Here is a 288,358-nt window from a genome sequence, read left to right as displayed (position 1 = left end):
ATACACACTATGGAGAAAGCAGAATGTGAAGAAGGCAAAGGAAGCCGCTGAGAGGAACACAAAAATAAAAGGCAACTATGGTAATTTTTTTATGGTAATTACTATATAACATAGAGGACCCTGCAACAATGGTATTAACAAACAATAATCTACAAATGGATACATAGGTAGATAGGTATGCTAAAAAGGTGTGGGAGGGTGGAAGGGAGCACACCCAGCTGCAGATATATGTTTGTTGTTGTTGTTAGGTGCCATGGAGTCAGTTTCAGCTCATGGTGACCCTATGTACAATAGAATGAAACACTGCCTGGTCCTGCAAAGTTCTATCATGCGATCTCCGGCATCATTTCTATTACCAATGCCATATTTTCCAATTACCAATCCTTCTTCTTTGTTTCCAACCTTCACATTGCAATTACCAATAATGATCAATGCATCTTGACTGCAAGTTTGGTCAATTTCAGACCACAGAAGTTGGTAAAAATCTTCAATTTCCTCATCTTTGGTATTAGTGGTTGGTGTGTAGATTTGACTAATAGTCGTATTAACTGGTATTTCTTCAAGAGTATGGATATTATCCTATCACTGACAGTGTTGTACTTCAGGATAGATCTTGAAATGCACATATAGGTTTGGTTGTGGGTATTTCTACATATATAATTGTAGGTGCTGCATGTAGAGTAATACAGACAATAGAGCACACAAGAGGTACAGTGACGGAAACTTCTTAGACATAGCCAAACACTCCTTGGGACAAAGTTCCTAGGCTCAAAGGTGAAGGACCAAAGATTTGGGGGACATCTATGTCAACTGGCACAACATAGTTTACAAAGACAATGTTCTGCATTCTACTTTGGTGAGCAGTGTCTGGGGTCTTAACAGCTTGCTAGCGACCATCTAAAATACAACTGTTGATCTCTTCCCACCCCGAGCAAAAGAGAGTGAAGAAAACCAAAGATTCAAGGGAGCAATTAGTCCAAAGCTCTAACGGACCCCATGAACCACAGCGTACACGATCCCAAGACCTGAAGAACTAGGTGGTGCCCAGCCACCACTAACAACTGCGCTGACCAGGATCACAACAGAGGAGAGAGTGGGAGAAAAATGTAGAACAAAAAATCAAATTTGAAAAAAGACCAGACTTCCTGGTCTGACAGAGACTGGAGGAACCCTCGAGATTATGGCCCTAAGACACACTTCTGACCTGGAACTGAAGCCATTCCCAGAGACCACCTTTCAGCCAAACGACAGACAGGCCCATAAAATAAACAATAACACCTGAGAAGAACGAGTTCCTTAGAACAATCAATTATATGAGATCAAAAGGATGACGTTTGCCCGAAAGCAAAAATGAGAAGGCAGGAAGGGGTAGAAAATCCAGACTAAAGGAAATGGGCAACCCAGGGCAGAAATGGGGAGGGTGCTGGCACATTGAGGGGAGTGCAGCCAGTGTCATGGAACGTTTTATCTACAAACTATCAAGTGGGAAGCTAATTTTTTCTGTGAACTTTCACCTAAAGCACAATAAAAAAAAATTTAAAAACAAAAAAAGTTAGCCAACGGAAGAAAGGTGTTCTGGACTGAGGAAACGGCACACACGATAGTGCAGAGGTTGGAAGATTAGCATCATCACCTCCTTCATACTCTCTGAGGGTGGGGGAGACCCATTCCGTCTCTTCCAGCTTGGGGTAGCCTCCAGCGTTTCTCGGCATTCCTTGGCTTGTAGGTGCTTCTTATCATGGCTACCTTCTTTTTGTGTGTCTCTCTGTGTTTCTTCTCCTCTTTTATAAGGGACACCAAACCAAACCTGTTGCCGTCAAGTGGATTCCGACTCATAGTAACCCCACAGGACAGAGTAGAACTGCCCTCTAGGGTTTCCAAGGAGCAGCTGGTGGATTCAAACTGCCAACGTTTTGGTTAGCAGCTGTAGCCCTTAACCGCTGCACCACCAGGGCTCCAATAAAGACACCACTCAGATGGAATTAGGAACTCCCCACCCCACTCCGGTATGACTTCGTGTTGACTAACCGGTAACATCTTCAAAGAACCTATTTTCAAACAAGGTCACATTCACAGGTACAGGCATTAGGTCTTCAACATACCTTTTTGGGGGACACAATTCAATCCATGGAAACTCTGGTGGTGTAGTGGTTAAGAGTTTGGCTGCTAACCAAAATGTCGGCAGTTCAAATTCACCAGGCGCTCCTTGGAAACCACATGGGGCAGCTCTACTCTGTCCTGTAAAGTCGCTATGAGTTGGAATCCACCCTGTGGCAAAATTTTTTTTTTTATATATCAGTGGTTCAGAGAGTGCTGAGCAGCTGGGCGTGGCCAAGATGGGGAAGGAGCCGGGGTAAATCAACGCAGCCAAAGCTGAGGCTACAGCTGGCAGCTGCTGAGAGCCAAGACCACCATCATCTAGCCTGTCCTCTTGCTGGAAGCATTTTGCACACTTGTCATTTCTTAACAAGTTTTCACTGAAGTATAATATAAATACGGAGAAGTAACGCCTGTGGCTTTTAATGAGTTATTTGTGTTACTACGCAATCAGGGCCTTGTCTGCTGGACAGTTGGCTGCAGCTGGCAGCCATGGGTCTGTCTTGCTCAGCAACATTGACCCAGAGGGGAACCCAGTGCATGACGATGGGGGCCTTCAAGAACTCAGATGGTGCCAGACAAGAAGTTGCTCAGGCTCTCCCAGTACCCTCTGCAGCCTGGGCGCCCTGCACAGTGGGTCTGGGTGGCTGTTTCCTGCATCTGACCCCTGACAACCCACCAACCAAAAACTGGTCCATTCCAACTCATGGCGACCCCATGTGTTACAGAGAATAGAACTGCTACATATGATTTTCTTGACTGTAATCTTTCTAGAAGTTTATCACCAGCCCTTTCTTCCGAGATGTCACTGGGTGAGTTCGAACCGCCAGCCTTTAGGCTAATAGCAGAGCACAGATCATTTGCACCACCTGGGATCTTCCTTGCATCATTAAAGCATTTGCTCCATCAAGGGGGTCCTCATTCCTAAGGGCTGATGGCACAGAGAATCTAATGCAGGAAACTGTCCCTGCCAGTCCCGCTTCCAAAAACTGAGGCAGGAAGTGAAATTCTAATGAGATGCAATCACCAGGCAGACACAGACCCCTCTCATTCAAGCCAACTCTTTCTCCAGGTCAAGATCCCCTAGTCTCAGTGTCTACAGTCGTCTCTGTTGAGCCGATCAGGGCAAAATACCCCCGACTTGTTCATGCAGAACAAATTTGTCTCCTAAACAAATACCAATCAGCAAACAGCCTGAAGTGCGATACACTGACCTGGCCATAAACCTAAATGAATGGTTGTGCTGGACGCGTGGGTGGATGGGACACCTTCCCATGCTGTCTCCATTGTACGGAGGGGGAGAGGAAGCCAGGGAGGTGCAGCCTGCCAGGGCTTTGCTGAGAGCTTCTGGACAAGCGGCCTGGTGAGCTCACGACACGGGGAGCCCCCACCCCTGTCCTCCACTCCCACTCCAGCGGCAGGTCTTAGCCCAGCACAGAGGGCGCGGTCACCAGCTTGGGACCTCTCCCTCCTCCCCAGGGGTCTCTGGGACTGCCCAGTGCAGCCCAGTGGTCAAGGTCACCAGAGTCTGAACCTGCCCACGGAGTGTCCAGCCCTCCCTGAGCACTGCTCCAAACTGTGGGCCACAGTCCACAGAGCAGCCAGGCCCCAGCCGGCTCAAGAGGGAGGGAAGCTCAAGGGTTAGAGATGGTGGGTGGCTGTGTGTCCTCGAGGCCTCATTAGCACTTCATGCGGACTTCTCTATGTAATTACAGCTAACAGCTACCATTTTCCTAAAGCCGTTGTACATTGGGTCGCTGTGAGTTGGAACCTACTCGACAGCACCTAACAAGACGGATAACATTGTTTTGCTATGGGTCGCCATGTCTGTATGTGCCATCATTGCATGTATTTTCTAAGGTAAGTGCCCTCTAAGGTGGCTGTTATTAGTTGCTGTCATGTCAGCTCTGACTCATGGCGACCCCATTTACAACGAAACAAAGTGTTGCCCAATCTGCACCATTTGGAGCCCTGGTAGGCAGAGTGGTTAAGAGCTATGACCTGCTATGGCTGCTAGCCAAAAGGTTGGTAATTTGAATCCACCAGCTGCTCCTTGGAAACCCTGTGGGGCAGTTCTGCTCTGTCCTACAGGGTCGCTCTGAGTTGTATTTCACTTGACGACAATGGGTTTTTTTGTTTTTTCAGTATCCTTAAGTCCATTGTTGTGGCCGCTGTGCATTTTGAGTGCCTTCCAACCTAGGGTGCCCATCTTCCAGCACTATATCAGACAATATTCTGTTGTGATCCATAGAGTTTTCATTAGCTAATTTTTGGAAGTAGATTACCAATCCTTTCTTCCTAGTCTGTCTTAGCCTAGCTCTGCTGAAACCTGTTCACCTTGGGTGACCCTGTTGATATTTGAACTACTGGTGGCATACCTTCTGACATCATAGCAACTCGCAAGTCATCACAATACAACAAGCTGATAGACGGGTGATGGGCCCTTAAGGTAGGCAATGATATTATTCCCATTGTTCAGATAAAAAAACTGAGGCTGAAGTGCCTTGCACAAAGTACCACACCTAGTAAGTGGCTGAAAGGAGATTCTAACCCAGGTCTAATTCTACAGCTTGTCCTATTAACCACTAATATTATGCTGCCTGCTAGCACAACAAGTTGTCTCGGTTTGCCCGAGACTGAGGGCTTTCCCCAAACTCAGGGCTTTCAGTGCTAACACTGGGCAAACTGGGACATAATTCAGTGATTGGCTGCATAGTGATGCCTCACATGATGTCCACATCCTGCTCCTGGAACCTGTGATTGGCAAAAGAGACTTGGCAGATGTGAGTAAATTAAGATGAGATGGGGAGATTATCCCGGATTATTCAAGTGAACCCAATATAATCACAAAAGTCCTTACAAGAAGGAAGCAAGAAGGTCAAAGTCAGAAGAAGGAGATGAGTCAATGGAAGCAGAGGTTCAGGCAATGCACTTTGAAGATGGAGGAAGGGGCCATGAGCCAAGGAATGCAGGTGGCCTCTAGGCGCTGGAAAGGCAAGGAAACGATTCTCCCCTGGAACCAGCCCTGCTGACACCTTGATTTTAGCCCAGTCAGACCTATTTTAGACTTCTGACCTCTAGAACTGTCAGAGGATAAATTTATGGTGTTTTAAGCCAATCGGTTTCTGATAATTTCTTCCAGCAGTCTCAGGAAACTCATACGGTCATCCTCCCTGCCTCCTGCACTGGTATACTGACTATACCATGGACTGAGAATGAACAAATCTGTCTCGGAGGAAGTACAGCCAGAATGCTCCCTAGAAACATGAATGGCAAGGCTTCGTCTCATGTAGTTTGGACACGTTATCAGGAGGAACTAATTCCCGAAGAAAGACATCATGGTTGGTTAAGTACAGGGTCATCACAAAAGAGGAGGGCCCTCAATGAGATGGATTGACACAGTGGCTGCAACAATGGGCTCAAGTATAGCAAGGATTCTGAGGATGGGGCAGGACCGGGCGGTGTTTTGTTCTGTTGTACGTGGGGTTACTATGAGTTGGAATCCCCTCGATGGCACCTAACAACAACAGTTTTAACTGCACAAACCCTCACAAAATGGACACACAGTTTAACAAAACTCAGGAGATGAAATCACAGATGGAATACAATACTAAGTATGTAAACTGGAGAAAATAACAGATTTGTTGCTTCTCCTTTTTAAAGTAGGAGCTTTTTGTCCTCTCAAGGTGATAACCTTGACAATCAAATCAGAGGCAACAGAAATTAACCAGAGAGACAGATGATAGACAGACAGACAGAATTTACCAAGAAAACTGGTTAACTATGGATTCACAGCCACTATCATTAACAACGGGAGCTCTGGTGGCACAGTGGTTAAAGCACTTGGCTGCTAACCAAAAGGTTGGCAGTTCGACCCCACCCGCTGCTCTGCAGGAGAAAGATGTAGCAGTCTGCTTCCGTAAAGGTTACAGCCTTAGAAACCCTATGGCACAGTTTTACTCTGTCCTATAGAGTCCCATTGAGTCCGAATCGATTTGGTTTGGTTGTCATTAACAACCACCACCTGCCTGTCAGGTTGTCATACTGTGGTGGCTGGCATGTTGCTGTGGTGCTGGAAGCTATGCCACGGGTGTTTCAGTTACCAGCAGGGCCACCCATGGTGGCCAGGTTTTGGCAAAGCTTCCAGACCAAAACAGACCAGGAAGAAGGACCTGGTGATCTACTTCTGAAAATGAGCCAATGACAACCCTATGGATCACAACAGAACATTGCCTGACTCACTTGCTTTGGACACGTGCTCAGCAGAGGTCAATCACTAGAGAAGGGCACTGTGTTTGGTGAAGAAGAGGGCCAGCAAGGGCAAGGGAGGCTCTTGATGAGGTGGATTGGCCCAATAACAGTAAGGATGGACTCAAACATGCTGGTGACCAGGAGAATGATGCAGTACCGGGCAGCTTTTGGCTCTACTGTATACAGAGTCGCCATGAGTCAGAGTTGACTGGACAGCAGCTACCTATTTACCTACCTATCATTAGCAAGAAAGTTTGCACCGAGTGATTACATTTTGTGCCTGGAGATATTAGCTAAAGATCAAGTAAAGTAAGATAACTTAAGGGAAAAAAGTACCCAAAACATTATTAATAAATTTTGTTTTATTATTGTGAATGAATAAAAGTAAAAAAAAAATCTTCTTACAAATCTTGTTCAATATTTTTAAAAAATCCTTCTGGAATTTCTAATATTATGTAATGTTTTTGACATTCATAACATTTTATAGTTATCATACATATATAATTTATAGATCAATATACATATATTGGAAGGGTGTGTTTAAATTTTTTACGGGATGAACAATAACAAATTAGAGACAACTGTGATTGGAGAGAAAGACACCTCAACAGTGAAATATGGTAAAAGGTTACAGGTACTAGTTTAGCCTCGCTGAGGCTTACCCTCTTTCCGTTCTCATTTACTAACAGAATCCTGATTTTTCTTTCTGGGTGTCAATGGTATCTGCTAGAAAACCTACTCTTCCCAGCTTTTTTTTCAGTTAGAGGTCACCATGTGACATGTTTCTGGCCAATGATATATGTTATGGTAACTTATTTGCAGTTCAACCAACTACACCAAAAACTAATGTTTTTCTTTGTAAATGTCAGTTTGGGCAGGGCTCAGCAAGAGTGGCTCATCTTTGCCACTACCACAATGGCATGAGCTGGGGCAGCTCTAATGGGGCTGGAGAATCCATTTCTAGGTGCCAAGTTGGTGCTGGCTATTGGTTAGAAACTGTAGTCTGGAAGCTTCAGTTTCTCTCCGTGTGGGCTTCTCCTCAGGGTGGCTTGGGCTTCCTCACAGCATGGTAGTTCAATTCCAAGAGTGGGTGTTCCAAGGGATAGGAAATGGAAGCTGCCACTTTCTTAAAGCCTGAACTTAGAAACTAGCACAGCATCACTTCTTCTATATTCTATTTCTCCAGCAGTCGCAGAACCCACCCAGGAAAGAGGATATAGACCCTAACCCTCATTGAGGGAAGGGGCAAAAATTTATAGCCATCTTTAATCTACCATTCCATGTAAGCAGAGCTAGCTAGGGATTCTTGGAAGAGCTTTTGCATCCTTCTTGATTATTGCTTCCTTTTTCTTCCTTTTCCTGGGACTCAAATGGGAGACTTGGGTTGGAACACCCACTTTATAACTACGAGGTAACCATGTTAGCGATTGCTGTGCACTTAGATTGATGGAGACCAAGTTCCTGGGAGCATCACTGAGCTGCTGGACTCGCACCAATCAGCAGATTTCCAGATCTCTTGTTATATGCAGAAGCATTAACTATTACTGGGTTGGAGTCACCCTGGGTGATGCAAGCAGTTAAGCACTTGGCTACTAATTGAAAAGTTGGAGGTGCTTCAGAAGAAAGCCCTGGGAACCTACTTCTGAACAATCAGCCACTGAAAGCCCTACAGAGCAGTTCTACTCTGACACACGTGAGGTCGCCATGAGTCGGAGCCGATTCAGTGGGGTCTGGTCCTGGTGCTCCCTGATTAAGGCCCTCTGATGACATTTCTGCACATGCTCCCTGATTAAGGCCCTCTGATGACGTTTCTGCACATGCTCCCTGATTAAGGCCCTCTGATGACGTTTCTGCACATGCTCCCTGATTAAGGCCCTCTGATGACGTTTATGCACATGCTCCCTGATTAAGGCCCTCTGATGACGTTTCTGCACATGCTCCGTGATTAAGGCCCTCTGATGACGTTTCCGCACATGCTCCCTGATTAAGGCCCTCTGATGACGTTTCCGCACATGCTCCCTGATTAAGGCCCTCTGATGACGTTTCTGCACATGCTCCCTGATTAAGGCCCTCTGACGACGTTTCTGCACATGCAGTCAAACGCAGCCCCTAACAAAGGACAGAAGGACTCCACAGGCAGTGTGTTTGAGCCAGGCCCTGACAGGCGAGTAAAGTGGCCAAGGAATATTCACGGGCAAAGGCATAGTGAGAACTCTACTATCCTCCCTGCCTGCCAGGACCTCTGCATCTGGGTGTGCAGTCACTGTGGGGCACCCCTCTGCTGGGACCCCTCGCTTCTCCTCAGTTCCCCGACACCAAGAGCCCAAACGTCAGCCAACTCAATGAACCACCCCCTTCTCCCACTTGATGCCCATGTCCCTACTTTCACTGGGTCCACCCGACTACCGCGCTTCACCCTGAGCCTCTTTTAAAGAAATATGGACTGATCAAGGAGCCATTAAGAAAAGGAAAATAAACAGAAGTTGGGCCTCTTTTGGCATCCCTGTGTGATGCAGTTATTAATTATAAATTGAAAGATTGGAGACGCGAGTCCACCCAGAGGTACCTTGGAAGAAAGGCTTGGGAATCTACTTCTGAAAAATTAGCCATGGAAAACCCAGTGGACGCAGCTATACTCTGACACACACGGGCTCACCATGAGTCAGAATCAACTCAACGGCAACTGGTAATGGGCATCTGTTAGGGACCCGGCCCTGGGCTCTGCCCTTCACGGATGTTATCTCATTTAGTCCTCCCAGCAACGCTGAGACAGGGTACCTATTCCTACTTCAAAGGGGCAAGGGGCTCAGAGAGGTCACTGAGGCGACACGGCTAGTGAGGGCCACCACCACCACTAGTTGCCGTCTAGTTGGTTTCCACTCAGGGTGACCCCACGTGTGTCACAGTAGAACTGTGCTCCACAGGGTTTGTAATGGCTGAGTTTTCGAAGCAGATTGCTAGGCCTGTCTCTGGAGGTGCCTCTGGGTGGGCTTGAGCCTCCAATTTTTCAATTAGCAGCCTAGAGTGTTCATTCTTTGCACCAAGTTCAGGCTTGCCTATGTCCCTTCAAAGCCCGGGCTCATTCCAGGCTTCTTTCAGAAGCCCTAAATTTTACTCTCAGACTGGACAGCCAACTCTACGTGGCTTAAATAATTAATTTCACATCTTTGAGCCTCAGTTTACCTATCCCTATGAAGACTGGGTTCTGAAGACTGAATAGGAGCTCTCAAAGAGGGCTTCTACTCTCAATATCCTTTGATCTTGCCCAACTTCGGCTAACATCAAGGTTTATAAACACAAAACATCATCAAACAAGTTTGTAATAAAATTCCAAAGCAACATGTACGGGGAAAGGGCTGTAAATCCACAGGATGTCAATCCCAAGTTGAATACAATTTACAAGAATATGGTTCAAATAACACAAGGTCAAAACAATTTGGAGCTTTCCAGTATTTACAAACATACCTCACTTCATAAACCTTTCCAATCCATGCTACATAATGTATACAGGAGGGCCCATTTTAAAACAACCTCGTTTAATTTGATGTGGCTTTAAGTGAGGTCTGGTAGAAATGTGCTACTAATTTTGAACTTTTATGTTTAGGAGAAAATGCGATTGAAGCTTAATCCAATTTTCTAACACCCAAAAACATAGACAGACATGAAGAACAATGGCCGGATTGCCTCGGAAAAAGCTCAGATGTTAGATACCGTCGAGTCGACTCCAACTCATCCCGACCTTTTAAATAACGGAACAAAATGTTGCCCAGTCCTGTGCCATCCTCACAATCATTGCTATGCTCGAGCCCATTGTTGCAACCACTGTGTCAATCCATCTCGTGGAGCGACTTCCTTTTTTTCCCTGCCCCTCTACTTTACCAAGCAGGATGTCCTTCTCCAGGGACTGATCCCTCCTGATAACATGGCCAAAGTATGTGAGATGAAGTCTCGCCATCCTCCCTTCTAAGGGGCTTCGTGGCTGTACTTCTTCCAAGACAGATTTGTTCATTCTTCTGGCAGTCCACGGTATATTCAATATTCTTTGCCATAATTCAAATGCATCAATTCTTTGGTCTTCTTTTTTTTTGTTGTTGTCCAGTGGAAAAAGCTCTACTTGCCGCTAAATTGCCCTGGCTGGAAAGTTCCAAGCCAATAAAATGTTAGCCCTTCAGGCCTGAGGGAAAGTTCAGGGCAGGGAACTTAGGGAGAAAAATCAGCTTAGTTTGCACGGTCACTCCCCAGAAAACTCTTTCTGGAGGGTACTTCTGCTCTGACTAGCTACACAGAGAATTCTCAGTATATATTCACCTGGTCTTGGACATAGATGACCAATGATAATAACATTTATCTCTAATTAAGCACCTCCCCCCCCAAATTTTTTTTTTTTTAAAGCAAATACTTTGGATGACTTAATTCTGTCTGGGAAGAAGTACAGCCAGAATGCTCCTTAGAAGCGAGGATAGTGATGAGGATGACTTTGTCTTACACACTTTGGATATGTTTTCAGGAGGGACCAGTCCCTGGAGAAGGACATCATGCTTGGTAAAGTGGAGGGCCAGTGACAAAGAAGAAGATGATCAATGAAATGGATTGATACAGTGGCTGCAACAATGGGCTCAAACAAAGCTACGATTGCGAGGATGGTGCAGGACCAGGCAGCGTATCGTTCTGTTGTACATAGGGTTGCTACGGATCAAAGCTGACTTGACAGAAGTTAACAACAATTCACTGCTGGTTCCTACTTTGTCCATACTGGCAAAGCCCCGGACTCATCGGAACTCTAATAAATCCAATAAGTCTGAGTCAAGCATTCTCTTTGTTACTGATTAGTTAGGAGATGAGCCTGTGTTGGGTTGGATTTTGCCAAAATAAAATGTTTGCACCAGTATATATTCCATCTCACATGCTCTTGGGATCGTGCACCTTTGACACCGCTCCCAGGGGGAAGTAGAGGGCTAGATTCTCTGTCTTTGAAGTTGTTTGGGCTTGAGTCTATGGCAGAAAAATGCTATGTGACTTCTGAAGCAGTGTCATCACAGGAAACCCAGTTTCTACCTGGTTATCTTGGGGTACTTGTTCTTGGAACACAGCCACCATACAGTGAGGAAGCCCAAGCAGCCCATGGATAGGTCCACATGGAGAGGAACCAAGATCAGGGCCCCAAGTGAGCTCCCAGCCATGAGCCAAGACCAACTTGTCAGCCATGTGAATGGGCTATCTTGAAACTGGGTCCTCCAGTTCCCAGTTGAGCCACCCCAGCTTACACATGGAGCAAAGACAAGTTGTCCTTGCTGAGTCATGGCCAAAATGCAGATTCGTAAGCAAAATAACGGATTCTAGTCATTAAATTTTTGGATGCTATTGGTACCCAGAACAACATGTCATCTGTTCTGGCAAATAAAACTTGAGGGCAAGACTGGCAGGCCCATCTGGAAAAGATTTACTTACTCTTCTTTATTTCTTCAGAAGGAAGAAATGGCCCCTTTATGCCTCTGGACATTGGTATGTGAGAACATGATGTCTGGAGCTACAGCAGCCATCTTGCGACCATGAGGGGAAAGAGTGAAAACACTGAGGATGACAAAGAGGCAAGACAGAAAGAACCCAGTCTTTGTTGACATTGTTGAGCTGCTGAATTAGCCAACCCTGGGACAGCCCTCCTTCAAGGCTCCCTTTTATGTAAGACAATAAGTTAATTATTGATTATGCCACTCGAGTAATATTCCCTTCCTGTATCGTGAGTTTCATCCACTCTTCCTATCAGCACATGCACATGGAGCAAGCCTCTGCCCAGAATCAGGCTCAGGTGTGAGTGATGCCACCAAAAACATAGCAGATGTAGCAGCTGCTGTCGGAGGGCTTAAAAAGCTCCGGTCAAGATCATCCATGAGAACAGTCCAGACTTCTCAGTACAAAGGCAGTCAGGCATCATGGGCAAAGAGCCTACTGAACATGCCTGCATGGGTTGGAATTCTCATTTCACAACTGACTAGCTTAGTGACCTTGGGCAAGTCGCTTAACCTTTCTGTGCCTCAGCTTCCTCATCTGTGCTGTTAGGTGCCATTGAGTCAGCTCCAACTCATGGCAACCTTATGTATAACAGAACAAAACACTGCCTAGACCTGCGCCATCTTTATGATCATTGATACATTTCAGCCCATTACTGCAGCCACTGTGTCAACCCTTCTCTTTGATGGTCTCCTTTTTTGCTGACTCTCTACCAAGCATGATGTCCTTCCCCAGGGATCTCCTAATAACATGTCTAAAGTGCGTGAGACGCAGTCTCACCATTCTTGCCTCTCAGCAGATATAGATATGTTAGTTAGGCGTCATCGAGTACATTCCGACTTGTAGTAACCCCATGTACAACAGAACGAAACACTGCCTGGTCTTCCACCACCCTCACAGTCATTGCTAGGTTCAAGCCCATTGTTGCAGCCACGATTTCAATCTACCTTGTTGAAGGTCTTCCTCTTTTTTGCTGACCTTCCACTTTACCAAGCATGATGTCCTTCTCCAGGGACTAGCCCCTCCTGATAACATGTTCAAAGTACATCAGACAAGGCCTTGCCATCCTTGCTTCTACAGAACATTCTGTCTGTACTTCCCCCAACATGGATTTGTTTGTTCTTCTGACAGTCCATGGTGTATTCAATATTCTTCGCCAACACCACACTTCAAATGCAATTCTTCTGTCTTCGTTTCTCATTGTCCAGCTTTCGCATGCATATGAGGCAATTGAAAATACCACGGCTTGGGTCAAGTGCACATTAGTCACCAAAGTGACATCTTTTTAAGATTTTAAAGTGGTCCTCATCTCTACAATGGGGATAATACTAATTCATCAAACTGTTGCGAGGACTTGGTGAGGTCAAATATGGAAGGCTCTTTGAACCTCTATGTGCCTTCTCTCCTATTGGTATGATTTAATGTAAGGGCCTACATGATATGGCCCATTCCCCTTCCTAGTATTTCATCCTAATATTTTCCCACTGTACACAGTCACCCAAAATCTCACAACACCAGCCTACACTGGCCTACACCAGACTACTCCCAGTTTCCAAAAAATTCCTTGGTCCCTCAAGGCCCCACACTTCTGCTCAACTGTTCCCTTTGCTTAGAATACACACCTGCACTTTTTTCTGCCTGGTGAAACCTCCTCCTCCGCCAAGTGCCAGCTTAAATCTCACCTCCTCCAGGAAGCCTTCCCTGACCTCAACCTCAACCTCAACAGCACCCCTCTTTCTCCATTCTATGGTCAGTGAAGAAAAACACATCTGCACATTTCAAGGAAGGTACAGACTGAAACTCAATCATCCCTGAACTTCCCAGGACGTTTCTGGGGCTAGGACAGGGTGGCCACTCAGTCAGGGTTCATGGTACAGATGGATGGATGAATGGATGAATGGTATCATAAGACTTTCCACTAAGAGGTGGATATTTTCAGTGGCAGAATTATCACTTTCCATGCAGGAGACCCTGGCTCGCTTCCCAGCCAATGCACCCCATGAGCAACCACCACCGGTCTGTCAGTGGAGGCTCGCGTGTTGCTGCACAGGTTTCAGCAGAGTGTCTAGACTAAGCCAGGCTAGGAAGAAAGGCCTGGTGATCGACGTCTAAAAATCAACCAGTGAAACCCCTAGGGATGACAACGGTCTGATCCCCTTGTGGATGGTGTTCGATCTGCACCCATTCGTGGAGATGGCACAGGGCCGGTCAGAGTTTCATTCCGTTGTACACAAGGTCTCCACGCCTCGGGGACTGATTCCGCAGCCACTAACAACAACAGCACCCACTTCCGCTCCTGTATGTGCCGATGGCTGCTTCATGCCAGCACCTGGGCACCTTCACCTGAGGGCTTTCTCCTTCTGCAGGGACCTGGCAGGGTAGGGGACATGTGAGGGATTGAAGGCCTCACCCATGGGTGGTTAAATGCCCCAGTTCCCTCACCCCTGGGCAGGGGCACAGAGGGGCAGTGCAGGCAAAATCCATACCATTTCCCAGAGGCCCTCGGTGGGACTGAGCCCAGAGCCTGCAGAGGTCTACTCTCTGACTTACATTTTCTGGGATCACTTCTGTTTAAGTCTCTTACTGCTGCTGCAACAGAAATACCACGAGTGGGTGGCTTTAACCAACAGAAATGTATTCTTTGTCTGTTCAGGAGGCTAGAAGTCTGAATTCAGGGCACCGGCTCTAGGGGAAGGCTCTCTCTCCCCTTCTGTCGGCTCTGGGAGAAGGTCACTCTCTCTTCTGAGCTTCCGGTCCTTAATTGCTTGGTGATCTTCAAGTGGTATGTATCTTACCCTTCTCTGTGCCTAATCTTTTTTTTTTTTTTAACCTCAGAAGTGATTGGCTTAAGACATACTGACAGGCCTTATTAACGTAACAAAGAAAACCCAAACATATCCCCAGATGGAATTATATCCACATGTATAAAAAAAAAACAAAACACTGCTGTCAAGTGGATTCCAACTCATACTGATCCTATAGGACGGAGTAGTGCTGCCCCATAGAGTTTCCAAGGAGCACCTGGTGGATTCAAACTGCTGACTGTTTGGTTAGCAGCCATAGCACTTAACCACTATGCCACCAGGGTTTCTGTATCCACATGTGTAGGCACTAGGATTCCAGCACATATTTTGGTAGACATAATTCAATCCATAAAAAAATCAACTTCTTGTTGTTTTTAGTTGCTATCAAGACCATTCCGACTCATGGTGACTACTCACGCTCAAACTGTTGCCTCTAGCCAAGCTAGCAAACCAGGCAGAAGAAGGAGAGGGCAAAGAAGGCTGTCTTAGTCATCTAGTGCTGCTATAACAGAAATGCCACAAGTGGATGGCTTCAACAAACAGAAGTTTATTCTCTCACAGTCTAGTAGGCTAGAGGTCCAAATTCAGGGTGTCAGCTCCAGGGGAAGTCTTTCTCTCTTTGTTGGCTCTGGAGGAAGGTCCTTGTCATCAATCTTTCCCTGGTCTAGGAGCTTCTCAGCACAGGGAAACCGAGTCGAAAGGACGTACTATTCTCCTGGCTCTTGTTTTTTGGTGATATGAGGTCCCCGTGTCTCTCTGCTGGCTTCTGTCTTTTATATCTCAAAAGAGATTGATTTAAGACACAACCTAATCTTGTAGATTGAGTCCTGCGTCATTAACATAACTGCCTCTAATCTGCCTCATGAACATCATAGAGGTAGGATTAGCAACACATAGGAAAATCACAACAGGTGACAAAATGGTGGACAACTATTTCCAATACTGGAAATCACAGCCTAGCCAATTGACACATAATTTGGGTGGACACAGTTGAATCCACAACAATTAGGAAAGAAGGAACTGCCCTGAGGAGACACACACACTGGATTTGACTCCCAGCTCTCAGCTGTGTGACCTCAGAGGAGTCCACTTAACCTCTCCAACTTCAGTTTACCCAGGAGAAGCCCATGTCTGAGGCACTGGACACCTTGCAAAGGCCCAAAGTTCTGAGGAGAACGTTGTGATTCCTGAGCGCCAGCCCCAGCTCGGGGAGCCACTGGCACATCTTGCTGCCAGGGCTGGAATTAGAATTACCGTCACGAATGTGTCTATTATCTGCTCCCACCAATTCATTATCATTAGGGAATGAATCCCTGATGAATTTCTGCTGCCACTAAGTCTGATTTACAGTAGCGGTAATCACCATTGGAAGTGCACGCTTGATCCCTTTAATTAATAATTCCCGCTTATCAGCAACCCTAATGATCATGGGACGGGAAATGGAAGAGAGTCTCCAGACCCCAGCCCTGGCTGCCCCACCACACCTTGGGGACGGAGACGGGTCAGGTCCCTTGGAGAAGACAACTGTCTGAGTGGGTAATTGGTGTTGTTGAGTGCCATCGAGTCCATTCCAACTCATAGTGACCCCATGTGGCAGAGTAGAACTGCCCCATAGGGTTTTCTAGGCTATAAGTAGATTGCCAGGTCTTTCTCCCGTGGAGCTGCTGGGTAGGTTCAAACCAACAACCTTTTGGTTAGCAGCTGGGCTCTTAACCATTGTGCCACCAGGGCAGTTAGCAAGGGCACCAACTGACCCTAATCTTCTACAGGAACCCCCTACATCAGCCACACACTGGTGCTCTCAGACCCCCGGCACACAGGTCATGGGCAGCCCCTCTCACCTTCAACTCCTCCTCTCTGTCCAGAATCACCCCACAGCCTCCCCCATACCTGGTTCCCTGCCCCCAGGCTCACCCACCCTGACACATCCCCACACCTCAGCCAGAGGACTGGCTGTTACTGCGCTTCTTGTTAGTTTGCTGCAAGTCAACCCCGCCTCATGGTGACTCCACATGTGCAGAGTAGAACTGCTCCATAGGGTTTTCAAGGCTGTGACCTTTCTGAAGTAGATCGCCAGGCCTGTCTTCTGAGGCTCCACTAGGTGGGTTTGAACTACCAACCTTTCAGCGTGTAGTCCCCAGGGACTCCAGGGGTCATCTAGATTTTAGCCAATCTGAGCAAGGAGCTCCTTGCATGAGGTACTGAGGGGTGAATGTACGCACTCAGGACAACATGCTGCTCTAATCCCTCTTCCCTTCTCCTACTTCCTTCCCCAAGCACAGCCAGTACCCTTTTGGTTTTCTCCTAGATACCCCAGGCCTGGCTCAACTCCATGCCTCTTTCTGAAACGGCCTTTCTTCTTAGCCAAGCACACGTCCACGGCCTTTCTCCCATCCTCTGTTAGAATGCTAAGCAGTGTGTACCAAAAGGGTCTGTCTGTGTACCTGACGAGGCAGGTGGACAAGTCAGCAACTAACGAAGGTGGCGTCGATGGTTAAGCACTGGATTACTAACCAAAAGTTTGGTGGTTTGAACCCACCCAGAAGCCCCTTGGAGGAAAGTCCTGGTTATCTGCTTCCAGAAGGTCACATTCCTGAAAACCCTGTGGAGCACAGCTCTACTCTGCACACATGGGGTTGCCATGAGTTGGAACTGACCTGACCACAACAGGTTTAGTTTTTTCCTCTTCTTTTTTTTTTTTTAACTGCGAGAAGGCCACAGTCATCATGTGTCACAGAGAGGCTAGAGGGGGCAAGTCAGGGAGGGCTTCTGAGAGGAAGGATGCCTGAGCTAGGTTTTGAAGGGAAATTTTATAATATTAATGTTACTTCTTTTTCCTGTTAGGTGCCATCAAGTCGATTCCAACCCACAGTGACCCTAAGTACAAAAGATTAAACACTGTCCAGTCCTGTGCCATCCTCGTGACTGTTGCTGTGTTTGAGCCCCTTGTTGCAGCCAGTGTGTCAGTCTCTCTTGTTAGAGTCTTCCTCTTTTTCACTGACCCTCTACTTTACCAAGCATGATGTCCTTCTCCAGGTCCCTCCTGATAACATGTCCAAAGTGAGATGAAGTTACACCATCCTCACTTCTAAGGAGCACCCTGGTTGTACTTCTTCCAAGATAGATTTGTTCATTCTTCTGGCAGTCCATGGTGTATTTAATATTCTTTGCCAACATCATAATTCAAAGTTGTCAATTCTTCTCCTGTCTTCCTTATTCATTGTCAAGTTTCGCATGCATGTAAGGTGATTGAAAACACCATGGCTTGGGTCAGGGGCGCCTTAGTCTTCAAGGTGACCTCTTTGCTTCTCAACACTTTAAAGAGAATTTTTGTGGCAGATTTGCCCAGTGCAATGCATCTTTGGATTTCTTGACTGTTGCTTCCGTGGGTGTTGATTGTGGATCCAAGTAAAATAAAATACTTGACGACTTAATCTTTTCTCCATTTTTTATAATGTTGCTTATTGGTCCAGTTTTGAGGATTTCTGTTTTCTTTATGTTGAGATGTAATCCATACTGAAAGCTTGCATTTTGGCACGACTCAAAAATGAGAAGAAACAGCTGCAAACATCCATTAATAATTGGAACGTGGAATGTACGAAGTCTGGGAAAATTGGAAGTTGTCAAAAATGAAATGGAATGCATAAACACCAATATCCTAGGCATTAGTGAGCTGAAATGGGCAAGTATTGGACTTCCTGAATCAGACAAACATATGGTCTACTGTGCCAGGAATGACAAATCGAAGAGGAATGACATCACGTTCATCTTTAAAAAGAACATTTCAAGATCTATTTTGAAGTACAACCCTTTCAGTGATAGGATAATATCCATATGCCTGTAAGGAAGACCAGTTAATATGACTTTATTCAAATTTACACACCAACCACTAAGGCCAAAGATGAAGAAATTGAAGATTTTTACCAACTTTCGCAGTCAAACATTGATCAAACATGCAATCGAGATCCACCAATGATCACTGGAGATTGGAATGTGAAAGTTGGAAACAAAGAAGAATTGGTAGTTGGAAAATATGGCCTTGGTGATAGAAATGACTCCAGAGATCACATGATAGGATTTTGCAAGACCAAGGACTTTCTCACTGCACATACCTTTTTTTCAACAACATAAACAGTAACTATGCACATGGATCTCACCAGATGGAATACACAGGAATCAAATCGACTACACATGTGGAAAGAGATGATGTAAAAGCTCAATATCATCAGTCAGAACAGGCTGGGGGCTGACTGCAGATCAGACTCAAATGCAAGTTCAAGTTGAAACTGAAGAAAATTAGAACAAGCCCACTAGAGCCAAAATACAACCTTGAGTATATCCTACCTGAATTTAGAGGCCATCTCAGGGATAGATTTGATGCATTGAACGCTAATGACCAAAGACCAGACGAGTTGTGGAATGACAAGAACATCACATATGAAGAAAGCAAGAGGTCATTAAAAAGACAAGAAAGAAAGAAAAGACCAAAACGGATGTTAGAAGAAACTCTGAACCTCGCTCTTGGACACAGAGTAGCTAAAGCAAAAGAAAGAAATGATGAAGTAAAAGAGCTGAACAGATTTCAAAGGGCAGCTCAAGAAGACAAAGTAAAGTATTATAATGAAATGTGCAAAGAGCTGGAGGTAGGAAACCAAAAGGGAAGAACATGCTCAGCATTTCTCAAGCTGAAAGAACTGAAGAAAAAATCCAAGCCTTGAGTTGCAATAATGAATATTAAGTGACTCAGGAAGCATGAAAAGAAGATGGTAGGAATGGAGTCACCGGCTCAAAAAGAAATGGCTCAGCTGTTTCAGGAGGCAGCATGTGATCACTCCTCTGGCAGTCTGTGGTGTATTCAATATTCCTCATCAACATCATAATTCAAAGGCATTGATTCTTCCCCAGTCTTCCTTATTCATTATTCATCTTTTGAATACATATCAGGCAATTGAAAATACCCTGGCTTGGGTCAGACCCACCTTAGTCCTCAAGGTGACATCTTTGCTTTTTAGCACTTTAAAGAGGTCTCTTGCAACAGATTTGCCCAATGCAATGCGTCTTTTGATTTCTTGACTGCTGCTTCCATGGCCGTTGACTGTGGATCCAAGTAAAATGAAATCCTTGACAACTTCAGTCTTTTCTCTGTTTATCATGATGTTGCTCATTGGTCCAGTTGTAAGGATTTTTGTTTTCTTTGTGTTGAGGTGCAACCCATACTGAAGGCTGTGGTCTTTGATCTTCATCAGTAAGTGCTTCAAGTCCTCTGCACTTTCAGCAAGCAAGGTTGTCTCATCTGCGTAACACAGGTTGTTAATGAGTCTTCCTCCAATCCTGATTCCCCATTCTTTTTCCTATGCTCCACCTTCTCAGATTATTTCCTCAGCATACAGATTGAATAAGTATGGTGAAAGGATACAACCCTGATGGATACCTTTCCTGATTTTAAACTACTCAGTATCCCCTTGTTCTGTTCAAAAGCTGCCTCTTGGTCTATGTACAGGCTTCTCATGAAGACAATTAAGTGTTCTGAAATTCCCATTCCTTGTAATGTTATTATAATTTGTTATGATCCACACAGTCCAACACCTTTGCGTAGTCCAGAAAGTACAGATAAACATCTTTCTGGTATTCTCTGCTTTCAGCCAGAATCCATCTCACAACAGCAATGATATCCCTGGTTCACGTCCTCCTCTGAATCTAGCTTGAATTTCTGGCAGTTCCCTGTCGATGGACTGCTGTGACTGCTTTTGAATTATCGTCAGCAAAATTTTACTTAACTGTCATATTAATGATCTTGTTTGATAATTTCCGCATTCAGTTGGATCACCTTTCTTGGGAATAGGCATAAATACAGATCTCTTCCAGTCAGTTGGCCAGGAAGCTGTCTTCCATATTTCTTGGCCTAGACCAGTGAGCACCTCCAGTGCTGCATCTGTTTGTTGAAACATCTCAGTTGGTATTCCATCAGTTCCTGGAGCCTTGTTTTTCGCCAATGCCTTCAGTGCACCTTGGTCTTCTCCCTTCAGCACCGTCGGTTCCTGATCATATACCACCTCTTGAAATGGTTGAATGTGAAGCAAATATTTTTGGTGCAGTGACTCTGTGCATTCCTTCCATCTTCTTTGATGCTTCCTGCATCGTTTGATATTTTGTCCATAGAGTCCTTCAATCTTGCAGCTCCGGGCTTGAATTTTTATTTCGGTTCTTTCGGCTTGAGAAATGCCGAGAGTGTTCTTCCCTTATGGTTTTCTTTTTCCAGGTCTTTGCACATTTCATTGTAATACTTTTCTTTGTCTTCTTCAGCCAGTCTTTGAAATCTCCCGTTCAGCTCTTTTATTTCATCAATTCTTCCATTTGCTTTAGCTGCTCTAGGTTCGGGAGCAAGTTTCAGAGTCTCTTCTGACACCCATTTTAGTCTCTTCTTTCCTTCCTGACTTTTTAATGACCTTTTGCTTTCTTCATGTATGATGTCTTTGATGTTATTCCATAACTCGCTTGTGTCCCCCAGAAAGGTATGTGGAAGTGGTAACCTGTATCTGTGAACGTGGTCTTGCTTGGAAATGGGGCTTTTTCTTTAAAGTTAACAAGGTCCCAGAGTAGGGTGGGTCCTAATCCCTTGTGAGCGGTGTTTTATACAAGGGGAAAAGAGACAGGAAGAGAGTCACAAAAGGAAGACAGGTGCCCTGTGACAATGGAGATGGATGAGTATGCAAGCAGCGAAGGAATCCCAAGGATTGCTGGCAGACAGCAGAAACTGGGAGAGAGGCATGGAACAGTCTCTATTAAAAAAAAGTCCTCAAGGAATCAACAGAGCTGATACCCTGATTTGAACTTGTGGCCTCCAAAACTTTGAGATGATAGATTTCTGTTCTTCAAAGCCATCCACTGTAGTATTTGTGTAATGGCAATGCTAGGGGACTAAGACACACGCTGTAGATGACTTTCTGGTGAGGTTCACGGTACAGCGGTTAACAACATGGGCTCTGCCCAGACTGACTGGGTTGGAATCCTGGCTTTCTCCTTGCTGGCTGTGTGATGCTGGGCAAATCACTTTTACTTTTCTGTGCTTTCAGTGACTTGCCTGCCAGTGAGGACACACACAACGCACCTCTCTCACCTGTCGGTGGGGGTACAGACAGCGCACCTCCCTGACCTGTCAGTGGGGATGCAGACAGCCCAACTGCCTCACCTGTCATTGGGGGTGCAGACAGTAACCTCCCTCATCTGTCAGTGGAGGTGCAGATAGTAACCTCCCTCACCTGTCAGTGGGGGTGTAGACAGCCCACCTCCCTCACCTGTCAGTGGGGATACAGACAGCCCACCTCCCTCACCTGTCAGTGGGGGTGCAGACAGTAAACTCCCTCACCTGTCAGTGGTGGTGCAGACAGCCCACCTCCCTGATCCTGTCGATGGGGATGGGGACAGCCCACCTCCACCGCCTGTCCATAGGGATGCGGACAGTGTACCTGTCTCACCAGGAAGCTGGTGGGGTTATATGCTTTAATCTATGTAAAGTACATAGTACGGAATCTAACATCTGCCCATCCAAGAGCTTGTTCCTTTTTAGGAACCTGTGCCCCGGTTAACTGCATCTTGGTCTTCGCACTACCCAGCACAGTCTTTGGCCCTCAGTAGGCGCTCGATAAATATTTGTTGAGCTGATTTACCCAATAAAATGGAAACAGAGCTTGGTTACCAAAGAGAGCCATCACTCGTATTACATATCAGGCGATTTTTCCAGAGCTAGCCACGCCAAACATTGTACGTTCTTTATTACAGCCAGGGCGGTGATATTCATTAAAGGGTAGCACAGTTTCATTAGAAACCTTTATTTTCAGAATTTTGTAACCTGGCCACAAAAATTCACTCCAGGCAAAACACTAACTTTCGTCTGGAAATCAATGGGTTTATTCTATAAATTTTTATGCATTTTCCACACATACACAAATGGCTAGAGAAACAATTCTTCAGTGGAAGGATAGCAAGGGGAGAACTTGGTGTCCTGGCATAGGAGACATAAATACTCACGGGGGGCTGGGGGGCGGTGGCAGCATGCTTGGCCAGGACGAGTGTGTCACTGGGCGTCTCCACATAATCCTCTCTCTGATCCCTTGCAAATGCTGCTAACATCACAACGACCTCCACTTACTGAGGTCTTCATCGGACCAGCAGCTGTTTTAAGGGTTTTACGTGTATTCACTAATTCCCCAAATTACATCCCTTGTAAAGGATAGAAGTAGTTGGGTCGAATAAGCGTTCTCCAAAGAGTTATGTCCTCCTGGAACCTGTCAATGTGACCTTATTTGAAAACAGGGTCTTTGCAGATGCTATCAAGGTAGGATAAAGTCATACCAGTAAGATGGGCTGTGGACAAGTTGACTCCAAAGCATGGCGGCCCCGTGTGTCAGAGTAGGATGGCGCTCCACAGGGTTTTCGGTTGCTGATTTTTCAGAAGTGGATCACCTGGCCTTTGGCCCAAGGCACCTCTGGGTGGACTTGAACCTCCAACCTTTTGGTTAGCAGCTGAGCACTTTAACCATTTGCACCACCCAAGGACTCCAAGGGGGGGCCTAATGACTGATGTCTTTATCAGCAGAGGGAGATTTGGAGACACAGATATACACCCAGAGGGAAGATAGCCAAGTGAAGATGGAGGTAGAGTTTGAAGCGGTGCAGCTACAAGCCAAAGGATGCCACGGATGGCAGGTAACCACCAGAAACTAGAAGAGGCAAAGACAGGTCCTCCCCTACAGCCTACAGAGGGAGCGTGGCCCTGCCAACACCTGGATTTCAGACTCCTAGCCTCCAGTACTATGCAAGAATAAATTTCTGTTGTTTTAAGCCACTCAGTTTGCACTAATTTGTTATGGCAACCACAGGAAGCTAACACAATAGGGAAACCAAGGCAAACTGAGGTCAGGCAACTTACCTGGGTTACTCTGCTAGCAAGCAGAGCAGAGGTTTAGACACAGGCCTCCCTCACCCCTACCTGCCCATCAATAGATAACCTAAGCCAACACTTGGCCCTGTTAAACAATAGACAGCATGCTTCCGGAAGATCTCCTCTTCCTAAGATTTTCCCAAGGTCACACAGTAATCAATGGAGTGGAAAGAGCTCAGAACTTTTCATTCCTAATCCAGCGCTCTTTCTACTCACCTACCGGCTACCTCACAGTCACTTCTGCAGCACCTTTGTGCAATCTGACCAGAGATACAACATGGACTCTTATCCACATTTCATATGTAGGAAAGCAAAGTGACAAGGAGAAGCAATTTAATACAGACTGGTTCAAGGCTAATAAGCCCTGGTGGCACAGTGGTGAAAGTGCTCGGCTGCTAACTGAAAGGTCAGTGGTCCGAACCCACCAGCCGCTCTGTGGTAGAAAGATGTGACAGTCTGCTTACGTGAAGATCTCAACCTTGGAAACCCTATGGGGCAGTTCTACTCTGTCCCACAGGGTCGCTATGAGTCAGAATTGACTCAACAGCAATGGGGTTTTGGGTTCAAGACTGAACTCTACCCTTTGTCCTCAGCCAGGTAAGTCTCCCTCCTTCCTACCTTCACGCTGTCACCTGAATATTCATCGGCAAGGGATGTTAAAGAAGTCAGGTGCAACGGACTCCTGTGCAGAAGTTGAAAATGTCGACATAGGTCATAATTTCAGACATGGAAGAATGCCTACGATATGTTCGTTATGGATTGAATTGTGTCTTCCCAAAATATGTGTCGGAATCCTAACCCATATGCTGGTAGAAAGGAGCCCTGGTGGTACAACGGTTAAGTGCTCGGCTGCTAATCTAAAGGTTGGCGGTTTGAACCCACCCAGCAGCTCCTAGAGTGAAGGACCTGGCGATCTGCTTCCGTAAAGTTACAGCCAAGAAAACCCTATGGGAAGTTCCATTCTGTCACAGGAGGTCACTACAAGTCGGAATTGACTCGACAGCACCCAACAGCAACAACACATACCTGTGGATGGGATCCTGTTTGGGAACAGGGTTTTCTTTGTTATGTTAATGAGACCGTATCAGAGTTATAAAACGGGCAGATTAGACACAGAAGCAAGCACAAACCAGGCAGACAGACGCCTTGTGAGGACCGTCTAGAAGCCAAGGAACCAATGAACGCCCGGGGCTACTGAAAAGGAAGGAACCCACAGGGCGGAGACCCTGATTTGGACTTTGAGCTTCCAGAACTGTGAAAAAAGAAATTTCTATTCTTTAAAGCCACCCACTTACGGTATTTGTGTTACAGCAGCTCTAGGTAGCGAAGACAGTGTTAGAAGGTGTTAGAAGGTGTCAACCAGGTTACAAAATGGTCTGTATAGTATGCGTTCATTTCTAATTTTTCCAAAAAGACACGCGTGGGTGTGGATGAGCATAAAGGAAAAAAATGGAGAAAAGGTGGACCAGTGTTAATAATGCCTCAATGTGAAGACATTAAGGTTAATTTTTACCACTTTATAATTTTACTTATTGTCTGAATAAGTATTTATTTTGTAATTGGGAAAAATAGCCAAGACCTTCAGAGAGTGCCTTAGTTAGCCAGTGCTGCTATAACAGAAATACCACAAACGGATGGTTTTAAAGAACAGAAATTTTTATTTTCTCACGGTTCCGGAGGCTAGAAGTCTGGGCACCTGCTCTAGGGGAAGGCTCTCTCTGTCCACTCTCGGGTAAGGTCCTTGTCTCAGCTTCTCCAGCCCCAGTGTTCTCCAGTTCTCTGACAATCTTCACCTGGCATCTATCTGTCCCTCATTTGTGTGCCCTTCTCTCTGTGCCTAATCCGATCTTTTCATATCTCAAAAATCATTAGGTTTTAAAACACACCCTACACTGATACAGCCTCATTAACCTAAGAAATAAATCTCTCTATCCCAAACAGGATTTCATCCACATGTATCGGGCTTAGGAGTCCAAAACATATTTTGGGGAAACACAATTCAATCATACCTGGGAGGGACAGGAAGCCTGCAAATTCAGCTGTATAACTCCTCCTTCTGCAAGATGGACACCCTAAACACCCTCTGGTCGTGGGGAACTGGCCCAGGAGTGCTCCAGGGGAAGGAAAGCTTCTCTTAGGAGCTTCAGCAGCCCAGACAGGATCTGATTTCAGCTCCCTTCCTGGATTCTGCAGCCACCCAACATCAGCAGGTCTTTCCTATCTAAAATGCAGATAAGTTCCTCGAAGCTAATTTGAACCTCCTGCCCCCATAAGCAACAGGAAATGAAAAAAAGATAAAAGGACCTATTAACTTCAAGCCTGGACAAGTGCTCAGGACTAAGCATTCATGGGGATGTTAAATTAAGGGAATGGCCAATGAAGGCAAATTCTTGTGTTCTTGTGCCTGAGTGTTCCAGAAACAGAAACAGCTCCGGCAATCATCCTTGATGTCTGAAAGAAAGGCCCACTGGGTGGAGACATACTTAAGTTTCAGGGACCACAGTACTCTCAGCTCACCTAGATTGTCCCTCCCGAGTCCTACACTCTAACAGTACCTGGTATCTGACTGATACAACTGCCACTTTGAGCAACTGGTCACCTACTCAACAGTCAACAACTATTTGACTAGTTATCAATAATTTCACTCTTCTTGGGTCAATAATCAACACCCACAGAAGCAGCAGTCAAGAAATAAAATGACCTATTGCCTTGGGTAAATTCACTGTAAAAGACCTCTTCAAAATTGTTAAAAAGCAAACATGTCACTTTGAGGACTAAGGTGCACCTGGCCCAAGCCATGGTGTTTTCAGTCACCTCAAATGTATGCGAAAGCTGGGCAATGAATAAGGAAGACCAAAGAAGAACTAATGCCTTTGAATTATGGTGTTGACAAAGAATATTGAATACAGCATGGAGTGCCAAAAGGACAAACAAATCTGTCTTGGAAGAAGTATAGCCAAAATGTCCTTAGAAGCGAGGATGGTAAGACTTCATCTCACACTCCCTGGACATGTTATCAGGAGGGACCAGTCCCTGCAGAAGAACTTGGTAAAGTAGAGGGTTAGCAAAAAAGAGGGGAACTCTCCATGAGATGGATTGACACAGTGGCTACAACAATGGGCTCAAGCTTAGCAACAATTCATTCTATTATATAGAAGGTTGCAGTGAGCCAAAGCTGACTTGATGGCACCTAACAACAACACAATGAACAATAAAGATGCATGAAAGTTTGTTGTGGATCAAATTGTGTCCCAAAGAAAGATATGTAGAAGTCCTAACCCCTGTGACTGTGACCCTGTTTGGGAATAAGATTTTTCTTTTGTTATGCTAATGAGGTCATACCAGGATAGGGTGGGTCCCAAACCTAATCAGTTCTGAGTGCCATCTTGTAAAAGGAAGTACAGACACTAAGACACGGACACACAGGGAGAGACAGCACACGAACACACAGGGAGAGACAGCACATGACAACTGAGGCAGATGTGTCTATAAACAGCACTAAAGCTCCAAGGATGGCCAGCAGCCCCCAGGAACTAGGAGAAAGCCTTGCAGAAGGCATCAACACAGCTGAGACCCTGATTTGGACTTTCAGCCTCCTGAACTGCAAGAAAGTGAATGTCTGTTCTTTGCAGCCACCCCCTTATGGTATTTTTTGTTATGGCAGCAGTAGGAGACTAAGACATTGTCAGAATCTGCACACACATCTGAGGGAGACAGCCGCAGATGGCTGCCAGAGAACGCAGGCAAAACAGGCTTTAAAAGAGAGGAGAGAGAGAAAATTACAACAACCTATGGACAGTCTTGTTGGCACATTTTGGGGTAAACTGACGAGCTGGCTTCTAACACAGAAGTACAGTCTTTGCCTATGCAGACTGAGTAGGGCTAACGGGAAGCAATCTCAGCTACCTCCTGGATTCTCTGGAAAACCTGGAGCGTTTGGCCATGAAGCACATGCACCAGGCTGCCCAGCAAGGCTGCTGCTCCCTCTCCAGCCCTCAGCCTTGGTCAGGCCAGCCGGGTGGCTTCCCTCCCAGGCTGTGTCTCAGCCCCCGTGATGCACCACGGGTGCCTCGGTTGTGCAAACGGTAAACATGCTCCGCTGCTAACCAAAAGGTTGTCAGTTTGTGTCCACGCAGAGGTGCCTCAAAAGAAAGGCCTGGCAATTTACTTCTGAAAAACCAGCCACAGAAAACCCTATGGAACACAGTTCTGCTCTGACACACATGGGGTCGCTATGAGTTGGGCCGACTGGATGGGAACTAGATACTGGTAAGACAGTCCAAGATCCAGTGTCTCTTGTCCCAGGAAAGTTCTCAGTCCAGGCGTGTGGGGTGTGTATTAGGAGGGAGGGGACAGACTCAGGATTGGCAGGGGGAAGGCTGAGCCAGCCACAGCCTTGGGGGCCCCCACGGGCCACACTGCTGCTGGAACGGCCCTTTGGAGTGGTCCTGCATTGGGCCAAGCCGGTAGCGCCTGACATCCTCACTGTGATCAGTGTTACGGGGGCTCGCCTCAGCAAGGGGTGTGACCTTGGGCCAGGTGGTCTCTGCAGCTGAGACCCTCCCTGGAGGAGCTAGCTGACAGTGTGCTTATGGCAGCGGACCACCAGGCCTCCCCCATGTCCACCAGCGTCCATCCTGCCATGAGGAGCTGTGGCTCTTGGGCAGAACACTCAGCTTCTCTGAGTCCAGTTTCCTCAAAGCAGTCTGGGGTGGGAAAAAATCTAAAAAATACAACGAACATGACTGGAGCTTGATATGTTGCTGTTGTTAGCTGCCATCGAGTTGGCGCCAACTCACGGTGACCCCGTGTACTGTGGAATGAAACACTGCCTGGTCCTGTGCCATCCCCACGATCGGTTGTGGGTTGAACTGCTGTGAATCACACGGTTTTCACTGGCTGATTTTTGGAAGTAGACCACCAGGCCTCTCTTCCTCATCTGTCTTAGTCTGGAAGGTCCCTGTTCAGCGTCATAGCAACTTGCAAGCCTCCACTGACAGACAGGTGGTGGCGGTGCATGAAGTGCACTGGTCAGGAATCGAACCAGGGTCTCCCTCATGAAAGGCAACAATTCTATCACTGAACCGCCACTGCACCCTCAGAGCGTAATTGGACCTCTGCAAATGGGGCTTCCCTCCATTTCCCTGACCTGTTTGGCCCAACAGTTAAACGTTTGGCTGCTAACCTAAAGGTTGAAAGTTCAAACCCACCCAGCAGCTCTGAAGGAGAAAGACCTAGCAATCTTTTTCCATAAAGATTACAGCCTAGAAAACCCTATGGGGCCATTCTACTCTGTCACATGGGGTTGCTATGAGCTGACTCGATGGCACCTAACGACAGCAATTTTTATAGGGCCTTTACGAATTGACTTGACAGTAATGGGTTTGGTTTTGGTTTATGCTACAGTACCGGCTCTGTTCTAAGCTCTTTACACTTATTAGCTCATTCAATCTTCAAAACAACCTTGTGAGGAAGGCACTAGTATTACCCCCATTTCACAGATGAGGAAACTGAGGCCCTGGAGTGCTCAGTGAGAAGAAGAGGGAGAGAGATGCCTTTACATTGAGGGTTAGAGGACACTGGAGAGTGCCTTGTACCGAAGGGAATTGCTGGGTGGTGCAAATGGTTAACATGTTCAGCTGCTAACCAAAGTGTTGGTGGTTCGAGTCCACCCAGAGGCACCTTGGAAGAAAGGCCTGGCGATCTATTTCTGAAATATCAGCCATTATAAACCCTGTGGAGCACATATCTACTCTGACACATGAGGTCATCACGAATCAGAGTCGACTCGATGGCCACTAGTTTTTGTACCAGGGAATATTGAGAAGTCAGGAGTTAAACTATGAGGAGAAAAGCACCTGGCAGAACCAAAGTCTCCTAGCCAGGGCCCATGTGTGGTTGTCCAGGTTGCACACTATACAACAGAGATCACCGGGAGCAAATCTATCACCAAGCCCTGTGCCCCAGGGTAAGGCTGCATCAGCCCGGAGCAATCTCTATTTCCTAACTCTCATAGAAACATCCTGCAAACCTGTGACAGCCCTGCTTTTAGCAAGCGAACCTCCCCAGCCCCATCCCACCTGCAGCCTGAATCCCAGCACAGTCTGTGTTCTGAACCCTGCAGTCTCCTCCAGGCTTACACTCTCCATCTCTCACCTCCCTCTACTCCCAGCTCAGCCTCCCCCTGGCCCTTTGGAGCTGACAAACGGCTCTGCCCACCTTGGTGTGACCCTCGGCTCCCCTCCTGGCTCACCATCTGCAGCATCCCTCAGCCTCCTGTCACACAAGGTGGCACCAGGACCTGGCCAAGCCTAGCTTTCCTGCCCAGCGCCTCACCTCAGCCACAGGCAGCGAGCCCACTGCTTATTCCATTGCTCTTTGTCTCTGTCCTGGCAAAGGCGGAGTGAATTGGAGGCTGTGGTTTTCAATAGGGTTGGGGGCAAGGAGGGGCCTGCACAGAAGGAGGGGAAAGGAAAGGACTGAGCTTGCCTTTCCTGTTCAATGGGCACGCTCCTGGGTCAGAACATGTCTCGATCCTGGCTGGCCTCGTTCCTCCTGGACCTCCACGGCTACAGTGAGCACCTTTCCCAGTTTGCAAGGAGGGGATGCTGAGGAGAGCACTCTTATGATTAAACGTTTAAGCAGCAGGAAGTGTCAGACATAAAGCGTGTCTTGTCCCAGCTCTGTCGGGAATGTGCTTTGTGGGTTCAGGCGAGCCCCTCCCGTCTCTGAGTCTCTGTTTCCTTACCAGCGAAGCTAGCTAGTGGTAGGAAAACTACTTGCTAAAATCCGCAGAATCACAGAGCCCCAGGATTTGCATATGCAAAAGGCGTCTAGAAAGCCGCCTCTGAGCCCAGCCATGCATCTGTAGGTCAGCAGAACAGACTGGAATCCCATGAACTAGATGCGTGATGGGTCACCTTCCCTCTCTGGGCCTGTGACATCTAACTACACGGACGTGCACCCCTCCATACCTATGGTCCCTTGTACCTTTAAAGATCACGACTCAGCTGAGTCGCTCCAACTCTGTTACTATCTCCTAAAACCAGTTGCCATCGAATCGATTCCATGGAAAACCTGTGCGTACCAAGGTAGAACAGCATCCCTTAGGGTTTTCAGTGGTTGTGACCTTTTGGAAGTAGTTCACTAGGCCTTTCTTCTAAGGTACCTCTGGGTGGATTTGAACCATCAACTTTCTGTTTTGTAGACGAGCACATAACCGTGTGTTACCCAGTTAAGCATCCACTATATGCCATTCGGAGCCCTGGTGGTATGGTGGTTAAGAAGTTTGGCTGCTAACCAAAAGGTCAACGGTTCAAATCTATCAGCTGTACCTTGGAAACCCTATGGGGCAGTTCTACTCTGTCCTATAGGGTCACTATAAGTCAGAATCAACTCGACGACAACAGGTTTATATGCCATTCATCCCTGAGTGGTGCAAACGGTTAACACAGTGGCTTCTACCCAAAAGTTTGCAAGTTTGAGTCCACCTGAGGCACCTCAGAAGAAAGGCCTGGCGATCTACTTCTGAAAAACCAGCCATTGAAAACCCTGTGGAGCACGTTCCACTCTGACCCACATGGGGTTGCTGTGAATTGGAGTCGACTTGAGCGCAACTGGTTTGGGTTTTTTTTTTTTTTTTTTGGTTTATATGCCATCCATTCAGCAGACGTACTGAGCAGCTATTACATCCCAGGCCCGGTGCTGGATGTTGGGTGTGGTGAAGGGTGAAAATTCTTCAGGATTTTCTAATTCCCAGAGCAGAGGGAAGTGCAGAGAAGCATAGGATTTTAGAGTTTGATATGGCAGACCCTCAAAGAGTTCCATCAAGCTTCTGAATTAAGCTACTCAAGCCAGCGTTTGAATCCTAGCTACTCCATTTGGTGGGGGGGTGGGGTGGGCAGAGGGGTGGTAATGGCTTTGTTGAGATATAATTGACATAGCATACAATTCACCCATTTTAAGTACACAATTCAATGTTTTTTAATATAGTCATCGTTGTACAACCATTAGCACAATTAATTTCGGAACATTTTCATCACCCTAAAAAGGAACGCTGTAACCTTTAGCTATCACCCCCAACTCCCTATCCTCCCAAGCCCTAGGCAACAACTAATCAACCTTCTGTTGCTATAAACCAAACCAAACCAAACCAACCCCGTTGCTGGCAAGTCGATTTTGGCTCATAGTGACCCTAGGACAGAGTTAGAACTGCCCCATAGGGTTTCCAAGGAGTGACTGGTGGATTCAAACTGCCAACCTTTTGGTTATCAGCCAAGCTCCTAACCACTGGGCCACCAGAGCTCCTCTGGTGCTATAAATTTGCCTTTTTTAGGTATGTTTCATATAAATGAAATCATACGTATGTGGTCATTTAACATTAGCTTCTTTGACTTAGTACTCACATCATAGCATATATCAGTACTTCATTCCTTTTCATGGCCAAACAACATTTCATTGTATGCTTATACCACATTTTGTTTATCCTTTTGGCCATTATGAGTAATGCTGTTATGAACATTCACGCACAAGCTTTTGTGTGGACATATGTTTTCAATTCTCCTGGGTATACCTAGAAGTGGAACCGCTGGGTCAAGTGATAACTCTATGCTAAAAACTTTTTGAGGAGATATCAGACTGTTTCCAAAGTGACTGCACCATTTTACACCCCTACCAGCAATGTGTAAGTGTTCCAGTTTCTCCACATCTTTGCCAACACTTGTTATTTTCTGTCTTTTTTATTACAACCATCATAGTAGGTGGGAAATGGTGCACCATCTTCTAAATTACCTTTTACTGGGCAGTTACAAAGTACCAGAAAGCATGCCAGGAATTTTCAATGCATCGTGTAATTAATTCCTTTCAACAATTCTCTGAGTCAAGTCCTATTATTATCTTTTATAACCAATACTGAGGCTTAAAGAGGTGAACCACCTTGTCCACAATCACTTGGCTCAAGTATACAGGTTAAGTGCTACAGCCATCTGCCTCCCAGTTGTTTTTAGGTGTCGTCGAGTCGACTGACCCATAGCAACCCGGTGTGATAGAGCAGAACTGTTCCCACAGATTTCCTAAGCTATAATCTTTATGGAAGCAAATCATCAGGTATTTCTCCTGAGCAGCCACTGGGTGGGTTCGAACTACCAACCTTTCAGTTAGCAGCCAAGTACTTAATCATTGCGCCCCCAGGGCTCCTCGCCTCCCAGTTAACAGCCATATGATGAAAGTAATAAATAATAATACCTATTTCACAGTGCTGATGTGAAAATGAAATAATATACCTATGTGCCTAGCACCAGCCCTGGCATGTAGCAAGTACTCACTCCTTCACTCACTCGTTCACTTCAGCTTATCTTTTTGGGGGACACTATTCAATCCATCATAGTATACGACTTCAGAAGAGAGATTAAAAAGAGAATAAATAAATAACTAAAACAAGGGAGAAGCCTCACTTAGACCAATGATAAACATACAAAATGAATTGAGGAATAGGATTAATTAAATCCTTGGCTTCTGATGTGCAAAGACAAAACTGGAGGAGGGATGGTCCTGCCTGCTCTTGGTGCCTGACTTGTGGCCATGGGTTAAGCTAAAAAGTAAGGGGCACTGAGAAGCTTTTCTTCCCAGGATCTTCATGGAAAAGGGCAGTTCCCACAAATCCTGGAGAACAAGTCAGCTCTTGTTTCAGCCAGCTTCCAAGATGACCCCAGTTGGTGTACGGCTTCCAGTATCCATGCCCTGTGTAGTCCTCTTCCGCATTAAATCAGAACTGACCCTGTGTAGCCAATACAATATGACAGAAGTGAAAAAGGTGTGACTTTTGGGGTTAGATAAAAGGCATTGCAGCTCCTGCAATGGTCGCATGCTCTAGGAAAGACCAACTGCGTGCCATGAGGACTCTCAAGCCATCCTGCGGGGAGACCCATGTAGGGAGGTACTGAGGCTTCCAGCCAACAGCCAGCAAGAACAGGCATGTGAGTGAGCCACCTGGGAAGTAGATCCTCAGCCCCAGTCAAGCCTTCAGATGATGGCAGCCCCAGGTGACATCTGGCTGCAACCACTTAGAAGACCTCAAAGGAGAACCGCCCACCTGAGGCCTTCCTGAATTCCCAACCCCAGCAACCATTAATATAATCAATGATTGTGTATGCCTCTGAGTTGTGGGTAATTTGTTACACAGTGATAATAGCTCATACAACTCTGTCAGTTGACACCAAGTTGTTGACTCATTTTGATCTTGGTGTACTCACTCCCCTTGCATTTTTCCTTTTATGCACTAACAGGTTTGGGAAGTGTCTTAGTCATCTAGTGCTGCTATAACAGAAATACCACAAGAGGATGGCTTCAACAAACTGAGGTGTATTCTCTCACAGTCTAGGAGGCTGGAAGTCCAAATTCAGGATGCCTGCTCCAGGAGAAGCCTTTCTCTCACTGTTGGCTCTGGAGAAAGGCCTTTGTCATCAATCTCTCCCTGGTCCAGGAGCTTCTCACTACAGGGACCCCAGGTCCAAATGATGCATGCTCCTGGCTCTGCTTTCTTGGTAGTGTGAGGTCCCCCATATCTCTCTGCTTCCTTCTCTCTTTTATATCTCAAAAGAAATGGACTCAAGACAAAACCTAATCTTGTAGATTGAGTCTTGCCTTATTAACATAACTACTGATAACCCTACCTCATTAACATCATGGAGGTAGGATATACAACACATAAGAAAATCACATCAGATGACAAAATGGTGAACAATCACACAATATTGGGAATCATGGCCCAGTGAGCTGACACACATTTTCGGGGGATGTAATTCAAACCGTAACGGGAAGCTTCCTCCCACCTCAACTGTGCTTTAGAGAAACCAGGAGGGGGGCAGGGCACGGAAGGATTTTGTTCTCTCTTAAATCAGAGATTTGCAGGAGAAACAGGCCATTCCTGACATCTTTCAGAGGTGAGGAGAATTAGAAAGCAAGAGTTCCAAAGAAAATACAACTCAGACAGGGACCATGTGGCCAGCTGTCCCCTTCTCCTCTCGGCCCTAACCTGGGAGTGTTTGGGTTTTCTTTTCTTAAGGGAGGTAGCATTGCTTTCCAGGTATCTCTAGGCTTGAAGTGACAGCAGACACCACAGGGCTGGATGGGGTACCTCCAGGAAGAGAGTGTTTGCTGTGAGCAGAAACAGAGCTGAGGCTGCAGCCCCAGGAAACAGCCACAGTCAAGGATCATCTCTGACGAGGAACCAGGGAAGGGCATGAGGAGAAGAGCCAAGAGGTGGGAGAAGAGCCAGGGCAGAAGGTCTCGGAGGTGAAGGCAAAAAGAGAGTTTTAAAAAGGAGCATTCTGTAACAATCATCTAGATAACAAGAGCAATAGAATTAATTTTCTTAAAAAAAGTAAAGAAGCAAGAAGATGACAAACACTGCAGGACTCAAGAAGGAAGATTTGACCCTGTCGTGCTGCTGCTAGTTGCTGCCAAGTCGGCTCAGGTTCGTGGCGACCCCATGCACGACGGAGCAAGACGCTGCCTGGCCCCGCGTCACCCTCGTGATCAGCGGCAGACTGGTCTATGTTCCCTTGGCCTCCACAGGCTTTTCAGGACTAGATTAGCAGGCTTTTCTCCCTAGATTTGACCCTCTTGTTGCTGTTGGGTGCTGTCGAGTTGAGTCTGACTCACAGCAACCCCACGTGACAGAGTAGACCTTCCCCGTAGGGTTTTCTTGACTGGAATCTTTATGGAAGCAGGTGGCCAGGTCTTTCTCCCACAGAGCCACTGAGTGGGTTTGAACCACCAACCTTTTGGTTAGCAGCTGAGCACTTAACCATTGACCTAGATGGGTAATACAAACAGCACTTGGCTAGTAACAGAAAGGGTGGCAGTTTGAACCCACGAAGCAACACTGCAGAAGAAGGCCTGGCGATCTGCTTCCGTAAAAATTACAGCCAAGAAAACCCTGTGGAGCTCAGTCCTCCTTTGTTACACAGGAGTTCACCGAGAGTTGGAATCCACTCGAAGGCAACTTGGTTTGTTTTTTCGGTTTTGGGTCTAATAGATTTGGCACTAGCTGGTCGTCCTGCCCAGACCTCTTTCTCTGGTCCCAAATAGCCCAGCTGCATCCCCTTTGCAAGAAGGCATAGTTTTCTTCCCCATTTCTGTTCCTATTCAGACAAGACTCAGCTCTAGAAACTACCGAATGTGTGGCTTAGCAGAAAGATAGCTTCTGTCTTCAGCCCCCGTTTTTCCCTTCCCAATTGATGCAGCCTTTTGTCTCAGCTCACTTTGTCTTTCGAGAACATTGAGCTTTCATTGAACATCCCCAGAGGAAGGATGGCGTGGTGGCCCCAAGCCGGTGTGCTGAAACATCCCGGAGGAAGCACCCAGTCCTCGTCAATAAGGACAGGATAACGCAGAGGTGTCTTCTTACATCCGGGAGGAGACAATGTCTTTTATACTCAGTCTGGTTCACTTTTCACACTAAATTAATTTTAATAAGCATCTGCTTCTAGTAAAGGAAGTTTTGTGATAATTCAACCGTGACCTCTGCAAAAGTCCCAATGATTTCACTTTGGTCTCTCAGCCTGGAGTCTCCTATAGAAAGCGTCGTCGTCTCTATTTCATGATCATCAGCATGTTGACATGAGCTGATTAATCCCATCAACCTAACTACACAGATCGGACACAGCCCAGGGCTATGACATCATTAGCTTTGGGACTCCAGCACACAGGATCTCAGGCAGGGCTGGTCAGCTGGTCCCACAGGCCATTTGATCCAGACTCCTGGTTGCTGAGAATTAAAAGCAGATTCTCCCTCTGGCTTGTTGTCTGACTTCGAGATTCAGGTAAAATTGTCCCAGTAATGACACTGCTGGGACCACATGGAGAGGGCCCCCAAGGCTGTGACCCCCACAGGAATGTTTGGGGCCAGGCCATAGGGTACTCAGCCAGGTCTTAGGACCCACCGCCCCATGGGTTGCAATGGCCACCATGGTCTCTGCTAAAAAAACAAAACGAATCCCTTGCTGTCGAGTCATTTCATACTCACGGCAACCCCGTGTGTAACAGAGCAGAACTGCTCCATGGCTGTCTTCGTTAGCTTGTATTATCCAGGTGGGTCCAATGTCATCACGTTTGTCCTTAGAAGAGGCAGGATTAGAATCAGAAAGAGAAAATGGAAGGATGGAAGCAGAGGCCAGAGAAGGTGCTATGCTGCTGCCTTTGAAGCTAGCGGAAGGGGTCATGAGCCGAGGAATATAGGTGACCTCTGTTATTATTGTTCAGTGCTGTCAAGTTGGTTCTGACTCATAGTGACCCCATGTAAAACAGAATGAAACGCTGCCTGGTCCTGTGCCATCCTTACAATCATTGCTAAATTTGAGCCCATTGTTGCAGCCACTGTGTCAATCCATCTCATTGAGGGTCTTCCTCTTTATTCCTGATAGTCTGCTTTACCAAGTATGATGTCCTTCTCCAGGGACTGGTCACTCCTAATAACATGTCCAAAGTATGTGCGATGAACTCTTGCCATCCTCACTTCTAAAGAGCATTCTGGCTGTACTTCTTCCAAGACAGATTTGTCCATTCTTCTGTCAGTCCATGGTATATTCAATATTCATCACCAACACCATAATTCAAAGGCATCAATTCTTCTTCAGTCTTCCTTGTTCATTGTCTAATTTTCCCATGCATATGAGGCACTTGAAAATACCATGGCTTGGATCAGGCACACCTTAGTCCTCAAAGTGACATCGTTGCTTCTTGACACTTTAATAGTTCTTTTGTAGCAGATTTGCCCAAGGCAATACATCCTTTGATTTCTTGACTGCTGTTTCCATGGATTGTGGATCCAATCAAAACGAAATCCTTGACTTCAACATTTTCTCCATTTATCATGATGTTGCTTGTTGGTCCAGTTGTGAGGATTTTTGTTTTCTTTATGTTGAGATGTGATCCATACTGAAGTTTTTGATCTGCATCAGTAAGTGGGTCAAGTCTTCTTTGCTTTCTGCATGCAAGGTGGTGTCACCTGCATATCACAGGTTATTATTGAGTCTTGCTCCAGTCCTGACGCTGCATTCTTCTTCATATACTACAACTTGTTGGATTTTTTGCTCAGCATACAGATTGAATAAATATGGTGAAAAGATACAACCCTGACACACACATTTCCTGATTTTAAACCTCGCAGTATCCCCTTGTTCTGTCCCAGTGACTGCCACTTGGTCTGTGTACAGGTTCCACATGAGCACAGTTGTGTTCTGAAATTTCCATTCTTCAAAATGTTATCCATATTTTGTTATGATCCACCCAGTCAACATGCCTTTGCATAGTCAATACAACACAGGTAAACATCTTTCTGGTACCCTCTGCTTTCAGCAAGGATTCGTCTGACATCAGCAACGATGTTCCTCATTCAACATCCTGTTTTGAATCTGGCTTGAATTTCTGGCAGCTCCCTGTTGATATACTGCTGCAACCATTTTTGAATTACCTTCAGCAAAATTTTACTTGTGTGTGATACTAATGATATTGTTCAATAATTTCCTCATTCTGTTGGATCTCTTTTCTTTGGAATGGGCACAAATATGGATTTCTTCCAGTCATTTGACCAGGTAGCTGTATTCCTAATTTATTGGCATAGACAAGTGGGCACTTCCAGCATTGGATTCGTTTATTGGAGCACCTCAGTTGGTATTCTGTCAATTCCTGGAGCCTGGTTTTTTGCCAGTTCCTTCAGTGCAGCTTGGACTTCTTCCTTTAATACCATTGGTTCTTGATCGTGTGCTACCCCCTGAAATGGCTGGACATCGACAAATTCTTTTTGGTAGAGTGACTCTGTATATTCCTTCTATCGTCTTTGACGATTCTTACATCATTTAATATTTTCCTTACAGAATCCTTCAACATCGCAACTCAAGGCTTGAATTTTCTCTTCAGTTCTTTCAGCTTAAGAAATGCCAAGCATGTTCTTCTCTTTGGTTTTTTATCTTCAGCTCTTTGCACATGTCATTATAATACTTTATTTTGTTTTCTGGAACTGCCCTTTGAAATCTTCTGTTCGGCTCTTTTACTTCACCATTTCTTCCATTCACTTTAGCTACTCTATATTCAAGAGCAGGCTTCAGAATCTCTTCTGACATTCGTTTGAGTCTTTTCTTTCTTTTTAATGACCTTTTGCTTTCTTCATGTATGATGTTCTTGATGTCATCCCACACTTTGTCTGATTTACTGTCATTAGTGTTCAATGCATCAAATCTATTCTTGAGATGGTTTCTAAATTCAGGTGGGATATACTCGTTGTTGTCAAAAAGAACATTTCAAGATCTATTCTGAAGTACAACACTGTCAGTGTTAGGATAATACCCATAGGCCTACAAGGGAGGCCAGTTAATATGACTGTTATTCACATTTACGTGCCAACCCTAATGCCAAAGATGAAGGAATTGAAGATCTTTACCAATTTATGCAGTCTGAAATTGATCAAACATGCAATTAAAATGCATTGATAATTACTGGTGATTGGAATGCAAAAGTTAGAAATAAAGAAGATCAGTAGTTGGAAAATGTGGCCTTAGTGATGGAAACGATGCCAGAGATTGCATGATAGAATTTTGCAAGACCAAAGATTTATTCATTGCAAATACATTTTTTCAGCAACTATACACATAGAACTCAAGAATCAAATTGACTACATTGTAGAAAGAGACAATGGAAAAGCTCAATATCATCGGTCAAAACAAGTTCAGGCGACGACTGCAAAACAGACTATCAATTGCTCATATTTAAGTTCAAGTTGAAGGTGAAGAAAATTAAAACAAGTCCATGAGAGCCAAAGTATGACCTTGAGTGCATCCCACCTGAATTAGAGGCCATCTCAAGTTGGCCTCTCGAAGCTGGAAAAGGCAAGGAAATAGATTGTCCCCTAGAGCCTGCTGAAGGAATGCAGCCCTGCCAACACCTTGGTTTTAGCCCAGTAAGACGCATTTCTGGGCATCTGATTTCCATAACTATAAGATAATACAAGTGTGATGTTGTCAGCCATTAAGTTCACACTAGTTTGTTACAGCAGAAATAGGAAAATCACACAGCCACTTTCTCCCTCTCCTGGGCTTCAGTTTTCAGCAGAGAGATACAACATGCAAAAGGAGTTGGACCCGGTTCACACCAGCCTGGCTCTCTGAGCACTTTGAGTCACTTTGGTTACCTACAGCCCACAGGTACCCTGGCTGCTGTCTTCCAGAGCCTTGTTCTTTGGTCTTTCTGTCCATTCCAAGAGCTACAACAGAGCCTCCCTAGAGATTGCTTTCTTGCTTTGGTTGGCCAGAGTTGGTGTTTACTGCTTACATCCGAAGAGCCTTGCCCAATACCCCTTCACAGTGCACATTTGGAGGACGACTGAAGTAGCAGTAGCAGCCGACACTGAATTTGGTGCTTACCGTGTGCCTGGCACCATCTGAGGCTTTACTCATTTATTCCTCACAGCAACTCTCAGGATGATACTATTATCGTCACCTTTACAGACAAGGAAACTGAGGCAAAGAGAGATTGAAGAACTTGCCCAAGGTCACACAGCTGTCCTTACTCAAAGGAGTTCAAAGACCACCTTGGAACCAGAGTGTTGTATTATTGTCTCTGGCTTCACTGTGCCTATGTACCTGCTTCTTCTGTAAAATGGGATCATGATGCCCGTTGGCAGAGTGGGGGTAAAAAGGACAGGCTGTAGTGCATGTCAAAGAGTTGCCTGGGAGTGAATCCCGGCAAACGTTAATCCTTCAAATGAACAAACCAGTGCCCATGAGAACACCGTGGCCCAGAGAGAAGTATCAGGCCAAAAGTCTGTCAGCCAGCCTGCCGACCGCAGGCAAGGTCAGAAATGACGGTCTGACCCCTTCACCCAGTAGGCTCTAGAAGCTTCCTCGGCAACCTTAATTATCAGCTATAGTTCTGCTCCTTTCCCGGGAAAGTTGTTGGCTTGGGAGGCAATATTGTTCAAAACTCCGCCCTGGAAACAAAAATGCTTTTTGCTTAACGTTTTTAAGGAACATTTCACTTTCATTTTATATTTTAAATTGAAGACATGCCCTAATTTGGCCTTCCTTTCATTTGGGATTTGGTGTTGGAAAGCTGTAGCGTTAGAAGCGGGGACCTAGGCCAATTCTTTCAAGTTTCATTACACCCCCACAAAGACCACACACACACACCCCACATACACACACCATACACACATACATGCCACATACATACCACACACATGACACACACACCATACCACATACATACCACACACACATGCACACACTGCACACCACACACACACATCATACACACTACACACACACCACACACCGTACACACACACCGCGCACCGTACGCACACTAGCATCCCACCATATACACACACCACAACACATACCACACACCACATACACACTACCATCACACCACACATATACCGCATACATACACAACACACATATACACTAGCATTACACACATGACATGCACAACACGTACACACCACACACATACACACAAGCATTACAACACACACATACACACTAGTATCACACACGCATACACACACAACATATACACACCACACACATACAACATATACACACCACACACACACCATACTCACAACATGCACACACACCACACACATACGACATACACACCACACACTAGCATCATACACACTGCATACACACCACACACATACCACATAGCCACCACACACATACACACTAGCATCACACACCATAAACTAGCATCACACATGTACACACCACACACACATGCTAGCATCACATCACATACATGTACCACACAGACATACACACCACATACACGCTAGCATCACACACCAAAGAAACACACATGATAGCATCACACATGCACACACTAGCATCACACATACACACCACAGAGACACACACACACCAGCATCACACATACACACCACAGAGACACACACACACCAGCATCACACATACACACCACAGAGACACACACACACCAGCATCACACAGTGAAGTGGGGGGACGGTTAGACAGCCAGGAGCCCCAGCACACAGGTCTGCCCTGGGGGCCCTGTGCACACTCCCAGCCCCTCTACCCACCAGCCCTTTCAGAGCACCGCGAGTGCACTGCGCACACATGGCTTAGATTTCTCTTCCTCGGCCTGGCGCAGAGATTTAAACACAAATATCCTGTCAGAGGAAATGAGTCGGGCCGGCTCCCCGACTCCCAGACCTGCTCCCTTTTCTCTGATTTTACCCAGCAGTGGAGGCGTGGAGGCAGCCTGCCTAAGGGTGAGAAGAGCACTGGGTCTGGAGACAGGAGACCTGGGTTCTAGCCTCAACCTGCCACCAACTCCCCGTGTGACTGTGGCCAGCTGTTTACCCCCTCTGGGCCTCTGTTTCCACACCTGAAGAAGGGGAAACTACACATTGTACTGAGAAGAGGTCTCAGCTAGGATTCTTGAGTTCACTCAGGTCTAGAAGATATTTACTGAGCAGAGAGGCCACAGGTCGGAGAAGATGCAGCCTTCTGTGAGAAGCCCATTGCTGGGGACAGGGAGGCACCAGCGGGTCCCCACTACAGCTTCAATTCTGTCACTACCCATAGCCATGGGCAGCCCTTTCTCCTCAGGCTGCTTCAGTTCCTTGGATTAGGTCAATGGTTCTGAGCCTCTTTGTCTCAAAGCCCCTTTAGCAACCTGATGAAAGCACCGAGGCAGGTAGACACAATCTTTGCTTGCAATTCCAGAGGCCTTTCCTACCACCCACCACCTACCTACCTGTTTGTTGTACTGTGGTGGCTTGTGTGTTGCTAGGATGCTGGAAGCCATGCCACCAGTAAGGAGCCCTGGCAGTGCAATGGTTAAGTGCTCAGCTGCTAACCGAAAGATGCCAGTTTAAACCCACCCGGACACTCTGTGGGAGAAAGACCTAGCAATCTGCTTCCATAAAGATTTCAGCCAAGAAAGCCCTCTGGTGCAGTTCTACTCTGTCACATAGGGTCGCTATGAGTCGGAATCGGCTTGATGGCACCCAACCACATGCCACTGGTATTTCAAATACCAGCAGGGTCACCCATGGTAGGCAGGCTTCAACAGAGCTTCCAGATTAAGGCACACTAGAAAGAAAGTTCTCATGATCTACTTCCAAACACTAGCCAATGAAAACCCCTTGGATCACAATGGAATGTTGTCCAATATAGTGCTGGAAGGTGAGCCCTTAGCTTGGGAGGCAATACGCAACAGCTGCAACAATGGACTCGTAGCCAAAGATCATGAGGACGGTCCAGGACCGGGCAGTGTTTCATTCGGTTGTACGTGAGCTCGCCGTGAGTTGGAGCCGACCCCGCAGCAACTGACGACAACAACCCCCATCCGCTGAAGTACATCCATGAAAGGGTCCACGGAGCCCGGCTGATCTGTGTACTTCCTGCTAGTCCTAATGTTTCCCCACTCAAGTGCCTGGCCCCACGCAGGATGCACCGCACAAACAAGAGACAAGGAGATGCTCCCCACTTCATTCTCTGAAATGAACTTCCTTTCAGGGCAATTAGAGCAACTGGATGTCTTGAAAAATCAAAGGGTACTGGAGTCTCTCCTTAATTGTCCACGCCATTAACCTTTCTCCCTTAGGGAAGAGAACCCACACTAAATTAGAAAGTTTCTATATGCCAAATCTCACGCAAAACTTAATTCAGACTCCTGCTCCAAGCTATAGAAATGTAGCTGGTATCAGACTAAACCTCCCATGGAGAACAACTATAAACACTGAATTAAAAAATAGAAAAGGCTTTTTGAAGGCATCAGAAAACAGCCAAGGCAGGCCAGGCTGAGGAATCAAGATCCTAGGGAGACACTTTGATTTGAGCTCTGTAGTCCCTGTTGTTGTTATCCCCTGGGGCATTTTTGCACTGTATAGGTCCTAGAGGCCAAACAGAAAGCAGAGATCTAGACCATATGGCAGCTTTACTGGGATAAGAGGGATAAGAAAGCAAAAATTAGAACCCAGGGGTAACAAGGAGCCAGGACTCAGGGAATAAGATACCACGGAAAGCGGGACCACAGAGAAGTGAGTCCTACAATCTGCACTCAATTTCCCCACAAGAAAGTTATCAGCATTGGTGGTTCAGTGGTAGAATTCTTGCCTTCCATGCAGAAGGCCCAGGTTCAACTCCCAGTCAAGGCGTCTCATGCGCAGCCACCGCCCATCTGTCAGCGAGGGTGTGCAGATTACTATAATACCGGATAGACGTCAGTGAAGCTTCAGACTAAGACAGACTAGGAAGAAAGGCCTGGTGATCTCCTTCCAAAAATCAGCCAGTGAAAACCCTGTGGATCACAACATCTAATCCTCAGCCAGTCACAGGCATGGTGCAGGACAGGGTGGTGTTTCATTCCCTCATGCATGGGATCACCATCAGTTGTGGGTTGTATCAATGACAGCTAACAACAACCAAAGCAGAAGTATCTAATCACAGGGAGCCACGCAGAGAGCTCAGATAGAAAGGAATTCCTAAGAGGCTATAACCCTTTTGTTATCAAATTTTTATGATTTTTTTTATATTAAGTATTTTTTAATTGTGCTTTAGGTGAAGGTTTACAGAGCAAATTAGTTTCTCATTAAACAATTAATACACATATTGGTTTGTGACTTTGGTTGCCAACTCCACAATATCTCAAAACTCCCCTTCTCAGCCTTCGGTTCCTCATTCCATTCGTCCAGCTTTCCTGTCCCCTCCTGCCTTCTCATCCTGGCCCCTGAGCTGGTATGCCCATTTAGTTTCATATACATGTTTGAACTACGAGTATTATTGTTTGTTTTACATGCTTGTTTAGTCTTTGGCTGAAGGGTGAACCTCAGGAGTGACTCCAGTACCGAGTTAAAAGGGTGTCCAGGGGCCATGCTGGTTTCTCCAGTCTCTACCAGACCAGTAAGTCTGGTCTTTTTTTTTTTTTGTACTTCAGGTGAAAGTTTACAGCTCAAGTTAATCTCTCATACAAAATTTTATACAAATATCTTCACGTCACACTAGTGGCAATCCCTATAACGTGACGGCATACTCTCCGTTTCCATCCCAGGTTTCCCATGTCCATTTAACTAGCTCCTATCCCTTCCTGCCTGCTCATCCTGCCTCCACACAGGAGCTGCCCATTTGGTCTCATGTATCTGCCTGAACTAAGAAGCATGCTCTTCACGTATATTATTTTATGTTTTATAGTCCAGTCTAATCTTGTCTGAAGAGCGGTCTTTGAGAATGGTTTTAGTTCTGGGTTAACATATCGTCCAGGGGCCGTGGCTTCGGGTTCCTCCAGTCTGAGTCAGACCATTAAGTCTGGCTTTTTATGTGAGTCTGAGTTTTGTTCCACACATTTCTCCCACTCCATCAGGGACTCTCTGTTGCGTTCCATGTCAGAGCAGTCATTGGTAGTAGCTGGCCACCATCTAGTTCTTCTGGCCTCAGGCCGATGGAGTCTCTGGTTTATGTTGCCCTTTTGTCTCTTAGGCTAATATATTCCTTGTGCCTTTAGTGTTTCTCAATCTCCTTTGCTCCAAGTAAGTTGGGACCAATTGATGTATCTTAGATGGCCGCTCACGAGCTTTTAAGACCCCAGATGCCACTCACCAAAGTGGAATGTAGAACATTTTCTTAATAAACTTTGTTATGACAATTGACCCAGATGTCCCCAGAAACCATGGTCCCCGGACCCCAACCTCAGCTACCCTGGCCCTCAAAGTATTCAGTTGTATTCAGGAAACTTCTTAGCTTTTGATTTAGTCCAGTTGTGCTGACTTCTCCTGAATTATGTGTTGTCCTTCCCTTCACCCAAGGTGATTCTTGTCTAATATCTTGCTAGCATATTAAAAAAAAAAAAAAAATTTTTTTTTTGATGGCACGCGTTTTCAGTAAAGGAATGTATGCTTACTAATTGAGTGTGTTTAATTTTTGGTTGGTAATATGGAATTTGAGAAATATGACCTGGTAAAGCAACCCACCAATAAGTTGAGTGGCACTCTAGTGCCAGTGGTCTGTGGTATGACAAGATACCAATAAGAACTAAATAGAGAATTTACTGAGGGTGCTTTTCCATAAGGTTACGTGGGGAAACTCCACTTCTCCAAATATGACACAGAAAAAACAAATCAAACCTAACAGGGCTTCCTAATTATCACACAAGAAAGCCATAATTATGCTTACAAGCCCTATCTCACAAAAATAAAAGAGAAAAAAAGGCAGAAGTTTACAAAACTAACACAGCCAGAAAGCATCACTTAATACATTGCTCAACCTACACAACAATGAGACTCCAAATCCAGTCTGTTGAGCTTCATGCATTTTAAAAGGGATCTACCATGATGCTAAATGCATTAAAACTGGAATAATGTAACCACTTTTTTTTTCAGGAGGTAGCATATAATCAAGAACCAGTGGTATCAAAGGAAGAAATCCAAGCTGCACTGAAGGCTGTTATTGTTGTTGTGTGAGGTCAAGCCGGTTCCAACTCATAACAACCCTGTAGGACAGGTTAGAACTGCCCCATAGTGTTTCCAAGGAGCAGCTGGTAGACTTGAACTGCAACCTTTTGGTTAGCAGCCAAGCTCTTAACCACTACGCCACTAGAGCTCCAAGGCACTGGCGAAAAACAAGGCTCCAGAAATTGACAGAATACCAACTGAGTTATTTCAAACAACAGATGCAGCATTGGAAGCACTCACCCATCTATGCCAAGACATTTGGAAGACAGCTACTTGGTCAACCAACTGAAAGAGATTCATATTTGCACCCATTCCAAAGAAAGGTGACCCAACAGAACGCAGAAATTATCGAACAATATCATTAATATCACAGAAAGTAAAATTTTGCTGGAGATCATTCCAAAGCAGCTGCGGCACTACATCAACAGGGAACTGCCAGAAATTCAGGCCAAATTCAGGAGGGGACATGGAACCAGGGGTATCATTGCCGATGTCAGATGGATCTTGGCTAAAAGCAGAGAATACCAGTGTTTACCTGTGCTTTACTGGCTATGCAAAGCATTCAACTATGTGAATCATAAGAAATTACGGATAACATTGCAAAGACTGGGAATTCCAGAACACTTAATTCTGCTCATGAGGAACCTGTACTTAGACCAAGAAGCAGTCTTTTGAACAGAACGAGGGGATACTGCGTGGTTTAAAGTCAGGAAAGGTGAGCATCAGGGTTGTATCCATTTACCCTGCTTAATCTGTATGCTGAGCAAATAATCAAAGAAGCTGGACTACATGAAAAAGAACATGGCATCAGGATTGGAGGAAGACTCATTAACAACCTATGATACGCAGATGATACAACCTTTCTTGATGAAAGTGAAGAAGACTTGAAGCACTTACTGATGAAGATCAAAGACCATAGCCTTCAGTATGAATTATGCCTCAACATGAAGAAAACAAAAGGCATCACAACTGGACCAATAAGCAACATCAGAATAAACAGAAGAAATACTGAAGTTGTAAAGGATTTCATTTGACTTAGATTCACAATCCACGCCCATGGAAGCAGCAGTCAAGAACTCAAATGAAAGACCAGACTTACTGGTCTGACAGAGACTGGAGAAACCCTGAGAGTATGGCCCCCAAGCACCCTTTTAGCTTAGTAATGAAGTCATTCCCAAGGTTCACCCTTCAGCCAAAGATTAGACAAGTGCATGAAACAAAACAAGACTAAAGGGGCACACCAGCCCAGGGGCAAGGACTAGAAGACAGGAGGGGCCAGGAAAGCTGGTAAAAGGGAACCAAGGTCGAGAAGGGAGAGTGTTGACAGGTCGTGGGGTTGTTAACCAATGTCATAAAACAATATGTGTACTAACTGTTTAATGAGAAACTAGTTTGTTCTGTAAACCTTCATCTAAAGAACAATTAAAAAAAGAAAGAAAGAAACAACACACTGCATTGGGCAAATCTGCTTCAAAAGACCTCTTTGAAGTGTTAAAAAGCAAAGATGTCACTTTAAGGACTAAGGTGTGCCTGACTCAAGCCATGGTGTTTTCAACCACCTCATATGCACGTGAAAGCTAGACAGTGAACAAGGAAGAGCAAAGAAGAAGTAATGCCTTTGAATTATGGTGTTGGTAAAGAATATTGACTATACCATGGGCTGCAAGAATAACAAACTAGTCTGTCTTGGAATAAGCACAGCCAGAAAGCTCATTAAAAGTGAGGATGGCAAGACTTCATCTCACACACTTTGGACATGCTATCAGGAGGGACCAGTCCCTCGAGAAGGACCTCATGCTTGGTAAAGTAGAGGGGCAGCAAAAAAGAGGAAGGCCCTAAATGAGATGGACTGACATAGTGACTGACACAATATGCTCAACCATAACAACAATTGTGAGGATGGCACAGGACTGAGCAATGTTTAGTTCTCTTGTACATAGGGTCGCTATGAGTGGGAACTGATCGGCACCTAACAACAATGATGATTATTATGCTCAAGAAAATAGAGGAAATGATTGAGAAAATTACCAGAAACTGGCATTTGTAAAGAAAAAAATCAATTGAAAATCCTAGAATTAAAAATATAATAATAGAAATCAAGATTTCTATTTATATATCAAAAGAATTAGTGAAAGAAAGAATTAGTGAACTGGAAAATAGGACTGTAAAAATATTCAATCTAAGCAGAGAGAAAAGAGGATAAAAAATACAGAAAGACACATTAGATGTTTATGCAATAAGGTAGAAAAATTTAACATATGTATCATTGAAATGGAGGAGAGAAAGGATAGGGAAAGACCAATAATTGAAAAGATAATGGCTTATCATTTTCTAAATCTGATGAAAGATATCAACCCACGGATTCAAGAATCTCTACAATACCAAAGCTGGTTTAAAAAAAAAAATACACAATTATGCAAATGTATTCTCCACATATAGGCAAAAGGACCCCTCCACCAAAAATTCGGTTTGTATGCAAAGACTGATGTTGCCACACAGACACTAAGAGAATATGAAAAGGTTTTTACTCGCACAACACGTCTTGCCTGGGGAAAGCAGGTCAGGCTCCCAAGCGGGTCTGAAAAGAGTTTGAGAGAACCAGGAAAGAAGACCGACTTGGGTTTTATGGTAGTTTGGGGGGTAGGGCTGGCATGAGGGTTTCCATGCACGGGCCAGGCTTGCAGGGTTCTAACTTCCCACCAGCACAAAAGGAGGAGTTGCTTGGGCTTTCTTAGTTTGCCCAGGTGTAGGACAGAAGCAGATGATGGAATAGTGGTCCTGTGCCATCTTCAAGGTTGTTGGTTGCTCAAGTCTATTGGTGTGGCCACTTCGTATTTTGAGTGCCTTCTAAACTAAATGGCTCCCCTTCTAGAACTGTATCAGACAATATTATGTTGTGCTACACAGACTGAAGAAGAATTGATGCACTCAAGTTTTAGTGTTGGCAAAGAATACTGAATATACTATGGACCACCAGAAGAACAAACAAATCAGTCTTAGAAGAAATACAACCAGAATGTTCCTTAGAAGTGAAGATGGTTGAGACTTAGGCTACTTCCTTAGGATACATTATCAAGAAAGACCCATCCCTAGAAAAGGACGTCATGGTTGGTAAAGTAAAGGGTCAGTGAAAATTAGGGAACCCTCAATGACTTGAACTGACCCAATAGCCACAACAATGGACTCAAACATACCAATGATCATGAAGAAGACACAGGACCAGGTAAGTTGTGTTCTGTTATACATAAGGTCACCATGAGTTGGAGCCAACTAACAACAAAATTAATGAAATAAGCCTGCAATTAGAAACTTTCACATAAAGAAAATTCCAGGCTTCAAGGGCTAATCTTACCAAACATTTTAGGTATAAATAACATCATTCTAAGTAAATGCTTCTAGAGAATAGAAAAAGAAGAAGAACAACAACAAAGAAACACTTCACAATGACAAAGCCAGCATAATATTGATACCAAAATTTGACAAGGACATTTTTTTCCCACTGCCATCGAGTCGATTCCGACTCATAGTGACCCCATAGGACAGAGTAGAACTGCCCCATAGAGTTTCCAAGGAGCGCCTGGCGGATTTGAACTGCCGATCTCTTGGTTAGCAACCGTAGCACTTAACCACTACACCACCCAGGGTTTCCATCACTTCTATAGATACAGAAAAAATATTTGATAAAACTCAGCACCTGTTCACAATGAAAAGTCTTAGCAAACTAGACAGAAAAGGAACCTTCTTTAATTTGATGACCTGTATCATTCAAAACTACTCATTAGGTTTTCACTGGCTAATTCTTTTCAGAAGTAGACTGCCAGATCCTTCTTCCTAGTCTGTCTTAGTCTGGAAACTCAGCTGAACCTGTCCTCCATGGGTGACCCTGCTGGTATCTGAATACCATTGGCATAGCTTCCAGCATCACAGCAACACACAAGCCCCCACAGTATAACGAACTGACAGACACATGGCGGGAACTCTGGACATGTTGTCAGGAGGAATCAGTCCCTGGAAAACGACATCGTGTTTGGCAAGGTACAGGGTCAGCAGAAAAGAGGAAGACCCTCAACGAGGTGGATTGACACAGTCGCTGCAACAATGGGCTCAAGCATAACAACGATTGTAAGGATGGAGCAGGACCATTCATTCTGTTTCATTCTGTTGTGCACAGGGTTGCTAGGAGCTGGAACCCTCTCTACAGCACCTAACAACCACAACAACATCACTCAAAACTAGCACAGCATTTATCCCAGAGAAATGAAGACCTGTTATCACACAGGAACTTGTACAGGAAAGTTCACAGCAGCTCATTTATAATACCTGAGAACTGGAGACCACCCAGACGTCCTTCGGTGGGTAAACGGTAGTTTATCTAACCTCTATACCATGGAATACTGTTCAGCAATGGAAATGAGTGGACATGCAACAACTGGGATGAACTACAAGGAACTTATGGCGAGTGGGAAAAGCTAATTTAAAAAAGCTACATACCACATTATTACACTTACGTAGCATTCGTGAAATAACATAATTACCGAGACAGAGAATAAATTATTGGTTTTCAGGAATTAAGGATAAGGGGAAAGGAGGTGGGTGTGGCTATAAAGAGGTAATGCAAATAAGTCTTATGGTGATGGTACCATTGCGTATCTTGATTATGATAGTGGTTACGAAGGCTAAACGTGATGAAATCGCATAAAGCTGCATCCATACACACAAACAAGTGAGTGCACATGTAACTGGCGAAATCTGAATAAGTTATATGGATTGTACCAATGTCAGTTTCTTAATTTTCATATGAGTACTACAGTCGTGTAAAATGTTAACTCCGAGGAAAGCTGAGGGAAGGGTAGATGCGACTTCCCTACATATTTCTTTGCAAACTCCTATGAATCTATAATTATTTCAAAATAAAATGTTACCAAAAAGAAAACCCACAAACATCATACTTAATGACAAACCACTGAAAGTTTTTCCCTTGAGATCAGAAATGAGACAAAGATATCTGTGATCTCAACTTGTAGCCAGCATTGTACTGGAAGTTCTAGACATTGCAACAAAGCAAGAAAAGGAAATAAGGGATACAAGATTGGAAAGTAGGAAATGAAACTGTCATTATTCTCAAATGACACCATTGTGTGTACAGAAAATCCAGAAGAGTCTAAATACGAACTATTATAAATATTTAGGGAGTTTAGCAAGGTGACTGGAGTTGAGGTCAATGTAACAATTGTACTCCTATATACTAATCCATTGACGTCGAGTTGGTTCTGATGTATAGTGACCCTAAGGGACAGAGTAGAACTATCCCGTAGGGTTTCCAATAATGTAAATGATGATACACATCTTTCTCCCAAAGAGTGGTTGGTGGGTTCAAATTGCCAACCTTCTGGTTATCGGTTGAATGGTTAACCATTGCACCACCAAGGCTCCTTTCCTATATACCAGCAACAATTACAAAGTGAAAACTTAGAAGAGATATAGTTTATTGTCGTTGTTAGATGCCATCGAGTCAGTTTCAACTCACAGCAAGCCTGTGTGCAACAGAACAAAACAATGCCCAGTCCTGTGCCATCCTCACAATTGTTGCTTTGTTTGAGCCCATTGTTGGAGCCACTGCATCAATCCATCTCCTTGAGGGTCTTCCTCATTTTTGCTGACCCTTGATTTTACCAAGCATGATGTCCTTCTGCAGGGACTGGCCCCTCTTGATAATATGTCCAAAGTATGTGAGACGAAGTCTCGCCATCCTCACTTCTAAGGAGCACTCTGGCTGTACTTCTTCCAAAACAGATTTGTTCAGTCTTCTGGCAGCCCAGACCAAAACCAAACCCACTGCTATCGAGTCGATTCCAACTCATAGCAACCCTATAGAAAAGAAGATACTGCCCTGTAGGGTTTCTAAGGCTTTAATCTTTACAGAAGCAGACAGTCACATCTTTCTCCTATGGAGCAGCTAGGGGGGTTAGAACCTTTCAGATAATATCAAGCACTTAACCACTGCACCACCCCTTCACCAACACCATAATTCAAAGGTGTCAATTCTTCTTTGGTTTTCCTTATTCATTGTCCAGCTTCCCCATGCATATGAGGCAACTGAAAACACCATGGCTTGGGTCAGGTGAACCTTAGTTTTCAAAGTTAATCTTTGCTTTTTAACACTTTCAAGAGGTCTCTTATAGCAGATTTGCCCAATGCAATACATTGTTTAACTTCTCGACAGCTACTTCCACGGACACTGATTGCGGAACCAGGTGAAATGAAATCCTTGACAACTTCAGTATTTTCTCAGTTTATCAGGATGTTGCTTATTGGTCCAGTTGTGAGGGTTTTTTTTTTTTTCTTTATGTCGTGGTGTAATCCATACTGAAGGCTGTGGTCTCTAATGTCCATCAGTAAGTGCTTCAAGTCCTCTTCACTTTCAGCAAGCAAGGTTGTGTTATTTGCATATCCTGGTTGTTAATGAGTCTTCCTCCAATCCTGATGCTGCGTTCTTAATATAGTCCAGTTTTTCTGAATTTTTGCTCAGCACACAGATTGAGTAAGTATGGTGAAAGGATATGGCCCTGATGCACACATTTCCTAATTTTAAACCACAGAGTATCCCCTTATTTTGTTCAAACAACAGCCTCTTGATCCATGCACAGGTTCCACTTGAGCAAAACTAAGTGTTTTGGAATTCCCATTCTTCACAATGTTATCCATAATTTGTTATGATCCACACAATCGAATGTCTTTTCATAGTCAACAAAACACAGATAAACATCTTTCTGGTATTCTCTGCTTTCAGCCAAGATCCATCTGACATCAGCAATGATATCCCTCCTTCCACGTCCTCTTCTGAATCTGGCTTGAATTTACTGCAACCATGTTTTAATTATCTTCAGCAAAATTTTACTTACAGGTAATATCAATGATATTGTTATTGGAAAAATCTTCAATAGATCTCTTTAGATTGTTGTCAGGGTGTGCCTGACCCAAGCAATGGTGTCTTCAATTGCCTCATATGGTTGTGAAAGCTGGGCAATGAATAAGGAAGACCAGAGAAGAATTGATGTCTTTGAGTTATGATATTGGCAAAGAATATTGAGTATACCATAGACTGCCAGAAGAATGAACAAATCTGTCTTAGAAGAAGTACAGCAAAAATGCTCTTTGGAAGTGAGGATGGCAAGACTTCATCTCGATTACTTTGGACTTTGTCTGAAGGAACCAATCTCTGGAGAAGGACATCGTGCTTGGCAAAGTAAAGGGTCAGTGAAAAAGAAGACCCTCAAGGAGATGAATTGACAAAATGGCTCCAAGAGTGGGCTTAAACATAGCAATGGTTGTGAGGAAGGCGCAGGACGGCGCAGTGTTTCATTCTACTGTACGTAAGGTCGCTGTGAGTTGGAACTGACTCGATGGCACCTAACAACGACGACAACATATGTGCTAAAGTTGAATAGAACTAAATATACACAATTGAGGACAAGTAAAACAGGAAATCTGAATCAAATTGGTGGATTGTCTCAATGTCAACATCCTTAAGGAAAACTGTCATTGTCACCAGTGAGAAGAGCAGAGCATAATGAGATAATGTGATTTGTCCCAGTTGACCATAAATGAGCACGACTCCAGTGCCTGCCACTGGGCTCTACTTGGAGAGAGGAGAGAGGATCAAAGTGGGAAATCTGGGGGTGGACGGCAGTTTTCTCACCATGACATTGTGTGCCTGTGTGTTGAGGGAGGAGGGAGTTAGGAACAGGAGGGCGTGCCTGGGGACACAAAGGAGGGAAGGTTCAGAGAGCAGGCACCAAAAAACCACTAAGAAAATCAAAGGGCCACTGGGGAACAATAGTGTAGGGGGCTATTGTGTTCTTGCTGGGAGCCTCTGGGCTCAGACTGAATTGGTTCCCAGCCCTGTCCCCCTCTCCGGCCAGGGTGCCTGCAGGGGTCAGCTGGGTTCAAGGATGTGACAGCTGACTTGGACAAGCACTGCACGAATATCTGTGGGTGACGATGACAACAATGATGATGATGGTAATGACGACATGGTGGTGATGACGATTTTTGTTACTGTCATTGGGAAGGCTCCCTCTGGAATCATTGCATGCTCTTAGCGAGTTGTTATTGTGTCAACTCACAGCAATCCTATGTAACAGAGTAGAACTGCCCCATAGGGTTTCCTAAACTGAAACCTTCACAGGAGCAGAATGCGAGGTCTTTCTCCCACCAAGCCACCGGGTGGGTTCAAACTGCCAACCACCTTTGTGGGTAAAGAAGGGGTTTCCCTAGCCAGCTCTGCCTACCCAGGCAGGGGGTTGGGTTGGGGTGCCACCATGAGTCACCGCACTGAGTGACACCAACCCTAGTGACACCACTGTCCTTGTGGAAGGTGAGAATTGCACCACTGATCCACCACCATTCCATTCAGAAGTCAACCTTGGTAACAAGATGGTTATAGCCCAGTGCTTAACTGTTGCTCCATCAGGGGTCCGTCTTAGTGCCCTAGCTAACCAGAATCTAGGCAACTCTTTATTTCTCAGCTGCTTTATGCCCACTTCTGTGCTCAAGGCCTGGTCCTTCAAAGGCCCTTCAGAAGTCCTCTTGTGGTTAGCTGCCATCAAGTCAGCCCTTGTCTCATGGTGACCAGTGCACAATGGAAGAAAACACTGCCTGGTCCTGCGCCATCCCCGTGATCTATTGGAATCGGACCATCGTGATCCACAGGGTTTTCACCGGCTGATTTTTAAATGTAAGTCACCAGGCCTTTCTTGCTAGTCTTTCTTAGTGTGAAAGCTCCAGTAAAACCTATTCAGCATCATAGCAAATTGCAAACTTCCGCTGACAGACAGGTGGCAGCTGTGAGTGAGGCACATTGGCCGAGACTCTAACCCAGGTCTGCCATATGTAGTGGCGTCTGACAGTGACACTATCATAGAAGGTGACATTGAAATGATCCCAGAGTCCCTGGTGTAACAGTGAGCAGGCCAGTGCAGCTTGGGGAGGGGCTGCCAAGGCAGTGGTGTCACTGGGGTTGGTGTCAACCAACACCTAGCACAGTAACTTGTCACCACCACCACCCCCCACCTCATCTGCCATTTGGGTGAAGAGGAGGGTCTCCGCTTTGGCCAAGGAGAAGAAGGAGGAGCTGTGGGGAGCCTCGGGGAACGGGGCTGGAAGAGGCCGGGCTACATGAGGTGGCACTCAGCCCTGCATGGGGGTGGGGTCAGGCTGCTCTGCCCACTGCGGGGTGTTCCGCTGACCAGCCCCGCCCAACCCTGGCCAGGGGGGAGGCGACACCGTGAGCTTCCGCACTGAGTAACACCAACCCTAGTGACACCACTGCCCGCAGGGAAAGCGAGTTATACCACTGACCCCCACAGCTCCCTCTAGAAGCTCTGTAGGTCCGGGCTACCCAGAGTTGGTCCCTGAACCCACTATAGCACCCGCCATCACCTGGGAGTTTGTTGGAAATGCAGGATCTCTGGCCCCACCCCAGGCCGCCAGAGCCTACATTTTAACAGATTCACGGAGTGTTTCTTTGAGAAGCACTGCTCTAGTGCAGCCTCCTGGGAAACGAATGCACAGAGAATATAAGAGACCTGATCAGAGTCACCGAGAACGTCAGTATCAGAATTGGAACTGAGACCAGGCTCCTGGCTCCCAGACAGCTACCTTCAGCCAGAAAACCGGTAGCAGTTGCCGATGAGTTGACTCCAACTCACGACAAGCCCGTGTGTGTCAGAGCAGAACTGTGCCCCACAGGGCTCTCAGTGGCTGGTTTTTCAGGATTATATTACCACGCTTTTCTTCTGACACACACCTGGGTGAACTTGAACCTACAACCTTTCAGTTAGCAGCCAAGCACATCAACTACTTGTACCGCCCAGGGATTCCTTAAGCCAGATGTGTTTGGTTAAAACAGATTGACAGAGAATGGCTGTGATCTTTCGAGTAAGGAGGACAGTTGTCTGACTTCTCTCCCGAAAGCTGTTCTGGTGGGAAAATTGTGCCCCTCACTGACCTCATCCAGCCTGTTGATTTGGATACAGGGAAGAAGAAAGTCCATCCAGTCTTTGGACATACAAAATCCCTCCTTTCAGAGTCAGGAATAGGTGGGGGATATGGAATATGTGGCTAATTGCCTCCACGAACAACTGCCTCCTTTGCCATGAGACAAGAAGAACTGGACAGTACCTGGCTACCATCACTAATTGTTTTCATCAAAGATTCGTTAGAGGACTCTTTGATCAAAAGGGTGAAAATGCAGAACAAAATTTCAAATGTTCATGAACTTCAGAATTCCTGGAGCCCTGGAGGCTGGAGGAACCCCTGAAATTATTGCCCTGAGGTCATCTTTAAACCTTAAATCTTAAACCAAAAATATCTTCTGAAGCCTTCTTTAAACCAAACAATGGTTTAGCTTAATTAGTAAAGAATATCTGCTTTTAAGCATTACTCTATTTTAAGAAGCATCTATATGCAGTCAAATTGACAACAGCAACTCGAAAGATTAGATAGGAACCTTAGGGGGCACTGAGTTTCTGTTAATGGAGGAGGAACAATTTAGAAAAGGAGGGTGAGAATGGCTGCACAACTTGAAGAATGTAATCAACGTCACTAAATTGTACTTGTAGAAATTGTGGAGTTGATGTATGTTCTGCTGTGTACATTTTAACAACAAAAAAATTAAATTAAAAAAAGAAACCCCTCCTTTCCCAGGGAAGGTGTGCAGAAAGTCACAGCAGCTGTGTTGTTTTCCTCATTACTGTTTCTTCTCAGACCTCTCTGTCATCAGTTTCCTCACCTCAAAATCTTGCTCTGCAGCTGTGGCTCCCTCTCCCCCTTTGTTTGCAATCCTTGCAAGCTATGGTCTCTAACCAGGGTCTGCTCTGAGCCCCTGCTGCCCTTGCAAGCCTCCTTCTCTAACTGCAGTTTGTATTGGTGCCAGATCTTGGTGCATGCATGGGCCAGGTTCTTGGCACATGTGCACATCTGGAGAATCCTGTCATTACCTGACCCTGGACCTGAGCATAGCTACAGGGGAAGATATTCTCTGGCACACAGCACCACCTGAGCCCCTTTGCAAAGCAAGAAGTCCCACAACTCAGGATTCCTGTGAAAACTGACTCTGCATGACTCAGCACCCGAATCTCTAAATTTGGGCATGGGAGGCCTCAGGGTGTAGGGTTTCTGGTGCCAATCCCTGCCCCCTGGGGACTTGAGGACATAAAAGGTCCCCAGTTCCCTGGGGTAGGGACCACGAGTTCTCTCGGCCACTAGGTCCCATGTTGCTCCTTGTCTTCACAGACAATAAAATTCTCACTTTCTGTTTGCCTTGCAATTGACCTCCATCTTATTTCGATTGGCTAATAGCACAGGACAAGAACCTGAGGAATTCAGTTACAATCTGGAAAAGGCCCCCCTCCTAACAGCCATGTATTGAGCACCGCTACAAGCCAGGCCCGTGCCCATACCTCTGTGAAGAGTCACACGTATTTACAGACATGGGAAGCCCAAGGCTGTTTCACAAAGCAGTTCAGAGGAAAGGGGGGCAAAACTGCACTAGGAAAAACCCCAGAGAATCACAAGCCACCACTTTTTGACCTGTGTCCCATTTGCCAAAGCAGATCCTTGAAGGCTGACATTTCTACAGTGTTCATTCAGATGAAATCAAACTTCTTTCATGAGACTCTATCGCTGCAGAACCGGAGCACCGAAAGGGGACGCACAGCATTAGTGGTAGCAGCAGGCTCCCACCCCCAACCCTTTTCCGCTGCGCTTTCAATTTCCCCGCCTCCTTCCCACCCAGCCCACCCACACCATAGTGAAGTCATAATTCAATCAGCATTGGCAAGTGTCTTCCCTCTCTTGGGGCTGAGCGGGTGATTGAAACATGGTTATAGTTAGTCCCTACCCATTGCTGGTGGGTTGATTCCAACTCACGGTGACCCTATGGGTGTCAGGGTAGAATTGTGCTCCAAAGGGGTTTCAGTGGCTGATTTTTCAGAAGTAGATCACCAGGCCTTTCTTCCAAGAGTCTCTGGGTGACTCAAATCTCCAACCTTTTGGCTAGCAGCACAGTGCCTTCATCGTTTGCACCACCCAGGGCCTCCATAGTCAGTCTCTGCTCTGGGGAAACTCGAAGCTTAGCAGGGGCTGAGCCAAGGCACAATCGCACACTTACAAGCTACAATCCTAGAAGGGGTGGAGGGAGTGGGGGCAGTGGAGGCGGAACCACGCTAGAGGTTAGAGACCCCAGGCACAGTTCCTGGAACCCACGAGCTACTAGGATGGCTTTCCAACAAAAATGTTGGCGACTTGGAAAAATCATTTTTGGCTCCACCATGAGAAAAGCAAACTGCAAAGTCAAAGCTAATAAATGTTTAATTAAATGTCTATAGAAGGCAGCACCATGTCAACATCATGAAATTGCTAGATTAATTATTCCTAGAAATTTCATGACATGTGAAAGCAATTTAGATTTTCTCACTTTGCAAGAATTTCCCAGTGTGCTCAGTCATTCCTGAGAAGTCGCAGCCATTGTAAATCACTGAGTGGCAGCCAAGTAAAAGCAAAAATGAAATTATAAGAAGTCCTTGCAAAAACTTTGTAATAAAAAGTTCTATGTAACGTGTGTGATGTGGCTGTGTTTTTAAGTGTTAGCTGTGATGAAGGGTACCAAACCAAACCAAACCCACTGCAGTCGATTATAACTTATGGCAACCCCTTGAGTTGAGTAGAACTGCCGCTAGGGTTTTCTTGGGGGAAGTTTGGCAGTTTGAACCCACCAACTTCTCTGCAGGAGAAAGATGTGGCAGTTTGCTTCCACAAAGATTACAGGCCTACAGGGTCCCTGTGAGTTGGAATCGACTTGATGGCAACAGGAAAATCTTTATGGAACTAGGTCACCAGGCCTTTCTCCCATGGTACCACTGGGTGGGTTCAAACCTACAACCTTTAGGTTAGTAAACCAAACCCAAACCAAACCCATTGCCTCCAAGTCGATTCTGACTCGCCGTGACCCTATAGAACAGAGTAGAACTTCCCCACATGATTTCCAAGGAGCGCTGCTGAATTTGAGCTGCTGACCTTTTGGTTAGCAGCCGAGCTCTTAACCACTGCGCCACCAGGGCTCCTTTAGGTTAAGAGCCAAGTACAAACCATTTGCGTCACTCAGGGACCTTATGACCAAGGACTGTTGTTGTTGGGTGCCTTCAAGTAATTTTAATTCATAACAATCACATGTGACAGAGTAGAACTGCCCCATAAAAAAAATCATCCAGACCCAGATCCGTCGCTGTCTGAGTCGATTCTGACTCATAGTGACCCTATGAGTAGAACTGCCTCATAGGTTTTCCAAGGAGCACCTGGTAGATTCAAACTTCAGATCTTTTGGTTAGCAGCCAGAGCTCTTAACCACTACACCACCAGGGTTTCCAGAACTGCCCCAAAGGGTTTCCTAAACTGTAATCTTTATAGGAGCAGATCGCCAGGTCTTTTTCCCACAGAGCCACGGTGGGTTCAAACGGATAATCTTTCAGTTAGCAGCCAAGCACTTAATGATGAACGGTGAGCCCTCCAAAAGAAAGGCCTCTAAGGGTCTGTAAATTCCAGTCACTTGGTATGGAGCTCACTCTGGGTTCAGAGTTAGCCTGTCCCGCTGGGGACGTTGAGCAAGTGGCTCCGCATCTTTGTGCTGTGAGGTTTCCTTTTCTGAAATACCCAAGGGCATCAAGTCAGTAACCCCGACTGCAAGAGCTTATCGAGAATGCAAAGGCCGCCGGTGCCGGGAAACATGGAATGAGTAAGAGCCAGGCAATGCCTCCCTCGCCTAGGATGCAAAATTTAAGAAGGTGCCAAAATCCTCAGTCATCAAAATAAATAACATTCTAGCGCAGTGTTTAAAAAAAAGGATGATGAACAAAATATCAAAAATTTAAATAAAGACAGGATCCGTGGGAGACTGGGGCCAGCCAGCTCTGGTGCGTCACCATTTCTAGTTCTGTGATCTGGTTGCTCTGTCTGTGCCTTGGTTTCTGTATCTGTACAATCGGGTTAATAGTCCCACCTCCTCATAGAGTTATGGAGGAAAAAGATAGGCTAGTATAAATAAGCTGAAGGGCTCGGGGCAGTGCCCAGTGCATGTTAGGTGCTTTATTTAAGTCCTTGTTATCATGGTGCAAGGAGTCCCTGGGCCGTGCAAACAGTTAACATGCTCGGCTGCTAAACAAAAGGTTGTAGGTTCAAGTTCACACTGAGGTACCTCGGAAGAAAGGCCTGGCAACCTACTTCCAAAAAAATTAGTCATTTGACAACTCTTTGAAGCACAGTTCTTTGAAACACCTGGGGTCTCCATGAGTCACAGTCCACTGGACGGCAACTGGTTTTTATTAATGTGCAAGGAAGGCACTGCCTTCAGGGGCTAGGGCTTCAAAGAGAAACATTCTTGTTTCCATCGCGGCAGTTCTCGCCTCTGGAAAGCTCTGAGAGGATTCTGGGGGGCAGCGGACTGGGCGCCGGGGTTCCCCGCCAGGCACCGGTCTCTGCCTTTGTGCACGCTCTGCCTCGGCCACCCGGGTCCTCCCCGCGAGCACGCTCTTTGTCTGCCAAGCGGCAATTCGGGGCGACGCTGACACTTGATCCCCGGCCCAGCAAGGCCCTCATTAGGCCCGGCCGAACTTCAAAGTGTGCCTGGCCGTCCATCTCCAAAGGCCATCCGGGAGGGGCGCGCCGGCCAAGCCGGGGGGCCAGACGGTCTGCGACGGCGCGGGGGCCGTCCCTGACCCGCCGCGCCCGGCGCACCGGAGGGTGCGGACCTGGTCGCTCGCGGTTAACATTGGCTCCATTGCGGGGCGGAAGGGGCTTCCCCAAGGGGACCAATAATGAAACTCTTTTTGCCCAATTCAGCCTCAAGCTAACTGTGTAATTATCTTCAATCTTGTCTTTTCGGAAATAAATAAAAACAGACCCCCTTGGCTATTTTTGAGGCCAAAGGAATCCTCCAGGCCTACCAGGAGAGGAGCTGTGTGCTTGGAGGCGAGATCCTGGCGCAGACATCTGTCTGGGCTGGCTGCGCTCTTAGGCACTCCGAGTTCCAGCAAGACAGCTGGGGCGTGTGTGCGTCAGTGTGCACGTGTGTCTGCTGGGGATGTTGTTGTCGTTAGCTGCTGTGATGCCGGCTCTAACTCATGGCGACCATATGTATAACAGAAAAAAAAAAAATTACCTGGTCTTGTGCCATCTTTACCATCATTGATATGTTTGAGTCCATTCTGCAGCTATTGAGTCAATCCATCTCGTGGAGGAGTTCCCTCATTTTCACTGGCCCTCTACAGAACATGATGTCATTTTCTAGCCACTGGTCTTTCCTGATGATGTGTCTAAAATAAGCAGGATAAAGTCTCCCCATCCTCAATTCTGAAGAGCATTCTGGTTGTATTTTTTCTCAGACTGATTTGTTCATTTTTCTGGCAGTCCATGGTGTATTCAATATTCTTCGCCAACACCACTCTTCAAAGCATCAATTCTTCTTCGGTCTTTCTTTTGGAATGCTCTTTCTTCCATTTTCTACTTAATAAACTTCTACCCTCCTCCAAGGCCCTGCTCAACTCACCTTCCCAAGATGTCTTCTCCAGCCATCCCTTCTTTGGCTAAGTACAGGAGCTCTGGAATCAGACTTGGCTGGTTCAAATCCTGGCTGGACCACACAGCTCCAGACCCAAATGCCAGGTAGAAGGGAGGTTCGAAATTAGCAAGTCTGAACCTGAGGTGAGAATTAGTGGGCAAGGGCTTCATTAAGGACATGCTCCCAGGAGAAAGCAGGAAGGAAGTGGGGGAAGCAGAACAGGAAAGGGGAAGACGCTGAGCAAGGACACCCTGTCCCAGTGCCAGTCCGCAGGGAGCTCAAGGCGGTAAATTGCAATGGCTGAGTTTGTCCTGCCTGGAGGCAACAGAGCTGAGCTCTTTTCTTCCCTTCTCCATCAGTCTATGGCCACCATCCCTGGGGTAGGGCGGGAGAGACATCCACTTCCAGCAACCGTTGGGTTTCGGTGCCAGTCAGAAGTGGCTCCGGTGCCCAGGAATATACACAGCAAAACATATACCAGTTCATCAGGGGGCATCCCTTGAAGAAGGCTGCATATGCAGGTCTTTAAGAGCAGAGCACACAGAGCTTGGACGACGGACGCACAGAGGCAGTAAAGGGTATCCCAGGGATCTCAACAGTGACGTCATTAGGGTTGGTGCCACCCAGTTCAGTAACTATGGCGTCACCCCCCCATGAACCTCCTCCAGTACCAGATCACACAGAATCCTTAGTAATGTTTATTACCAATTGTAATCACAGAATAATATGTGATAAATACAGTTGTCGTTTGCTTAAATTCAATATTTCTTGGATTATCTGAATACGAACAACAAAATTGTTTTGTAAAATCTTCCTGCATTGAATTACAACATTATTAGTAACTGAGCGGAAGCCTTTTTTGACTTTTCTCCTGCTTTTCCTTTAATTACTACTTTGCTCTCAAAAAAGTTATTGATACAGGTTCACAAATACTAGTTACCACAATATCATAGCTAAAACACCAGAAAATTAGACAAAATCAGCGACTATGAAAAACACTGGCAGCAATGAAAAATAGCATATATGGATGAAACCACATGATTCAAAGTGTCATTGTAATTGGGTAATAATGACAGCTCTGAGCGGACCTCATTAGAAGGTTCAAAAAGAAAATTAGCATAGAGTTTTAGCCTTGTAGGTATATTGATACATGTAAGGTGGGCTTATGAGAAATGTTTTTGTTGGTGTAACTAACTGTGGGGATATTTTTATAAAATGATAAATTTCTACTGAAACACTGCACAAAAATTTTATGGACGGTCATTTTGGTGTCACTCCCTCTGACAGTGTCACCCGGGGTGGTCAGCACCCCCAGTGTTCCCCAGTGGCTCCACTGGATCCCGCCACCCACTGCGGAGCTAACCGTGTGTGTGCGGTGTCCTGGCCCAGAAAACCCTCTATTGCTCTTTTTATTTATGTGTTTTCCTCTCCCAGTAAACAACCAACGCCATGAAGGGGTAAGTTGTTGTTGTTAATTGGCTCCGGCTCATTAGTGACCTTATGTATAACAGAACAAAACGTTGTCCGGTCCTGTGCCATCTTCCTGATTGTTGGTATGATTAAATCCAATGTTGCAACTATTAGGACAACCCATCTCACTGAGGGTTTACCTCGCTTACACTGACCCTCTACTTTGCCAAGCATGATGTCCTTTTCTAGTGACTGTTGTTTCCTGATGGCGTATCCAAAGTAAGCAAAACCAAGTTTCACCATCCCTCTAAGGAGTATTCTGGTGGTATTTCTCCTAAGACTGATTTGTTTGCTCTTCTGGCAGCCCACGATATAGTCAGTATTCTTTGTCAACAACTGGAACACAGCGTTTCTTCTCCTGCCTTATCCCTTGTTGTATATACAGCACCCACACTTAATAGGTGCTCAGTAAAGATGAATGATGGTAGGCAGTGCTGAGAAAGCTTGTGTTTATGTGTTCAGTTCTGGAGTTAGACATTCAATAGAATCTGCTTCTGCTGTGTGTCTTTCAGCAAGTTACTTGGCTTCTCTGTGCCTCCGTTTCCTCACATCAAAAGGGGGAAGATAGTCATAGACCAGATCCGCCTTCTCTTGCTCAAAACCCTCAGAGCGGATGTGTTCCAGAATTCCGAATTTTTCTGATTTTCAGAAGACGACACAGTGCATGTACCAAGTATTACATAAAACCCCTGCAGGGACCGGGGCAGCACTCTGTAGTCAATCAAATGGAATAATATTTCTGCAATTAATTATGTGAATAGTTATGCCAAGCAGGACAAATAAGAGATCAACAAAAACCTCAAGTAAGTGCCGGTCCAGTTTTGCCACAAAATAAATGTAAATAAATTCCACTCGGGTTAGGTTTCTTTGTAAATGACGATAGTTTCGGCAATGCCGTTGTTGTGTTACGGAGCCCTAGCGGTGCAGCGGTTAAAGCGCTTGGCTGCTGACTGAAAAGTCGACAGTTTAAAACCACTAGCAGCTCTGAGGCAGAAAGAGGTGGCAATCCGCTTCCATAAAGGTTACAGCCTTGGAAACACTAAGGGGCAGTTCTATTCTGTCCTATAGGGTCGCTTTGAGTCAGAATCGACCCGATGGCCGTGGATTTTGGTTTAATTGTTCGTTGTTGGCTTATTTGTCTTTCTACTGCCACCATGAGTTGCCGTTGAGTCGATTCCTACTCAGGGTGACCCCGTGTGTGTCAGAGTAGAACAGTGCTCCATAGGATTTTCAGTGACTGATATTTCAGAAGTAGATTGCTAGGCCTTTCTTCCACAGCACCTCTAGGTAGACTCAAACTGTCAATCTTTCCATTAGCAGCCAAGCGCATTGATGTTTGCACCACCCAGGGACTCCTATTTGTTTTTAGTTACAAATACACTCTGTTTTCAGAATATTTTGGGTTTTGGAATTGCAGTTAGGAATTGTCTGAGAGCTTGGTTATAAAGGAAACCCGGGTGGTGTTGTGGTTAAGTGCTACAGCTGCTAACCAGAAGGCCAGCAGCTCAAATCCACCAGGCATTCCTTGGAAGCTCTATGGGGCAGTTCTACTCTGTCCTATAGAGTCGCTATGAGTCAGACTCAACGGCGACAGGTTTTTTTTGTTTTGTTTTGTTTTGGTTTGGTGGTTATAAAAATTACAGGCAAGAGCTCAAAATAAACATTTTAGCCTGGTGCTAAACATTGCTAATAATATTATTGCTATTTGCGTCACCATTATCATTAGAAAGAAAAGAAGAGCAGAGAATTGGGTTCCATATTCCATGACCACGCTAAAACCAAACCCATTGCCGTCAAGTCGATTCCAACTCATAGCGACTCTATAGGACAGAGAAGAACTCCTCCATAGGGTTTCCAAGGAGTAGCTGGTAGATTTGAACTGCTGACCTTTTGGTTAGCAGCCAAACACTTAACTACTGCGCCAGCAGGGCCCCAATGACCGCACTAACCTCCTAAATTTCAGTGAGCAGTAATTGAACATCTACGGTGAACTTCTGAGCCAAGCCCGACAGGGTGGTGGCTCTCGCTCCCAGCTCATCCTCTCCGGTTCACACGCTCTTGTAGAGATAGACTTTCTCTTTTGGCCAAGGTGGCCAATTCCATTTGAGTACAATCCAGTCCACAGGATATTGGCTCAATGTCGGGAAACACAAAACGATCCTGAAATGTGAGGTTTCCAGTTTTGCTTTTGCTTGTTTATAAATGCATCCTGTAAGCAAGTGGCTGTCTCCTCCAGCTCAATCGCTTCTTGGCGTCTAAATACCCTTCGAGCATTACCATCGACGTCAAGAAGATGCTTTTTCCTGAGCAAGAGCAACTGGAAACATTTGACATCCTTTTAGCCACTAGGAACCCTGGCAACACGGTGATTAAGAGCTTGGCCGCTAACCAAAAGGTCAGCAGTTCGAATCCACCGACTACTCCTTGGAAACCCTATGGGACAGTGCTCCTCTGTACTATAGAGTCGTTATGAGTCAGAATTGAATAGATGGCAACCGGTCTGGTTTTCGGTGAATTCTTTATGTTCTTTTATAACTTTGGAACTTTATTATATTCCTAATAAACTACTGATTAATTAATCATCATAATCATGCTAACCACTCTCATCACCTGTCATCTAGAGCACGTCCTTTGAATCCAGGGTCCCTGCGCCTGAGAAGCTCCCTACCAGGGGAAGACTGAGGACAAGGGCCTTCTTCTAGAGCCAACAAAGAGAGAAAGCCTCCCCTTGGAGCTGATGCCCTGAATTTGGACTTGTAACCTACTAGACTGTGAGAAAATAAATTTCTCTTTGTTAAAGCCATCCACTTGTGGTATTTCTATTATGGCAGCACTAGATGACTAAGACAACAACAGCCTTCTAACACATTGTAGCCAAAGGCATTTTTCTGCAGCCCAAATATGACCCTGCCATACCCTCTGTGCTATTGTTAGGTGCCGTTGAGTTGTTTCTGACACATAGTGACCCCGTGTACAACAGAACGAAACACTGCCCGGTCCTGAGCCACCCTCACGATCGTCATCACGTTGGAGCCCATGGCTGCAGCCACTGTGTCAATTCATCTCATTGAGGGTCTTCCTCTTTTTCACTGATCTTCTACTTTACCAAGCATGATGCCCTTCTCCAGGGACGGGTTCCTCCTGATAACATGTCCAAAGTACTTGAGATGAAGCCTCGCTATCCACACTTCTGAGGAGTATCTGGGCTATAGTTCTTCGAAGACAGATTTGTTCGTTCTTCTGGCCCTCTACTGTATATTCAACATTCTTCACCAAAACCACAATTTGGAGGTAACAGGAAACAACACAGGAGACAGGCCCCAGTTCACCAAGCGGCACAGCTTCCAACCTTTCAGCTCCTTCTCGGCCCTGCCCGCAGGCAGGCCTCACTCTCGGCCTGGCCCTGCTCAGGCAAGTGTTACAGTTCTTTAGTTCCACTGATAAGTGCCCACAGGAGCCCCACATCACCAGCAAGCCTCCTGCCCGAAGGCGCTCAGCTCTCTCAATCTGTAGGTCGGCGAGCCTACTGCAGCTGCCTGCAGATCCTATGCCACTGCCATCTCACGATGCTACCACCTCCAGCGTTATAGCTCTCCAGTGTTACAGCTCTCTGCCTCCTGAGTCTAGGAGGTTCTCTGCATGGGGGCCCTGAGTCCAAAGGACATGCTTTGCTCCCAGTTCTTCTTGATGGTAGTGAAGTCCCCCCTCAACCTCTGTGGGATCACATCTTATAAGCTTAGCAAGATGGCAAAACTGACCAATCCCCTTGGTAGGCCACAGGCACCTTATTTGCATAGTCACACCCAATCATTTTGTAGGAGTTACAAGACCACAGCCAGAAAGGCCACATGAACAAGAGAAACCCATTGCCCTGCAAAAACAAACCTCCACTTACTCCTTAGTCTGTTCATAGACTGCCTGGCATTATTAGATTAACAAACAAACACCCCCAGGATGGCTAAGGTGAGTGCTAGCAATCATTCACTCTTTAGCATAATTCATTTTCCTTCAGTATTCTTTGTAACTCCGTCGTTATTGTCGTTAGCTGCCATCTAGTCAACTCCCAACTCATGTTGACCCCATGCACAGCGGCATCAGACCATTATGATCCATAGGGTTCTCACTGGTGGATTTTTTTTTCTAAAGTAGATCGCCAGGCCTTTCTTCCTAGTCTGTCTTAGTCTAGAAGCTCTGCTGAAACCTATTCAGACTCATAGCAACACACAAGCCTCCACAGATGGATGCGTAGTAGCTGCACAGGAGGTGCAAAAAGTACTCTAGGAACAAAAATAGTGTAAGAAGATGCTGAATAAATGTTGCAGAGCGGATAAATTCATGTATGAATGAGCTGCATTCACAGGGAAGTGTTCAGAAACCTACGGGTGGGCTCCTCAGAGCTGTATACAGGTGCACACACATGCACACACACATGTGCACACGCACACACACACTTTAACAGGAGCCAGGGCGCTCTCCAAGTCTTCTTGGGTAACAGAAACAAGACTCCAAAGCTCTGAGAGGTGAAAACAAGGGAACTGATGTAACAAGATTAAGTTTAACAAGGGCAGGTGTTAGACTCAACATTTGTCCCAAACTGCCCCACACAGAAGACAGTGGGAGAGGCTCGGTTTAACAGCAGCACGTGTGAAAAAGATGGAGGCCCCCGTGGACCGGCTCCTGAGAGCCAGGAGTGCAACCTGGCTGCCAAGAACGTTAACGAGCCCCTGAGCCCTTTAGCACAAGCAGAGTTTTTTAGAACATCAGGCCCGGGAGATCTGGGCTGGCCTGCAGGAGTCAGACCACACGTGAAGGCTGAGCTCAATCCTGGGAAGGGCTCTTTAAGAGAACATGGCAAGCTGGCGATGGAACGCAATGCCACGTAACACGAGAAAAAGATCATGGAGCTAGAGGTGTGCAGCCAGAAGTGAAAAATGGCTAAAGTTTTGATCAGTGATCTCAAATGCTGGGGAGCCTGTCACTGGGAAGAGGGGACAGGATGGAAAAGTAGGGTACAAGGGGCAACCTCAAAGGAGCAAGGGCACTGGGCAGTATCCCCAGGGCCTGGTACTGAGCCAGAGACATGTTTGGAGCTTTGTACCTATTTGCCAAATGAACAAATTGGAGCATCCCAAAATATAAAGAGCTTTCTCTTAAAGAAGGAGCCCTGGTGGCAATTGGCTGCTAACTGAAAAGGTCAGCAGTTCAAAGCCATCAGCCGCTCCACAAAAGACAGATGTGGCAGTTTGCTTTCATAGAGATTACAGCCTCGGAAGCCCTATGAGGCAGTTGTCACTATAGGGTCGCTATGTTTTGGAATCGGCTCAACGGCAACAGGTTTGGTTTTGGTTTTCCTGCAGAGGAGTGAATCCCTTATTCGTGGAGGGATTTAAGCATGAAACAGTCCTTTGCTGAGGTTGTTCTAGGAGAGGTCCAAGCATCCAAGAGGGGCTGATGATAAACAAAAAACCAAATTCATGGCCACCAAGTCGATTCCAATTCATGGTGGCCCATAATGCTATCTAAGTTCCATCTGGGGCCACTGGTGCCTCAGTGGTAGAATTCTCACCTGCTGTGTGGGAGACCTGGGCTCAATTCTAAGCCAGTGCACCTTATGCATAGCCACCACCCATCCGTCTGTGGAGGCTTGTGTGTGCCATGATGTTGAACAGGTTTCAGCAGAGCTTCCAGACTAAACAAACTAGGAAGAAAGGCTTGGTGATCTACTTTTGAAATCACAACAGTCCGATCCCCAACTGATCACGGGGTTGGTGCAGGGCTGGGTGGCATTTCGTTCCATTGTGCGTGAACGAGGTTGCCATGAGTCCGAGGCCAACTCAATGGCAGCTAACAATAACAAAGCTCTATCCGGTCCCGAGGTTTTTTAATTCCATAAGCCTAAGTATTAAAGCTTCCATCAGGTCTGCCTCTCAGGCATTTTCTTCTCTTTTATTAGTGGTTTCGAAAGGGAAGGAGGAAGGATGGAAAGAAGGAGGGAATGAGGAAGGACGGGAGGCAAGAAGACAGGAAGAGAGAACAGAGCAAGGGCCCTTGGCTCCCTAAAGCTGTGTTCCCCCTGCTGCTGGGAGAAGACCCTCCGCCTCTTGTGTATCACTTCATTGAAGCACTCATGATCGTGTGTGTAACAGCCTCTCTGTCCTGGACCTGGGACCATTTTATCCCTAACACTTGCACCAAAAGCCAGTCGCCATTGAGTCAGTTCTGATTCATGACAACCCGATGTTGGTCAGAGTAGAACTGGGCTCCGTAGGTTTTCAATGGCTGATTTCTCAGAAGTAGATCACCAGGCCTTTCTTCCGAGGTGTCTCTTGGGTGGACTTGAACCTCCAACCTTTTGGTTAGCAGCTGAGTGCATTAACCATTTCTGCAGCACTGGCACAGTGCTTGGCACACAGTATCTGTTAATAAACACTTGTTAGATGAATGAACGAACGAGTGCTGTGCTCTGCAGGCTTTGTTGGAACTATCCATCGGTGGTTAGAGGTGTGTTTTCTAGGCTGGCGCTCATTTCACACGATAATCTTAGGTACAGTTTGTATGTATTATTCCATGGGAAGAAAAAGGAAGTAGTCACAGAAACACAAAGAAATTCTGGAGAAGTAAAAACTGCCCTTTGTGGGTTTTAAAAAATGTCAGGGATATTATGCCTGAAGCTGAAACATCAGGCTGTATTTACTTTTGCTTCTCTCTAAACAGCTATAAGTTTCCTAAAATACAAACAGTAAGCAACAAAACCTCAGGGTGCTTTTTGGGTGCCTACTTTCCATGTTTTTTTTTTTTGGTTATGAAATCACGAGAGCATCTGTCGCTGCAATTCCGGGTCTTGACACTTGCTTTTATTTGTTTTGCCCTCCCAAAGCGCCAAAGTTGACAAAAATTGCATATTGAACTGAAACTTCATGTAAGAGTTTTAAATTAGTAAGAGACCCATAAGCATCCGAAGAAATTTTAATGAGGTCAGAGCACTCTTCTATTCCCTATCAGAGTCCCTGCAGCTAGAACAGTGCCTGACACATAGCAGGTACTCGATAAATACTTAGAAAACGGATAAAATACTTACCGTCTGCCCCCATGACAGATATCATATAATGAGCACGTTGTTGTTGTTGTTAAGTTGCGTCAAGTCAGCTCCGATTCATGGCAACCCCGTCTACGGCAGAACGAAACATAGCCCAGTTCTGCACCATCTTCATGATCGCTGGCACGCTCAAGTCCATTGTCATGGACACTCTGTATTTTGAGTGCCTTCCAGCGTAGGGGGCTCAGTTCCAGCACTATGTGGGGCAACACTCTGTTGTGATCCTCATGATTTTCAGCTGCGAATTTTCAGAAATAGATTGCCAGGCCTTTCTTCCGGGTTTGTCTTATACTGGAAGCTTGGCTTAAACCTGTCCACCTGTTGGCATTCGAAATCCTGGTGGCATAGCTTCCAGCATCACGGCAACACACATGCCCCTAGGGTAGGACACACTGACAGAGAGATGGTGGATAAGCACATCGCTACATTAAATTAGTGTGATTCTGATTTTAAAGACGAAGAAAGATGGAGTTAGTCAACGCAATGGTGGTAACCCAATGAGTCAGGATTCAAAATCAGTGCTGCCTGACTCGAAAGCTGGTGTTCTCTCTTTGTCACAAGCTGCTCAGGGGACAGTGGCCCTTTGACCAGGGTTGGGCTCATCTCGGGCATCTCCCACTGCCTGCCCAGTCTCTTCTTCCACTAGTTGTTCTTGGATCCAGTTCCCTGGCTATCTGCTTCAAGTGCTTGGGAGAAAGAGGCAGGATGTTGTTGTTAGGTGCCGTCAAGTCAGCTCCGACTCATAGTGACCCTACGCACAAGACAAAACCCTGCCGGTCCTGCACCATCCTCACAATCGCTGCTATGCTTGAGCCCACTGTTGCAGCCACTGCGTCAATCCATCTCGTTGAGCTTCTTCCTTTTTTTCGCTGACTCTCTCCTTTACCAAGCATGATACCCTTCTCCAGGGACTCATCTCTCCTGAGAGATCAGGATAGAAGTACTAAATGAATGGGTACCTAGAGAGGTAAATCACTGATAGGTGGATGACAGACAGTAAAATAAATGGATGGGTAGACAGACATTCCGACAGGCTCCCTTTCCTGTCTGTACCTACAGTATCAGCCCGCTGATTTCAGCGTAGCAACCAAATCTGTTGCCTTCGAGTTGATTTTGACTCATAGCAACCCTATAGGACAGAGTAGAACTGCCCCATAGCGTTTCCAAGGTCACAGTCTTTCAGCAAGCTGACTGCCACATCATTCTCCTGCGGGACCTCTAGGTGGGTTCCAACCGCCAAGCTTTGGTCTGTAGCCGAGCGCTCAACCACTGTGCCAATTCGCCTCTAACTCTTCTCCACCAGTTCGGCCTCCCTGCCTGCCCCACCCAGTATGATGAACGCCCTGAAGTCTAGAAAGTCGAGCATACTTTTGCGCTTTGGTTTTTGCCCAGACCTCATTAATTCAGGAAGATGATACTTCAGCCAGAGGAAAGAAATTGAATGCGTGCAAAAACTCCTTAATTGCGGGTTTCCTTTCTCTGTCTGCTCCCTTAATAAATTTGGAAACTATTTTATGTAAATTATATGCTTTGAAGGGGGCTAGGACATTTTTCTGCTTCTCAGGCTGGAGCCAGGCTGGGGCAGAGCAGCACGAAGGAAAACAACGGCCTGTGAAACCGCCCCGTCCCAGGAGGTGGCTGGGGCAATTGCATGTGGCTTAATCCTCAAAATCAAAGTCCTTTTCGGGATGTCATATGTACATGTGAGCTTTGGGGATGCTGGTGTTCAGATGAGTCCGGAGTGTGGTGGGCAAGCAACAGACTAATAACCCATTGCTGTGGAGCTGATCCTGACTCACAGTGACCCTAGAGGACAGAGCAGAACTGCCTCATAGGGTTTCCAAGGCTGTAAATCTTTATGGAAGCAGACTGCCACATCTTTCTCCCAGAGCAGCTGGTGGGTTAGCAGCCAAGTGCTTAACCACTGTGCCACCAGGACTCTGCAACAAAATAGTGGGAAGGCAGAAATCTTGGCTCGAGGAGTAACTCCAAGGGCAGGAAGTGTAAACTTAGCCTGGAGATGCCTGAGTGGGATTGGGTAGATTTAGTAAGGAGGATGTGTGGGTGAAAGTGAGTGAAATGGAGAAGCTGAGGGGATGTTGATTTAGCCGGCGAGGGAGCCCAAGGGGAGAGAAGGCCCCCAAAACTCTGTTTCTGGGTCCACCTTTGGCCCTAAGACCAGAGTTCTGCAGTTACTGGACGTTTCCTTCTGGCTGCCCCACAGACACTTCAGGGGTGACTGCTGTCTTGTGGAGAGACCCTAAACACTCTGGAGCTGGGCTGCGTGGGCTCGACTCTTGTCATACTACCCACTAGCTATGTGGCCTTAGGCAAGTGTCTGAAGCTTTAGGACCTGAAGGGAAGGACAACTTGTACGTATTTCTGGATCTGTGTGGGGTTTACTGGATAAGAGCAAGTCCCATCACACCTTCCCTCCTTAGGGCTCCTTCCTAATTACCATCAGGGTCCTGTTAATCCTACGGAAACATCCATCAAGAAACTCCAAGTCAACAACAGAGAACTCCTGAAGGAGCAGGAGAACAGTGGGATGCAGACCCCAAATTCTCATAAAAAGACCAGACTTAATGGTCTGACTCAGACTAGAAGAATCCCAGCAGTCATGGTCCCCAAACCTTCTGTTGGCCCAGGACAGGAACCATTCCCGAAGACAACTCATCAGACATGGAAGGGACTGGACAATGGGTTGGAGAGAGATGCTGATGAAGAGTGAGCTACTTGTATCAGGTGGACACTTGAGACTGTGTTGGCATCTCCTTTCTGGAGGGGAGATGGGAGGGTAGAGAGGGTTAGAAACCGGCAAAACGGTCACAAAAGGAGAGACTGGAAGAAGGGAGCGGGCTGACTCATTAGGGGGAGAGTAAATGGGAGTATGTAGTAAAGTGTATACAAGCTTATATGTGACAAACTGACTTGATTTGTAAACTTTCACTTAAAGCACAATAAAAATTATTTAAAAAAAAAAAAAAGAAACTCCAAGTCAAAAGTTTTTGATTACAATTCTTGATAGCTGCCATCGAGTCAGCTCCAATTCATGGCACCTTATGTACAAAAGAACTAAACGTTGCCCAGTCCTGTGTCATCTTCATGATTGCCAACATGTTTGAGTCTAACGTTGCCGCCACTGTGCCAATCCAGCTCACTGAGGGCGTCCCTCACCCTCGCTGGCTCTCTATTTCACCAAACATGATGTCCTTCTCCAGCAACAGATCCCTCCTAAGGACTTGTCCAAAGCAAGCAAGTAGGACAATGTTCTATTGTGACCCATAGGGTTTTCACTGGCTGATTTGCAGCAGCGGCTATCAAGGTCTTTCTTCCTAGTCTATCTTAGTCTGGAAGCCCCACTGAAATCTGTCCACCGTGGGTGACCCAGCTGGTATTTGAAATACCAGTGGCATAGCGTCCCGTATCACAGCAACACACAAGCCATCCCAGCACAACAAACTGACAGATAGGTTGATTATAATTAAGCACTTTGTAAATTAAATGAATGTGTTATTATAACAAAGTAAGCCATTCTTGAAAAAACTATTTGGGGTGAATAGGAGCATATTTCATGTATGCTGAATGGCCAATATACAGATTCTCTGTGAAGTTACAGTCAATCAACTTTAAGCCTATTTTAAAATACTAACCTAACCCATCATGGGCTACTTTTGGAATAAAAATGACCAAAACCATTCCCAGTGATGTTCACGGTGTAACTTTCATGTTCAAGTTTGCACTTAAACCCACCCGTTGCTGTTGAGTTGATTCTGACTTGTTGTGACCCTATAGGACACAGTAAAACTGCCCCACAGAGTTTCCAAGGCTATAAATCTTTTTTTTTTAATATATATTTTTAATTTTAATTGTGCTTTAAGTGAAAGTTTACAAATCAAGTCGGTCTTTCATACAAAAATTTATATATACGTTGCTATATATTCCTAGTTGCTCTCCCCCTAATGAGACTGCACCCTCCTTCTCTCCACTCTGTTTTCGTTTCCATCCAGCCAGCCTCTGACCCCCTCTGCCCTCTCATCTCCTCTCCAGACAGGAGCTGCCCACAGTCTCATGTGTCTACTTGATCCAAGAAGCTTGCTCTTCACCAGTATCATTTTCTATCCCATAGTCCAGTTCGATCCCTGTCTGAAGAGTTGGCTTTGGAAATAGTTCCAGCCTTGCGCTAACAGGAGGTCTGGGGACCATGACCTCTGGGGTCCCTCTCTCAGTCAAACCATTAAGTCTGGTCTTTTTTCGAGAATTTGGGATCTGCATCCCACTGCTCTCCTGCTCCCTCAGGGATTCTCTGTTGGTTCCCTGTCAGGACAGTCATCAGTTGTAAAGGCTATAAATCTTAAAGGAAGTAGATGGCCCACATCTTTTTCCTGTGGATAGACTGGTGGGTTTGAACCACCAACCTTTTGGTTATGAGCCAAGCACTTAACCACTGCACCACCAAGGCTCCTAAGTTTGTGATTTGCCTTTCTTTTTGACAGACGATTATGAGACCTAGTGGCTGGCTTGAAAGGCTTCCTATACTAACAGGTAGACACCGTTGGTTTTCCTAGGAGGGTGGGGAAGAAGCCTGGCATGTGCTTGCTTCCTAGTCATGGATAATGTCTGGAAACCTGCTGTGCTGGCCTGCCTTATGCCTGCTCAAAAAGAAAGGTGAAGACAAGTAATAAGAGATAAAAACAAGACAATAAGAATAAATGTGCTGTGAGGAAATTCCAAGATTTGTTCAACGCAGTTTTGGTGAAAGAAGCCCTATAGAGAATTTCTCAGTAAGTTTCAAAGAGAGGAGGGTTTTGGTGGCTGAAGCAGCCTACATAAGCAATTGCGGCATTTGTGGAATGTAAAATTGTGGATTGCCCGAGGAAATCAACTAGCAATATCGCCGTGCTTTCCTAAGACAGGCCAAGGTCTAGGACAGCGGTTTGGGGCTGGCTGGTTCTCATGTTCTCGAGTTGGAAGTTTCCGTTAGTTGTGGACTCTTCCTTTTGAAAAGAGCTTGAGGGTGCAGCCGTGCCTATGTCTGGTCAATGCTTGAGCACCTAAAACCCTGCTGCCAGAAGAGACGGCGTTTTAAACAGCTTGGTAACCCATCCCCAAATTCCAAAACACCCTCGTTCAGGAAATTCTTCGTGTTTGGCCGAAATCCCTCATGCTTCGATGTAAGCTCATTTCCTCTGGTTCTGTCCAACGCAGAGATGGGGAACAGCCGCTTGCCCTCCACTGGTTCATACCCTGAAGACCTTAATTTCATCCATCCTCTACGTCTTCTCTTCTCCAGAATAAATACTCCAACTCCCAGAAACTCTCTCTGAGACCTACCCAAACCACATTCAGTGATTGCTTTCTAAGTGTTTCCTTTGATTCTCAAACTCAGGCCAAGATACTGTCCCAGCTTTCATTTTTGAACAACATACATTTGTCGGGTGACGGGAAGCAGGAAAGTAAACCAAACTTCCTTCCAACTTGAAGAAGCTCCCCCACCCCCACCAGCTGCCCCAGAATCACTGGACTTGACCTTAACCTCTGTATCATCCTCCTGTGAGGACGTTGATAGCTCGCAGGGAGAATTTCCGTTTTCCATGCGGGAGACCCAGGTTTGATTCCTAGCCGATGCACCTCATGTGTGGCCACCACTGATTTGTCAGTGGGGGTCTGCATGCTGCTGTGAGGCTGAACAGGCTTCAGCAGGGCTTCCAGGCTAAGACAAAGTAGGAGGAAAGGCCTGGCAATCTACTTCTGAAAATCAGCCCGTGAAAACCCTGTGGAGCACAACGATCCAATCCCCAACTGATTGCGGGGATGGTATAGGACCAGGCAGGGTTTTGCTCCATTGTGTACCAGGTCACCGTGAGTCAGGGGCTGACTTGACTGTAGCTGACAACACCCTCCTCCTCCTCCATCCTTACTGCTACAACAGCTGTATTTTTATTACTAACTCTGTACCTGATTCTCTGTTACAGATGATCCCACTTGACACAACAACCCTGTTGGCTAGATACTTTTATCCTTATTTCATAGATGAGGAAGTAACTTGAAAAGATCAAGCTGCCAATAAGCGACTGGAATTTGAACCCAGGGCTCTCTGACTCGAGTCCAGGCTCTCTCCACAACGCCAGGCTAAGACCTCGTTCCTGCTCTGTAGATTTCCACCAAGACAGGGATAAACCGGAACAGCCAGAAACGGACCACAAGGACACCTTCTCTACACTCTTTCTGGTGTGAGGCCCCTTTCTAATTCATGCCAAGTTAGAAAAGCTTTTTTTAAAAAATTTCATTCTCCACAGGAGTCCTTGACAAACTACAACCACAAACTCCATTATTGCACTTATATTGAATTACAATTATTTGTGTATATCTTTCTAAAAAAAATTTTTTTTGTTTTTTAATCTTTCTGCCCCACTGGTCCTTGACGTTGGCCAAGGCAGGGACTTCGACTTTGTTTTCATGTTTTTAGCAGCTAGTGCATTGCCCCTTGTTGAGTAAACACTCCGAATGTGTTTGGCATATGACTAACAATGACAGAACAAAACAGGCACAAATCCATGTTTACTAATTCCCCCATTCTCAAAATCAAAAGGACTTAGAGATGCCCTTCCCCCTCCCCCCTCAGCCACATTGAACCACCAGGAGATAAAGAATCTAATCTCATTTCTTCCCCTAATTCAATGTGTGATTTTGGACCAGCCACTTACTCTCTCATCTGAAAAATGAGAAGGGTTGGCCTGGATGATACTTAAGGCCCTTTCTTGTCCTAAATTTCCATTACTCTATGGCTATCTACCTACCTTAATCAGACTTATCTAAATAAGCACACACACACACACACACACACACACACACACACACACACACACAAACCACTTCATGCTGGAGAAACACAGTCATAATGAACTAAGCAAAACCAAATGCCCTTCAATATCCTGTTGTGAACTATAAAATGTCCCCTAAAATCACATTTTCCCCTTGAACAGGATGTAGGAAAAATATTTTCCTATTAAATCCTTTTAAAGAGCAAGGGAAAGCATTTATTCTGTGATTCGCCATCCAACTCAATAAAAAGTAGAGCATTCGGCCATCTTAATTATGGAAGATGCTGTCAAAAAGCAAAGGTGGTGGAAATTCGAGTTGGAGACTGAGATGGCCATGACAACAAAACAACACACACGTTTTCTGGAGGGCGTTTCCGAGTGCAGATCAAGCAGTTCATGTCTGCCATTACTTTGGGGAAACCAGTAACTGGCTTTTACGAGGTGATTTATGAAACTCCTGGGGTGGACGAAGTGAGTGCTGGGAAGAAGTTGTCCCGAACTTCCAAACCTGCAGGAGCTAAAGGGGAAAGGGGGGACTTGAACTTTGGTTAATTGTGGGTTACACTGCTGAGTTGAGCCCCCTCAGGTGGGTTAAGCAAAGTGGGGTGTTGCTTTTGTTGTTGGGTGCCATTAAGTTGATTTTCATAATTTCTGCATTCTGTTGGGTCCCTTTTCTTGGGAATAGGCATATACATGAATCTCTTCCGGTCATTTTTTTTTCTTCCGGTCAGTTGGCAGGGTAGCTATTTTCCAAATTTCTTGGCATAGATGAGTGAGCACTTCCAGTGCTACATCCGTTTGTTGAAACATCTCAGTTCAGTATTCTGTCAATTCCTAGAGCCTTGTTTTTTGCCAATGCCTTCAGTGCAGCTTGGACGTCTTCCTTTAGTATTACCATATGACCCAGAAATTCCACTCTTACATATACACCCAAAGGAATTTAAAGCAGAGACCCAGCCAGCTACTTGTACACCAATGTTCATTGCAGCATTATTCACAATAGCCAAAAGGTAGAAAACAACCCAAGTGTCCATCAACAGATGAGTGGATAAAGAAAACGTGGTAATATCCATACAATGGAATATGATTCTACCATAATAAGAAACAAAGTCCTGACATGTGCAATGACATGGATGAACCTAGAAAACATTGTGCTAAATTAAATAAGCCAGACACAAATGCAGAGAGATCAAAGTTCATTAGTTGGGGCTGGGGGGAGGGAGGAATGGGGAGTTATTGCTTAAGGGGTGAACGGTGCCATTTTTGGCCAGATTCAGCTCATTCTGACTTGGAGGGCAGGGGGCCTGGGCAAATGTGATGCTCCAAGGATAGAGGATGGTGAGAAGTCAGAAAAAGAGAGGGTAACACAAGGGTAGGCAGTAACAGGACTTGACGAAATCGAGAAAGATAGAGATTCAAGGCAGATGAAGGCAGCTCTCCTGGGAGGAATGTCTAGAAAGTGACTGAGGAGCAAGAGGGGATCAAACTGAAGGAGCCAGGGCCAGAAAAGGGTGAATGGGCCATTAAGTGAAGATGGGAGGGGAAGGTGCTAAGGGTGGGAGGAGACAGAAAGCAAGAGGCAATAGGGCAGTAGGCTAGGACAAGGGGCTCAGAACCCAAGCCAAGAACTGGGTAAGAACAAAGAACTTGGGAGCTCTTCTCTCTTGTAGTCATCGGTGGGTAGGGGAGGCGGTGAGGCAGAACCTCAAAGGGCTCGGTCATGACCATCTTCCGTGTTTGCCTCTTGCCATTTACACTTCCCTTTTTTTCTTTAAAAACGAGCTCTTGGGAGAGTTCCCTGTGCATCCGCCCTGATGTCTTTAGCTAGCCCTCTTTTGTTCCTTCTCAGGAACAAAACTCCATTCTTTGAGTTTCCCATCCCTAGAGTCACGGTCCCTTCTACAGCCCTTGAGGAAAAAAAATATTTATTTCTTCAGTGAATGTCTTTAAGCCTGCTTCCTAAGGTGAGGGTGCATGGTTTCTTAATTCTTTCCCCTTGCATTACGAATTCTGCCATGGTGTGGCCACAGTCTTTCAAGGCCTCTGTCACTCTGACACTCCCACCCAGACATTTTCCATTGCTTAGATTTAGGTGCCATGTAGCAGGTCCTTCCTCTCATCCTTTACCCACAGAGAGAGAACACTGTAGGGATGATGCCTTAGTTTCTTAGCAGTGCTGTCACAGAAACACCACAAGTGGGTGGTTTTAAAGAACAGAAATTCATTTTCTCACAGTTCAGGAGGCTAGAAGTCCGAATTCAGGGCACTGGCTCTAGGGGGAGGCTGTCTCTCAGCTCTAGAGGAAAATTCTTGTCTCTGCTTCTCCCGTGTTCTTCTCCTAGGTCCTTGGTGATCTCCACCTGCCATCTATCTTTCCCCCATTTGTGCTTGTCTCTGTCTAATCTGCTTCTTTCATATCACAAAAGTGATTAGGTTTAAGAAACACCTTACACCAATATGGCCGCATTAACATAACAAAGAAAACCCTATGCCCAAATGGGATTACATCCATGGGTATAGGGGTTAGGATTCCAATGCATAAATTGAGGAGGACACAATTCAATCCATAAAAGATGGTAAGTGAAAAATGTACCCAACATTCCTGTTTTAGCAGATATCTGGATATGGGCTGTATCAGTCAGGATAGGCTAATTCTGCTGCAGTAACAGACAGCTCTAATCTCTGTGAATGACAACAGCAAAGGTCTGTTTCTTGCTCCCAGCACATGTCCTTCATGGGCTGGCAATGGCTGTGCTTCATGCCATCTTTACTAAGGGACTCAGGCTGATGAACACTTAGAACACTGCGGGTTTTCATAGCAAAGGGAAAAAAAGAGCGTGGCGAATCCCATGTTAGCTCTCAAATTTGCTGCCTCGAAATGGCATGTCACTTTTTATTGGCCAAAACAGTTGTCAGTAAGGGAAGGAGCTATAATCTTCCCTCAGGAAGAGGCCACAAATATGAGCGAACAATAAAACAGACTACCACAGAGGGAGCCTGCGATTACTATGTGATTGTGGCTAATCCATGAGTCCATGGCCCCAGGAAACCCTTGGGTCCCCAGCCCCCAAGAGTCCACACTTCCAGGCAGTAGACACTCTCAAAACAGCAAATGCATGCTTACACTCTCTTTGCCCCGACACCAAAACCGAACCTGCTGCCATCATGTCAATTCCAACTCACAGTGATCCTATAGGACAGAGTAGAACTGGCCCATAGGGTTTCCTAGGCTATAATCTTTACAGAAGCAGACTGACACACCTTTCTCCCAGGGAGTGGCTTGAGGGTTTGAACCACTGACCTTTTGGTTAGTAGCTGAGTGCTTAACCACTGTGCCACTCGGGCTCCTTTTGCCCAGACAATGGGGCTACAAAACCAACCCTCTAAGGGATGCTATGCCAATAAAATCCTGGTGGCTAACAACAAGAAAGGCCTATTTCTCACTCTCAGCACATGTCCTTCATGGGATGGGCATGTGAATGAGCAATGCACCCTCTTTTCTGAGGGAGGCTGCACCCACCCAAAGGTGTCTCGACAGAAAGGCCCAGTGGTCTACTCCCCAAAGGTCACAGCCATGAAAACCCTATGGAGTGCAGTTCTACCTTGAAACATGTGGGGTTGCCATGAGTCTGAACTGATTCAACGGCAACTGGTTACTTGTTATGAAAGAATTCCCAAGTGATTCTAAGTAGCCTGCATCTGTCCAGGTTGTGTGAAGGGTGCTGTTAAAGGGAGCTCTAATCAGGGATCCAATATGCCTTACTGTTTTATAAGAGAACGGTACCTGGCCCGTGGTAGTTGCCCAATGAATCATAGCCGAATGAAAAAGTGAATAAATATATTTACATACTCTATTCCACTAGGCGGTCTGTAGCACACTCTCATGATATCTGTGTTCCTCCCTTTTTATCTATATCCACTCTCAGATTTGTGGGGTTTCAGAGCCCTGCTGGTGGCATAACAGTTAAGTGCTCAGCTGCTAACCAAAACATCAGTGGTTCCCAGCCACCAGTGGCTCTGTGGGAGAAAGACCTGACGATCTGTTCCTATAAAGATTACAGCTTAGGAAACCCTATAGGGCAGTTCTACTCTGTCACATGGGGTTGCTATGAGTAGGAATCAACTTGATGGCACCTACTGTCAACTGAAGCCCCTGCCCTTTGAGATTAGAGTAAAAACAAACAAAACCAAAAAGCTCAGTCCAATACACCATGGTCTGTGAAAGTCCACGGCCTCCTGAAGATATTTATGATTCTTCTAGAAATTTTATGTTCTCAGGGTCACTTGTGCCTTTACAGCCTCATGCTTTGAGTCCACTTGGGTCTCATCTCTACCACAATCATCTTTGCTCTGTGCAGATCCACACCAGAAAATTTACATCTTAGTTCCCACCTTCCTCTCCAAACTATTCATATAGGCACTAGTCATTGATTGGTTCGGTGTACCTAGGCCTCCCCTCCTTCTCCAGAAACCTTCCCAACTCTCTGCTCTCTCAGTCTTGGCATCCTAGCATCCCTCCCCCTCCCCCTTCTCTTTTCTGGTTTCCCCCCCTTCCCTAATTTAATCTTTATTACGCAGAGCAATTTACCTCTCTCTCTTTCTATTCTGCCCCAGGCTTACCTTTGCATAGCCAAAGACTCATTAATGTTTCTGATAAAACAAAGGGCCATTGTTGCAAGACAGGATCATTGGCAGAGAGCCTATAATTTCTTTGTCTTTCACTCTCTTCCTCTGTAGGTGGAAGACAGAGGCAGAACACTTAATGGAAATTTACCTTCCCCGTGTAGGAAGGATAAAGGAGCTATGGTTTGGGTATTAAATAATCACTTCCCTCTCCCTTTCAGATACAAACATACTTCTGGGATATTTTTGATAAACTTAATTTTTTAACACAGTGGTTCTCAAACTTTTTGGTCTCAGAACTCTTTTACACTCTTAAAAATTACTGAGGGCCCTAAAGAACTTTGTTTACATGGGTTATACCTATCTATCGATATTTACTGTATTAGAAATTAAAACAAAATTTAAAAATACTTAACTCCTTAAAAAATAGCTCATTACATATTAACATAGGTGATATGTTTTGATGAAAAATGACTACATTTTCCAAAACAAAACAATTCAGGGAGAAGAGTGGCACCATTTTACATTTTTGCACATCTCTTTACAGTCTGGCTTAACAGAGGGGAGCTGAAGTCTCCTATCTGCTCTGCATTTGGTCAGTTTCAATGTCACACACCTCCCTCCCCCCAGCCTCCGAGAATTCAGCTGTATACAAACTCCTCTGAGAATGAGAGTGAAAAGGCAAATAATGTCCTTGTTTTATTATGAATATAGTTTTTTACCTTGCCGATGTCAAAGAGAAAAATTAATAAAAGACATCTTACTTTGACTTTGTTTTCTTACCCATGAAAACAAATATTCTGTAAAGAAATTCCTGACTCAGATTAATCCTGTCAGTGACTTTTCTTTAGCCCCAAATTGCTAATCTTTTCTTTCCTGTTTAAAGCCAAGCTTACTATATTTGAATTTCAAAAGGTGTGCCTGCAGGTGCAGGGAGGCAGAGGCCACCTTGTGACTTGGTATCAGCTGATGCCAGTAAAAGGGGGATCAAGGTGCAATCATCAAGATCATCCAATAGTTGATCTTCTATTCTTCTTCCTCCTCCTCTCTTTATAAACCTCATTGTAATTGGTTTGCTTTGAGCCACTTGCTTTTTTTTCTAGAATCTGAATGGTCTTCCTATATGCTTATAGAATAGCCTACCAGAATAAACTTTATATTTCAACTACACTGAACTTTGATTATTTTTGAAGAATGAACAAATCTGTCTTGGAAGAAATACAGCCAGAATACTCCTTAGAAGCTAGGATAGCAAGGCTTTCACTTACTTCAGACATGTTATCAGGAGGGACCAGCTTCATCCCATTATACATGGGATTGCTATGAGTTGGAACCTACTCGACAGCACCTAACAATAACAATGCTTTAAGAACCAGTTTTAATACATATACTAATTGCAAGAAGGCACAAATAGTTAAGTGCTAGACTAGTTCTAGCCAAAAGGCTGTAGGTTCAAAGGCATCCAGAGGTGCCTGGAAAGAAAGACTTGACAGGTGATCTTCCAAATGTTCACAGCCTTGAAAACCCTATGGAGCAGTTCTACTCTGCACACACAGGGTTGCCATGAGTCAGAAATCAACTCGATGGCAACTAAAAACAACAACATAGTTGTGCATCCTCTTTAAAAGAATAAGCAAACCTGCTTATCAATGAGATCTTTAATTAAAACTGGACCTCGAAGCAAAGAAGGAGCCTTGGTGGTACAGTGGTTAAAACGCTCAGCTCTTAATTGAAAGGTCGGCAGTTTGAACCCACCGGCTACTCCCTGGAGAAAGATGGAGCAGTTTGCTCCCATAAAGACTTACAGCCTTTAAAACCCTGGGGGGCAGTTCTACTCTGTCCTATAGGGTCGCTCTGAGTTGGAGTCGGCTGAACCGCAATGAGTTTGGTTTTGGTTGGTTGAAACAAAATTCAGAAAAAATTAACTGGCTGATGTCTTAGTTCTCTAGTGCTGCTAAAACAGAAATACCACAAGTGGGTGGCTTTAACAAATTTATTTTCTCACAGTTTAGGAGGCTAGATGGCTGAATTCAGGGCTCCAGCTCTAGTGGAAGATCCTTGTCTCCTTTCAACATCTGTGGGCCTGGCATTCCTTTGGAGATCTTCATGTGCCTTGGCATCTATCGTTCCGTGAGTCTAGCAGGTTCTCAGCACAGGGGCCCCAAGTCCAAAGGATGTGCTCTGCTCTGGCTCTTTTTTGGTAGTTGTGAGGTCCCTCCCTTTTCTGCTCACTTCTCTCTCCTCTTATTGTTGCCAGGAACTCCAGGTCCTGCTCGATGCAACTCATCAAAGCCAATAAACAAGAGGCTGAGGTGGGAGATCAGAAAGGCAGCTTTATTTCCTTGCAAGGAAAGGAACAGTCGGGGCTGGTGTCTCCAAGACTATTCAAGGATAAAGTTTAGGGAGGTCGCTTTTATAGAGCTTACAAGCAGGGAGATCATGTGAATTACAACAGCAACATTCTAAATCATGCTACGGCAGGGGGTTACATAAAACTTCACAGTACATGTGTTTAGAAAATGGTGGTTAAACTCCTCCTAGGGTTTTTTTTTTTTTTTTTTTTTTTAGAGGTGGAAAAATTGGTACCTACGAGGAAATTAATGAGCCAAATTCAACTGTAGGTCTCTTGAACTAGTTTGAACCAGCACTCGGTGGCTTACTTGTCTTGCCTGAAAAAGAAAATACAAGCTCTGAGGTGTGATCTCCACTGTGGGATTTTTCCCACAGTATCAAAGGCTGCTGCTTTATTACTTCGTATAAGATAAAAGGTGTGACTCAAGCAAGGGTATGACTCAAGCAAGGGTGTGACTGGAGTAGGGGTGTGAGCTAAGTAAAGCTGTGACTCAAGATCCACCTCACACTGATCCTGCCTCATTAACATATAGAGGTTAGGATTTACAACACATCACAAAATGGAGGATAATTACATCAGGTTACAAAATGGAGGACCACCACACAACACTGCAAATCATGGCCTAGCCAAGTTGACACATACTGGGGGGAGAGGGGCAGACACAATTCAGTTCATGACAGCTGACTCGCAGCCAACTTAAGCAAATATTATGACTTGAGTTAGCGATTGGTGACACAAGAGGCACTCTTTCATCCTTATATCCAGTTGATAAATTCCTACTCATCCTTCAAATCTCTGCTCAGGTGGTAGCTTCTCTGTGATCCTCTTCCCCACCACAAATAATAAGGATAATATTAACAGCAGCTAATATTTACTGGAATTAGTCGATGTTCAACCATTTCAAGAGGTGGCATATGATCGGGAACCGATGGTGCTGAAGGAAGAAGTCCAAGCTGCTCTGAAGGCATTGGCAAATAACAAGGGTTCAGGAATTCATGGAATATCAATTGAGATGTTTCAACAAACAGATGCAGCACTGGAGGTGCTCACTCGTCTATGCCAAGAAATATGGAAGACAGCTTCCTGGCCAACTGACTAGAACAGATCCATATTTATGCCTATTCCCAAGAAAGGTGATCCAACCAAATGCGGAAATTATCAAACAATATCATTAATATCACACGCAAGCAAAATTTCACTGAAAATCATTCAAAAATGGCTGCAGCAGAATATCAACAGGGAACTTCAGGCTGGTTTCAGAAGAGGACACAGAACCAGGGATATCATTGCTGATGTCAGATGGATCCTGGATGAAAGCAGAGAATACCAGAAGGATGTTTACCTGTGTTTTATTGACTATGCAAAGCCATTCGACTCTTGATTATAACAAATTGTGGATAACATTATGAAGAATGGGAAATCCAGAACAGTTGTGCTCATGCTGAGCCTTTACATAGATTAAGAGGCAGTTGTTTGGACAGAACAAGGGGCTACTGATTGGTTTAAAGTCAGGAAAGGTGTGCATCAGGGTTGTATTCTTTCACCATACTTATTCAGTCTGTATGCTGAGCAAATAATCTGAGAAGCTGGACTATATGAAGAGGAACGGGGCATCAGGATTGGAGCAAGACTCATTAACAACCTGCGTTATGCAGATGACACAACCTTGTTTGCTGAAAGTGAAGAGTCTTAAAGCACTTACTAATGAAGATCAAAGACCACAGCCTTCAGCATGGATTACACCTCAACATAAAGAAAACAAAAATCTTCACAACTGACCAATGAGCAACATCATGATAAATGGAGAAAAGATTGAAGCTGTCAACGATTTCATTTTACGTGGATCCACAATCAACAGCCATGGAAGCAGCAGTCAAGAAATCAAAAGACGCATCTCGTTGGGCAAATCTGCTGCAAAGAACTTCTTCAAAGTGTTGAAAAGCAAAGATGTCACCTTGAGGACTAAGGCCAAGCCATGGTATTTTCAATCGCATCATATGCATGTCAAAGCTGGACAATGAATAAGGAAGACCAAAGAAGAACTGATGCCTTTAAATTGTGGTGTTGGCGAAGAATATTGAATATACCATGGACTGCCAAAAGAATGAACAAATCTGTCTTGGAAGAAGTGTGGCCAGAATGTTCCTTAGAAGCAAGGATGGCGACACTGCGCCTTACATACTTTGGACATGTCGTCAGGAGGGATCAGTCCCTGGAGAAGGACATCATGCTTGGCAGAGTACAAGGTCAGCGGAAAAGAGGAAGACCCTCAACGAGGTGGATTGACACAGTGGCTGCAAGAATGGGCTCAAGCATAGCAACGATTGTGAGGATGGCGCAGGACCGGGCAGTGTTCCCTTCTGTTGTGCACAGGGTCGCTGAGTCGGAACCGGCTCGACGGCACCTAACAACAACAACAACGACATTTACTGGTCACTTCCTAGGAGCCAGGCCACACCAAAAACACTTCACACGCCTTAACTGACAATTCTCACAACGACCCTGAGACGGGTCGGCTCCACTTTAGGGACGAGCTGCTCCACCCGTGTCCCTTGGACACTGCTCTGTCCCTGCCCTGCGACACGCACACTGTGACCCCCTGAGGTCAAAGGACAAGCCCGTTTGGCCTCCGCGTCCCCCGAGATTCGCCCGGCCCAGGCTCAATCAGGGCGGAAGCCACGAGAAAGGAACGAGCCGTCCGGCTTTCCGATCCTGCTGTCCCGGACCCATACTCCCCAAAGCCGTACACGACGGTCGGGGACCCAGAGTCACTCGGCGCGGCCAAGCCTGCGGGGTTTTCGGGGAGAAGAAAAGGGCGCCGGTGAGCACTTCCAGGCAGCTTCCGGGATCCGCCCCGAGCGCCAGCGCGAGGCCGGAACCTTTCTCCTCGCTCCGCGGTAGCTTGGCGGAGGCCGGAACCTTTCTCCTCGCGCTGCGGTTGCTGGACGGAGGCGTGCGGGAGAGAACGGTCCTCTCGCAGCCGGGTTCGCAGCGCGTCGCCGGCTGCTGACGTGGGGGGGCCCTGTGGGGACGCCCTGTGGGGACCGCGGGTGCGGGTCGCCATGGCGGTGGACATCACGCTGCTGTTCCGGGCCAGCGTCAAGACCGTGAAGACGCGGAACAAGGCGCTGGGAGTGGCGGTGGGCGGCGGGGCAGATGGCAGCCGCGACGAGCTGTTCCGCCGGAGCCCTCGGCCCAAGGGAGACTTCTCCAGCCGGGCCCGAGAAGTGGTGAGCTGGTTGCTATGGAAACGGCGGGCGGGAGCCGGGCGCGGACCCGCGGCGTGGACCCCTAGACCCCCAAAGTGCACCCGGTCCCGCAGGCATTGTGCGAAAGAAACGCCTGGAAGAAGGGGTCGCAGGAGGGAGCAGCCGAGCTGGCTTCTGAGAGCCGGCAGCTGTCTGGGGAAAGGAACGCCATGCGTTTGGGGAAATTAAGGAAGCCGATTTGTCTTGGGCGGAAGGAGGCGCTCGGAAACCTGCGTCTGCAGAGTTCCCGGGTGTGTGTGGCAATGACTTCGCCGTCACTGCGCCTGGACGCGGAGGCAGCTCCCCCGCAGCCCCCTGCTCCCCTGTCGCCTCGCCGGCCACGCTGCCATCGCCTCTTCTGTTCACTTGTCCCATCGTCCTTCCTCGAATTGAGATTAAAGGCCATGCCTGATTCAGCTGTCCTCTCCCCTCCCCTGGCCTCCTGCAGGAGATTAGGGCACAAGGTAGATAGAATTCAGCACTTTTTTTTTTTTTTAATTTATTGCGCTTTAGGTGAAAGCTTGCAGAGCAAATTAGTTTCTCATTAAACAGTTAATACACATACTGGTTTGTGACATTGGTTGCCAACCCCGCAACGTGTCAACACTCTCTCTGTCTCCACCTTGGGTTCCCCATTTGCAATGGTCCAGCTTTCCTGTCCCCTCCTGCCTTCTCATCCTTGCCCCTGGGCTGGTGTGCCCGTTTAGTCTCATATACATGGTTGAACTACGTGTATTATTGTTTGTTTTGTAGGCCTGTCTGATCTTTGGCTGAAGGATGAGAATTCAGTACTTCTCGAGACTGGTTTAGGATCAGCTTTCACAAACACTCCATGTGTCAGTCATCCAAACTACTTTCTGTTTCCTGAACACTGCAAGCTCTCCTCATCTCTCTGAGCAGGGACCTTCTCCTTAAGGGCAGGAACAGTGCTGGCTTCATTTCAGAATCCCCAATGCTTGACTCATAGCATTGCTTAGTAAATGTTGAGTGAATGAATGAACAGATGGTTGTCAGCCTTCCCCCACTAAACAGTAAACTCTGTAAGAAGAGAGAAAATGTTTGCCTTGTTCACTTTTGTATCCTTGGCACCAAAAATGGATCTAGTTTTTGTGGGGTCTAAAGCTCATACAGTTTTGTCTGCCCTCTGTGAGAAATAAAAATACAAAATTACAGAAAAAATCAGGTTTAGAGCTTTGGGAAAAGTATAAGTGAGGGGCCCTGATGTTTAAGGTTCTAATATCAACTTCACAGTAAATCCACTTTAGCTTGGCACGCAGTTCAATGCCTGGCAGTGTGTAGACACTCAGGTATTTTTGAATCAATGTATGCATGCATGAACCAACGAAGGGCAGTTTGCAGGGGATATTAAAGCATTAGAAGGGGGATTAGACTAGATGAATACATTTAGTTCATTAACAAGCATCTTTTAAGCACCTACCTTCTAACCAGCACTGTGTTAGGGTAACACGATAGAAAAGGAGTGATGGCAGAGACAGACATACGAACAAAACAAGTGCCATAAAACTTTGTAGGTGGTGGGATAGAAATATGTGTCAGGCACAAAGGAGAGTGTGATCAGTTCTACCTGAGGACCAGGAAGGGTTTTCTAGAGCCAATCATGCCTGGAACAAGTCTCGAAAGATTTGGTTCCTGTTCAGACAGGTTGGGGGAGGGCATCTCAGGCTAAGAGAGCAGTGTGCACAAAAGCATGGAGATAGGTAACAGCCTAACATAAGTTGGTTCAATTTGTATTTGAGTGTGACTGGAATTCAGGACACCCAGAAAAATTCAACTGGAGGGGCAGGCAGTGGCGGATCTCAAAGGGCCTTGTATACCACTCTGCTGAGTGTGGACTTCATCCTGTAGGCAGTCAGGTATTATGTGGTAGAAAGACACCCAAGAAGGAGCCAGGAGACCAGGCTGTTGGCTTAACCCTGCCACATTAGCCGCGTGATGCTGCTGTTAAGCAAGTTTTATGACCTCAGTTTATTTACCTGCAAATGGTGCCCTCCTTTTTTGTTCTTATTAAAAGAAGGCTTTTAAAAACTACAGTGATCCGTTATATATAACAGATCAAAGGGGGGCTTCTTGGATGGAAATAAGAGGAAGGGAAATCAAGACATTCTTCCTCCCCTGCCCCCAGTCAGGCCGAGGCCATTCCTGGGTACCTCTGTGACTCTGAATGAGGCATTGATGGTTCAGTGGTAGGATTCTCTCCTCCCTTGCAGGAGACCTGGGTTTAATTTCTGGCCAGTACACCTCACGAGCAGCCACCACCCCTCTATCTTTGGAAGCTTATGTGCTGCTATGATGCTGGGTATATTTTAGCGGAGCTTTCAGACTCAGGTGGGCTAGGAAGAAAGACCTGGCGATCTTCCAAAAATCAACCAATGAAAACCCTGTGGATCACACTGGAACACTGTCCGGTTTGCCACCACTTATGGGGATGGTGCAGGAGTGGGCATTGTTTCGTTCCGTGGTGCGTGGGGCTGCCCTGAGTCAGAGCCAACTGGACAGCAGCTAATTACAACATTCCGACTCTAAGATCACTGATTCGTCAACGCTGCTAATTTTGAGTCCTCAGGGAGGTGTCAAGACTTAGAGATCCTGTTAAGCAGGGCCGGGAGCTGTGTCATTCAGAGCCACTGTCCCTCCTGCCACAGGGAAAACATGCACACTTCCGAGAACTTTGTTTTAACATTGCAGTTGCTTTATGTGTCACCTGCTGGTCTTGCAACCCTGCCTCCCTCCCTCCGTCTGTCCCTCTCACTCTCTTGCTGTCTTTTTCCTTGTGGAGAAATACAACTGGAATAGAGCGAGTGATAGGTGTCCTGTGCTCTTACCGCGGTCAGCTGTGTCAGAAGTGCAGCTGTCGCCTTGTCTGGCCTGCCTCCTTACCGCAGTCTGGTCCAGAGCAGGAGCGTGTGTTCTGGTTCAGGCTTAGCCCTGGGCGTCAGGACTAAGGGAACGGCGCAGGTTAGGGTGATGCCTTTTAGGAAGCGCCTTCACTGGACCACTTGTTACCATTTTTGGACACATTTTACCTAGTTTAATTCCTGCCTTTTCCTTCCTACTTTTGCACAAAACATAGGTCCCGTGTCAGAGTTCCATCTCTGAATTGTTGCAGAGGTTTATATTAAGCTTAATAAAATTGCATTGAAATGAGATCTTGTTTTCCCACAGACTGGTTTCTTCTGCATTATTTTAAAAAAATATTTAACTTTTATGCTCAGTTTTGCAAAATTTATATATACTGAGTGTATATCTAACCATTACATTACAAAGTCTTGGCATTTCATATTTTCGTTTTAAAGAAATTTACTTATTGTCTGAATAACTTCCAATGGAAAATACGTTACTTTGCGAGGGGAGCTTGATGAGTTAACTCACTGGGAATGTGTGGCTAACGAGGGTCATGGGATGGAGAAGAGAACTGGGACTCAGATTTAGAAGACCTGGATTCAAATACAGGAACTTGGATAAGTCCTTTTAACTGAGTCTTAACTTCGATTTCTGTAAAACGGGCATGCTAATTCTCTGCTTAACTCAAGATAATTATAAAGACATATAAGGAACCCACCCTTCCATATAGGCTCCAAACTATATTCCTCAAACCATTTAGCTTTCTTTCACTTGCGTTCCTTTCTTGTAAAAACCAAACCAAACCCATTGCCACTGAGTTGATTCTGACTCATAGTGACCCTATAGGGAGAGTAGAACTGTCCCATAGGGTTTCCTAGGCTGTAATCTCTATGGGAGCAGATTGCCACATCTTTCTCCTGCAGAGTGGCTGGTGGATTCAAAACACTGTGCCACGAGGACTCCTTTGTTTATAAAGGAGAACCAACTCAGTGCATGAAAGAATCAGTGAAATTCCTGTACAGGTACTGATAGCGCCGATGGCAGAGCAGAAGTACTGTCTGCACTTAACAAAAGACAGCAGCGTTCCCGTGTCAAGGGGAGCTTTACCAGGCGTGGCAAACATGTGGCAAGCGTACAGCTGTTCCTCGCTCTTCCTCTCCGTGAACGTGGATGCCGGTGCTAATTTCCCGGTGAGCGTTACAGCTCAGAGTCCTTTGCCGCATTGTTGCCCAGGCAGCCATTACCACTTGTTGGGACTGACATTCAAGTTGAAATCTATTTGACATCCTACCTAACACAGAGTAAAGATGGAATCAGTATGCCTACTGTAGAACTGTGGCCTTTTAAATTTAAAACCTCCAAGGAACCTTGGGTTCATCTTGTTCAGGCTCCTCCTTTTACAGGGGAGGCAACTAAAGCCCAGGTGAGTGAAACGACTTGCCCAAAGTCATGGCAGCACTGGCCATAGCGTGGAACCAGAGGTAGAAGCCAGGTCTTTCACCCAGTTTTATGCTGTTCTTGCCTTCTCTACACCCTCCTACCTTCAGTTTCTACTAAATTTTTTTAAACTGAAAATTCTTTGGCTTTTAAATGTCAGTGAGTTTCTTCTTCTTGGGTTAATATTGAATTCATATCTGAATACTGACTGGAGGTTGGCGCAGAAGGACCTGAATGTGAACACTTCTTACTTGCTTTAGGAACTTGGGCAAGTTACTTAACCTCAGTTACCTCATCTCTAAAATAGGTTTAATTAAAAAAAAAAAATTGCCATCAAGTCGATTCCAACTTACAGCATCCCATGTGTTCCAGAGAACTGTGCTCCATAGGTTTTCACTGGCGATAACCTTTCAGAAGTAGATCTCCAGGTCTTTCTTCCTAGGCACTCCTGGGCAGATTTGAACTGCCAGACTTCGAGGTAGTAGCTGAGTGCTTAACCATGTGCACCACTCAGGGATTAAAAAAAAAAATTTTTTTTTCAGCCCTAAAAGGTTGTTATGCAGGTGAAATGAGAAAAGGTATGCAAGTGCCTGCATTAGTCCAAGTTCTTTTGGTTGCAAGTAACAATAACCTAATATCAATTAACCTGAGCAAAATGGAAACGCCTTGGCTCGTATAACTGGGAAATCCAGGGGGTGGAGCTTCTTTCTCCGGTTCCCGTTAACCTCCCGGAAAGGAATCTGGTCGATTTTGCATGAATCCTGCACCCTCCCCTTGTAGTAGTCATTGTAGCTAGAACGGTACGGTTCTTCGATTGGTCAGGTCATATGTCCATCCCACTATGTGGCCAATAGATGCATTGAATACTGTGAACCATGGTAAAGGTAACCATGTATATGTCCAGGAATTGGGAAATAAGGAATGTTGGGTGGACGAAATAAAAAGCTGCTCACAGTGCCTGGCACAGTGTCTAATACGCCTTCCCCTTGCTTGCCTAATTGTCCTCAAGTCTGTGGGGAATGGAAAACTTGTATTGTGGGAATTTGTACTAGGAGGAAGGACCCCGGGTAGCACAGTGGTTGAGTGCCTGGCTGCTAACCAAAAGGTCGGCGGTTCAAACCCACCAGCTGCTCCGTGGGAGAAAGATATGGCAGTCTGCTTGCATAAAGCTCACAGCTTTGGAAGCCCTAAGGGGCTGTTCTGTTCAGTCCTACAGGGTCGCTGTGGCTCAGAATCGACTTGATGACAATGGGTTTTTGGGTAGTGGAAGGGTTTGGGTATGGGTATGGGCCTAGAGATACTTTATAGTGGCATCTCTTCCATTACTAATTTATGAAGGTTATAGAGGCCAGGGTAAACTAGACCCCTATAAGTGGCCGAACTGTGTGTCCAGAGGCAGCAGGGACCAGTGAAAAGCAGTGAGCAGGAAGTCAGGAGGCCTCTGAGAGCCCCAAGTCTGCCGTGAAGTAGGCAAGCCAGTACTCTTCTTGGGCCTCTTCCTGGAGAACTTGAACTAGATAACTGCAGGTATTTATTATATTTGTTATTTGTTTACATATACGGTAATAGTGATCTTGAGTCATTGGGGATTCTATTTTCAGATTAGGCATATAGATGAGATGAGATTTTGTTTGTTTCTTTGTGCCTGGCTTTAGTGATGGCTCAGTGTCAATTATTTATGTGTTTTTATTTTGGTAGGAATTAAGTATCTTGAGTTCCTGGCTGAAATCCACAGTTCTTACAGTGATCTGGTCCCCACTACCTCCCTGACCCCATCTCCTGTCACCCTCACCTTCTTCACTGTATTCCAGCTACTGTGGCCTCTTTGCACTGTTGCTTCTCTCTGCCTGGAACATTTCTAAATACCACATGGCTTGATCTCTTCGTTCCTTCAGCTTTCTGTTCAAATATTACCTCGGGGTGGCTTTCCTGCACTGCCCTGTATAAAGTACTGGGTGTTTTCTGTGGCATCCCCCTTACCTAGCTTTATACTTTTCATTACCTAACATATCATGTATTCATTTGTTTATTGTTTATCCACTAGAATACATGCCTCGTGAAAACAAAGACTTTGTGTTACCTACCACTGAATCCAAGGCTTCTGCAGCAGTATCAGGGACATAGATACTCAGTAACTATTTCTCGAATTAATGAATGAATGTTAATCTACTGTGTTGCTTTGCTTACATTTTGGGAGCTAGGTGGCCTCTGTCTGAGGCTCCTTTTAGTTCTAAAAAGGTGCGATACTAACATGATTCTTGAATATCACACAATATGCACCTGTACTTAGTCTAGTATCTAGAGTAAGCATTCACTAAACAGTAGTTTTATTTAATATGAGATCCAGTCTACCTCGAGGAGTTTACAGTCTAGTGGAGAGGCAGACACATAAATAGTGCAACGACTGAGGTATGAATGACAAGCATGACTCTCAGCATTAATGTCTCAGGTCCTCCTCGATTACCTTCTGAGAGGTAGTATTGACCCTTGTATTCCAGTGTTGGAACCCAGAGGTTGAGCTGGAACCCCCCTCAGTGGTTTTTTGCTTGAATATGATCATAGTTAAATGGGATTTCAGTCAAGGGAGCAGTGTTCCAAGAAGTTGTATTGTATCAGGCAGCAGGTGCCACGGGGACAGTGAGAAGCAGGAAGGATGGGCCATAGGGTCAAACAGTATAGGAACAGGTCAGGAAGCCTGGTAGGTCTCAGATGCAGGCTTCGAACAGAGCTGGCACCGGTCAATCATAGTTTTTTTCTTTTTAAGATACCACAGAACCATTTTTGCAAGTGAAATAAGGAGCAGCTTTGGTTAAAGCTGGGGTGAGGGGGCTGGGAAGAGAGGTACTTGAGCCACCCTGCCCTTCTTCCACCCTTCTGCCTTCTCCGTGAGGCAAGCCTTTGGAGCCAACCATAGGGCTCGGAGACACACGGTTTAAAAACTGCTGCACAGTACTGTCCCGGGCCTCGCTTAGATTCATGATGCCATGCTTTTATGGACCATAGTAACGGAGTGTATGCTGTAAGCAGAGCTCAGCACTCAATCCTTTTCATGATATTAATAGTGAATGCGTGGTGTGGTCTACTATGACAGGAATGACAAATTGAAGAGGAATGGTATTGCATTCATCATCAAAAAGAACATTTCAAGATCTGTCCTGAAGTACAGTGCTGTCAGTGATAGGACAATATCCATATGCCTACAAGGAAAACCAGCTAACACGACTATTATTCAAACTTAGGCACCAAACACTAATACCAAAGATGAGGAAATTGAGGATCTTTACCAACTTCTGCAGTCTGAAATTGATCAAACATGCAATCAGGATGCATTGGTAATTGGCTAGTGATTGGAATGTCAAAATTGAAAACAAATAAGAAGGAACAGTAATTGGAAAATATCGCATCAGTGATAGAAGCAATGCCAGAGATCACGTGATAGAATTTTGCAAGACCAACGATTTATTCATCACAGATACCTTTTTTTCAACAACATAAACGGCAACAATACATGTGGACCTCACCAGATGGAAAACACAGGAATCAAATCAACTGCATCTGTGCAAAAAAAAAAAAAAAAAAACTGTGCAAAGAGACATGGAAAAGCTCAATATTATCAGTCAGAACAAGGCCAGGGGCCAACTGTGGAACAGACGATTAATTGCTCGTATGCAAATTCAAGTTGAAGCTGAAAAAAATTAGAACAAGTGTACGAGACCCAAAGTATGACTGAGTATATTACACTTGAATTTAGAGACCATCTCAAGAATAGGTGTGACTCATTTAAACACTAATGACCGAAGACCAGATGAGTTGTGGAATGACATCAAGGACATCATACAAGAAGAAAGCAAGAGCTCCTTCAAAAGACAGAAAAGAAAGACAAGACCAAAACAGATGCCAGAAGAGACTCTGAAACTTGCCCTTGAGCGTAGAATAGCAAAAGCGAAAGGAAGAAGTGATGAAGTAAAAGAGCTGAACAGAAGATTTCAAAGGGCAGCTCAAGAAGACAAAGTATTATGATGACATATGCAAAGACCTGGAGTTAGAAAACCAAATGGGAAGAACACACCCGGCATTTTTCAAGGTGAAAGAACTGAAGAAAAAAATTCTACCCTCGAGTTGCAATATCGAAGGATTCTATGGGGAAAATATTAAACGACACAGGAGCGTCAAAAGAAGAGGGAAGGAATACACAGAGTCACTGTACCAAAAAGAATTGGTTGGTGTTCAGCCATTTCAGGAGGCAGCATGTGATCCAGAACTGGTGGTACTGAACGAAGAAGTCCAAGCTGCTCTGAAGGTGTTGGCAAAAACAAGGCTCCAGGACTTAGTGGAGTACCAATTGAGATGTTCCAACAAACGATGCAGTGCTGGAAATGGTCACTCGTCTTTGCCAAGAAATTTGGAAGACGACTGCCTGGCCAGCCAACTGGAAGAGATCCATATTTATGCCTATTCCCAAGAAAGGCGATCCAACAGAATGTGGAAATTATTGAACAATATTATTAATAGCACACACAAGTAAAATTTTGCTGAAAATCATTCAAAAGTGGTTGCACTAGTATGTCTTCAGGGAGCTGCAAGAAATTCCAGCCATATTCAGAAGAGGACATGGAACAAAGGATATCCTTATGGATATCAGATGGATCCTGGCTGAAAGCAGAGTATACCAGAAAGGTGTTTACCTGTATTTCATTGATTATGCAAAGGCATTCAACTGTGTGGATCATAACAAATTATGGATAACGTTACCAAGGATGGAAATTCCGGAACACTTACTTGTGCACATGAGGAACCTATACATAGACCAAGAGGCAGTTGTTTGAGCAGAACAAGAAAATACTGCATGGTTTAAGGCCAGGAAAGGTGTGTGTTAAGATTGTATCCTTTCATCATACCTGTTCAATCTGTATGCTGAGCGAATAATCCAAGCAGTTGGACAGTGTGAAGAAGAACGTGGCATCAGGATTGGAGGAAGACTCATTAACAACCTGTGTTACGCGGATGACACAACTCTGCTTGCTGAAAGTGAAGAGGACTTGAGACACTTACTGAAGAAGATCAAAGACTACAACTTCCGGTATGGATTACACCTTAACATAAAGAAAACAAAAATTCTCACAACTGGACCAATAAGCAACGTTATGATAATCCAAGAAAAGTTTAAAGTTGTCAGGAATTTTATTTTACTTAGATTCACAATCAGTGTCCGTGGAAACAACATCAAGAAAGCAAGTGACTCATTGCATTGGGCAAATGTGCTACAAAAGACCTCTTTAAAGTGTTAAAAAGCAAAGATGTCACCTTAAGGACTAAGGTGCTCCTGACCCAAGCCATGGTGATTTCAGTCGCCTCATGTGCATGTGAAAGCTGGACAGTGAATAAAGAAGACAGAAGAAGAATTGATGTCTTTGAGTTATGGTGTTGGTGAAGAATATTGAATATACCACAGACTACCAAGAACAACAAATCCGTCATGGTAGAAGTACAGCCAGAATGCTCCTTAGAAGCAAGGATGGTAAGACTTTGTCTCACCTACTTTGGACATGTTGTCAGGAAGATTCAGTCCCTGGAAAAGGACATCATGCTTGGTAAAGTAGAGGGTCAGTGAAAAAGAGGAAGATCCTCAACAAGATGGATTGAGTCATTGGCTACAACAATAAGCTTCAAGCATAACAATTGTGAGGATGGCACAGTGTTTAGTTCTGTTGTACGTAGGGTTGCTATGAGTTGGAAACAACTCAGTGGCACCTAACGACAACAACTTGCTGTGGATGAATTTTCTCAGTTTTTCCCAGGACTTATGAGGACTGCAGCTTTTGAAATCATATTTATTCAATAATCGATATATTCCTTTGTCCAACATGCATTTTGAGGACACAGAAAGCTGTGAGACGTATGTCCCAGGCTTCTTTGAAAATACAGAAAAAGGAAAGCTAATTCTCCTTGCAGGGTTGGGGGAGGAATCTGGGGAAACTTTAGAGAAAAAGCGATAATCAAATTGGGACTCGTAGGACAAGAGTCCTTCCGCCAGGTGAAGTAGGGGAAGGATGTGAGCAAAGGCCCTGACGCACAACAGCAGGTGGTGGTTGGGAGCAGGGACGAGATCGGTGTGGCTACAGCCCTTCCGAAGGAGGCTCCTGAGGGTCGGCATGGTGGGAGATGAGACAGGAGGTAGACCAAACTGGGCTAGAGCAGGGCATGGCAAACTGGGACCCACAGCCACATCCAGCCTGCTGCCCATTTTTATGAAGTTTACTGGGACCCAGCCACGGCCACTTGTGTCTGTATAGGCTGTGGTTGCTTTCATGCTGTAATGGTAGAGTTTTAGCCCCCAAAGTTCTGCAAAGCTGAAAATGTTTGCTGTCTGACCCGTTATAGAAACCCTGTGCCAACCCTTGGGTTGGAGCAGCAGCACTGAGTTTAGACTCTGTGCTCTGGGCTGTGCAAGCAGAGGCATGAAAAGATTATAACTGTGTTTGAGAAGAGTGACAGTATTAAAGATCGTCATCACCGGTTCAACAGCTGTCGCTGAGTTGACTCTGACCCAGGGCAGCCCCATGGGGTCAGCAGAACCGTGCTCTGTTGGGTTTCCAGTGGCTGGTTTTGGGAAAGCAGATCACCGGGTCTTTCTTCCAGTGACCCTCTGGGTGAATTTGAACCTCTGACTTTTTAGTTAGCAGCTGAGCACATTAGCGATTTGCACCACTCAGGGACTCCTTGAACAGTTCTAGGAGACTGACAAAAACCAAACCCACTGCTGTCGAGTCAATTCCAACTCATAGTGACCCTATAGGACAGAGTAGAACTGCCCTGTAGGGTTTCCAAGGAGCACCTGGTGGATTTGAACTGCCGACCTTTTTAGTTAGCCGCCAAACTCTTTACTGCTCCACCGCCAGGGTTTCCAGGAGACAGACGTAGACGAGCTAGTTAGGAGGCTGTTGCAGTAACCCAAGGGAAAGGTGATGAGCCAGTGCTAGTAGAGATGGACAGGAAAGGATAGAAGAAGTAGATATTTAGGAGGTAGACTCAACAAAACTTAGTAATTAATTAGTTGCATAGAAGGCAGAAGAGGTAGGATAATTCCCAGCTTTCTGATTGGGAAATTGAAGGGTAATAGATAACACAATTACGTGTTTTCTTCAGAGTTAGAGTAGGCTGCGAGTTACTCGTGCCTTCTTCCTCCTCAATCCTAAACAGTAGAAAATAGCGGACCCTGGAGGTTTTTTAAGATTGCAAGTGTTGGTTAACTCCCCAGTGGCAGTGCTTCATGATTGAAGAACCTAGCTGAAACCCAAGGCCAAAGTGGGGCCCTCCCACTTGGCCAAATTTAGTTCTTGGCCAAATTTAGTTGAGTCTGCAAAATACATACTCAGTATATATGCCCCGCAAACACTGGACTGAGCCTTTTGGTGGCGAGAAGTACAAGGCAAGTTGACTTCACCTGAGTGCAGACGGGGCTAGAGACTCAGGAGGGCCTGTTTGCATGCCAAGTTCTTGTGCAAAGTTCCGTTCTTCCTAGTTGTGATTTCTTTATTCTTCAAAGAAACTTGTCTTGGTGGTAATGATTATATCTCATGTTACAGAAGCATGGTTTTGGGGGATAGTCAACTGATTTTCTCTTTCATTCCAAGGAAAACCTGGGGTGGGTCAGGAGTTCTCTTTTTCGCAGCTTCTAGTTGGCATGCCACTAATGGTTCTTTATCACTTACCTGGACAGGGCTGCCAGGACAGGTCCCCTCAGGGTGACATTTTTAGCAAATTGTCCTGTCCAGGGTCTGGTTCTGTCTTGCAGCCTTAGGGCAGAACCATCATCAATGCACATATCACCGGAGCTCACATCTACTGTGCCTGAGTCAGAAAACGTGTTCGTTATTTACGTTGAGAACTGTGACACTCAGGAGGACACATATTTTGGAAAGTCAGTCTTTGAGTTTCTGCTGTATAGGTCAGGAACTTGGTTAAGGACTTCACATACATGATATCATTTCATTTTTCTCTGTTTGGGGGAGGTAGAAATATAATATTAAATAATTTTACAGTATTGATGATCTTATGAATAATATGATTCTAGAATTTCTGTAAAGATGTTATTTGAGGTTTCTTGTTAAATGAAAAACCATATGAGCTCCCTCTGGTGGGCGAAGTATCAGTGAAGTCTTAACAAATGTTACTTAAAAACTTTTTATATTTAAAACATATTAAGTTTGAAATTGACTTAAAAAGAGCCGCCCCCCCCAAAAACCTCCCTAAAAGAAAGTGAATAAACCAGAGGAGTGAAAGTCTGTAGTGTTGAGTGAACCCCTAACATCTGCAGTGCTGAGTGAACCCCTGAAGTCTGCAGTGCTGAGTGAACCCCTAAACTCTGTAGTGCTGAGTGAACCCCTAACGTCTGCAGTGCTGAGTGAACCCCTATAACTCAGGTGTGAAAAGCTCGCAACATATTTGTAATTTGAAACTCAGTAATGCTTTTCAGGCTCTCAAAGTCTATAAATACTAGCATTTTCTGGCTCCTACTTGGCCACAGTCTGACATATTCCTGCTCGTCAAAAACGATCTCATCATGGAGCTGGTAAGCTGTGTTCAGCTAAGCGAGTGAGCCTTTATGTTTCCCAACCTTGTGCAGATTTCACAACATTGTACACATTTCTGTCCTCTTTATGGTCAGATGATAAGAAAACTGATCACATGAACCTTTGCTTTCTCCTGGGCCTTTTCTCCATCAACAAATCTATAGCCTCAGTAGAAGTGATAGTCTGTAGTGTATCTTGATGCCAAGAAATTGAGAAAGAATTAAAAAGGGCAAGTTTTGAATTCTCCTTTTGGACTTTGCCAGTGTTTACGTCATCGTGGAGCATTCACCTCACCCCTCTGGCTCTTTATTTCACAAGGGGCTTTGAGTAGATAATCCTTAAGAGCCTGTTCAGCAGGGTGGTTCCGTGATTCATCACTCTGCTTTCTGAAGGGCCTTATGCTTTTGAGAATGACAGCTGCCCGTTGCCTTGTGATCGCTTTCCCCTGACGAGTGAATTCCTGCAGACTCACAGGTTTCATCTGCATGTTTTACATGGCTGGCATCTGGTGTACTATGCGTTCTCAGAGTTGACTCCTGTCAGCAGAACACATTTTGAAGTTGAATAATTATTTTTTAATTTGATTATCAAAGTAGTAAGTGCTCATTAAACAGAGTAAAGACGAAAATAAAGTTGACATATAGGACTACTGGCCAGAAATAGCAACTATTAAAATTTTGGTGTATATCTTCCCACACACTTTTTTTTTGTATTAAACAAAAATAGGATTTTTTTTCCTACAATATGTTATGTAACCCCTCTTTTTTTTTGTTTTCTGTTTTTTTTTTTTTTTTTGCCTTTTTCACTTAACAATGTCTTATGGACAGTTTTCTATGTCAATACATATTTCACTGTGCCACCAATTTATTTGACTGCATACCATTAAAATAATATCACATATTGATCTCCTGTTCAGAAGACATTTAGGCTGCCTCCCATTCTTGACTGTCATAAGCAATTAGTACATTTTTATCAAATTAGTTTCAATTTTATCATAGCTTTTTAAAGTAAAAAGGCAAATAAATAAATCCAACTTTTTGTTTAATCTTTTCTAAAAAAAAAAAAATTAGATGTCTTAATCACAATAAAAGGAAAATTATTCCTAAATTTTTTGAAAGTATTAAATGTATTAGACCTTATGATTATTGTTGGAGGACTACAGATAAACCACCCCCCCCACCCAGTTAAAAATACACAAAACAAACCCACTGCAGTTGAGTGGATTCCAACTCATAGCGACCCTACAGGACAGAGTTGAACTTCCCCATGGGGTTTCCAAGGCTGTAATCTTTATGAAAGCAGACTGCCACATCTTTCTCCTGAGGAGCGGCTGGTGGGTTTGAACCACCGACCCTTCAGTTAGCAGCCGAACGCTTTGACCACTGCGCCACCAGGGCTCCTTGAGTACAGATAATGAGATGGGAATTAGGGATAGAGTAGTCAGGAAAGCTTTCATGTGGGAGCAGAGCCTTGCAGAGCAGCTACATGGGGCAGGTGGCAAGTGTCAGCGTGGTGGGCAAGCGTCAGCATGGTGTGCATCAGGGGCAGTAAGGAGACACCGGGTGAGGCCAGGATACTCAGTCAGCAGGGGAAGAAATCTGGGTAGGTGCTTTACTGCTGGATTACAGAGGCCTGGAGGGCCTGTGTACAAAATAAATGTGCAAAACTCAATGGCAAGTCTGTGCACCATTAGTGACCATTTAAAATGTGATGCAAACATTTACTGTAGTAACAAAAAGGATTTCTAAGTAATAACCTTAAAAAGAAATGTAAGTGACCCATTTGAAGAAAACTGTGATGTTTTGTACAGAGATATAGAAGATGCGAGTGAATAGATACACATATTGTCTTCCTGGATGGGAAGAAAAGTGCTGTTAACAGTTATTCCTAAGTTAATTTATATAAATTTAGTGCAACTTTAACCAGAATTCCAACAGAGCTTTTTTGAGGGAACCTGAAAGTAGTCTCATATTCATCTAGAAAGACGATGTGTGCAAATAGCAAATTAATTTTTGAAGAAGAGTGGGGAAGGGTATGTGTATTGGAATGGGGTACTAGCCTTACCAGATAGAAAAATGTTTTCAATGCAAAAAATAATACATGCATGTTCAGGCTGGTCAGTGAGACCTGTTAAGGCAGGAGTGACTCTGTGTGTGTGTGTGTGCGTGTGTGGGTAAGTTTTATCCATAATAAGGGGATATCCTAAATCAGTATGGGAAGTTTTTGTAGGTCCTTTATCTCTTAATCGTACCCACATTAGAATAAATTTCTAGATGGATTAAAGATTTAATTGTAAAAAGCACAACTGAAGAAAATGAAAATGAATGTTGATCTGCGTTCTAAAAGTGGGAGGGCGTTCTGAGTTTGAAGCAGCAGCAGTCATACCAACAGCACTGGTGATGACGGCAGCTGTCACAGCACTTTGCAGAGAGACACCGTAACGTTCTTCCCAAGTACAGGGAAGTTACTAGGTAAATGTGGCGTACTGATGAGTATGCAGTGAATTGAAGAGAATTGCTTATATTATCATATTAGGTTAAAATAACTACCAAAACCAGATACAATTAAAACCATGTATACAAAATTAAAAAAAAAAAATACTCTAGGCATGGAAATAATGTCTAGAAGGGAACGTACCAAAATGTTAACAGCGGCTATTTCTGGGTGATGGGTAGATTTATTTTTGTGCTTCTCTCCATTACCCGGAATTTCTTTAATGAGCATATATTACTTTTGAAAAGAAGAACAAAGCAGCACAAGTCAGACTCCTGGCACATGAGTTTGTATTTGTTGTAGTGGGAAGTGAAGAAGAATGAATAGCTTTGGATTAGAAAAATTGTCACGAGTAAGCAGTATCTGAATATATATTAAATGCACAAAGGAGGGCCCCCGTTTAAAGGAAGTCTGTGGTAAAACTTTGTAACGGGAGTAATTTTCCTCTAACTCAGCTGGATTTTCAATTTGGACTTTCTTAACGTGCAAGAAAATCACCCACAAATGTTGCGTTGATGCCTTCACTTTCTGGTTGTCGTTCTAAAAAACAATAAGCGGTAATAATAGCTACCACTTGTTGAGCGTCTACTCCACCTGGCACTTGGCTAAAAGCTTTATAATTTATTTGACTATCCTGGCAAGTTAGGTGCCATTAGTCCTTTATTCATGAAGAAGCTGAGGGTCAGAGGTCCAGTGACGTGCCCAAGATGATGTCACTTGCACTGCAAGGTGAGTGAAAACTACCAGGCTGTGCCACCGTTCTCAGACTGAGCGCTCACTCCCAGGCTTGTGGGAGCACTCGGGCACGCACGTGGTGGGTGCTGGCCCAGGGCTGTGGAGCTGTACGCCACATGGCGTCTACAGGTTTCTGGTGACTTCTCCTTGGCATGTTATCATTTCATTTCCTGACTTTAGGAGTATGTTTTGGTACATAAGCCGCATATGTTTGAAAGTACCTGACCGGCTTTTGGGGAATTACACATCTTTTTGGTTATCAACAATTACCTAGTGGCTGCAAATGCCTAGCTTTAGAGATAGTGTTGAGATATCTCTGAAGGGGAACAGGTTTGTGATTTTAGTAAAATCACCAAGAAGGAAGGAGACCCAATATATAGATGGTAACCATTTGGAAAAGTGTAATTCCCTTTTCTGTTGCCGGGACACTAGTTTATTCTGTTTATTTGTTCATTCAACAGCCTATCCCATGGAAAGCATTGGAGCTGAGATGCCTTTCAGAATTGCCCAGTGAAGGCTGAGGTCCACTACACTGGCTAGCTGCTGGATGTGGGCTTCGCCATGGAAGGAGCAGAGCGCAGGAGGAGGCAGCTTCCTTCTGCTGAGGGAAGTTCCTTGAGAGAGTCAGTCGTGAGCCCTAAGGCGTCAGTGCTCCTGGGAGTTAGAGGGATGAGAGCCATGCCTCTGAGGGCACAGTTCTGCTGCCCTCCCTACCTCCTGAGTTGTGAGGATTGAATGGGATGTTATTATATGCAAAGCTGCTAGCTTCATATCTGCTACATTATACAGAGGCACCTCAGAAGAATGGCCTGGCAATCTACTTCTGAAAAATCAGTGATTGAAAATCCTATGGAGCACAGTTCCATTCAACAAATCTTTACAGACTATGCATTTTTTTAGGGCCTGGGGGATAGAACAAAGATTAAAAAAAAAAAAATGAAACCAAGCCCATTGCCATCGAGTTGATTCTGACTCACAGTGACCCCGCAGGACAGAGTAGAACTGCCCCATAGGGCTTCCAAGTCTACTCTTTGTGAAAGCAGACGGCCACGCCTTTCTGTCACGGAGTGGCTGGGGAGTTGAAAGCGCAGACCTTTCAGTTAGCAGCCAAGCACTTAACCATTGTGCCGCCAGGGCTCTTTAGAGCAAAGATAAGACCCTGCTTTTGTGGGACACTTAGAGTGAACAAATAAAATACATAAAAATACATATATTGAGTAGTTATAAATACTATATGGCATGCTCCTGAATAACTGTGGGTGCGTGTTATGTATTAGGTGCCATCAAGTCGATTTTGGCACACAGCCACCCTGTGCACAATAGAACAAAATGCTGCCCAGTCCTGCGCTGTCCTCCCAGTCATTGCTGTGTTTGAGGCCATTGTTACAGTCCCTGTGTCAGTCCATCACATTAAGGGTCTTCCGCTTTTTTGCTGACCCTGTACTTAACCAAGCATGATGTCCTTCTGCAGGGACTGGTCCCTCCTGATAATATTTCTTCAAAAGAGGAACCTTGGGAATTCAGAGGATAGAGAGATTACCTCTGGGTGGGGTCGAGGGGAAGACTTCTCGGAAGAGGTGATGTTTAAGTGGGTCTGTAAAGACCCATAGATTTCCCACTTGTGGAAACGGGAACAGCAGGGTAGGACCCACGACAAGGGCTGCATGAGTGGGAGAATACACTGAAAAAGCTCAGTGGGACTAGGAGGAATGTGAGAAGTGGGTACCAGGGTATACCCTGCCATGCCCTTCAGTCCACTCCACTGCTTTCTCTACCCTGCTCTCGTCTCAGGAGGCTGACTTTAAGGTTTGCATGGAGGATCTTTAAGGGTTCCTTGCCTTTTGGCTTCTGATTGGGATCACCCCCTGGGAGGCCCCAGCAGGTGATTGGAGGGCTAGAAGAGAGAAGGGTTGATGTGGGAGCTGGGGGAGGCTTTGCATCTCTACCCCAGTGACTCGGGTCGGGTGTCTGCCCACCAGCCCAGAGCTTTTCCCTGGGTATGTGAAGCAGCCCGTGGGCTAGGATGGATTTAGCTGGGAGGCTGATACCTGCCAGGAGTGACAGCCCCACTCCGGTGGCCCTGAAAGACAGTAACAAAGGGACATCCTTCCCCCACACAGGACCTCGGGCAGTTCATCTCTGCTGTTGGGTTTAAGAAGGTTTTTAAAGGAGATAGCTTTCTCTCTCTCCCTTTCCAGCTCAGTATTGCAACAGGGAAAAATCAAATACTTAGGCTCCAACAGACTTTCTCCCGGTGATGTGGCAGTTCACACGTTTCTTCCAAATAGGACCTGAAAGGTTAGAGGTGGTGAATGGTTTTGTGGCGTCGTGACTGTAAGTCTGAGCTGGAACGGAGTCTGTAACCCATTATCAGATTCTGCATCAAGCTGCCTTGTCCTTCTGCTGTTTTAGTTTCAGTGGAAATGTATGTTTTTATTCTGTCAGTGGACGGTTTACATGCCTAATATTAAAAGGGAATTATATAATGAATACTTGATGTGAAAAGGACTAGTTAAATACTCAAACTCCAAGGATTCCATTAAGTAATAAGGAAATTACACTCCATTTTAAATGGTAGGAAGATTTTTTAGTGCTAGAGCTATTAAGCATTTATTGCACACAATTCATTTTTTACAAGTGAATTCCCGAAGCACAGTGCATCTTTACACAGGTGGGAAGGAAATATTCTTTCAAAAATACGTAGTTTGATGTCGTCGTCTTAACTGTGAAGAGAAGCCTGCCTTTCCCAAGAACGGAATGTGATGGTTGATTGGAAACTTTGGGAGTTATAGGCTTTTAGCTCTACCTTTTGAAATAAGAAAATATATATAAATGGGTCCCCAGATGAAGGCGTAGTGGGGTATTTTGTACCCCTAATTGACTCCAGACACAGAGGTCATGATTTGTACACAAACAGTGACAAGAGGAAGTTAAATCAAAATTAAATTAAGGGAAGGAAGGAAAAAAAAAAAAGAGAGAGATACCATGGAGAGGTGATGAATTTTCTGAAAACTTCTAAGTACCTTTCTGTGGGTAAGTGAGGAATCTGTGACTCTATCTCAGTTATGTCAAAGGATGAAATCTGGAAACATTTCAGTCCTAAAAAAAAAAAACCTTATTTCTCTCTTTTCAAAAAGTTTTTTATATTCATTACTTGGTACAGTTCAGTCCCCTCTGGCGTATTTGCTTCTATGCTTTTCCATTGACTCAACTGGCAATAAAATCAGTGTCTCCCATGACCCACATGAGATGGTACTTTGAGAGGAATGGTTTTTCGTTTATATTTCAACATTTTTGTTGATGTTCCAGCTTGTGTAAATAAAATTCTAGGAATCGGTCTACCAGACTGTGCATCCACACTGACCACCATTTTTGCAGTTGTTGTCATTCTCCCTCCCTTTTCCTGGCCTCTCTTCTCCAGCTAATTATCAGGCCCAAGAGGGCAGGGACTTTGTTCCGCTCCTCACTCACAGAGCAGAGCACAGTGCATAGTTCAGCACGTACTGGTGAAATGAATGAAGCGAATAAACATTTTGTGTATCCTGCCTTTCTCATCCATTCCACTCTAACCACCATGCTGAGGCTGAACTGATACAGTAACATGGAACCCACCATCTCTCTCTCTGAGGCAAGCCACTGTGAAGAAAATCTTGTATTCATCTTGTTACTTTCCTCAAAAGTGTTCCCCACAAGATGAATCCTCTGCTATTTGGCTGGTATACAGAGCTGTCTATAAAGATAACTTGGCCCCCAAGGCACAACAATTTGTCTCTATTCACCTGGACCAGTAGAGGGAGAAAGAGAGGAATAGGAGGGAGAAATGGAATGTGTGGCTAATTGCCTCCACGAACAACTGCCTGCTCCTTTGCCATGAGACCAGAAGAACTGGATGGTGCCTGGCTACCATTACTGAACATCTTGATTAAAGATTCAATAGAATAATCCTGATCAAAAGGGGGGAAATACAAAACAGAAATTTCAAATTTTCATGGACCCCAGATTTTCTGGAGCCCTGGATGTTGGATGAATCCCCAAAACTATTGCCCTGAGATCATCTTTAAACCTTAAACCAAAAATATCTCCTGAAGTCTTCTTAAAACAAAGTTAATTAGCATAACTAGTAAGGAACGTTAGCCTTGAACATGGCCCTGTTTTAAGAACTGTTTATATGGAATCAAATTAACAACAGCAACTCGAAAAATTAGATGGGAACCCTTGGGGCCAGTGAGTTTATGTTAACGGGGGGAACAATTCGGAAAAGGAGCGCGAGGATGTTTGTATGACTTGAAGAATGTAATCAACGTCGCTGAATCGTACATGGAGAAGCTGTTGAATCGGTGCATGTTTTGCAGTGTACGTTCTCAACATCAACAACAGAAGTTAGCTCAACCCGCTTTTCCACACTTTCCCAGTCATCCCACCAGCTTTAGCCACGCTGCTGTTTGCAGCCCCCTGAACAGGTGGTGGCTTTCTTGCCCCCTTGTTTGCTGTTTTTTCTCTTGCCTGGGCTGCTCACTCTCCCGTCCTCAAACATGACCTACCTTAAAGGCGCATTTGAGCCTGCACCACCTCCTACCTCTGAACTCAGAGCATTTGCTGCCTCTGTTACTCATGTGAAGCAAGGAACTGTGTGTGGCTTGTGACATCCTTTGCGTTATTGTTTTGTGTTTTTATTTAATGGTTACTTTGTTGCTTTACTTTTCAAATGCTAACATATTATCTCCCAAACTACATACATCGTTTACTTCTTGGGGATTGGGAGGTTGCAAGGGCAGGTTAGGTTCTGTTTGGATTTTTTTTTTATTTCCTAGTGTCTCCTGTATCTAGAGGAGCCCTGGTGGTGCAGTGGTTAAAAGTGCTCAGCTGCTAACCAAAAGGTCAGTGGTTCAAACCCACCAGCTGCTCAGTGGGAGAAAGATGCGGCAGCCTGCTTCCATAAAGATTTACACCCTTGGAGACCCTGTGGGGCGGTTCTACTCTGTTCTGTAGGGTCACTATGAGTCGGAGAGTTGGAATTGACTTGATGGCAATGGGTTTGTTTGTTTGTTTGTTTCCTTTTATCTAGTGCTCCCTTTAGATAGGACAAGCCAAAAAAAACACAAAACCCATCCACTATGAGTCGATTTTGACTCATAGCGACCCCGTAGGGCAGGGTAGAACTGCCCTATAGGGCTTCTGAGGAGCAGCTGTTGGATTCCAACTGCTGATCTTTTGGTTGGCAGCCTGAGCTCTTAACCACTGTACCATCAGGGGCATCATATTTTATTCATCTTTGTATTCCTGAGACTTTCTCCTGCTTACTTTGGATATGTTCTCAGGAAAGACTAATCACTAGAAAAGATTATGGTTGGTAAAGTAGAGGGTCACCAAAAGCAAGGAAAACCCTCAGTGAGATGGATTGATACAGTAGCAGTAACAATGGATTCAAACATACCAATGAGCGTGAAGATGGCACAGGACCAGGCCGACATCTTGTCCTGTTACACGTGAGGTCACCGTTAATCGCAGCCGACTCTACTGCAGCTAATGTCAACCATAAGCACAGGGCCTGGCCCACAGTCGGGATTCAGTTCATGGAATCTTGACTAAACGAAAAAGACTCCTGAAATATTTGTTTAGAAGTTTGGCCCAAAATGAAAAGAGGCAACATAGGTGATTTTCCGTTTTCCAAAAGCCATAAAAACCCAGTTTTCCATTTCACTTTTTTCATCATTAGAGATTCTCCCTCAAGCACTTCTAACCTTTTGCCTGCCTTCAGTGTCATACTGAAATTTAAATCAATTTCCTCTAATTCTTTTCCCTGTGAAATTGGTGAACAGCTGTTTCGTCACCTCCTTATAAATAACCCCTCAACAAGTTAAATTGTCCCTCGTTCTTGCTTTCTCCAGATGAAATTATCCCATAGCCTTTTCTTTTTCTCACGAAGTTCTTTTCAAAAAGAAGCATTCGTTATTTTTTTTTTATTATGTCTTTTCCTTCCTCTTTATAACTTTATTCTTTCATAAGTATACAACAGGATACTCTACAGGGGCCTCAGGACTGCTGTCTGCCATGGAAGGATTTCTCTCCACATCTTGAATCTCAGTCTCCTATTTGTGTTTTGGCGTATCCTGTGGACTTTTTTCACTCCATTACTCATCAAATTTCACTTATGGTACCTCACACCCTCCCAATTTGATTTCCTTTTGCTGTGCATTTCTTCACATGTGCGGCTCTGGTTCTCTTCCCATGAGCGCTGGACTTGCTGTGTCAGCTCTCCTATGGTTATTGGTGGTAGAGAACCTAATGCAAATGAACTTAAAGGATAAAGGGAATTTATTGATTTTTATTACTGAAAACTCTAGTGGTAGGCCTTCCCTCCCTCAAGTGTCTGTCAGTTTGTCATTCTGTAGGGGCTTGCGTGTTGCTGTGATGCTGGAAGCTAAGCCACCGTATTCAGATACCAGCAGGGTCACCCATGGAGGACAGGTTTCATCTGAGCTTCCAAACTAAGACAGACTAGGAAAAGGACCCAGCAGTCTACTTCTGAAAAGCATTAGCCAGTGAAAACCTTCTGAATAGCACCGGAACATTGTCTGATATAGTGCTGGAAGATGAGCCCCCAGGTTGGAAGGCACTCAAAAGATGACTGGGGAAGAGCTGCCTCCTCAAAGGAGAAAGAAACCCAGTGCCGTCGAGTCGATTCCAACTCATAGCGACCCTATAGGACGGAGCAAAACTGCCCCATACAGTTTCCAAGGAGCGCCTGGCAGATCGAACTGCCGACCTCTTGGTTAGCAGCCGTAGCACTTACCCACGACGCCACCAGGGTTTCCCCTCAAAGTAGAGTAGACCTTAATGACGTGGATGGAGTAAAAATTTCGGGACCTTCATTTGCTGATGTGGCATGACTCAAAATGAGAAGAAACAGCTACAAACATCCATTAATAATCGGAACCTGGAATGTACGAAGTATGAATCTAGGAAAATTGGAAATCGTCAAAAATGAAATGGAACGCATAAACATTGATATCCTAGGCATTAGTGAGCTGAAATGGACTGGTATTGGCCGTTTTGAATCGGACAATCATATAGTCTACTTTGCTGGGAATGACAACTTGAAGAGGGATGGTGTTGCATTCATTGTCAAAAAGAACATTTCAAGATATATCCTGAAGTACAACGCTGTCAGTGATAGGATAATATCCACAACCTACAAGGAAGACCAGTTAATACGGCTGTTATTCCAATGTACGCGCCAACCACTAAGGCTAAAGATGAAGAAATAGAAGATTTTATCAGCTGCTGCAGTCTGAAATTGATCAAACATGCAATCAAGATGCATTGATAATTACTGGTGATTGAAATGCGAAAGTTAGAAATGAAGAAGGATCAGTAGTTGGAAAATATGGCCTTGGTGATAGAAACAATTCCGGAGATTGAATGATAGAATTTTGCAAGACCAACAACTTCTTCATTGCAAATACCTTCTTTCATCAGCATAAACGGCGACTATACACATGGACCTCGCCAGATGGAACACACAGAAATCAAATTGACTACGTCTGTGGAAAGAGAAGATGGAAAAGCTCAATATCATCAGTCAGAACAAGGTCAGGGGCCGACTGTGGAACAGACCATCAATTGCTCATATGCAAGTTCAAGCTGAAACTGAAGAAAATCAGAGCAAGTCCACAAGAGCCAAAATATGACCTTGAGTACATCACACCTGAATTTAAAGGCCATCTGAAGAACAGATTTGACGCATTGCACGCTAGTGACCGAAGACCAGACGACTTGTGGAATGACATCAAGGACATCATCCATTAAGAACACAAGAGGTCACTGAAAAGATAGGAAAGAAAGAAAAGACCAAAATGGATGTCAGAGGAGACTCTGAAACTTGCTCTTGAGCATCGAGCAGATAAAGCAAAAGGGGGAACTGATGAAGTAAAAGAACTGAAAAGATTTCAAAGGGCGGCTTGAGAAGATAAAGTATTATAAAGACATGTGCGAAGAGCTGGAGATGGAAAACGAAAAGGGAGGAATACACTCGGCGTTTCTCAAGCTGAAAGAACTGAAGAAAAAATTCAAGCTTCGAGTTGCAATAGTGAAAGATTCCATGGGGAAAATATTAAACCACGCAGGAAGCATCAAAAGAAGGTGGAAGGAATACACAGAGTCATTATACCAAAAAGAATTAGTCGATGTTCAACCATTTCAAGAGGTAACATATGATCAGGAACCAATGGTACTGAAGGAAGAAGTCCAGGCTGCTCTGAAGGCATTGGCGAAAAACAAGGCTCCAGGAAATGATGGAATATCAATTGAGATGTTTCAACAACCAGATGCAGCGCTGGAGGTGCTCACTCGTCTATGCCAGGAAATATGGAAGACAGCTTCCTGGCCAGCTGACTGGAAGAGATCCATATTTATGCCTATTCCCAAGAAAGGTGATGCAACAGAATATGGAAATTATAGAACAATATCATTAATATTACATGCAAGCAAAATTTTGCTGAAGATCATTCAAAAGTGGCTGCAGCAAGTATATCGACAGGGAACTGCCAGAATTTCAGGCCGGATTCAGAAGAGGACATGGAACCAGGGATATCATCGCTGATGTCAGATCCTGGATGAAAGCAGAGAATACCACAGGGATGTTTACCTGTATTTTATTGACTATGCAAAGGCATTTGACTGTGTGGATCATAACAAATTATGGATAACATTGCGAAGAATGGGAATTCCAGAACACTTAATTGTGGTCATGAGGAACCTTTACATAGATCAAGAGGCAGTCATTCGAACAGAACAAGGGGATACTGATTGGTTTAAAATCAGGAAAGGTGTGCGTCAGGGTTGTATCCTTTCACCATACCTATTCAGTCTGTATGCTGAGCAAATACTCCGAGAAGCTGTACTATATGAAGAAGAATGGGGCATCAGGATTGGAGGAAGACTCATTAACAACCTGCGTTGTACAGAGGACACAGCCTTGCTTGCTGAAAGTGAAAAGGACTTGAAGCACTTACTAATGAAGATCAAAGACCACAGCCTTCAGTATGGATTACACCTCAACATAAAGAAAACAAAAATCCTCACAACTGGACCAATGAGCAACATCATGATAAATGGAGAAAAGATTGAAGTTGTCAAGGATTTCATTTTACTTGGATCCATAATTAACAGCCGTGGAAGCAGCAGTCAAGAAATCAAAAGACGCATCACATTGGGCAGATCTGCTGCAAAGGACCTCTTCAAAGTGTTGAAAAGCAAAGATGTCACCTTGAAGGCTAAGGTGCGCCTGACCCAGCCATGGTATTTTCAATCGCATCATATGCATGTGAAAGCTGGACAACGAATAAGGAGGACTGAAGAAGAATTGATGCCTTTGAATTGTGATGTTGGCGAAGAATATTGAATACACCATGGACTGCCAAAAGAATGAACAAATCTGTCTTAAAAGTACAACCCCAATGCTCCTCCTTAGAAGCAAGGATAGTGAGACTGCGTCTTATATACTTTGGAGATGTTGTCAGGAGGGATCAGTCCCTGGAGAAGGACATCATGCTTGGCAAAGGTCAGCAGAAAAGAGGAAGACCCTCAACGAGGTGGATTGACACGGGCTGCAAGGATGAGCTCAAGCATAAGAATGATTGTAAGGATGGCGCAGGACCAGGCAGTGTTTTGTACTGTTGTGCGTGGGGTCGCTATGAGTCGGAACCGACTCAATGGCACCTAACAACAACAACAACAACAGGGCTTCCCTCCGGCATGGCTGGACCCAGGGGATCAACCCATGTTCCCAAAGGCCTGGTTTTTACTGCACTCTTCGTTTTGCCCTTCGCGGTGTTAGTGTCTGCATTTAGGCACCGCCAGGCTGTTACCTCGAGGCAGCACATAGCCGCAGCACTTGTAGACCTCACTTTCCTGTGCCGCCCCAGCCAGAGGAAGAACAAGGGTCCGTCCTTGTACCAGTTGCCATCAGGTTGATTCTGACTTATGGTGACTCCGTGTGTGTAGAACTCTGCTCCATAGAAGTAGATTGCCAGGTCTTCATTCTGAGGTGCTTCTGGGTGGACTCAGCTATCAGCCTTTGGATTAGCAGCTGAGCATGTTACCTGCACCACCCAGGGACTCCTCTTTCCTTGCAGGATCCACCAAATTCTTGGGATTCGTTTGTTCTTACTGGCTCATATGGAATCATATGCCTATTTTTAAATTAATGGCTCTGTCCAGAAAGGATATACTGCGTGGTTTGATCCTGTTAGGACCCAGCTCTGCAGCTAGAGCCAAGTCAGTGCCACTCAATACGCATGACTGAGAATAGGGGAAGGATGATTTCCAATGGAAATTTGGGGAGCTATTTTTATTCCCAGAAGGGGAAGCTCTGGTGGCATAGTGGTTAAGGGCTATGTCTCATAACCATAAGGTCAGCAGTTCGAATCCACCAGGTGCTCCCTGGGAACTCTATGGGGCAGTTGTATTCTTTCCTATAGGGTCACTGTGGGTCAGAATCGTCTCGACGGCAGTGGAGTTTTTTTCATTCCCAGAAGGAGGGAAGCAGTGGATATGGGCAGCCAACAATAGACTTATGTTGCCCTCAAAATTGTGCCCCTTCATTCTGCTTTTGACAGAAGATTAATATGACTTTGAACTGAGGGTGTCTTTGAGAATGAATTCTTCATTCATTTACTTAATCACTCAGTAAACATTTATTGAGCATCTACTGTATACCAGGCATGCAAGTAGGTATTGGGGTGTTAACATGGGTGAGACAATCCCTGACTTTGAGTTATTTGTAGTCTATTGAAAAGACAGACTTAAAAGCAAATAAATAGTGTTGTAATCAGTGCTGTTATCAGCATTTATGCAGACACCAAGGTCAAAGTGAAGAACTCAGTGAGAGGGTAAAAGGAGAAAGCTTCACAAGAGTCGTGGGTTTTGCGCTGAACCTTAAAGGGTAAAAAGGGATTTCCTTAGAATGGGAAAGCAATGGCATTTTGAGGTGGAGGTGAACCATAAAAAGTTTTCAGCAGGGTGGCATGAAAGCTCATTCTGCTGGCCGTTGGGGGTGCAGTAGAGGTGGGGAGGACTGGCAGCAGGGAGGAAGACAAGTGGGGCCATTGCAGTAATGAGCCTAGTCAAGACACAGTGAGGGCCTGAACCAGGCCTATGACTGTAGGGACAGAGGGCAGAACCAAGATCTCTTTGACAGGATTTGGGACTCATTGGATGTAGGAGATGGAAATCAGTGGTTACGGATGACTGGGGTTTCAACGGTGGATGCCAAGGTGGGTGGTCAAGATGAGCTAAGTTTCTTGGTTATTTGAGGAGCCTGCAGAACACCCAGGGGAATGCTTTTATCAGGCAGTTGTAAAAACAGGAATGGATCTCAGGAAAGATTTCTGATCCAGAGGTGTAGACTGGAGAATTGTCAGAATGTAGGTGAGTTGAAGCCTTGAGGAAAGAACAAGGTTGTCCAAGGGCAATTTCAGATGAGAAGAAAAGAAGGCCTAGGAGTAACTCCTGGGAAAAGAGGTAGGTAGAGAAGAGGAGCCAGAGGAGGCTGGGGAGAAGTTAGGCATGTGGTTTCCTTGGTAAAGATAATGTCACCTAGGATGCTGTTTTCGGCATGATGGTTAAGGCTTGGACTCTGGGGTGCCACCACCTACTCGTGAGTTGACTTTTGGGCAAATTACTTAACCTCATTTCCTGATCTACATAATTCCTAATTTAGGAGGATTAAGTGAGGAAAGCACTTTAAATGTGCTTGGCACATAGGAAGTGCTAGAAAATGTTTGATAAATAAATACCTAAGCCAATAAATGTGCGATGTGCGTGCCCCCTTCATTATGCCCTTCGTTTGTGTGAAGTTTATGTCCACGTGGGTGTGTCTGCCTATCTCTCTGGCCTCACATACCTACCGGCCAGCTAATCTGAAATCCAAAATTGGTTTATTTGGAGTTAAATACTTTGCTCTTCTTAAAACTCTAGTGGTTTCATTGCAGTAATGCAAGTATATGAATTCTTGAAGGTTTTCTGGATTATTATTGGCCTTTTTTTTTTTTTAACCGGCTATTAATTTGAAAGACTTTTTATTGCTTGATAGAGTTTTGTTTCTTCCATGCTTCACTTATTTTTAAATTGTTCCCGATACCTCATGACATACAGCTTTCCTTTTTTTTCTTTTGCTTTTTCTTTCTCTAATTTTCTACCCCAAAAGAATCACTCTTAAAGTTCTGGAATGCTCTGTCTGTTGCTCCCCCGCATTTAGGTCAGTTCCTGGATGTTCCTTTTAACCAGGCTACTTTCCTCAGCCATCTGTAGGAATTGGCAAGATTTTCAACTTCTCTCCATTATGGTCAGGAATATCAACTTGCTGTCTTTTCTTCTTCCTCTTCCATTTTCCCACTGATTAGATCTGTGTGCCCACAATAACATAAGCAGGCCCGGAGCTTAACTCTGATTTAAAGGAGCACTGTACAGAATTTGCTGCTGCACAAAGGTTTCTCAAACCCTAGATTAAAATAGAACAGTGCTCAGGGTGTGAGTGGGCTGCGGAGTCTCCACCACTGGTTGAGCCCAACATCATGTGTGTTCATTTTTAAATAACTGGGTGGGTCACTTTTTTATGTATTACGAACACAAACACCGATGCTAACAACTGACATGTGAAAGGAAAACAGGCGATAGTGATGAAAACCATTTAATGATTAGTGAGGAAACAAATATTGTTTAATGAAAATAAAAACCATGTCTAAAGGGCCTAATGCTGACTTTTGGAAATATAACCATGTTGCGGTCTTTTGTGTACCCTCTGTCCTGTGCAGTAGATACTGTTTAAAATTGCCTGGGAACTGGAGCTTGCAATTGTGAGCCTGGAATGTCCTGCAGATAATTAAGTTGTGGTCAGGCTTTGGAAAAATAAAAAGTTCTCGAACTATGATTTTATAAACATGCTACAATAACATTTCTTTATATTTAACAGTTTCTTATAGAAAGCTGATACTCTCATGAGGCATTGATTAAAGGTAAAACATCAAGAAAGAGAAAATATTAAATTAAAACTTCACTTAGGATGTTGACAGTTGGCTTGTAATGTTAAACAGATGTGTATGTCCCTGGGGATAGTCTTCCTTCTGAGCTGAATTGCTAAGTTTTATTTTTTTTTTTAATGACAACTACAAATTTTTGATCAGTTAATAATTTTAAATACCCTTTCTACAATCTTCTGTATTCTAACTTCATCTGTAGTTTGAGCCCTCTCAGTGATACGATGATTGGTGAAACCTTCGCTACCTCTTCGAAAGCCTTTCATTTTCTTCCTTTCTTCTCCTCCCCGCCCCCCGCCCCAAAGCTTCACTGGGCTCTTCTGATCTCATGGTGCGTCCTTGGAGATTGATTTGTGAAGTAATTTCAGGATCATTGGGTGGGATTCGATCCCTGCAGATTTATGTCTATAGTTTGCTTCCATGTAAGCTTCACATTGGCATTTGAGTGCAAAGTTGACCTACACTGTGGTATTGTATTTGTGTGGTCAGTTGTAAAGGCTTCAAAATACGTGTGTATAGCCAGCCATGCAAGCTGGCCCGTACACCCATGCTGTGTGGCCAAAGAAATGTCAGTGAGGGGACCTGAAGGAAACCATGCCTCAGAGCTAAAAGAAATTCAGGAAATTCTTGTTGTTGCTTATATGGATTTTGCCATAGGCAGACCTTTCCATCCTATTAGGTGAATAACAGCCCAGTTTTGTTTTGTTTTGTTTTTTTAAGGGTGATGGGGTGGGGTGAAGTAGAGGGGGGATTGGGTGGGGGATTCGGGGGGAGCTGGAGAGACTTTGGTAAATGGAAGAGGATTCAGGTCAGGTTTTGTAGGAAGAGATGAAGGTATCTCTCAGCCTCCTTTGAGATTTTCTAAATTCATTTGCCAGACTAGATAAATTATTCATTGTGTTTGGGCTGATGAATTTTTAAAAAATTTAATTCTAAAGATCATTTTAGTTGTAAGTCTTTGACTTGTGGACATCTTAGGTTTTCTGAAAGACATATTTCACTAGGTAGAAGTCTTTTGATTAACCTAGAAGAACAGTTTTGTTGTTTTGGATAGATTATTTATCTTGGAACCCTATATTGTTTGCACGGTCGTCTTTTTTGAATCAGTGTTGCTTTTTTTTTTTTTTCCTCTGCAGATTCCATTTGGGAAGCTCTGATTTAGGGCCTAAGTATATGGAAGGCATTTCCAGTAAACGCAAACAAAGCCTGTTAGACTGGCTGAACAAATATAATGACATATCTTATGCAGAACTTTACTTAACCTCAAGAATAAAGAATTCATTTTTAATAGCAAACTATTGAAAAATGACTGTGTTTAGTTTTTTAAGCGTCCTATTTCTTAAAGTCTGATTTAGAAGCAAAAATATTTAAAGTCCGTTTTTATATGCAGGGATTTGATGAGTACGTATTTCTAGTTTTCAGCTTTTGTTCTCTAGCTCACTGTTTTAGAATTATTATTATTATTTTATGTGTGTGTGTGTGCGGATGGAAGAAGAGGAAATTTCTGTGCAGGATGTCTTAAAACCAGATTTAGTTGAATCATTGCCACATTCTCTGGGAAATTTGAAATGCTAATTAACAGCCCCCTATTGGAAAGAGTTGGGAACTTTGAACTATGTGCAAAAAAGCACTTTGTAAGTTTAGCATAATATGTCATTCGAGGCAGAGCCATCCATTTGCACGTAAGAATCTGAAAAGCAGTAAAAATCTGTTAAGGTTCGGATCAGTTAGCTTGTTCCGGGACTTTGTATTATTTCATTCCAGTTCTCTTCCAATGTTTTGCTATAAAGGAATGTTGTAAATATTTTAAATAGTTCTCTAAAACCAGAGTTAATAATAACAGATTTAAATAGAAAGTGCTGTTTTATTTTACCATTATGACTGCATCATAGGATAACTCTGTAAATGCTGTGCTTTTATAGAAATTCTGGCTTGGCTCACCGATCCTAATTTCAGCCTTATGCCTGACTTAGCAATAAGCTGCTGTGATCAGCTACAGCGAATTGTATTAGGCAGGCTGTATTTTCTGTATCAGAGGGGCGTCGTAACCTCTCCTACCTCCAAGTTAGAAAAGCATGGTTGGAGTATTGCTTTTGAAAATGAACGTTAACCCAGTCTACCACGGGGAAGAGAAGGGGGAGTGAACTCCTCTCGTCTGTTTGACATCTCATTTGACCGTCCCTTTTTCTCTGCACAGCAGTTCGCGTCTTCTCAGCTGGTCGACAGGTAATGAATTGGGCCAAGTAGGGAGAAGGGAACCCTTTGCTCATGTTTGCAGCATTTTAGGATTAACTATTAAGTTACTGATTTGGGAATGGGAGGCACTTATTGGTCCCTAGTGGTGTGAAATGGGAAATGCACCTCCTAAAAAATGTCCTTAGAACCTTGCATAAAGCTTACACTTGATTGGAAGCAAAAAGATGAATAATTTTAGGTAGGTTGATTGGCTTATTTATTCTTTGAGCTACAATTGAAGGTCCTTATTTTCTTAATGTCTTATTGAAAATAAATGAACTACATATAAAAATGTGGGTACTAGATTCACACCTGTATTTTAAGCCACTTTGGAAATGGAGGAAAAGTCGGTGAAAGCTTATCTAAGTGCTAAGTAGAGTGAGGAAAATGTGTCGGGAGTTTTCTCTGTGTCGTCTCTTTGTCAGCTTTATCATGCTTAATTTTCATGAGACTAATGCGTGTATTACTGTGGTCACACCGTAATGTAGCAAGGGCTCATGTATGATACTTTATTGTCCCTGTCCTGGAAGATGATAGCTGTTTTTATGAGGAGTGGTTTGTGGGTTCACACAACCCACTTGGAGTGCCATTTACTATAATTCTTTTCTAAAAGGACCGTAAAACATCATGTAAATTGTTTAAAAAGGGAAAGGCCTTTATTGAGAAAGGCTAAGAAGAAATCTCTCCAGGCTTTCTTTTGTTTCTTACAGTGAGTTTCACGATTTTGAACTCACAATTTATTTAAAACGTTGATGTTATAAAATAAAACATGCATGTGTCTAAGTGCAGACGGTTGTGAAACCGAGGCAGGCTAAACCTAGGTGTCGATGCGGAATAGTCAGTATCAAGCTCTTTACCGTGCAGTCTTTTAAAACATGTTTTCTGTGACATTGGAATTGAAATTAATGAAGGAAGAAAAGGAGGAGGGAAGGAATTAACTTCTAGCGTGTATCACTCTTTATTATTACGGAAAAAACAAAAACCCCTTATGCTAACTGTTGAATGAGAAGCTAGTTTGCTCTGTAGACCTTCATCTAAAGTACGATTTAAAAAAAAAAAAAGATATATTGCACTGGGCAAATCTGCTAAAAAAAAAAAACCCTTAAGTTCTCTTAAGTAGTTGTCATGTGTTTATAATCTACATTAAAACACAGTTTTTGGCAACCAGTCGTGAAACTCACGTTTAAATTCCCAAAGAGATTCCGCTAAAGAAACCCCCCGCCCCGCAGTTTTGCATTCAGTGGGCCCGTTGTGCCCAGTTTATCTGTACCCCCTCCTGAAGAACGCATAAAGGGGCACAGCAGTGAGGCCGCGGGCTGCCACGTTTTTCTCTGCAAATGCCTGGTTCTGATAGTATCTGGGTTTTGTGTCTGAGCTCTGTGGAGAGCAAGGACGGAAACTGTTAATAATTTTCCACAGATTTACGCGGGACTCGGCCCCGGTCACGTAATGCAGGTAGATCTTACTTTACGCAAACTGTTATAAGAAATCCGTACATGAGTGAAATATAAAACAGCAGTAGTTATTCCTTTTGCATAAAGATAAAGCAAATTTATAATAGATTTAATTTTCAGAGCCGCTTCCTTCGGACATAGAAATCGTTACATTTGCAACAGTGTTTTAGGAAGACTTACAAATGAAAAGAGGATCCCTTATTCCTGTAAATGGTGATACCAACATTTCTTGGCGATTTTTCTCCTCTTCTATTCAAATGAGTGCCTCCTCTGATATTTTTAGAGACACAAGATGACCTGTGTGGTCAGGAACTCCTTGGCTTTGTCACACTAGGAAGTATATCACATTTATGCATCTTGTAGAGTCAGTAAACATGGCTTAAGTCTTTTCCTGTTTTAAGGATAAATACTTCTCCACGTATGTTGGATTTCATAGAGTGTCAATTTAGGTTATACCGTGTGAATATAAGAGGAGCCGTGGGGGCACAGGGGTTAAAGTGCTCAACTGCGAACCGAAAGGTCAGCGGTTCGAAACCACCAGTGGGTCTATGGGAGAAAGATGTGGCAGTCTGCTTCCGTAAACCGTATGTATGGTGGGGTCGCTATGAGTCGGAATTGACTCAGTGGCCATGGATTTTTTAATGTGAATGTAAATACCCTTTTTCCACAAGTATAAGAAAAATACAAAACCAACTTCCTAAAATGTACACAGACCTTTTTGAATTTATTCCTTGTTCTATCTTCCTTCCCTCCCTTCTTTCGTTCATTCTTTGTTTTTTTGGTGTCGAGGTGTTTCTGTTCTATCAGGATCACAGAGTTGCTGACCAAAGTGAATTCTGGGACTAAAAATAAACTATAATTGGGAAGGAAGAAAAAAAGAGCCTAATGCAGTGATGAGACGTTCTGAAAGCTGGGAGTGAGGTGAAGACTGTGTTGAGGAGCCTCCCTACGGCTGGTCAGACAGCCTCTCGGAATGCTGCAGCTCTTTTTGGAAGGGCTGTCTGATGGAGTTGGGGGCTCCCTTAACTAAGTCCATAACCATGAGAACCTACTTTCTGTGGTTAAGTATCTAGGCAAAGAAGACATTTTGTGGCATTTTGAAAGCTGTTGATTATGCCACAAATTTTCATAATTAAAAATGTTGTGTATAGCTCTGTTGAATAAATTGTTTTAACATGGGTTGCTTGGAAATAGGATAGGCACTACACTGAAGGGACCCAGCACTGAATTCTCCAAGTTAGAGGTGGTTTTCCACTGTGAATTTATAATAGGCTGCTGTATAATGACATCATTATTGTCAGGGATATACAACGCTGTGTTTAGGGTTTTTCTTTTTTGGGATTAGGGCAGAGTTTTCCTTACTTGTGTTATCATAGACAGCATACTTCTTGGTCATTTCTAGTTGTTAAGTAAAAGTGCTTAGGACTTTAGGCAAGTATTTGTTACCATGTCTTACAAATTACTCAGTTGTGAGAAACCTACATTTACTTTTCTTGCAACTTCTATGCCCAGAACGTTGATGTTTCCTTGTTTCTGTTTTTCACTTGAGTTGTTTAGAAAAATATTTTCCATGGGTTTTGGATGACACTAAATCATTTGTTATCAAATAGCTAACTTTTTTTTTTTACGTGAAAGTCTTTGTCAATATGACCAATTCCTATCAGAAAAGGGACAGAATTTTTTAATTTTTTTTCCCCAAAACTGCGTCTTCAGAAAATATGTAAGAGAGATGTAGCAATTAACCTACATGCACATTTCTAATACTAGAAAATGGGCAGCTCGTTACATTCAAAGACAGGATCTGATAGGCCCAAATTGCCTAAAACATCACAGTTATTGAAGATATACCCCAGGGAATTTGAGAAACCATTTAACAGATGAAAGTACATTTTAAAAAGTCTGACCTTACAGGCAATCATAAAATGAATCAAAACAGTGCTTTTTTCCCCCTGAAATGTACAGAGCCCATCTGTGTCTAATCCAGTAATTATAGACTGTGTTCAATTACCTTTTCAAACTTGGAGCAGACTGGAGACTAGGCAGTGAACAAACATGGGGTTTTGTCTAGACCTCAATTGACCACAGTCTAAAACGTGAATTTATATCTAATTTTATTTTTTGTTTGGTTTGATAGTTCTTAAAGGATTTCTTTTTGCTACTTGGCGTTTGACTTTCTCAGGTTGAGCTCTTGCCTTTTCTCACTGCAGAAGAGCTCGTATCAGCTGTAGCTGGTGCTGTAATCAGATGTTTGTGTTCTGAATGCTGACTTCTGTCTGCAAATCAGTAATTTGCACCGGAGAGAGGACTGCACGGTGGGGAGGGGATTATACCAGTAAGGAGTGTTTTTTAAAAGTACCCTTTAAAATGTTGCTGCTGACTTGAACTCTTTTGTATATGCTAAGAAAACATAATTTATTTTCCTCTTAGACTTAGAAAACTATAGTTAAGGTAATTTTCAGTTGCCTTGTATACTTAGTAAGATGTTTTTGGAGCCCTGGTGGTGCAGTGGTTAAGAGCTCAGGCTGCTAACCAAAAGGTCAGCAGTTCGAATCCACCAGCTGCTCCTTGAAAACCCTGCAGGGCAGTTCTACTTTGTCCAGTAGGGTCGCCGTGAGTCAGAATCAATTTGATGGCAACATGTTTGGATTTTTGGTTTTTTAAAGAGGATTTTGAAAATATGCGTAGACTACTAAAACCTATCTATTTGTTTAATCAAATATATCTTGCCATTTTTTTCCCTTTACACATCTTAATTGCATTTGCTAATTAGACTTATTCAAAACAAAACAAAACAAAAACCAAGCCTGTCAATTCAGACTCATAGAGAACCTATAGGACAGAGTAGAGCTGCCCCGTATGATTTCCAGGAAGCGGCTAGTGGATTCAAACTGCCAACGTTTTGGTTAACAGCCAGACTCTTAACCACTGCACCAACAGGACTCTAATTAGACAGAGATCCGTTGTAATATATAGTATTCAAAATCCACTTCAGAACAGTTCTACTAAAGTCAGCTTATGATTTGATGAATCTTTCAGTGAGAATTCCCGTGAACTGCATGGTCAGTTCAAAGTATTTAAATTTTATTCAGGAACCTTACCAATTCAAGTTTTTTCTTAAAACACAAAGCAAACAAACAAAGGATGGCCACAATTTTTAGAGTCGCCTACGCAGTAGTCAAAGCTCTCTTTTCCCATGACTTAGCATTCATAATCATTCACATTCCAATTAGCATTGGAAACAAATGTTTTGAGGTATTCATTGGAAGTAGTCATTCCACATTAGACCATTGATTTTTCTAGAAATTAGAGCCATTCCTGGTATAATGTATTGTTTTTTAAAAGTTGTCATGTAGGTCTCACCATCTTTTGGAAGTTTTAGGGACTCTGTCATGGGGGTGAGAAAGAGTTTTATTTGGTTGCATGAATGTACTGTCTGAGAATTATGTGGGAAAATGAAGCCTGAAGAGGATCACAAAGACCTTATGTGGAATGTTTCAATGAGACAGTTGCTCGAGGACACTTGGGCAATATGATTTCCTTACCCGCTTCCTGTTCCCATATTTTATGGATTCTGTTGTCAGTTGGCCTGCATTGGATGTTTCTCAGGATCTTTACAGAGAAGGTGAGAGATGAGCCTTCCTAACCAGAAACCTGAGAGGCCCTTTGGATCATCTCTGATTCACCCCCCTTATCTAACCCACAGAAAGTGTTCTTGGTTCTTTCTCCACCCACTTGCATCTACCAGAACTCCCACACTTTCATTACATCACGTGTGGGCCACTTGAAGCCACCTCCTTCATGGCACTTCGCGTGGTTTGGATTTTTATATTTGTCTATTAACCTGTTTATTTTTTGCCACTTCTGCTAGACCGTCAGCTCCTTCAGATCAAAGGCTGCGTGTGTGTTGAGGCAGCCCTCAGTCACTCAGTGTTGACTGAACGTCGAACGCACGATCTGCCACGCATAATCCCGTCCTCCCTTGGTCAGTCATCATAGCCACGTGCTCTTCTCAGGTCATCCGAGCCCCTCCTTACCAAATGCTAATCTTTTTCTCCCTTTCTTTTTATGCCATTCCACATTATAGACCCTACCTCCCTCACTATAGGACTTGAGCCATGCATGGTGCCCTGCCTCTAAATACCCTCCACCATTTTCCTTTCAGCGGACCAGTTACTCTCCTCCTTCAAAAATAATCCACTCCTTGGAAATCTTACTGCTAAAGCTATAGTTTCTTTTATATACTTTTACTTGGCTGAATTTGTACTCATTTGACCATAGCCTTGGATCAGTTACATTTTTTAAAGGTGAGGACATTGTTTTCTGATCTGGTAATATACAGCAGGGTACCTTTAGGTGTTTTTTTTAGACACATGGCGTTGCTGTGAGTCGAAATCGACTCAATGGTAACTGACTTGGTTTGACTTTTTTAGTGGTCTGGGCTGTGTTGTTATGGGGCTTGCATGAGGTCTAAGTATGTGGATAGTAGCTATAGTATTTCTGTACAGATTTCCAGTTGGCCAGTCATTTCACTTGGTCCTCAGCAATACTTTAGGTACACTCCCTGTTTTAGAGACAAAGGTGTGAGCTTCAGAGTCCCTGAGATGACTTGACTGAGTCATAATACCTCAACGCAGCAGGACAAGAATCCAGATCAAGGTTTGGTCACTCTGAAACCTTTCTTCTTTCCAGTACATCAAGATCCTTTGCAAATAGTTTTTTAAGTTTTATTTTTATATACATTCTTGACAAAGTAAATTATATGGATTTGTCCATCTGTTGAAATGATGCAGCCCATGGCCATGTCTGTTGTCCACCGTTAATTGAACTCTACTGCAACTATTGACTGTTTGTCCTCCACACTTTTAATTCTTAAGGGCACTGGCCTTGTCCTGTCCCATTTTCAATCCACAGTGCATGGTCATAGTCAACACCTGTTGCCATCGAGTCGGTTTCGACTCCTAGTGACCCTATAGGACAGAGCAGAACTTCCCCATAGGGTGTCTAAGGCTGTACTCTTTATGGAAGCAGACTGCCACATCTTTCTCTTGTGGAGCCGCTGGATGGGTTCAAACCAGTGGGTTCAGTTAGCAGCCGAGTGCTTAACCACTGCACCACTAGGGCTAGATTTTGTTAATTGGGAGCAATGATGCAATGACTTTTATTTATGAAGTTTCTGTTTTCCATGGAAGCTGCACTATCTTTTGCTGTTTTAGACCAGTAGCCCAGCTTATCACAGTTTGTGTGCGCATGCCTGCTTCCCATCCACAATGAGACGGTTGAGAAGTCATTTCTCTGACTTGTGTATCTCAAGTCACCCTGACCCATGGAGGAGCTTTGCAGAACTAACCACTCAGTCAGTAAACAGTTACTGAGCACGTACTGCTTCCAAGATGCCGCTTGATGCAGTGAAGTCCTTGGATACAGGTCCTGCCTGAAGGATTTTGAAGTCTGGGGTTGCACGTCATGAGGTCTTTGGGCTAGATTCTCTCCGTGTGGAAGTTGGCAGACTCACAGTTCCCCCTCCATCATTGACTCTTAGGTGATTGAATGTTTTTCCCCACAGGTCCTCAGTGTCTTTATCACACCCTTGCTTTCAGATTGAAACAGAAAGAAATCTTGTCATTTATAAAAGCAATGATTGAACATCAGTCTTTTATAAAAAATAAATAGATGTTTATAATTGTCTAATTGTAGCCAAGCATGACCCCCAACGAGAGGGATTGACACAGTGGCTGCAACGGTGGGCTCAAGCATAGCAAGGATTGTGAAGATGATGCAGGACCAGGCGGTGTTTTGTTCTGTTGTACACAGGGTCGCAATGAGTTGGAGCCACCTCCACGGCACCTAACAACAACTACAGTTGTAGCTAACTAGTGGGTTACTAGGAGCTCTGGTGGTGCAGTGGGCAAGACACTTGGCTGGGAACTGAGAGGGTGGCAGTTTGAACCCACCAGCCGCTCTGTGGGAGAAAGACGTGGCAGCCTGCTTCCAAGAAGACTCCCAGCCTTGCGAATCCTATGGGGTCATTTCTACTCAGTCCTGTAGGGTCACTATGAGTCAGAATTGACTTGATGGCAGCGGGTTTGGGTCTTTGTGGTTTAGCGGGTTATCAGTGCATCAGCAAGGAGACATCCCAGCCCTCTGGCTTGGCAGTGAGGATGTGAGTGCTGGGATACTTTCGCCTCAGCAGAGGACTGAGAATCCCATTGGTTATTCCTTTTGGTTGGGTGCCCGTTTAAAATGTAGGAATGTGATTTTTAACCATGTTGGGATTTTAGAGATTTTAAAGGTGCCACATTTAAGTAGTCCACTGATAAACTTTGGAAATAGTGCTATTCCTGTGGCTCACTGGCAAATGTGACCCCTCAGACCAGCCATAGCACAGTAGGATCCAAATCAGAGCAGAGGGGGCTGTCAACACTAGACCCCGAGCCCCATGGAGCCGACTAGGACGACTGTCACTTCCCGTTCACTGCTTCAGATCTTTTCTCTGCTCTTCCTTTGGTTATTGGCTCCTGGCCTGGTGAAAGGGCCCCTTGTTTGAGGATAAGGTTGTAATCAGGTGTCTGAGCCACTTCTGGGAGATCACAGCTGATAGGAAACCCCTTATACAGGCCCAGGTTTGCCCAGGGCAAAGCTGAGATTTGAGATGCAGGCCAGAGCCCACCTGCTTTTTAATCTCCACAGGTCAAAAGAAGGTACAGGTGCTTCTTTAATTGACATAGAACATCATTTCTGGGATTTGCTAATGAGAGAGCCAGGGAAGGATTTCCTATCTCTTGTCTCCTCTTAGTCTTTGAGAAAGTCTTAAAATTTTTCAGTTAGACTGCTTCTGTCTTTGAATTGAATGCATTCGTGTTCGTTTGATGTGTATATTATCATATTCCTGGATTTTATTCTTGAACCCAGTTGGAAAGTTTCAAGGCAAACATTTGGTTTTTTCTTAGCCCACAAATTGGGCAATGGTTGTTCAATTATGGTCTTCAGTTGTCTTAAGCAGCGTCACATGTTAAAAGTGTATTTTGCTAGTAGCCCACAAAGCATACCAACTGTTAGTCCTTTGTCATGTCTATCTAGAGCAGTAGACAGAAATAGTACTATTTCTGAATTTCACCAGTGGATTACTTAAATATGCCATCCAGAAATTCATTTTGAAAAACATCCAAGCATAGATATTATGTGCTCTGCTTGCCCACTTACCCAAAAATTAATAATGGTCTACCAGTGGGTGCAGAGGTTTCCCAGAGTGCCTAACTCACCAATATGCCTCCAATGGAGAAAAGCAAACCCAGTTCAATGTTGTGCAGAACTGTTGATGCCCTGGCTATTTGCTGTATATTCTGCATATGATATCTTTGTTCCTGAACCACCCTTCTTCTGTCAACAACAGCACCCTTCTTCTTTTGGATACTGACCTCACCTCTGACTTCAACCAGGTAGCTTCAGCAGAAGCTGCTGTGTTCCCACCTAACACCCTGCATACCCTAGGCTACACACCGAGTGCAGTTCAGGCCAATCAAAATCCTAGGATGTATTTTTGAATTGGAATTAGGAAAAAGAGTCATCCTCTATCCAGTCATCTAGATTTTAAATTACAAACCTCAAGAGCTATTAGTGGCCATGTTTCCATTGCTGAGCTGCAATGAGAGAATTGAAGCTAAAATGCAGAGAAAACAAGGCTTAGAAATCAAGAGAGTACTAGAGGCATTTAAGATTTTTGGTTTCAGTTGTTTCAAAGGCCCACCTGTATTTTTGCCCTTCCCATGTTTCGATCATTTAAGCTACTGATTCACAACCGAGGGCAGTTTTACCCCCAGAAGACATTTGGCAACGTCTGGAGATATTTTTGGCTGTCACAGCTGTGGGAGGATGCTACTGGCAGCTAGTGGATAGAATCAGGGATGCTGCTAGACCCCTGTCCTGCACAGGACAGCTCCCGCCCCCAACCCAGCAAAGAATTATCTAGCCTCTGATGTCAATAGGGAAGGTTGACATACCCTGAATTTCAATTCATCCTTCAAATATGTGGAAGCCCTGGTGGCATACTGGTTAAGAGCTATGGCTGCTAACCAAAGGGTTGGCAGTTCAAATCCACCAGGCGCTCGTTGGAAACTCTATGGGGCAGTTCTACTCTGTCCGGTAGGGTTGATAGAAGTCAGAATCAACTTGACGGCAAAGGGGAACGGGTTTTTCAAATATGTGGGATTACCTTTTTTTACCTTAGTATATATACATTCAGTGAAATCCTTTTATCTGTTCAAAAGAACCTTAACTAGCCTTGTTGTTGTTGTTGTTTTTATTAGTTGCCATCAAACTGGCTCTGACTCATGGCTACGTTATGTATAACAGACCGAAACATTGCCCGGCCCTGTGCCATCTCCATGATCATTGGTATGTTTGAGTCCATTGGTTTGGCTATTGTCAGTCCATCTTATTGAATGTTTCCCTTGTTTTCACTGACCCTTTACTTTACCAAACATGATGTCCTTTTGTAGCCAGGGTCTTTTCTGATGACGTGTCCAAAGTAAGTAACTTTAAGTCTCGGCATCCTCACCTCTAAGGAACATTCTGGCTTTATTTCTTCTAAGGCTAATTTGTTTGTTCTTTTGGCAGTCCACAAAATATTGATTATATAATTAAACTGTATAAGTAACCTAAGGGTATACATAAACTGTATTATTTGGTGGTTAGGGCATATTTCAAAAAAATTCCAGCAAATGAACTAGTGTATAGATATCCCATCAGCCAAGTTTAGAGGGACTATTGATCACCTAGCATACAGGTTAGAATGGACATTTTCAGACTGACTTAACAGAGATTCCAAATTTATTCTTTAAATTAACATACAGTACAATCGACCTTTTCACTGTACAGTTCTATGAATTTTAGAAGCCCTGGTGGCCCAGTGGTTAAGCGCTTGGCTGCTAACTGAAAGGTTGGCAGTTTGAACCCACCAGCCGCTCTGTGGAAGAAAGATATGATACTCTGCTTCTATACAGATCACAGCCTTGGAAGCCTAATGGGGCATTTGTGCTCTGTCCTATAGGGTCGCCAGGAGCTGGACTTCAACCCAGTGGCAGTGGGTTTGGTTTGAGTTGCAGTCTGTGAATTATAACATGTATATGTATGTGTATATTACATGTATGTATGTGTGTGTGTATATATATAGGAGCCCTGGTGGCATAATGGTTAAGAGCTCAACTGCTAACCAAAAGATCGGCAGTTCGAATCCACCAACCACTCCTTGGAATCCCTATGGGGCAATTCTACTCTGTCCTGTAGGGTCACTGTGAATCGGAGTAGACTTGACATCAATGGATGTATATGTGTGTATATGTATAGTGTAGTGTAATGTAGTATTGGGTTGCTGTGATTTGGCATCGACTCCACGGCTTGGGTTTGGTTTTGTATACAATATATCTATCACCACAATCAGGGTTCAGAATATTTCCATCACCCCCAGAAAACTCCTTCATGTTATTTTGTATCCACACCCCACCTCTACTTTTAATCCCTAGCAACGCATTCTCCATTTGCTATAGTTTTTTCTTTTCAGGGATGTCATAGAAATGGAATAATACAGTAATCTTTTGAGACTAACTGCTTTTACTTAGCATAATGCCTTCAAAATTCACTCGAGTTGTTGTGTGTGTATCAGTAGTTCCTTTCTTTTTATTGATGAGAAGGATTCCATTGTATGGAGATACTACAGTTATCCATCACCTGTTGGAGAACATTCGGTTGTTTATAGTTTTTGGCAGTTATGAATAGAGCTACTACAAATATTCACACACACGTTTTTGTGCCAGCGTAAGTTTTCGTTTCTCTAGGGCAGACACCCAGGAGTGGAATTGCTGGATCGTATGTTAAGTGTATGTTGAGCGTTGTGAGGAACTGCCTGTGCGTGAACGGCTGTAGCAGCATAATTCACAATACCCAAAAGGTGGGAGTAACCCAGATGCCCATAACTGATGAACGAATGAATAAAATGTGGCATATCTATATGTTGGAATATTATTTGACCATAAAAAAGAATGAAATTTTGATACATGCTACAACGTGGATGAACCTTGAATACATTATGCCAAGTGAAAGAAGCCAGTCACAAAGGACCCTATATTGTATAATTCCATTTATATGATGTGTCCACAATAGGTAAATCCATAAAGATAGAAAGTAGACTGATGATTGACTAGGGCTGGAAGAGTTGGGAGGAAATGAGGAATGACTGGAAAGCGGGATTTCTTTTTGAGTTAATAGAAATTCTAAAATTGATTGGGGGTGATGATTGTACACCTTGTGAACATACTAAAATGCGTTGAATTATGCACTTTAAATGGGTGAATTGTATGGTGTATGAATTATATCTCAGTAAAGATGTTAGTAGGAAAAAGAAAACTGCCAAATTGCTGTCCAGAGTGACTGTACTATTTTCTCACTAGTAGTGTACAAGAGTTCTAGTTCATCCGCGTCCCTGTCAGCAGTTGGCATTGTCGGTATTTTTTATTTTAGCTAATTTAATAGGTGTGTAATGATCTCATTGTTGCTTTAATATGTGTTTCCTTCGTAGCTAATAACGATCTTTCATTTGCCAATTCGCTGTTTATCTCATTTAGTGAAGTGTCTGTTCACATCTGTTGCCCATTTTGAAGTTGGGTTGTTTTCTTACTGTGGAGTTTTGAGAGTTCTTTATATATTCTGCATACAAGTTCTTTTTCAGATATTTGACTTGCAAAACTTTTCTCTCAGACACCCAATTAACTTGCCTTTTCATTCTCTTGACGGGTTGCAAGTTCTATCAGAGCTTCATTGCCTTGCTTACTCCTGTATCCTCAGTGCCTAATGGAGGGCCTGGCACAAAGCAGGCATTTGGTTAGTATTTGATGGATGAGTGATTGAATTCTATCTTCTTACTGGCTAACTGCATACTTTTTTTTCGTAAGAGGTAATAACTATATAAAAAGTAAACTTGCCAACCAGTGTCACAAAACTATTTGTGTGTAAATTTTGAATGAGAAACTAATTTGCACTATAAACTTTCACCTAAAACACAATAAAATTAAAAAAAAAAAAGGTAAACTCGATCAGGTCACTTCCCTGATTAAAACATTTTTCTAGTTATCTTTTTAGGAAAACAAAAATATTTAAGTTATAAACCATGGCATGACCCAGCTTGGTTCCAAAAAGATTTCGTGTTCTCCGCCCCATGGGCTTCAGGCCTTGACGTATGCTGTTTCCATTTTGCCTAGCAGCTTTGTAAGGACTTTTGTTACTTCTTGACTCAAGTACCATTTTCATTCATTTAGGACAGGCTCAATTTAGGACAGACTCACTCTTTATCTTGGAGACTTACCTTTAGAGGCAGAAACCTTCTGTGACCCTCCCTCTGATGCGGTTGGGTGCCTCTGTTTTTACGTTCTCATAGTATCCCTATGTTTCCACTCCACAGAGCTTTGTATGCTTTTAATTGCTTAATTATTAATAAACGTGTGTTGAGTGTTTTCTGCCCTACCAGGCTATAGGCCGGTGGTCTGTAACATTTTCCTTCATGTGTTCCCTCAAAGAATTTTGGAAAAGTAGGTACGTTCTCATATATCTATTTCAAACTGACACCTGTGATTTTTCATCATAAGTTTTGTTCATTGCAAAGGATATAAAATCCAGCATACTGTAAAATTTGACATTTTGAAGTGAAACTTTTTGTCACTTTTAAATATATCACATGGAATCTGAATAACGTATTTTGAAGTTATCATCATTTGTTGAAAAAAAATTCCTGAAAAAATAAATTTTATAACCATTCTTTTCCTCCTTGATCTCATATTTCCATTTTGTTTCCCTCACATAAGGAGCCCTGGTGGTGCAGTGATGTAAGCACTCGGCTGCTAACCAAACAGTCAGTAGTTCAAACTCACCAGCTGCTCCTCGGAAGAAAGATGTGGCAGTCTGCTTCCACAAAGATTACAGCCTTAGAAACCCTGTGGGCAGTTCTACTCTGTCTTACAGGGTCAGAATCGATTCGATGGCAGTGGGTTTGGTTTTTTGGTTTTTTTTCCCCCCATGTTATATTCTATCTGTTTATGCTTGAAAATCTGCTCCTGATCATTCTCTTGTAGTTTTATATAACAAAAATAGACACGTGCAAATTGAAATATAATTTTTTTTAAATTTCCAGTGATGACCAGAAGGCTCCAGGTGCCCTGTGTTGAGCTACTGTGCCATTACTCTGTGTTGAATGACTTTTGCGGTTATTATTAGTCTACATGGATTAAACAAAAAATACAATGTTTTTGTTGGAAAAGCCTCTCAACGTGCTGGATGATGAGTTGTTTTTTGTTTGTTTGTTTGTTTGTTTCACCCTAACTAGATCATGTGCAAGGGGATGAATATTGCTTCTTTCTAGAGATTGACAGGATTCAGTATCGATTACATTCTTAGTCATCATTCTTACAGAAACCTTAGTTACAAAAATAAGTAGGCAAGAATGGAGGGAGTTTGGTTATAGCACTGGCGCTGCACCCAGCACTTTGAACTTCCTCTGAGTTACATGTCAAAACTGTCATTAAAAATTATTGTTAAAAACCATCTGGGGGCAACTGAATTAGATCCTCCTTTAATGTTAAAGAGCCCTGGTGGCACAGTGGTTAAGTGTTCAGCTGCTAACCAAAAGTTTGGCGGCTTGAACCTACCAAGCCGTAAAGATTTGCAGCCTTGGGAACCCTATGGGTAGTTCTACTCTGTCCTGTGGTGTCGCTATGAGCGGAATGGACTTGACGGACACAGGTTTGGTTTGGATTTCTGATTTTGTTAAGTGGGAAAAATTGGGACCCGCTCATCTTGAGAAAGGATTTGTTGTCCAACCACTGCAGTCATTCACTTCCTCAGCTTACCCAGGATTGCTCGTTTTTAGAGACTTTATCCCCAGGGCAGTGCACAGTAGGAAGACTTGGCTTTGGTGAGACCTGTCTTTCCTTGGATGAAGTGGGAGAGGGTGGTTGTGAAGGGCCTTTGGCACAGTCGAACCAGCATGGGGTGGGTCACAGCATGTTCTTGACTTACAGGAGTTGGGCATCTAGAAATCTATTCCCTTATACTTAAGGTGTACCAGTGACACCTTTAAAGGAGCCCTGGTGGTGCAGTGGTTGGCTGCTCACCGAAAGGTTGGCAGTTTGAACCCACCAGTGCTCTATGGAGAAAAAAGCCTGGCAGTCTGCTTCTGTAAAGATTCCAGCCTAGGAAAGCCTATGAGGCAGCTCTGCTCTGTCATACAGGGTTGCTGTGAGTCAGAATCGACTCGACGGCACCCAACAACAACACAAGAACAGGGGCACCTATCCCTCTGTTACGTAGGGATTTATGTAACTCCCGCTGCAGAATGCAGGAGGGCAAACAACTGTGTCTTTTTTTTTTTTCTTCTACATTTTCCTCAGCTCAAAGCATCTGGTAAGAACTCAATAAATACTTCTTTATTTTGAATAAGAGGAAGACTTTTTAATGTAAAATTTGACTCCAAATCTATTAGCCTTTTCAGTTTCCTTTGAAAAGATACACAAGGGTAAATACCTTTATTCCTGAATGGTGTGTTATCCTGTGATGTTAATTTTTAATTTTGAAGAACAAAGATGTTCTACAAGTAAAGATTTGTTGGCTACTGAGTCATAATAATGCCACTTTTCTGAAATCCTTTCTCTGTTATCCCAATTACATTGTGTTAGGCAGTTTTTACTGTTTTTCAAGCAACAAAGCTCTGCTTAAATTCTCCACTAAAACAACGTTGGTGTGTTTTCGGTACTTTTTATACCAATGTAATTGTCACAAGATTTTTAAAAAACTGTGTCATTTGCTTTCTCTTTGCATATAGTGGTTTGAGTTCTCTGGCAGAAACTGTGTATATTACACCTGTGGGCTAACAGAGGCCCGCCTGTGTGGATCAAATGCATATTTTACATTACTATTAGTAAAAAATATGAACTGCAGATTGGCAGCTTCATATGTTAGTGTGCAGATTTTTAATGCTCAGTAGTGTCCTGGAGGTTTCTGTTTTTCTGCAGAAAATCGAATACAGATTTTCAGTTGCCTTCTAAAATGCCGTACTTCTCCGAGAAACGTTATCTTCCGTATAGCATCTGGTTTGCTGTGAAGGCATAATTTTGAATCAGAATTTCCAGCTGTGACATCTAGTTTTATGGAGCCTGAATTGAGAATCAAAAACTAGGTTATGTATTTACATACCAGAAGTGAATGTTATGTGTCTTTCTATAAAACAGAAAGGCAATTGTATGTAAGTATTTCCAATTTGCAGTTATTGCTCATGATTGGCTCCGAGAGGAACAAGATTGAATAACCACCAAACAGCCTTAAGTGACTAGGTTACATTTTATCCTTCTTTCTGTGTCCTGTGAGCCTAAACACATGTCGTCTGCACCATGAAAGCGAGATTCAGCAAATGTTAGAACTCAGAATGGCCGGAGAGGTCACTCAGTCTGACTCCCCTCATTTCCCAGACGAGGACACTGAGATCTTACTCTGCCTTCTCTGTAGAAAGCGATCACGGACTTGTTAGGTGAAGTGCATCACTTACTGTTTTAAAACGCAGCCTTTCTGAACAGGCAGAGGGAGGGAAGCATCAGTAGCCTGGTCAGGGAGCATTGCCCGGGTGCCTAGGACTGGGACAGGCTGTGAGGCAAAGGAGTTCCTTTCTGCTGGGAAACAGTTTGTTGATATGTGTCAGGATCTTACAATACTTCTAACTTTTTACCTTGTAATTCCTCTTTTGAGACTTTATCTTAAGGAATTACAAAATCAGACAAAAGTTTGATGTACAGAACTGCTCTGGTATGGTTTAGCAAAAAGATGTTCATTACAGCATAATTTATCCTGGTAAAAAATTTGAAAACAACCTAGTTTTCCAGCAATAGAGAAATAGCTAAATTGTCGTAAATTTAAACAATGAAATATTATGTAGCCATAAAAGGTAATTTTTTAGAATTTTTGATTACATGGGAAAGCATGCATTATGGTATTAAGTAAAATAAGTGGAATGTAGACTTGTACATAAAGTATGGTTTCAGTTATATAAAGGATATATATGCATAAAAGTGGATAATACATCAAAGTAACAAAAGAGTTTGTTTCTAGGTAATGGTATTTTGGGTTGGTTTTGTTTTCTTTATATTTTGCATATTTCACAAACTTCCCTATAGGTTATAAAAAAAGAAATTTAAAATGTAGCTGAAGAGGCAAATTATTTTGTAAAAAAATGATGGCAGACCCATTTCAGATCTCATTGCAGATATCATGGCTACATGGTCCCTGATGCTTGTGTTCTGGTAGTTACACACAGCAACCCCACCAGTGCCTACCCCCAGGGTCTGGAGCCTCGTGTCTGGGAAGTGACTCACCTGGATTGTGCAAGGAGGTAAAACCCGTGAGGATCAGTTCTTTTAATCAGCAGTCATTTTATTTGGAAAAAAATAAATTTGAAAAGCCATTTCCTCCTCTTGGACGACATTCCTTTATTCTTTCATTTGGCAAAACTTTTCAAGTGCCTTCTAGTTTGTTCCTCTGGCTTGAGGGTAATGTTCCACTACTAGTGATTCTTTGCCTGGTCATTGTTGCAAATTTCGTAAATCTGTTTGCCAGAATATTCTCTTACACCGGTCACTTAACATAGTTCCTTTTTCCCCCTGGTTCAGGCTTAATCATTAAATGGGGTTAGCTATTGAATAATGAAAGGTAGCACAGAAACCAGCCAGTGCAACACCGCTGAACCTGGAAATGCGACTTTAATCCGTGCTGGGATTTGTGGCGTCCGCACTGCCCCTGCCGTGCAGTGCGGCCTGGTCAAGCAGCCCTGCAAGTTAAATGCTGTTTTTCTAAAAGGTGAGCTTTTCCAGAGCGTGGTATGGTTTTCTTTGCTTTCAAAATTCTTTGAAAAATCTGCGAGTATTTTGAAGTTCTCAACTCCACTTTATATATTCAAATTAATAACTTCTTACTACTGTAATTTCATACGTTTTACACTGCCCCCTAGGAAAAAAAACGTATTCACTTACTTCAAATTTCTTATATTGATTTCATTTGGTCTCATTCCACGTTACAATTATGGCTTTCCATTCCACAAGGTATGACTCAGAGTTGTGTTTCAAATTTGAAATGGGTTGTGCATTAATAAAGCTACTGTTTTTAATTTGAAAGAAAATATCTTTTAAGGAAAGTTTGTTAGGCACCGGGGTGAATTTTTGAAATGTTTATCTTACGTAAATTCATGATAGCCTCAAATTGCTATCCTACCGCTAAGAAGTGGCGACTTTAGCTTCTTCCTGTGCTGTTTGGCTCAGTTGTCTATTTTGTTTCATATACGATAACCAAGAAATTCTAGAGCTGGGCTATACTGTCTAAATGGACTTTATGCCTTCTTCCAAAAAATAACCCTAACCTCTATGAGCTAGATGATGTCTTACTTATTCTTAAAAGCCTTCAGAGAAGAAAATTCCAGAGTCTTCCCAGCATTTAGCTTCTTTCGTTGTCCATATTTTTTTCCATTTAATATGAAGTCTAGATCTTTTTATTTTGACTTAAGCTACTTTGTTGTTTGCCTCTTTTTTTTTTTTTTTTTTGAGGGGATACTAATTTTTGCTTGTGTGGATATAAATTGACTGTCCTTACTATATTCCGTCAATGTCCAGACTGCCTATATTATGTTAGCTGATTGTTTCATTCTAACAGTACTGTTATGTACCAGTCAATTAGGATCATGGAACCGTGTTTTCCTTTGAGAGATTGTGGAGTCGTCGTTTTTGATTCGGCCAGTGATATCAACAGTCCAAACATACGTATTTACTTTTATATATCAGTTCAGTAAATACTTATGGAATGCCTACTTTGTGCCAGTCATAGTGTTGAGGAGTGAAGATACAAAAATGGTTGAGATTAAGTGTCTTTTCATGTATAGGCAGTAATATTATCATTATTTGGGGTGTTCACCCTGACTTATTATCCAGTACTATTTTGCAAAAAAGAAGAGCCACCTTAAATTTTTTGCTGGTGGGTGCATCCCTTTAGGGAAAAATTATTCTTTAAAAAAAAAAAAAAACTTCCAAATTTAGGGAAGACATATAAGTGAGTTGTAAACTTATGGTGAGGTTCTGTAGATGAGAATTCCCCTTTTATGGCTAAATGATTACATTTCAGTTTCTTGGTTAATATTATTATTAAACTCTTAAGTGATTTTTTTTTGTAAGTAGCAAAACACAGTATCTGGTCACTTAGAGTAACTAGTTATCATACCTCTCTTTGACAGATACCATATACCTTTAGATGCAAAGAACTATTAAGAAGAAACAAAAAACCTGTTGCCATTGGGTCAGTTCTAACTCATAGCAACCCTATATAGCAAATATCTATGTCTGGGCAAAGAGATATTATCTCCTATATTCTTGTGTCTTAGAAGACAAAATTACTGTTAGATTAACTCAGCAGACACAATACAAATTTTGTTCTAGGCATAATTGATGTCTCAGAAGCTATAACAAGAGGGTTCTCAGGACCAATGAACATGTTTTTTATCAGCAGCTCTTATAATCTGGGCTCCAGGCCATTATAGCATGATAGGTGGTATAGGCAGTGGTTAGGAGCAAAAATCCTGGGCCCAGATTACCTGGCTTTTAATCCACTTCTGCTGTTTACTAGCTAAGTGACACCAGCCACCATATTTAACCTTTTTGTGCATCAATTTCTTCATGTGTAAGATAGGGATAATACCACTATCTCACTCACAGGGTCATTAATGAGAATTGAGTTAATATTTTTAGGACAGTATAACTATACTGGCACACAGTGCCATGTGAGTCCTATAGAATGAATGAATAGATGTTTACTTATCTGTTGATGGTGTTAGTATCAATCACAGAATAATACAGCAACATTTCTAGTTCCAGGGCCTGGTGAGTCAGCGTTGATTAGGTTGAGTGTTGACTTCTTTCCCCTAGTTGTTCTCCGCTGGTGGTCCATTTTAAACATCTTAGAAAACTGAAGTCTGCGCTTTCTTTTGGCATGTTGTTGCTGTTGTTGTTAGGTGCAGTTGAGTTGGCTCTGACTCATAGGGACCCTGTGTTCAACAGAACAGAACACTGCCAGGTCCTATGCCGCCTCACAGGCATTGCTATCTTTGAGCCCATTGTTGGAGCCACTGTGTCAATCCATCTGGTTAAGGACCTTCCTCTTTTTCACTGACCGTCTGCTTTACCAAGCATGATGTACTTGTCAAGGGACTGGTCCCTCCTGATAACATGTTCCAAGTATGTGAGACGTAGTCTTGCCGTCCTTGCTCCTAAGGAGCATTCTGGCTATACTTCTTCCAAGACAGATTTGTTTGTTCTTCTGGCAGTCTATGGTATATTCAATATTCTTTGCCAGCAGCATGATTTAAAGGTGTCAGTTCTTCAGCCTTACTTAATCATTGCCCAGCTTTTGAATGCATATGTGTCAAGTGCTCCTTAGTCTTCAAAGTGTCAATCTTTGTTTTTTAACCCTTTAAGGAGGAGATTTGCCCAATGCAATATGTCTCTTGGTGTCCTGACTGCTGCTTCCTTGGGCTTCCATGGACATGGATCTATTGGCATATTGTCCAGTAATTCTGAATGTTCAGCCTGAGCCTCTGAGGACTAAATCAGAGGTCAGGCTGTTCTAAGCCCAGACCGGGGAAGCCTTCTCGTGCTGCAGATGCTTCACAGCTCCCCTGACTGTGTGGAGCCTGAGAGGGAGTCTGGGCAGTCACCATCCCACATGTCTGATCATCCATTCCTACAGCAATCCAGGTCCTCCATCTGGGATGGCAGGCCCAACCAGAATCCTCGGGAAATGCTTTGGTGGGAGTGCGGGTTTTATGGAATTCCACTGTGTGTCATACATTAGGAAGCCAGTTCTTACATTGGCTAGGCACTCTAATTGAGTTTGTCTTCTCAGATGCAGGCTCATTTGTTGTGGCAGTATGAAAGAATCTTCTCCCTACCTTCTAGACAGGGCATGTAGGTCACTTCTTCCCAATACTTCATCCAGCTCTTTCAAGTATCTGTGCTTTGTGCATCCTAGGTGCTTAAGGCTTACAAAATGTTGGTCTCTTACATGACTGTTCCATGGTTCAGTGTGGCTGGTGGTAGTTGTTTTTCAGACTCATGGCACAGCGGTCATTTAGCATGGGAAGGATTAGAGATAAAATGTCAGTCTTTCTACCCACAGTCTTATAGGGCAGCATCATTATGTGTGAGGCTTGAGAATGATGCTCAAAAGCTGCTGGTTTTCAAATAGCAGAGACATTGCGGGCCTCCCTCCTCCTCTCTAACATGGAGGGTTCTTGGTGAGTGGGGTAGACGTGTGGAAACTGGGTTGGAGAGGGGCGAGACTGCAAAGGCAAGGATGCCAAGGAGGAATCTGAGGTTGAGACTGATGGGTGAACAGAAGAGTTTGTGTTTAGAAGCCAAGTAAGATGTAGACTCTGTAGGACTTCATGGTGGATTGGGTACCATAGTTCAGAGATGTAGGAAGCCGTGATCAGTTGTGAGGTCTTAGCCTGAGAAGACCACAGTGTTCTCCTAATCAAGACAGCTAGCTAACACAGGAGCACAGCCTAACTGGCGCTGTTCTCTGATGTGAGAATTCCCAGGACATGAGAGACTCAAGCACAGTTTAGAAACCAGCTCATTTTGCTGCCTAGATCTCTCCCCTTTCCCTGACCTCACTGTGAGGTTGCTGTTTAAGAAATCTGTGTCCATCTCACTTAATGGTGACCTTGGGCAAGTCCCTCTGACTCTGTTTCTCCTTTTTTAAACTGAGGGTGTCATATTATTTGCTTTACCTTTCTCTTGGGGATGTCAAGAATAAATAAAAAAAAGAAAAAGTAAAAAAAACTCATATTTGAAAGTGTATATAGCATGGAGCTCCTGATGAAGGCACAGTTATTTAAGGAAATGTAATTCATCTCTGTGTGTGGTAAAGTAGAGAGTCAGTGGAAACAAGGGAGGCTGTCCATGAGATAGATTGACAACAGTGGGCTCAAACATACCGACGGCTGAGGATGGCCCAGGACTGGGCAGCGTTTCTTTCATTCTGTTAAACATAATGTCACCATGAGTCTGAGTTGACTGGACGGCCACTGATACCAACAGTTCATTTGTAGGATCAAAAATTGCATAATCTGGTAATCATAGATCTGCTCGTTTACTATCCAGGTATTTCAGACCTGGGAAGTTTTTAGAGCCCACGTGGGTGTGTTGTTAGGTGGTTCCACTGTCCTCCGTCATTTTATGTCAGACCCTCTTACCCATCTTAGCTTGTTGCGTTGCTTTACACGAGGATACTGTAATCATCTCCTTAAAAAAAAAAAAAAAAAAACTTGTTCCAGTTTACTTAACAGACTGATTCAGCTAAAAATGAATTTTATTATGTTATTTCCCTGTTTAAAAGTTTGGATGGGAAGTTGGAGGTGGACTGACATAAGGGTACCATTTATTTTTTGCAGAATAAGTACATTTAAATATAAAAGAAAGACTAGGGGGCGGGGAACTGCCATCTTCTGTCACCATCCTTTGTAAAAGAACCTTTGAATACTTCTGCCTACAGAAATTCCATCACTGGGCATTCAGGGCTCTCCCACCCTCACATGTTGCTCTTGTTGTTAGGTGCTGTTGAGTCGATTCCGACTCCTAGCAACCCCATGTGTTAGAGTAGAACTGCCCCATAGAGTTTTCTAGGCTGTAATCTTTATGGGAGCAGATTGCCAGATCTTTGCTCCTGGGGAGCGGCTGGTGGGTTTGAACCACCAACCCTCAGGTTAACATTACCATTGAACCACCAGGGCTCCTTAACACTTACGTAGTACTTACCATATATGCCAGGTACTTTTCTAAGCCTTTTGCAGAAAATAGCCCATTTCACCCTCACACACCTTACAAATGAGGAAAATGAGGCAAAACTAGGTTAAGTCATTTGTGCACGGCTGCACGGCTAGTGAATGTCAGAGTCTGTTGGATCCGGATGGTCTGACTGCCAAGTCCGTGCTCGTAGGTGCTCTCCTGGGAGCGTGTTAGGCTCTGCCCTGTCACTGCTTCTTAGCCCTGACTTTATATCAGAATCATCTGGGGAGCTGGGGTGGTGGTGGTGAAGAGTGACATTTTACGGGGCCCTACTTTTTTTTTTACCTAAGACCAGTCACACCTTCCTCTTCTCCACCTCTACTCCCAAGGTCGGAGGTCACTCCTCCCTATTTTCCTAGTGCCCAGTAATCTCTCCTTCCCCCTGTTTCATGGCACATAGAGTTGGACAGTTCAGGACGAACAGCTTTAGCCCTCTAAGGTAGGCTCCCTGGAGATAAGGCATGCGTCTTACCTGTGTCTGCCCTCACAGTACCCAGCACGGGGCTTTACACATAAAGGGTGTTTGCTTGTTAGTTCACCAGCAGATAACTCCGTGCGGTGTGTTGAGCAATCTATGCGTGACGTACGGAAAGAGCATGGATAGTTAAGTGGATGGATCTAGGTTTGAATACCAACTCTACCTTGTCTGAGCCTCAGTTTTTTACCTCTAAAATGGGAGAGCAAATTGAAACATAGAGAAGTGGTGTGACCAGGGTCACCTTGTGAGCCCAGAGGCAACCTTTGTACAGAATACTCACCCTATACCGTGTGCAGATACGCGGTTAACAGACTCTTTGCTACTGCAGTGATTATTATTACCTTTATTTCGTAGCATTTGTATCATCACCTCCATGTACTCTTGTGTGTGTTATGTAACCCCCAAAGCAACTTTGCAGGCCTAGATTTCTGACCCCCAGTGTACTGCTTTGCCAGTTAGAGAAAATCCTAAAGGAGACCACCAAGGGATATGGTGTTAAGGAGGTGTAGGAAAAAGTGTATATTTGCCGTATTGATTTGTCATGCACGAGAGGGAAGAGAGTTAAAAACGTACAAACTGTTCATGATCGAGGGTCCACAAAGCTCTTTATAGTGCTTGGGCTGTCTGTGAGAAGGGGCGCTTACATCTTTAATTAGGTTTTTTGTGTATACGATTAAAAGCAGAGAGGGGATGAAGGTGTTCCAACTATCGTTCTAATAGAATGCTGTCTGTTTTTACTAAACACCATATAAAAACTCCAAAACTGAATTACGCTTTGAAGTTATTTTGAAATCATTATAAACAGTATTTTCCATTGGTGCTTTAGAATAGATTTTTAGACTTCTAGCATTGTCGATTACTGTAATTTGACTTAAAAGTGAAAACCAGTTCATTGACACATGATAAGGACTCTGGACTGTTAATTTGGGGATTAATGGCTAGGGAAACATGCAGCCTAAAATGAAGACAGTAAGTTGAGTCATCTCAAATGTCTAAATGGAAAAGCTTTATCCTACTTCCCCCTAAAAAAAAAAAAATTTTGCCATAAAAGGAAGTTTTTAAGAACTTCTAAGATTAATGTGCTATGGTGTCAATTAAATATGGTAAAAATCATCTATCCTTATAATTTACAATTTCCCATCATTTGTATCCCTTTCGACCCCTCATTACATATACCAGGATGTCTTGATTCTCTTTGAGGTCTGGTGAGTTTTCTCCTTCGTAGGTCTGTGAAATGAGCCGTGGACGGTGTGGGGCTGCCTAGAGAGGTGAGGATAAGCACCGCGCCCTCTCCGCAGTGTCCCGGTCACGTGGAAAAACACCTCTTTTAGGCCTCTCGAAAGACTGTCTGGGAGTAAGATTTGGTGTTTACAGTGTGCCGTATGTGCACTTACCAATATTGATATTTGTTTTCAGGACACGGCCAGCCGTAGCTCTGTTTTCTTATTATACACTAGCCTCTTAGCCCTTTTTATTTTTATCTCATTTTCCAGGAAAGCCCAAATTGGTGAGTTTTTAAAAATGTAATAGTAGGAAGGAGAATGTGGGTAAATTTCAGAATTACTCCTTATGCAGAGAGAAACCTGAAGCTTTAAGTTGTAAATCTCATCAAAGTGAATCAAACTGGGGAGTAGACAGATCTCATCAAATTCTGAATTCCGTTAGCCGTGGAAGCTTTGACATTTTGGAAAAGTTGCAGGAGTGAGTCCTTCCCATCCCCCGAGGGCACAGATTCTCTCAGCCCCCTCTGGAAGAGAGGGGCACCGCAGGCTCTCAGACGGCCCGACTTGCTTTCAGAAACGGAAACAAGCTTCGCGGTCCCGTGGTGATGGAAGAATTCAGAGCCCGGCTGCGTTTTGGTGCGTCTGAAACAACGTGATAGCCGTCGCAGGGATGCAGTTTGAATTATTACGTGTTGATGGATCTTCATGTTAAGGCAGAGGGAAGGGTATTTTCAGTTTCCTAATAAAAACCAAGTGAGTTCCGCTGGGAGTCACTCCCATAGTTAAGCTCTCTGCTCTGCTCTTTCTCTCTGCTCCCGCAGAGATAATCGGCCAGTGCCGTTTCCAGCCTGCGCGTTGTACTTTCTTTTCTTAGGAAAAGTTTCCAGTGACTGTATTCTCTGAACAAACCCTTCGCAGTGAAGTACTTAACTTTCTGTGCACACAAATTCAAGAGTCAATTAAATGTGTTTGATAAATTTATCACAAAAGGTGCCACCTTAAGGTACAACAATTGTACTCTGTGGAGAGTTCTTTCTGTTCAAAAACAAGGTCCTTATTTCTAAGAGCAGAGCTCTGATTTTAATTAAATAAAGAGCATTTTATGCAATTTTTCCCCCTAAAGCTTAAGATTAATTTCTCTGGTTACTAGGGATATAAATCTCTAGATTGCTTTAAAACAAAGGTTTTTGTTCAGGAGAGAGTTGACAGCTCCCTTTAAGAGAAGCTATTACTTAATTTTACTTTCCGCAGTTTAAACACATAAAAATATTTGTAATGATACCCCAAAGGCATCATAAAAATGTAAAATAATTGTACTCCAAAATAGCTAAAATTGCAGGAAATAGACCTCATTTTCAAAAATGAACTGGGATTCGTGGCTTGGGAACTGGGGTGTGACATACTTCAAAACCAGGATCTCTTGTCAGAAAACTTTTTTTCTTTAATGATGAAAGTCTTTTTCTGTTGTCAATCATATAAGCTTTAAAATATGTTCATTCTGTTAGAAAATATTTTCAGTTTCATTACCTTTCGCCTGTATTACTACTAGATGGATGCCTTCCATCCCCTTTGAGAGACAAATTTCTGTCTCTAGAATGAAATGGCATCACTTGGTTTGTGGATTAAATGTATCAGAGTGATCCTTTAGACGGTTTTTAATGACGGTTTTTAAATACACTAGTCCAGGTTTCTAAGCAGCTTTGAACAGGGCAGCATGGTTTCTGGTGTTTTACTTACCCAGAGTATATACTTCCTCTTTCGGTAGATAATGTTAACTGGTAAATTGTTCCCAGGCTAAAGGTTTGTCCTATTTTAATAAATGTAGTGTCAAATCTTTGGTAGAAAAGCTGAAAGGGGGGGACAAAAAGCCCACCTTCATTATTAAATGAAACCAATATTTATCCTCATTCCCACTTGAGTATTGCGACATTATTTCTTTACTGTTTTCGTTTACTAAAATTATAATTGGACTTTATGTTGTAAAACATGCTGTTAGGAAAAGTGAAATTAGATTTATAGAATATTGAGACTGAAGTTTTGAAAGAAATGGTACTTTGTGTGCTATATGAATGCTGTCGAGACTAGAAATGTTTTTATTGTAAAAACATGCCTGACCCAGGAATGCTTTGCATTAAATGAGTTTATATTTTGAGAGCAAAATGTGGGCTGGGGAGACTACTCTCCTCCATTTTTTTAAGAGACAAGAATATTAAGTTGAATGCAGATATTGAAAGTGCTGTAAGCTGAGTGTTTGAGCAACAGAAATAAACACTGATTATTGTAAATGTACTTTTGGACCAATTTGCTTTTATCTTTCAAGCGAAACATTTCCCACAGATTTTGTGGGTTTTTATTTAAGTTGGGAAAACTTTGAAAGTTTGTGTGAAAGTATAAATAAGTTTGGGAAAGCCATGATTAGAGTTTGATAACAAAAATGCAAAAGCAAATTGGGAAACTGTATTAAAGTCAGATGTAACAGTTAATAATGTTTTCTCCAAAACTTATTTTCAGAAAGAAGATCAGTGATTTATGTGGACTTAGAACAGAGGCTTTGGTTGTAATTTAAAGGAAGGAAGGGCTAAATATGAATTCTTCAACAGGGGTGAAGTTGGTTTTTATTTTTTTTAATAACTTGGTGATGTTTTAGGAGTTCTCTAAAATGCCGCTTCCCAATGTGGGGTGCAGAAATTCCTGTTTAAAAAACAATATATATACTTTGTTTCCAGTAAAATTAATTTCACAAAGTAAGCACTAAATTTTAACATATACAGAGATTCTCTGTTTTGCAAGGAGAAAAAAATAGCTGGTATAATTACTAAAATATACCACAATATAGTATATGAATAAAAATAACAATTAAAAACATTAGTCTGATATTTGTTTTAAATCTCCTAAGATTAACCTCACAATTGCAAATTGACTTCATTTTCAGTTGCTTGTACTCCGGTTTGGGAGGGGAACTTTCTCAGGTTTCCACCGTAATGACACTCTAGGAGGAGAAAGCTACCCCTCTGCCAGTTACAGGGTGCAGGTACCTCGGAAACAGCGGTCGTGCTGACATTTGACGGATGGTGACTGAGACTGTGGGGTTTCTGCAGGGTTTCTTGCACACTGTAAAGCTTTGCTTTCCTTTCTTCTGTGTGATACTGTATGTGTCCCTTAAAGTGCATGTATGTCGAGGGGACAGTTAGTGGTACATTTTGGTGGCAGTTTCTTAGAAATTACAATTTGTGTACAAGTTGATATGTGATTTAAAGTGAAATCATTGCTGTGATGATGAGAATGGGAAGTTTTTTACACTGTGTTTTTCCCATGGTCTACTTAACGGTCAGGAAAAAAAGCCAAAAACCAAACTCATTGCTGTGGAGTCAGTTCCGAGTCATGACGACCCTGTAGGACAGAGCACAAGTGCCCCATAGGGTTTCAAAGGCTGTAATCTTTACGGAAGCGGACTGCCACATCTTTCTCCTACAGAGCGGCTGCTGGGTTCGAACCGCCGACATTTTGATTAGCAGTTGAGCATTTAACCACTGTGCCACCAGGGCTCCTTGGTCCAAAACAAGGGGGATTTAAATCGCATATTATACTGATTTTATTTTTAAAGTTTTCACATTGAGTGCTATATCTTAAATTCAAACACCAGACCTAGATTTTTTTGTTTGTTTCTGAGTAAAACAGTTAAATTCCTAAAAGTGCAATGAAAAAATATAATTTGATTCACAAAATCAAGATTTGTACAGTGAAACCTGTGAGAGCTGGAACTCAGCGGAACTGCCTTGTTTTTCCGGATCTCACAGGTTTCCCCACCTTTGACAGGACGCAGCCTTACCACTTTCCTGTTGCTCATTTTCGTGGAAAATATTTGAGCTTTCCTCCTCTGACAAGTTTCCGCCTTACCCAGTTCTGGCTCTCACAGGTTTTCCTGTAATGTACTGCTCAGTATCTGACCATTGTTTTTCCGGTTGTTTACACACAGATTTTTCTCTAGCCAATGCTGAATTAAGAAATTTTGAATATTTGAATAGCAATCCGTTTTTATCAGATGAATCCTCATTTTGAAAAACTTAGCAGCTGGCAATTTGTTACAATTTCTTTAAATCCTAGAAACCACTAAATTTCGCGTCCTTTTTTCACACAAAGGATTGTTAGAATAGTTTGTAACTTTTTCTTTTAAATACTATTTTCTGCCCCTCTGCCCTTTTTTTTTTTTTTTTTTTCTGGCATGTGTGCGGAAGTCCTTTGAAGTTTCATGCCTTATTTACTTTGAAAAGCGGACCATAATGAGTGAAAGGCAACTACCTTTCTCTTGTTTTGTGGACAAAAATGACGCAGCAAGGCCCTGGACTTGGTGTGGAGCACGGACGTCTGTGTCGGTGGTCAGGGCTGCACGCACCGGCTCGTTCCCATTCGCTCGGGTGAAGGATGACTTCAGAGGCAAGTCTGTATCTGGTTACCAACCCCCCTTTCTCAGTGCTTCATGGTAAAACGCACCTTCATTCCTTTGCTTTCGTTTTTGCCAAAAGAGAAAAAACATTTTTAATGGAGCAAAGCATTTATGCTTGGGGGGTTTGGATGCTACCGGCGTGGTCTGTAGTGTGTGACGTGGGCGTCCACCAAGCTTGGGGAGCGGAATGCCTGCGCTCCCCTCGTCCCGGCCGCAGTCACTCTCACTGTCCTCTGGGCTGATGAGAAGCAGGAACCGAACAAGGGGACCGTTTTGATGCTGAGATTAGAGGTAGCCAGGCTGACTGTCTCCTGGCTTCCAGAGAACCCTAAAGCTCAGGGCCACCCCCTCCTCTTGTTTAGATATTGCTTGCTCCTTTGAGCTTCCCATTACAGGAGCAATTGATCTGCATGACCTCTCTGAAGAACTTTAACTTCGCAGTGGAAACCTAAACCAAATGTATGCTCTCAAGAGACAAATCATCCTCAGACCGGGCTGTTGTCGTTCCGATGTGCTGTGCTGGTCGCTGCGGAACAGTGCGGTGGAGAGCGCCGCCCAGTGGGCGGGAGTGGGACTTGCTGCACTGGGTAGAAAAGTGAGGGAACATCCACATTGGTTTAATGCTTGCCCTCGGCTTCAAATGAGTGAGTTTTTAGGTTGTTCCTAATTCTGAATTTCTACCCAGGACTAAGAATCCAGGAGAACACCGTTGGGAACAGTGTGATATGTCAATTTTATTTGCAGTTTTCTTGTTCCTGTAGGTGTGTGTGCTGGTCCTGGCCGTCTTCACAATCATTTTCTCGTAGCGGATACTATGCTATACTTCAAACAGAAAGACCGTTCATTCTTTTTTAAAATTTAATGTCAGTGGGGCAGCGTTCAGTCTTGTATTTCATGTTTTTGAGTGCACGTGTTTAAGTGAAGTAATGAGACTACCTGCCAGTTAGAGCCTGTTCATTGTACAAACCTTGGACCGTCCCGCTGACCTCCCCACCTCGCGAGACGAGCTGCGGCAGGTGACCATCTGTGGGTCCGAAGTTATCAGCTGCCTGTTACAGAGAGTGTGTGCCTTTGGTGTATACTAAAACATTGGTAAAAACTATGTGAGAATATTCCATATTAAAAAAAATCCTTGTAACACGTCATAGCCGTGTGTTTTTAGATATTGCTGTTTCCTCATGTTTATTTTTGAATGACAGATTCTTGATGAAATGTATCACTCATTCATCAGACATTTGTTGAGCTAGGAACTGTGCCAGGCTCCGGGAGTCTAAAATGAGAAGATACCGTTCTTTTTGGACCAACAATTTTTTTAAGTCTTTTTATTCTCTGCCACGAAAGGGAGTGAATGTATCCCTAGGTTGTGGAATGTACTTGTAATGAAGTATAGATGCATTTACTTTGCTCAGTACTTTTTGCAATGAATTGGAAGAATTTTGAAAACATTTAGCAAATGCTTTTGGCAACACATGAATAAGGTTGATTTTTTTTTTTTTTAAGTGAGTTTATTTTGTGAGAGAGAATGGAAGCCTGGATGGTAACTGTCTCTGGCTGGTTCTTCAGCTCAAGCTTTATCCTGTAAGAGCCCACTTTGGGAGGCAGATAGTAAAGAGTTTAAGAGGACAGCTTCCGGAGTCGGGAGAAGAGAGCGTGGACCCTGGTGTTTCAACTTGCTAGCTGCATGGCCTTGGGCGAGTTACCTCACTGTTCTGTGCCTCAGCTCCTTACTTGTTTTCTCGATTGCTATGAGAATTGAATGAGTTAATCTGTACAAAGGGCTTAACACAGTGCCTGACATATAGTGCTGTCGAGTCGATTCCGACTCATAGCGACCCTATGGGACAGAGTAGAACTGCCCCATACAGTTTCCAAGGAGCTCCTGGCGGATTCGAACTGCCAATCCTTTGATTAGCTGCCGTAGCACTTAACCACATATAGTAAGCACTGAATAATTGATGTTGTTGTTAGGTGCCTCCAAGTCAGCTCTAATTCATAGTGACCTTATGTACAGTGGAAGTAAACGCTGCATGACCCTGCACCGGGGGCCTCTCAATCACTGCTATGTTTGAGTCCATGTCAGTCCATCTCGATGAGGGTCTCCCTCTTTTTCGATGACCCCTCTACTTTGTTTGTCATTTATTATTATTTGTTATCGTTATTATTACTTATTACTCAGAGGCTCCCTCTTTCTCCGTGTCCTAAGACAAACGTGCAGGAGGTCCTGGCAGTGCCCTCCGTCTTTCTCCCACCCCAGCACTCCTCAGAGCCCCTCCTGCCTACTTCCACCTAGCCCTGGCTGTGACAGTGTAATGTGACCGCGTTTTTTTTTTAATGTTACCAGGCAGGCAGACTCCACGGCTGGCCGGCCTGCAGCTGTCTGCAGGGCTGAGCTGGAAGTGCTTCCTTAGGCAGATGGTGTTTACGGAAAGGTGGTTCCCTCCTGGGTTGGGTGAGTTTGTTGGACCGTGTTTCACAAACAGAGATTCTTAACCTGAGCCCCAGTGAGCCGAGAACCTCTGGAGCACGACATGATAGCCAGAAAGTATTGTGTCTGTGCTTATGTTTTTTTTTTGCTTTTTTTTTTGTTTTTTTTTTTGAGGGAAGAGATCAGATCCATGGCTTTTATCAGAGTCTCAAAGGCATCTGTGTCCTGTAACGGTTAAGAACTCTAGAGTCACGACTCTTTAAGACCAGTAGAGAAATGAAAAATATAACCCCTCCTAGAAAATAAATGAAATATAATCCCCCTAGAAAATAAAGCTCAAATCAGAACTTTACACTATTTGTTTTTTAAGATATAAAAATAATTTTAATGATAGAGTTGAGATTTTAATTGAAGGAACTCAAATATAAAAGGAATATATTTTTCTTTCGCCACTCTTGGCAAAGTTCCGAAGAGTAAAAAGAGCAAGGAAAGGCTGAGAGTATGGGCTCTGGAGTAGACTGCCCAGTTTCTAGTCGGCCCCTACCACTCACTGTCAGGCCATGAGCCAGATATTTAACCTCTCCCATCTGTCAGATGGGAGTAATAGGGGTACCTACTCATAGGGTTGTAATGAGGACTAGATGGAGTAATGGGTAAAAAACCCTTATAAGTCTTCTTGGCATGTAGTGGAATCCTTGAATGGTGCAAACGGTTAATGCAGTCGGCTGCTAACTGAAAGGTTGGAGATTCGAGTCTCCCCAGAGCCACCTCGGAAGAAAGGCCTGGCAATTACTTCCAAAAAAACCAGCCATTGAAAACTCTGCGAAGCACAGTTCTGCTCTGACACGCATGGGGTCACCATGAGTCAGAGTTAACTCTGTGACAGCTGGGTTTTTTGTTTGTTTGTTTTTTTGGCACGTAGTAAGTGCTATATGAGTGTTAGGGAGCCCTGGTGGCGCAGTGGTTAAGAGCTCAGCTGCTAACCGAAAGGTCGGCAGTTCAAATCCACCAGCCACTCCGTAGGAGAAAGTGGCCGTCAGCTTCCTTAAAGATGACAGCCTTGGAAACCCTCTGGGGCAGTGCTGCTGCATCCCGTGGTGTCACCGTGAGTCAGAATCTACTTGGCAGCAGTGGGTTTTAGATGAGTGTTTGCTGCCTCAGATACCTACAGATCAGCTGCCTGTAGCGAACTGTCCGAGTGGTTCATTTACTGTCTGACTCACAGCTTATTGACTTGTGTACACTTATCCACATCTCTAATGTTTCATGACCAGAATTTCCAGTGTTCTGTAGCTGAATTGCCTTAAGTCAGAAAACATTATTAAATGAAGCCCGCAAGTACATGGACTCTTAGAATCATGCTAGACATTTTGGAAAATATAAAAGGAGTGGAAAGAGGCCTGCAGGGTTTGGTCCTAAAGAACTTTCCAAGTTGATTGAACATAGATAAATTATCATAGAAGCTTTGGAGATCTTCTTGTCTCACCTTTGCAGCATGCAGGTGAGGAACTGAGGCACAGAGCAGGGACTCTGAGGTCAGCTAACAGCACAAGTAACGGTGTACCTGGAAGCTGGGTCCCAACTCCCTTCCTGGGGACTGACCCCTCCATCACCTTCTGTTTGCAAGTATGGCATGTGTTCCAGGAGAGCTGACCCCTCCATCACCTTCTGTTTGCAAGTATGGCATGTGTTCCAGGAGAGCAGAACAGATACAGGTGGCCAGTGGAGCTCAGGTATGAAGGATGGTCCCAGAAAAGGCGTGTGATGAGTCAGCAGACCGTTCTGAGGAGGAAAGTCCCCGCACTGACAAAAAGTGGAGGAAAGCCAGGGAGGTCTGTGTGTTGGGGAGAGAATGAGCAAGCTGCACACCGGAGGCACATCATATAGAAACTTAACTTGTAGGAAACTAACTCTTCGTGCTTGGCCGGAAGAACGAGCAAATCAGTCTTAGAAGAAATACAAACAGAATGCTTCTTAGAAGCAAGGGTAGGGAGACTTCGGCTCAATTACCTTCGGCACGTCATCAGGAAAGACCAGTCACTGGGAAAGGACATCATGGTTGGTGAAGTGAAAGACCAGTGAAGATGAAGTGGATTCAGTGAGGTTGGTAGATACAATAGCTTCTAGACGAGGCAGGGTTCGGGCTGGATCTGAAAAGCAGTGCGAAGCCATGTTGGGTCCGTGGGCTGCTCCTCCCTCTTCTTCTCCTCCCTTTCTCTTTAATACCTCCCTCCCCTAACACCCTGGCCCACACTGGGCCCTACAGATTTGTCAAGGGAACAAGTAAAAGAAAGGTTCCTGAGCACACAGAAAAAAAAGTCTGACCATTAACCAGCACCGACCCAGGAAGCACGTGCGTGCTCGGGCCTGGTCACTAGGCTGGCAGGGGAGGAGAATACCTGATTTCAGAGGGCACAGAGGCTCTCCACCGTGTCTCTGTGGGTGAAAGAATTTTTACAGTGGACTAAATTTTTGGACTCTCAGGTGGGTCTGTGACTAGTTTAGCTGGCCGTCCACAGGGAGAGGCCTCACCCATGGGCTGCTTTTTCAGCCTTGTTTTCACCGCACTGTTTTAATTGCTGGTTATCAGCTGAAGATGCCTTGAATGGCAGAATGGGCAGAATCGCAAAGGACAGGCCAGGAGAAGAGAGGGATAAAGTGAAAATGTAGTTTATCAGCAGCACACCTGGAAAAAGTCATTTTAGTTGATGTAAGGTCAGTGGTGTGAAGGGACGCATGCGCTTAGGCAGGTCAGCAGAACCCGGTGCCGGCACGAGGGGCACTGATCCAGCTTGCCGCCACGCTGCTGCCGAACCCAGAGTCCTGGGGCCATTCTGAGAACTCCTGTGATTTTTGAGGCCAGTGAAGTGCTGTGTTCAGAAGAGAGTAATAAGGAGGCCAGAAGCCACACATGTACCCTGTAACGAGCTCTTGAGGGGTTGAGAATGTTTAGTTTGGAGAAGAGAGAAGACTCAGCTGACGGAACCTAATAGCTGAATTCCCTTCAGAGTGAAAAAGAACTTTGTAACATTTGATGTGGATTGGATGACCTGGGAAAGGTAAGGGACTCCCTACCATTCCTCCCTGCTCTTCAAACAAAGGGAGCCCCTCCAGGGGATCCTTGAGGGTGGCCTTGGCAGATAGATAGCAAGCGGCGGGAACAGGACTGGCTGACCAGTTCAATTCATGGGATGAAAAAGAGGGAAGAGTCTGAAATGACCCTGATATTTTATAATTTGGGGATGCAAAGAGAGAGGATCAAGGCTCTCATTTAGGGGACAGGGACAGGAGGGACCGGGGTGAGTCAGGAGGGTGGAGGGTGAATGGTCGAATGACCCCGCCTTCGGACATGTTCCTTTCCGGGCCCCAGTGGGACATGCCATGGCAGTGTCCATCCAGTTGGACGTGAAGAGTGGGGCTCTGAGAAGATGGCAAGTTTTTAAATCCTGAAATTCTCAAAAAGCACTTAAGCACCTCCTTCTTATGACTCACTTTGCCACCTTGCCTGACATCTTCCCTCTCCCACCAAGACCCTCAGAGCCTCGACTGGTAGCTCGGTGTTCCCTGGATGAGGACACAGGGACTTGGGAGCAGCAGGGGAGGGGGCGCCCAGCCTAGGATAGCACCAGTCACATCCCCAGCTTGCGGTGCGACCCTGCCCCCCAGGTCCCAGTGCCCCCCAGTGCCGGCTCTCCCCACCCCCCTCTTCCTTGATGTGAAGGCAGATGTGATTCCAGGCTCTACACCTCAGCCTTCCTTGGTCCCACCCCGCAAGCCCTCTGTTCCTCACGCCCCACTGTTTCTCCTCTTCTGCGTCTTGGCACCTGTCTTCTGTTCAAGGTTTTTGTAAATTTTCTCTTTTTTAAATAAACGAATTTGCTTTTTGTTCTAAAACAAACAAACAAAAAAAAAAAACAAGAAGGGAGGCAGGGGCTGGGGTGTACATTTTATGTAGGTGGTGAATAAAACGCCCCCACGTGTCCGTCAGTTTGTCGTACTGTGGGGGCTTGCCTGTTGCTGTGATGCTGGAAGCTATGCCACCAGTATTCAGATAGCAGCAGGGTCACCCATGGGAGATAGGTTTCAGCTGAGCTTGCTGAAAGTGAAGAGGACTTGAAGCCCTTACTAATGAAGATCAAAGACCACAGCCTTCAGTATGGATTGCACCTCAACATAAAGAAAACAAAAATCCTCACAACCGGACCAATGAGCAACATCATGATAAACAGAGAAAAGATTGAAGTTGTCAAGGATTTCATTTTACTTGGATCCACAATCAACAGCCTTGGAAGCAGCAGTCAAGAAATCAAATGACGCATTGCATTGAGTAAATCTGCTGCAAAGGACCTCTTTCTTTAAAGTGTTGAAAAGCAAAGATGTCACCTTGAAGAGTAGGGTGCGCCTGACCCAAGCCATGGTATTTTCAGTCGCATCATATGCATGTGAAAGCTGGACAATGAATAAGGAAGACCAAAGAAGAATTGACACCTTTGAATTGTGGTGTTGACAAAGAATATTGAATATACCATGGACCGCCAAAAGAATGAATAAATCTGTCTTGGAAGAAGTACAACCAGAATGCTCCTTAGAAGCAAGGATGACGAGACTGTGCCTTACATACTTTGGAGATGTTGTCAGGAGGGATCAGCCCCTGGAGAAGGACATCATGCTTGGCAAAGTAGAGGGTCAGTGGAAAAGAGAAAGACCCTCAGCGAGGTGGACTGACACAGTGGCTGCAACAATGAGCTCAAGCATAACAACGATTGTAAGGTTGGCTCAGGACCGGGCAGTGTTTCGTTCTGTTGTTCGTAGGGTCGCTATGAGTCGGAACCGACTCGACGGCACCTAACAACAACAGTGGATAAAACCACAGGTGGAAATGAGTGTGCGAGCAAGCATGTATCAGTGAAATGGCCAAGGGCTGAACTTCAGAGAAGAAAGTTTCAGAGATTAGCAAAGAAGCCAGTGAATGAAGGGGAAGCAAAACTGTCAGAGATTTGAGAAGAGAACCTGGAGAGAGCGTGTCCTGAAATCCAGGGGAGGATGGTGCTTCCAGAACAGGACCAGGAAGGGGCAGAGCATGGAGGACCTGCGTGTGGACCGGAGAAGCTCACGGCCAGTAGCCACATTGTCACTGTCATAGGGAGAAAATTCTTGGCTAGGAGATAGGTCCAGCCCATGAAAAACCCGTTGCCGTCAAGTCCATTCTGACTTGTAGCAACCCTATAGCACAGAATAGGACTGCTCCATAGGGCTTCCAAGGCTGTAATCTTTACGGAAGAAGATTTTCTTCTGAAGAGCAGCTGCTGGATTCAAACCGCTGACCTTTTGGTTAGCAGCTGAGCACTTAAGCACTGTGCTACCAGGGCTCCTTGTCCAGCCCATAAACCAAAACCAAACCTGTTGCCGTCAAGTCGATTCTGACCCATAGCGACCCTAAGGAAAGAGAGAAGACAGTTCATGCATTCAAGCCTTTAGCAGACTTGCTGCCGGGGCTCAGAGCACCACTGGAATGTTTGTGGCCAGGCCAGGCTCCTTTGTGAGCACAAGCTTCCCTGGGTGCGTCTCATCCTCCGGGATGGGACTCAGACAGCCCCCACTGTGACTTGGACAGGGTCGCAGGTCCCGGTGGCGCTTCAGCTCTGGACTTGTAGCTGTAATTGGTACTGATGCATTTTTCAATTAAGACTGAAGGCAGTCGGTTTGGAATTTAGTCAGTGGGCCTCCAAATTAAACTTGGAAACGTGGTCCTCATGAAAAATCATTTCAGCTTATCAGTAGTTGCCAACATTTACACAGCAGTGGTGGTTCTGGCTGTACCCTTGGCTGCATACTGAAGGGAACAGCAAGCTGACTGGAGGAACAAAGTAACGATGTTGTGTTACAGGGAACTTTCTACAATATGCCAGCGCGACCTACTGGGGTCTCTTTCATCTTGAACAATGCTTGTTTCTTGCAGAGGCGAATTATGCAGCTCGGTCCTTAGTGTTTCGCAATCAATCAGGCCTTTGTTGGAAGTGTTGTGAGTGCCAGCAAAACGGAATTCCTATCATCCCGGGGAGGGAGGCCGCCTGCAAGTCAGACCACCCCCCTCCCCCGCCCTGTGACGGGCCAAGGATGCTTGTCATCCTCTTTGAACTCTCCTACAGTTAAAGCACGGCTGTCCTTTGAGAAGAAACCCAGCGTTTTGTACCAGGGTTTTTGTTCTACAGTTTATCTTGCTTTGGGTAATTTACAAAATACCCACGAAGGAGCAGCTTGCAGGGCTGTTGTGTGGGTGACACGCATAACCAAAGCTGGCTGCCGCCTGGGACGGCAGATGGCAGCCACGCTCCGGAGCTGTCTTTGTGTGGGATCTGCCCAGAGTGCCACATTTGAAAACTTGTTGGGCTCCTCGGAAGTAGACATGCATGTTTGAAAACATCATTTCAACTTCAGACTGGTCAGAACAGTTAACCTTTAGTAATCATTTGATTCCAGATTGAAAAGAAAGAGCAAGAGGAATTGTAAAAGCAGCTTGGGAAAAAAAATTGTAGTATTTTTGAGAGTTCTGTTATTACTGCTGGAAACCCTGGTGGCATAGTGGTTAAGCGCTACGGCTGTTAACCGAGAGATCGGCAGTTCGAATCCGCCAGGTGCTCCTCGGAAACTCTATGGGGCAGTTCTACTCTGTCCTATAGGGTCGCTATGAGTCGGAATTGACATGAATGCAATGAGTTTGGTTTTTTGGTTCTGTGATATTTGTGTTGCCATCTAGTGGTTAATGTGAAGTATGTTGCAAACTTACTATTTTTGAGTTTACTTTACCGCACTATATTGAATATGAGGAGGCGTGTGAGGTGCCACAGTGGTTAAGAGCTTGGTTGCTAACCAAAAGGTCGGCAGTTGAAATCCACCAGCTGCTCCTTGGAAACTATGGGGCAGTTCTCCTCTGTCCTGTAGGGTCGCTATGAGTCAGAATCAACTTGACGGCAATCGGTTGTTGTTATATGGAACATGAGAGCCCTGGTGGTACAGTGCTTCATTGCTCGGCCACTAACCAAAGGTCAGCAGTTCGAACCCACCAGCCACTTTGCTGACAGAGAAAAATATGACAGTCTGCTTCTGTAAAGATTACAGCCTTGAAAACCCTATGGGTCAGTTCTACTCTGTCCTGTAGGATCACTATGAGTTGGAATTGACTCAATGGCAATGGACTGATGGGCTATACTCTGGACTGCCAGAAGAACCAACAAACCAGTCTTAGCAGAAATACAACCAGGATGCTCCTTAGAAGCAAGCATGGTGAGACTTCGTCTTGTTTACTTTGAACATGTCATCAGGAAAGACCGATCCTTAGAAAAGGCCTTTATGTTTGGTAAAGTAGAGGGCCAGTGAAAAATGAGGGAAACCCTGAGTGAGATGGATTGACACAGTAGCCAAAACAATAGACTCAAACATACCAACGATGACAAAGATGGTGCAGCATTTCCTTCTTACAGACATAAGGTCACCATCAGTCAGAGACAACTCGACAGCACAACAACAGCAACAGCATTGATTCTCGAAGGAGATGGAGCATGAAATAATTGTTGAGGAACCAGTTTGGGTTCGGCCCTTGCCTGAGGAGCTCATTTCAGATAGACAGGGAAACATTTCCAACCAAAACGTTGAGACCTCTGAGAGAGATCTGCTTGGCAGAAGGGGTCTTAACCCGGCCTGAAATGGCAGAGAAGACTTTTAGGAAGCATAACACCTGAGCGGTCTCCTGAGTCGCAGTAACTCAGATGACCAGGAGACAGGGAGGAGGGACGGGGGGGTGGACCGGGAGCCATCTGCAGGCAGCGGGACACTGGAGGCAGGAAATGGACTTGATCTTGTGGGTAATGAAGAGCCAACACACAGTTTTAGTCAGAGAAGTATGTAGGAAGATTTGCTTTTTTGTTCTTTTTTTAAAAATAACTTTCTTTATCTAATTACAAAAATTATACCTACTTATGGTGGGAATTTTCAAAAGAGCGAAGTGGTATTAAGAAGAAAATAAAGTCTCCGAATGTTAACCGCCCCCCCCCCCCCCGCCGCCCCCGAGCTAGCCGTCAATATTTTGAGGAACAGTCTTCAAGTCCCCTCGTTAACGTACGGACGCAGCTATGGGTGAGTGTTTCACTTGTGGATCACGCGGTGGGTGCTTTGTGCGTCCCCGTTCTTTCCTCGGTTCAACTGTATGCTTGTGGGAACCCACCTGTGTCAGCTGTGCTTGGTGTTGCGTCCAAGTCAACCGTGCAGGTTTGCCCGTAGGGCAGAGCTCACAGGTACCACATTCAGCTCTAGGGATGTTTCTGTTTGGTCTCTCCCCTAGTAAAACCTTTATGTGTGTAAGAACGGTAATGTGAGAGGCTTTTCCTGCCAGATACATCTAATACAGGGACCGTACTGCATATACTGTTTTAGAATCAATTTTGCTTTTATGGTAGATCAGTTGTGTGGAGGATTTCAGTGTCTTGGTGATTTTGGATATTAGCCACCTCAGAGTGACTTAGATTGATCTACAAAGAAAAAAGGGATTAATCAGGTGAATACCTGTGGTTTTAGACATAGTTTAAATCACCTGTTTGGTTAAGTGTAAACCTAATGAAGAGCCAGAACCTGACAGATCCTGGCTGTTAGCTTTATGCTGTCCCACAGCTGGACACAGTGCCTTAGCTAGCTTTGTGTGTCCCATAGCTGGACACAGTGCCTCAGCTAGCTTTGTGTGCCCCATAGCTGGACACAGTGCCTCAGCTAGCTTTGTGTGCCCCATAGCTGGACACGGTGCCTCAGTAGGCTTTCTGCTGTCCCATAGCTGGACACAGTGCCTCAGCTGGTGACAGAACCAGTCTTCTCAGAATCGAGTAGTTTTGATTGCAATATCTCTGTCTACTGATAAAAGCAACCCCCAGACACCTGTGCTGAGGTATGATAGCAGGGTCGTCTTTGTGGGTAGCCTTGCAGAGGCTGAAGATGTGCAGACACTTGGTTTAGGAGTCAGGCAGTCTAGATTTGAGCCATTTATACTAAATGTGTTGTTGTTGTTAGGTGCTGTTGACTGTTCTGACTCATAGTGACCCTATGTAAAACAGCACAAACCACTGCCCAGTTCTGTGCCATCCTCACAATTGTTGCTATGCTTGAGCCCATTGTTGCTTCAGCCACTGTGTCATTCCATCTCGTTGAGGTCATTTTCATTGACCCTCTACTTTACCAAGCGTGATGTCCTTCTCCAGGGACTGGTCCCTCCTGATAACATGTCCAGAGTATGTGAGATGAAGTCTGTCAATCCTTGCTTCCAAGGAGCATTCTGGTTGTACTTCTTCCAGGACAGATTTGTTCATTCTTTTCGCAGTCTGTGGTATATTCAATATTCTTCACCAACACCACAATTCAAATGCGTCAGTTCTTCTTCGGTCTTCCTTATTCATTTTCCAGTTTTCACACGCATATGATGCAATTGAAAATACCATGGGTTGGGTCAGGCGTACCTTAGCCTTCAAGATGACATCTTTGCTCTTCAACACACTAAAGAGGTCTTTTGCAGCAGATTTGCCCAATGCAGTACGTCATTGGGTTTCTTGACTGCTGCTTCCATGGGTGTTCGTTGTGGATCCAAGTAAAACAAAATCCTTGACAACTTCAATATTTTCTCCATTTATAATGATTTTGATTATTGTCTTAGTTACCTAGTGCTGCTGTGACAGAAATACTGCAAGTGAATGGCTTTAATAAACAAATTTATTCTCTCACAGTTTAGGAGACTAGAAGTCCGAATTTAGGGTGCCAGCTACAGGAGAAGGCTTTCTCTCTCTGTTGGCTCTGGGAGAAGGTCCTTGTCATCAATCTTCCCCTGGTCTAGGAGTTTCTCAGCGCCAGGACCCAAGGTCCAAAGGGCATGCTCCACTCCTGGCTCTTCTTGTTTGGAGGTAATGAGGTGCTCTCCTCTCTGCTCAGTTCTCTTATATCTCAAAAGAGACTGAGCACAATTAAGTGTTCTGGAATTTCCGTTCTTTGCAGTGTTATCCGTAATTTGTTATGATCTACACAGTTGAATGCCTTTGCATAGTCAATAAAACGCAGGTAAACATCTTTCTGATATTCTCTGCTTTCAGCAAAGATCTGTCAGACATCAGCAATGATATCCTCCCTTCCTATCCTCTTCTGAATCAGGCTTGCACTTCTGGCAGTTCCCTGTCAGTGTACTGCTGAAACTCTTCCTGAAGTACTTTTAGCAAAATTTTACTTGTGTGTAATATTAATGATATTCAATAATTGCCACATTGTGTTGGATCATCTTTCTTTGGAATGGGCACAGATATGATACAAAAGAGATTGACTATCATGCCTGTTTTACAGGTGAGAAAACTGAGTCAGAGACAGGATAAGTAGTTTGCTTAGAAACACATACGGGATGAAGCCTGGACTGAACCCAGGCGGTCTAAGTGCCAGGCTTGAGTTCATAACCACCAAGTTTCCACAGATCCTTAGCAGGTGACAGCTACAGTTTTCCAGTACTGTATTCCCAAGGGGGATGAGTGGGGCCTGAGAAAAGCGATGCAGCAAGCAACATCGAGCTGCTCTCCTCTCGTATTTGCCTTTGACCGAGCACTACATGCTTGATTTTACTCAACGGTGACCACCATTACTGAGTGCCGGCTGTGTGGGTGCTTGGCATGTGCTTTGCCCTTTCCCCTCAATCTCATGAATTAGACAGCACCCCTCTCCCCCATTTAATAAACATGGAAACTCATAACAATTCTGTGAATTAGATGGCACCCCTCCTCCACACAATAAGCACGCAAATGAGGCCCAAGCAAGGTTGTAAGACTAGTAAGTGGCAGGACTGGGCTTTGATCACAGGCCTGTGATTTATTTTACATATAGAAAGGCCGTGTTATTTATTCTACATTATACCACCAAAAGACTAATAACAAGCTAGTATTATGTAGTTTCATTATTTGTGTGTTGATTTAAAAAGTTTTAACTACACAGGAAACAGAAAGATCTGCAAGAAAGGCACGTGTTCACTGGCTGAGGTTGTCTTTTCCAAGATCAGCAGCTGTTTTTTTGTGTTTTGCAACACACGACAGGCTTGGAATTGGCAAGGCCAGAGGGATGTTGTGAGGAAGACCCACATATATGAGCAAGGAAACAGGATGGTCAGGAAGACTGGCAGTACCCTTTGCTTGGGATAGGGGGTGGGCCAGAGGAGCCCGCTCCAGGTAGAAGACTCTGTATGGGCCTTGGGTGGGCTAGGGCACGTAGGAGACAGGTGGGCAGGAAATTCAAGGAGTTGACCAAGATTCTCACCCTCAAATCTCTGCTCTGCTATTTACCGCTGGAGAAACCCTTATTCCCCACCCCTCTGCTTCCGTTAGAGGGACCTGAGCTGGACTGATATCCCTGACCTATCTCCCAGTCCTTCCTCATCTCCCCAGAGGGAGAAGGAGTGACTTGACTGGGCTAGGATTTGGAGAAGGGACTAAGCGCACTCAGCTCTGCCCTTTCCTCTCCTCTCTTCAGATCAGCCATCCAGCACAGAGGGCACACTTTGGCCCATACTACACCCATGTTTGGCCACGAATCTAAAGCCAGGCTCTCAGTTTGGCTTTTTCTTGTTCTGATTCCTCTATTTTCCTTTCAGGTGGTTCTAAAATTCGGCCAGGAAGTAAGGGGTGTGTTATGTATAAAACCAAACCCATTGCCGTCGAGTCGATTCCGACTCATAGCAACCCTATATAAGGTCCCCTATACTTTTAACCCTTGCCAGCTGAAATGCTGAGCAAGTTGCTTAATCCCCCCCACCCCCCAGCCCCGGGCTTGACTACAAAGGGAGGGGTAAAAACGATTAGAAAAAAAAGTAGGCGGGGTTAACATCCAACTCCTACTGAGTCCTTACGACACGGCAGACATCAGTCTCCATGCTGTGCAGCCGTCATCTTACTTATTCCTCAGAACAACCCCGTGGGGTATTATCCCATTTTACAGATGAGACTGCACTGAGGCTTTAAGAAAGTGCTAGAGGCAACACATTGATAACAACAGGCGATTGGATGTGAAAGTTGGAAACAAAGAAGGATTGGTAGTTGGAAAATACGGCCTTGATGATAAAAACGGTGCCAGAGATCACGTGATAGAGTTTTGCAAGAGCAAAGCACCCACACGGCCGGCACTCAGTAATGGCGGTCACCGTTGAGTAAAACCAAGCATGTTGTGCATGGTCAAAGGCAAATACGAGAAGAGAACAGCTTGATGTTGCTCCCTGGATCGCTTTTCTCAGGCCCCACTCATCCCCCTTGGGAATACAGTACTGGAAAACTGTAGCCGTGACCTGCCAAGAATCTGTGGAAACTTGGTGGTTATGAACTCGAGCCTGGCATTTAGACCGCCTGGGTTCAGTCCAGGCTTTATCCCGTATGTGTCTCTGAGCAAAGTACTTATCCCATCTCTGACTCAGTTTTCTCACCTGTAAAACAGGCATGATAGCATTACCTTTGGGTTGTAGCAATTAGATGAGATAATGCCTGCAGAGCTCTTAAACTACTACCTGGCGCATAGTAAGCTCTCAGTGAAAGTTTATTGTTTTCTTTTAGTGGCATTGAACCTGTTAAGTGGAACTTTGGTCAAAGATTGCAGGTACTTACAAATAGCTAGAGATTGGGCGGGATTTAGTTGTTGGTTCATTTGTGGATTATTACTAGTTTGGTGACAGAAATGTGTACCTCCAAATGACTAAAGATGCTACGGGAAATTGCTAACTGGAAGATTTTAAAAATAACCTTTTATTATAGAAAATTTCAGATGTATACTAAACAGAAGAGTATAAGGAACCCTCAGTACCCACGTATTCGTCTTCAACAGTTATCAGGTCATGACCAGTCCTGTTTCATCTCTTGCCCCCCTCCCTCTGTATCATTTTGGAGCAAACCTCAGACTTTGTATCATTTCATTCGTAAATTGTTCCGGGGACACAATTCAATCCATGACAAACCCCTAATTATGCTGGACTAGCATGGGCTCCCTTAATACTGTTAAATTGAGGAAGTTACTGGTGTTTTCCGGAGCCCTGACAGTGCAGTGGCTAAGAGCTTGGCTGCTAACCAAAAGGTCAGCAGCTGGAATCTACCAGTACTCCTTGGAAACCTACGGGCAGTTCTGCTTTGTCCTCCAGGGTCACTATGAGTCGAAATTGATGACGGCAACAGGTTTGTCTTTAAAAACAAAAAATAAAAGTATAATCATAATACCATTATCACATCTAAATTAAAAAATTATTGTAATTCCTTAACATTGTGAAGTATTGAGTGGGAGATTTTTACCCAGTGAAGTAATAACACAACCAGCTACCACCACCAACTGCAGCTGAGTAGATTGTCTAACGGAAACCCTGGTGGTGTAGAGGTTAAGTGCTACAGCTGCTAACCAAAGGGTCAGCAGTTCGAATCCACCAGGCGCTCTTTGGAAACTCTGTGGGGCAGTTCTTTGGTTTTTTGGTTCGATTGTCTAACCCATGGCAACCCCACGTGTGTCAGGTAGAACTGTGCTTCGCAGGATCTTCAGTGACTGATTTTTCAGAAGTAAGTCACCGGGGCTTTCTCCTGAGGTACTCTGGGTGGACTGAAACCTCCAGCCTTTTGGTTAGCAGACAAACAGGTTAACCATTTATACCACCTAGGGGCTAACTTTACAATGCAGACTTCAAAATCGCATGAAACTAGAAAACACCAACACCAAAAAGGCAAACCTGTTGCTGTCATCAGTTTCGATTCATAGTGACCCTAGAGGACAAAGTAGAACTTCCCGTAGGGTTTCCAAGGAGTGCTGGTGGATTCCAACTGCTGACCTTTTGGTTAGCAGCCAAGCTCTTAGCCACTGTACTGTCAGGGCTCCAGAAAACACCAGTAACTTTCTCAATTTAACAGTATTTAAGGGAGCCCATGCTAGTCCAGCATAATTAGGGGTTTGTCATGGATTGAATTGTGTCCCCCAAAAATGTGTATCAGTTTGACTGGGCCAGGATTCCAGGTATTGTGTGATTTTCCTGTATGTTGTAAATCCTGCCTCTATGATGTTAACGAGGGAGGCTGGGCGGCAGGTGTGTTAGTGAGGCAGGACTCAATCTACAAGATTGGATTGTGTTTTGAGCCAATCTCTTGAGATATAGAAGAGAGAAGTGAACAGAGAGAGTGTGTCCTTTGGACCCTGGGGTTCCTGTGCAGAGAAGCTTCTAGTCTGGGGGAAGATTGATAAGAAGGCTGACAGAGAGGCTTCCCCTGGAGCTGACGCCCTGAATTTGGACTTTTAGCCTGCTTTACTCTTTGTTGAATCTATCCACTTGTAGTATTTCTGTGACAGCAGCACTAGATGACTAAGACCAGGTTCTAGTCCCCGCTCTTCAGTAATGTCACCCCCTCAGAGCTTTGGTTTCCTTCCTTATCCCCCAAAGCACACCATTTTTAGCCTTTGCTTCTTGTCACTCACCTGGCCCCAGAAAGACTTTATCAGTGACACCCTATCTTCCTCCCAGCACCCTCTTTCCTACCCCCAGTCCCCTGTTTAGTGTTATCAAGGCTGTGAGAAATTCACATTAGTTTTAGATCCTTATAGGACACAGAAGCTGCCATTTTCCTCTGACTTGTCATCAAACTTGGCCTTTTAGAAGCTAGAGGCAGTTTTCTTAGGTATCTACATATTCCTGCTTTATCAAATAAGTGACTTAAAATTAGCACTGCAGAAAACATTAAAAATCCCAAGCATACAACTGCCCAGCTTCTCTAAAAATGCGAGAAGCGTCTCAGAATTGGATGAAATATAATATGCTCCTGTGGCATACCCAGACCCATTGCTGTCAAGTCAGTTCTGACTCATAGCCATCTTTAGGGCAGAGTAGAACTGCTGCCCCATAGGGCTTCTAAAGTTATAATCTGTATGGAAGCCACATCCTTCTTCTGCAGAGTGGCTGGTGGGTTCAAACTGCGAACCTTTCAGTTAGCATCCCAGCACTTAACCACTGTGCCACCAAGGCTTCTTGCTGCTTTAGCAGTAATCTCAAAAATAGGATGAAGCCCAACACAGTAAACAGGTCAGAGTTTGGCGAAGAATCGTTATAAAGACGGTGGTGGTCCCGTGACCAAACTGTCAAAACATTCTTTAAAAAGATAACCTGAGTTGCTCTCCAAAGCTTGAATTGAAACTAAACCCTGAAGTCACCTTTAACCTAAGTAACAGTTTCGCCAAAAGAGTAAAGATTGTCACCCTTGAGTATTGCATTACTTCAAAAAAAAAAAAATTGTCTAAGACCAAAGGGTCAACAGGTATGTAAAGCATAGATGGGAAGGGGAGGGGACAGAGAGATTAAGTCAGTGGAGGTAAAAGAACAAGGACAAAAACAGCGAGAACGTTGACACCATGGAAGGAATGTAACCAGTGTCACCGATCACTATGCTTAGAAACTGAAATGGGAGTGGGTTTTGCTTTTCACCAAAAATATAATTTGGGGGAGAAAAAAAAAAGAAGAGAACCCTATTGTGTAATGCTGTTTGGGGACTTAAGTGTGCCTATTAAATAACTCTAAGATCTGTTGACTTTTTCCTTTGCTGTCAGTTTAGGATTTTTTTCGTGTGCGCGTAACTTTAGGATTCTAATAGAAATTCCAGGATTGTCAAATGCCTAAGAGAAGCCCTAATGCTCCTTCACTTCTTTTCGTTCTTGTTTCCTGCATTGTGCTCGCGTTAAGTCGTAAGTTGTACTGACGTTATTATTGAGTCAGTAATTACTTAACACCTCTTATCAAGAATTTCATTTAATCCTGAACAAGCCACACTCCGTTTTAATAAAGTTCGTTCTATAGAAATTGGCCATTACAGAGCATATGAAATTGGAGTCGCATTTGTTATCTTTTAACTGAAACCTCTTTTAGCTATTTTGTATTTTTAGAGACCTGTGAGACCTCTTTCCCCAGGCACTTACCCCCATAGCCTATGCCACCTGGTGGAGTAGAACAAGCTAGAGAAAACCAGGCAAGGGGAGGTGGGCAGCGGAATCTAGATTCCTTTGGACCTTCTTTAACTTCTTACGGAAAATGGAAGATTTTATGACTCCTAAAAAAAAGAAAAAGCTGTTATGGATATTAAGGCTCTAAATTAGGTATATTAGTTTCCTGTTGCTGTTGTAATAAATTATCCCAAATTTAGTGGCTTAAAAACAACACAAATTTACTACCTTCTGATTCTGTAAGTCAGAAATCTGAAATGGGTGTCCCTGAGCTAAAACCAAGGCGTCGGCAGGGCTGTGTTCTAGAGGCTCTCGGGGAGAATCCGTTTCCTTGGAGAAGGAGGGTCAGCGAAAAAGAGGAAGACCCTCAGTGGGATGGATTGCCACAGTCACTGCAACAGTGGGCTTAAGCATAGCAATGACCATGGGGTGGCGCAGGATGGGGCGCTGTTTCCTTCTGCTGTACGTAGGGTCAGTATGAGTCAGAACCAACTTGATGGCCCCCGACGACAGCAACAGAGTTGCTTGCATTCCTTAGCTTCTTTCCTCCATCTTCAAAGCCAGCAACTCTGGATTGCATCTTTTTCGTGCCACATCACTCTGGCTCTCTCTTCTGCCTTCCTCTTCCACATTTAAGGAGCCCTGTCACAAAAAAAAAAAATTTTTTTTTGATGGCGTAGTAGTTAAGTACTACGGCTGCTAACCAAGAGGTTGGGAGTTGAAATCCACCAGGCGCTCCTTGGAAACTCTATGGGGCAGTTCTACTCTGTCGTATAGGGTCGCTCTGAGTCAGCATCGACTCGACGGCAGTGGGTTTGGTTTGGTTTATGATTACATTAGAAGCCCTTGTGCAGTGGTTAAGCGCTTGGCTGCTAACCTAAAGGTCGGCAGTTCGAACCCACCAGCCACTCTGCAGGAGAAAGATGCAGCAGTCTGCTTCCATAAAGATTACAGCCTTGAAAACCTTATGGGACAGTTCTAGCCTGCCCTATAGGGCCTCTGTGAGTCAGATTTGACAGCAACAGGTTATGATTGCGTTGGGCCTACCTGGGTACTCCGGGATACTTTTCCTGTTCTAAGGTCAGCTGGTGAGCAACCTCCATTCCATCCGCTACCTTTGCCACGCCACATAACATATTCACAGGCTGCGGGGATTAGGACTTGGACTCTTTTCACACAGGGTGGGCGGGGTGATCGTTAGTCTGCCTACCATAGTGTAGGTATTGACTTTTCGGGGATTATCCAGTACCTGTTGTGTTTGTTCAACATTTAGCAAGTTTTGGGGGTACCAGGAACTGTGCCTGACAAGACAAAGTGAGTACTGTCTGTTCTCTAGAAGCTCATGGTCCAGGGAGGGGAAAGCCATCCATGAACTTGTCGTGTCGCCGTCACAGAGGAACAGATGCTGAAAGAGAGGAAGAGTTTATGAGGGACAGGCACTGGGTAGGCTTAGGAGTACGGGGTGGGCATGGGGAGGAAAAGGGGATGAGTGACCTGGCTCTTGAGAGAAGAGGTATTTGTCACAGAGAGAATGGTGGGAGGGGGAGAACCACGTGGGTGTGCAAGGGATGGGCAGCCCTGTGACACAGAACCTGGAGTCTGGGGGGGAACGTGGTAGGGGCTGAGCCCAGAGGCGACTTTCAGGGCTGAATTGTGAAGGGCTTTGGGTGCTCTTTTGTGGAATTTGGACTTAAGCCTGTTGGCTGGGCCCTGAGGCACCACGTCAGCCACCCATCGGCAAATCCAGCCCACAGGAGCTCTTCTTTGGCCTGCATCGTATTTTGAAAGCAGAAGTTACCACCGCCAAGTAAACTCTGCCACTCCCACCGGCCCCCTCGTTTGTACTGTTTGGCCCCTACAGGCAGTTGAGTTTTTACCCTTGGTAGGCAGAGGTTTGGAAACCCTGGTGGCGCAGTGGTTATGTGCTACGGCTGCTAACCAAGGGTCGGCAGTTCGAATCCACCAGGCGCTCCTTGGAAACTCCATGGGGCAGTTCTACTCTGTCCTATAGGGTCGCTATGAGTTGGAATCGACTCGACGGCACTGTGTTTGGTTTTCGGTTTTTAGGCAGAGGTTGGGATGAGGGGATGGAAACCATTGAACGTTTGAACACAGCAGAGTGACATGATGAAATCTTGTACATAATACATTGAACACTTCGCTTATACATCTCTTAAATGTTTTTTCTGCAACAGACTTAAAAGTCAGATATCATAATGTGCCTTTAAATAGAAAACAGGACTAGAACTGTGAGAAGACAGTTGTGGTGTCCTAGAAAACATGCTGAATTTGAACTCAGTCCAGGGTTTGGATGTGAGCTCTGCCGTGTACTAAATGTGTAACTTGGGACAAGTCTTGTAGCTTCTGTGAGGTTCCCATTCCTAGCTGGTTCATGAGAATAGCGACATCAGTGCCCACACAGGACTGTTGGGAAGGTAAAGACGTGTTGTAAGTGAAAGTACCAAACTGTGGCAGGATAGAACGGATGCTCAGTAAATGCTTGTTATTTGTTAAAGAAATAAATGTCATGGTCATACTTAATTTTTTCTGTGAGTCATGCTCTTAATATACAGTATTTCTTTGAACCTTATTTATTATTAGTCTAGACTATGTGAGAAGTATAACTGAACTCCTACTGACCTATCTGCAGACACTGAATGTGTCTTTTGTGATAAATACTGTTTTGTATTTATACATATGCTCATTCTACAGTATTTATTGGTCACTTGCTTCATGCTGTGCTTGGAGCTCCGAGGAAAGCAGCACAGCCCCTCCTTGCATATAGTTCAGACCTCACTGACGAAGAAGCGTGGATCTAAAGAGTTAGGCCACACTACGTGGCACTATGTAATTGAGTGCCAGGTGGGTGGTATAGAGCTGTTCTTTTAAGTTCAGAGTAAAGTGAAAATTAGCTGGCGTTGGCCTTGGGAGAAAAACCTTCATGACAAAGATGAAAGTTCCCCAGGCCTTTCAAAGCTGGGGCTGCACACGTTCAGAGGAAGTACAGAGAGCGTCGCAGGAAACCAGCATGAGCAGTGGTGGAGGACGGAGCGGGCCACTTGGCACGTCACTCATTCTCTCCTTCTGGAAACACTTTTGCCCCTGTTGACGATGATCCTGCGTTTTTTTCTACCTCTCATTTTCCTTCAAGCTCTTCTCTGGCCTACTTTTTACTAATTTTGAACCCCTAGCTCCACGTACACAGGTAGAGTAGGTTATTATTGTACTAGAAATCAGCCATTACAAATATAATCCTTTGTGCACTTTTTGTTCAGCTATGGAAATAGGCCACAGGGAAGATGGCGATGTGTGTATAGGGATACATTATTACCCTCCACCTTTTCTTTAACTCTGCTGCTCTGTGGGGTCCTATTTATAAACCTGATAGCTCCAGCTTTAGAATTTACCCCTTTAACACGCTTGGAAGAAGGACTGTGTTTGTTTGGACATAATTGTTACATAGTAACTGTGACATTTTAGATACAAGAGACATGTTGTTATTGCTGTTAGATGCCCTGGAGTTGGTTCCAACTCATAGCCACCTTGTGTACAGCAGAACGAAATACTGCCTGGTCCTTCACCATCCTTACAGTTGTTGTTATGCTTGAGCCCATTGTTGCAGCCTCTGTGTCAATCCGTCTTGTTGAGCATCTCCCTCTTTTTTGGTGACCCTGTACTTTACAAGCATGATGTCCTTCTCCAGGAACTGGTCCAAAGTATGTGAGATGAAGTCTTACTATCCTTGCTTCCAAGAAGCACTCTGGCTTTATTTCTTCCAAGACAGACTTGTTCATTCTTCTGGCAGTCCATGGTATAGTCAGGATTCTTCGCAAATGCCAAAATTCAAAAGCATCAATTCTTCTTCAGTCTTCCTTATTCAATGTCCAGCTTTCTCACGCCTATGAGGTGACTGAAAATATCATGGCTTGGATTGGGTGCACCTTGTCCTCAAAGTGACATCTTTGCTTTTCAACACTTGAAAGAGGTCTTTTGTGGCAGATTTGTCTAGTGCAATACATCATTTCATTTCTTGACTGCTGCTTCCATGGGTGTTGATTGTGGATCCAAGTAAAATGAAATCCTTGACAACTTCAGTATTATCTCTGTTTATCATGGTGTTGCTTATCGGTCCAGTTGTGAGGATTTTTCTTTTCTTTGTTCTTATGTATTGAATTGTGTCCTGCCAAAATCTGTTATCAACTTGGCTAGGCCATGATTCCCAGTATTGTGTGGTTGTCTGCCATTTTGTGATCTGATATGATTATCCTCTGTGTTGTAAATCCTAACCTCTATGGTGTTAATGAGGCAGGATTAGAGGCAGTGGTGTTAATGAGGCAGACCTCGATCTACAGGATTAGGTCGTATCTTGAGTCGGTCTCTTTTGAGATATAAAGGAGAGAAGCAAACACAGAGGAGAGGAACCTCACACCACCAAGAAAGAAGCGCTAGGAGTGGGGCATGTCCTTTGAACCCAGTGTCCCTACACTGAGAAGGTCCTAGACCAGGGGAAGATTGATGACAAGAACCTTCCCCAAGAACCTACAGAGAGAGAAAGCATTCTCCAGCAGCTGGCACCCTGAATTCGGATGCTAGCCTCCCTAGACTATGAGAGAAATAAATTTTTGTTTGTTAAAGCCACCCACTTATGGTATTTCTGTTATAGCAGCACGAGATAACTAAGACATTTTTGTTGAGGTGTAATCTATACTGAAGGCTGTATAGTCTTTGATCTTCAGAAGTGCTTCAAGTCCTCTTTGCTTTCAGCAAGCAAGCTTGTGTCATCTACATATTGCAGATTGTTGATGAGTCTTCCTCCAATCCTTCATGTAGCCCAGCTTCTCAGATTGTTTGCTCAGCACAGAAATTGAATAAGTGTGATGAAAGGACACAACCCTGATGCATACCTTTCCTGACTTTAAACCATGCAATATCCTCATGTTCTGCCTCTTGGTCTATGTATAGTTTCCTCATGAACATAATGAGTGTTCCGGAATTCCCATTCTTCATGATGTTATCCATAATTTGTTGCGATCCACACATTCAGATACCTCTGTACAGTCAGTAAAACACAGGTAAATATTCTTCTGTGTTCTCTGCTTTACGCTAAGAACCATCTGACATCAGCAAGGATATCCCTCATTCCACATCCTCTTCTGAATCTGACTTGAATTTCTGGCAGTTGCCTGTCCATGCATTTATAAGAGACATAAGAAGGGGAATTAGCTTTTATTGAGCACTGGTGTGTCGTTCCTACTACTACTACTACTACTGCTACTGCTACTACTACTACTACTACCCACTGCCATCAAGTCAATTCCGACTCACAGCGACCCTATAGAACAGAGCAGAACTGCCCCATGGGGTTTCCAAGGATCACCTAGGGGATTCGAACTTCTGACTTTTTGGTTAGCAGCCATAGCTCTTAACCACTATGGCACCAGGGTTTCCATGTTGTTCCTAGATGTGCATTTTTTTCATTTAATCTCTAAGTTCCTTGGAGATCATCTCTCCATGACATCATACGCAAAAGCCCATTGCCATTGAGTAGATTCTGACGTACAATGGCCCTATAGGGCAGAGTCAAACTGCCTGATGGGGTTTCCAAGGCTGAAATCTTAGGAGCAGCCTGCCACACCTTTCTCCTCCCAAGCAGCTAGTGGATTTGAACCACCAGCTTTTTGGTTAGTAGCCAAGCCCTTAACCCCTGCGCCACCATGGCTCATTTTCTTAAAATCATCCTAGACCAAAAACCCAGTGCCGTCAAGTCGATTCTGACTCATAGCAACCCTATGGGACAGAGTAGAACTGCCCCATAGAGTTTCCAAGGAGCGCGTGGCGGATTCGAACTGCCTACCCTTTGGTTAGCAGCCGTAGCACTTAACCACTATGCCACCAGGGTTTCCTTTAAAATCATAGATCACAGCAATTAGTGGTAGAAAGAACTCTCCTTAAGAAATAAGACCCAGGAATGTGGAATGAATTTCCCAAAATCACCCAAGAAATTAGTGACTTTCGGAGGATCTGAAAACTGGGTTGCCCAGTTTGAACCTTTAAAATCTTTCTGCAGCCCACATTTCATTCTCTATTAATTTAAAATTTATTGTGAGTGTAAAATATCTGTCTATCTATATGTCTTTGTAAACTGTTTGCTTTCTCTTAATTTTAGATCTCACACATTGGCAAACTGAGAGATTTTCTTCTGGAACACAGGAAAGATTACATTAATGCTTATAGGTAAGTGCTTTTTTTTTTAAACCACTTGTGTGTTCTGTTCCATCCCTGTATTCCTTTGGAGCTTTTTGTTGTCCCCACTTTCTGCTTACCGACAGAATTGTGATGGGGTGATCCACTTGACAGTGGAAGGACATCCACAAAGCAGAAAGGAGCTCCCAGGGCAGGTGGGCTCTGCCCTGCCCCAGGTGCTGCCAGCCGTGATGTGTCAACGGCCGTATCTTCTAGCATACTCCCATTATCTCCTGTCCAGTGAAACTCCTTAACATGTATTAAAGCTGGGGACACGTGTATTGTGTCACCTGAACCTGTGGAGATACAAGGTTTCCGGTGCTCTGCTAAGGCTATTTTTGCCCCTGTCTCACTGTCCCAGCCTGTGACCCCAGGCCTTGCTGTTTTGTGATGTTCCCCTGAGCACACTTTGGCTCCTCACCCTTTTGTCTCTGGGTCACGCCATCCTCACCAGTTCCCATTCCCAGTCCTTCTTTTGTCCTCTCCCGGGCGTCTGACACTGGCTGGAGACTGGTACATGAAGGAGCCCTGGTGCAGCAATGACTAAGTGCTAACCGAGAGGTCCATGGTTCAAACCTACCGGCCACGCCACTGAGAGGAAGGTGTGGCAGTCTGCTTCCATAAAGATTTACAGCCTTGGAAACCCTGTGGGGCAGTTCTACTCTGTCCCAAAGGGTTGCTGTGAGTCAGAACTGACTCGACGGCAATGGGTTTGGTTTTTTATTTTTTGGCTTAGAGACAAGTATAAGCCTACCCTGGGTTGGTCTTCATTTTGTAGGACAGCTTTTGATGACACCTTTTATTCATCCCTAATGTCACTCACGGTCACATTCCTCATGGTGACGAGGCCCAGTCTCCACTCAGTGGCTGTAGTCTTTTTAAAACATCAGTCAGATTATGTCACTGCTGTCATTGACAAGGAAACATGCCTCCAGTAACATCCCCTTGCAGTCAGCATTCCCACACCAGCCTTCACACCTCGGCCTCACCACACACCGCTGACCCCGCCACCTTTCCTCACCTCACCTCAGGCCCCAGCTCCCCGTGCACCAGGCTTCCTGCTGTCGCGCTCCAGCCACGCCAGCCGTCCTTGACCGTGCCTCACGCTTCCCTTCAGAGTCCACACACGTGCCCTTCTCCTTCCTGTCCCCGGGGAGCTCTCTTTTTCAAACTGAAAGCTTAGTTCACTTCAGAGAGGCCTTCCCTGATGGCTTTTTAGAAGTAGATCTTCATAAAATAGTGGTTTTTGGTTTGTTCTGCATCTGGTATATTTCCTTCATAGCATTAGTCATAATTTGTAATCATTTATGACACTGTGCCATCAGGGCTCTAATAATAATCACAGTTTGTTATTTTTTGTCACCAGGCTGTAAATTTCATGAAATTAGGGCCTAGTCTGTTTGTTTGCTCTTGTATCCATAGTGCCTGTCACGGATTGAATTATGTCCCCCCAAAAATGTGCATATCAACTTAGTTGGGCCATGACTCCCAGTGTTGTGTGGTTGTCCTCCATTTTGTGATTTTGGTTTTATGTTAAGAGGATTAGAGTGGGATTGTAACACCACCCTTACTCGGGTCACCTCCCTGATCCAAGGTAAAGGGTGTTTCCCTGGGGTGTAGCCTGCACCACCTTTTATCTCTCAAGGGATAAAAAGAAAGGGAAGCAAGCAGAGAGTTGGGGACCTCATACCACCAATAAAGAAGCACTGGGAGCGGAGCACATCCTTTAGACCTGGGGTTCCTGCACAGAGAAGCCCCTAGTTTCGGGGAAGATTGACAAGAAAGATCTTCCTCCAGAGCTGACACAGAGAAAAAACCTTCCCCTGGAGCTGACATCCTGAATTTGGACTTCTAGCCAACTTTACTGTGAGAAAATAAACTTCTCTTTGATAAAGCCATACACTTGTATTTCTGTTATAGCAGCACTAGATGCCCAAGACAGTGCCTGAGCCATATTTGGCACTTAGTAAATATTTGTTAAATGAATAAATGAGTGAGTAAGTGGATGAACCAATGAATAAAAGATCCCCTTACAGTCCTAAAGTCCACGAGTAGCCCAGTGGTTTTCAAGCAGGGATGATTTTGCCCCCCAGGGGATGTTTATTTGGCAATGTCTGAAGACATTTTTGTTTCTTATGACTTGGGGAGGCGCCGCTACTGGCATCTAGTGGGCAGAGGCCAGGGATGCTGTCAAACATCCTACAGTGGATAGGACAGCGCCCACAACAAAGAGCTGTTGGTAGGTGCCATGCAGTGAGTTCTGACTCATAGCGACCCTATGTACCATAGAACAAAACACTGCCCATCCTGTGCCATCCTCACAATCATTATGCTTGAGCCCATTGTTGCAGCCACCATGACATCCATCTTGTTGAGAGTCTTCCTGTTTTTCACTAACCCTCTACCAAGCATGATGTCCTTCTCCAGGGACTGTTCCCTCCTGATAACATGTCCAGAGTATGTGAGATGAAGTCTCAATATCCTTGCTTCTAATGGGCAAAGAATTATCCAGTCTTAAATCTCTGTAGTACTGAGGTTGAGAAGCCCTGCTCTAGCCTAACCCCCTCTCTGATGACTAATGACATGGCATACTTTAGTGCTTTTTCTCAGCTCCCCTCCCTCTTCGCAACAGCATTTGACCCTATTGACCACCACAAGGTTTTCTAAATTCCCTGCTCCCTGGACCTCCATGACAGTACTTCCTGCTTGTCTGACCACTCCTTTTTGCCTCTTTGCCCTTAATCTGTTCCATAAGAACATACCTACCTGTCTATCCTGAGTGCATATTCCATTTTAGGCACTCTGATAAGCACTCACCAACATCTTATCTCACTTGAGCCTCACGACAGCCCTATGAGGGCAGCCCTGTTCTTGAGCCTGTTTTGTAGGAAGGAAACGGAAGCATAGAGATGAAATAACTTGCTGAGAATCACACAGCTGGTGAGCTGCTGAGCCAGAGTCTACTTGTATCTCCTTGTAACCTAGGCCATCTGACCCCACAGTCTATGCCCTTCTCCACCACACCTTCCTGCCACTTCTGTGGCTATGCCTGTCACCACTGTGCACATAATTCCTAAATGCACATCTCAAACACAGGCACCTCCAGTCCCACACTGCCTCTGTTCTACCCACCAACACACCTGAGCAGCACTGCCGACATGTGTCAGTTCTGTTCGCTTCCCTCCATTCCCTCTGGAGTGCCCTAGTGCGGTGCTTCTTTGCTATTTGCTACGTGAACTATTTGGTCTGTGCTCCTCGTCCCTGCCTCTGCCCTGTCTGTCTGGAAGACACAGCACGAGTCAGCAGCAGCAGCAGCACAGATATGGTCAAATCCCTGCTTATCGCCCATGGAATGTGGTCTGTCTCCTTCACGGGTAAGCAAGACTTCATTAACCTCACCCACTTGTCCACTCATCTGCTCCCTTTCACGTTCCCCATAGCTGCGTTCAGAGGAACATTTATTCTCCCTGGTGCCTTGACTCATGCAGTTGGCCATGCCTGGTGCATGTTCACATGCTGCCATGCTGAAAGACCCTGTTCTCAGCACCACCGTCTCTGTAAGGCTGTAAGGACGGTGTGGGGCAGTGTCTGCCCTTCTCTAACCCCACCGGGGGAGAAGAACCAAGATCAACAGCCCAAGGCTGGACCCGGTGAGGTGGAGGTCAGACACGCCTCCTCTCTCCGCTGCCTTTACTACTCTACTTCTCTGCTGCGTTCAGCAATTCATTGCAATGACCACACAGAACTTACAGACCATACTGGTGATTCTGGGGTTTATTAGGGAAATAACAGGTACAATTCAGCCCCAGTAACACTCGGAATACAGTTCTTCTATCAGGACAGCCTCTTCCCAGCTGTGCTCACAGGCACACCTCTCCCTGGCTCTAGGTGTCTCCCCAAAGGCACTCAGCTTTCTCTCTGTGGGCCAGGAAGCCCATTGCCTGTCTCCTGCTGCTGGTCTCTCTAGCCAGCATCTTCGAGGTTACAGATTTCTATTTCTCTTTTTTTTTTTTCTCTCTCTCTCTCCTCCTCTCTGCCTGGAATTGGCCCTCTTTTAAGGCAAAACTGAGCGTCCCCTTCGTGGGCTACAATTACCTTATCACACAGTTCCACCCAATCATCTGGGTGGGAGTTACAAGACCATGGCTAGAAAGGCCACACAAATGTAATCAATCACATCACAAAAGCCTCTGTGGCCCTGTTTTCCTGTCTGAAAGTGACTTCTCCTGCCTCTGAATTCCAACAGGTGCTTTTCTGTGCCTTTCCTGTGGTACTTCTCACATGTGCCTTGTAGAAGAGGTGTTTGTTCATTACCTCTTCCACTAACTTTCTTGAAATGAGAAACTATATCTCACTCATCTCTGCATGTTCCACAGTGCAAGAACTGACCAAATGATTCATTCTTTAATCAATTGATTGATTTAGCAAGTATTTATTGAGTGCCAACTATGTGCTAAGCACCATGCCAGGCATGGGGGAAACGATAATGAGCAGAGGCAAACATGGTTTTCCTTGCCTTCATGGAGCTAGTTGAAGGAGACACACAAACAGATGTGACACTAAAGATATGACTTTTGAGGGCCTAATGGAGGATATTAGCCTTGTCAGGAAAAGTGTCGTTGAAAAAATGACACTTGAGCTGAGATCTGAAAGAGTAGGAGTTAACTAGGCAAAGAAAGGAGTGGGGAAAATTCAAATACATAGGGGCTAGCATGTGTGAGCACCCTGTAGACAGGGTCTTCGCTGTAGTAGGTGCTCATAACATGTGTTAGCACCCTATAGATGGGGTCTTCCCCATATTAGGTGCTCATAACATGTATGAGCACCCCATAGACAGCATCTTCCTTATAGTAGGTGCTCATAACCCTGTATGAGCACCCTGTAGACAGAGTTTTCCTCATAGTAGGTGTTCATAGCATATGTGAGCACCCTATAGACAGCATCTTCCTTACACTGTGAGGACCCTGTAGACAGCATCTGCCCCATAGTAGGTGCTCATAGCATATGCGAGCACCCTGTAGACAGGGCCTTCCTTATAGTAGGTGCTCATAGCATGTGCAAGCACCGTGTAGACAGCATCTTCCTTATAGTAGGTGTGTGAGCACCCTGTAGACAGAGTCTTCCTTAGAGTAGGTGCTCATAGAATGTGTGAGCACCATGTAGACGGGATCTTCCCCATAGTAGGTGTTCATAGTCTGTGTGAACACCCTGTAGACAGGGTCTTCCTCATAGTAAACCGAAAAAACCCAGTGCAGTTGAGTCGATTCCAGCTCATAGTGACCCTATAGGACAGAGTAGAACTGCCCTGTAGAGTTTTCCCAGGAGCGCCTGGTGGATTTGAACTGCCGACCCTTTGGTTAGCAGCTCAATAAATACTTAACAAATGGAGGGTTGATGCAAGTCACCTAAAAATACCATTTGGAGAGGCGACGGCACTCTTGTGCCTTCAGTGAGGGTTTTGATTGGGGTGCTTTTTAAAAGGAGAGGAAGTGTTTTGATGGAGCCTTCCAAAATGGCTTCCGGAACAGACCCCGCCTCTCAGCAGACGGGCTGTGCAGGGACTTGGCAGTGCAGGTGTCTGGTCTTCCACCCTTCTCCCTTCCCTTCCCTTCCCCTGCAGCTGCCTTCAGTATGAGATTTTTACCAAATGTATTGTGGAAATGAAAGGAAAAGTGAGATTTGGTATATAAAATGACATCATTAGGAGCATCTTTTTAGGATTTCATCTTTGTAAAGAAAAAAAAAAGGGTGTTTGCACTTCAGAAACCTTCCTTTCACAAAGAGAATATAAAAGAAATCTTCTGATTTTTTTTTAACTTTGTCAAGGTATACAAAAATGAAAATATTTTATATACATTCTTTAACAGAGCACATAATTATACCCCAGGTGAATTTTAAGTAATCCCTGACCTATCGTCTACTTAAACTTAATATAGGTAACTTTATACTTTTAGATGTATTTTATTTGTATGATTTTGGAATATACTAAAATACTTACTCTACTGCATAGTACAAAAACCCAGAAAAAAAAAAATAGTACATAGTACAAAGAAAACCTTATTTTTTAAGTTATCAGTTAAAATAGTTGGTATCATAGATTGAATTATGTCCCCCCAAAAATGTGTCTATCAACTTGATTAAGCCATGATTCCCAGTATTGTGTGGTTGTCCTCCATTTTCTGATTGTAATTTTATGTTGAGAGGATTAGGTTGGGGTTGTAACACCACCCTTACTCAGGTCACCTCCCTGATCCAAGGTGAAGGGAGTTTCCCTGGGGTGTGTCCTGCGCCACCTATTATCTCTCAAGAGATAAAAGGAAAAAGAAGCAAGCAGAGAGTTGGGGACCTCATACCACCAAGAAAGCAGCACCAGGAGCTGAGCACGTCCATTGGACCTGGGGTCCCTCTGCCTGTGAAGCGCCTCAGCCAGGGGAAGATTGAGGACAAGGACCTTCCTCCAGGGCCGATAGAGAGAACTCCTTCCCCTGGAGCCGACACTCTGAATTTGGACTTGTAACCTACTAGACTGTGAGAAAATAAATGTCTTTGTTAAAGCCATCCACGTGTGGTATTTCTGTTATAGTAGTACTGAATAACTATGACAGTTGGCTAACACTAGATGGCAGTGCAAATTTTATTTTCAAAAGTTCCATATTGTCAGCCACAGTAGTCAAAACAGCCTGGTACTGGTACAACAACAGACACATAGACCAGTGGAACAGAATTGAGAACCCAGATATAAATCCATCCACATATGAGCAGCTGATATTTGGCAAAGGCCCAGTGTCAGTTAATTGGGGAAAAGACAGTCTTTTTAACAAATGGTGCTGGCATAACTGGATATCCATTTGCAAAAAAAATGAAACAGGACCCATACCTCATACCATGCACAAAAACTAACTCCAAGTGGATCAAAGACCTAAACATAAAGACTAAAACGATAAAGATCATGGAAGAAAAAATAGGGACAACCTTAGGAGCCCTAATACAAGGCATAAACAGAATATAAAACATTACCAAAAATGACGATGAGAAACCAGATAACTGGGAGCTCCTAAAAAATCAAACACTTATGCTTATCTAAAGACTTCACCAAAAGAGTAAAAAGACCACATACAGACTGGGAAGGAATTTTCAGCTATGACATCTCCGACCAGCGCCTGATCTCTAAAATCTATACGATTCTGTCAAAACTCAACCACAAAAAGACAAACAACCCAATCAAGAAGTGGGCAAAGGATATGAACACACACTTCACTAAAGAAGATATTCAGGCAGCTAACACATACATGAGAAAATGCTCTCGATCATTAGCCATTAGAGAAATGCAAATTAAAACTATGATGAGATTCCATTTCACTCCAACAAGGCTGGCATTAAGCCAAAAAACACAAAACAATAAATGTTGGAGAGGCTGCGGAGAGATTGGAACTCTTATACACTGCTGGTGGGAATGTAAAATAGTACAACCACTTTGGAAATCTATCTGGCATTATCTTAAACAGTTAGGAATAGAAACCATACAACCCAGAAATCCCACTCCTTGGAATATACCCTAGAGAAATAAGAGCCTTCACACGAACAGATATATGCACACCCATGTTTATTGCAGCTCTGTTTACAATAGCAAAAAGCTGGAAGCAACCAAGGTGTCCATCTATGGATGAATGGGTAAATAAATTGTGGTATATTCACACAATGGAATACTATGCATCGATAAAGAACAGTGACGAATCTGTGAAACATTTCATAACATGGAGGAACCTGGAAGGCATTATGCTGAGCGAAATTAGAGGCAAAAGGACAAATATTGTATAAGACCATTATTATAAGATCTTGAGAAATAGTATAAACTGAGAAGAACACATACTTTTGTGGTTACTGGCGGAGGGGGAGGGAGGGTGGGAGAGGGTTTTTTACTGATTAATTAGTAGATAAGAACTGCTTTAGGTGAAGGGAAGGACAATACTCAATACATGGAAGGTCAGCTCAACTGGACTGGACCAAAAGCAAAGAAGTTTCCGGGATAAACTGAATGCTTCAAAGGTCAGCGGAGCAAGGGCGGGGGTTTGGGGACCATGGTTTAAGGGGACTTCTAAGTCAATTGGCAAAATAATTCTATTATGAAAACATTCTGCATCCCACTTTGAAATGTGGCGTCTGGGGTCTTAAATGCTAAGAAGCGGCCATCTAAGATGCATCAATTGGTCTCAACCCACCTGGATCAAAGGAGAATGAAGAACACCAAGGTCACACGATAACTAAGAGCCCAAGAGACAGAAAGGGCCACATGAACCAGAGACCTACATCATCCTGAGACCAGAAGAACTAGTTGGTGCCCGGCCACAATCGATGACTGCCCTGACAGGGAGCACAACAGAGAACCCCTGAGGGAGCAGGAGATCAGTGGGATGCAGACCCCAAATTCTCATAAAAAGACCAGACTTAATGGTCTGACTATGACTAGAGGAATCCCAGCGGCCATGGTCCCCAGACCTTCTGTTGGCACAGGACAGGAACCATCCCCAAAGACAACTCATCAGACATGAAAGGGACTGGACAGTGGGTAGGAGAGAGATGTTGATGAAGAGTGAGCTAATTATATCAGGTGGACACTTGAGACTGTGTTGGCATCTCCTGTCTGGAGGGGGGATGGGAGGTTAGAGAGAGTTGGAAGCTAGCAAAATTGTCACGAAAGGAGAGACTGGAAGGGCTGACTCATTAGGGGGAGAGCAAGTGGGAGTACGGAGTAAGGGTATATAAACTTATATGTGACAGTCTGGCTTGATTTGTAAACGTTCACTTGAAGCTCAATAAAACTTAATAAAAAAAAAAAAGTTCTGTATTGTATCAAGTACTAATTTGACTGGGCAAAAATATAGAAGCCACACTGGTTTTAGAAAACTTTACAAAGCTGGTATAAATGTATCAATTTTCAGTTCTTTAGTGCCTGACAACTCAGTTAAAGATCCTGGTTATAGAGATCCTTTTTAGAAACCCGTTGTTAACTTGCTTTAGTCTTGACAAAGCACCCAGCAAGTGCATGCTTTGAAGGTCTGTTTAGTTCCAGCCACCGCATCCCCTCATTAACTATATGACCCTGAGAAAGTCTTTTATGCCATAAAACCCTCTCTCTTCTCTAAACCAAGGGTCAAGCAAACTAGGGCCACCGGCCAATTCCAGTGCATCGCTTGTTGGTGAATGGTCCACGAGCTACATTTTTTAATGGTTGATACAAAATCAGAAGAGGACTGTTTCATCATCATGTACCAAGGGTCTTCCATGTGTCAGGGACAAGCGCGAAGATGTCAAAAGCCATGCAAGAAAATTACATGAAATTCAAATTTCAGTGTCCATAAGTAGTTTTACTGGAACACAGCCATGCCCGTTCATTTACATATTATCTGTGGGTTCTTTTGCACTATAGCAGTGGAGCTGAGTGGTACATAGACTGACGGGCTGACAAAGCTGAATATATCCAGGGCACTGGGTAGTTCTTTTTAAGGAGCCCTGGTGGTGCAGTGGTTAAGCGCTCTGCTGCTAACCAAAAGGTCAGTGGTTTAAACCCAACAGCAGCTCCATGGGAGAAAAGACCTGGCATTCTGCTTCCATAAAAATTACAGCCTAGGAAACCCTGCGGGGCAGTTTTACTCTGACCTACGGGATTGCTGATTTGGAACCCACTCAACGGCACACAGCAACAACAGTTTTGTACAGAAAACGTTTGCAGATCCCGGCTCTCGCCAGTAGAGGTGATAATCACTCACCAGGTAGCTGAGGTTCAAAAGAGATAATATAATTGAAATGCACTGCACAAAGAAAAATGCACCGGATTTATAAAGAAATTATTGTTTCAAGGTACTGTTCCATAACTTTGCAATCATTTTAAACTTATGATTATAACGGTGATATTAAGGCAGCTCTCCTCAAACAGTGATGCTCAGCTCCCGCAGTGCTCCAGTGTTCCCAGACCACTACGGAACCTACTGCTGTAAGCCCTTTTCCTCTGGCATCTCTCAGTACAGCAGCAGCTGGCCTCCACCTCCCCCTTGCCCAGCTGTAATGGCAGAAAATGCTGGGACTCAGGACTGGGAGACCCGCGGGCCAGTCCCAGCTCTGCCACTCCCTGGCTGTATGGCTGATCATGACACTTTTCCTCTTTGAGCATCAGATGGAGGGATAGCCCCTAAGACTTTCTTGACCAGTTCACCGCCTCATAGAAGCTCAGCCTTTTACTCATTTTGGTGGTCCTAGCTGTTTGCCAGCACCAACACATCCTGAAAACTTCCTGGGTTCCATCGTTACCCCTGTTTTGGTCACTTGGAAGGAGCATGGGCTTTAGGGTTGATCACACCTAAGTTCCAGTCCCAGTTCTGCCATGTATTAGTTATGTGAGTGAGGACAACTTGCTTAACATCTTTGCGCTTGTTCCTGGCCCATGGAAGGCCCGTGGTGTGTGGTAGTTGACTCAGAACCCCACTGGACCTGGGATGCAGTTGGGAAAGATCAGTAAGCCAATATACAGGACCCACTATTTTTTGGCAGAAAGATAGCAATAGACAAATAGATGATTGGATGGGTGGATGAGCCAGGTCAACATGCTAGAGATTGACTTGTCAGCTTTATCATCAAATCTAGGTTGTCAGCCAGAGCTCAGGCCTGTGGGTGAGTAGCCTTGCTGATCCTCTACTCCTGAGTTAGGTAGACTCACTTGTCAGTATTTCTGCTGAACACCTGCAGAACCTGGAGCAGAGGCAGCAGGAACAGGCCCCTTTACAGCATGAGAGACGGGAACAGAGCAGACCCATGCTGTCTAGGCGCAGGCAGATCACAGGGGAGAGGAGAGAGAAACGGGCTGTGGCTACATGCATGCCCTGTTCCTTCTGCCAGTTTGCCTTCTCTCTGACTGAGAGAAGGCTCTTCTCCACGGACGGGCCTGAGAAAGGAGGCTAGAGTGTTACTCTAGAGAAGATGGCTCACGTGGGAACATGAGGACTAGGGGATAAGTGCTACCCCAGTGCCCCACGTTCTCAACAGACGGAGAAGGGCCGAGCTTCCCTTCTCCCAGTATGTGACGGATTGTTTAAGGCCCTTCTTTTTTATTGCTTCCCCCTCCCAATGCAATTTGCCGGCCCTGGCCTGCCCCTCGGAACATTTCGTATAGAGTGTGATCACGGAAGAATTGAAAGGATATATCTAGAAATGCTGCCTTCAGATCTGTGAGGCTCTGTTAGTTTGACATAATAACCAAGCTGTCGTTTTTTTCCAGAATGTGAAGCTCATGCTTGATTGACCCATTTAGTTGTTTTTTTTTTTAATAACGACGTTTTACTAGAGCAGAATAGCATCCAACATAGGTAGCCTCTGGCTGGATCTCTGAATGATTTTAATTAAAAATAATTTCTCCACTCATGGTGCATGTACCTTTTCCACAATATCCTGGCAACAAAACAATGCCACTTGGGGGAAAGCTTTCCTGGTTTCTGTTGTTGTTAACGAAAAAAATAAACATACTGTCAATTTCCAATTTAATAGGTTAATGCACAGTGTATCCTGAAGGAACATCACCTTTTATTTATCAAATTAACCTCTTTCGACCTTTGCAATTACACTGAGCTGAATTTCCATTAAATCACAGTATAAAGTGGGAGGATGTTAGTCTGATGTTCCCGGAATTCTCGTTTATGGGCCTGCTCTGTCCAGGGAACGCACATTCACTTGGAAGTATGTGCCTTTCTGGTTTATTTATCTCTGATCCCTTTAGCCACCATTTCTGATGAGATGGTCTGTGTTAGGGGTCCACGTAAAGCTCCAGGCCCCTCTGCTGACTGCATTCACCCCTCCCCAGAAGAAGAAGAGTCATTAATCCGGTTCTGGAGCTAGAGAGAGGAACTGAACATGCTCACTCAGCCCCCTTGCCTCACTTCTGGGTCTCCTGCCTGAGATCTGGTTATCGCTATGGTTAGCCAAACTTAAAGTAAATGAACAAGATGCTGAGGAGTGTTGGGGTAGGGAAGTACCTCTCTCCCACTCAGGCTTCAGTGAGGGGATGAATAGCCACTCCCCCGGAGGCCACGGCTGCCTTTTGCCCCTCTAACTCTGCACCAGAAGATGTGGAAGTTGGGCAGGGGGAATGGAGAAGAGCAGCCACTTACCTGATTGTTGGGACAGCGAAGCAGCAGCGTGTGCTTAGCACGTCCCTGTGCTCTTGGAGGGGCCGCTGGGTATATGTATTGCCTGCTCATGTGTGAGTTTCCTAGGGAAGGCTGGGGAGATGGTGCCAGCAGCTCTTGGAGGTGGGGGTAGCATTAATGTGGGAGGACTTGTTAGGGAGAATAATTGTAGCTGTATGTCAAAGCTGCATTCTCCAGTTCAGCCTTACTCATTGATTCACTTCATTGAAAAAGTATTTCTTGGTTATTGATTTATCATCAGCCTATTAAATACTTGGTCTTACCGTTGATGACAGGAATACAGCAGTGAACAGACAAAAGTCTTTGCCTTATGGAGCTGACATCTTTTGGGGTCAGACAGACAGTAAACAAAAAGTAAGTAAAATATATAGAATGTTAGAGGAAAATAAATGCTTTTAGGTGGCAGGGTGGAAGAGGGTAGAAAATGTCAGAGAGCTCACAGTTGTTTAAAGGTGGGTCAGGGAAGGCCTCAAGGAGAGGGTAACCTTGAGTAAACACTAGAAGAAGTAAGGGATTGGTCCATGCAGGTATCTGAGGGGAGAACTTCCTAGAAAGAGGGGACAACCAGCAAGTGTCAGGACCCTGAGGTGGGAGTATACCTGGAATGTTCAAGGAACACCAGGGAGGCTGCTGGGGCTGTGGCAGGAGAGACGGGGTGTAGTTGGAGATGAGTTCAGAGAATGGCAGGAAGCCAGATCTCTTTCATTTTCAGCATCTTGTGGCTCTTGTAAGGACCTTGACCTGTACTCTGAAATGACAAGCCACAGGAAGGTTTCGTGTAAGAGACTGATCTGACTGACTTTGGTACAGGATCATACAGCTAGTGTATTAGACTAGACCAAAGAGGGACCAGGCGGGAGCAACAGACCACTTAGGACGCTGCAGTTTTAATCCAGGTGAGACATACGGATGGCCTGGACCACAGTGGTAGCAGTGGACATGATAAGAAGAGATCAGATACTGGAAACGTTTTGAAGGCAGAGCTAACAAGATTTGCTGATGGATTAGATGTGAGCAGAAAGAGAAAAAGAGGTGTCAAAGATGACTCCAAGTTTGGCCTGAGCAGCTAGAAGAGTGGAATTGCCATCCACTCAGATGGGGAAGGCTGCAGTAGAAGTCAGTGGCTCAGTTTTGGGCATATTTGCAATGCCAGTTAAACAGTCAAATGGAGATGTTGAGTAGGCAGGTAGATATATGTGCCTGGAGTTCAGGGAGGTCCATGGTTAAAGCTCTATGTCAGTATAGAGTTGGTATTTAAAGTCATGAGACTAGAGGAACTCACCAAGGGAGGACATACAGATAGTGAAAAGAGATTCAGGAACTGTGCCATGTACTATTAGTCAAAAAATGGCGGGGAACTAAGAGATGCCAACAAGATGATGGAAAGGGAACAGCCAGTGGGGTAAGAGGGAAATAGCAGTGTGGTGTCCTGGAGTCCAAAAGAAGAAAAGGAATCAAGGAGGAGGAAGTGATCAGCTCTCAAATGCTGTGGAAAGTAAGTAAGGTGAGGAATAAGGCAGGCCCCTTGTTTTTAACAACGCAGAGGTCATTGATAACCTTGATGACCATGGATAACAATGGACTGATGAGGATCAAAGCCTGTTTGGATTGAGTTCAGGAGAGAATGGGGGTCAGGACGTGGAGACCTGGAGTGTAAACATTTCTTAAAGAAGTTTTGCTGAAAAGAGGAGAGAGATTGGGCAGTAGCTAGTGGGGGACTTGGACTTGAAAGGTTTTGTTTTGTTTCACAGTCGGGAGAAATAGCATCATGTTTGTATGTGGATAGGAAAGATCCAGTAGAGAAGAAAAAAAAGCATGTTGTTAATAATAACCAATACATACAGTGTTCACTATGTGCCAGACAGGCTAAGTACCGCCTGAGCATACAATTCATTGAAGGTTGATGGTGCAGGAGAGGGGAAGGAGACTTGTCCTTGAGTAGGCAGGAGGGATGCAGTCCAGTGCCAGGTGGAGGGGCAGTTCCGTTATGGCTGGGAGATGAACAGTTCTCCATGATTAGCAGGAGGGAGGGCGGAGCGTGGCCCAGAGGATGGTGGCTGGGCAGTTGTGGTGGTGGGAACTTGGAGGATTTCTCAGAAAAGTGGGAAGCGAAGTCATCACTGAGACTGAAGATGGGGCAGGAGGCATTGGAGTTTTGAGGAGAGTGAAGAAGACAGGAAGGGTCGTCTGTGAGAGTGGGAAGTGAATGGACCAGGCACAGTCAGTTTGCCAGGTGGCATTAGGGGGCCACTTGAGAATGGTGATCATGACCAGCCATGAAGCTGTATTTTGATCTTATCTATCCATTCCACTAGATCCTAAACTCAGCTGAACGAGGGCTGGTAATTAGTGATTCCCAAGATGCCGCCCCCACATGTCTGTCAATTTGTCCTACTGTGGGGGTGTGAGTTTTGCTGTGATCCAACTGAATGTGGAAATTATAGAACAATATCATTAATATCACAAGCAAGCAAAATTTTGCTGAAGATCATTCAAAAATGGCTGAAGCAGTATATCAACAGGGAACTGCTAGAAATTGAGGCCGGTTTCAGAAGAGGATGTGGAACCAGGGATATCATTGCTGATGTCAGATGGATCCTGGCTGAAGGCAGAGACTACCAGAAGGATGTTTACCTGTGTTTTATTGACTATGCAAAGGCATTTGACTGTGTGAATCATAACAAATTACGGATAACATTGCGAAGAATGGGAATTCCAGAACACTTAATTGTGTTCGTGAGGAAACTGTATGTAGATCAAGAGGCAGTTGTTCAGACAGAACAAGGGGATACTGCATGGTTTAAAGTCAGGAAAGGTGTGCGTCAGGGTTGTATCCTTTCACCGTACCTATTCAATCTGTATGCTGAGCAAATAATCTGAGAAGCTGGTCTATATGAAGAAGAATGGGGCATCAGGATTGGAGGAAGACTCATTAACAACCTGTGTTATGCAGCTGGCATGACCTTGCTTGCTGAAAGTGAAGAAGACTTGAAGCACTTACTGATGAAGATCAAAGACCACAGCCTTCAGCATGGATTACACCTCAACATAAAGAAAACAAAAATCCTCACAACTGGACCAATGAGCAACATCATGATAAATGGAGAGAAGATTGAAGCTGTCAAGGATTTCATTTTACTTGGATCCACAATCAACAGCCGTGGAAGCAGCAGTCAAGAAATCAAACGACGCATTGCATTGGGTAAATCTGCTGCAAAGGACCTCTTCACAGTGTTGAAGAGCAAAGATGTCACCCTGAAGTCTAAGGTGCGCCTGACCCAAGCCATGGTATTTTCAATCGCATCATATGCATGTGAAAGCTGGACAATGAATAAGGAAGAGTGAAGAAGAACCGACGCCTTTGAATTGTGGTGTTGGCGAAGAATATTGAATATACCATGGACTGCCAAAAGAATGAACAAATCTGTCTTAGAAGAAGTGGCAGCCAAAACGTTCCTTAGAAGCAAGGATGGCGAGACTGTGTCTTACATATTTTGGAGATGTTGTCAGGAAGGATGAGTCCCTGGAGAAGGACATCATGCTTGGCAGAGTACAGGGTCAGTGGAAAAGAGGAAGACCCTCAACGAGGTGGATTGACACAGTGGTTACAACAATGAGCTTAAGCATAACAACAATTGTAAGGATGGCTCAGGACTGGGCAGTGTTTCGTTCTGTTGTGCATAGGGTTGCTATGAGTCGGAACCAACTCGACGGCACCTAACAACAACAACAAGATGCCACAGTCTCCATCTTCCCTGACCCCAACTCTAAGCGTTCTTTTCTCGTTGCTCCATTCTTCCAGCATTTTTCCATCAGCCGGACTTCCCAGTGGCCCTCTGAAAATTAGGAAAAAACAGTCAGATAAAGTAAGTAAGATCTAAGCAATCAAGTACTTTTTGAGCTCCTGTCAATGTGCAAGCGGTCTGCTACGGACCATTACAGTTTTTAGACCGACCAGGTTTTTACTCTCTGTAAGCCTTGAGAACAAGACGTGGTGAACTGTAGATGCATTGGAGCTGGCCTCAGCCCCGCCTCAGATTGGCGACTGTTGTGCTGAATGTCACAGTGACTTTTGTCTTCCCCTTAATAGATCAAAGAGCTTCAGAAAATGGTCCTTTATTACTTAAAATCTCCTTTAGTTTCTCAAGACTGTATCAGAAAATGGTTCAAAGACCATTTGCCCTGGTTTCTTTTTTCAAAACAAAGTGTGGGTCATGGAACATTTAGTCTCAAGAGCATTACTTCCGTCCTTGTGAATTACACTGAAAGGACAAGTATTAATAGTGGTTTCTTTCTTTGTTTCTTTCTTTCCTATCTCCAGTCTCTTCCTGCTACGTTTCATGTTTCTATTACTGTCTCCTGCTCAACCAGGCCCCAGATCTCAAGGTCAGCACTGATGATCCTTGGCCTCCAACATCTGCTCTGTTCTCGACCATTTTATATCTCAGATCCATCCTCTCTTTCCAGTCCTCTGCGACCACCCATGGAAACCCTGGTGGCGCAGTGGTTAAGAGCTTGGCTGCTAACCCAAAGATCAGCAGTTCAAACCCACCGGAAGCTCTTTGGAAACGCTATGGGGCAGTTCTACTCTGTCCTCTAGGATCACTATGAGTTGGAATTGACTTGACGGCAATGGGTTTGGTTTGGGGGGTTTAGCTGTCACCCATGCTCTGCTATCGCACCTTTCTTAAATTTCAGCTCAACAAAATTTGCTGAGCATCTGTTATGTGGTAGTAGAGAATACAGGAATGGATAAGACAAGGTCCCTGCCTAATTTTAATAGCCTGTCCCCTGGTCATTCGCCTCTGTTCCATATAACATGGGTCTTCTTCATGAAGCACAGTTCTTCCACTGGCTACAGAACAGAAGTCCTTTGACTAGCACCAGAGGCCTGTCAATCATTCATCCCGTCTACCTACCCAGGGCTCCCAGACAGGCCTCCCCGTCCTGTGCCCATTCCATGACTTACACAGAACTCTGCTCCTGCCTCTCCCAGCTCCCCGCTTCCACCCCTTTCAAGATTTAGTCATAGGTCACCTTCCTCCTGATCAACCAGTGGGAAATAAACATCCCGTTTTCCAAGCTCCCCTTCTTTTTATGAGGTGAGAAGCGGCCCAGGGTGGGGCTTAAGAACATAGACTCTAGAGCCAGGCTGCTGTGGTTCAAATAATTGCTAGCCGTGTGACCTTGGGCAAATTACTTAGCTTCTCTGTGCTTCAGTTGCTTCATCTATAAAATGGGGATTATAATAGTACCCACCTAGTAGAATTTTTGGAGTTAAAGGGGCAAACATAATGGAAAGTACTCAGAAGGTGAAGAGTGTTAATATATGGAAAATGTTACATAATCGTTAGCCTTCGTTTTATGATATAAACATATACACAAGTCTGTGGGTGTTACCTGTTGTCATGTAGTTTGTTGAGAATAGGGTCTGTGTTTTGCTCATGTCTGTAGCTCAGACATTAACAGACCCATTACACAGTGTACGCTGACAAGATATTATGGGTGAGGTACTATTCTTGCCTGTAGTGTATGCCAAGAGGACATTATTAATCTGTCGATTTCATATTTATTGCAAAAATAAGGTTGTAATCTTTAGCTGTTGGCCATACTTTTTCAGTAACCTTTGGGGAGGGTGTAAAATGATTTGTGTTACTCTCCCTTCTTCTCTATCCTCAGAAAATAGCTGCACATTAAATCAGCAGGCAGAATGTCAGTGATATTTTGTGATTTTGAACTTCCCCTTTCTTAATAAAGTAATCAGCCAAATACTTAAAATAAGTACATTCCTTTGAATTGCTGAGCCAGTGAATAAACTTTTACTACCCAGTTTTTCCCCTCCTTTCTCCCTGAAGACTAATCTAAGCCTGTACTTAAAAAAAAAAAAAAAAAACTTAGGTCCCTATTAATTAAATCTAATGTCTAAATAGAAGTTTGTAATAAAATTATTCCTGTGTACATTGTAAAGGAAATAAGATTAAATTTTGATAAATGGTTTCTGGGTTTTTAAATGTATATATGCACGTTGTATGCATGTATAAAATGCAGATGAGGATATATTTTTGAAATTATTTGCCAGATAATCTTTTCGAAATAGTACTGATTTTGTTACTGTGATATTTAGTTTGAGGCCAGGCCACCAGCAAACATTCATTACTTTTGGTAAATGTGTTTCAAATGCCAACAAGTATCTGGTGCTGTTTTTACAATACCACAGAAAGACGAGCCTGAGCCCTTCTGCCGCTGCCCCGTCTGCTCATCGGTGATGTCCCAAACAGCACCTGCAGTCATTGGCCCCGCCCCGTAGCGCCTTCCCTTCCAAGCCTGGGCCTTTTCTGTCTTCTCATCTTGACGTGCAGTCACGTGGATCAGAAACTTGGGGCTCATCCTGGGCGGCCCCTCACTTGCTTCACACCCTGTCAGGCCCTGTTCCCTATTACATGTCTGTCCCCCTCCGCTCCGCACTGACAGGGCCCCGGCCCAGGCTCTCATCCACTCTCCCTGGGCTCTGGCAGTGGTCTCTGCACTGCTGTGGAGGCCCCTGGGGCCTGCTCTCCTGTGCCTCCAGGTCGCCCACCACAGAGGAGCCTTTACAAAATGCAGATCCCTCTGTTTAAAGTACCCCAGTGGCTGTCCCCCCGTTGCCTATACCAGTGGTCCCCACTTTTTGTAGTGCAGGGACCTCTTTTTACTCGATTAAAAAAAAACAAAGCCAAACCAAACCCACTGCCGTCGAGTTGATTCCAACTCACAGCGACGCTATAGGACAGAGTAGAACTCCTGCGTATGGTTTCCAAGGAGTGGCTGATAGATTTGAACTGCTAACCTTTTGGTTAGCAGCCAAGCTCTTAACTACTCTGCCACAAGGCTTTTTTTACTTAATAAAACCAAACCAAACCGTGGAGTTGATTCTGATTTAGTGACCCTATAAAGGTTGTATTTTTGGAGAACCTGTTCATATCGGAGAAACAGCTGTTGTAAGTTCAGTAACGGTTTTTAATAAATGTGCACTTAACTCATCACAACACCACGTACGTTCATTTGAAAATGAGCACACACGTATGCTAGAATGTGGGTGACGTGGCGTGGGGTTCCCCGAGGTCCAGACCTAGATGCTCGGTTTGCACGGGACAGCCTGCTCTACTCCTGCCTCCCTTTCGTTCCCAAATGTGTCCTGGTGTGGACGATAGAACGTGTGGTCTCACTGAACTGTGTGTGTGAAGATTGTTGAAATGGCACGTTTTGTTACCTGTATATTTACCACAATGAAAGAAAGTAAGAAAACAAAAATGCAACATGAGATTAAGTTATGAAGCATAAAAATAAACATCCATGAACCCACAAAAAACCCCACAAATACACATACACACACCAAAAAACATGCGATCATCATAACCGTGACCCATAGGTTGGAAATTTGCAGGAAACCGTGGTGGCATTGTGGTTAAGAGCTACATCTGCCAACCAAAAAAAGGTTGACAGTTCCAACCCACCAGCCGGTCCTTGGAAACTCTATGGGGCAGTTCTGCTGGGTCGTATAGGGTCACTAGAAGTTGGAATCGACTCAATGGCAACAGATCTGTTTTTTTGTTTTTTTTTCCTCCCACTACAAGGAACCCTGGTGGCTAAGTGATTAAGTGTTTAGTTGCTAACCAAAAGGTCAGTGGTTCAAACCCACCTGCTGCTCCGCAGGAGAAATATGGCAATCTGCTTCCATAAAGATTACAGCCTAGGAAACCCAATGGGGCAGTACTACTCTGTCCTATAGTGTCGCTATGGGTTAGAATCGACTAGACGGCAGTGGGTTTGGCTTGGGTCTTCCTCCACAGTCCGGTGTGTGGAGTGCTTCCTCTCTGCCTGGCACCTCCTCTGCACAAACTGAGCACTCCCTGCTCTGGGGCCCACTGTCCACTAACGTCACACCGTCCTTCCCTGCGTTTCCTTGTACCCCATTATGTGTCACTGTCCCCGCAGCACAGTCCATACCGTATGGGGGGATCAGAAGGAGTCTATTCAGCCCTGTGCCCCAGCCCCAGCACAGCGCTGACACAGGGGAGATTTAGTGCATGAGTGAGGGACGCAGGAGGATTGAGTGAGTGAGTAAAACACGCGTGGCTCTGAGAATAGCCTGCGGCACGTACTGCGTGCTCACCTAATGCTAGACACGTGTTGGACACATTTGGGGGAAACAGATGAGAAAGTCCCAGCTTCCATGAAGCTTGCGTTGTAGTGGGAAGACATCGACATACCATTGCTGTCGAGTGGATTCCAACCCATAGCGACCCTATAGGACAGAGTAGAACTGCTGCATAGGGTTTCCAAGGAGCTCCTGGTGGATTCAAACTGCCAGCCTTTTTTTTGGTTAGCAGACTATTTCAGGGAATAATAAGTGCTGTAAAGAAAAGGACAGCAGGTTCGGAATAGACTGCGTTAGAGCGGTCATCTGGTGTGGAACTTCCCAGCCGCACGTCACAAAGCACAGTATAGAAGGGTGCTTTGGAGCTGAGAGCCAATAGCTTAATAACCAGCACCCGTCGCTGTCGAGTCGATTCTGACTCATAGCGACCCTATAGGACAGAGTAGAACTTCCCCATAGGGTTTTCAAGGAGTGGCTGATGGATTCGAACTGCCCACCTTTTGGTTAGCAGCTATAGCTCACTGTATCTCTTAACCACTGTGCCACCAGGGCTCCTGGCACTGGCGGGTGGGCACAGGGCAAGGTCATGAAGCCAGCCCTATAAGTCACTGAGCAGAGCTGAAGGAAGTGAAAAAGCCAACATCTGCAGGCAGGATGCTCCAGGCAGAGACAGGAACATGCAAGCAAACTGGGGGACAGCATGGAGGCCAGTGGGGCTGGAATGAAGGAGGGAGCGGGTGGCAGGAAGTGAGGTCACGGGTGGGCTGGGGCCATCAGGACTTCGGATTTCATTCTGAGTCAGAGTGGGTGGCCAGCTGGGCTGGTGGGCAGGAAACAGTGATTTGAGTCTGTGCATACATAGTCCCTCCTCACTTGATATTTTGTGATTCTAAATTTCAGCTGTGAAGTCCAGAGTGTTTGATTAGGCTAAATGGCATCACTGTTAATAGTGCTGCCCCTCCCACCCAGGTGTTTCGAAGATGAGTGAGGTAAAAGACTATCATATTTTGAGCTTTAAGGTGCTGCATTACTGAAAGTGAGCGCCCTTACTAGCTTGGTGACCTAATATCGGGATAAATGAAATTTGTTTCTGAAAGCTCTCAGTGTGAGTGTCGAAGACTGCCTGTCAGCTTGGGAAAATGACGGCCTGAAACAGCTCCTCACATAGAGCTCCAAGCTCTGTCTCCATGTCATTCTCCACATGGCACCAGGGCAGACTTCTAACGAAAACCTAGCGCCGTCATTGTGTTGTGGAAAACCCCTAGTAGCTGCCCCATTATTCTCAGAATCAAAGCCTGCCTTCCTCTTCTGAAGGCCCTGTTGCCTCTCCATCCTCACCTCACTGGATGGCCTGCTTCCATGTGATCTGTGCAGCAGGCTTTTCTGCCTCACAGCCTTTGTATGCACTCGGTCCGCTATCTAGATTGTTCTCCACTTCTTAGCCTGGCCTGCTCCTGCTCATCCTTCAGTCTCAACTTAAATGTCACCTCATCAGGGAAGCATTTTCTTCCCATCATGCCCACTGAGACTACACTATGTTGTCATTTGCTGCTGCCCTTTATTCTCTCTCTCTCCCTTTTTTTCTAGCCATATCATGTCTGAATACGGGAGAATGACAGACACAGAGCGAGATCAGATAGACCAGGATGCTCAGATATTCATGAGGACCTGTTCAGAAGCCATCCAGCAGCTGAGAGGAGAAGGTACTGTGCTCTGGAAGATGCAGACAAACAGACAACTGTGGATATGTTCAGTAGTTAGACAAGATTCAGGTGGTGCAGCCCGTTAAAATTCCCTCTTGGGTTGTATTTAGATTTAGGTTTTAAAACGTTAAAATCTTCTGTTTCTTGATTAGTGTTTTCACTTAAGCTATTAAATGCTTAATGAAAAGGATCTGTATGTGTGTGTGTGTGTGTAAAACAAAGGAGAGGCAGGAGATGGCAAAGACCTTTCCAAACAGAGCCAAAAATGTATTAAGGGACCAGGGACAGCTTAGAAATGGCGCGTACCTGTGTTCTGTTTGCCATTTAGTGGATGAGGATGGCAGAGGGTAATCTAAACGCTGCTTTTATTATTAAAGTAACTTGAGTATTGAGCCCTTGTGGTTAGCAGGAAGACTCGGGGGGCCACAGCTGCTTGGGCCACACCCCAGCTCTGCCAGCAGTCCCATGTGGCCTTGGGCAAGTCACTTCATCTCTCTGGGCCCCGGCCTTTTTTAAATTTATTTTTTTGTGATGGAGACAATTATAGGCTCTATCTCTTAGGTCTGTTATGAGGATTAAGTTAAATTTTGATGGTGTGCTTAAAGCCATGCCTGGCACACAGGGTGGTTATTGTTACCTCCCTTTCCTAATTGTTACTGAGACACTGAGACGGGGTCCCAGGTCATGTACCTTCCTTGATTCTCTGATTTTCCTAGGAAGATGTTGTTATTGTTTAGGTGCTGTCAAGTCGATTTTCCGACCCATAGTGACCCCATGTGACAGAGTGGAACTGCTCCATAGGGTTTTCTAGGCTGTAAACTTTGTGGGAGCAAATCGCCAGGTCTTTCTTCCACAGAACTGCTAGGTGGATTCGAACCACCAACCTTTTGGTTTGCAGCTGAGTGCTTGACCATTGCACCACCAGGGCTCTGTCAGACAGATATAACCTGTTGCCACTGAGTTGATTCCAACTCATAGTGACCCTATAGGACAGAGTAGAACTGCCCTATAGGGTTTCCAAGGAGCGGCTGGTGGATTCAAACTCCTAACCTTTTGATTAGCAGCCAAGCTCTTAACCACTGCACCACCAGGGCTCTACTAATTAAAGAAAACTTGGAGGATACAGAAAAGTAGAAAGAAACACATTAAATAATATAGAGTTCAGACCTGCCAGCTGCTGCTGTGCTCATGACACAGACTTCTGGTCGTGACACTTTCCTTAGAGCCCTGATGGACTGCTTTGAGAGCCATAGACGTTCTTGCCAGAAAAACAGACACACACACCGTTGTCGATGGAGCCCTGGAGCCCCCACATGAATCCCAGCGTAAGCAGCGTATCGCAAAAACCTAAATCTTGCCCTCTTCCTTTACATGCGTACGTAGAAAATACACACGACCGTTAATAAAACTAGTAATTACGCACCAAACCACGTGGCCTTGGGCTCCTTATAAACCCCAAACCTTCACAGGTAAAACAGGATAGTTAGAATTGCCTTTGGGTCTGCTGGATTGTTAGCAGCAGCATATGTAATGTAACAGCAGGGCGCCCATAGGCTCTCAGTAAATGGTAGCTGTCTTCCCAAATCAGGGATACGGCTTTAAGAATGCCTGGTAGTTCACAGGAGAAAGGTACGCTGTGGCTAGGAGGAGCAAGGAAGATGTCCCGGAGGAGGTTTGACTCCGTGTCTCAGGCCCCACCGAGTGTGAGTGGGTGAGGCGAAGAACAGCATAAGCTCAGGCAGGGGGTGTGTGTGATCTGAGTTAATCTGAGTGCATTATGTGAAGGTCGGTCTGAGCATCGGACACTTTTGATGCCAGCGGGGTCAGCACTCCAGAATCGAAGTAATAAACCATAGATTATTTGACCATTGGTTTTCTGCAGATTGACTCTCCCACTTTGGTGAAGCCTGATAAATCTTGCTCTTTTAAACGTGTAGTCACTTGACACAAGACTTGTTTTATAGCTGTATTTTTAAAACTACTTTAAATAGAGCAGCTGTTCTGAGGAAGCGGATGAATTGTCGTGTGATATAACTGGCCACAAAGGCCTGAATGGCGTCCTTTTTTGTTACAGCCCACAAGGAAATACATTCCCAGCAAGTGAAGGAGCACAGGAGTGCCGTCCTGGAGTTTATCGAAGACTACTTAAAAAGTATCTCATTTTCTCTTAAAGGGCAAATATAGCATCCCACAGTGGGTGTGATGCAAAATTTTTGTTTTGCTTGCTGAGAGCTATAAGTCTTACTATATTTAACTATCCCTTCACCTGAGAAGCGGTTTTAAACGATGTCTTCCGGTATTTTCCCCTGCAACAGGAGTGTGTAAACTTTACTCAGAACAAAGAGCCATCCGAGTGAAACGTGTGGTGGATAAGAAAAGACTGTAAGTATTGTCTCTTAACTCAAGCCTGTTGCCATCGAGTCGATTCCAACTCATAGCAACCCTATAGGACAGAGTAGAACTGCCCCACAGAGTTTCCAAGGAGCACCTGGTGGATTCGAACTGCCCACCTTTTGGTAAGCAGATGTAGCTCTTAACCCCAATGCCACCAGGGTCTCTCAGTGGGCCTTAATTAATAACAGCACCTGAAGTTGCTGGCACACTTACGCTGTGCAATGTACTGGGCTTGAATATCTTCATAATTGTTGTAGCTTGTGCTTATTGAGCACCTACTATGTGCCAGGCACCATGCTAGACACTCTAGCCTATTAACCTCACAGCGACCCCACGAGGTAAGTGCTGTTCTTCTCTTCCTTTTTACAGATGAGGAAGCTGGGGCTCAGGGAAGTTAAACGACTCGTCCAAGGTCCCACAGCCAGGAGATAGCAGAGCTGGGGTTTGAGCCCCTGCTGTGGGCCCAGAATTCATGCAGTTGCCCATTTTGTCTTCTTAATAACCCTTGAGGCTGGTTGAGTTTTAGACATGTCACTTGGGGCTCTCTGACCCCCACGCCCCTCCTTGTCTCTGAAAGGGTTCCTGAGGGAGGAGCTAGAGCACAGCAGCCCTGTTCCCCTGTGATACCTTCCTCAGATCGTCTGCGGCATCCCTCCCTCATCGCACAGCATTTACTCAGTGCCAGTGCTCTGCGTACATACCTGCTTTAGTCCCCACCACCCTTTTAGGGCAGGTGCTGTTACTAACTCCTCTTTGCAGATAAGGGTGCTGAAGGTCTGGCAGGTTAGATGACTTGCCCAAGGTCACACAGCCAGGAAGTGACAGAGCCAAGCTTCAGTCAGTCAGGCCACCAAGCGTGGAGCTCACTCCAGCAGTTCCCATGGCACCTATCTGTCCTCCTGCCTTTCCCCCCTTCCTGCGGCTCCTGAGCACAGGGACTGCATCCTCACAGCGCTGCTTCCCTTGCAGCTATTCAGTCAGTCCTCGAGATAGAACAAGCAAGTGATGAGCGAGCAAACGAATGCTGGGTCCAGGCTTCAAATCTAGACCATTTCTAAACCAACTTTGAAAATATTATAGCATGCTTTTCAGAAGATAACATTACCTAATTGTTCTGGGACAAATTTTCTTAATTCTTGTTGTGTTAAGAGGTCCCAGGACTCAGCAGATAGTTGTACTCACAGCTGTGATTTCTTTACAGTGAAGGGATAGAGCAAGACCAGCAGAGGGAAGGGGCACATGGGGCCGGGTCTGGGGAAACCAGGCCTAACTGTCTAAGAGTTCTCTACCCATGGAGTCACACAGGACTCGCTGAACTCCCCCAGCAGCGAGCGTGACAACACAAGTGAGATTTTCTACCAGGGACGCTCATTAGAGACTCAGTGCTCAGCGTCTTCACTGAGAGCTGGTCACGTAGGCATCTCCTGCCTGGCATGTGGCAACATTCCAAACTCCCAGATGGAGAGCAGCTGTTCAGCATAAACCACATTGTGTACACAACAGTTTGGCCTGGTGAGCCACTCTTATCAGTTAGGATGATGAGAAGCCTCCTGAAATCCACGTTCTCAGATTCCAGCTGTGCAAGCAGGCCTTTCTAAGGATAGTGGTCTCAGACCTGCTACCTTCACCCTTTTCTGCTCACTTGGGAAACCGATTTGAAATTGTAGATGCCAACAAATAGAAGCATTGTGGCCAGTAGTAAGTAGATCAAGTCATCTGTCAGCAAATATTCTTATGCTGTTAGGTGCCATTGAATCAGTTCTGACTCATAGCGACCCTGTGTACAACAGTACGAAACATTGCCTGGCCCTGCATCATCCTCACAATAGTTGTTATGCTTGAGCCCATTGTTGCAGCCACTGTGTCTATCCATCTCATTAAGGGTCTTCCTCTTTTTCACTGACCCTCTGCTTTACCAAGCATGATGTCCTTCTCCAGGGATGGTGCCACCTCATAACACGTCCCAAGTATGTGAGATGAAGTCTTGCCATCCATGCTTCTAATGAGCATTCTGGCTGTACTTCTTCCAAGATAGATTTATTTCTTCTTTTGGCAGTCCATGGTATATTCAATATCCTTTTCCAGTACCATAATTAAAAAGCATCAATTCTTCTTTGGTTTTCCTTATTCATTGTCCAGCTTTCACATGCAGATGAGGCGATTGAAAACACCATGGCTTGGGTCAGGCACACCTTCGTCCTCAAGGTGACATCTTTGCTTTTTTAATACTTTAAAGAGGTCTTTTGAGGCAGATTTGTCCAATGCAGTGTGTCATTTGATTTCTTGACTGCTGCTTTCGTGGGTGTTGATTATGGATCCAAGTAAAACGAAATCCTTTACAAACTTCAGTCTTTTCTCCGCTTATTATAATGTTGCTTATTGGTCCAGTTGTGAGGATTTTTGTTTTCTTTATGTTGAAGGCTGTATGTAGTCTTTGATCTTCATAAGTAAGTGCTTCAAGTCGTCTTCACTTTCAGCAAGCAAGGTTGTGTCATCTGCATAACACAGGTTGTTAATGAGTCTTTCTTCAATCCTGATGCTCTGTTCTTCTTCGTGTATTCCAGCTTCTCGGATTATTTGCTCAGCATACAGAATAAGTATGAACAAGTATGGTGAAAGGATACAACCCTGACGCACGCCTTTCCTGACTTTAAACCATGCAGTATCCCCTTGTTCTCTTTGAACGACTGCCTCTTGGTCTAAGTACAGGTTTCTCAGGAGCACAATTAAGTGTTCTGCAGTTTCCATTCTTCAAAATGTCATCCGTAGTTTGTTTTGATCCACACAGTTGAATGCCTTTGCATAGTCAATAAAACACAGGTAAACATCTTTCTGGTATTGTCTGCTTTCAGCTATGATCACCTGACATCAGCAATGATACCCCTTGTCCTCTTCTGATTCTGGCTTGAATTTCTGGCAGTTCTCTGTCAGTGTACTGCTGCAACTGCTTTTGAATGATCTTCAGTGAAATTTTGCTTGCCAGCAAATAGTTACTATTTATTGTATAAGGCACCAAAAGGGTTGGCACAGAGAAGAAGTAGATAAACCCTCTGCCCTCAGGAGCTTAGAGTTAGCTTCGGTGCTACGTACACATGAAAAATTAGCCCGCTTCCTCAGGATAGAAAGCATAATTGGTGAGGCCGGTAGCACGATCAGAGGGGATAGAGTGCGATCTAGTGACAGAGAGGAGTGCCCAGGAGCTCAGAGTCTGCAGCCAGACAGCCTGCATCTGAGTTTTGGTTCTGCCACTTACCAGGTATGTGACTTTGGGCAGATTGCTTAACTTCTCTGTGCTTTAGCTTCCTCCCCTGTAAAACCAGAAAATTAATGGTATGTACATGGGGTCACTCTTTTTCACATGGGATCACTCTAAGTTGAAGTCGACTCAGCAGTACCCAGCAACAACAGCAGCACCTTGTGGGGTGGTTGTGAGAACTAAACAGGTTGAAACAGGTAAAACACTTACAGTATGCAGTCATTAAGTGCTAACTAGTATTGGCACAGTGCCTAAGTGCCGGTTTGCAAACCAAAAGGTCAGTGGTTCAAACCTCCCAGCCGCTCCATGGGAGAAAGGTGTGCCAGTCTGCTTCTGTAAAGATTACAGCCTTGGAAACTCTGTGGGTCATTTCAACTCTGTATAGGGTCACAATGAGTTGGAATCAATTTGACGGCAATGGGTAATATTATTAAGCCCTTACCATGTGTCAGGCAATATGTTGATTTATTTCATTTAATCCTCACAAAAATCCTACTAATAAATATCATCATCCAATTATATTACAACTGAGGTGCTCAGAGCATTTGGGTTTCTTGCCCAGGGTCACACAGCTGAACTTGGACTTGAACCTCAGGGTAACCAGGGCAGATCTCTCAAATGCTGGGATTTGTGTCGAATGTGGAAAGAAAAACAGTATCTGGGTGAGTCAACTAGAGAGGAAGAAATCAGCATAGCCGTGGGGAGGAGGGCAAGCAGAGAATTTGAGGCACAGTGAGAAGACCAGTTGCCCAAGGCAAGTCAGTGAGGAGGGTGTCAGCCCCCATCATGCGTGATCCACATTTAGGACAGTACAGTGGCCACTGGGCCTTGTAGCCTCCAGGAGAGGGAGATGCAGATTTCTGCTTCGTCACCTCAGGTGGACCCTGAGACTGGAGACTCTGCAGGGGCCCCAAGAGAAGTAAAAAGAGGCTTTTGTGACTTTGTCCTTAGTTCCTGGTCCTCAGCAGAGGTTTCAACTAGGATGCAAATTAAAATCAGTCAGATGGGACTTGTTCTAATTTAGACTGTGAAGTACAGCCTCGTCTCCTGCCAACTAGCTGTCCTGAGCCAATTTGAGCAAAAGACCTTGAGGGGAGTTAGCTGTGTAACCCTTCCCGAGGTGGCAACTGTGCCTTAAACGGTGTGGTCCAGCCCTCTCTTAGTTCTTTCCTCTTCTTGTCCCAGAAGGCATCTGCCCATGTCTTACACAGGCTAAACTTCGTAGCATACGTTCAAAGCCAAAATGATCAGACCTCAGCCTTTGTTTCTTAATCGGTCCCTGTGTGGCCCTGTAATGGCCATATGGAATGACTCTTTGTTCTAAAGAGGCCTTGTTCTTTAAGGATCTTACACCTTAAGGCTTGCTAGTTTTTCAGCCAAGAGTGCCCTTCACATATACTCATGTTCTCCACCCTCAACCCCCATTCATCTGGCAAATGAATTCTTATACATCCTTCCACCCTTAATGAAAATGGTGCCTACTCAGTAAAGACTCTGCCCGCTCCTATGGGCAGTGTTCAGGGCCCTTTCCCTGTACCATCTTGTGGTCAGGTGTACCGCTTACCATGCCCTCACATAGCTGCTGTTGGCTCTTACGTCCCTTACAGCACTTTGGCCCGTTTTGTAGCGCCATGCCTGTCCTGGTCTGTGGAGCCACTCGTTACAGGCTGTTAAACGGGTGAATGATAAGTTTCCTGAGGGTAGTTTGTAAGTGGAGTTTGGGGGGGGTTTGGTTGAGCTGGATTAGTGGGTTGTTTTTGTATTACTTTGTTGTGACTGATGATGGTTATTGTTAAAAATCATTCTTAACAAAAGTAGTTATTTTTCAATTAGGTTTTAGAAACCTAAGTGCTCATGTTTTATGGCATTCATTTTGCTCTTGGAGAAAGAAAATTATATGTGTTAGTTAAGGAGCACTGTGATCGTTCATTTTAAATCCTTTCACAGTGCAGGGCAAGAATTCTTTGTGGCGTTTATCCTTCTAGAATGGTGGCAGTCACACAGTCAGCCCTGCCAAAGGGCTCGCTTTCCAAACTGGGTGACACCATTCGCTCGTGAAGCCAGCAGTTGCCTCAGCCGACCTCTCTGAGTTTTCCCACCATGACTTTGTCCTAGAGTGAGGGCGCCACCACCAAGTGTGGCTGTCCTCCGTCATCTCAGCGCTTCCCTGTCTGATTCGGCAGCAGCACCCACACAGCGCCACACAATGGGGATGCCTGCAGTCCCATCTCTAGTCTTTCACCCTCCGCAGACTGAGTCCCTTGAAGGCGGGGACCACTGTGTCTCTGTCTCCACGAACCCAGCACCTCAGTCAGAGCCTGCCACCAAGCGGGTACGCAGGCAGCAGTTCTCGAGGGACAGAAGGAGCGGAGCACGGCCACTTGCCCCAGCCTCCTCAGGCCCACATAGTGAGGGCATATATGTTGGCAGGGTTGTGGGTCGGTATGGGGCACAGCAGTGGCACAGGTGGCCATGTCACCCCAAGAGGGTTTGAAATGTGCCCGTCTATCCTCCAGAACCCCTTAAAGCACTAGTGTTTTGGTTACGATTTTAGCTGAAGTTGCCATCAGATGCCCTCCTGGGTACACACTGCAATGAATGTGAATTAATGAATTAAGTCTGAATTAATGGAAAACAGTACCCTTTTCCAGAAGGTAATCAGGTTGTATGTCGCCAGCTTTCTTTTTCTCGGGGAAGAGGTTAAGGTAGTGTCTAGGAACCAGGATCACCTCTGGTGGTCTTTTCTACTTAGTCAGAGGATTGTTCTTTTTTCTCCTGAAAGCATAAGCTAGACAGAAGCGCAGTAGCAAACCCAAACTTCAAGTACTAGACTTTATAAACAGCTGTTTCTTCCTTATCCAGTGGCGAGTGCTGTGATCCAGTATCCACCCACGTCTAATCTTGAAGTGCCTTGGGTTTTGGCCCATCATTTGAGCACCTCATATTCACCAGTACAGTGATGTTCTTAGAAAGAGGAACTTTTGGCTATTTTCGTTGCCTCAAGGAAGTTTTGAGAAGGATAAGACCTGTTAATATGGAAGATAATGGTTTATTTTAACAGTGGGTAGGTGATAAAATGACCAGCGAGGAAGGCTGGATGCTTTTGCAGCCACTCTGAGCTTATCGATGTAGCTCCAAGTGAATTGTCAGACTGTTAACACACTCTGCTCTGCCTTGTACTCTTGTAACACTTCCTGTCACTGGACTTCCCTGGTACCTGCAGAATGGACTTCCTGTGTTATTGCTCCTAACTCTGTCCTCTCCCCTCAACTAGATACCAGGCTTGGTGTGGAGAGGGGCTGTGTCTTTTACCTGTCTTGATCTGCAGTCCCCAGCCTAGTATCCCACACAAACACTGTCAGTTTTGTGACTGGGGATGATGAGGAGGATAAATATGAAGAAAACAAAAGAAGTGCGGGATGTGACGTTAGGTTCAGAGCAGCGACTTGGCTTCATTCACTCCGTAGAGCAGGGTCTTCAGTGCCTAGAAGGGGGATCGGTTAGCTCTGGCCCATGGGCCACATCCTGCCCTTGGCCTGTTTTCGTACTGCCCTTGAATTAGCATGGTTTCTATATTTTTAAAGGTTTACAAAACAAAAGACAAGAAGAAAAAGAATATGCAACAGAAATGGTAAGTGGTCTGCAAAGCCTAATATATTTTCAAGCTATCTGGCCCTTTACAGAAGAAGTGGGCTGACCCCGGCTCAGAGCAGGCTCTCCAAGGGGAAGCACCAGGGCGTTGTCTGCGCTTTACAGGCTATTGTGGACTGGCATGCATTCTGCATGTGGCTAGTTCCCAGCTGGTGCCACATGCGACTTAAAGCCATAGCAGTTCTGGAGCCCTGGAGCTGATTTACCCCTGTGCAGTGAGATGAGTTCACTGATTAGGTGGCAGCGTCAGCTTGCTATGACAGCTTGCAAATACTGGTCTGGTACTGGTCTGTGGGGAGTCCCTCACAGGCACAGTCAGTTAAATACGCAACTACTAGCTGATGGGCCTGGCGATCTGCTTCCAAATGTCACAGCCATTGAAGACCCTGTGGGGCAGTCCTACTCTGCATACATGGGGTCACCATGAGTAGGAGTTGCATCGATGGCAACTAACAACAACTGGTTTGTGGACCACACATTGAGTAGCACCGGCTAAGCTTTTCATCCAGCACTTGGTAGGTGCCCAGTAAATAGCTGGCAAACGAATGAATGAATTGTGGTGAAGATGGCTTAACCAAGCTAGTATGGAATATTTCCTGCTCTGTGGGAGCCCACAGTACCTGTGCCCTGAAGGGTACTGTAGTCTGAAAGCCACTTGGGAAGCTCTGTACTGTAATATTACACAGCGACATGTCTGCTTTCTGCCTGGAGCCCTTGTCGATGACACAGTAGACGGACGAGAGCTATGCTTGAATCTGGGATAACCGCTTCTCTACTTATATTTGTATAGGGCTTTAGTTTTTTTTTTTTTTAGTTAAGATTGGCTGAGCGCTTTTTCCATATTTTCTTGTTGCAAAATTGAAAAATCTGTTTCTCTACCTCTTTTCTTTCTCCTTCTCTTCTTTTTAAATTTTAAATAGAACTTCAAGGTTTTTCAAGTAAGGGGCCTGGAAAGTAGATGTTGGTCAGCTGTTTAATGTTAACCTTCAGTGAGAGGAATCAGTCTAAATAAATCGTCAGGCATAAACTGATCTTTCTGGGCTTCTAAAAAATTGCTTTGTTCCAAATTGCCTTCAACTAGTTAAACTATAATTTCCCTAAGGATTTCAGTAGACATTGTATGTGATAATTAGAATCTGTTTTTATCACTTGAAAAAAAAAAAAGGCACTCAGCTTTGTCTGAGTCGGCTGCATTGCAGCCTTTGATTCATTTTAAATTGAAAACTGGTACGTTAGCGTACTCTGGACACAAAGGATGACAGACACAGACGCTAAAGCAGCTCTTTATTGAAGGCAATGAAGCCCTTCCCCTGAGCAGTTCAGCGGTGATGGGTGATGCGTGGGCCAGAGGACGTGGGAGTCTGCAGTGGTGGAACGCTCAGTGTACCAGAGCAGGGTGTCAGCACCGGCGTGGGGAGTCAGAGCCTGAGCAAAGAGGGGCGTGTCCATGCAGGAGTTGGCCCATGGCAACCCCATGTACAACAGAACAAAACACAGTCCACGCCTGCATCATTCTCACGATCATTATTATGTTTGAGTCCATCGTAGTACCCACTGTGTCAATCTACTTCACCGAGGGTCTCCCTCGCCCTTGCTGGCCCTCTACTTTCTCCAAGCATGATGTCCTCCAGCAATTGAGCCGTCCTGATGACACGTGTCCAAAGCAAGCAATTAGGAAAATGCTGTGATTCATAGGGTTTTCCTTGGCTAATTTTTGGAGGTAGGTTGCCAGGCCTTTCTTCCCACTCTCTCTTAGTCTGGAAGCTCTGCCAAAACCTGTCCACCCTGGGTGACCCTGCTGGTTGTTGAGACAGAGGTTAGTTATATATCGGGGATTGATCAAATAAGTAAATATATAAGGATAATGGAAGCCTGGTTTCTCACTATCAGTCAGAGAAGTGAAAAGGAGAAAACCAGAAATTAACCATGTTTTTTATTGGATTAGAATGAAAGACACTGATGTACACTCATGGTTTTCAATTTATATAGCTAGATGTAAAAACACATCTGTTTGTAAATGTGTGTGCATGTATGTATATGTAAGTCCATGCGTGTATTCTCTAGCTCAGTCTGCCGAGGTAGTGGCCGGGGAGGTGGTGACATCCTAGCAGAAATCAGCATACTTAGCATCCAAGTTCAGCTTAGAGGAACCAGGGCTCCTTGGAGAAATGGCTGATTCCATGGCTGGAGCAGAAAAGTGTTAAATGAGTCTGGAACATTCCATTGTACCAGAATGCAAGGAAGGTCTCAGAGCATGATGGGGATATGTTGGCAGGACTCAGGGGTCTGTCTGAAGGGGCTCCCAGTGGCCAGATGGGAGATCATTGGAGCATCCCTCAGTAGATGTCAGCTGCCATTAAAATATTATCTACGCATTTACATTGTTCTTTTTGTTACAGCATCCCTGCCTAGTGATACAGAGTTTATCTTAGATCTAAGATCTGCCTGTAATTTTCATAGTGTTATATAGATTCTAGTAAAGCTATTACAAGGCCCATTGTCTCATAGCCAACATTTTTTCTCTCTTACTAGCCACTTACACTCACAGAGCCTGCATGCATTCAGCATGTATTTATTATTCTGTGCCAGGGCCTGGCCTGGGATCTAGGGCTAAGCAGCAACATGACTTCCAAAGGGGAGGCCCCTGCTCGCACGGAACATAGCTTCCAGTGAAGCCAGGCAGACTGGACACATGCAAACAAACAGGATAATCTCCGACCGTGGTAACTGCCATGAAAAAAACAAACAGGGTTCTGTGGTGCCGAGGGATGAGAGGAGGCTTCTCCGAGTGGCTGCAGTTGAGCCTAGACCTGAGGTGGAAAATAATACAGCCCTGGACAGCCTTGGAGGGAAGAGGCTAGAGCGTTCCTGAAACACGTCGACTTCTTCAAGCTGACACTTAAAGACTTGTGCTCTTGTAGTTATTTTAGATATTACATGTATATTGACTATATTACATTATACCAAACCAAGCCAGACCCATTGCCGTCAAGTCCATTCCAACTCATAGCAGTCCTATAGGACAGAGTAGTACTGCCCCACAGGGTTTCCAAGGAGTGCCTGGCAGATTCGAACTGCCAACCTTTTGGTTAGCAGCTGTGGCACTTAACCACTATGCCCCCAGGGTTTCCATATTATAACCCATATTACAGATGCGCTATATACAATGCAATATATAATATGCAATAATATTGCATCCAGGTAAAACCATAAGCTTCCCCGATGTGGAAGCCAGAACAGTCAGCCCTCATTGCCCACGGTCTGAGGGTGATGTCAGTTCCTGGGGACGTGCTGGGGATGGGCACGCGGAGGAGCAGGCACGGTCCTTACCCGGGAGGTGGCAGCACTGGTGTAGAGGTGTGTCCGGGCCTCCACCTGCCGGGCCCAGAGGCAGGTGCTCTGCCCTTCGGCCGAGGGACCCGGGACGGGAATGCAGGAGTCACTTGCAGCTCCTCGTTGTGGAGTGGGAGCCCTTTTATGAAAGTAAATTGTATGATTGCTAATCGTTTCTTTTTAGATCTAAACTGGAGCCAGAACCAAGTACAAAGACTAGAGAGTCCGTGTCTTCTGAGGCAGTTTCACAGAATCCTTCAAAAGACTCTGAAGAAAAACCTGTCACTGAAGAATATCCAGGTACGAATCAAAATAAAAACTTTGCCTTGCGTTTCTTCCTCATGACATGTTGGCAAAAATGCAAGCAGAAAAAAGGGAGGCACGGACCTACACATCTCGTGGTGTTTGTATTGGCTTAAAGCAGAGGAAACACGGAAGGGCAGCCTTTTTTTCTAGCAGTCAGATCTTAATGACTGCAGCTGAGGCAGGGAAGGAGGACCCTCCTGGTTGCCGGGGAATTGGCAGGGTCCAGGAGAAGGGGCCTGGTATAGCTGTGCATCAGAGGTGGGGACTGGAGACTCAGAACCAGGAAAAAACCCCAGAGCTCTCTGCCCCGGGAGTCTTGCGTGTCAGTGTCAGGAAGGGTGTGGAGCCTACCTTTGCCTGGCGCGGTACAGTGCCTGGCCGGGTAACTGCGGAGGCACCTTGGCCTTTTCCCTGCCTCGGAGTGCGTGATGGGATTCCAGCAGCTTCAGTAGCTGCTCAAGCTAACAGGACAGACTCTAACCTGGGTGTATGTGCTTCCTGGCTTCCCAGGTACTAGATGCACATGACCTAGAGCCGTTCCTGGCACATGGTGGGAGCTGGATCGGTAGTGTACAGGTGTCCACATGGCCTGAAAGCATAGATGACTGCACCACCTTGTCATGGGGACCTTCAGTCTGTGTTCCCAGGCGGCACAGCCATGCTGTTTGAGGACTGCCTCTTGAGTGTGCTGAGTCTCACAGGGCAGTAGGGGTGGAGTTCTGCTCTGCAGGAATCACAGAGGATGGCGTGCCAAAGCCAGGGGAGAGCCAAGAGTTATCTTCTGTGTCATCACAGGCTCCCATTTACTGAGTGTCTCCTGGATGCTGGACACTGTCCTGGCTAATCAGAAGAGTAGTGGGAATTAAGGCTGGAAAGGTGGGCAGGGCCAGACCGTACAGGGCCATACACCTGGGTCAGGGAGTCTGGACTCGACTCTGTTACGTTGGGGTACCTTGAGGTCTGAGCAGAGGCCTGGCGTGGGGAGCACTGGGCTTGCGGCCAGTTATGGCAGCAGGCCAGATGGCTTCAGAGGGCTGCACCCCTGAGCGTGTTGTCGAATGTGATTTCTGTTAGCAAAGCTTCCCCTGTCTAGCTTCACAGGGAATTTCTGCTAGGTTCTTATGTCAGTTGTGTTTTTGTTGTTCTAGTTTTGATACTCTGAGCCTTAAACAAAAAAAGTAAAAGCTCGTACTGGGAACCACATGAGGACAGGTAGGGGACAGTGGGATCTCGGGGCAGGGACGGGGTGGGTAAAAAGGACGAGCGTTCCTGCCCGAAGACTGGAGTCACAGGAAAACACCGGGTCAGTTTCTGGAGATGCTCACAGCCCGTCTTTTATAAATATGCCTTTCTGTAGTGACAGTTTTGGCAGAAATAGCGATTTTGATAAAACCTGCAGCGAGTCGTGGTTGATGTGGAGATTTTTTTTGTGACTGCATGGTCCCGATAATAACCATACCATCTACACATGAGCTGTCTTATCTGCTTCCTCTAAATTGTTGCTGTCATCACGTGCTTTTCCCCTGTCAGTCTCAAAACAAAATCTCTGGACTTTTGCCCGCTCATGAGGCTGAGATCAGCCACAGGAGACTGACAGATTGAGGAGGAAAAGGGCAGTATTTGCCCTTGGTACTTGGCAATCCACCGAGGAGCCCAGAGCCACCACTCAGACGCACAGGCACAAACCACCTTCCAAAGCAGACTTTGTCACTGTCTCCATGGCAGTGGGTCCCTTCTGTCCCATTCCCTTCTGCTCCCACTCGCACCCCTACCCTTTAGGCGCCACACAGGCCTTTCTAACATGGCAGCCCCCTACCCAGGAGCCTGTGGTGTTGATGGAGACTTGGCTGCACATTCATCCACCCTGAGCAGGGTTCCCTGCGTTAAGGCCCTACACTCCGCTTCACAGTGCCACGTCCAGGGGGCTATCACAGGGCAGCTCTCCACACGCACAGCACAGACCGCACACAGGACCATCACGCTAGTGAGAGAGTGAAAGTAACGGAAGGCTTGTCAGTGGAGCTCTGGCTGTGTGAACAATAGCGTGGCCTTACAATGGAACGGCATACAGCAGTGTCAGAGGGGGAGGTAGATTTATGTGGACTGACGGAGAATGATCTCCAAAATATATTGCCAGGTCATAAAAGCAAGTTTCAGAGCAGTATGTCAGATTGATAAGTATCTTTGTGAAAAACAAACCACCACACACATAAAACAATGTTATTATTTCTGGGTTTGGGGGGTTGGGAATTGCATATATGTGTATAGAAAAATGTCTCTGAGACTACAGCAAACCAGTAACAGTGGCTATTTCTGGGAGAGGAGTGAGGCTGGGGGAAAGCATGTCATTTCCTGTCTTATATTATTGTTTTTTTTTTTTTACAATGAAAATATCCCTGTATTTTGCAGTGTTTAAAAAGTAGACAGAAGGGCAGAGGTGTGTGTCTTTTGAAGTAAAACGTATTTCAGGACTTGTTCTGAAGAGTATCTCTCTGTGGCCATTGCTAAATCAATACCATGTTCAGATGATGCATAGGCCTCTCCTCCATATCACACACACGCATGTACAAATACACATACACACATGTACACACACGCACACATGTGCACGCACGCACATGTACACATGCACATACATGCATTACACACATGCATGTGCAAATACACATACACGTGCAAACACGCATGTACACATGCACTCACACATGTGCAAATACACCTACATGTATGTGCACATACGCATGTACACATACACACATGTACAAATACACACTCGTGTACAAATACACATACACGCATGTACACATACACACACATATACACACGCACAATTTCAGATCTGAACAACATTGAAGAAGCACGTCTGCAGCGCCTGAACATGAGCCAGCAGACAGTCAAACACGGACAGACCATAAGCTTCCATTTCATCACATCTTTTTAATACGCTCACATCCTAAGCCAGCCTCTGCTAAAACGAATATTTTTGCCTTCCACCTATTTTCTGTTTTTTTTTTTAGTAGAAAAGGTTTTGCCAGACGCGCAGCCTGAATTGGGAGCCTGGGGAGACAGCCAAGGTGAAGACGAATTGTCCCCAGAGGAGATACAGATGGTAACTGTTCTCTGCCTAATCGCTGGCTTTTCACTAGTTTTTAGTAAGAATATTTCGTCAACTAGGAAGTCGTCCCAAATACCCTTGCCCTGACTTTTGTTTTTGAAATGATAAATGAATGTTTCATAGGCAACTTTTCCCCTTGATTCCCTAAGTCCTAGTGTGCTTTTCATACTTGTTAAGTTTGTCATAGCATAACTGAAGAAGCAATTGCTTTGAATAATTTTACTAAGATTAGATGTCTTTTCAGCAGCAGGAAAAGGGTTCTGTAGATGAAATGGGTCTTTTATAATTGCTGCTGTGGTGCTCTTTAATTGTTGGAATTGCTGGCGGTACAGTAATTGGAGGCAAGCATAAGTACTGACTGAACAATGAAAAGAGCAGCACCTTAACTACTAATATTATCCTTTTACTCACCCACTAGTCGCTGACTGTTATGGTTTATAATCTCTGGGTGAGCTTCGGAAAGAAACCCACAGGCTTGGCAAGGCCCCAGGCAGCTGGTTTGCTGCAGCGTCCCTGTGCAGCTCACCCGGGCCTCAGCATGCGAGAGGCCGAATGTGGTACCTGCCGGTGGTCGGGAGCCACCCTGCCGCAACACTGGCCTCCGCCTGAAAGAGCTGGAGAGTCGCTCCCGTGCAGCACGCTTCCCGGCGGCAGGACCCGACAGACAGCGGTGCCGTACCTTAATCAGTGTAGGCGTGTAGCTGGTAGAACTTCCTAGGATGCATTTTCTCTGTGGCGTTCTCAATAATTGCACTACGAAGGGGAGGGGCATTATCTCTAACTTTGGCGAAAGGTAGTTCAGTGTTGGCAAAAAGTAGTTCATTGTCTTGCCCAAGGCCCCCTAGTTAATAAGGGGTAGGGCTCGATGTGCAACCCAAGTCCTCTGATGCCTGGAATCAGGAAGGTGAAAAGTGGAGCCTCAACCCAGTTACTTACTCTGCTAAGTAACAATGGCATGTGGTCAGTGGCATTTGCATGGCTGGTGACTTCACCTGGGAAGCTCTTTCTCTTTGCCTTTGTCTTCATGTCTTGCAGGTATCAAATGTTCCCTCCCAGAGAGGTCTTCCCTTACCACCCAACCTGGAAGTGGCCCCCGGCCACTCTGTCCTGCCGCCCTACTTCATTTCCCTCACCATCTTTACCACTGAATGTCCATGTTTTTGTTGTATTCCCCCCCTAGGACACTAGCCCCAGGAGAGCAAGATCTTGTCTTGCTTTCACTGCCACGTTCCCAGAGCCTAGAAGAGTGAGTTTGATCAGTACAATATAAAACCTGTGTTGTTGCTGTTGTGTGCCATCAAGTTGATTCTGACTCATAGCGACCCTATAGAACACAGTAACTAAAAAAAAAACAGTAGAGCTCTAATATTCACGGGAGCAGACCACCACGTCTTTTCTCCCCCAGAACCGCTGGTGGGTTCGAACCATTGACCTTTGAGTTAGCAGCCAACCACTGCACCACCAAGGCTCCTAATAACATAAAAGGTATATACCCATTATACCTGTTGCTGTTGGGTTGATTCCAACTCATAGCAACCCTATAGGCGGGAGTAGAACTGCCCCATAGTGTTCCCAAGAAATATGGAAGACAGCTTCCTGGCCATCTGAGTGGAAGAGATCCATATTTATGCCTATTCCCAAGAAAGGTGATTCAACCGAATGTGGAGATTATAGAACAATATTAATATCACATGCAAGCAAAATTTTGCTGAAGATCATTCAAAAACGGCTGCAGCAGTATATTGACAGGAAACTATTAGAAATTCAGTCTGGTTTCAGAATAGGACATGGAACCAGGGATATCATTGCTGATGTCAGATGGATCCTGGCTGAAGGCAGAGAATACCAGAAGGATGTTTACCTGTGTTTTATTGACTATGCAAAGGCATTTGACTGTGTGAATCATAACAAATTACGGATAACATTGCGAAGAATGGGAATTCCAGAACACTTAATTGTGTTCGTGAGGAAACTGTACGTAGATCAAGAGGCAGTTGTTCAGACAGAACAAGGGGATACTGATTGGTTTAAAGTCAGGAAAGGTGTGCGTCAGGGTTGTGTCCTTTCACCATACCTATTTAATCTGTATGCTGAGCAAATAATCTGAGAAGCTGGACTATATGAAGAAGAATGGGGCATCAGGATTGGTGGAAGACTCATTAACAACTTGCGTTATGCAGATGACACAACCTTGCTTACTGAAAGTGAAGAGGACTTGAAGCACTTACTAATGAAGATCAAAGACCACAGCCTTCAGTATGGATTGCACCTCAATATAAAGAAAACAAACATCCTCACAACAGGACCAATGAGCCACATCATGATAAACAAAGAAAAGATTGAAGTTGTCAAGGATTTCATTTTACTTGGATCCACAATCAACAGCCATGGAAGCAGCAGTCAAGAAATCAAAAGACGCGTTGCATTGGGTAAATCTGCTGCAAAGGACCTCTTTAAAGTGTTGAAGAGCAAAGATGTCACCTTGAAGACTAAGAGGTGCCTGACCTAAGCCTTGGTATATTCAATCTCATCATATGCATGTGAAAGCTGGGCAATGAATAAGGAAGACTGAAGAAGAATTGAAGCCTTTGAATTGTGGTGTTGGCGAAGAATATTGAATATACCATGGACCGCCAGAAGAACGAACAAATCTGTCCTGGAAGAAGTACAACCAGAATGCTCCTTGGAAGCAAGGATGGCAAGACTGCATCTTATATACTTTGGACGTGTTACCAGGAGGGGTCAGTCTCTGGAGGACATCATGCTTGGCAAAGTACAGTGTCAGCGGAAAATCACCTCAACGAGGTGGATTGACACAGTGGCTGCAACACTGGGCTGAAGCATAACAACGGTTGTAAGGATGGCACAGGACAGGGCAGTGTTTCGTTCTGTTGTGCACAGGGTCGCTGTGAGTCAGAGCCGACTCGACGGCACCTAACAACAACAACAGTCTTTACGGAAGCAGACTGCCACATCTTTCTCCTGCAGAGCGGCTGGTGGGTTTGAACTGCCAACTTTTTGGTTAGCTGTGAAGCACTTAACTACTGTGCCACCAGGTATCCTTATAAAAGCTATGTCTTTTTCGCTGACCCTCTGCTTTACCAAGCATGATGTCCTGCTCCAGGGACTAGTCCCTCCTGATAACATGTCCTAAGTACCTGAGTCAAAGTCTCCCATCCATGCTTCTGAGGAGCATTCCGACTGCACTTTTTCCAAGACAGACTTGTTGGTTCTTCTGGCAGTCCGTGGTGTACTCAATATTCTTCACCACCACCACAGTTCAAAGGCATCAGTTCTTCTTAGGTCTTCCGTATTCATTTTCCAGCTTTCACATGCAGATGAGGTGACTTAAAACACCATGGCTTGAGTGAGGTACGCCTTAGTCCTCAAAATGACATCTTTGCTTTTTAATACTTTAAAGAGGTCTTTTGCAGCAGATCTGCCCGATGCAGTACATCATTTGATTTCTTGACTGCTGCTTCCATGGGCGTTGATTGTGGATCCAAGTAAAATGAAATCCTTGACAGCTTCAGTCTTTTCTCCATTTATCATGATACTGTTTATTGGTCCAACTATAGGTTGTCTTAACTGGTAAAGCAGGATCATCAGTACAGACTACTAGAATGTTCTGTTGTCTAATTTTAAAAGTTATTACTATTATTATTCTTCTTGAGTGCCTTCCATATGCCAGGCCTTTTACATCTTTTGTCTCGTGTAATCTCCTTAACAATCCAGTGAAGTAGGATTTAACTGTTACGCAGTTGAAATCGTGAGGCCCAAAAGCCCCAAGCCTGCTTACGGCTCCAGAGCCAGTAGAGCAGCAAAGCCCAGCTCTGTGCCCTGGACTTTGGCCCCAGACCCCTCTCCTTCTTTTACTGTGTTGCAGCTCACATGTGTCCCGATTGGTTCTGGTGGCCAAGGTGAGTGTAGCTGGCATGGGAGCTGTGTAGCAAACATGGGGCAGCGGACAGGGCTCAGGACAATATTCGGGCCCACAGAGTGGTTTGCAGCCAGGGCCCTGCACGTGTGGCCAGGGCTGTCCTGTCTGCCCTCTAAGCACCACCTGCCAAGGGCAGAGACCTGCCTTTGAGTCTCCTTACTCTCCAGATTCTTGACCTGAAATAAAGGACTGAAGCAGGTGCCTCTTTCCTAAAAATGGCATTGAACAAGCGGAGACAAAGAAGCCAGAGCCAAGAGGCTTTGTGGGCTAATGGGAGGAGCACAGGTGTACAGTTGTCTGACTGTAACCCACACCTAGCCTCGTCACTACAGTGCTGCACTCCTCACTGCTCTGGGCCTCTGTCTTCCCCCTCTGTGAAACAGGGTGATAGCACCCACCTCATAGGTGGGCCTGATGACTGAGTGCACGCACCCATCAACCCAGCGCCAGACATGTAGTGGGGCCCTGGGAAGACTGTGCTCCTCTGCCTCCCCCCCTCCACCCCCGCACCCAGAGTGACAGGCACTGCACAGGTTGGGAGAGACAGACAGTGGCCAGCCTCTGGGTCCCGGCAGCCCCCCCTGCAGGGAGTGGCCTTAGCAGGGGAGGACTGCTGGGTAGGCTGCACTTGGCAGCTGGGTTAACGATCTACAGGGTGGCAGCTGAGCCTGGGTTGATGAGTCCCAAACACTTAGCCATCCAGAAGAGTGGTTTCCCCTTTAAAATCATCACAGTTTAGGAGGATTTGTTGTTGTTAGGTGCCATTGAGTCAGTTCCAACTCATAGTAAACTGATGTACAACCGAATGAAATGTTGCCTGGTCCTGCTCCATCCTCTCAGTCATTGCTATGTTTGAGCCCATTGTTGCAGCCACTGCGTCAGTCCATCTCATTGAGGGTCTTCCTACTTTACCAAGCATGATATCTTTCTCCAGGGACTGGTCCTTCCTGACAACATGTCCAAAGTATGTAAGATGAAGTTTCCCATCCTCACTTCTAAAGAGCATTCCGGCTGTACTTCCTCCAAGGCAGATTTGTTCCTTCTTTTGGCAGTCCATGGTATGGTCAATATTCTTCGCCAGCACCATAATTCAAAGGCATCAATTCTCCTTCAGTCTTCCTTATTCATTGTACAGCTTTCACATACATATGCACCCCCCTCCCCCCCAAAAAACCTGTTGCTGTTGAGTCGATTGCCACCCATATGAGGCAGTTGAAAATACCATGCCTTGGGTCAGGCGTACCTTCATCCTCAAGGTGACATCTTTGCTTTTCAGCATTTTTTGAAGAGGTCTTTTGCAGCAGATTTGCCCAAAGCAATATGTGGTTTGATTTCTTGACTGCTGCTTCTGTGGGCGTTGATTGTGGATCCAAGTAAAATGAAATCCTTGACAACTTTAGTCTTTTCTCCGTTTATCATGAGGTTGCCCATTGGTCCAGCTGTGAAGATTTTTGTTTTCTTTATGTTGAGGTGTAATCCATACTGAAGGCTGCGGTCTTTGATCTTCATCAGTGAGAGCTTCAAGTTCTCTTCACTTTCAGCAAGCAAGGTTGTGCCAAGGCTGTTAATGAGTCTTCGTCCAATCCTGATGCTGCACCGTAAAGATTACAGCCTAGAAAACCCTGTAGAGCAGTTCTACTCTGTAACACACGGGGTCTCCATGAGTTGGAATCAACTCAGTGGCAGTGGATTTGGTTTTGGTATAGAAAAATAATTTTTCATGCACTAGTGCTCTTCTTTCCCTAACGACTGTTGTTGCACTATGTTTCCATCTCATTGCACTGTCCTAGCTGAGTCACTGTCTGAAGACATGTCAGTGGTGATTCCCAGTGATGCTGGCTAGTCCACTGGCTGGTACCCGTGACTGACGCCATCAGAATCAGCAGGACCGGCCTGATCTAGCAGATTGGGCAGCGGGCTGTAATGTTCAGTACTCTTGCGCCAGGCTACTTAATGTGCAGTTAAGTTCTTTCTTAACTGGGAGTAATAGCCAAGGACCGTATCTTATAGTCTGACTAACCCAAATCTTATTTAAAAGGCTCAACCCTGAAAATGAAGAGAAAGAAATACTATTGGTTTTAAATTGGGAAGTGCTGTAGCAAATTGTAATCATAATTCATAATCATTGTTTCTGAATTTTTCCTCGGGGTAAAATAATGACTTAAGCCCTACAATAGCAATTTAATTCATTATTTCACCCTGAGGAGCAGTTGTTGTATGTTCCAGAATGGTTGCAGGGTATTATATGATTTGCACAATAAATGTCCATTTATAACTTAGGATACAGGTATATTAATGCCTCTGAGTTAGCATAAGCAGATGTTTTGTGGTCAGGCTGAGTGGAACCAGATTGTTTTCTGATGTTACCATCGAGAAAACGCTGCCTTCACTGGACCACATTCAGTTCTGGCCTCAAGTGAAACCACCTGTATGGATGGATCTATTCCATGGGATGATTTTTAAAGACATGAAAGTGACTTCTGGGTCTCGAAGCCACATGACACCTGTCCCTCACCCTCTCCAGCTCCTCAGATAGGCCCATCGCAGCGTTAGGTGGCAGCTGGCAGAGCCTGTGTCTGTGTCCACAAGGGCAGGTGAGCGAGGGCTGGGGTCCCAATCTTAGAGAGAAGAGCACGGGGGAGGATCCTGGTCATGGGACCCAAATGGGGACCCAGGTGAGGGTCACAGAGCCAGCAGTGTAGAAGGTTTGGCAGAGAGAGAAAGCATGTGTGGCTTTGCCCTGGGAGGGCCTGGGCAGTGGGCTCCTGCGCCAAGGGTGCCAGGCTGCTTTCTAGCCTGAGCCCAGGGCCCTTCCTCCTGTGGGTCTTCTGGGATCTTTGCAATGCAGATACTTCACCCAGCCGCCTGTGCTTCTCAGAGGCTTTGGAAGAGTGATTATCTTTTTTAAAACAGTAGCAAAGAGGATTAGATTAAAAGAGGATTTCTGTAACAGTGTATTCACAATGTGGGTTTGTATCCTTTCAACCAGATTATAAACCCTTTAGCAGGATCTTATTTGAAAGTCGAAGGAGCCCTGGCGGTGGCCCAACAGTTACTAAGCACTCGGCTGCTACCCAAAAGGTTGGCGGTTCTAACCCACCAGCCACTCCGCGGGAGAAAGATGTGGCAGTCTGTTTCTGTACAGATGACAGCCTTGGAAACCCTTCTGGGCAGTTCTACTCTACTGCATATGGTAGGCACTGTTGATGGCCCCGTTTTATGGAGCGCTTGAGTCACCTGCCCAAGGCCACACAGCTGAGTCCTGGCTGTGGTTGGGTGGGTGCTGGGGCATCGACCCGCTGAGGGAAGGCACTGCCAACTGGCCCTGGCGAGGAGCCCAGGAGCAAGGGCTGGCTAATGTGCTGGGGGCCCTGCCTGCCCACTGCCCCTATCATTTAGGCCCGCATATTTCCCTTCCCATCCTCATACATGGATGAAGCGTTTCCTCGATGAAGTTCAGGCTTTCCTTCGGAGAGCATGTGGATGTTCCTGTTTGCAGGGCTGACCAGGGTGACCAGGCGTCTGCTCATCTCTGCACCTTGTAAGATCCCTGTCCATGTGGGGAGGGACATTGCCACCAGAGACAGACACTGGCTGCTGCAGCTGCCACCAAGCCCAGGCTGATGAAGCCATGTGTGCATCAACCTGTGCCCTAGAGAGCACATGGCCAGCAGTCCTCGCAGCCCTCTGGCCCCTGACACCTGAGAGGTGGAAAGGCCTACAGACAGCATCCAGCCACTCATTTTGCATATACAGACCCGACTCATAGTAATAAATAATACTTATCGAGGGCTTACCGTGTGCCATACACTTTGGCGAGCACTTACGTGTATTAACTTAGGTGTTCCTCCTAACACCCTATTAAGGAAGTTCTATTATTATCCCAGGAGTCCTGGTGGTACAGTGGTTAAGACTTTGGCTGTTAACCAGAAGATCGGCAGTTCAAATCCACCAGCTGCTTCTTGGAAACCTTATGGGGGTAGCTTTGCTCTGTCCTATAGGGTCACTATGAGTCAGAATTGACTCTGTGGCAACAGGTATTATCATCCCCAAGGAACCCTGATGGCACATCAGTTAAGCACTTGGTTAAGTGCTCATCCAGCAGCTCTGTGGGAGAAAGACCTTGTATCTGCCCCTGTAATGGTGGTTGTTAGGTGCCGTCAAGTCGGTTCCGGCTCATAGTGACCCTGTGTACAACAGAAGGAAACCCTGCCCAGTCCTGCACCATCCTCACAAACATTGCTATGGTTGAGTCCTTTGTTGCAGCCACTGTGTCAGTCCATCTCATTGAGAGCCTTCCTCTTTTTTGTTGACCTTCTACTTTACCAAGCATGACACCCTTCTCCAGAGATTGTTTCCTCCTGATGACATGTCCACAGTGTGAGATGAAGTCTTGCCATCCTTGCTTCTAAGGAGCATTCTGGCCGCACTTCTTCCAAGACATATTTATTCGTTCTTTTGGCAGTCCATGGTATATTCAATATTCTTTGCAAACACCATAATTCAAAGGCAGCAGTTCTTCAGTCTTATTCATTGCCCAGCTTTTGTATGCATATGAGGTGAAAACACTGTGGCTTGGGTCAAGCACACCTTAGTCTTCATGGTGATGTCTTTGCTTTTTAACACTTGAAAGAGGTCTTTTTCAGCACATTTGCCCAATGCAATGCGTTATATGATTTCTTGACTGCTGTTTCCATGGCTGTTGATCGTGGATCCAAGTAAAATGAAATCCTTGACAACTTCAGTCTTTTCTCCATTTATCATGATGTTGCTTATTTGTCCAGTTGTGAGGATTTTTGTTTTCTTTGTGCTGAAGGCTGTGGCCTTTGATCTTCATCAGTAAGTGCTTCAAGTCCTCTTCACTTTCAGCAGGCAAGGTGTGTTATTTGCATAATGCAGGTTGTTAATGAGCCTTCCTCCAATCCTGAGGCCCCATTCTTCATATAGCCTAGCTTCTTGGATTATTTACTCAGAATACAGATTGAATAGGTATGGTGGAAGGATACAACCCTGATGCACACCTTTCCTGCCTTTAAATCACACAGTATCCCCTTGTTCTGTTCGAACGACTGCCTCTTGCTCTACATACAGGTTCCTCATGAGCACAGTGAAGTGTTCTGGAATTCCCATTCTCCACAATGTTATCCATAATTTGTTATGATCCACACAGTCAAATGCCTTTGCATATTCATAGTAAAGATCACAGCCTAGAAAACCCCCATGGGGCAGATTCGCTCTGTCTTGTAAGGTCGTTAGTTGGAATTAACTTGAGGGCACTGAACAACACCAGTATTATCTCCATTTTAGTGATGAAGACAGAGGCACAGAGAGGTTAAGTAACCTGTCCAATGCCTACCAGCTTGAGAGGTGAAGAAGCTGGCATTCAAGCCATTGCCCCCACCCTCAGGATCTGGCAGGAAAGGCTAAGAATCGGCACATCTGCTCACAGAGAAGCTGACAGGCCACAGGGAAGGTGGCACCCAAGGGGTCCCCACGAGGCCCCTGGCATATCTGCCATCCAGCCTGCCACCTGGCATCTGGCTGCTTCCTGCCTCACTCAATAGACGTGAGGTGAGGCGTACAGGTTGCCATTTAGCCAAGATTGGAAATCATTCTGAAACCTGGTACAAGGTAATGTTGTCACAGCCTGCCCATGACCCAGTCTGCCTGAGCCCCGCCCACTCTCAGAAGTGGCAGCTTCACACCTGTGTGTGGGAAACGAGGTTTGTTTGTTTTAACGTGGGTTCACTGTATCCTGGCTCTCTGAGAGATGCCCTCTAATCAAAGCTGCTCTCCATTAAAGCTCTTGGCCTTGATAGACCTCTTTTCAGCCCTTGTCACTGCTCAAAATCCTGAGGCATTTGTTTCTCCCACTGAGCTGGGTACTTCTCAAGGCCTATCAAGGACCCACGGGTTCAAGGAAACGGGAGCCAGAGTTGGATCCCACTCCTGCCCCTGCTCTCGCTGACAGCGCTTCAGAAGTCACAGTTATGGACAGGCCTGAGAGCAGTCACCATTCTACCACAGGCCCTCAGGCTGAGAGGAAACAAAAAAGGTACATTCCAGTCAGAAATCACCTCATGTCACTAGCTAACTTCATTTAGGAACAGTTTCAAAGTAGGGCCATATTCCGTCATTAGAAAAAGACAAAGAAAATGCTTCCCCACCCCTAAAGAACCAGTAGTGCCTGAGTGAATTAGCACCTGCTGCCGAAGTAATTGCACTTTTCCCTTAGCTACCAGACTGAAGGAACTGGTGAGTTGACGGCAGAGGTGATACTTTTAAACTCAGAAGTGAAATTTGTGTTCTCTTAGAGAGCCTTTTTGAGGCATAATTACAAGGGCCGTAAGCAGCACTGTGTCAGCAAGGCAGCACCCTGGGGATGAAGCGGTTGTGGGGGAGCTTCCGCTGGCACTTCCACCCTTCCAGAAGCCTCACCAACCCACCCGTTTGCTGCCCGGGTCGGTCTGGGCTGGAACCAGGGTAGCTTGGTGTTTTGATGCAGTCAGGGCTGAGAAGTGGAGTCCTGCAGCGTGCACGGCTATGCTCCAGGCTCGGGGTCCAGAGAAGAACCCCCCCACCCCAGAAGGAAAGATAGGTGTGAGAAATGCAGTGATGGAGTAAGGTGCTGGAGACTGTGTAAAGAGAGGAAAGGAACACTGGAAAGTGGCTAGATCTGCCCCCTCTGTCTGAGAGGGCAGCCCCGAGAAGGCACCTTCGCCGAGTTTTGAGGGACCAGCAGAATCCCCAGTGTGGGCTAAACAAGAGCCCCGTTGTGCAGAGGGAGGCAGAAGCCTGGTGTGGACACTGCAGGAGAGGCGGGCAGTGGCCAGGTCACAGAGAACCCTGTGTCTCAGCCCCACCTGAAGGGCCCAGGCAGCACCAAGCAGTCTGACCGGATTGGCATTTTAGATGATTTGACAGCTGAGGGGAGGAGGGACTGGAGGAGGGCAAGAGACAATAGGGGCGGAATTAGACAGCAGGAAGGAATGAATGTGAGCAATGCCTGAGGTAAAAGTAGCAGACTTAGGAAGGGGGGGCCTGTGTGAAGAGTGCTGACTGGAGCTGGTGCGCTGGTGATTAGAGGCTGGGAGGGAGGCCCTGCTGAGGGAGCGCTGCGCCTGGAGGCTCCACCAAGAGTGGGCCTGAGCAGGGCAAAACTTGAGGTGGGAGTGCCGGGAGGTGCGGACCAGAAGGCACAAAGGGAGCAGAGCAGAACAAGCTTACTTCCTCTCTGGGGAAATGGGAGCACGCAGGACTGGCTGAGACTAAAGGAATCCCTGCATGTGAAGTGCCCAGCGCCATCCTGGTGGCCATTAGGAGCTCCGTAACCATTGCTCTTTCCTCCATTCTTGCTTTACTAAGTGGGTGGTAGACCAGGTCTCCAGTCCGATTAGCACCTCCAGAGGACAAGGGCCTGCTGACCTGTTTCCCCACAGGGCTGAGCCCAGCGCCCTTCAGAAAGCATTGGTGGATTTGACTGCAGCTTCGGTACATGTGAAAGAAAGCCAAATGTGACACTTTGTCAGAGTTGGGCTCGACAAGGTTCCTGCCCTCAGGAAGTGCATAGTTTGAGGCACACACAATTTATTACCAGGCAGAGAATGATTAATATTTCCAGAAAATGCTAGGCCACAGTTAGAAAACTGAGAAATCACTTCTAATCTGGGAGCCAGGTCTCCTGGAGAAGGTGGCATCTGAGCTGGGCCTGAGCAGTTGGGCTGGGACATGTGGCGGGAGGGCTTGGGGACAGCGCCTGTCTGTTCATGGGGAGTGGAAGGGTACATGGTGGAGAGGAAGAGATTTTGCTGGCCCTGCGCCATGCTGCTTCCTTTGTTTTGACCAGAATGGTGAGCCTCCCAAATTAGCTCAGCTCTGACAGCCCCCAGGTGTCCAGCGGCCACTCTTAGCCAGCCTGAACCTGGAAGTCTGGGCCCAGCTGCCTGAGCCCTGGGAAGGTGGCTCCTCAGGAGAGTGAAGTGGCTGAGGGGACTGCTTTGCATCATCCTGGGGGCCCAGTGGCAGCTCTGCCTCTGCCCTGCTCTGACCAGCCACCAACCTCATTAGGACACTGTCGCTGTTCCTGACCTCCCCTTCCTCTCCGGGGCCTCCCCAAACCAGATCTTTCAGCATGCCAGAGGCAGGACAGAAAGGCCCGGGGAGGGTACCGGGGCTGTCCTGCCTGAGTTCTGTGTCCTCACAAGTACAGTCACAAAAGCCACTTGCAGGCTTTGTGTTCAAACGAACAAGAGGCGTGTACAGCGAATCAGGCCATGGGCGCCCAACTGTGCTTGGGTTTCTACTTTCTCCCTAAGTAGGGAATGTTTTTACACCGATGTGACCGTCCCCCAGCAGCGTGGTGGTGGTCTGACTGGGAGGAGGCTGCCAGTGATGCCTGGAGGGTGGATCCGGGTTTTCTGTGAGGACGCCTTGCTAGACTCCTGCTTTCGGCCACGTTGCTTTTGAGACTGAGTCCAGTGTGATGCCATCCTTAACGTGTGTGTCTCCACACAGTTTGAACAAGAGAATCAGCGACTTATTGGCGAAATGAACAGCCTGTTTGATGAAGTGAGGTATGTCGTTCCCCCATGAGCAGATGGCCTACTTTACAGCTTGTCCAGAAAAGGAACTTTCTTTCCATTAGTGCCTAGGCATGCGGCCCCCCTCCCCAGAATGCAGCCAGTCTGGGCCTTTTGGGGGGTGGGGGCGGGAGCTGCCACATGCACTAGCTAGGTCCGCCTGTGGCCTGGGGCCGTAACCACCTGCCTGCTGCTTCCTTACTTACCCACCTGAGCCTCCCAGGTGTTTGCAGATTAAGCTGAATATAATTAACACTCTTTGGGTTGTTTACACTTAACTACCCTAAAATGATATCAGGAAATGGGGATAGCTGACAGAGTGAAGCCACCTCCTTCCTTCACCGAACGGGGGCCTTTCAGAGTAAGAACAGGGCTTTGGTCACACAGGTGTATGATTGCTGGCCTGCTGGTGAACACGCCCGGAGGCCTCGGTTTCTGGGGCTGTTTGGAGCATTTTGAAAGTAAGGTCTTTACAGAGTTCTGGAGCCGTTGTTGTATTGTGGGCACTTCCTAAGAGAAAGCAAGTCCTCCTCTTGTCCACAGGGCCCTCGAGGCTTCCAGGACACATGCGTGTCCCTGACGGGGCTCTCCTTGGTATTTTGCTCCTAGAGATGGGCCTCCTGGTGCTTTGTCAGACAAGCTGAGCTCTCACAGCCCCCACCCAGCTCCTCCTTGCCACTCCTTCCCCAGCCTGGAAGCTCAGTCTTCCTTCCAGATCTTCTCACCGTCCCTCACCTGACCTGGAGAGGAGGCTCAGCCCAAGTGACACAGCTGATTCCTCTTGTCCTGAGGTGTCTCTGCTTCCTCGTGGACCTGGGGCCACTTAGCCCCAGCCCCATCAGTCAGCAGCTGGAGCAGGAGTTAGCATCAGGCAGCCCTAGCTTCCATTCCCGAGCATGTACCACCCCCGGCCTGCCCCAGGCTTGTCCACACTGCCCCGAAGCAGGGGCGATGGCTCAGTGCAGCACTTCGGGACAGACACTGAAATGCTGGACCCAGATAGGATGTCTGGAAACGGAACCAGCAGGGAGTTGGTCTGAGAGTGAGAAGTGTACCTTTTCCCTCACCTGTAACAAAGTGGCATCTCCGCCAGTATTCTGTGTGTGACACTGGCCACAGGACCCAGTGGAGACTTGGCATTTTATAACCAGGGCGCAGGACCCACACGGTTCAGAATACAGGGGCCGCACAACGCCTGGGTGTCAAGGGTCTACTTATGTGGCGGAGTGTATTTCTGAAAAATAAAGTACGCTAGATTAGGCTGGAAGAAATGAAAGATGAACAGTACGTAGAACTGACCCTTGTCTGCCCATCTCCTGCCCCTCCCATCTGACGTTGTGTACCCCCCCACGCACTCACATAAAAGACTCTTTAGAAATGTGCAGTGTTCGTATTAAAATGACCAACACTAATCGTTAACGTAAAATCTATTGATTCTTTTTTTTATGAAGGCAAATTGAAGGAAAAGTGGTTGAAATTTCCAGACTTCAAGAAATATTCACGGAAAAGGTTTTGCAACAGGTAAAAAAAAAAAGAACACCAGTAGTTTTAAGTTTAGCTTAAGAGAAAAATGTGCCAAGGATTCAGGACACCTTTGAAGCCCTGTGTCTCCTCAGCTGTGTACCAGGGCTGTGTGTGGTGGCCAGTGTTGACGGCGGATGCTCTTATAGCCCTAGAGCAGCCATGTGTGGTGGCCAGTGTTGACGGTGGACACTCTCAAAGCCCTAGAGCAGCAGTGGCCTGTGGGAGGCAGTGCTCCCCGTGGAACCCACCACCCAGCCTGAGTGGCCACCCAAGGCCGTGGAGATGCGGGGTGCAGGGCAACTTGGCAGGGGAGGGAGTCCAGGCACGGGGGCAGGCAGGTCATAGTTCCAGCTGCCCTCGGTGAGCTGAGTAACCTCTTTGAGCCACACTGCCCATCTCTAAGATGGAGGTGCCCTTGCAGGACTGGTGTGAGGTTCAGCGAGAACCTCCAGAAAGCACCCGGCCCCGTGCCTGGTGGGCAGCAGCCTCTGTCCATGGTGTGTGCACAATACAGAGGGGCTCAGAATGGTAGTATTCACAGGAATCCCACTGCTTGCTCTTCAGTGAGCAGTCTCACGTTAACTTCCGCCTGCCTACTTCTGAAGCTTTTTTAGCCAGTAACTGGCAAAATGTTAGAGACCTTTTATTCTTGGCATCTTAAGACTGTGCAAGAGGTGGAAAGACACAGTCCTTTCTCCTGTGTATTAAAGCGGACTACTTGGCTTAAGATGCTTCCCTCACAAAACCGCTTTTCCTAAGCCACCTGGCCAGAGTCAAATCCTTGTTAAGTTATGTACGTTAAGTCTAAGGGCACACTGGAAGGTCAGGTTCACAGGAGTTAAAGGAACTATTCGAGCATGTGTATGCTCAGCCTTAATTTAGAAGCTTAATTATTGCCTTTGTGTAGAATTTTCAATGTCACGATCATCAGTTCAGCGGCATGCCACAGAAAAAGTTAAGTCAGACATCTCCCTCTGAGGCAGCTCAGAGTGTAAACTGAGTCAGACAGGCCCAGATTCCCCATGACTCAGCGGGTGAGTGAGAACTGGCTCCCCTGAGCCCCAGTCCTCGTCAGCAGAATGGGGCTGAGGTCAGCTGCCTCACCCTCCCAGCTAGTCAATAGGAAGTACCCGGGGCAGGCTCTCAGTTGAAGAAACTTACTATCTTAGGCGTGGACACGGCAGATCTGCGCTTTTTCAGTGCAGCCAGCAGCCACTGCCATTTCTCCTGGCAGATGGAACACCGCCACCGTGTATCTTCCATGCCAGGGAGTGCCACAGGGGCTTGGTGGACCAGCACCCTGGGAACTCAGAGCTGCACCACTTCTAAGGCTCCTACACTAAGCCCAGTGCTGGGGGCCCCAATGCCATGAATGCGAGCTGCCGCAGGGCACCGGACAGCTGTGTTCCCTGCGTCAGTAGGATGGAGCTGCTCCCAGCAACCCAGGGCTCCCAGCTTGGGGAGGGGCATGCAGAGCACAGGCCAGAGCTGTGCCTTGGCTCCTCAGGGGTTTCTAGGACCTAAGACGAACCAGGCCTTGGTTTTTCCGTCTGTTACAGGGTCCTTTATAGCAGTGACTTCCTAGGAACGATGGCAATGGTCAATTAGCTTCCACTTCGACGTTCTGCAGAGAAGTGTGATTACAGATCCCAGCAACCCCAGCCCCGGTCTGTGTCCTATGTAATAGTCGTTACCAGCGACCAGACAGCCAAAGGTGCTTTTCTCTCCGCAGTCTGTTAGCAGCCAGGCTCCTTCAAAACCCAGCTAGCGGGCATTTCCCTCCCCGCATCCCAAATCCCTCGTTAGCCTGTTGGCAACATCCGCAGCTCCACCACTGCCTAAAGGGAGAGGAAGCCAGACCTGCTGCTGGCAAACTAGCCCTGGCATCCGTGAGCTCTCCTGCGGAAGCACTAGGGCTGATGAGCCAAACGGGTCAGCAGAGGAGACTAGGAACCAAACTTCTCACACTCGCCGAGTGCTGAAATGTTTTTTGCAAACATCCTGCATCCCATTTTGATTCTTAAATTTTAGCTCCTTTAGAGAGACACTGGCAAACACAACGGTAAAACAGCACTTTTTCTGAAGCTAGCATGTATGTTTTAAAGCATATACATTTTGAAGCTTATTTCTCTGGATTTTGAGAGACTAGAGGGAGAGCCCCTGGTAGGTGGTGGCCACTATAAACAGTAGCTCTCTGTCCTTGGCCTCCCTTCAGTGGCGAGGGGCACGGAGAGACAGCAAGGGGCGGGAAGGAGCCCAGGCAGGAGCAGAGGGAGCTTCTAAGCGGCGTAATCTCAGTGCTGCTGCATGGTTGCTCTGTGACCTTGAGCAAATTGTCAAACCTCCCTGAGCCTTTTGTAAAATGGGGTGATCCCTGTCTCTCAGGGTGCTATGAGGGTTCATGGGTTAATGCATGTAAAGTACCTGTCCCCTAGTAAGTGGCAGTGACTCTTTTTATCATGATACACACTTGAGGAAGGAGCCCTGGTGGTACAGGGGTTAAAGGCTCAGCTGCTAACTGAAAGGTCATCGGTTCAAACCCACAGAGCAGGAGAAGGATGTGGCAGTCTCTTCCTGTAAAGATTACAGCCTAGGAAACTCTATGGGACAGTTCTGCCCTGTCCTGCAGGGTCCCCACGAGTCGGAACTGACCCGATGGCAGCCGTGTGGTGTGAGTTTTACCCCCGGGGAGGTGGCTGTTTGTCTGACACCCTTTTCTTCCACAGGAAGCTGAGATTGACAGCATTCACCAGCTAGTTGTAGGGGCAACTGAGAACATAAAGGAGGGCAATGAAGACATAAGAGAGGTGGGTGCTCTGATCGCCCCGTGTCTAACTTGGGGGGCACTAACTGGGGGGCAGCATGAGTCTCGCTGGCAGGGCTGATCACACACCCATGCAGCTGGTCAGGCACGCTCTGTCCCAGCCACGCTCCGTCCCAGCCACACCAGGGCACCGTGGTGACCCGCATGTGTGCACAAGAGCCCCCGGCCCACCTCCTTGTTCTGACCACAAGCCCTTACTGAGGACCAGTGGCGCCTGCGCCCCCAGAGGAGAAATTCAGGTCAGACTAGTTCCCCAAATCCAGGGCTGGCACCACTGGGGAAACCTGGACCACCCAAGGGCCCAGCCCTGGCTACTGTCTATGGAGGACGCCCCCAGGTTATGTGCTGAGCAGGTGACCACCCCGAGGTCCAGCTGAGACGGAACGTGCATGGGAATACACGGGCACGGGAGGACACTGACACCCCGTCCCTTGTGACAGAACCCTATGTTCCTGTCCCCCCCCCCCCCGCCTCCAGGCCATTAAGAACAACGCCGGCTTCCGCGTGTGGATCCTCTTTTTCCTCGTCATGTGCTCCTTCTCCTTGCTTTTCCTCGACTGGTACGACAGCTAGGCGGGCGGGATGGCCGACACCCCCCAGCAGGTGTGTGCACTACAAGAACCTCTGCCCGGCTGCTCCTGACAGCTATGCTGTCTCGAATCTCCAGCGCCAGGCAAGGCTGTGACCTGCCTTTATCATAGAGCAGGGTGGGGGGGTGGGCTGAAACAGACACGTGCCCTGACACAAGGGGGACACCCAGATCAGTGCTTGTACGCCTGCCCTGTCTGTAGCTGAGAAAGAAAACTGCACTTTGAAGGTGGTCTGTGTAGCAGTCATAAGGCAAGATGGATTAAATGGGGGAGATTATTACCAACTGCACCCAGACATAAGCCTGCCCGAGCCACAGTGCACAGCAGGCCTTCTGCCCCCAGATGGTCTCAAAGGAGCTCAGTGACCTTGCCCACCCAGCAGTTCAGGAGACCCAGTGAACACCTTCTGGAAATAAAATGCTGATGCCTTCTCTGTTTCCTTATGGCTTCTCACCCGAGTCAGCAGACACACAGACGACATACACACAGCATACATAGTGTGGGAAAAGGACACCTCAGCCACCCTGTGAATCTAGCAGGTACAACTGCGGCCACTTAACATTTTGTAAACGCGTCCAGGTTTAGACATTCTGTTGCTGTCCGCCTCATGAGGGAAGAAGAAACAGGCTCTGAGGCACTCAGGGAGGGGCCGCCTGGCCCAATTCCCCCATGAGCTGCTGCCCCCAACCCTTTCATGACAGGACAGGGAGGGGGCCACACAAGCCTCCCTTCCTGCTGCTGGGGTTCCAGCAGCGTCTGTGCAGGGAAGGAGGCAGGCCTCGGAAGGCCAGGCCTGCCCTCTTGGGAAACGTAAACAGCAGCTGGAGGCCCGGAACATCTGGAGCCACATATGTGCAGCCAGCATCCTGGTGTTCGAGGGCCCCACTCAGCGAGGCAGTGCACGCTGTTCCTAGCAAGATGCATGAGCTGTACAGACACGTCTGTTGGGCAGTCACAGATGGCCTCGTTTTTTATTTGTACAGAGTGAAAATGTCCAAAGTTACACTGGGTGTACTTACAGGCAGCGAAGTACATGATTATAGAAAACACAAAGGGGTTGCCTTGGTAACGCGCTGACGTGGGTTTGAGTTCATTTCTTTACACGCAGGACATGCTATGGCGGGCACTTGATGCACTCCCCACACTTAATGACACCCTTCCAGACCTCCTGCGGCACACGGCTGTGTCACGCTCGCCACCGGCCTGAGGCCATGGGCCCCGTCCAAAGACCCTTGACAATAAAACGTCGTTCGTGCCAGGAAGCACATCTAGGAGGTGGCCGTGGCGCTGACCACGATCGCCCTGCTTGTCCGCAACAGACCCTGCACTATCATTTATTTTTGATCTACTAAAAAAACGGAAACTTTTGACACAGCCACCAGAAACAGCACATTCAAATAACATGGAAGAAAACATCTGTGAAGCTTTTTTCCATTTAATTCTTTTACACACTTAGTTTGTCTAACTGGCAATTTTGTAAACGTACACTTTAGTGTCGAGATTGAACTTGAAACATCATTCTTTACAAAGACTGAACTGAAGTTTCATAGCCAGATGTGCATGCCTCCCAGCCCCTCTGCAGCCCCCCTCCCCCCAGTCTCACGTCACGGTTGTCCCGTCTGTTTCACCAAGTAGAACATACAGGAACCCTGGCTCACCAGCCTGGGCGTCGCCACCTCTCCCACCCTGCCAATGTGTACAAACTAACTTGCTAACGGGGGTGGTGGTGCAAATGTATTCGTGATAGAAGTGAGCAAAAGGGCCAGCGGCTTCCCACCTACTCTGCCGGTCGTGGGGCCAGATACCTATAAGGAGACAGGTTCTGCAGCCTAGGGCCCCTGGCCCACCTCTCCCCAGAGCCCCTGCCTACACAGGCTGTGACACTCTGCAGACATCTGACCCAGGGGGGTGTCCGTACCTTTCTACCAGAGGCAAAGCCAGGGGACTGAGTGACCTTCTGTGGACCACAGTGAGAGTGTGACCCCCAGCAGGCCTCGGTCAAGCCTGACATTTGCATACGTGCAGGTCCACTCAGGGGTCTGTCCTCCACAAACTGTACCCCTGACTACAGCGTGTCTTGGCGACCAGCACTGTCCCCATCTGATGGGAGGTGGAAAGAAAACGGTCAGTAGAGCTTGCTCTCAGCGAAGCAAGAGATCGCTCTGGGTGTGACTATGGAGCAAGGTTTGCAAACAGCAAGGTGGTTTAAGAAAAAAAATCAATCCCACAAAATGCATTATTTTTCTCAAGTCCAAACCCCTGGCATATCCAGTGTAAATTTATTTTTTGACAGCTTCCAATAAATCCCAGGAAAGTAACTAAGATTTCTTAACATGAAACGTGGTGCCAGAGCTCTTGAAGCAATGCTGAGATGCTCTTGGTTTTCTGCCCATGGGTGGTCTGCAGCAAGTTGTGTTTGCAAAGCAGCATTAGCAAACAGAAGCAATCGCACCGGAAATGAGTGACCTCTAAAGCATCGGTAACTGTATTGAATGATATGTCCCTCAACGTCCCTTTGTTACCTCCAGGCGACACCTTGTCTGCAGGCGCTGGCCCACCTCGCTAAGCCGACTTTTCAGCGGCCTCGGTCTCCTGCTCGGACAGCTTCTCCTCCGACAGGACGGACATCCACGGCGAGACGGAGCGGGTGATGCTCTGCTTGGCCAGGTTGTAGTGGTTGATGACGGTGTAGAACTTCTCCCGGGCATTGGAGTCCTGCTCCGAGTAGTAGCTCTCCAAGCCTTCTGGAATGCACTGGGTGTTCTGGAAGACATGAGGCCACAGAGAGACACGCATCACCACAGGCTGTCCCGCCAACGCCTGGCAGATGCTATCGGTCACCGTCCCTGGGCTTGGAGAAGACATAGAATGAGCAGAAGCAGACCTGGCACCTGCCTCAGCAGGACGTCTGCATTATCTCAATCAGGACGCTACAGGCTCCCTGCTCCACCAAAGGCCTCGCACCGGTTGTCATTGTGTTTGTTGTGTGCTGCTGAGGCATTTCTGACTCATGGTGACCCCATGTGACAGATGCCTCATAGGGTTTCCTAGGCTGTGATCTTTATAGGACAGATTGCCAGGTCTTTCTCCCAAGGAACTGCTGGTGGGGCAAACTGCTGACCTTTCAGTTAGCAGTGAGCACTTGGCCATTGTGCCACCAGGGCTCCTCGTTTGTGTTTAGTAAAACTTTTCACGTGTCCACCAGTTATCCAGATGGCAGGAAGGGACGGCAGAAAGGCTTCCCCTGGGCTAGGGTCTGAAGGGTGAGTGAGTCTGCCTTAACCAGGCAAGGGGAAGAGAAGCCCTCAAAGCAGAGGGAGCAGCCTTGTGGCAGGAAGATGTGGCCGGTACTGGGGGGAGGAAGGCCAGGCCACCGGCTGCGGCAGAGCACAGGAGGTGCATGAGAAAAACGTTAGAAAACCGGGAGGAGGAATGAAGCCCTGACACATGCCACCACATGGAGAAGCCTTGTAAACGTGTTGATGAAACAAGTCAGTCGCAAAAGGACAAACACTGATCTCACTCATGTGAAACATATAGAAGAGGCAAATGTAGACGGGGAAGCTTATCACTGGTTACCAGGCGTGGGAGGGAGGGAGGGAGGGAGGGAAGGCGAGTCACTGGGAAGCAGGGAGTCTGATGATGGGAAACTTGGCCGTCACCGTGATGCAAATGATACTGCTAAACTGTATGCCTGGCGCTGCTGACTTGGTAAATGCCTGGCGATGCTGACTTGGTAAACGTGTTATATGTCTTTACAACAGTAAAAAAAGGAAATGCTGCAAAAGGCAGGGGTCGAGTGAAACCGCCTTAATGGTGGTAGAGAGTCAGGTTTAACCTACTGACCCAGGAGCACAGGATGCCTCTGACCAGGCTCAGGGGTGTGTGTGGGAGCGTGTGCAGGGCCGCACCACAGCACTGTCCCCTCAGGAGGCAGTGCTAGCCCTGCAGGCCGGGAAGCCCTGGGAAGTCCCAGGGTGGGGGGCTCTGATGCTTAGATGTGGTTCTATGTGAAAGTCAGTTGGGTGGGCGTTTTGGAAGGAGACCAGTCCACAGTTTTCATCAGTTTGTCAGGGATCGAGGGCCCCAAACAGGTTCAAGTCCTGGCTTCCAGGCTGACCTAACCCGCGGGTCCTCAGTCCTGCTGCTGACCAGCATGAGCAGTCTGCTCAGGGCACCCCTCACACTGACCCCACCAGGAGGCTGTGGCAGGCTGCGGCTGGCCTTCTGCTCTCCACTCCCAGAGCGGAGCACATGGCCCCCCAGCGAGAGACCCCTTCCCCACCTCCCACGTGGTGGGGGACAGCGAATGCCTAGCGCAGGGACAAGTGTGAAGAGCATGTTCTGACCAGGCCCGAGAGGCTGCTGCCTGTCCCCTGTCCCACTGCCCACATCCCGAGGTAGTCTAAGCCAGCCCAACCACAGGAGGGTGACACACCCTGGGCCAGCAGGGCCACAAGGTGGGGAGCCCGAGGTGCCCCACACTGCCTTCCAGCTTGGACTGGAACATGAGAGAGAAAGCTTCTGGCTCCCCAAAGCCAGTCACCTTCCCATCAGGCAGTGGAGGGGCTCGCAGTGGGGGCAGTGGTCCCGGTTCAGCTTCGCATCACACTACCTAGGGAGGTGTTGAATCCGGGTTCTCAGACCCTACCCCCAAGATTCTGACTGGTGAATCTGCTCTAGTAAATCTGTATTTTTACACATCCCCCCATGGCGCTGATATCCAGCTCCACCTCCCTAGGAAGAGGCAGAGTCCACCAGAGGCCAGGTCCTGGGGCTTCACAAGGACCCCTTGTTAGCTTCATCCCGCGGCTGTGAAAGTGATCCATGTCCTCACACTGTACGCATGGTTTGATGACTGGACGCCTCAGGCCATCACCAGGATGATGGACAGCACCAATGGGTGGAGTGTAGCTGGCAGCCAGACGATATCTGTCCTGGCCACAGAGGCACCAGGGGAATCGCTTCCGGGAACCAAGTCCTTGCCTGAGCTCATGTTTGTCTCCGAAAGCTAATGACGGCTGACTAAGCATCCCATTTGAGTGGGCTGCTCCTTGAAGTGTCCCTGTAGGCTCCAGGCCATCTCCCATTTCCCTGGCAGCAGAGACAGAGCTGGGCTCTGCCTCCCACACTTGGGTTCTCCTCCCGACGTCTTAAGACCTGACAGTTTGCAGTGTTTTTCATGCACATTCTCTCAGTAGCCAGATTTTATAGATGAGGGAAGTTGGGCCCAGAGAGGTAACACCAGCTCACGTGGGTGACTGCCGGAATGCCAAGCTGGCGTCTGGCCAGGCCCTGCCCCCTCCCCCTGCCACCTGCACTGCCTCCCCGTCTGAAGCTCCTGATACGTGACCTCCGCTCAGCTCAAATACTCCACCAGTGACAAACAGAGGCCTCTGGTGGGCTCACCTGCCCCAGGGGGTGGTGGGTCAGAACCTTCCCGTAGTCAGAACAGTCTGCCTTCCACTGGCACTGGAGTCCTGCATCCTTGTCTCTCCCTCAAGACCCTCAGAGGCAGGGACGCTGTGCTTATCTTAGGACGGAGGGAGCCGAGTTCAGGGTGGCTCACGGTCCTGCCCAGGTCATCACTGCAACTGGACCCCAGCTCTGACACCACGGCCTGCGTGACACCCTCATCACCCCACCAAGGCCACCTGGATGCCAGGCTGTCTTGTCATCCTCTGAGTGCAGGCCAGAGCCTTGGCCTGTGCCAATTCACCTGGCATTGCCCGGACACAGCTGTCTTGCCAGGAGCCAGGGCCGAGATGCCCCAGTGTGTCAGAGAGGGAGAAAGGGCGGCACCTCCATCCTAGCAGGGCTCCTGCTGGGCGGATCTCAAGCCCTGACCACGTGACCAGGGTGCCTTGTTCTTTCTTTGATGCTACTCCCTCCCTCCTCTTTCTGGGGAGTTCCTGCCCGGGGACACCTGCCATGTCCCTGTGAACAGGGATGTCAGTGTGAGGTTAACAGGAGAGTCCCCCACTGGTGGGCTGCCCAGCTGGTTCAGAAGCCAGCCGCTGCCAGCTCAGCTTAACACCAGCACAGCCCAGCTGGCAGCAGCATTACTGCCGTCAGCCCACCAGCCCTTGCCCTGCCCCCTGGCCTCCCTCAGAGAAGCCACATTCAGATGGCAAGTGACAGGACCAAGCTCTCTCGGCCTGTGCCCTCCTTTGCAAATGGAGGATAGTACCCACTGCATAGTTGCTGGGGACCAGGTGTCAGCATCGAGGCTGGCCCAGGCCTGCACACACAGCTACCATCCGTCATTACTGGGGCCCGAGAAGATGGTGGGTCCTTGGGTGCTGGGTGGAGCAACCGGTTTGCACTCAGTTACCAACCTGAAGGTTGGGGCTCTGAAGCTGCCCAGCCAGTCTGCAGAAGCAAACCCTGGTGATCTTCTCTGTAAAGTTTACAGTCAAAAAAAAAACGTAGTGGGGGAGTAAGATGTATGTAAACCTACATGTGACAGACTGATTGGAATGGTAAATGTTCACTTGAAGCTTAATAAAAATTAAAAAAAAAAAAAAAAACGTAGTGAGAACAGTGCAACCCTGCACCACGTGAGGTCACCCTGAGTCGGCATCGACGGCAGTGAGGAGGAAGATGCTGAGCAGGTAAAAGGGTGCATGGGGTGGGGGTGGCTTAGAGGGCCCAGGAGATCTTAGAGAAGGCCTGGTGACAGCAATGGTTAAGTGCTCAGCTGCTAACTGAAAGGTCAGCAGTTCAAACTCACCAGCTGCTCCGAGGGAGAAAAGACCTGGTGATCTGCTTCCACAGATTTACAGCCTTGAAGTCCTATGGGGCAGTTCTACTCTGTCTTAAAGAGTTGCTTTGATCCAGAATTGACTCGGCAGCAGTGGGGTTTTTTGGGGGGTGGTTGGGGGGTAGGGGGTGGATCTTGCAGAGGTTCATATGTGAGAAGCTGCCCCCCCGTGTCTCGGCCAGTGGCCTGGTGTCTTCCCTGCTGGGGTGGCTGTGGCTACTGGCTCTCCTCCGAGAAGGCCACTCAGCAGCCACTGGTTTAATGAAGACGTAGAGGGGACGGGAGAAAGACGCTTTTCCACGGAGAAACATTCTCCTCAGCAACTCGCCAAACCCTGAAATCCAAGACCTGCCATCCCTGCTCATCCCTGTGAGCGCACAGAGCTGTCTTCTGAAGAGAAACGACCAAGAGATGAGTGTTTCTGACCCAGCGCTTCCGTGGGCTGAACAGCGGCCTGGCCCTGGAAGAGGTGTGCCACTGAAGGGGAAGCTGATCTCGGACGCTGGCTCACGGGCACAGGGCCTACCCGACCACGTTCCTAGCAGACACCACTGGAGGCTCCCTTCTGAGTCTCAGCTCCCTCATCTACACAGAGGGGCTGAGGATCCACACCTCTCGGAGGACTCGAGTCACTTAGCAGTGGCTCAGCTAAGGAGTCAGGACATCCACAAGGTCACAGGGCTGACAGTGGGTCACCAAGGTCACAGGGCTGATAGCAGCATGCCAAGGTCATAGGGGTGACAGCAATGCCAAGGTCACAGGGCTGACAGCAGGGCACCACGGGCACTGGACATTCTGCAGGTTCTCCCCATGACCCCCACAATTAGATACAGATCCAACTGTTGGGATCCACCGGGTTCTCACTAGAAGCACTGCCCAGGCCGGCCAGGGGTGGGGAGCTGCAGTGGGCCAAGGGTGCCCTGGTGTCCTCACCTGTCACATGAAGGTGATGGCATGGCCACCCTCTCCCCAGCTCCCGCCTTCTTCCGTCTTCACCCCCACCCACCCCAACACCCTACTGGGCCCTGCAGTGGGTGCAGCCCTCCCCTGCCGAGTGGTGCCTCCCTCTGAGCCAGGACTGGGTGTGGAGAAGTCTTGGAAACGCCCCCCCCCAGGAGGACAGTCACACTACCCGATGTAGCTGGGGGAGGCATCATGGGGGGCCAATGGTGGGCAAGAGCCCAGGGGTTAAGGAAGCCGTCCCAGCGGGGACAGCAGGGCAAGTCCCAGAGGGAGTGCAGTGAAGATGGAGGCGAGGCCTCTCTGGAGCACTGTAGGGGGCGCCCTCTCCCTGAAGGGCTGACTGGGACAAAGCTGTTTGTCAGCTGTGGGTGGGGCGTGGCTGAGCCAGCGGCCTGATGGTGAGCGTGGGCAGGTCACTGAGTCTCCCTGCACCTCAGTCCTCACCTGACCAGTGAAGTTGACGATCGGACCTGTGGAGGAGCTACGGGAATGTGTAACGGCCCAAGTGGACCCCAGGATGCCCAGGGGACGGACCCCAGTGACTGCAGGGGAGTAAAACAAAAACCAAACCCATTGCCATCGAGTCAATTCCAACTTACACATCAATGCCTTGTGAGATTTGGGGCAGTTTCCCTCATGAGGTTTGAAACTTTTATAGCCTACGTTTAGCTTCTGGCCAGTGGACCGCATGCACAGCACCACCCATCCGTCAGTGGAGGCCTGTGTGTTCCTGTGATGCTGAACAGGTTTCAGCAGAGCTTCCAGACTAAGACTAGGAAGAAAGGCCTGGCAGTCTGCTTCTGAAAATCAGCCAACGAGAACCCTGTGGATCACAACAGTCCAATCGGCATCCAGTCATGGGGGTCATGGGGAGAAACTGCAGGGCACCAGGTAAGAAACCAGGTCTGGACTGGTCTGTGGGCACTGGGGACATAGAGGGGAGCCAGTGAGACCCCAGACTCAATGAGTGATTGGATCTGGGAGGCGGAAGAACCTGCTCAGAGCTGGTGACTCAGAGGAGCTGATGTCACGGAGTGGGCCCCGGGATGTCCAGAGAATGGGCCCCGGCCTAGTGACTGCACCCAAGGAGCTGAAGCCAGCAGCCCTGGCACGGGGTACTCTCCTGATCTGTTCTCTCTGAGTCTGAGACAAGTTCCCTGCCTCCCAGGCTCAGCCTGCCTCCATCTCCCACGTCCTCCTGCAGCCCCGGGCTCTGTTACATCACCTGCCCCAGTGGAGGTGGGCTGCTGAAGCCTTGGGTCCAGGCCAGCTGCACTCTGACTGACAGTGGCGCTGGAGGGGCCCCCGACGGCTATGTGTTTAAAAAGCTCAGGAGGGGTCCTGGTACACAGCCAGCCCTGGGAACTGAAAGAACCCCTGATGGAGGAGCCCTGGTAGTGCAGTGGTTAAGCTCTTGGCTACTAGCCAAAAGGTTGGTGGTTCGAACCCACCCAGTGGTGCTGAGGAAGGCAGGCCTGGTGACCTGCTTCCTTAAAGATTACAGCCAAGAAAACTCAGTTCATTTCAACTCTGGAACACAAGGGGTCGCCATGATTCAGAATCGACTGGACGGCAACTAACAACAACAATATGTACCCCCACAGTAATTAAAGAACCCCTGATGGATGGCCTACAGCTGCGCCTTTTGGGACTCTGGCATTTCCCACTAGCACCTGCTGGGGGCGTCCCTCCTGGGGCATGCAGCTGGGAGGGCCCAGGAGCTGCCGCCCTGTGTCCAGCTGCCCTTGGCTACAGCTCGAGGAAGGAGAGGTATGAGTGTGCACGCCAGTGTCCTTTGTCCCTCCTGTATACACACCCACTCTTCACATACAGGCACTGTGAGGTTCCAAAGGCCCGGGTATTATGCCAAAGATGGAGAATGACCATGTCGGATCACAAACTAGAGAATGACTACATCATTACAGAACTGCCTGCCAAATTACATCATTACAGAACTGCCAAACCACTGAGAATCATGGCCCAGCCAGGGCGACACGCAACCTTAACCACCACAACCAGCGTCACTGTCGCCTCACACCTCGGCATTCTTCCTGCCAGACGTCAGTCGTTAATGCGCAAATAGTCTATGGTAGATTATTTACTGTTGTCGTCAATGTGAAATGTCAGATAATGAGACAGTTGGTAAGGGAGGAGTCATGTTCGCGTTTGTGCACGTGGTTACGTGGCAGAGCTCTCGCCTCCCATGCTGAAGACCTGGGTTCTATTCCTGGCCAAGGCACCTCATGTGCAGCCTGCAAGGCCAGCAGTCTCACTGCCTCCAGCCTCCCCAGGAGACCAAGTGAGTCCCTGCTTTGAACTCTTTTGAGTATATACCTCCCTCTCCTCCAGCGGCCTTTGCCTCGCCCTCCAGGGTGCAAACAGTTAACTGCTCAACTACTAACCAAAAGGTAGGCGCTTCAAACCCAGCCAGAGGCGCCTCGGAAGAAAGGCCTGGTGATTTGCTTCCAGAAAGGTCACAGCCTCGAATACCCTCTGGAGCAGTTCTATTCCGCACATGGAGAGTCACCAGGAGTCAGAGTCAACTCCACGGCAACTGGCGTGGTTCTGGTTTTTCCAAGGGCTGCCCTGTCTAGCCATGAACTTGGTCGTCTCCTCCTGCTTCCGCGTATCCGCAGCCAGAGGCACTGGGGTGGCCTGGATGCAGCGGGAACGGCCTGCGTGTCTTCCTCCTGGGGCGCCCACACCCCATCCTGCCTGCGTTGACCTTGCCACCTCCTTATCCCGCTTACCTGCTCAGTCAAGGCCAGCCCTCCCTTCCTTGCAGCCCCAGCCCTCTGGCCGGCCTCCTGCCTCCCTTCACTTAGCCTTGGACCGTGGTCATTGGTGCACTCGGTGTCAGCCCCCAAACTGACCGGAAAGCTTCTTGCCCAGCACAGTGCTCAGTCCGGCCGTGGGATAGAACCGAGTGCAAGGTGGGGCCTCCCCCTGCCTGCAGGTACTTCTCCCACCTCACTTCCCACCAGCCTTTGCTCCAGGGTGGGCCACCCTTCCTGAAATCGCACCCCGGCCCCACACGCCCTGCCCCCCATCCCTGCTTTGTTTGCTTTTTCCAGTGTTTCCAACCTGCTAACGCAGCACAAAAGGAGCCCTGGTGGCACAACAGTTGAGCACTCAGCTGCAAACTGAAAGGTTGACGGTTTGAAGCCACCCAGCGGCTCCGTGGGAGAAAGACCTGGGGATCTGCTCCTGTAAAGATTACACCCTAGAAAACCCTATGGGGCAGGTCTACTCTGTCACGTTGGGGTCATTATGAGTCAGAATCAATGGCACCTAACAACAATAACATAGTATTAAAAAAAAAACTGTCATCAAGTCGATTCTGACTCATGGCTACCCCACGTATGTCAGAGTAGAACTGCTCCGTGGGGTTTTCTTGGCTGTAATCTTTACAGAAACAGATCGCCAGGCCTTTCTTCCATGACACAGCCGGGTGGGTTCAGTTTGCCAACATTAGGTTAGTAGTTGAGCACAAACCATTTGTGCCACCCAGGGACTTGTATTTACTGCTTGTTTGGGGATTGTCAGCGAGTTCCAGGCAGCAGGGGTCTTTACCTGAGTGGCTCTTGGCTGTCCTCCAGTCCCTAACGGAATCGCACCTGGCACAAGGTGGGCACAAAATAAAGACTCGCCAGGTGAAGTGGGGGCTGAGGGGCCCGAAGTCCCGAGTACAAGACATGGAAGGGAGAAGGGACAGGGATAGAAGCATGAATTCCAGTCGTGGCTCCATGACCCTGTGCAAGGCCTCTGTCATCACTCAGCAAACACCAAAGCCAAAGCCACAAGCGGCCCATGATGGTTCACAAGCAGCTCGTTCCTGCAGGTGCGAGGGCCCAAAAGATGGCTGCCTCTCCTGTACTGTAGTCTCAGCCACGCTGGAACCTGTAAGCCACTGTCTTCCTCTCCACCTGGCTCTAGAAGGTTCAGACCGAATCTAGAGCTGGGCTGGCGAGCGTACAGGAAGGACCCAGTGCGTCATCCTTGTCCCCCCTACTCGCCTCCTTATTTCCTTTGTTTAATTCCGCCATCCCGTGTGTGCCTCTGTGCCACTTGCAGGTTTTTGGGACGAGGCATTCTGTACACAAAGCCACATTTCCACGCGTGTGAGAGCCAGCCAACGCCGGGTCCTCCACGCATCCGGCAGATGTGGACACGCAGCCTGCCTGTGTGGCCCGGGGCCAGCCTCCCCGCCTCACAGCCTCAGTGTCCTCCTCCACCCCTGTGCCGTGAGGACCAGTGACTCCCCCCGCAGCTCTGACACGAGCCTGATGCCCTCCCTGGAGCAAGCACCTTTCCCCACGGGGTGAGGGGTAGGGGGGAAGTGTCGGCCCTGGGCTGGGCCTGCCTCACCAGGAGGCCCGCCGGAAGCTTCCTTCCCACAGGTGGGCCCTCCGCAGACCCACTCTGTCCCCCAGGAGCCCTGCCCTCCAGGCAGGCCTCCCACAGGGTCCACCCAGAGGCCCTCCTGCCCTAGCGATCCCTCCCCTGCCACCCCCGCAGCTTCAGTGGGAGAGCAGCACACACGGGGCCTCAGGGCCACGAGAGCAGCACGGAGCTTTACCTTGAGGACGAACCCGTCAGGGCACGCGCGGTCATACTTGTACACCTTGTAGACGACCAGGAAGACGACACAGGTGAGGAAGGCCAGGGCGAAGAGGACCAGCACGGAGACCTGTGGGCACAGGCAGAGATGTCAGGGGAGGCTCAGGAGAGCAAAGTGCCAGGGACAGCCAGATGGACACACACACAGACAGACACACACAGGTGGATACACACACAGAAGGCACAGATGGACACGGATGGACAGACATAGACGGATACACAGATGGAAACAAACAGACACACAGATGCACAGATGCACACACGGCACACACACACACAGAGACAGACAACATAGATGCACACGGACACACAGATACACAGATGCACACACAAAGGTACACAGAGACAGATGCACACAGACGGACACACAGATGCGCACACAGACACACAGAGACAGACAACACAGATGCACACAGACGGACACACAAACAGATGCACAGATGCACACACAAAGGCACAGAGACACAAACAGAGACAACATAGATGCACAGAGACACAAGCACACACGCACAGAGACCATCTCTGAAAGGATGCACAAAAACACAAGACCTGGGGGTCCTCGAAAAATTAAACACAGAACTACCAAGAACCAAAAAACCTGTTGCTAATGACTGACTCGTGGTGACCCCATGTTGATCAGAGTAGAACTGTGCTCCACAGGGTTTTCAACGGCTGGCTTTTCAGACGCAGATCGCTAGGCCTTTCTTCCAAGGCACGTCTGAGCTGTCTGCACCACCCAGGGGCTCCTAGAGTTATCCTAAGACCAGCAATTCCACTCCTAGGTATATACTCAAAAGACTTGAAGGCACGGACTCAAACAGAGACTTGTACACAAATGTTCACAGCGGCGGTATTCACAACATCCAAAGGTGGAAATACACGAAGTGTCCGTCAAGAGATGAACGGATACTCACAGTGTACTATGTACACACAGTGGAATACTACTCAGCCCTAAAGGATGAAGTCTGATACACGCCACCACATGGATGAACCTGGAAAACATCATGCTAAGCAAAGTCCGTCGCAAAAGAAGGAAGATCGTGTGACTCCACTTACGGGAAATACTTACTAGGACAAGTAAAGGCACAGGACAGAAGGCAGACAAGTGGTCACCGGGGCCAGGATGAGGGCCACGGGGAGTTACTGCTCAGTGGCTACAGGGCTTCTCTTTGGGGTGACCAAAGACTTTTGGAAATAGATGGTGGAGATGGCTGCACTACATGGTGAACGTAATTAATGCCCCGAACTGTCTACTTAAAAATGATTAACATGGCAAGTGTGAAATTATATATATTTTACCACGATAAAATTAAAAAATAAAATTGGAACCCAGGGAGGGAGGAAGGCCTCTGGGAAGGGCAGCTGGGGGCTGAGGGGTCATGAGAATAACCTGACACTGGGGACACAGGGACAGTGGTTCCACCCCCTCCTTGGTGGTGGCACGAGCTTGGCAAATGCCCACTAAGAAAAGCAATCATCACTGCATCTGTGGTTCACCTTATCAACCGCTGCCCCGTTTCTGGGGCTCTCAGGGTCCAGGGATCTGAACGTCCCTTAAGCCCGGGTCCTGCCCACAGGGAGGCCCCGGCGGGCAGGGAGGGCTCGGGGCTGGGGCATGGCCCGTTGTGCAGGCAGCTGGCATGCCTGGGGTGCCACCCCTCCCTGGGCCCCCTCCCCAGTTCCTTGCATTGTCTCAGGCCATGCCACCCTCCTCCCCAGGGCAGGAGAAGGAGCCAAACTGAGACCCTCTGCCCTGGGAGGCTGATTGCCTTGGGAGGCTGATTGCCCTGGGTGGGGCTGCTCAGTTCCTGCTCCCGCCAGGGCCACCCAGCCTCCGCCACGTCTCTGGAACCACAGTCTGCGGGTCCTGGTCACCAGCCTACACCTCCTCCCCAGCTAACACCCACTACAGCCCGAGTGAGACCTGTCTCCCCCACCTTCCCCCGTGTCCCCCAGGCCAGGGAGCCGCCTGAAGCCCTGGGTCAGGCAGGAATCCCTGCGTTGTCACCGGTCTCCAAGACCTGATTCCAGCCTCCACCCCACTGTCTGAGGGCCCTGCTCGGGCTGTGCTCCCCTCCCTGAGTCAGGCTGTCGCCCTCTTGAAGAGCAGAGAACCCCCAGTTTGCTTGGACTCGGACACTGCATGAGGCTGGGTGACAGCAGCCTTCCAGGGCGCAGAGCGCCCCGGGCTCCAGTCACAGCTAAAGCACATGGGCAAGGCCGAGAGGCCTTGCCACCAGGGAGACTGTAGAGGGCAGGAGGGCAGGGGACCAGGGACAAAGGAGGGTCTGAGTTTGTAGAAAAGAAAAGGAAGCCTGCAGCTGCCCCAGGAGATGTTACAGCCAGAGGGAGCAATGTTTTAAATGACACCTCACCACCCAGTAATGCCCAGTGCTCAGCACAGTCTCTCACCACTCTGCCCGCTCCCAACCCAGGGCTGCTGTCCCTCCTGTATCCACCTACCTGGGTCCCAGCTCCCTGCCAGCTGTCCCTGTGGGCACCGAGGGCAGCATCCTGGGGTCTCCACCCAGACAACGCCTCCCCTGGGTGGTCCAGTGTAACTGACCTCTTCGTAACCCTGTGTATTTTATTTTGTCGTTGGTGTTAGCTGCCTTCAAGTTCGCTATGACTCATGGCAACCTTATGTGCGACAGAATGAAACGTTGCCCGGTCCTGCGCCATCGCCATGACTGTTAGTATGTCTGAGTCCACTGTTGGGGCTACTGCATCAGTCCATCTCATGGATGGTTCCCTCAGTCTCACTGACCCTCTACTTGACCAAGCATGATGTCCTTGTGTAGCAGTTGGTCTTTCCTGATGACGCATCCAAAGGAAATGAGCCAACGACTTGCCATCATTGCTTCTATGAGGCATCCAGGGTTGCCTGGCATGGGTCACCCTGCTGGTATTTGAAATACCAGTGGCATAGCTTCCAGCATCCCAGCAACACGCAAGCCACCAGAGTAGAAAAGACTGACAGATGGTGGTTGTGGTGGTGGTGCACCGTCAGTTCCGACTCACAGTGACCCTGAAGGACACAGTAGCATTGCCCCACAGGGTTTCCCAGGCTGCAGATCGCCAGGTCTTCCCTCCTGCACAGCCACTGGGTCAGTTTGAACCATCGACCTTTCAGTTAGCAGCTGAGCACTTAGCCACTGCGCCACCAGGGCTCCTTGATAGACACAGTCCACGACACAAAGCAGGCTGACTAGCCCCACTGTGGTATGACTTCAAGTCCTGGGAGACGGGTGTCTGTCAAACCTGCCCTAAATACGAGCACTGCACGGAGCTTGGCTCTCAGCACCCCATCTGTCTCAGGTTAAAAATAGGCAGAGCTGTGGGGAAACCACTTCCCAGGGGCTTCCTCCTGGAGCCTTGCCTGTGATTCTCATCCAGGATCCCCGGGCCTGATGGCCGAGGTGCTCACAGAACCGAGAAATGAGAACGCGGCGGTCCCAGAATAGACATGGAGACGGCAAAGCCGTAAATCCAGGGAGTCAGTGGGTGGCCTGGCGAAGCCCTTCACAGCTGCCTCCCCGTCTGCAGAGGCAAGGAGAAAGGGAGTGGCTGGGACTCCTCGGCCACTACCGGATTCGATGAGAGGCCAGGTAACCTGCTCAAGGTCACACAGTGGGCAGGGGGATGAGCCCAGAATCAATCCTGAGCCAGTGTGGGATCTTTCTGGAAAGTTCCATAGCTCTCCCCTTAGGCCCCGTAGGACTTTGATAACCACAGAGGGGACACCATGCCTCACAGTGAATTTAACTTCCCACCACTAGGTCTGACCTGGTGGGAGCAACACCTCACGCCCTCACACGTCTAGTGGGAAAATGACAAGGGGCAGCGGTTTGAGAGTGTGCTGTTGGCTGGACGTGCTAGGCCTCAAACTGTTGTTAGCTGCCATTAAGTCAACCCCCGACTCATGGCGGCCCCATGTATTACAGGGTAGAGCTGCCCCACAGGGTCTTCTTGGCTGTGATCTCTGTGGAAGCAGATTGCCAGGCCCTTCTTCCTCTGTGCCACTAAGTGGGATCACAAACCACATGTGCCACTCAGGCTCCTTGGGCCCCAAATATTAGGACTGTTTTAGGGTGGGTCTAGGACCAGCTCACACCCTCTGAAGATTCTCTTCTGCTCTTGTCCCTGGTCCTGCCCCAGGCTGCCAGGCCTTCTCTCCTCCTTACCTGTCAGAGCCCAGGGCCAGCCCCACAGCCTCCAGGCAGCCTCTTGGATCATCCCAGCCTCTCACTGAATACCACAATGCATGGACACACCATGTAACCTGGCATCCACCTTCTCCTAGTTCAAGTGAAATAAAAAGGTGTCCAATTTCAGAGACCTTCAGGACCCCCATGAGACAACTTGGAACATTCCAGAACAAGGGCTGAAATTACTGAACTGGGCACAGGCATTGCCCCAGGCCCTTTGGGCTTCCTTTAGCATCCCTCTGCACTGACACACCATTACTCTGAGCATCCTACACAAAAATAAAAAACCAAATCAGTGATTCTGTATCGGTCACACAGTCACAGGTGCGACTAACAGTATAGCAGTTTGTGACCCACACTGAAAAGTGAACAAACTTGGACACTATAAACTATAAAACGTTGCTGAAAGAAATTAAACCAAAAACCAAACCAAACCCAGTGCTGTCGAGTCAATTCCGACTCGTAAATTAAAGAAGACATAAATAAATGGAAAGACATCTTATGTTAACGGTTTGGGAGACTTATATTGTTAAGATTATCAGTGCTACCCAAAGTGACCCAGAGATTCAACACGATCGCTATCAAAGCTCCAAAGGTCTTTATCACAGAAATGGAAGAGCTGATCCTAAAATTCAAGTGGAACGACATGGAACGCCAAATATAGCCAAAACCATCTTGGAAAAGAAGAACAAAGCTGAAAGACGTGTACATCTTGATTTCAAAACCTAATACAAAGTTATAACAATAAAGACAGTGTGACACCAGAATAAGGATAGACATAAAGACCAATGGAATAGAACTGAGAGTCCAAAGTAAACCCACGCATCTAAGGTCAACTGATTTTCAGCAAGAGTTCCAGTACCATTCAACAGGGGAAAGAACAGTCTCTTGAACGATGGTGCTGGGACAACTGGATGTCCACATGCATTTGGACCCCTACCTCATTCCTTATCCAGATTTAACTCAAAATGGATCAAAGACCTAAATACAAGGGCTAAAACCATAAAACTCTTGGAAGAAAACATAGAGATAAATCTTCAGGACCTTGTATTTGGCAAGGATACTACACCAAAGCACAAGCCACAAAAGAAAAAATAACAAAATTAAACGACTGTGCTTCAAAGGACACTAGTAAGAAAGTGAAATGACAGCCTAAAGAATGGGAGAAAATATCTGCTGATCATACATCTGATAAGGGTCTAGTATGGAGAATATATAAAGAGCTCCTACAACTCAACAACAAGAAAAACCTAATTTAAAAAAACAGGCAAAGGACTTGAACAGACATTTCTCTGTGACCACAACTATTATGGGTTGAATAAAACCACACCAAACCCGCTGCTGTCGCGTCAATTCCAACCCATAGCGACCCTAGAGGACATAGCAGAACTGCCCCATAGGGTTTCCAAGGATCAGCTGGTAGATTTGAACTGCCGACCTTTTGGTTGGCAGCTATATCACTTAACCACTGTACCACCAGGTCTCCATGGGTTGAATGGTGTCCCCCAAAAAGATATGTTCAAGTCCTAACCCCTGGAACCTCAAAATGTGGCCGCATTTGGAAATAGGGTCCTTGCAGATGTGACAATAGTTAAATTAAGATCAGGTCATATTGGATTAGTTGTTGTTAGGTGCCGCAGAGTCAACTCCGACTCCTAAGGAACCCCATGTGACGGGGTTTTCTAGGCTGTAACCTTTATGGGAGCAGATCGCCAGGTCTTTTCTCCCTCAGAACCACTGGGTAGGTTCGAACTGCCAACCTTTTTCTTAATAGCTGAGTACTTAACTACTGCGCCAGCAGGATTCCCTATTATTCTCTCACAGTGCTGCGCCCTAAATCCGATGATGGGTGTCATTATAAGAAGAGAAGTCACAGAGACACAGAGGGGAGACTGCCATGTGAAGACGGAGGCAGAGACTGCAGCGATGCAGCCACAAGCCAAGGAAAGCCTGAGGCCACCAGAAGCTCCAAGTGGCAAGGAAGGATCCTCCCCCAGAGCCTTCAGAGGGAGCGTGGCCCTGCCAACACCTTGACTTCAGACTTCCGGCCTCCAGCGCACCAGAGGACATGTTTCTGTTGTCTTAAGCCCCCCTGTCTGTGGTACTTTGTTAGGACCACCCCAGGACATGAGACTGTGGGGGCTCTGAGCACACGGGGACGATGGAGCAGACACCTTATGTGCCTGCGTCACCTCCCCCGCCCACCTCTGGCTTGAGCGGCAGCCATTCTGGGTGTTCCCTTGATGCCGCCAGGATCCCAGCTCCCACCCCAGTGCTGTCAGGGTCCCCCAAATCTTGCTGCTATTCTGCCCCAGGCTTTCCCCAGCTGTGCAGCTTGGCGCACGTAGGGCAGCCTGGAAGTGCAGGCATGAAAGCTCCGGGGGCGACCTCAGCCAGTGGGGTGCAGGAATCGGTGAATAAAGCTGCGCGACCAGAACGCTCTTTAGAAGCGAGGGTGGTGAGATCTGGGCTCCTTTACTTGGGACACGACATCAGGAAAGACCAACGGCTAGAACATCACACATCCTGTTCGGTGAAGTAGGGGGTCAGCGAAGACGAGGGAACCCTCCGCGAAATGGATTGACACTGTGGCCACAACAATGGGTTCAAATATACCAACAGTCGTGATGATAGTGCAGGACCCCGGCAACGTGTCATTCTGTTGACACTGGTCGCCTGGGTCAGAGCCGACTCCACGGCACCTACCAACAACCTGTCCCTAGGAGGGACGAACCCACATGTCTGAGAGGCCAGGTGCCTATGGCGGCCACCATCTCGGTAATACACTCTACAGAGGTTTTTCCTCCCTTCACTTCCAGAGATCACCCCCGAATAAACCACCACACCCCGAGGCTTGTCCGAATTCCACTTTGGGGGAACCCAAATCAAGACAGACACCTGACTTCGTCTTGCAAGTTGGGAGAAGCTTGCTGCAGCAGGAACTTGAGGCCATCCATCCCAGATGACCCTGACAGAGCCAGGTGGGGGAGGAGGAGGCTGTTTCGGAAAAGAACAGAGGCGTGGAATCCTGAGAGCGCGGCCTGCCAGGGCGCCCACCACGCACGGTTCTGGAGGGGTGGAGGGTACAGGCTGGAGAGGCCCGCGGGCCTCGATGGCCACGCTCAGGGGCTAGGACTGTGAGCTGAGGCCAAGGAGCCCATGAAGGTTGGAGCTGGGGCGTGTTGTCGCCAGATACACAGAATGGGCCACAGGAGAGAGGTGGGAGACCATGCGGCACTCAGGGTGCTTGGGTCCTGATAAGGGGGGTGAGCCCCAGCCACCCTGCCCAACAGGCATTCGGTGGAAAGACCCGCCAGTAACAGGTAGCAAGTAGGAAATGGGCCTGGGGGTGAAGTGTATGAGTTTACACGCACAGGACCATATGTTCCAGGCGCCCAGGACAGTCGGAGCTGATGCTTATGCCCAGGCACCCCAAAGGGTCAGCACCCACTGTGACTCAAAAGTGTCCTACTGGGGGCCATAAGTTATGGTCACTCAACTAATAAGAAGGTCCCTGGGTGGCCCAAACGGTGTGCACTCATTTACTAACGGAACAGTTGGCAGTTCAAACCCACCCACTGCACCACGGAAGAAAGGCCTGACAATCTGCTTCTGTAAAAATTACAGGCAAGAAAACCCTATGGAGCAGTTCTACTCTGTAACACACAGGGTCACCCTGAGTTGGAATCAACTCGATGGCAACACGTCAGCGTCTCAGGCGCTGGCTCAGGTACCGTTTCTTTCAATGCTCACGGCGGTGGGTGTCGGTAACAGCCCATCTTACAGGTCAGGAACTTGCACAGCATTTCAGTTTGCTGTGATTCCATCTGCTCCTTCTGGCATGAGGCCGGCCTCCTTGCCCCCTGGGACCATTCAGGGCCACTGCCAGCTGGGGTGGGAGCTGGCCACATGCCCACGCCACCGATCCACATAGCCACGGGGGCAGCGGAAAGAGCTAGACGGGCTCTGGCGTGTCAGGCAGATGTGAGTTCGAATCCTCTTCCACCCTCATGAGCTATCTAACCTTGGGCCTGCTCCTTAAGCTCTCTGACCTGAATCTCCTCGCCTACAAACCAGGACAGCAAGTTCAGCCTCAGACACTGAGCCTGAAAGAAATCATACCCGTGAAGCTCTGGCCCCGGCCACGGAGCCCCGAGTCGATGGCGGCTCCAATTATTCTTATTCTGGCTCTCTGTCTTCCCGCTCCAAGGGGGAGGGGAAGGAAATGTGCATTTCTGCTGAGTAATGCAGCACAAAAAAGGAAACTCTTGGAAAAGGAAGATGAATCCCGACATCTGCCAGCATCACAGCACCAAATATTTTAGGGAACCCACACAACAGCAAGCACGCAGGCAGACACACCCCCCCCCCCAAAAATGACTCAAGCATCGTACTACCCGGTTCTGGGCGAGACCCTCACTGCACAGCTCTGGGATGGTTGCTGGGGGGCGGCTCAAAGTCCTGCAAGACGCTCAACACAGAGGAGAGGACTCAAAATGCAGTGTGGGCGGCTGGCCACGGAGGGTCGCCGGGGGTGCCCAAACCCAGGGCGGGATCCCGGATGCAGCCCTGCTGCCTGCAGGCCTGCCCTGCTGCCCACCGCCAGGGAACCGCACCTGCCTTTATAAATATTTAACAAGTGCATCTTGAAACACACCGGGGGATTACTGGAGAGGGTGGAAAACAGACGGGCCTGCAGGAAGCTCAAGGTCGTCAAGGATGGGAGCACAAGATAGAAACTAACCACCGAATCACTGCGACAGGGCTCCGAGCGACACCCCCACAGAGCATCAACTGCTGATGACAGGGCCATTTGTGCACACACACTTGGACTCTCCTTCTAGGACATTCTCCCAGCTCTTGTGCTGACTGTGAAAGACGTTTGTGTACAAGGCTGACCTTGGAATCATCCCCTAAGGCCCCAGAAGACAACATGGCACCCAAACACACTCCCAGGCTAATAGAGGGTGTGGGGATCTCCGTGGAGGTGGCCACAAAGGATAAAGGTGCCTGGGGCGAGGGCTGACCAACCGTCCTTTAATCTGCATAATTACGAGCCCTCTAATGAGCCCTGGTGGCACAATAGTTCAGTGCTCAGCTGTTAACCGAAAAGTTGGTGGTTCAAACCCACCCAGCTGTCCTGTGGGAGAAAGACCTGGTGATCTGCTTCCATAATGATTACACCCAACCCTATGGGGCAGTTCTGCTCTGACATATGGGGTCGCCATGAGTCAGAACTGACTTGAAGGTACCCAACAGCAGCAACGTGGGTCCTCCATCTTCCAAGCTGGGAATGTGAGCGTGGAGAAGCAGCCCCCAGTCCCGCCCTGATACACCTCCGCACTGGAGAGCGGGAAAGTGTCCTTCAAAACAAAATGTTTAGGTTTCGTTAATTTGAGAAACAGCTCAACCGGTATTTATTCTCAGCATACACACACCTTCATTAAAGGACGGCTTTCTTCATTGACACTAACCTGTCGGAAGCCTAGACACTAACCTGTCGGAAGCCTAGACACTAACCTGTCGGAAGCCTAGACTCTCGGCTGCCTCTGGCTGACTCAGCCTGCAATTCCTGTGTGACTACATCTTACAAAACCCTTCCCAATCAGCCGTCACCTAGCAACCAGCCCAGCAACCTCGCAGCCAGGAGATTAATCCCCGAGTGATCATTATAAAGTAACATCCAAAAAGACATGTCATTTCAGGGGTGCCATCCAAAGGCATATAAAGACGAAGCTCAGAGCACTGGCGCCTCACGCCGAAATGCCACAAATTAGAGACAAAAGGAGCATGTTGTTTACTTGTTGATTCAGCGTCAGAAAGTCAGGGTTTCATTCCTGTGGGTCACACACAGAGGGAAACAGAACCAAGGAGGTGGCTGGATGGGGGAGCCACGGCACCTGCCTGTTCCCCTCCAGACAAGGACGTTATTGCATGTGCCAGGGAGGGCAGGTCCTTGATTCTGTCCTAACAACACACATTCATCCCAGGCTTTCCTACACACGTTTCCCCATCTTTAGAAAGAGGGTCCAACCCTTGACCGGCTGATGCCTCCAACAATAAAGCATGCCTCATCATGTGTATGCATTCAGAGAAACACAGCTGGGCCCCAAAAGAAAAGGCCGACAGAACATTCTAGAACATTCCAGGATGGCGGGCACTCACCATCCTATGGTGGGTAGCCCATACCTCTAGCATTTCCAACAGGCAACAGCCCTCTTGACTCTTCCCTGCACTAGTGCTAGAGCCCACATCCACCTCCACCCATAAAGGTTTGAAAACTTTGTGTACCTTAAACCAAACCATTGCCATCAAACCAGCTCCGACTCACGGTGACCCCACGTGCGTCAGAGTAGAACTGTGCGCCACAGGATTTTCAGTGGCTGGTTTTCCAGAAGGAGACCACCAGGCCTTTCTTCCGAGGCATCTCTGGTGGACTTAAACCTCCAACCTTTCAATTAGCAGATGACACATACATTAGAATGTTAAAATTCACGCTCCAGACCCCATCCCAGAACACCAGTTCAGTATACTTGGGTGGGACCCAGGGTCCCCATGTTAAAATCAGACTGCAGGTGATTCCAACACAAGCGCGCCCAGATCACGCTTGGAGAAACAGCAGTTGAGAGGTGCCTCAAACACACGCCCACAGCAGATGGGCAGGGAGACCAGTACATCTCCTTCCAGTCAGAAAAGGCCTAAAAACCAAAAAACCCGTTGCCATCAAGTTAATTCCAACTGATAGCAACCCTACAAGACAGAGTAGAACGGCCCCATAGGGGTTCCAAGGAGTCGCTGGTGGATTCGAATTGCTGACCTTTTGGCTAACAGCGATAGCCCTTAAGCAGGAGCAGACAAAGCCAGAGGTGCCCTCGTGATGCACATGGTTCAACTCTGCAACTCTGTTCTACAGACGTCCAGGTCAAGCTGGCTGGCCTAAGTGTGCAGACAGGAACAGGCCCCTGGGCCTGCTTACCGTGTGACCTTGGGCAAGTCACTACCTTCTTGGTAAGAACTGACAAGTATCACCTGTAAAAGTGTAAGACACCTATACACCCAGGTGGCCAAGAGAGAGGGCTCTCGATCCAGGTGAGCTATCTTTGACAGTTCTCGGCAAGTGAGGGACCCACAGGAGGCACTGGGAATCCCACCACACCCCTGTTCACTTGAGGACAGGCACCATGACTGTTGCTGTCTTAGCTGCCACCGAGTCAGCCTCTGACTCATGGTGACCCCATGTACAATGGAACTAAGTCATCCCCATGAACAGTTGTGGGTAACATCATTCATTATAATCCACAGGGTTTTCACTGGTTGACTTTCAAAAGTAGATTGCCAGGCCTTTCTTCCTAGCCTTAGTCTGGAAGCTCCACTGAAACCTGTTCAGCATCAGAGCAACACGCACATGAGGTGCACTGGCTGGGAACTGAACTAGGTCTCCTCTGTGGAAGGGGAGAAAAGGGGCTCACAACGCCCCCTTCAAGGTGGCCGTGAGTCAGTCTGTCTCCCAGAAGCCGTCCAGCAGGTTTATGAACGTTGTTGTTGTTAGCACTGTCGAGTCGATTCCGACTCATGGTGACCCAGGATATTGCAGAGTAGAACTGCTCTATAGGATTTTCAGTAGATTGCCAGGCCTTTCTTCCAAGGCCTGCCTGGGTGGGTTAGAACCGCCAACCTTCTGACTAGTAGTCGAGTGCTTAACTGTCTGTTCACTGGGAAGCCTAGGTTTATACAGCAGGTCAGGGAAGGGGCTCATTTCCATGCCATAGTCTCCCAAGTGCCCCAGGACAGGCATCATCTTCTCAGACACCATAGAAGACAAACGTGGAGTGGTGAGGCTGGCCTTCTGCCCCCAGCAGCTGGCCCACCGGGACAGGCATGGATGCTCGCCTGAGACTGCCAAGCCCTGGGTTCTGGGCAACAGCAGCCAGGTAACCACCCAGTGGCCCCCCGTGACTGCAGAGCCCTGGTGACGAGCGTGCGTCACCCAGGCCTGCAGCAAGGGGCCTGGGGACAGCACAGAGGAGCGTCCAACAGGGTGGTAGATGTGAGCACAGACGTTGGACCCCCAGCAGATGAAGGCACACCATTCGAGTGCCCGATGGCACCCTGTTTTGTGGGGACCCAAAGGTCAGGGTCAGGAGAGACAAAGCTCAAATCCAGGGCACACTCAGCTATTCCAACGGCGTCAGACCATCAGAACGCTGACATCATGGCCCTGAAATCGAGGTCACTGCTGGCTCAGCCAGGGGCGGTGGCCAATCCCAGGGCGTGGACAGGCGGGGTGGCCGTGGCATCAGGGAGGCTCACAGCTAAGCCGGCTGGCCAAAGCGGAAGCGAGGTGTTGGTGTGGAACTAATCTGTCCTGGTCCCCGCCACGAACTTCATGACGTGTCAGCCACAGAGCCAGGAGCCGCCAGAGGAGTATAAAATGTGCAGGCACCACCAGCAGAAATCATGGACGCAGACCTCTCCGCACCTCTACTTCCCCATCTATAAAACAGGCCACACTACTGGTGCCTACCACTTGGGGACAGTCGCTGGGGGGGTTAGATGAGCTAACAGAGACACAGAAAGTGGCCTGCCATGGGGCCAGATGGGCCCTTCCTTGTGTAGTTGTTCTCCAGGCCCAAGAGGGAGTGTTGCGGGGGTGGGCAGGAGGGGATCTACATCGGATGACGCTTCCATGTCCGCAATGACCCCACAAAGCCACTTCACCTCTCCAGGCTTGCATTCCATCTATTGAGCAAGGATGGTCCCCAGGCCAGCCTTCTCCGATCCACACGGTTGTCGAAGAGATCAAACAGGGTGACATACACCAGTGCACTGGAGCTGAGGGGGTGTGAACACCTATGCCCCCCGGCACAAGCAAACTGCTCGCACATCCAGATTGGACCACCACGATGTCTCCCAAAGGACTCCTTTGAATCTGCGAGGAAGACCACCATTTTGCCTTCTCTCATCCGACACAAAGAAGAAGCTTCCAGAAGATCAATATCCTACCTTGTTCCCCAACCAGTGCAGCTGCTTCCACCCTTAGAAGCCACCTAAACCTTCCTCCCACCCAGACCTGATGGGAACCCCGCCCCTCTCAGCAGCCGTCCCTCCCTGGAGAACCATCCAGAACAAGGCTCCCCTCTCCAGCTCTTCCAGCAACACCACTTACAGAACACACTGCCCCACCAATCCTGAGCCTCAGGATGGCGGCAGGAGGCAGGAAGCATGGGATTAACACAAGGGCTCTGGAACCCGACCGTATAGCTGTGACTGCACTGTGACTCAACCTGCCCATCTGTAAAATGGGCTACACTAACAGAACCTACCTCCTGGGATGGATTACTGGGAGGATCAGCCAGATGCCCTAAGACATGACAAGAGCTCAGAACTGTCATAAGTGCAATGCGTTCATCTTCTGTTATTTCTGCTCCTTCTTGGAACAGTTACTTAAAAAACATAATGTTTTGTGTTTTTTCATACGTTTATAACCTTTGCCTAAAACAAAGCTTGTGTGTGGATCTCCCGTTATAAAAATAAGTAATACCCAATCATTTTGGAAGATGAAGAAATTACAAGGTTGAAAGTTGAACACAGAACTACCATACGACCCAGCAATCCCAATCCTAGGTCTTCACCCAGAAGAAGTGAAGGCAGGAACGCCAACAGAAACCCGTACGTCGGTGTTGGCTGCAGCACTTTTCACGATGGCCAAAAGGTGGGAACAACCAAAACGTTCATCAGCAGAGGAATGAATAAACAAGGTGTGGTACACACACACACAATGCCTCTCAGCCATAAAGAGAAATGAGGTCCTGATACACGCCACCTCATGGATGAACCTTGAAAACAAGCTAATGAAATGAGCCACTCGCAAAACGACAAATACCGTATGGTCTCACTTGTATCAAGTAAGCAAACTGATATAGACCAAAGATTATAAACGGTTACGGGGTGGGAGGGAGGGAAAAGGAGATTTTTTTGTTTGGGGGCATTGGGTTTATGTTAATGGTCTTGGAAGGATTTGGAAAAGGATAGCGAGAATAGTTGTACTACTTGAAGAATGTAACCAATGTGACTAAATTATACACGCAGAAATTGTTAAGACAGAGTATGTTTTGTTACATATCTTTTCACCACAATAAAACGAAAAGCAAAACAATAACCCCCTGCAAAGTTAACACCGTGGCCTGTACCCGGAAGCTGACCGGCGTCACATCCTGTTCCAGGCGCCCCACGGTCAGCCCGCAGCTCAGTGGGCTTCAGGGGGCAGGGGCAGCATCTCACCCCTCCAGGGCCGCTTACCTTAAACCTCTCGGTGACGCCCTCGGCGATGCTGACGGTGAACTCGGCTATTTTGGGAGGACGCGCCTTGCCCTTCTTGCGGTCCGGTTCGTACTCGGTCTTCGTTTTCACGACCACCTTGTCCAGAGATGAGAGAAGCCAACAGTCAGTGGCACAGCCAGATGCGTGGACACACACATCGCTCAACAACAGGAGCTCTGGGAGCCATTTCATCAGGAAGTCATTTGCAAAAAGAATGAGAAATGCGGCCAGTTACTGGCAATCTCCCCTGAGCAATGCTTCCAGGGAAATTACCCAAGAACAATTCTTCCGGCAGCTCCGGGAAGGGAATATTATAACTGAGGGTAGAGGAGTTAAGCTCATTGTCCAAGGTCACGCAGCTAAGAGGCGGCAGGACAGGGACCCAGCCTGACGCCTGACTCCTAACCCAGTGCTCCTTCCACCACTCAGGGCTGAATCCCAGGGAGGTGGGAGGGTGTATGTTGAGGTCTCACTGGTGTTTCTATGTGAGAACGTGGCGAAGTACACCGGCCATTTCACACAAGTACAAGGCTACCGTAAGAGGAATGGATAAGCAAAATGTGGTGGTGTTCATTTTGATCAAAGATTCCATAGAAGAACTATGATCAAAAGGGGGAAAATGCAGAACAGATTTTCAAATTCTCATGGAATCCAGATTTCCTCTAGCTGTGGAGGCTGGATGAACCCCTGAAACTACTGCCCTAAAATAATCTTTAAACCTTAAACCAAAAATATCCCCTCCAGTCTTCTTAAAACCAAACAAGTTTAGCTTGACTAGTGAAGAATGTCTGCCGTGAGCATTGTGCTCTTTTGAGAACTATCTAAATGGGATCAAACTGACAGCAGTAACTTGAAAGATTAGACAGGAACCTTAGGGGACAGTGAGTTTGTTAATGGGGAGGGGACAACTCAGAAAAGGAGGGTGAGGATGATTGCACAACTCAAGGAATGTAATCAGCGCCCCCAAGCTGTAATGTAGAAAGTTGAATTGGTGTGTCTGTGTATACTCTCAACAACGAAAATAAAGAAAATATTCAAAAATAAACATAAAAGTAATAATTAAAAAAACGGCATTGTTTTGTGCCATCGGAGTCAATTTCAACACATAGCAACCCTATAGGACAGAGTAGAACTGCCCTGTAGGGTTTCCAAGGCTGTAATCTTTACAGGAGCAGATCGCCAGGTCTTTTCTCCCGCGAAGCAGGTGGTGAGTTCAAATCACCCACCCTTCAGTTAGCAGCCAAGCACTTAACCGTTGCATCCCCAGGGCTCTTTTTCAAAACTTGGTACCTATATACTATGGAATATTATGCCGCCATAAAAAGAAAAATGAAGTCCTGATGCATGCTGCAACACAGATAAACGCTGAAGACATCATGCCGAGTGAAATAAGACAGTCAAAAAGGACAGATACTGCATGATCTCACTTACGTGAAATAAACAAATATATAGAAACCAAAGATTATTAGGGGGCACCAGGGGTGGGAGGGAGGGGAGTGGAGGGTTTTATTGGGGTGGGCACTGAGTTTATGTTCATGGTTGTAGAATATTTTGGAAAAGGATAGCAAGAACAGTGACCCAACATGAAAAATGTAATCAATGTCACTGAATTGTAAACATGGAAGTTGTTGTGCTCGTGGAGTTTGATGTATATATTTTCACCACAACAAAAAAAAGAGGAAATAAAAAATAAGAACGTGGCCCTAGGGGCAGGCGGCCAAAGGAAAAGGAACGAGCTGGTGGTTGGTTCCTTGCCTCCACTCCCACCGTCCTCCTCTTGTCCAAGCCCTCCTGCCCTCTCACCTGTTGCTGAAACAGCCCCCAAAGGGGCCCCTGCTCTTCTAACCTCTCCACACTCCACTGCGAAGGGGGAGAGGCTTTTCCAACCTGGCAGCCTGCCTCGCCAGTCCCCAGCACACCCCTCCCTGCATCCCTGTGGCTTTGGATGCAGCCCCAGGTGCCCTTCAAGGCTCACCTCCTCACCATCACTGCCTGGATCACCCGTGTTGCCAGGGACTGATTACTTCTCAGTCTCCCACTGGGCAGGAGGCCCTGGAGAGCAGCGTCAAAGGTTATACAGGTCCCCACAGGGGTGGGTGCAGAGACGGTGCCCAGATGGCACAGGGCTGGAGGGACCCAGCCGTCCCTGCTTGTCCTCCCTGAGTGACAGTGCCCTCAACTCAGTGGCCACAGTCTGGAGGAGTCCCTGCTCTCTGTGAAGGTGGGACCCAAGACTGAACGAGGAGAAGCCACACATCAGGACGGGCAGCCCTGGGCGGACACTGGAGGGACGCTCACTGAGCTGTTACCATTTTGCCTTCTCTGGTGCTTCACAAAGAAGGAGCTTCCAGAAGCTCGATATCCTACCCTGTTCCCCAACCAGTGCAGCTGCTTCCATCCTTAGCAGCCACCCAACCTTCCTCCCACCCAGACCTGGCTGGAACCCACCCCTTTTCCCGCCCTGGAGAACCATCCAGAACAAGGCTTCCCTCCCCCAGGCGCCTCTAGCAACACCACCTACAAAATGCACTGCCCAACCAATCCCAAGCCTCAGGATGGTGCCAGGAGGCGGGAAGCACGGGATGAACACCAGGGCTCTGGAGCCAGACCACCTGGGTTTGGATCCCGGCTCTGCAACGTACAGCTGTGACTGCACTGTAACCCAACCTGCCCATCTGTAAAATGGGCTGCATCAATAGAATCCACTTCTCGGGGTGGGTTTCTGGGAGGATTTGATGCCTTAGTACATGGCAAGAGCTCATAACTGTGTCTGGCACACAATTGGGAGAGAAGTGGAGAATAAAGTGGTCCATGCCCCATGTCACTGAAAAATACCGCCAGGAGCCATATGCCTCGTGACCTCACACTTGGCCTCCCTCCCCGTCATTTCTCGACCCGTGGCTTGCCCACTGTGGGCAGGGAGGGGTGCCAGAGCAAGAGTCAGCCTGAGTGTTCCCCGGAGGTGCCCATCTCTCGAGGCGGCGCTCGGGCATCACGCTGCCGTCCTCAAATCCCAGCTGTTTCTGCTTCGCCGGGTGACCTTGAGCTTGCACTTGGCCAAGCTGAGCCCAGGTGTCCTCGCCCATGAAAATAGAAACATATCAGCGACTGGGGACAAGGGAGTCCACGGGACCCTCAGCCTGTGTCTGGACTGGGTCTATGTCCATGGACCAGGATTTATCCATGTCTGCTACTAGCAGGCTGCGTGACCCTGGGCAAGTCCCTTAAGCAATCTGTGCCTCTGTTTCCACAGCTGTAAAATGGGGTAACAGCAGTAGTCATTGTCAGACTACAACAGCTAGTCAGACTACTGTGGTTAGCTGCCATAGGGCTGGCCCTCGACTCATGACGATCCCGTCTGCAAGAGAACAAAACGCTGCCTGGTCCTGTGACCCCCATGATAGCTTGCAGATCAGACCACTGTGATCCACTGACTGATTTTCAGAAGTAGATCGCCAGGCCTTTCTTCCTCATCCATCTTAGTCTGGAAGCTCCACTGAAACTTGGTCAGCATCCTAGCAACATGCAAGCCTCCACTGACAGACAGGCGGCGGCTGCGCGTGAGTTGCATTGGCCGGGAATTGAACCCTGGTCTCCTGCATGGGAGGCAAGGCTCTACCACTGAACCACCACGGCAGAGCATTAAAGGTATTTAAACCTGTAAAGCACGTGGAATAGTGCCTGGTGTATAATAAGCCCTCGACAAACGCCAGGTAAGCCTGCCGCTAACACTTCTGCTGACTCCATGACAACGGTCTCCAGGGGCCGCCAGCGCCTCGATGCACGCTCTCAGAAGGCTTCCGGATTCCCACCGTAGCTGCATCACCAGCCCTCGGGAGACCTGTGCGTTGCCTCCTGGAACCCTGGTTGCGAGCAACACTCTGCTGTTGTTCTGGTCAGGAGAGGTCTCGTGTGAGAGATGTCTGCCTCAAGGTACGGAGGGTCAACAGGCACTAGCAGAAGCTTCTGCATTCGGGAGAATCGTAACCAGCAGCTAAGTGACCTTGGGCATGTCCTGGAAACTCTGGGACTGTTTCCTCATCAGTCAACTCAGAACTCTTCTAGCCCAACCATCGACCCCTGCTGGAATTCCCTCCTCTGAAGCATCCCTGGCCCAATGGTTGCTAACTGAAAGGTCAGCGGTTCAAACCCACCAGCCACTCCACAGGAGAAAAGACCTGGCAATCTGTTCCCGAAAAGATTACAGCCTAGGAAACCCTATGGGGCAGCTCTACTCTGTCACATGGGGTTGCCGTGAGTTGAAATCAACTCAGCAGCTCACACAACAAAGCATCCCTGCCAGGTAGCCACCCTTTGTTTGAATGCCTCCAGGGACAGGACACTCGTTACTTCTCAGAGCTGTTTAGGGTACTCCTGGACAGCCCGATTGTTAGTCAGGGAGTCAGACCTGCCTGACACCCTACTCCCTGGTATAAGCCAGCTGTGCACCAGACTGTTTGGGAATGAAACAAGCAGAGGGAGAAGGAAGCGGCTCAGGCTGAGGAGGGAATCACCTGATAAGGTGCTGCCTAGGGACACAGCATTGCTGGCAGAGGTGGCCACCACTCCTCGGCTGAAGGGCGGACAGCCGGGGATGGGGTTGGAGGGGAGGGGGCAGTGGGGCCAAGCTTGGCTCACTAGGCAAGTCTGACCCCTAGGAAGGGAGGGGACCCTCCCATAATGCCCAGCCTGGGCCAGCCTGCACCCTCGATGCCCAGGGTGGTCTTACCATGGCTGGGGGTGGGGGCACAGGTGTTTCCCCAAGCTGAAACACCTGGCTGCCATTGCTCCGGTGCCCCATACCCAAAACTCAGACAACAGAGTTGGGGGCGTGAAAGTTGGGGAGCTGAGTGAGCCTTTCAAAGGGTCCACACTGCAAACAGCAGAAGCTCCAAACCCCTAAGAACGGCCCACCAGGGGCAATCTTCCACCCGGTCCCTGCCCCCTCCGTGAAGCCAAGTCCCAGGGTCTCCGCCAAGGACCAAACGAGATGATCGATACAGACGCACTTCACCCAACAAGGTGACCATTTGTGGCCGGGGTAGTTTTTAAGGAGCAGCAAGGTGGCCAGAATGGATGCTGTGTTTGATTTCAGATCTTGACGCAATCATCTAGACTTTTACACGCCTCATTTACCTTTCCGTCTTGAGAATACCCTTCTTAATGGACAGAAACTACCTGACTGCATGCTGTATTCAAGAAAAGGGGATTCTTTAAATTCAGCCAAAACATGCCTCGGGGAAGATGATGCTGAAACGTGTCCACAGTTCCACAGATACTCCGGCGAGGACAGGAGGAACAAAGCGAGGAAGGGGCTCTACCGAAGGGCACACAGCGCCAGCATGGAGTGCGGGGGGGCCGGGTGTCTCAGGAAGGGAATGGACGGGCAATGAAGGCCCCAAGGAGGGGCCACCCGGCCAAGGAGACGGCCGTCCACCTTGGAATGGGCAAGCGGGCCAGAAGCTGCACCCCCTCAGGGCCTCCACCGACACAGAACCCCTGATAGGATGGGCCGGGCCGGGGCAGGAAGGAAGGGGGCAGAAGTTGCGGCTGAGGGGCAAGGACTTCGTTCAGACAAGACTCCCAGGAACATCACGAAGGGCTCTCTCCCAGCTCCATTGTCAGGAGGAAGCTGTCACCTAGGGGAGGAGGCCCCCCATCACCCAATCCCGGAGGACGCTGCCTCCCGCGCCGCCCGCCCCGCGCAGCCCAGCTCCAGCCCCAGCGCACGCGGCGTGCTTCTTTTGTTGCCGCCGCCGCCGCCCGAGATTTAGGGGTGCGCACCCGGCCGCGCGGGGCTGCGGCGGGGCGGAGGCGTTGGGGAGCCCCTTACCTTATCCGGGGGCGGGAACTGCAGCTGATTGACGTCCAGGGGCGTCATCAGGGGGATGGTGTCGAAGCCATCCTCCAGCAGCACCTGCTTGGTGCCCTTCTCCGCGAAACTGTTCCCCAACTTCACCATCTTGCCGGGGGACCGAGGCTGCCGCCTACAGAGCACAGGGCCGGGGGCATCATCGCGGGCAGGACCCGCACCCACCCGCCGCCCGAGGGGGGATTCCCCGCCCCCGCCCCCGCGTCCCCGGGGCGTCCGCGCGCTTGCCAGCCCCGCCTCGCTCCCGAGGGTCGTGTGGACACGGCGGTCACCGCCCGATAGGAGGTGGCGTGCTCCGTATGTACAGATCCCACCTCGCTGGACAAAAGCGGCCGCGCAGGGGTGCCCGCGGCTAGAGGAGGGGGCGCCGCCCTTGCCCAGCCCATGTAGACGTGTCCGTAGCCCTGGAGCCGTGCACCCCGGCGACCCCCCCTTCCCCCGCGCCCCAACCCCGCTAGGGGAGATGGACGGCCCCTTCCCCGCGCTCCGGCCCGGCGCTCACCCTCGCCTTCTGGCAGGTCTGGCTCGAAAGCTCGGAGCTCCGCGTCGCCCGCTCTGCGCGCAGCAATGGCGGAGGCGGTGCCGGGCGGCGGGCGCGCGGAGCGATTGGGCCCCGCGCGCCCCTCCCCGCGCCCCCCCGCCCTCCCGGGGTTAATGGGGCGCGGGCGGGGGGACGCGGGGCGCAGCGGCTCGCCTTGACGCAGCGTGCTTGCCGAGCGCACAAAGGACAGCGGCTGGGGCGGGCGGTTCCCCGGGGGACCCCCGCCGCCCCAAGCGGGGGAGGGACGGGGAAGGGGAGGGTAGCGCACCCTGGAGACCCCGCGCCTGCCCGGAGCGGGGTGGAGGGAGGGGAGCGCCCTGGGGATGCACGCGGGGTGGAGGCTCCGAGCGGCGGGAGGGGCACCGCAGGGCTGGAGCGCCAGTGCGCCGGGCTGGGAGCGCGGGGTGCGGGTTGCGCCATCCTAGGACGGCGGCCGTGGAAGAAAGTGATTAGAAGCAGGGGAGGGAGAGGGGTCCTAGGATTGAACCAACCCTCAAAGGTGTGGGGGAGGGTGAAAAGAAGGTGCGCGGACCTGGGCGTGCCGAACATGGGTGGAGGGCTTGGGGAGATTCCAGGAGGCGGTGGGCGGTGGCAGAGACCTGAGCGTTTTCTGCGTGCGATAAAAAAGGGCGCGCCTGGGGATGAAGGACAAGTGTGGGAGCTGAGGGGGATTGTCAGTGTTGCGGGGGTGTGAGGGGCGCCCTCCGAGCGCTGGGCTGCGGGTGACCGGTGGGGGGCGCCCCAGGGTAGCGGAGGGACGGTATCCAGGGCAAAGGGAGGTCCTCGGTGGAGTCTGATACCGGGACGGGTTTCCTGGCCTGGTCGGAAGAGAAGGGAGGGGTCCCCCTACTGCAGCCCCAGCATTGGGCATCCCGGGAGGGAGGGGCGGTCCCGAGGCCTGGAATGAATTAGGGGGTGCTGTCGCTGCTGCCCAGATCAGGGCTGCGTTTTGCAGACCTCGAACAAGCCCGGCCGAAAGCCTTCCACATGGAAAACCGCGAGGGGGGCGAGGGAACGCGACCAAACGTGAGTGGGATCCCGGCCGCGAGGCAGTTGCCTGCTTGAGCAACTGGGGAAACGGCGCCGGGCCTGCGAGGGCACGGAGTAGACGTCCCCCAAAGTCCTTACCTTCGCGCTGGGCCGGGGTCCCCTTTGCACCGCCGAGGCCCGGCGTATTCTATCAGCCGGAACCCCGAAAGAATCCCTGGATAAGCCGAGAGGGCAGGAGCACCGCTGCTGGGAGCGCTCACTACGCCCTAGGCCCAGTCTAGGAAACTGCGGCACGCCCTCGTTTTCAAAATCCCCACGAGGGCTCCACAGCCTTTTACAGGTTTCTCGTAATTCGCCCTGGTAGGCTGAAGGGGCTTTGGACCGAGCATCAGCGGGCTGGAGCTCAGGTCTTAGTGGGAGGCTATCCCTTGGCCAGCCGCGGGACAGCAGGGGTGGAATGCCCTAGCTTCTACCGCAGCCCCCCCCCGGGCCAGCCCGCCAGCATCCTGGTGGCCGAGGTATCCGCAGGGCCGATCCCCAGGTACAGCCTCTCCCCAAGCGGTTCGGTGTGCAGCACCACGGGAGCCACCTCCCAGACACTTCAGCCCCTTCCTGCAGCAGGTGAGGAACGAAAGTTAGAAGCCTGCCTGCGCCTGCAGGTCCTGACTCCCCAGGCACGCGGGCTGGGGACTTACCTGGGATCTGACTCCACCTGTCAGGAGAGACCCTGTGGGCCTCAGGGTAGGAGTGACTGTGTCCCCTCTCAGGCCCAAGTTTTTTACAGAACTCACCACAGGCCACACCGATATGCTAAGGCCAGAATCCCACATGAGTAGCAACGGGTGGGGCCACCCTGGAGTCTGTGCCACCCCCTCCTTCTCTCTTTATCAGAAAAAAAAAAAAAACAACAACAGTTACTATGGAGTCCCTGCAGAGTCATGGCGATCCCACCTGTGTCAGAGTAGAACTACACTCCACAGGGTTTTCAGTGGAGGATTTTTCAGCAAGTAGCTCACCAGGCCTTTCTTCCAAGATGCCTTTGGGTGGACTTGAACCTCCAACCTTTGGATTAGCAGCTGAGAGCATTAACTGTTAACTATTTTTTTTTTCATGGTGCTAAATATATGTTCAAAGAAAACAAAACATGGAGAGAGTAGAGCACCTCAGACTTCAGTACCTGTGAGCATGAGGAGGCAGGAAAGGACACGGCGTGTGGGGAGCACCCAGGCAGCAAGCCAGAGCTCAGGCTTCAGGAGTCTTTTGGTTACACATTTTGTGTATAAACAGAACTTCCAGCAAGTGGAGTGTTTTTCTTTGTTTTGCCTTTATTCTCTTAATGAACCACTCAGCAGTTCCTAATTTTCTCAACGTGTTTCTAAGATCCATTTTGTTCTCACCGCGAGGCTCTTGACCTTGTATAGAGAGATGGGGGTAGTGAGCAAGAAAAGAGCTGGACACAAGGCTCTGGTGGGTGACCCTCCCTGGACCCCAGTTTCCTCGTCTGTAAATGGACAGGAGTGACCACAAACGTTGTCTTTTTTTTGTTGCTGTTGTTCCCAGCTCCAAGATTTGGGGCATAAGAAGGAATGATTTAAACAATGCTCCCCATTTCAGCCCCATTTTGGGGTTGCAGGTCAGAGTGCTGCTGTTTCCGGGAATGGATGGGTAGACAGTCAGCAGATGTTGCTTCTAAGGCGAGATAATAATCTCCTGGTGCTGGAGCTCACAGTTTTCGTCGCCTGCCCATTCTTCTTGCAACCCTGGCTGTTTTCAGATGTTTGAACCTGCCCAACCCTAAAATTAAGAACATTAGAGAAGGAAAATATTTCAGACAAGAAATTGTGGCCCTATATAGGTGGAAGGAAGGAATCCTGGTGGCGCGATGGCTAAGTGCTCATCTGCTCACCAAGAGGTCAGCGGTAAGAGCCCACCAGCCCCTCCTCGGGAGAAAGATGTGGTACTCTGCTTCCATAAAGATTACAGCCTTGGAAACCCTGTGGGGCAGTTCTCCTCTGCCCTGTGGGGTCGCTATGTGTCAGGGTCAACTTGATGACACACAACAACATAGCTGGAAGGAACTTGAAAGGATAGCCTGTGACCCAGAAGTTTCCATCAGCAGGGGGTGGAGAGGAAGAAGGAGAAGAAGCCCCTCAGCCCCCCAACAGGGGACAAGGGGAAGTACATATGTAGTCCCAAAGAAGGCACCCAATGTCTTTTTTTTTTTGAGGGGGGTGGCCAGGGAGGTCAAATTCAGAAGATAAAGCTCCATGAAGTCTGGGCTGCAGGTAAGTGCAGGTAAAAATTAATCTGGGATCAAGGGATTTTCAGAGGTTGGGTAATACTGTAGTTCCACACCTCCATTTTATAGCTGGGGAAACTGAGGCCGGCCAGGAGTAGGGTGCACAATTGCTGGGCACCCAATAGAGAACTAGACTGTGGTCCTGGGCTTCTGGCTTTTTCGTTTTACCCCCAGGTAAGCAGCGGAGCTTTGCAGACAAGCCAGACTGCCCTCCACCACACCTATTATGGATTGAGTTGTGTCCCCCAAAAAGATCTGTTGACGTTCTAATCCCCAGTACCTGTGAACATGACCTTGTTTGGAAATAGGGTCTTTGAAGATGCTATCAGTTAACATGAGGTTGTATTGGAGCAGGCTGGATCCTAATTCTCTACGTTGCTGTTGTTCACCGCTGTGGTAAGCGGTCGGCCCCCGACTCGTGGCAGCCCCACACACAACAGAACAAAATGCTTTCCGGTCCTGCAGCATCCCCATGACCCCATGATCGGTTGCAGATCGGACAGGGCGACTCGTAGGGTTTTCATCAGCTCATTTTCAGAATTAGATCGCCAGCCCTTGTCTTAATTGGAAGCTCCCCTGAAGCCTGTTCAGCATCACAGCAACACGAGCATCCAATGACAGATGCGTGGTGGCTGCGCTTGAGGTGCGCCGGCCAGGAATGGAGCCCAGGTCTTCTGCACAGAAGGCAAGGAGTCTACCGTGAACTTCCACGGCCCCTTAATCCTATATGACTGGTAGCCTTATTAAAGAGAAGAAACGCAGAGGGAAGATGGCCGTGAGAAGAGGGCGGCAGAGATTGGTGTGAGGTAACCATGAGATGAGGAGTACGGGAACCACCAGAAGCTAGGAAGGGCAAGGGAGAATCTTCCCCAGAGCGGACAGAGAGAGCATGGTGTGGCCCACACCTTGAGTCCACACTTGGAGCCTCCAGAACTGTGAGACAATATATGCTTGTTTGTTGCACCCAGTTTGTGGTCCTTTGTTCCAGCAGACCCAGGACAGTAATTACCTGACCTCTGCAGCACTGTCAGCCCCCTGGAGGCCACAGTGGTACTGGGTGGGCTGCTGCCCTTGGTCTCCAGAGCCTCTCCCACCATCTCCCCTTCTCTAGACCGACACTGGCCTGTGTAGACCACGGCCCACTTCAGTGGGCTTCCAGGTCCTCTGGACAGTGGTGGCTTCCTCCCCTGCCTCCCACAGCTTGGCTATGTCACTCAACGGAAGGTCACTCTCCTCCCAGACAGCTGTCACCTGTCCCCTTCCCCCTTCCAGTCCAGGGGTGGTACCGGCTCCCCCACTGCAAGCTCAGGCTACCGGACCACCCCTACTGGGCCCCCACTCCCTGCCCACACCTTTGCCTCCTCAAATGATCCCATTTTAGGATGCCACCTGCATCCTCTTGGGATCTTCACTGCCACAGATAAGACAAGAACATTTTTTGCTCCCTGCCTGGACCTGCCCTCTAGCCTCTCGTGACCCTCCTCCAGGGTAGAGAATCCGAGGATGCTGTAGCTGATGAAATACTTTCCCTTCCATTATTTTTTTTTTCCTTTTTCTTTTGTTGTTGTTGGGTGCCATCAGGTCAGTTGCGACTCACAGCGACCCTACGTACAACTTTACAAAAATTCGGAAGTCGAAGGAGCAAATATGCTAGACCTGTTTTACAGATAAGGTAACTATAATAACTAGCTGAAGTGACCACAGTAATATTAGCTAACGTGTAGTGGGGGCAGTAGTGGGGCAGGGGTAGAATTCTCCCCTTCCATGCAGGAGACCTGGGGTTCCATTCCCAGCCGATGCGCCTCACACACAGCCACCACCCGTCTGCCAGTGGTGACTTGCATGTGGCTATGATGCTGAACAGGTCAGCGGAACCTCCAGACTATGAAAGACTAGGAAGAAAGGCCTGGCAATCTACATCCAAAAATCAGCCAATGAAAACCCTGAAACCCATCAGTCCGATCCACAGCTGATCATGGGGATGGGCCAGGACCGAGCAGTGTTTGGTTCTGTTGTGCATGGGGTCACCACGAGTAAGGGGCTGACTCGACAGCAGCTAACAGCACAGAGGGATGGCGAGAAGGCACCAGAGTTTATATGCACTTTCTTTCAATCCCCTCAACCACCCTCTGGGGTTGGTTCTTTAATTCTGCCATCTCTCAGATGAAGCAACTGAAGCCTGGGTGGTATGTAGTTGCTGCTATGGATTGAATCGTGTCACCCAAGAAGATACATTGAAGTCCTAACCCCTGTACCTGTGCACGTAACCCTGTTTGGAACTAGGGTCTTTAAAGATGTCATCAGTTAGTTTAACGTGGGATCATACTGGAGCAGGGTGGGTCAAACCCTGTACAACTGGTGTCCTGATAGAGGAGAAGAAGAGACACAGATACAGGGAGAGAGATGAAGGACGTTACGTGATACCGCAGCCACAAGCCAAGGAACACCTGAAGCTACCAGAAGCCAGGAGAGAAGCAGGAATGGATTCTGCCTCAGGGTCTCAGAACGAACCAACATGGCCAACATCCTGATCTCGGACTCCCAGACTCCAGACTGTGAGACAATACATTTCTGTTCTTATGAACAACCCCGTTTGTGGTATTTGTTAGGGCAGCCCTAGGAAACCCATACAGTTATTAGGATTGTTGTTAGGCGCCGTCGAGTTAGTTCTGACTCACAGCAACCGTATGTACAACAGAACAAAACGCTGCCCGGTCTTGCACCATCCTCACAATTGTTGTTATGCTTGAGCCCATTGTTGCAGCCACTGTGTCAATCCATCACGTTGAGGGTCTTCCTCTTTTTTGCTGACCCTCTGCTTTACCAAGCACAAGGTCCTTACGATAGACGGTTGTTACGATAGAACTCAAAGTCTGCCCCATTTGTAGACTCCTAACCAAGCTGGAAACTCTGGTGGTGTAGTAGTTAAGTGCTATGGCTCCTAACCAAAAGGTCAACAGTTTGACTTCACCAGGTGCTCCATGGAAACTCTACGGGGCAGTTCTACTCTGTCCTATAGGGTCGCTATGCGTCGGAACTGACTCGATGGCAATAGGCTTGAGTTTTTTTTGAACCAAGTACGCAAGGAGCCCTGGTGGCACGATGGTTAAGCACTCAGCTGCTAATGGAAAAGCCGGTGGTTCAACAGCCCCCTAGCAGCTCCTCCACAGAGAAACCCTGTGGGGTCACTATGAGTCGGAATCAACTCAACAGCACCCCAAAACAACCGACTATGCAGCCCCTCTCCCCTCGGACCCAGGCCCAGCCCCACCCCAGGCTCATGACGTCGAAAGTGAGAACTTAGCTCTGCCTCTGGTGTTTCCTCCCCCGCTGTAAACTCCACTAGGGCCCCGAAAGGGGGAGGGGAAACCCCCTACACCTGAATATTACTCTCCGGACTACGCCAACCAGAGCTTGTTCCCCGTGCGGCTCCTTCCTCAGTGGTAAGAGAATCCTAGTAACGATGTGGTTTTGGGCAAAGCACAGCCCTTGCTGGGCCTCAGTCTCCCTTTCCATTAAGTGTGGGGGTTGGGCTAAAATGACAACCTAATTCCCCTCCAGCATAAAGGTGCTCCTCTCACTTGGGTCACCATCACCATGACAAGAATGTCCCAAGATAAATCTGAACCGAAATTATTTAGGGCACGTGGAAGTCAAGCCAGCTGTTGCCTGTTACCTGGCGAAAAAATGACAAGGGCCATATAATTTAATTTGCTCTTTCACCCCGTCTTTTTCATAAACATTCCAATATGACCCAGCACCAGCTAAGTACCAGGTTTCTAGCTTGTAGCAATAACTTGTATTAAATTATTTAACTGGTAAATGATTGTAAAAGCACTTTGCCACAATAAAGAACCGCAGCAAGGCCGGGTTCTAAGGACAATCATAGCGCTGCACGCTCGAATTAATTATTGAATTTTTTAAAGCCCTGCAGATGGATGAGCGCAATTCATCCCACGCTTGCTGGAGCCGAGGTCCCTGGGAGAGTGCTGAGAATTCACGGGTTTCCCGGAGCGTGCTGGAGATTACACAGCCAAAAGCTCAGCTGCATTGCAGGCAGTTCAGCCGATGACCTAATGGGGCATTTCCGTCAGTCATGTCCACGGCCGGCCGGGCAGCTGGGGCTGAGATTTTAGTAGTTGCAGTGCCCCGAATTAGCAGGAGGGCCCTTGGCCAGCGTGGTGCACAGGCCAGGAGCCGTCCTGGGGCTTCGGGATGTGACATGATTTCTCTCTTTTTAACATTCGTCATTTATAACCTCTCCATTGGGCAGATGCCCCTCATTTCTCTGTCCAGCTAGGGAATAGAAGCGGGGACCCTCAGGAGAGGATTTTCTAAGGTTGGTGTTGTTTACCCCTCCCAGTCTCTGAATGGTATACTTCTCCTCATTTCAGATCAGGGTTCCTCCAGAATGCAAGGCACGTTTCTCTGCCTTTGGAAACAGAGGACATTGAGAAGGATTTCTCCTCTTCTTGCAGAATCAGTCATCTTTATGCACATCCGCTGCTCAGCTGGGCTGGGTGCAATGGCTGGGACTGAGCTGGGCTGGGTGCAGTGGCTGGGATTGAGCTGGGCTGGGTGCAGTGGCTGGGGCTGAGCTGGGCTGGGTGCAATGGCTGGGGCTGGGCCAGGTGCAATGCGTGGGACCAGATTGGGCTGGGTGCAATGAGTGGGGGCCGGGCTGGGCTGGGTGCAATGGTTGGGACTAGACTCTGCTGGGTGCAATGGGGGGGAACCAGGCTAGGCTGGGTGCGCTGGGTGGGACCAGGCTGGGCCAGGTACAGTGGTTGAGATCACGCTAGGCTGGATACAGTTGCTGGGACTGGGCTGGGCTGGATGCAGTGGCTGAGACCAGGCTGCACTGGGGTACAGTGGGTGAGGACCGAATTGGGCCAGGTGCAATGACTGGGACTTAGCTGGGCCAGGTGCAATGGGTGGAGCCTAACTGGGCCAGGTGCAGTGGGTGGGGATCCCTTGCCACAGTGAGCATCCTCAAGCTGCCGGTATTGCTCAGTACTTACGTCTCCACCTGGGTCACCTTGCCGGCAGCAGTTCTCACCACTCACCCCACCGCCCTTTCCAGCTTGCTGGCTCTCATCTACTGTAGTGGGGAACGCAACCACCAACTGTGGCGGAATGAGGTCTGAAAGGAGCCAGGAGGCTCTCCAGCCCAAAGAACCTCCTTAATGCTTTCACACTTTGCATTTTAATGTGCTCTGTATCTTTTTTTATTGTAGTAAAATATATGTATAATAGAATTTGTCATTTGAACCATTTTTAGGTGTGTAATTCTTTTTTTTAATTCAATTACATGTAATTGAAATTGGTGTGGAATTTAATTACATTTGCCCTGTTGTACAACCATCACTACTAATTCCAAAATTTTTCATCATCTGAACAGAGCCCTGTACCTATTAAGCACTCACTCCCACTCCTCTCTCTCCCAGCCTTTAGTAACCTCGAATCGCCTTTGGGTCCTATGAGTTTGCCTATTCTAGACATTTCACTAAGTGGAGTCATGTGGTATTTGTGCTTTTGTGTTTGGCTCCGTTCACTCAGCATAGCGTTTTCATGGTTGATCCATGTGGTCACATGTTTCAGAACTTCGTTTTTCATGGCTGAATACTATTCCGTTGTATGCATAGACCACATTTTGTTTATCCAGTCATCTGTTGATGGACACTTGGGTTACGTTGTTGCTGCTGTTGTTCATGGCTGTGGAGCCAGCCCCCATCTCATGGCAACTCCCCGTGCATAACAGAATTGAAACGCCACTCAGTCCCGCACCATCCCCATGATGGGATGCAGGTCGGACCACTGGGATCCATAGGGCTTTCATTGGCTGATTTTCAGAAGGAGATCACCAGGCCTTTCTTCCTAGTCTGTCTTTAGCCTGGAAGCTCCACTGAAACCTGGTCAGCATCATAGCAACACACACCCCTCCACTGACTGATGGGTGGTGGCTGCGTATAAGGTAGATTTGCCAAGAACTGAACCCAGTTCAGCTGCGTGGAAGGCGAGAATTCTAGCGCTGAACCACCAACGCCTCACACCGGGGTTACAATATATTACCTATTTTTACTTCTATGCATTAAAAAAAAAATAGCCTTCTAGAGTTTTCAAAGCATTTTGCCAAGTGTGAATGTCCACAATTAAAGCTCAGTAGTGAAGGTATGATTATAAGGATGGTGCAGGACCAGGCAGTGTTTCGTTCTGTCGTATGTGAGGCTGCTATGAGTAGGAACCGACTCGACGGCGCCTGACAACAGTTGAAGGTACCTGCTCAGTGCTGCTGTCCTTTCCAAGTGGTCTTCCCAGGACAAGGTGGGGACAGGGTCTGCTAACTCCTGCCCAGAGCCCTTCCCAGGACACAGTGCTTCTCCTGAAGTACCCATTGCTGTCAAGTTGATTCCAGCTCATAGCGACCCCTATAGGACGGAGTAGAACTGCCCCATCGGGTTTCCAAGGCTGTAATCTTTATGGAAGCAGACTGCCACTTCTTTCTCCTGTGGAGTGGCTGGTGGGTTTGAACCATTGACCTTTCGGTTAGCAGCCAAGCACTTTAACCACTGTGCTACCAGGGCTCCTGGCCCGCATCTTGGGTTTTGGAATCCTAAACCTGCATTTTACACCTGGAATGGAACATAGAGGGGATCAGGCCAGGGCCAGTAGACCTGTTGCCATCAAGTTGATTCCAACTTACAGTGCTCTCATGTTGCCATGTGTGTCACAGAAGAACTGTACTCCACAGGGTTCACATAAGGTTTTCAGAAGTAGATTGTCAGGCCTTTCATCCAAGGTACCTCTAGGTGGACTCAAACCTCCAGCCTTTTGGTGAGCAGCGGAGTGCACTAACCATTTGCAGCACCCAGGGACTCCCAGTCCAGGGCAGTAGTTTTCCATGTGAGGCCCCGGACCAGCAGCCTCAGCCTCAGCTGGGAGCTTGCTAGAAACGCAGACTCTCAGGCCCCACCCCAGACCTGCTGAGTCAGAAACTGCCTTTTAGCAAACCCTCCGGGTGATTCTGTTGCACGCTCAAGTTTCAGACTCATTGGTCCTGGGTTTGCAAACTGATACACAGTTTGTAGGCTAGGCTATATTTGATTCACAGATGTGCTTTGCCTGTATATGACTTTTTTTTTTTTAACTGCCTTTAATTGACAATATTTTAAGTCAGGCGATTTCACAAAAAATTTACAATTTCCTGCTTTCTTTTAACAAGTTGGGACATTTGACAACAAAGTCATTCCCTTGTGGACCAAATCTGCTACATCCTTCACCCCTAGCTCCACCCCCTACCATTTGGTGGGGGGTTCTTGGGTGATACAAATGGTTAACGCACTCGGCAGCTAACCGAAAGGTTTGAGGTTCAAGTCCACCCAGGGGCACCTTGGAAGAAAGGCCTGGTACCTACTTCAAAGAAGTCAGCCATTGAAAACCCTTTGGAGCACGGTTCTTCTCTTAGGTACATGCGGTCACAAGAGTCAGAATCAGCTCGACAGCCGCTGGTACCAGTCCAGCCCCTGGCAGCCCCAGGCGTCCCTGGGCTTCCAGATGCACCCTCAGCCCAGGCTCTAGTCCACGGTTACATGGCCATCTTCCCTCTGTCTCTCTGTGTCTCTTCTCTTTTGTAAGGACACCAAAACCAAAAAACCCATTGCCATCAAGTCAGTTCCACCTCACAGTGACCCTGTAGCACAAAGTAGAACTGCCCCACAGAATTTCCTAGGCTGTAAATCTGTATGGAAGCAGACTGCCACATCCTTCTCCCGAGGAGCGGCTGGTGGGTTTGAACCACCAACCTTTCTGTTAGCAGCCGAGCACTTAACCATTGCACCACCAGGGCTCCTCCATAAGGACACCAAACCCGTTGCCCATGAGCCAATTCTGATGCACAAGGACACAAGTCATAAGGGATTAAGACCCACTCTATCCAGTATGACCTCACGTTAACTTAACTAATAATGTCTTCAAAGACCCTATTTCCAAACAAGGTCACGTTCACAGCCCCCAGAGGTTAGACTTCAACATATCTTTTTGGAGGACACCATTCAATCCATAACAAGGGTCGTCGTGAGTATCTAGGAAGTTACTGTCTGGTTTTGAGCGGCTAGTGGTGCCTGGTGCATCGTGCGTGGTCTGGGAATGAGGCTTCCATGGAGTCATCAGGGCTTCCTCAGGTCACCGAGCTGTGCAGACTGTGTCTGGGTTAACCCTCTCCCAGCTGCAGGAGTGAGGGGGTGCCCTTATTCACTGTATTTTACACATAAGGAGACTGAGGCTTGGTGAGGTGAAGTACTTGTTCAAAATTGCATGGCTGGGGGGTGATGCTGGAATCTGGTCAGTCTCATCTCTGGTACTTCTGTGCCTGCTCCGCTTCTCCCCACTGGCCAAGGAGCTCTGGGAGGGCAGAGAGGGGGCTCATCCACTGCTCCCCCCCAGGCCTAGTACAGAGCTGGGTATAGTGTGTCGTCAGAGGAGAACTGCGCTCTATAGCATTTTCCGTGGTTGGTTTTTTGGAGTTTTTTTTGTTGTTGTTGTACTTTAGATAAATGTTTCCAGAGCAAATTAGTTTCTCATTCAACAATTTATACATGAATTGTTCTGTGACATTGGTTGCAATCCCCACAATGTGTCAACACTGTCTCCTTCTCCACCCCCGGTTCCCAGTTTCCATTCGTGTCCTTTTCCAGTCCCTTCCTACCTTCTTGTCTTTGCTTTTGGGCAGGTGTTGCCCATTTGGTCTCATTTACATGACTGAGCAAAGAAGCTGGTTCCTCCCATGTGTTATTGCTTGTTTTACAGACTTGTGTAATCTTTCACTGAAGGGTGAACTTCTGGAGTGACTTCAGTTCTGAGTTAAAACAGTGTCTGGGGCCATAGTCTCCAGGTTCCTCCAGTCTCTGTCAGACCAGTAAGTCCAGTCTTTTTTTGTGAATTTGAATTTTGTTCTACATTTTTCTCCCACTCTGTCTGGGACCCTCTATTGTGATCCCTGTCAGAGTGGTTGGTGCAATGGCTGGTTTTTTGGAAGGAAGGGTGGACTTGAACTCCAACCTTTTGGTTAGCGGCCGAGCGTCTTAGCCATTTGCACCACCCAGGGACTCCTGTCCTCCATAAATGGAGCTTCAGTTGCATGGAAGCAACTTGGAATAGGCCAGAAGGAGAGAAGACGAAGGAGGGGCATGCCTTCCATTTTGTTCTCTGGGTCATCCGGGCTTCTGAAGATTGTCATTAAGCCTCCAAAAATGACCCTTGAATGTCAAATAAAAACATCTCCCCAGTAAAAGGTGCACCCATTCCGTGTTAAATGGAAAGCCGTGCCGCAAATAGCTCTGGGTCTCATCTCTGCCTCGCTCTGCCCCACGTCTAAGGGGATGAGATTTATAAATGATACAGCTGATTGTGTTTTTTCTACAAGATTAATTTTATCGGCCCATTATCTGCTCCTTCTCAAGCCTTTCAGGGGTGGATTATGGCTTAGTTTTCATCTCTGGAGCGTTCATTAATAATGAGGTCACCTTTTTAGCCAGAAGCTCAGGATGCCGCAGGCCAGGAGCCTTCCTGCTACAGCAAACCCCTTCGGTGTTAGAGCACACTCATCACTAATGCTGGGACGTGGGATTTAGGAGAGATGGGTGCTGCCTCCAATTTTCTGATGTTAGGAGTGGGAAAACCAGCATTGGCTTGGGGTTTCCTGGGTTCCAGGATCTATGCTGGGGGTACTTTTTAAAATCTCACACCAACCTGCGAGGTCAGTGTTATTATGCCATTTTACATATGAAATCGCTAGAACAAACAAATCAGTCTTAGAAGAAATACAACCAGAATGTTCTTCACCTCTTGGTAACAGTGTGGCCTTGTCCGAGACTCACTCTCTCCAAGCCAAATGGTCTGTGGCATCAAAGGAGGAGAACATCTCCTTTATGACATCACTGGGACGTAATCCCGCACATGAAGTATCGTGCTGAACAGAGCAGTTGGCTCCAGTGCCGATAGGTTTTGGGTCGAGTTTCGCCCAGCCCATTCATTTTCTAAGCACCATTCTGTTGTTGTTGTTAGGTGCTGTTGAGTCGGTTCTGATTCATAGCAACCCTATGTACAACAGAACAAAACGATGCCCGGTCCTGCACCATCCTCACAATCTGTTATGCTTGAGCCCATTGTTGCAGCCACTGTGTCAGTCCATCTTATTGACGCTCTTCCTCTTTTTTGCAGACCCTCTACTTTACCAAGCATGATGTCCTTCTCTAGGGACTGATCCCTCCTGATAACACGTCCAAAGTATGTGAGTTGAAGTCTTGCCATCCTTGCTTCTAAGGAGCATCCTGGTTGTACTTCTTCCAAGGCAGATTTGGTATATTCCATGTTCTTCGCCAGCACCATCCCAGCACTTGTCACATTCTGTTGTAATTGTCACTTACATGTCTGTTGCCACAACTAGTTGGTAAAATTTTGAGGGACAGGACCATGACTTTTCATCCCTGAACCATGATGCTACATGTGTAGAAGCTGCTCAACTGATGTTCTTGTTGAATGCAGGAGCCCCGTGGAGCTCAGCAACTCAAGGTCACCAGGGCTGACCTTGGTAGAGCCCAGTGCAGCGACTTTAGGTACAGTACAGCAGTTATCATGGGCTGTCTCTGATAGATATTGTCTTATTAGACATTTCGCATCAGCGAAATGGTATTTCTTGAGAAATAAATATCTATCTTTGGGGTTGTTAAGCCTCTCAAGGGGGCTGCCATGTATCTCCCTGTGAACCAATTTGGAAGAGCCCCTCTGACAGTCTTCTCTTTCCCTAAGCTGATTGCAGTCTTCAATTCCCAAACCCCTTGATGAAATATTTTAAATACCTCCTCTCTTCTGGATGGTTTGGGAATTATTAGACTTCTTGCCCATTCTTCCTCACTGGCTCAGGGTGCATCTGGGGTGATTCCTCTTTTTTAATCCCATAGCTCAAAAGAACACTTCCTTAATAGACTCCAAACCCTCCTGCCCACCCCCAAGACCATTCCCTCACTGGTCCCTGTCCCTGGCCTTTTCCCTCTCCAGTCTCCCCAGGACATATACCAGAATGCACAGGAGAGCTACAATGGTCCACAGTGGACATACATAGCAGCTTTGTTGTTGATGCCAATGACATTTCAGGGTCCCTTGTTTCTATAGCATAAGTTGGCCTCAGCTAACTGGATAGCAGATTATCAACCTCCTTGGTTTGCAGGGGATCATCTGGCCAAACAGTCATCAAAGGCTGATACAGAACTGCAGGGAGCCTCTCTGGGCCTCAGTTTTCTCATCTGTAAACTAGGAGATATTAGTAGTACCCACCTCACAGGATGTTGTGAGAACCACGAGAGATAATCCTAACAAAGTGGCCACTAGATGCTGAAAAAGGCCGGGACACAGACTGCCCCCAGGACCTCCAGAAGAAATCAGCCCTGCTGATTCCTTGACTTTTGCTTTTAGAAGACATGCCCCATGCTCAGAATTTGTCACTGATGAAATGATACTTCAAGAGCAATAAGTACTAATTGCATTTGATATTTGAGACTGATTTTGGACTTCTGACCTCCAGAACTATGAAAGAATGCATTTGTGTTGTGTTAAGCCACTAAGTTTGTTGTAATTTGTTATAGCAGCAATGGAAACTAATACAGTTGGGATTCGGTTTGGCTGTGAGTAATAGAGAACTACAGCTAACAACGGCTTAAAAAGAGAGGTGTATACAGAGTCTGCAGTTTACCTGGGGCTCTGTCCTGTGAAGTCCTCAGAGTCCCAGCTCCTTCCAGCTCCTGCTACGCCACCCTAGTTGTGGCCTTTATCCTCACGGTCCAAGATGATAGTATCCACATAAGAGACAGAAGGAGGGAGGAAAGAAAAAGAAGAGCGGGACAAGAAGTGCACACCAACTGTCCCTTAGAAGGTTACCAGAGCTTCCATTCAACACCTTTTCTCTTTTCCATCTTGCTAGAACATAGTTTCAGAGCCACACCTAGCTGCAAGGGAGGCAGGACAATGGAGTTTTATTCTGAGCAGGCATGTGCCTAGATGAAATTTTTATTAAAATGAAAGAAGAGGGAGAATGGGAATAATCACCATTTTTACTGCACTTGTCTGAGCCTATGTCAGTTAGGAATGTGACCAGTTTCAAGGAACAGAAATCTGGCCTCCAAAAAACTTAAGGAAATAAGGCATAGCTTTTCTCATACAACGAAAGGTGTTGGATTGCTGACGTGGTGCAGCTAGCTCAAAGACAACCACACTTTGAGGGCTGGTTTCCACCCTTATACTTGTGGCTTCATGGACAGAAGATGGCCTTTGTGGCTCCAAGTGTCTTTTTTACATACAAGGCAGGAAGAAGGATGAAGGACACTGCCAGCCATGTATGTCCCTTTTCAAGAGGAAAGCAAAAGCATTCTCATAGATACCTGCAGAAGTCTTGTTCACTGGCCATAACTGGCTCTTATGGCCCCTCTAGCTGCAAGGGAGTCTGGAAAACCAAGTATTGAGCTTTCTAGACTCTCTATTAGATAGTAGATCAAAAACATTAATACCTTTTGACCACTAGTTCCATTTCTGTTGTTGTTGTTGTTGTTGTTAGGTGCCATTGAGTCTGTTCTGACTCATAGTGACCCCATGTACAACAGAAAAAAACACTGTCTGGTCCTGTGCCATCCTCACAATCATTGCTATGTTTGAGCCCATTGTTGCAGGCACTATGTCAATCCATTTCATCAAGGGTCTTCCTCTTTTTTTGCTGCCCCTCCACTTTACCAAGTGTCTTAGGTTGGGTTATCTAGAGAAGCAAAATTTATACCAGTAAAGCACATAAATATATATAAAGAGAGAAATATGTATCAAGGAAATGGCTCACGCAAGTGTAGAGGCTAGAACATCCCAAGTCCATGGGTCAGGTTAGAAGCTTCTCCTCATTCATGTAGCCACAGGGTCTGGTAAACCCAAGATCGGCAGGTCAGAGAGCAGTGCTATTGCTCACAGGCTGCGAAGATCGATGAATCCCAAGACTGGCAGGCAAGACTGCAGGTAAGCTGCTAGCTCAAGTCTCAAGAACTGGAGGTCAGATGAGCAGGAGCCAGCTGCAGGATCCAGTGTGAACAAAAATCCTGCAAGCCTTGCCAGAATGTCCACTTATATTTGATGCAGACCACACGCCCAAGGAAACGCCCCTTCAACTGATTGGATACTCACAACAGATTCCATCACGGAGGTGATCACAACCTCATACAACTGCCAAACTACTGAGAATCACGGTGCAGCCAAGTTGACATACAACCTTAACCATCACACCAAGCATGATGTCCTTCTCTAGGAACTTGTCCCTCCTGATAATGTGTCCAAAGTACGTAAGATGAAGTCTTGTCATCCTTGTTTCCAAGAAGCACTCTGGCTGTACTTTTTCCAAGACAGATTTGTTCATTCTTCTGGCAGTCCACGGTCTATTCAATATTCTTTGCCAGCACCATAATTCAAAGGCATCGATTCTCCTTTGATCTTCCTTATTAATTGTCCAGCTTGCACATGCATATGAGGCAATTGAAAACAGCATGGCTTGGGTCAGATGCACCTGAATTCTCAAAGTGGCATCTTTGCTTTTCAACACTTGAAAGAGGTCTTTTGCAGCAGATTTGCAATGTCATTTGATTTCTTTACAGCTGGTTCCATGGGTGTTGATTGGGGGTTAAAGAGATATAACCCTAAACTTGGCACCAAGGTGCCTGACCCCTCCCCTCCTCAGGTGGTCAGGCTGGGAAGTTACACAGACATCTAGTCACACAACCCCTGGGGTATAAAAATGGCTGAGCAAGGGACCTCCGGGTCCCGCAGCTCTGGTGTTAGTGGAGGTTCTGCGTTCACCTAATTAATTCTACCTGGCCTGGCGTACAGAAGGAGGCCCTATTTTGTATCCTTCACCCATGATTCTGGCTCTTTTACTGTATCATTTCTTTTGTTGAAGAAGTAAAAGAGCTGAACAGAAGATTTCAAAGGGCTGTTTGAGAAGACAAAATAAATTATTATAATAAAATGTGCAAAGACTTGGAGTTAGAAAACCAAAAGGGAAGAACGCGCTCAGTATTATTCAAGCTGAAAGAACTGAAGAAAAAATTCAAGCCTTGAATTTCAGTATTGAAAGATTCCTTTGGCAAAAAATTGAATGATGCAGGAAGCATCAAAAGAAGATGAGAAGAATACACAGAGCCACTGTACCAAAAAGAATTGGTAGATGTTCAAACATTTCAGGAGGCAGCATATGATCAAGGACTGATGGTGCTGAAGGAAGAAGTCCAAGCTGCACTGAAGTCACTGGCAAAAAACAAGGCTGTAGAAATTCATAGACTACTAACTGAGATATTGGTAGTAGTACTCACTCATCTATGGCAAGAAATTTGGAAGACAGCCACCTGGCCAACCGACTGGAGAGATTCATATACGTGTCCATTCCAAAGATATGTGAGCTAAAGGAATATGAAAGTTATGGAACAATATCATTAATATCATATGTAAGTAAAATTTTGCTGAAGATAAGTCAAAAACTGTTGTAACAGTACACCGACAGGGAACTGCCAGAAATTTAAGCCGGATTCAGAAGAGAACATGGAACAAGGGACATCATTACTGATGTCAGATAGATCTTGGCTGAATCCAGAGAATACCAGAAAGATGTTTACCTGTGTTTTATTGACTATGCAAAGGCATTAGACTGTGTGGATCATAACAAATTCTGAGTAACACTGCAAAGACTGAGAATTCCAGAATACTTAATTGGGCTCGTGAGGAATCTGTACATAGACCAAGAGGCAGTCGTTCGAAAAGAACAAGGAGAGACTGCGTGATTTAAAATCAGGAAGGGTATGTGTCAGGGTTGTATCCTTTCACCATACCTATTCAATCTGCATGCTGAGCAAATAATCCGAGAAGCTGGGCTATAAGAAGAAGAATGCAACATCAGGATTGGGGGAAGACTCATTAACCACCTGCGTTATGCAGATGATACAAACTTGCTTGCTGAAGGCAAAGAGGACTTGAAGCACTTACTGATGAAGATCAAAGACTACAGCCTTCAGTATGAATTACGCTTCAACATACAGAAAACAAAAATCTTCCTAACTGGACCAATAAGCGATATCATGATAAACAGAGAAAATATTGAAGTTGTCAAGGATTTCATTTTACTTAAATCCACAATCAACACCCATGGACGCAGCAGTCAAGAAATCAAATGACACATTGCATTGAGCAAATCTGCTGCAAAAGACTTCTTTAAAATATTAAAAGCAAAGATGTCTCTTTGAGAACTAAGATGCGCCACACCCAAGCCGTGGTATTTTCAATCGCCTCATATGCATGTGAAAGCTGGACAATGAATAAGGAAGACTGAAGAAGAATTCCTGCCTTTGAATTGTGGTGTTGGTGAAGAATATTGAATATACCATGGACTGCCAGAAGAATGAACAAATCTGTCTTGGAAGATGTACAGCCAGAATGCTCCTTAGAAGCAAGGATGGCAAGACTACGTCACACATATTTTGGACATGTCAGGAGGAACCAGTCCCCCAGAAGGACACCACGCTTGGTAAAGTAGAGGATCACTGAAAAAGAGGAAGACCCTCAATGAGATGGATTGACACGGTGGCTGCAACAATGAACTCAAACATATCAATGATCGTGAGGATGGCGCAGGACCAAGCAGTGTTTTGTTCTGTTGTACATGTGGTCGCTATTAAGTTGGAACCGACTGGACAGCACCTAACAACAACATATTATGGGTCTGCAACTTGTGTTGTTTCCTTTTTAAGCACAAAACACATTACGTTCTTTTTTTTTAATAATTTTTTGTTGTTGAAAATATACACCAATTCTGCAACATCTACATGTACAACTCAGTGAAACTGATTACATTCTTCAAGTGTGCAACCATTCTCGCTATTCTTTGCCAAATTATTCCACCACCATAAACATCAACTCAATGCCCCCTTAGCAAAGGCTCCCCCTTTCCCTCTCCCTCCTACCGGCTGCTCTGTGGGAGAAAGATGTGGCAGCCTGCTTCCCTAAAGATTACAGGCTTGGAAACCCTATGGGCCAGTTCTACTCTGTCCTATTGATGTTGTCGTTGTTAGGTGTGTTGAGTTGGCTCTGACTCATGATGACTCCATGAACAACAGAACGAAACGCCGCCCAGTCCTGTGCCATCCTCACAAACGTTGTTATGCTTGAGGCCGTTGTTACAGCCACTGTGACAATCCATCTTTTTAAGGGTCTTCCTCTTTTTTTGCCAACCCTCTGCTTTACCAACCATGACGTTCTTCTCCTGGGACTGATCCCTCCTGATAACATGTCCAAAGTACATGAGACATAGTCTTGCCATCCTTGCTTCTAAGGAGCATTCTGGTTGTACTTCTTCCAAGACAGACTTGTTGGTTCTTTTGGCAGTCCATGCTATATTCAATATCTTCTCCAACACCACAATTCAAAGGCGTCAAGTCTTCTTCAGTCTTCCTTATTTGTCGTCCAGCTTTCACATGCATATAAGGCGATTGAAAACACCATGGCTTGGGTCAGGCGTACCTTAGTCTTCAAGGTGACATCTTTGCTCTTCAACACTTTAAAGAGGTCCTTTGTAGCAGATTTACCCAATGCAATATGTCTTTTGATTTATTGACTGCTGCTTCCATGGGTGTTGATTGTGGACCCGAGTAAAATGAAATCCTTGACAACCTCAATCTTTTCTCCATTATCATGATGTTGCTTGTTGGTCCGGTTGTAAGGATTTTTGTTTTCTTTATCAGAGGTGTAATCCATACTGAAGGCTGTGGTCTTTGATCTTCATCAGTAAGTGCTTCAAGTCCTCTTCACTTTCAGCAGTCAAGTTTGTAACATCTGCATATCGCAGGTTGTTAATGAGTCTTCCTCCAATCCTGATGCCCCATTCTTCTTCATAGAATCTAGGTTCTCAGATTATTTGCTCAGCATACAGATTGAATAGGTATGGTGAAAAGATACATCCCTGACACACACCTTTCCTGACTTCTCCAACACCACAATTCAAAGGTGTCAAGTCTTCTTTCATCTTCCTTATTCGTCCTCCAGCTTTCACATGCACATAAGGCAATTGAAAACACTACCACACAGTAAGTAGCCCCTTATTCTGTTTGAAAGACTGCCTCTTGGCCTATGTATCATGAGCACAGTTAAGTGTTCTGGAATTGCCATTCTTTGCAATGTTATCCATAATTTGTTATGATCCACACAGTCAAATGCCTTTGCATAGCCAATAATACACAGGTAAACATCTTTCTGGGAAATTGACTTGATAGCAATGGGCATATATTTGCTTTATTTTCTATAAAGTGAGATCATATAGTATTTATCTTTTTTGACTAATTTATTTCACTCAGCATAATGTTTTCAGGGTTCTTCCATGTTGTGGCATGCTTCAGGACTTTAAATCTCTCTTTATGGCTGAGTAGTATTCCATCATATATAGGTACCACATTTCATCGTTGGACATTTCTGTGGTTTCCATCTTGTCGCAATTATGAGTAGTGCTGCAATGAACATTGGTGTACATGTGTTTGTGCGCATTGTTACTTTCCAGTCTCTTGGGTATGTATCTAGGAGTGGAATGCTGGGTCACATGATAGCTCTATATCCAACTTTTTGAGGAACCACCATATTGTTTTCATGTGGTGGCTGCTCCATTTCACATTCCCACCAGCAGTGGATGAAGGTTCCTTTTTCTCTGCAACCATAATCGTTTCTTTTTTCCTCCCTTCAGGGAAGATGTAGTGCCCCTGCCTCTGTATCAAGTTCATTACCACCTGTATCTCAAACCTTTTTAATCTGCACAACTTTGAGCATATTTCTGCTCCTGCTTGCTACACAACCTGGTACCCTTTTTCTCTTAGCACAAGCATTCTTCTCAGTACAAACCCTTTATAGACATCTTCCTATCCAGCTAAGAAGTCATTGTTGATTTAATCAACCACTCTGGCTAGGCATTTAAGCTATTTCTAATTTATTTTTGCCACTATTTTTACAAATGTTATAACAACATCCTTGTAAGGAAATTTTGACCACGACTCTGATTACTTCCTTCAGAGAGATTTTTAGAAGTGGAATGCCCTGAATCAAAGGATATGAACCTCTTGGCAGCTCCTGGGAAACCTGATCAAATTACTTGCCGGAAGAGGCCACAAGCAATGTATGAAATTCACTGTTTCAACATGCTGTTTCCAGCACTGACGGTGAGACCTTTATGTTTTTTAACTTATGCTAATTTGAAAGCTGAGAAATGGTGTCCTGTGTCGGTTTGTTGGGTTGGAAACACGTCCATGTTTGTTGCCAAGCGGCATTTCATCCTGGGGATTGTCTGGTCCTCGCTTTTGTTCCTGACCCTGTATACTGCGTTTGAGCGAGTTCGAGGCTGATTAAAGAAGATATGACCCCAAGACACCCGTGCTGCATAACAGGCTATTTATTGGGGCGGAGGCATCGACAGCAGAATGCAAAGGACTGTCTCCCCCCAGCAGGGGTCTTCTAGAGACAAGCAGTATTGGGAACCACCAGAGGGGAAGAAGGCATGAAAACCCCAGGGAAGGGCAGGAGGGGGTGGGGGGTGGGCGATGTACATCTTTGCAATGACCTTTTGCAGCAAGGTGGGTGTCTCTGGGTCAGACATAGTGACCCTATAGGACAGAGAAGAACTGCCCCATAGGGCTTCCAAGGAGTGCTTGGTGGATTCGAACTGCTGGCCTTTTGGTTAGCAGCTGTAGCTTGCAGTAGCTCTTAACCACTGCGCCACCAGGGCTCCAAGGCCAGACCAGACCCTTCAAATTCCCATCCTTTCTCATATAAAAGATGAGCCAAACTGTCTGCAAAGATCCATTGAAATAAAACATCAGCACCTCTTACAAGTCCAAACATTAGTTTAGCTTCTGTCCTGGGCTTTGACTCATCCTCACGCTCAGCCAGTATTCAACTGTCCTTAAAGGCCCCTCCCAAGAACAGGCTGACCTCAGGGAAAACCCTTCTCTGATCTGCTATCCAGTCTCGTCACCTCCACCCCATTCAGCCCACCCCACACACCGAGCTCTTCTTTCTGGCCTTGTTCACACCCACCTGTAACAGGAAAGCTCTTTCCCGCCTGACCTTTGGGATGCTTGCAGATCTTATGGCTGGATAGTTCCCCCTACTGCGATAGCCACCCCTCCATATTGCAGTAGCCCCCTCTCGCTATGGCCATAGACCCTCTCGCTACTGTGGCAGTCACCCCTTTCCCTACTGTGGCAGTCACCCCTCTCCCTGTGGTGGCGGTCACCCCTCTCTCTATGGCAGTAGCCCCCCCAGCAAATAGTCTGTGTCTGCTGTTGCCATAGTCACCCTCGCCAGCATGATAAACTCCCCCTACTAACTAGTCCTCCCCCTGTTGTGGTGAAAAAAAAAAAAAACCATTGCCATTGAGTTGATTCGGACTCATAGTGACCCTATAGAACAGGGTAGAACTGTCCCATCGTGTTTCCAAGAAGTGCCTGGTGGATTTGAACTGCCGACCTTTTGGTTAGTAGCCCTAGCACTTAACCACTATTCTACCAGGGCTTCCCCTATTGCAATAAAAATTGCAATAGTTCTCTCTAATAAAGTCCCTCTGTACCTAAGTCAGAATGTTTTTTAATTGACAAAATCAATCATATTTCTGAGCACTTACTGCACACCAAGCCCTAGGGGATGTGGGAGGGGAGCTTGGAGGGATGAGAAGGTGAAGACACTCATTGTGTCACTGTGAGGGAGGAAGGGGTCTTCCTTCTCAGAGGGACTTCTGCCCCAGGCTCAGGCCTGGTGTGCATCATGGTGTCAGACAGTGAGGGAGTGTGTGAGGAAGGGAATGTATGAGGGAGGGAGGGAGTGTGGGAGAGAGTAAGTGATTGTGTAAAGAGGGAGTTCGTGAGGAAAGGAGTGTGTGAGAGAAGGAGGGAGTGTGGGAGGGAGTAAGTGTGTGAGGAGGGAGTTGGTGAGGGAGGGAGGGAGTATGGGAGGGAGTAAGTGATTGTGTGAGGAGGGAGTTGGTGAGGGAGGGAGTGTGTGAGGGAGGGAGGGAGTGTGTGAGGGAGGGAGGGAGTATGGGAGGGAGTAAGTGATTGTGTGAGGAGGGAGTTGGTGAGGGAGGGAGGGAGTATGGGAGGGAGTAAGTGATTGTGTGAGGAGGGAGTTGGTGAGGGAGGGAGTGTGTGAGGGAGGGAGGGAGTGTGGGAGGGAGTAAGTGATTGTGTGAGGAGGGAGTTAGTGAGGGAGGGAGGGAGTATGGGAGGGAGTAAGTGATTGTGTGAGGAGGGAGTTGGTGAGGGAGGGAGGGAGTAAGTGATTGTGTGAGGAGGGAGTTGGTGAGGGAGGGAGGGAGTATGGGAGGGAGTAAGTGATTGTGAGGAGGGAGTTGGTGAGGGAGGGAGTGTGTGAGGGAGGGAGGGAGTGTGGGAGGGAGTAAGTGATTGTGTGAGGGGGGAGTTAGTGAGGGAGAGAGTGTGTGAGGGAGGGAGGGAGTATGGGAGGGCATAAGTGTGTGAGCAGGGAGTTAGTGATAGAGGGAGTGAGGGACTGGGTGAGGGAGTGAGGTAGGGAGCAAGTGAGACAGGGAATGAGTGAATGAGGGAGGAAGAGAGTTAATGAGTGAGGGAAAGAGTAAGTGAGCAAGTGAGCGAGTGAGGGACAGAGAGAGAGAGTGATGGTGTGAGCGAGCAAGTGAGTGGTACAGTGGTAAGAGTGCTCCCCCACATCCCATTCTGAGGAGCCCACACCAAGTGAGGGACAGACACACACAGCCAACTCAGAGACACGTCAGACACATAAAGGGTATAAGAAACGAGATCTGGAAGCACATAACAGAAATGATAAAATTCTAGAACATTCACTCTTTTTTTAATATATATAATATGGTAAAAATATATATAACAAAACATTCATCCATTCAACACCTTTTCCGTATATAATTCAGTGAATTAATCACGTTTTATTGTGTAGTGTAGCCATCGCCACTGTTTCCACATTCTCCTTCACCCATAACAGAAGCTAAGTGCCCCTGAGGCAATGGCTCTCCCTCCCTCCCAGCACCCCCCCCACCCCCTGCTGTTGAAGTCATCCATCAATTCTGACTCAGGGCGACCCATGCGCATCAGAGTCAAACTGTAGTCCAAAGGGTTTTCAAGGCTGTGACATTTCGGAAGCAGATCACCAGGGCTGTCTTCTGAGGCACCTCTGGATGGGTTTGAACTGCCAACCTTTCGGTTAGTAGTCAAGCACTTAACTTCACCACCCGGGGCCTCCTTAAGCAATGGCCCTTCCTTCCCCGCTCCCTCCTACCCGTTAGCCACTAATTGTCTTTGGTCTCTGTAACTTTGCCTATTCTAGATAGTTCATGTGAGATTATACAATGTTTGTCTTTTTTGTACCCGACTTATCACATTCAGCATAACGTTTCTGGGGTTTCATCCATGTCGTAGCAGGTATCAGGACTTCATTTCTCCTTATGACTAAGGAATATTCCAAAGAACATTCACTCTTGAATGTAAAAGATCTTCCTCTTTGGGGCAGTTTGGTTGGTTGGAAATGTCTGCCTGGGGCCCAGTGCTGAGAAGGATCCTGAAATCAGTGGGAGCTTGGTGAGGAAACATGGGGGTCAGTGAGCAGGCAGGCCAGGAGCCAGGTCCTGCGTGGGCGTGGAATGAATTGGAAACATCTGAGACGTTCTAACCCTGTGGTTTTACAGATCACGTGCTTTTCCAAAGATTACAAAAGTGGAGCAAATGGTTAAATGCTTGGCTGCTAACTGAAAGGCTGGTGGTTCAAGCCCACCTAGAGGTACCTCAGAAGAAAGCCCTGGCAATCCAATTCTGAAAGGTCACAGCCATTGAAACCCTATGGAGCAGTTCTACCCTGAAACACATGGGGTCGCAGTGAGTTGGAATCCACTCGACAGCAACCGGCTAAGCAGGGGAACACAAACCACCCGACAGTCTTACAGCAGCAGGTGGATTCAGAGCACTTAAGTGGTTTCCATTCCTCCTTTGTTGCAGATCTTGTCAGCCACAAATGTTAAAAAAAGAAGAAAAAAAAAATATATATATATATACATATATATAACACAACGGCCAATGCCCTGGGATGGTCTCTGTACCAGGAGCTGGGGAGACAGGGTGCCTTTCCACCAGCACCTGGCTGGGCCTGCCCTGTGGCTTGGCCAGAGTCCACGGCCCGGGGATTCCCCATCTGCTGTTTCTCTGGAATGAAAACCAACACCAGACACTGAAAAAGGATCCTAAAATCTTAAAACCACAGCGCTTGAGGGAAACTTAGTCTCCAGTCCACTACTGAAGTTGTCAAGGATTTCCTTCTACTTGGATCTATCATCAATGCCCATGGAAGCAGTGGTGAAGCAGTCAAACGATGCATTGCACTGGGTTAATCTGCGGCAAAAGACCTCTTTAAAGTGTTGAAAAGCAAAGATGTCACCTTGAGGGCTATGATGTGCCTGACCCAAGCCATGGTATTTTTAATTGTTGTATAATCCACCCAGTGCTGTCGAGTCGATCCTGACTCATAGCGACCCTATGCAACAGAGTAGAACTGCCCCATAGAGTTTCCAAGGAGTGCCTGGCGGCTTTGAACTGCCAACCTTGTGGTTAGCAGCCTAGCACTTAACCACCACGCCACCAGGGTTTCCAATTGTTGTATACGTATGCAAAAGTTGGACAGTGAAAAAGGAAGACAGAAGAAGTATTGATGCATTTGAATTGTGGTGTTGGGGAAGCATACTGAATACACCATGACTGCCAGAAGAACAAGGAGCCCTGGTAGTACAGTGGTTAAGCACTTGGCTGCTAACTGAAAGGTTGTCAGAACCCACCAGCTGCTCCGTGGGAGAAAAGACATGGTAATCTGCTCCTGTAAAGATTACAGCCTTGGAAACCCTGAGTCAGTTCTACTCTGTCCTATAGGGTCACTATGACTCAGAATCAACTTGATAGCAACTGTTTTGGTTTGGTTGGCCAGAAGAACAAACAAATTAGTCTTGAAGGAAGTGCAGCCAGAATGCTTCTCAGAAGCCCAGAAGTGAGAATGGAGATACTTCGGCTTGCTTACTTTGGACACATCCTCAGGAAAAGGACATCATCATTAGTAAAACCAAAAAAAAAAAAAAAAAAAACCAAACTAAACCCATTGCTATCAAGTCAATTCCAACTCATAGTGACCTTACAGGACAGAGTAGAACTGCCCCATGGAGTTTCCAAGGAGCGCCTGGTAAATTCGAACTGCCGACCTTTTTGGTTAGCAGCTGTAGCATAGGGTTTCCAAGGAGTAGCTGGTGGATTCAAACTGCCAACCTTTCGGTTAGCAGCCAAGTTCTTAACCACTGCGCCACCAGTGCTCCTAGTAGAGGGCCAGCAAAAATGAGGGAAACCCTCAATGAGATGGATTGACACAGTAGGTGCAGCAAGGGACTCAAGCATACCAATGATCAAGATGGCGGCACAGGATCAGGCAACATTTCATCCTGTACGTGGTGACACCATGACCCAGAGCAGGCTCAATGGCAGCTAGCAACAACAAAGACCACCGTTGACATTAGGGCCATTTACACTCTGTGCTGCAGGTCCTGTGGGTTTTGACAAATACATAGGGTCACGTGCCCACCACGACAGTGTTCTGCAGATTAGTTTCACTGCCCTAAAATCCTGGGCTGCACCGAGGCTGGCTGTTGCCTTACCCAGTCACAGCTGGACAGGGCTCTCCTCTGCAGAGGTGTGAGGGGCCTGGGCCGCGTCGCTAGCTGGGACATCCCCAGCGCGGGCTCTGGAGTCTGGGACACCATGAGCACTCAGCGAGGTTAGACAATAGAGGGGAAAGGTGCTTCCCTCTCCAGGCCGCATTCCTCCATCTTTTGTAAACTGGAGAAAAGGAAAATGGCGCCATGGAACCGCTCACCGTGGGGGCCGCAGGGGCCGACTCCATGCCAGCTAACCACAACCACCACCTGATCAACAGGATCCTGGCGGGGCTCGAGTGAGGCGACAGTACGTGAACTTGCTCAGTGAGCTGCAGAGCGCTGCGGAAACGCTGCGTGGCCAAGGCCGGCCAGACTGTGGGGCAGCCTAGTCCGCGATCGCTGCCTGCTGTGTATGCTTACACTGCCATCTGGTGACTGGAAGAAAACCTGACAGAAAACAGCCCGCAGGGCCTACGTTGTCCTTAACCCCTGCTGAGTCCGCCCCAGGCTCACGGAGACCGGGAGACCACACGTACAATGGAACAAAACGCCGTCCGGTCCCGCGCCATCCCCTGGCTGGGGATTGAACTGTTGTGATCCAT

General features: G+C 46.6%; 2 protein-coding genes and 1 long non-coding RNA gene across 4 annotated transcripts; 1 reads left to right on the top strand and 2 right to left on the bottom strand.

The window, feature by feature from the left end:
* Positions 1 to 84,024: 84,024 nt before the first annotated feature.
* On the bottom strand, positions 84,025 to 87,068 carry LOC135231465 (uncharacterized). Its single transcript, XR_010322169.1, has 2 exons — positions 86,805 to 87,068; positions 84,025 to 86,461 (listed from the first exon to the last, which is right to left on the bottom strand). It is a non-coding gene; the product is annotated as an uncharacterized LOC135231465 (long non-coding RNA).
* Positions 87,069 to 227,843, top strand: STX18 (syntaxin 18). Of its 2 annotated transcripts, none has more exons than XM_064286085.1 (11): positions 87,069 to 87,287; positions 171,782 to 171,849; positions 193,777 to 193,892; positions 195,967 to 196,044; positions 196,208 to 196,274; positions 206,711 to 206,826; positions 209,853 to 209,941; positions 222,402 to 222,460; positions 223,918 to 223,987; positions 226,717 to 226,797; positions 227,292 to 227,843. In XM_064286085.1, the coding sequence occupies exons 1-11, from the start codon at positions 87,120 to 87,122 to the stop codon at positions 227,385 to 227,387; spliced, it is 1,008 nt and encodes a 335-aa protein (XP_064142155.1). In that variant the 5' UTR covers positions 87,069 to 87,119; the 3' UTR covers positions 227,388 to 227,843. The 2 variants fall into 2 exon arrangements, 1 of the variants encoding a protein (XP_064142155.1); XR_010322168.1 differs by lacking the exons at positions 87,069 to 87,287; positions 227,292 to 227,843 and adding exons at positions 87,294 to 87,769; positions 203,127 to 203,173 and having other exon boundaries at positions 226,717 to 226,761.
* A 514-nt stretch (positions 227,844 to 228,357) lies between these two features.
* On the bottom strand, positions 228,358 to 260,258 carry NSG1 (neuronal vesicle trafficking associated 1). Its single transcript, XM_003411267.4, has 4 exons — positions 260,112 to 260,258; positions 254,258 to 254,374; positions 239,710 to 239,820; positions 228,358 to 230,167 (listed from the first exon to the last, which is right to left on the bottom strand). The coding sequence occupies exons 1-4, from the start codon at positions 260,238 to 260,240 to the stop codon at positions 229,967 to 229,969; spliced, it is 558 nt and encodes a 185-aa protein (XP_003411315.1). The 5' UTR covers positions 260,241 to 260,258; the 3' UTR covers positions 228,358 to 229,966.
* Between the last annotated feature and the right edge of the window lie 28,100 nt (positions 260,259 to 288,358).

Source organism: Loxodonta africana, chromosome 5 (genome assembly GCF_030014295.1).
Source record: "Loxodonta africana isolate mLoxAfr1 chromosome 5, mLoxAfr1.hap2, whole genome shotgun sequence".
Lineage (NCBI taxonomy): Eukaryota > Metazoa > Chordata > Mammalia > Proboscidea > Elephantidae > Loxodonta > Loxodonta africana.
This window is presented reverse-complemented; position numbering and strand designations above follow the sequence as displayed.

Excerpts from the sequence above, each read along its gene's own strand:
- STX18 (XM_064286085.1), top strand. The coding sequence starts at position 87,120 with ATGGCGGTGGACATCACGCTGCTGTTCCGGGCCAGCGTCAAGACCGTG. Across the intron at positions 196,045-196,207 it reads TATCGAAGACTACTTAAAAA|GAGTGTGTAAACTTTACTCA; the intron begins GTATCTCATTTT and ends CCCCTGCAACAG. Across the intron at positions 206,827-209,852 it reads TGTCACTGAAGAATATCCAG|AAAAGGTTTTGCCAGACGCG; the intron begins GTACGAATCAAA and ends TTTTTTTAGTAG.
- NSG1 (XM_003411267.4), bottom strand. The coding sequence starts at position 260,240 with ATGGTGAAGTTGGGGAACAGTTTCGCGGAGAAGGGCACCAAGCAGGTG. Across the intron at positions 239,821-254,257 it reads GCGTCACCGAGAGGTTTAAG|GTCTCCGTGCTGGTCCTCTT; the intron begins GTAAGCGGCCCT and ends CTGTGCCCACAG. Across the intron at positions 230,168-239,709 it reads CTGACGGGTTCGTCCTCAAG|AACACCCAGTGCATTCCAGA; the intron begins GTAAAGCTCCGT and ends CATGTCTTCCAG.